The sequence below is a fragment of the Sorex fumeus genome, unplaced genomic scaffold (assembly GCF_029834395.1).
Source record: "Sorex fumeus unplaced genomic scaffold, SorFum_2.1 ptg000034l, whole genome shotgun sequence".
Lineage (NCBI taxonomy): Eukaryota > Metazoa > Chordata > Mammalia > Eulipotyphla > Soricidae > Sorex > Sorex fumeus.
Window position 1 is genome coordinate 19,462,343 of NW_026606091.1, and position 288,358 is coordinate 19,750,700.

The following is a 288,358-nucleotide window of genomic DNA, read 5'->3' on the forward strand; positions in this document are numbered from 1 at the left end:
TCAAAACTAGACACATGCTTATACGTATAAATAGTATAATAGTTCCCATGTACTCAAGAAAAATCTAAATTTCTGATCATTTTGCTATATATGTTAGAAACTTCAACACATCTATTCATTCTTTTAATATATATGTACAGAAAAACATCATGTCTTTCATTTGTAAGCAAATAACAAGTATGATTTACATAAATCACCTATTAATTACATAAAAATGGTGACAAAATAGAAGGGGCCAAAGATATTGTATAGGCATTAAGTTGCTTGCCTGCATGTGGCTTACCTGGAAGCCCATATGATCTGAATATTCCTAAGAGGGAGCCCTGAGCACAGAGCAGTATAACTAGGATCACCAGGTGTGGCCCAACGATCACAATCACGACCATCCTGTTGTTCGTCTATTGCCTCAAGCAGGCCCCAGTAACGTCTCCTTTGTCCTAGCCCTGAGATTTTTTTTAAAGTGCCATATTCAAGGCTCTTTGAGGGTTAGGAGAATGAGACCCATCATTGTTACTGGTATTTGGCATATTGGGTATACCACGGGGAGTTTGCCAGACTCTGCCGTGTGGGCAGGTTACATTCGGTAGCCTGCCAGTTTGTCCAAAGTAGGAATGAAATGATAAGATGTCCGGGAGCTGAGTGTGATAATCTCTGGATCCTGGTCGTTGTTGGGGTTACACGGCAATTGGTGGGTGTAACTGTCTAGCTACTGGCAGGTCCAGTCCCAAACCGTACAGGCTTGGAGATCTCAGCCCCGGGTCCCACACACCTGGGTTCCTCTGCCAGTTCTTTTATGCGTGAGGCTCATCCAAGTGTGTGGAGAGTGGTCCCAGCATGGCCTTGGCTGGGGCCCGGAGGTCTTCAGCTGTTGGGTGGCCCAACATATTCCCAATTATTTAGAGAATTACAATTGAAAATACTTGGGTGCATTTATCTTGGAGAGCTGACAGTAAGTTTTGGTCACCCCGAAGGTAAATATCCAATAATCTCAAAATAACTCGAAATAAACTTAGAGGTAGAGAGTCCATGAATGAAGGAGATTTAAGGACAAGTGTCCTCTTGTTTTCCCTCAGCAGCTTACTAGAAAAACAAATCACTTGAAAGGAGTGTTTCACTTGAAAGAATATGTTTTTTTAGAAATGATAATTTGAAGAAAAAGCACACTATATATCTGTATATATAGTATACATTCTCCCACAGATCTTTGACATTGACTTCTTCCCAAAGAATATAACTTCTGACTTATCATATTCACTATAGATGCATTAAATATGATTTTAAAACTACGTATTTATAGCTAGTTTTGACTTCCATCTGAGAAACAAGTGTCTGAGAGGAGGTTGGAGTAGATGAACAAAAGGCTAGACTGTTAAATAATAGGTCAGTTATGGCAGCAACATTGTTAAAAAGTTTGCCACCAGAATAAGTGAGGTGTATCTATTCATTTCTCCCCAGAGCCACCTACTTTTTTTTAACCTAGAAGTATCTTGTTTGGGGCAGGATTATACTCCTGAATTCTCCATAGTTTATGATCAGTGAATATTTACCAGCACTGTATATGAAAGAAAAGAATGTCTTTAATTGCAAAAGGACTGAGAAATAATGGCAAAAGAGACATTGGGAAGGTGTACAGGTTGACCTTAACTGGAATCTCATTTGGATTGTGCAGAAGTGGTCTTCTCAAATGGGTGACAGAAGCTTTTTTTTCCATTTTCCATCAACAGACCCTTTCCACTAAGAGTTACATGGTTTGGGGCTTAGAGATTCATCTGGTCTTCAGAAGAAAGTGCTGCCATAATATAAGAATGCAGATTCATGTAAGAGAGTGAAGGTTCTAGAGACTTCAAGCCCTTGTCCTCATCTGTCTTTTGTGTTTTTTCTAGTAAGATATGCTGTCACTGTTCTCACCTTTTATGGCCTAGAGAAACATAGGTTGGTGGTGGTTGTCGAGGGGTGACTATCATTCAGATATCAAGAAGAGGGAGTGATATTAGTGAACATGTTCTCTCTGAAAATTCTTTTGTTTTTCACCCATTAAAGATAAGCTTCTCCTTCTCACTATGGGAAATCTTCTCTTTAAATCCATTGGTAATGTCCCAAGTCCCATAATACTGAATAAAAAATCTCATGTCTGCCTCATTTGCCTTTAGAATACTGTCCTGCAAACTGCATCTACCATTTGTTCAGTATAACTATAGCTGAGAATAAAGTGGTATAAGTATTGGAGAAGAGGAAAGGTCCCACTGGTGAATTGCATCCAAATATAGGAATAGCCAAGGACGAAAGAACTCTCTAAGAACTGTTGTTTTCATGAACCATAACATTGTATCTGGGTATTAATCCTGTCCTCCTCTGCCACTAACTAGTTATGACATTAGAGAGAAAAAAATCAGTCTGCCTGCCTAAGTCTTTAAAAGTTGCGCTTATGTATTTAAGGAAGATTACAGTAAATTATTCAAGTATATCTTCCACTAGGTAAAAACGGTAAAATGGTTTAAAGGGAAAGGCTCAACAAGTGGAGATTATTTACCTTTCCTCTAAAACTCAGCAGAGATACAGTTTTAGATTATTTTACTCTATAACTTAAAGCTAAGATGTCAGGCTACTTCTTCTGTATTATTGTTGTACTATCTATTTTGTATTTTAGGGCAACACCCACATGTTCAGGAGCTACTCCTGGCTTGTTGCTCAGGGGTCATTCCAGAGAGTGCTCAGGGAATCATGGAGTGCTAAGGATTAAACCCAGGCCTCCTGCACAGAAAACTCATGCCCAGGCCTGTTGAGTAAAAGAATCTTTCCATCCATGTTCTACTATCCTTAGTCAGTAGTCTTTGATAATATACAATGACTCACTTTATGGACAGATCACCCACATTCGTTTTCCAAATTACCAGAGGAAAACGAAGGAGATGTATATGCAGTGCCCTTTCAGAACATGACCTAGAAGCAACCTATATTATCATAGTTCATATTCCATTAGCTAGAATTTAGACATATAGCTAAAAGTTGGTACATAATAGAACTAAAAATTTACACAAACATAAAAATGAATCCTTATATCTAAGATGCATTTAATATATGAAGATATGTACTTTTATTTCAGGTCACCTGCTTAGCAATTAATCTAAATCTGACAGTTAATTCGACTGAGAAGATATTCAAGCTCAGCAGTCAATAAGTATACTGTTAAGAAAACAAGAAGAATTGATATCAGGGCCAGCGAGATAGTATAATGGACAAGGTGCTTGCTTTGCATGCAACCAACCTGGGTCAATCCCTGGCATAACATATGATCCCTTGAACCCTCCAGCAGTGATTCCTAAACATGAGCTAGGAGTAACTCATGAGCATTGCCAGATTTGGCTCAAAAGCAAGTAAGAAAAAATTATAAAATTACACCTGAGACTTCTTTTTTTTTTCAGAAATTTTCTTTCAGAGAATTTTACAGAATTTTTCAGAGCAGATAAAATAGTTCTGTACTGATGCCTTTCAAAGTCTTGCTCAGCAGGTAATGGTGAATTAAGCGGTCATGAGCTTTAACTAAACAAATACTAGCTGATTGTTTCCATATGTGCTTATGCAGCTGACTACCATAAAGCAAAAATTTTTATAGCTGAAATTGAAGTATCCTAGGATTAGGCAGCAGAGTACACCACACAGATTCAAAGCCAAATCATTTCTCGACCCTATCATGTTCTAACTTTGTAACTTGATAGACCAGTGACTCCTGTAATTCTATTAATGGGCATATTAATTGCAGAGAAGGACAAGAATAAGATTTGCTAAGCTGGTGCTTATGAAGGCAATTGTTTATTAGAAGTAATTTATACGATTAACTAATAAGAACTCATCTTATTAAGTGAAATAGAAAGACTTAGTTTCGTTGTCAGGGTTAGTTTTAAAAACTAATGCATGTCCGATGACTAGCTCATGCCTGATGGTTGCAAAGTTACTTTACAAAGTTACTCTATCTGTCAGAAAATCATTATCTGCATTAATTTATTAAATAAATTTGTTCAAGTCAACCAATAGTGATATATCGCTGGAGCGATAGCACAGCGGATAGATAATTAGATAATGAAAAATTTAAAGCTCCAAGAAAGAAAAATATCAAGTAGTGTATACCAGAATTGCTTTTATTTTAAATCAGCACTTCTAAACCCGGGGACATATTTCTTAACTGGGAACCTTGTGGGTTATTCCAAGATGGGGGGTGGGGCATAAATAAAAATTACTTAAGTGGGAAAATCTCAGGGCTAGGGCGAAGGAGACGTTACTGGGGCCTGCTTGAAGCAATCAACGAACTTAAGTGGGAAACCATACCATGAGACCAGGAAACTGATCGATGGGCCATGGTGGAGGCACATGATAGAAACAAATTTAACAGAAAACATGGTCAGATAACGACACAGAAACACTATTGTAAATAAATTCTTCTCAAGATTCTTTGGACACAATTCCAACACATCCTACTGAAGCAGGATACCAAGAACAGCATCCTGATCCCAGTCTATATTTAATAAGCTTTTAATAAGCCTTTTATTATAGATAAACTGTGTCTGACACAGCAAATATGAAAGTTTCCTGATAGAGGCACAGTATCATACAGATTACATAAACAAACCTAACCTGATAAAATGCTTTAATCAACATTTTGGCACTTATGTCAAGATTGAGGTTATTCTAATCACCGCAGTCTTTTAAACCAAATTCATTTCTTTGAGAGATCCAAGGAAGCATGAATGGATATTTAGGGGGATTAAAATCCGACCCGAGTTATTAAACTATTTAGGAAAATTTGATGTACAGTTATCATTTAAGATCATCAGCAATATCCAAACAGTAGGTGACTTAAAATTCTTTATAATCTTTAAAATGTGTGATCCTCATATTATGATGATACTGAGATTAAAACAGATTAAATAACTTGATGACTGCCTAAGACGTAGTACCATGTGAAGCAATATAAAGTTCTTACATAGAAAAGTAAAAAGGAATCAGGTACTAACCAATGAAAATCCGATCTCTAAAGATCAATATCATCTTAATTCAATTTAAAGCTTACTGTGGAAATTTGAGATTGTTTAGAAGCTTCTGTCCCAATGTAAATCCTTTGAATTATGAAGTAACACAATAAAGAAGGGATATGAGCAATTTTGCAGGTGTTTTCAAACTGTAGGCTAATTGAATGTGGATTAAGTAAAGAATGGCCTAGACTGCCCTCTCTGGTATTCCTTTGGGGTAACCTTTGCCTAATTATATTGAGATTCTCATTGGATACCTTTATTACATTAATTAGTTTTTTGGGATTTTACTGTATCTCCAAGAAAAGGAGAAACAAGCAAATAAGGACCAGGTATGAATTCAGGCTTCTTTTAAGAATCTCACATTGAATATTCCTCCCAGCCTTTTTTCACATAATAGGTTAAAATGTAATCTTCAACTACAGGCACAGTATCTCTCCCATGAAAAAGTTGCTAATAACTTCTGACACAGAAGCAAGATTATAAGCATGAAGGCCATTAAAAAAATGCCCAAGGTGTCACTGTTGAAAACCCTAGAAAATATGACTCACAGGACAGTGTTGGTATTGGGTATGCAATCAGCAGGGAAGAAATTGTTTTAAAATATTCAGCTATGTAGCTAGTGAATGACTTACAGAAATCTAGTATCTCTCTTTTGGGGAGTCAGAGAGATACTACAGCCCCTAGAGTGCTTGCCTTGCATGCAAATGACCCAGGTCATTCAATCCCTGGGATGCCATATGGTTCCTTAACTGAACCTACCAGGACTCATGATCATGAGTTAAGACATAGGGATAACCCTTGAGCACTGAGAGATGTGACACGCATCTCCTCAAAAAGAATTCTTCTTTTCCATAACAATAAAAAACAGAGGGAATTATTTCAAGTTTATTTTTATGAAAAAGACAACTTGAACTCTTTATTTTCTAAAATGGCAGTTTGAAACTTGACTATCTTGCTTCAGCTCACGTTAACATCTTGTATTCCCACCTATCATGACACTAGAAGGTAGCATGGAAATGGAAAGAGTAGGTCAGTGAGTCAAATCATTAATTTTGTTTTCATTTATATCTGGGCTATAGTCACACTATATATGATTTACTCCATGCTCTGTGCTCAGGAATCACTCCTGAGGCTGTGCTCAGGCAACAATATACAAAACAAAGAATAAAACCAATATTATCCATGTGCAAAACAAACTAATTTCTGCATTATCTCTTCAGTACCAGAGTAATATCATTCTTGTGGTATTTGCTGCTCTCGGACAATTAAATTTCTCTGATTCATAATTTTTTTTCATTTGCCAGACTGTTACATCATGCACCAATTAAAAAATAAGAAAAATAATGATAGTGATCAATTAATGTAACATATCTGAGTTCTTTATTGTTCTCCTTTTCTCTTAATAGTCAGAAAATAATCAGTGAAAATAAAAAACTTAAGTTATTTGAATATCAAGCAAATACACTTGGTTACAAATCTTCATTTCAAATTTTTATGTCCACAAACACACATATACACACCAAGCATGCGTATATTTCATCCCAGTTTTCAAAGGTCAATATATTAAGAATCGTTTATCTTACCACAGTGTGAAACAATTTCAGTGTAGATGATTCAATTTCATTTGGGATGCTTCAGTCATAAGAATTCTACATCTTGAAATTATCTCCTCCCTAAATGGAATGAAACAAAAACTTTAGGAAATAGAAAAACAAAACATAATAGCTTCTTCTTAGAGTACTAATCCCAAATTCTTCATGTCAATTTCATTTAATTTCTTGTACTCAAATTTTAAAAAATTACATATTTCAAGACTCCACATTCACAACTCTATCTGATTAAACCATTCCAGAAGACACTAATGCTTGAGTTTTATAGGTACTTTTTTTGTTTTTGTAAATCAGTTCATACTCAAAGAAAATTTTTGAAAATTATTTTAAAAAAGAAAAGAATTACAAATTAAAAAGTTTCTATAGCAAAGAATTGTTCTGAAAAAAATATATGAATATCAGTTCATAACACTTATACCCATAAATTCAGTTTATAAAAATAACTGTGAAATTAAACTAACTTTAAAACTTGTGGTATATATGTAGCAAGTGAAAAAACAAAGTCACAAATATATACCATGTAATTTTTTGGCAGATTATATGTATCTGAATATGTTTGGAAATGTATGTAATAAAGTGCTTTAAATAACAAAACTTTATATTTAATTCATTTCTTAACATAAATGCTACCCCCCCCCTTTTTTCACTTTGTATACCTTGGAATGGAGGTCGGCTGCGGGGGCTAGGTCCCTTGGGGTGGGGAGGACTCTCACCCGCCCCACAGCCTGGCACTGAGTCCTAATCTTCACTGCCCAACCACTGCTACACTCCAGGCCATTTTCCAGATGCTCAGGCCAAGCCTCATACAAGAATGAAGTCCCATGGAACCCAGATTTTGAAGAACTTTGTGACTTTGAACTCTTGGACTCAACGGGACCCGGAACAGAGATTCTCTGCCTGCTTCTCCCAGTCTCCTGTGACTCAGGGATTACACCCATTAGCAACACCCTGCTGGCATCAGATAATCTTCTCATTGGCCACCCTCTAGAACTCACGGATGCTCCTCCCAGATGGGAGTAAATAAGGAGGTTCTCAGAACCATGCCACTGAACTCTGCGCCAGGGTGTGGGGTAGGTGAGAGCCCTCTCCTCCCCAAGGGACCCAGCCCTGGCAGCCAACCTCCACTGCAAAACCACTGCCACACTCCAGGCCGCTTTCTGGATCAGGGGGCCCTGCGACACATTATAAAACACTTCCTATCCACTTAAGCCTCTCGGAGAGCCTGGCAAGCTACCGAGAGTATCTCACCTGCACAGGCAGAGACTGGCAAGCTCCCAATAGCTTTTTCGATATACCAAATACAATAACAACAATAGGTCTCATTCTCCTGACCCTGAAAGTGCCTCCAATCATTGGAAAAAGATGAGTAAGAAGAGACTGCTAAAATCTCAGGGCTGTGAGGAATAGAGATGTTACTGGCACCTGCTCGAACAATTCGATGATTAATGGGATGACAGTGACACAGTAATACAGTGATACCTTGGAATGATAGAATTACTTTGGGATACAATTCGGGAAGTTTTGTAATCTCTAAAACACCTTATAACTCTAGAATTGTGTGATTCTAAGCAGAGTTGTTATTTAACAAAGCAGAACTAAATGACAGCATAGGGATTTTCCTTCTAAAATTACTCAAGTTGCTTCTATATCTCAGGTGTTTGTAGTAAGCATATTGAAGAACGTGGCAATTGAGAGCTATGGAAAATGGCTTATGACTCAGATTCTGGATAGGATGTAGTAAGCATCACCTTAAAATATTGTGTCTGAGATATTTATGGGAGCTCTATTTACTCACATCTATTTCATTTTTAGGTCAAAGAACACTATGGGAAACTTTTTTTTTAAGGATCAGAAAAGAAGAGGAGGGTCATTTAGCTCTTCCATCCCTGCAGAACATTGCAAAACTGGAGCATAAAAACTTACACAACTCAAAATGATCAGCATTAGGACTTTACCTTAAAAGAGAATCAGAAAGAAAGTTTCATACCTGATGGAAAATTATTATTTTCTTTATGGATAAGATTCTCATTTTAGAGCTGCATTTCATAGTTTCCTAATGCTATAGCTTTCCTTTGATAATCTTCTATCTTTCACAAGTAAGGCTTCCCAATTCCAGGTGGTAGTAATAAAGTCCATACCTACAGTGTTCCAATAGGTAACCCCAATTTTTTAAGATTTAAACTCTAAATTTTTACAAGGACAATGGCCTCAATTTCCAGGATGAGAAATTTCTCTTCATTTTGTTTACATTTTAATTGATTATATGTTTTAAAAAGACAGAACCAGCATAAAAAGTGGATCTGGTTAGAATACCTACTTTACATTTTACATTTACGTGGAAAATATAGTTTGTGGAAAGATATTTCGCCTTTTGTGGAAAGCTCATTCCACTCATTCATAGATGATTTTGCTCTAGAATTCTAGTTAGCACTACAAAAAAGCGACACAAAATATGTAGCCATTAAAACTATAAATGAGTTCAATCAATAGGAACAAAATAGGTAATAATGATGGATAAGTATTTTTAGAAATAGTGAAAAACTATTTTGGAAACAGAAACAAATAGCGTATAGGGATCTCCTTAGGTATTGAAGAGAAATGTACAGGAACTTTTTGTTTACCAAAATACAGTTTACATAATATTGTTATGATAGTGGTAATGTTTATTGCCTGCATGTACAAAGTCATTGCTAAGTGGGATTTTTTGGGGTTTTTTGTTTGTTTTTGGGCCAGACCCAGAAGTTCTCAGGGGTTCTTTCTGGCTCTGTGCTTAGGAAATACTATTGGTGGTTCCCAAGGGACCATATGAGATACCAGGAATTGAACGTAGATGGGTCATGTATAAGGCAAATTCCATACCTGCTGTACTGTCACTCTGCCCCACCCCCAGGAGTAATTTTTTAATAGAATGCCTATAGAATCCTGCATAAGAAGATCATCTTTTAAAAGTATCAAGTAGGATATATGGTCCTCTGGAAATAAGTATTTCCCTTATATACAGTATAGTAAGTCTCTGTTAAAATACTTCTGACATTTAACCCTGGTATGGGTTGCACTGTCTAAGATGAGACAGGAGAGGGAAAATGAATATCAAGACATAGCAATACTACTCCTGGGAATATATCCCAGAGAGGCAAAAATGTATAGTCAAAGTGACATCTGCACTTGTTTGTTCATTGCAGCATTCTTTACAATAGCCAGAAATGGAAGAAACCTGAATGCCCAAGAACAGATGACTGGTTAAAGAAACTTTGGTACATCTACACAATGGAGTACTATGTAGCTGTTAGAAAAGATGAAGTCATGAAATTTATGTACAAGTGGTACAACATGGAAAGTATCATGCTAAGCGAAATAAGTCAGAAAGAGAGGGATAGACATAGAAAGATTGCATTCATCTGGGGAATATAAAGTAACAAAATATGAGATTAATACCCAAGAATAGCTGAGATCAGCACCAGGAGGATTACTCCATAGCTTAGAGGCCAGCCAGGCATTCTAGGGGAAAGGGCAGCTCAGATAGAGAAGGGAGCACCAAATAAAGGATGTTTCTAGGATCCTCCCAGGAGGGAAGATGCATGTTGAAAGTAGACTATGGACTGAACATGTTTGCCACTCAAAGCCTCTTTTGCAGACCACAACACCCAAAAGGAGAGAGAGAACACAAGGGATCGCCCTGCCACAGAGGCAGGGTGGGATGGGAGGGATGGGGGTGGGAGGGGTATTATCCATGGTGGTGGAAAATGGGCACTGGTGGAGGGATGGGTATTTGGTCATTGTATAATCTAAACCCAAGCACAAATCTGAGTGTTGGGGTAAAATCTCAAACAATAATAGTGGGTTTGGTGTCAAAATATTGAATGTGATAAAAGTAGAGAGAGAGTAATGTGGAAATCATCTGCCCCACAGGTAGGGGAAGGGTGTAGGATGGGGGTATACTGGGGTTTTTGATAGTGGAGAATGGGCACTAGTGAAGGTATGGGTGTTTCATTGTATGACCGAGACTTAGCCCCAAAAGCTTTGTAACTGCTCTCATGGTGATTCAATAAATAAAATTATAAAAAAAAAAATTAAACAACTTCTTTTCTAGCATTAAAAAAAAAGCCAAGAAAAGAAGAGGCCAGAGATTGAGAGAAAGAGTTTTACCAGGGAAACTGCATCAACATGATGGAACATGATACCTAAGAGTACATTAAGACAGCAAACACTCAGCTTAACATGACTAATAATGGGAGTAGGAAATCAAACTACTAACAAACAAAGGTAACTACCAAGAACTGGCACCTGAGACAAGGTTCCGTACAACGATATGGAGAGCTTTATGTTGGATCTTGATGTTTTCTATCAACTGGTCCTCAGTGTTTTAGTTGTTATTATTCTACATATGTGCCATAAGACCCTATGAAGTTTCATCAAGTCATCAATGTTTACTAAATTTCAGTGTTAGAAAAAAATCGCTGGAATGTAATTAAGAAACAAACCCACGAGAGACTGTGTAAAAACAATGTGCCAGAGAGATAGGAATAAGGCACATGCCTAGAATTACAGACTAGTGGTTCTGTCCCTGGTATAACACATATGGTCGAAAAGGTGAAGGGGTTAGTCCTGAGCACAGAGTCAGAAATAGGTCCCAAATAATACCTGGTACGCCCCCTAACCCCCAAACCAAAATAGAAAAACTGCTTCAGCAGTGTAAGACAGAGGAGAAGAGAGAAATTCCTCTGGCAAACCATTATCTTATTGTCAATGAAGGAGAATGTAGTACATGAGAAAGAAATGAGCAGAGGTTATAAAAAAGTTGAGATGAGTTCTAGAAACATAAGAATAAATCAAACAGAATATATTGATAGAAAAATGGAAATAAATTAAATAATAAAAGATGTGAACAAAATAAAAAAGAGAAACCTAGAAAAGACAAGGCAAGGGAACAAAATATGTGTAAGAGGAAAAGGAATTAAATCCCTCAATTTCATAGTCGTATTCTTTCCATATTTCCATATCGCCCCCCTTCTCTAAGAATTATACACAAATTTAGCTTATTATAATAATTATACTTTTTTATTTTTTTGAGTGTTTAAATGCATGTATAGATAGGCATAATATATTTGTGAATAATGGGTTTTCTAGTAACCTCTGTTGAATTTTGAAGAGCAACAGAGTTCTGCAACTATTTATTTATAAATGGCCACTGCTTCCCATCATTTTTGAAAGCCTGGTTGAGAGTATAAATGCCATCTAAATGTAGTGCAACATAAAAAACATTTTGATATTAAAGCTCAGACTTTTAATATATATCAAACTCTAAAAACTGCAATTTTGTGATGGCAATAACCATGCAGGCAAATATAATGTATATCTCAAAGATAATGAAAGCAAAGTTCTTCTTAGGATATTTTCAAAGCTAAATTTTGTAAGAAGTGAATTTTAAATCTTTAATGCTTTTATTAAGGTATTCTGAGTAGATTTTTTTTAAATACTAAAAACTCAAAAATGGCATTCATTTTAAAGCAATAAAATATACAGAAATTCCACTTTAGTCTACCTGAATTGATGTATTCAGAAAACAAAAAAATAAGATTTAAATCACAGAAACACTAAAAACTATAAAAGTTAACAAAAACAAGTTATGGTACATTCATCCCTTAAAAGTCTGTGTGTGTGTGCTCGTGCACACACACTTGTGAACATGCATGTATGTGTGTTTGTGTGTGTGTTTCACATGGACCATATAATGTTACTGACGAATGGGATAGAATCGCTCTGGGCATTTACTCCAGAGTTCATATACATGGAATTGAGCACTAAGGTGCAGTTAGGGCTGCTTTCTCCTTTCCATTTTCTCATCTTGGGTAGATAGTCCCTTGCTTTCATACCCCCAGCAGTCAAATAATGAATTGGAGACAAACTCCTGCCCCTGGTATAGTCTGACACTTCCAATATGGTTCAGATTTGGATACGCAGAGGGTAGCTGTAATCATACAAAATAGCCCATGATTGTATTTTTATTTAAAAGGACTAAATGAATCAAAAGAAACATCCATATCCTTTTCTTTCAAGTGAGGGAAAGATATGATATGTACTTAAAGCACAATATATAATTTTAGAAACTCCTTCAATCCCACAGAAGCTATTCATCATCTCATCTCAGGGATAAATGTAACACACACACACACACACACACAGAGAGAGAGAGAGAGAGAGAGAGAGAGAGAGAGAGAGAGAGGTAGCCTCTAGTAATGGAAAGTCTGAAAGGTGAATCTATAAACAGCCATATAGAGAATTCTGTGCTGAATTTATACAGACTTTACCAGCGATTCAAGGTGATGAAATCAATGACAAAAGAAAAATCAGCCACAGAAACTTAGGAGATTCCTCATTCCCTATGCTTTTGCTTTTACTACATAGAGTCTCATTTCTGATCAAGCCTCCTCCTCAGGGGACTCTAATAGGTTAATAGCTACAGAAGTCAGCTTTATTCTCTAAACTAGCAAGATCAAAGGGTGCTCTGTGGAAAACTTAATAATACTCCTGACTTCCTCTGAGGGCCCCTATCCTTCTACCATAACTTTTGATGCCACTTTGGAGTCTCGTTACAGAGCTCTTCAAGATACTTAACAGACTTTAAGGAAAAAGTCAGTTCATTAAAAAGGAAAAAAAAAAACAAATAAGTAAAAGGCTCTTTTTATTTGATGGATTAAAGGATGAACAACCTATTGAGCAAAAGATATCAAGAGTGAAGAGAGGATGAACTATTTGTATAAATTTCTAAGATGTCAATTTCCTAAAACAATTAGCCCATGATTACCCGGTAATAAGCTCTATTATATGCACATTATCTCTATTGAAAAAATCCAATCCTCATTATAAAGTCCAACAAATTGGTAGTAATCTTAGAAAAAGTTTACTAAAAGTCAACTGAAGTTTAGAGAATTTAAAAGCAAATATTCAAAGACATGCAAATGGTAAATATGCAAGTTTTTTCCACATTATATTATAAACAATATATCTAATTTATGGACCTAAGTTAGTGAAACTTTTTTACTGGTATATACTTAATTATAGAATCATTGTATATATTAAAATTTTCAAATATTTTTCAATATGTCAATCAATGAGATAATGTAAGGAATTTTTCAGTGAGCACATATATTTTAATAACATTTTACCATTACATCCTAATATATAAAATTTATATCTATTACATACATAGAATATGGGGTGGAGCAATAGCACAGCGGGTAGGGCATTTGCCTTTCATGCGGTCGACCTGGGTTTGATTCCTCTGTCCCTCTCGGAGAGTCCAGCAAGCTACCAAGAGTATCCCGCCTGCATCGTAGAGCCTGTCAAACTCCCCGTGGTATATTCAATATGCCAAAAACAGTAACAACAAGTCTCACAATGGAGATGTTATTGCTGCCCGCTCGAGAAAATTGATGAACAACGGGAAGACAGTGCTACAGTGCTACATACAATATTAGATATTCTGTTTTGCCTTTTTTCCTTCTAGAATTCCATTATAAGAATTTTTGTAGTTGTGTTCCATCATTTTAAATGTAGGGAAGGCTTCTAAATATTCTTTAATGTAGCACATTATTCTCATCTTACTTTAAATCTTATCTAACTTTAATCCTAAATGTACCATACTGACCTCCTTCAGGGAGATTTATCCACCCACTCAGTAGTTATTTTCAGACCCAGTATTTGATTTCCTCCCCATGCCCAGGCCTTGAGTATGTTCTACAGGACCAGTGCCCTTTCCACTGAGTACTGGACTCAGAAGTAGGGCCCCTGTACATACTGCTCTGAACCTATGGTGCTGAGATCATTAGGGTCACTTGGTGGTGCTCCTCAGGGCTATCCAGGGCCACACCAATGAGGATCATGTGTTGTGGGAGACCAAATTGGATCAGTTGCATGCAAGGAATACACCTTAACCCCTATACTTTCTCCAGGCCCCTCCTAGAGATTTATTTAAGTGAACTCACAGTATAGTTCAAGTACATAATGGTAACTCATAAATTTATATCAATTAACAATACCCTTATCCTTGATAATAGCAGTTAAGCATGAGTATGATGAATGCCAATTGCCTAGTAAACTGTAATATTTTTGATAACTAGTCAAGATAATTCTAAACATCACATGCCAGAAATCCTGTTTATTACAGTTTCTGTAAATGTGAACAGTTTACATTTAGCCATCCCCCAACCCCTGTCACCTCTATGTGAGGGTGGGAGGGAAACTGGGGACACTGGTCATGGGAAACATACACTGGTGAAGGAACGAGTGTTGGAACATTGTATGACTGAAACCCAATCATGAATAACTTTGTACTGTGTATCTCACTGTGATTCCATTAAAACATAAATTTAATAAAAAGTTTACGTTCAGCACCCCAACATAACATTTAATATAACTGAAATCCCTTAGTCTCTATAGGCAATGACTAATACTCTCACTTCCTACCAGCTTCTGCACCTCTAATTTGCAATGCCAAGGAGCAAGAGCAGTTTGCTACTGATCCATTATTCTGATCTATAAGGAGCATCCTTTCTACAGCACAGATAACTGATAATAAAATGTGACTCAAAGTTCATTTGAAGATTTCCGGAAAATATTCACATTCTTTTCACATTATTATCTTAATTCAGTCAACAAATTTATTCAGCATATTCACTGTGCAGACACTCTGACAGGTGCTGGTTATGCAAAGATAAATAAATCCTTACAAGAAGTTCACATAGTGATGGTAAATTAGTGACATACAATTTCTAACTTCCAGCTTGAAAATTTTATGAAAATACATGGTGTTAATATTGAAAGGGGAACTAGCTCCTAGCATCTGTGTTTAGCAGAGGAAATAACCATAGAAAAGCTTCCTTCCTACAGTCGTGATTCCAAAGATTGACGCCAAAGAAGGACCTCTCTTAGAATAAAGGCCTATGGTGATAACCTCAGTATGAGATTCATAGAAAATATACTGAAGAAAGAAACAACTTATCATACATGGAGATCTTTATGCAGCACAGTTTTCCTCATCTAATTACAGACAAGAAATATGAAAAAGATATACAGGCTGGGGGAAAAAAACATTTTGCCCCTCTCGGAGAGTTCGGCAAGCAATGGAGAGTATCTTGCCTGCCCGGCAAAGCCTGGCAAGCTACCCGTGACGTATTCGATATGCCAAAAACAGTGACAAGTCTCACAATGGAGATGTTACTGGGCCCGCTTGAGCAAACTGATGAACAAGGAGAGGACAGTGACAGTGACAGTTAAAATTGGTATGCTCCATTATGGAGTCTCATCTTGGGTTGGGAGACAGCACAAAGGCCTGGAACTTTTTTTTGTTTTGTTTTGGAATCACATCCAGACTACTAACGGCTTACACTTGGCTCTGAGTTCAGGGATCACACCTGGTGGTGCTCAGGAGAGGACCATATATGGAGCAGGGAAAGCACTTGTGTGCAAGGAAAGCACCCTACCCGCTGTACTATTGCTTTGGTATCTGAAGTGTATCTCAGAGCAACTCATGGAACCCTAAGCATTGTTAGTTGTAGCCCAAGAGATTCCTGATGCAAGAGACAGCCCTGGTTTCCACCAGCACCAGCACTGATGAGTCTGAGCAGCACGAGCACTGATGCATACAACTCTGTTGTCAAGAGGACTCCCATCCCTGAAGTAGTATTTTGAAGTCTCACACTAAATTAAATAAATAAATAAATGAATCATGCAATTTATTCTATAGGAACATAAAATCATTGAGGATTTTAAAGTCAGAAGTGACAGAATCAGATTCTAATTTTAAATGATTCATGTAGACACAAGGAAACTAGTTAAAATAATTATGCAACGAATTATAAACAAAAGTCCTATCGACTGGTACTGATATAACAAAATAGGAGAAGCAGGAGAGATTCAGTTTTATGTAATTCCTTCAATTGGTAGAGGGAAAATAGTCTTAGGTAAATTAAATAGACGCTATAAATTATGAACAAGGAGTGATTTAGAATGGTACAGAAAGCAACTGGAAAGCAGGAAATATTTCAAGTATAGTTTGGAACTTTTACTTCTCAACAACAGTGAAATTGTAACTGTGTTTCCTACTTAGAGTTAATTCCCTTATCTGAGTCTCTGTGCTATTATTCCAAACACACATGGTAAAACTCTAACATGGAAGGTGATGGTATTAGGTGATAGAGATGTTAGTGATGCAAGTAAAGCCCATATAAATGGGATCAGTGCCTTTATAAAATGAACTTTCCAGCCCTCCCTAGCTAGTTCCACCATGCTAGGGAGGTTACAGAAAGCAGCCAACAATGAGAAAAAGAATTCTCATCAGACTCAATATGCTAGCACTGTGATCATGAACTTGCCTCTATTTAAATCTGTAAAAAATATATTTCTTGTTTCTTTGCAGTCACCCAATTTGTGGCAATTTTTTTATATTAAATAAGGGATATAAACCTGTAGCACTGTCCTCCCATTGTTCATCGATTTGCTCAAGCGGGTACCAGTAACTTCTCCATTGTGAGTCTTGTTACTGTTTTTGGTATATAGAATATGCCATGGGGAGCTTGTCAGGCCCTGCTCTGTGGGTGGGATACTCTCAGTAGATTTCCAGGCTCTCCGAAAGGAACAGAGGAATCTAATCCAGGTCAGCCGCGTGCAAGGCACTACCCACTGTGCTATCAATTTAAAAATAGTGAATCAGGCAGCCAAATCATCTTTCTTTTAAAATTATATTGCTATTTTACTCATTAATAGTGATGAAATTGAAAAAAAAGCATGCATTGCTACTCATGATAAGAAATCACCTATCAGATTTTATTTAATTTAATAAAAACGTAATACAAAAATTTAAGGGCTGACAACAGTTATTTACTTTGGGGTAAATATTATTTCCATTAAATCATGATTAAATATTTTCAAATTACATTAAAAATAGAACACTAAAAATTAAATGAGACTATAAATACGTTACTTTTATCATTAAGTAAACAAAAATCGAGAAATTTCAAGAAAATATAAAAGAAAATCTCAAAGGCATGAGGAGGAGACATTTATTCCAATCTCCTACATATTTAATCGCTGGACAATGAGGATTAATGCCCAGAATCATGATTCCCTGTCATGAAAATTTTAAGATGAGATGATTTAATTATCACTACCATATTATTTTTGCTAATGGTAGGAAATTAATAAATGCACATTTTAAAAAGAGGCATATTCAGCATGGGTCAAACAGTAGTATTTTGCTGCTTGACTTATTGCTAATTGAATTAATGAAAACAACACTGGCACTATAATTTAAATCACTTGGGTTCCATTATTTGATTCATAGTTCCTTAAAATACCTTTAATATTTATCAGATGTCAATAATAACTGAACATAATGGTCATCCTTCTTTGATCAAATAAGAACTACCTATTTACAAAGGAAAAACTGTAAATGTAAGTAAATATGTCCATTTGAAGAATAATTCTAAGATTGAAATGTTTCTTTATAAGTTGTATGAGAAATATTTGACTATGAATGTCTCTAAGGAAAGCTTCTATGAAGCAAAACTCTAAAACTCCCAAAGCTATTTGATTACTGTTGGCCTCATCTTATTGATGAATAGGACATGAGATTCACAAACCTATTGATGTAGGTAGTCTCTAGATTGGTGGAAACTCCCTTTCCACATTTTCTCCAAGATTCAATTTGGGAAAATTGATTGGTGAAGCCTTTAAAAGCTGCTTAACAAAAAAGTTGAGATAGCAACACTATTTGTATTTCAAAGCTTCTATTGAATGTCTTTATGAGGTAGAGAAATCAAAAAGAATAAAAGGGTACTTGAGAAACAGCATAAGAATCAAGAAATCTTTGCCTTTGAAAATCTAAGAATATGTGAATAATATGGTGACTTGGGATTGTTCTCCTTAAATGCAGACTCCCAAAGCCTTCTGCATATGTATCTAATCTGATCTCCATGTCAGGTCAACCTTGTCAGGTACCCAGAAGAGTTTTTTTTTTTCTTTTCAATGGAAGGAGGCTGCAGACAAAATTAACATTTAAATAAGTAGCCCACAATGTGTTGATTACACAATAATTATCACAATCACTGGATCACTGAGTAAAATACATCGTATTTTTTCTAATTTTTAAATTAACTGAGGTGTAAAGATAATCAAGTGGCCCAGTGACTTAAGTAATTTGCTAATAACAGAGTAAGAGTTAAATTTAAAAAAAAAAAACTTAGTATCTAAACTTGTAGCACTGTGTATGAATGTGTGTTTATTTTCCAGTATATCACATTACCCCCTAGGAGAGATTGATGTATTCCAGAAAGCAATTGGTGAATCTTTAGGATGAATTGCTTTCAAAATAAGAACAGTTAGTTTTCAATGTAAGAAGCTGAAGCAATAGTGCATGGGGAGAGTGTTTATCTTGCATGTGATCATCCTGGTTATCCCTGATGATCCCCCCAGCAATCAAGGAATGATCTCTGAGCACAGAGCCAGGAGTAACCCAGAACACTGCCAAAGAAAAAAAAAGGTGAGGAGGAGAATTATTAAAATAACAGTGACAGAGATCTGGATAGATATATGGGGTTTAAAGTTTTAAAGTTTTTGTGGGTTTTTTTTTTTTTTGGCATTCAGTGATACAGGTTTTATCTACAAGACCAGATATAGTTCCCAAGCATCACCAGGTATTATTACTGAGCACAGAGCCAAGTGCTAAGTGGAGTATGGCCTGAAAATTACTACTACTACTTGTATAATAATAATTTAAAAAGCAGAACTTTTAGAAAGGAAAAAATATGTCATTTTTTGCCTTTAACTAGAGGGTGATATCATCACTGCCCTCCCGTTATTCATCGATTTGCTTGAGCCGGCCCAGTAACGTCTCCATTATGAGACTTGTTGTTACTGTGTTTGGCATATCAAATACTCTCAGTAGCTCGCCAGGCTCTCTGAGAGGGGCAGAGGAATCGAACCTGGCATGGACGGGCTGGCTGCGCACAAGGCAAATGCCCTACCGCTGTGCTGCGGAGAGGGTGATATATTTTTTTAATTAATTCCCTTTGAGATAACCAGTTACAAAGTTGTCCCTGATTGGGTTACAGTCATACAATGTTCCATACACTGGTCACTTCTCCAGTGTACATTATCCACCGAGGGTTGGGGTGGGATGGGAGGGGTGAGGGGGTTTGGGGGATGGTGGATATACTTTGAACTATTCCCACTTACTGTTTCACTAAATTGATTTTTCCCTTGATTGTAGTAGACACATAATAATTGCAGTGAAAATTGAGTATGTGCCAAGTGCTTATTAATTTCATATTTTTGAAACATATTTTACCCATTTTACGTAAGTAAAAGGAGGCTCATACACAGCCTACAATTTGTATGACTAAACAGTATCTTCAATGCCAAATATCTGGCAATGAAAATCTTCTATCACAGGAACCTCCAGGCAGTGCTTGGTCTTATTCTCACTTTCTGTAGGTGAATCTGCTTTGAGGATTCAATTATTTTTTTCCATGGTTTAAATTGAGGGCTTACTCCAGTTCTTATATCTGGCACAATTCCAAATAATTTTTCACTGACTTAGAAAAATGCCAGAAGAAAAATAGCATTAAAATATCTATCAAAGAACAGAAATTAATACATAAGGTCAAGAACAAGTTCCTAAACAAGAGATGAAAATGAGAAACTAGAAAGAGAAGGGGAAAAGTCCTTGTTCATTTTGGAAAGAATATGTGAAAAAAATAAAGTCAAATTTAACCTAGGGCATTTCTTTACATTTTAGCTACTTATTTCTTCAGTGAGAGAAGTAAGTTTCATGGGCTGATAACATTACCACTGAGTAATTCCTGAGTTCTCGTTACTTACATCATCCAGTCATACTTTCTCACCCTCTTCCCCTTGGCAAAGTGCTTAACTATTTGAGCTGACTGCATGAGCAGAGTTCAGATGGTTAAGATTTATTTCTGACAGACATGAAAGGAATAGATGTATTCACATCACTAGAGGTATAGCTTAAAACCTTAATATGGGTACAGGATTCACCATCACTCACCACCATCAGAGTCCCAATGTTATTATACCACCAAAAAGACCCCTCTTTGCACTTTCTTTACCCATTGCTTTCCAGTCAGTGACCACCATAAATTCAATCTATGAGCTTTGTTGTGTTTTTTTTCAGTTCATTTTCTTAGTTAATGGCATTCCGAATATGAGTAAGACATATTAGATAATTGTCTTATTTTTTATTTATTTTACTAAGCATAATCACCTGAAGATCAATCCATTTTTGTCCCAAAGAACAAAATTTGACCTTTTAAAAAATACCAAAATAGAATTTCCATTGAATATTATTCTATACAGCTACTATATTCAGTTAAATGTTAATTGGCATTAAGGTTTATCCTTGTGTTTCAGCTGTTATGAACATAATATTAAGGTTTATCGTGTGTCTTGGCTATTATGAACATAAAATGCTGTTGTGAATACAGGGGCGCAAATTTTATATCAAAGTAGTGTTTTTATCTTCGGTTTTTCTAAGCAATATGGTATTTACATTTTAAAGGGATTTCAATAATGTTTTCCATGGATTCTGAATCAATTTACATTCCCATTAATAGTCAGTAGATAGTACAGTGATATTCCTTTTTTCTTTTCTTTTCTTTTCTTTTTTTTCTTTTTTTGCACTCGAGGAATGAGGTAGGTCACACATCTGATGACGCTCAGTGACGATTCCTAACTTTGCTCAAGAGTGGCCCATGGTTGTTCTTGGGGACCAGATGTGGTAGAAGGGTTTCAAGCTAGTATCATCAGGAAGTAAAACATGCACCTAAGCCCATTTACTATCTCTGAAACTCATACCATATTGTTTTCGGACATCCTCCCCAACATTTGCTGCTTCTAAGCTTATGCTTCTAAGCCATTTTCACTGGTGTAGTATGATATAGCATTAAGGTTTTGATTGGATATCCCTAATAATAAGTACTATTTTACATCTTCAAATATTGTATGGTTTCCTTTGAGATCTGTGTATTCAAGTTTTTTATTTCCTATTTTTTATTGGGTTGTTTTATTTTTTTGCTGGTGAATTGTGAGTTCTTTAAAGATTTTTAATATCAACTACTGTTAGATGTACAATGTGTATCTTTTCCCCAATAGATCTTTGTTGATTTGGGGGTGGGGGTGTTAATTCATTTTCACTGTGTAGAAGCTTTTAAATTTCATATATTTTCTAGGAAAAACATTTAGAGAAAATATATTTTTTAATTTTAATTTATCATGACTTATGATGCTGTTAATGACAGGGTTCCATATATAAATATTGTAAGACCAAGCCTCCGACACCTCTGTCTTCCCAGTACCATCCTCCACAACAGGAAGCTTATTACTATAGAACAGTTCTCAGGAGTAGCGATCTTTTGGCAATTTGTTATTTTCCTTTTGTGTTTCATTATACCCAACACTTTGAGCACTGCTGGGTGGGCCACTAACACTTAGAAATAACAATAATTATGTGAAAAGATCCAAGGAAGGCAAGGTGCCCAGTGCAGACAATTGAGGCTAAAGTAGAGTTAGCAATTGGGATATGCATAGATAATAAAGCCTAAATGTAATAGAATGCTAAGGGTCCTTAGCTTTGGTCCTCCAGAGAAATAGTTACTGGATGGCTTTAGGATGCTTTGAAATTTAACAGAATTATTCTGAATAATATGTTGAGAACAAAGGTGGAAACAGAAACTGGGCAAATGAAAAAGGCTGAAGATGAGTAAAATTTTATGCTGGCTTTACCAGCACTAGTGTGATTTATAAAAATAGTAGCAACAGAGAAAAAGAGAGTCTTCAAGTTAATGATAATAATATCCTAATTAATATGTTTCACACTAGTTTAACTTATATTTTAAAGTTAAAGTCTATAATGATTGCTACACTTAGGATAATGACTCCTGGGCCAAGTTATAGTACAGCAATCATCTTGCATGGGGCCAATCTGGGTTCTATCCCTAGCATGGTATATGGGTACCCTGAACATGGCAAGGAGTGTAAGAGCTGAGCACCGCTAGGTGTGCCCCCACAATTTAAAAAAAATGCATATAATAACTCACACAGTAAATAAATTCAGAAGTAATTATCAGTAATCAGTAATTATCAGAATTATCAGAATTATCAGTAATTATCAGAAGTAATTATCAGTAATCAGTAATTATCAGAATGACTATAGTATATCGTAAACGTTTAATTTTAGAATAAATATCTATTGGCTTAAATATATACAGCAAAGGAAATCATAAACAATATGCAAAGCTCACCTGAAAAATGGGGAGAAATACTAAAAATCACTATATGATAAAGGGTTAATTAATACCAATGTTATATTTAAAATGCACACAACACATAGTACAAACAACAGCAATCTGATTAAAAATTAACAGAACTGAATAGAAAATTTTCCCTTAAGAAAACACACAGATGGTGGATAGAAATGTAAGAAGACTAATCAGGGAAATGAAAATTAAAACCACAATGAAACACCACCTCACACCTGCTAAGAATGTCTATAATCTGAAAGACACAGAAAAAACAAATAGTTGACTAAAACGTGGAAATCGAACCCTTTACAGTGTTGTGATTAAAAATTGCAGTGCTTACTACAGAAAGCAATATGGAATTTATTTAAAAATCTTAGAAACAGAACTGCTATATGATTCAGCAATTCAGCTTTGTAGATTTATAAAACAAACAAGCAAACAGGCAAAGAACAGGGGCCAGAGTGTACAGCAATAAAATACTTGCCTTGCATATGGCTAACCAGGGTTCAATTCCTGGCACCACATGCGATCCTCAGAACACCCCTGGGTAGGGCCCCAAACCAACCCTGGTCCAAACAAAACAAATATTGTCTTTAAAAGATATTGGAACCATTAATACACTGCAACAGTGCAGAATTATTCACAATAGTCAAGATAAGGAAACAACTGAAGTGTTCATAGGTAGACACATAGATAAAAATATGATACACAAGTATATACACAGAGGAATATTATCCATTTTAATAAAGCAGGAAATCCGTCTTATCACAATAGATAATTATTAAAGCATTATGCCAAGGAAAATAAGAGAGATAAGGAAAGATGACTGAATATTGTAGGAATTAGCTCACTTTTTTTTAAAATGTTTTATTAGTGAAACACCATGAGGTACAGTTGTAGACTTACAAGTTGTTGTGCTTGCGCTTCAGTTATACAATGTTCAAGTACCCATCCCACCACCAGTGCCTATTCTCCACCCTCACCAATCCCAGTATTCCTTCCACCCCCCATCCCCCATCCCACCCTGCCTCTGTGGCAGGGCACTCCCTTTTGTTCTCTCTCTCCTTTTGGGTGCTATGGTTTGCAGAAGAGGCATTGGGTGGCAATCATATTCGGTCTATAGTCTACTTTCAGCATGAATCTCCCATCCTGGGTGGATCTTCCCAGCATCCTTTATTTGGTGCTCCCTTCTCTAACTGAGAGAATTAGCTCATTTTTGAAAATATTTTTTTTAATCACATAACTACTGAGAAGAGTGGTTGAAAGAGAGTTAGAGGAATACGTGGAATGAATGGATCTCAAAACTTACAAGACTAAAAAAAAAAAAGGGTACATAGTATAGCACAGCGGGTAGGGCGTTTGTCTTGTGTGCAGACGACCTGGTCGACCCAGATTCAATTCCTCTGTCCCTTTCAGAGAGGCCAGCAAGTTACCAAGAGTGTCTCGCCCACACGGCAAATCCTGGCAAGCTACCCATGACATATTCAATATGTCAAAACACAGTAACAGGTATCACAATGGAGATGTTACTTGACCCGCTCTGACCCGTTCGAGCTCGATGAACAATGGGAGGACAGTGACAGCGACATAGGGTAGAGTATAATCATTTGTAGTTAAAATTTTTAAAAGTATATATTGAAAGTCTTATAACAAGTTAAAGAAATTTAAATATATGATGACAAATGTTTACTAGATTTTCTGTGGATATCCTCTCATAACATGTGTGTGTGTATTATCATCATGTTGTTTACCTGAAACTAACATAACATTATATGTCAAGTATGTCTCTTATTTATGTTTGGTGACCACACATGGTGGTATTCAGAGATATTGACTGGCTCTGGCTTCAGAGATCCCTCCTGGTGAGGCTCAGGAAATTATAAAGTGCTAAGGATCGAACATGGGTTAGCTGCAAGCAAGGCAAGAACCTTACTCACTGTACTATACCTCTCAGACTCCTGATTATACCTTAGCCACTGCCACTGTAACCACTGTCCTCCCATTGTTCATAGATTTGCTCAAGCAGGCCCAGTAACGTCTGCATCGTGAGACTTGTTGTTACTGTGTTTGGCATATTGAATATGTCACGGGTAGCTTGCCAGGCTTTGCTGTGAGGGCAAGATTCTTTCGGTAGCTTGCCAGGTTCTCTGAGAGGGGCGGAGAAATAGAACCTGGCTCAGCAGGGCTGGCTGTGAACAAGGCAAACACCCTACTGCTGTGATATGGATCCAGTCCATTGTTAAACAAAAATATATAATTAAATAAATAAAATACAGCATGTGGATCAACCCCAGAATGGAGGCACACACGAAGCTACCAGACAGTAAACGAGACTCATCATTTTGTGGCCTTGCTTGGTATTTTAGACAGATCTCAATGGTGTTTACCATTCTGATGAACATTAAATTGTTGGAATTTTACTGCTTCCAAGCAAAAGTTTGACCTTTCTTTTTCTCCTTCCTACTACTGCTAAATTGAGCTCAGTGGATCCCAAGAATGTGACCTCCTTTTATTACTAGTAATCACAGTTAAGGGGAATTGCCTATTGAGATGGGGACGGATGCTGACCAATCTCTCATTTATAACTTAATTTTTAGTAAAGTAAGTAAAGTAAAGGCCCTCCCGTTGATCATCGATTTGCTCGAGTGGGCCCAGTAACGTCTCCATTGGAGACTTTGTTGTTACTGTGTCTGGCATATCGAATACTCTCGGTAGCTTGCCGGGCTCTCCAAGAGGGGCAGAGGAATCGAACTCGGGTCGGCCATGTTGGCTGCGTGCAAGGCAGACGCCCTACCCGCTGTGCTATAAAAAATATTATCCTATAAAAGGTTCTCCTTAAACTAAATCACTTCTAAATTATAGAAGAGCACATCATAAACTTCGAGTACTCTCTATCTCAACAATGCATCATATCCTCTATTAAAAGTATAACTTAGATATGGAAATCTTTGAGACTTCAATTTCTTTTTCATAAAATTAATGTTATTACTTATGAGGTCAGAGAGATAGACCAGAGAAAAAGGTGTGTGACTTTCATGCAGTTACCCTTGCTCTATAATCAGAGCTACATGGTCCCAACAGCATGGCTGGGTGCAGCCCAGGAACACTGGAGCACTTAGAGGTTGAATCAGGTAATCTGCAGCAGAGCAAGAGGGAGCGTCACTGCATTCTCAGTATGGAACCACACTCAGTTCACTGGATATTATCAGGAAAAGTCACTCAGGTTTATTAAATATCACCTTAATGCCCCCCACCCCAAAAATAAATAATTAAAACATTATTACTTACAGAGTTATTTTAAGGATGCAATTATTCAGGTAAAAATATCTAGCACAATTGTAATGATTGAGTCCCAGTCATCTTTTGTCTAGAAGTATTAAAAACAGAATAATGATACATCTTGAACTCAAAAGAAAACATAAAGCAAAGGATACTGCATATAAATTAAGCAACTCTCAAAAATACCAAACCCTATAACTTGAGTAAATTAAGCAAATTTTTGCACTAGGGAGAATGCACAGTGGGTAGGGTGTGTGTCTTGCATGTGGTCAACTTGGGTTCATCCAAGAACTGCATAACAGAATGAATCCCTAGAGCTATATCACGAGTGACCCCTGAGCAGAAGGCCACAGCTGGATGTATCCCAAAGAAAAACAAAAAAAATTAGATTTTTTTCTGAGCTATAATTAAATGACTCATAAAATTTGGATAAGATTTTCCAAATCTACCCAAGGAGTGTGAATATAAAGTGGGTGATATTTGTGAATATTACATGATATTTATATTAGTATGCATAAACATTTGCTTAGAGTGGATAAGATATTCCCCTATTAACTCCACTGTCCTATAAAATTATACAAATTGATCACCTTAGCAAGTAACTTCCCCATAAATTTCAGAAGCATGATGAATTTGTTAATAAGGCATTTTCAGCAACAGGGATTATCAAATTGCAGAACAGAGAATGCCATTTTTCTTCATCACATATAAATTACTAATAGCTATGTCTTTATCATTCACCACATTAATTTTGGAGTTTTTCAGGGACAGGGGCACACCTAGCAGTGCTCAGGCACCACTTCTGGCTCTGTGCTCAGGGGCCACTCCTAGAAGTGCTCAGTATCCATGTAATATTTTAATGACTGCCTTAGTGGACTCAGCTTGAGTTGAATCCAATTAAAAACTGAACTCAATTTTTTAAAGAAGCTAAAATTATTTTCAATTTACCCCTCAAGTTCTTATTAGAACTGCTGTCAAACAAGAACCTAAGTTCTTTTGTTCTCCCATTATCTGCTTGTACACTGTGTTTCTCCTTTGACAAGTTCAAATGCATTTGTCAGAGGATAAATAGTAGTAGGGGTATTATTAAAATTAAACATTATTAAAGTCAAATGGTTTCTTTCTTTATACCCCAGAAACAAGTAGCCCTGTTTGCTGCCGTTAAAAGTGCTTGAGCTGTGAATTTTCTTTAGACATAAAGTTACAATTTAGAACCCTACACCATTCACCTCAGCTATTCTTCTATGCCTAATGTAAATGCTATTCCCACACCATATCAGAGGCAATAAAGATTTAGTTCATTCAATTTCATACCACGGTATGGAGAAAATTGTATTGAATATTTGTACTTTGGGAAATTCATGCCAATTGATACAGATAAGCAGATATGCCCACCACATACAAATGTAAACACACTTAACATTGCACGACAACTGATTCTCAAATACTCAGCAATGGCAATTTCATCTGTCTTTAGACTTCCTACTAGACTGAAATTCAAAGTACATTTTATGAAAAAAAAAGGCAGTATTGCATTGAATTTCTCCACTATGTTATCTACTGAGAAACCATTCCAAAACACTGATAGGAGATCAGTTATGTAAGATACTGGAATTAAGTCATAAGTGTTGCACTCAAAAAACCCTAAAGCACGGTTATTTGTATTTTCTAAGTAGCAAGTGGAGGAAAACCACATCATTTTAAAAAGTAGACTAAAGGGGTCTCTCTCAGGCTGATGTTTACACTCAAGTACTGAGGAAGAAAGGAATGAAACTGTCCATCAATTTTCATTAACTGGCAATATGAAAATATCTGGCAGTCGCACTAGCAGATGGCATGAATTAGTCAGAAAGTGTGGGTTAGGTCTTATTAACAACTTTTATTTTGCTAGAAGAAAAGTAACAACAGGAAGCAGGTGTATTTATAAATTCCAGAAAAAGATGACATATTAAAAAAAACCTAGGTCAATTTGCCCTCTCTTGATAGAATTACTAATTCTATCAAGAGATAGAATTACTAATTTTTCTAAAATTCAGCTAAGATAAAATGAAGATAATTTTACAAATATGCATAAAATCCTAGGAAAACTAATTCAGCAAGATTATGGCCAGTAACAATGCAACTCATATAGTACACAGCAGAAAGAGGTATCTGATTGGATAATAACAAAATTAATGATAGACTCCTATTCTGAATTACTTCTCTTTTCAATTAGTATCCTTTGATAATACTCTTATTTTGGGAAAAGAAATAGTGGATTTCATAAATTTATGATCATTGGGAGCTTTATCTGTTCATTATGTATTCTTTACTTAAAGGTATGTTAGAATACAGTGTGCTTAATGTTTTTGAAAGCATATACTATATATATAATATAAAATAATATATATATTATATATATATTATATATAATATATACATATTATATATAATATATATAATATAAAATAATATTGATTTTCATTGATCTTGCAATACTGTGGTCAGAATAGTTGCGCTATTTAATTTTTTGCATATCAGTTACAGTGAATGGCACAGTCTTACTATATTGTCATCATGCAAGATTTCTAAAAATTATAACAATCAATAAAAGTTTATACAAGATTAGACACATATGACAATAATAGTTGGAAATGATCATGCTGGACGAGAACTGAGTGTTAGAAGTAGGTAAAGGGATATATACACGAACAACAACAACCTTAAAGTATCCGTATTGCAAACTACAATACCAAAAAGGAGTGTGTGTGTGTGTGTGTGTGTGTGTGTGTGATAGAGAGAGAGAGACAGAGATAGATAGATAGATAGATAGATAGATAGATAGATAGATAGAGAGATAGACAGACAGACAGATAGATAGACAGATAGAGTTCCTGCCATAGAAGCAGGCTGGGGATGGGGTGGGAAATGATGGGAGGGAAATTGGGAACACTAATGTGGGGAAACGTAGACTGGTGGAGGGGTGAGTGTTGGGATATTGTATGACTGAAACCTAATCATGAATAGCTTTGTAAGGATCCATCTCACAGTGATTCGATAAAAATATATAAATCAATAAACAAAATAAGATAACTGTTTAAAAGAGTTCAGACTAAATTATATATTCACCTATCTTATATGGATAATAATGACAGCATCATAAGATACTACTATTTTTCACTCTTATCCATAAAGTAATTGAACCAATGGTTCTTGTTTTTGAGGAATTTATATCCTAGTATAAACAGTCTGCTTGTGACAAATTCCACTGAATGAAAAGTTGACAGTAGGTTTGTTGGCAGGTGCATTTATCACCGAACAATGTAATGTTGTGGCTGATTTTAAATAGGTCTTTTGGATTTCATAACCTATAGGATCTGTGAAGATGAAAACATCTAAAGAGGAGCCATTTTCATGGACAGAAACTAGAAAAAGTCCATAAACCCAGGAAGAAACTACTTTTTTCCCAATTATTGAAAGTAGGAAGTATAATTTTATTTTAGATATATTTACTCGAAAAGATGTTATTTAGTCTATGGTATCACTGTATCACTGCCATCCCTTTGTTCATCAATTTGCTCAAGTGCGTGCCAATAGCGTCTCCATTCATCCAAGCCCTGAGATTTTAGCAGCCTTTCCTTACTCGTCCTTCTCAACAGTGCGGTATCGGAGGCTCTTTCAGGGTGAGGGGAATGAGATCCGTTATTGTTACTGCTTTTGGCATATCTAATACGCCACTGGGAGCTTGCCAGTTTCTGTTGTAGTCTATGATAAATCAAGAAATTTCCATAACAGAAATAAAAACATGACTAATGGAGAAAAAGGAATAACATCAAATTACCTGAAGTTCAACATCATTGAATAGTGGATGTATTCAACTTCAAAATATTGGAACAGTTTATAATGATTAACAGAAATCAACCATTTGACAGTCAAATCACTTTGATTTTCCTAAGGGATACAACAGTTACTGAAAATAGTACTTTGAGGATGTAGTAACAGACAATTGGTAAAATAATCATACAAAAATTTTCTTAGAAAACTCATGTCCGTGAATAGGTATACTGCACTGCTAATGGAGTTCAGCATCTTCAGTTGAGGAAAAGAAATGCAACTCATTCATTCCTCTTTTTATAAAATAATTATAATCACACTCTCTTGATATCCCATTACTCATCAATTTGCTCGAGCAGGTGCCAGTAACGTCTCCATCCATCCCTGTTGCATGCTAGCATAGCCCAATGGCATCTGCTAGTTCTACAAACATGAAAAGCCTCAAACCGATCGTTCAGGGCCTTGACGAAGAAGTCTGACCATCTCGTAGCTGGGTGGCCACTCGATCTTTTGGCATCCAGTGGAATCCAGTTGGTAATGGCTCTAGTCCAGCGGTAGTCTCTAAATCTAAATCAGTGTATTGATGAGTACTGACGATAGGTTCTTCAGGTGTTCAGATCTGACCTTGTCTGAGCCAGGTGCTCTTTGTTTCTTTACTGAGGAGATGGCGTATCAGATTTCAGAAGGGAGAACCTTGGAAACGACATATACATCCTGTGGAATTTAGCATATAGGCAAGTGGACATGGCTATTAAAGAAATCTCAGTAGAAGTCATAAATAATCTTCTCCATTGCACTTCTGGAAGATGTGATAGATCCATCAGGACATCGGAGGGCAGTAATCTTGGTCTTGTCGTTTGTGAAGGACAGGCAGGTGCTACGAATGCTTTTCCTGGCTTCTGCTGCATCTAACAGCACTGCTTCTTTTCTCTCTTTGAGGTTTTCCCTGATCACTTCTCTGCACTGTTTTACGAGCTCTGATGGTCACTTCAGGTTGCCTGAAGCATGTGGCAAGCCACGTTGGCGAATAAGCTCAAGAGTTTTTGAAGACAGGCTCTTTATTGTGGTTGTCTCTCTCTTGGCGTTCCTCGCACAATCATGGAGGTGTTGAACCAGTCGATCGTATTCCTTGTCAATGTTGTCAATGATGGCATCTTCCCATGTTGCTGCAACAGAGCCAAAGAGCTCCCAGTTGGTGGTCATTCTGGGAGTTCTCTTCTTAAATTTTGCATTCCTTTCTCCGCACTCTGAAGTAGAATTTTGCACGAAGGAGACGGTGGTCTGATCCCATTTGGAATTTTGGGATAACAGCAACATCAGTCAGGCAAAACTGTCAATTGAATAGATGTGGTCACTTTCATTGTGGAACCATCCGCCAGGAGACTCCCATGTCCAACACTTAGATTTGGCCTTCTGGAACTGTGAGTTATCATGGATGGTCTTGGTCGACACAAAGAACTCGGACAGTCTCTCACCCTGTTCGTTCCATTCTAGGCCATAGGTCCCGATGTGGAGTTCTTTAGCTGATCATCTTCATCCTATCTTGGCATTAAAATCACCAACAAAGATCTTGTAGAAGGTGTGGAATTTATAGAATTTCTCCAGCTCCATGTAGAACTTCTCAATTTCTCTTTCACCATAATTGGATGTTGGTGTGTAGACAACGAAGATAGAAACTGCCAGCAGTGACTCACATCTATTCGAGTGTAATCATCCAATTCGGGTTGTTAGGCATTCGAATGAATCAATGCTCATGGCTAAATTCATGTTGACAAGGACATCGACACCACCGACGCCTCTTTTGTTGCATTTTCCAAGGAACAGTTCTTCTCCAGTGTCGAAAACGGCGTGATATGATTGATGCCTTCTTGTCTTGGTCAGACCAATGCTGTTGTACTTGATCTTTTGTCCTTGTACCATCAAGTCCTTGATGGATGCATCAGATGCCAGCGTACATGCATTGAAAGTACAGTCAGTCATTTTTGTCTTTCTTTGTTTTGGCAGCCCAGTTTGGCTTTGAGATTTTATCAGCCTCTCCTTCCACATCCTCCAGGGTCAAGGGAATGAGATCCATTGTATTTACTGGATTTGGCATATTGAATATACCACGGAGAGGTTGCCAGGCTCTGTCATGTGGGTGGGCTATTCTCAGTAGCCTGAAAACACAAATAAACTTTATAAGTGTTCCTATTCAGGCATATGTGCTGGTATGATCCTCTCAGTAGTCTGCTGGGTTCTCTGAGAGCAAGAATTAGAGAATAATAAGCTTCCGGGAGCTTGGTGTGATAGTATCTGGATCCTGGTCGTTGATATGGTTACATGGCAGTTGGTGGGTGTAATTGTCTAGCTGCTGGAAGGCCCCATCCCGAACCATGCAGGCTTGGAGATTTCAGCCCCGCGTCCCACACACCTGGGTTCCTCTGCCAATTCCTTTATGCGTGAGGCTCATCCAATCATGTGGAGAGTGGTATTAAAACACTTTAATATCATTGATAATTTCTACTACCTCCAGAGCAACCACTTACCAACATATAACATTTCATCTAGAGAACTAATGATCTCACTAAGTTGATCTAAATGTCTCTAATCAGTCAATAATAATAGACATTTAAAGACTATATTTAACTGCTATTGAGTTAAGGTCAAGCAGTTGTATCTGCACCATCACTAAAGTAGCCAGGGCCCGACATTACTGTGTTTTCGCCACATAGAGTCCACTGCTTCCCTTCCCATCACTCTGTCGCTCATTCCCAAATTTTGGTAACTTCAGTTTTGTTGTCCAAGTCCAAGTGTTTGTATTAATTGGCTGGCCATTTTTTTAAACAAATTAAATCAGAAAATGTTAGTGTTTGTTCAAATCATCCAATGCTTCTCATTTTATTCATATTTGAAATTTCTGTAGTGACCTACAAATCCTTATAGAATCTGCTCTCTTCTACTTCCTGAACCTTTTGGAGGCTAATGAGTCAATCTTCTACTATTATTCCCATTTTTTACTCTATTACCTCCTTGTCATTTTCAAGAATATTAGGCAACACTCGGGGTCTTAGCACTTGTTATTATCTGCCTGGGACGTCAATCCCTATTTTCATATGGTTTAGTCCTTCTTTTCTTTCATTGTTTGCTCAACTATTACCCTGTTAGTGCAATTCCTCCAGTCCATCACTTATAAATTTTTAATCTACAATTATTTATCCTATGTTTTGCTTTATTTTTCTATATTATATTTATTTCCACCAAAGACACTATTCTATTCATTTCTCTGCTTATGGTTTATATATCCCTTCTTTAACAGAATGTAAATGCCAGTGGTAATGAGTATTTTTTTTATTCATTTGGTTACTGTTGTATCAAGGACAGATCTAGCACAAACTGTATTTTAATAAATATGTTTGCATAACTAAAGTGATTGTTCAGAAACACAAGGGTGAGTCCGATAATATATAATTTGACAAGACAATATAAGCTGGTATAGACATCACTTACAGATCACAGTCCCTGGCATTATGCATAATATTTCTTTTACTGTGATACTCAAAGCAGTATTTTTAGCAATTTTATAGCTAAGAGCTGCAGTTGATAGCACAGCGGGAAGGGCATTTCCCTTGCTAGTGGCCAACATGGCCGACCCGAGTTCAATTCCTCCTCCCCTCTCTGAGAGCCCGGCAAGCTACCGAGAGTATCTCGCCCGCATGGCAAAGCCTGGCAAGCTACCCATGACGTATTCAATATACCAAAAACAGTCAGAAGTCTCAAAATGTTACTGGGCCTGCTTGAGCAAATCTATGAACATGGGGAGGACAGTGACAGTTTAAAGCTAAAGTTGAATGGACATTATCTGGGATAAGATGGCCAACTTCATTATCAACAATACACAAATATGTGTTTGTGTCTGGTAATAGCCCATTGATAGAGTTTCTGACATGCAGGCATGAGGTCTCTGGCACGAGCCCATATGCCAATTAGGATTCTACAGGTACTGCTGTTTGTATTCTTCTATGCAACAACAAAGCATATCATCTCCTGTACACAGCACCCATATGTGTGAGTACCACCAGTTAAGTGTGCAAGTAGCACAAATAAGAATGTGAGCACCGTCACATAGTATACGTGACTATCATTGCCATGTCACATACTCTTTGTGACAAAGCAAAAGAAAGGGCGATGGATACAAATGTGTGATTTTCTTGAAAGTGCTACTCACTTTATCCTCTAAAGAACCCTAATAACTATGAGGACTACCTAAGAAAATAAGGACTGGGGTTCAGGAAGCCTAAGTAACTCATACTCCTGTGACATAATTTTAGTTGTGAGTTCTGCTTTAATTCAGTACTGCAAACGTCTTTTGAAACAAAACCAAGTATAGAATTGATAGAATTAAGATCACAATCACAACCATCCTGTTGTTCTTTGATTGCCTCAAGAAGGCCCCAGTAATGTCTCCTTCATCCTAGCCTGAGATTTTTAGAATGCCATATTCAAGGGTCTTTCAGGGTTAGGAGAATGAGACCCATCATTGTTACTGATATTTGGCATATTGGGTACACCACGGGGAGTTTGCCAGACTCTGCCATGTGGGCAGGTTACATTCAGTAGCCTGCCAGGTTGTTCAAAGTAGAAATGAGATAATAAGCATTCGCGGCCGTACTTCCAGGAGCTGGGTTTTATAGTCTCTGGGTCTTGGCCGTTGCTGGGATTATACCGCGCCAGGGGGCCCTTTGGTGGGTGTGACCCCTGTCTACTGGAATATGGAGGATCTGGGTGGAGGATGCTCAGTCCCGATCCAGGCAGGCTTGGAGATCTCAGCCCCGTGACCCGCATGCCTTTGTTCCTCAGCTGGTACCTTCTTGCGTGTGGAGAGTGGTCTCAGCATGGTGGTAGCTGGTTCTGGAGGTCTTCGGAAAAATTAAGATATTAAGATATTCAGAAATAATATAAATAATATAAATAAATAATATAAATAATATTAAAGGTCTTAAAATGGATGTTATTTTATTGTCTTGATAAAAAAGTATGCAATTATGAAGCATTGCAGACTTTTATTAGAAACTATCACCTTGTTTAATGCTTTGCTATTGTGAAGATGGTGAATTCCCATATACACCAGTTTTAACTAAACAAATATTCTATTAGTATTTCGCAAAAGTAACTCAATAAAGTAGTAATTATTTAGAATGTGAGAAACATAATGCTGAAGGCAGAAATTCAAATAAATTAGATATAATTATGAAGTACAAAGGGCTGGAGCAATAGCATAGCAGGTAGGGCATTTGCCTTGCACACAGCCAACATGGCCAACTGAGTTTGATTCCTTCGCCCCTCTCGGAGAGCCCGGCAAGCTACCCGTAATGTATTCGATATGCCAAACACAGTAATAACAAAGTCTCCAATGGAGATTTTACCGGGCCGCTCGAGCAAATTGATGAACAACGAGAGGATAGTAACAGTGACGGTGAATGAAGTACAGACACCTGATGATACTATCACATGTCTGTCATACCAAATAGTACTTCCTTGGGTAGTATTTTCAGGAATTTCTCTGAGTTCCTACTAACTACTAAAATACAAAAACAAATATCAATATCTAGGTCTACACAGTTTAAAAATATGTAAGAATGATCCATGGAGTATGTATGTTGCAAAAATCATCAAATAGAAAATTGAAATCCCAGATGTCATCTTTCATTTCTCAAGATAAAATTTCTCTTCAATGGCAGACATTGAACAGTATGGCAAAGAATAAATGCTAGTATGAAAGTTTTGAGAAAGTAAAGTTTAATCTTATTAGTAATCAGGGATACATTATGTAAGCATTGCTTTTCCTCAAAATGTAGTGCTATTCAATATCTATATGACAAATGACACTATCACCCAAGAAGTACAGATTCCTGAGCATCACTTACAACTATCAAATTAGAGTGTGTGGAAAAAGGAAACAATTAGTAATGTAAATATTAATAAACCCTCCATATTACTCATACTGAGATGTTTAATAACTGAGTTAAATAAGATTTGATGATTATACCAAAATTATCCTTTAAGTCTTTAGGTAATAACTGATTTTTTTTCCTTTGGGGGTAGAAAACATGATGTATCACAGATAGCATGGCATTTCTGTTTTGCTGAAAAGTTATGTATTCTGTGTACTTTGACAACTTTATAGTGCAGGTCAAGACCACAATATTCTAGACAAAACTAGCATTCTAACTGTTTGAGAGGATTTCCTTGGTTAAAAAAATAAAACTAAGAAACCAAAGTGAAATGCTCAACCAATTTTGAAGAGCTATATTTACAAAACGTGACATAAAAGTTATTTCTGCAATTACATAATGTTTAATATAGCAATGCTTTAGCTAAATATCTTAGAGATTATTTTCTTAAAACTCCACAAAAAAGCCATATGATTTCTTATATACATAAAGAGTAATTTTAAAGTGTTACATGTATCAGCAGTCACATAAGAAAATGTCACAGAGAGGTTGTTTGCTTTAGAACACTCAGTATATCAAGAACACAAAAATGTGTAGATAAAACTCATTCTAAAAGTGGAAACCTTTACATTTTAGATGCCATTAATAATACACAGTTCATCTGCACATTTACTAATCTTGATATTTGTGAAGTAATGTTTAGCTAAAATGTACATCTATTTGGTATTTTAATACATGAGTCTTTTCATTTACTAGAAACTGACAGTCCATTTAATTATTTTTCTATGTTTATCTTCAACCTTTTGCTAGATATTTCATGTCTAGAGATGCATAAAGGAAAAATATATGAAAAACATAGTTTAACAGTTCGTTAAACTTCAAACATTGTTGGTTTGATAACAAAGTTAGGATAGCCAATATATAATCTGTGTGCCAAGTTTGGGCTATGGCCTGTCTTTTTATTCCTGGAAAGCTAATGATAGTATTAATATTTTAAAGGGTTGCAAAGAAAAAATTTAAAATGCAAGACAGATCAGATGTGCTTCACAGAGCCTAAAATAATTACTATCTGGTTCTTCGCATAAAAATGTTTGATGATGCCTCTATTACTTTACATAAAATATACTATTCAAAAGAAACTTAAACTTGTAATGAAATAAATTGTTTTGTGTTCCATTAACAATGCTGAGAAATTCATTGTGGAATTATGGAATTATGTAGAAAAGCAATGAATAAGATTAGCACAAAGCGAGGTAGCAGACCGGAAGGAATTTACAATATAGTTACTAACAATGATTACTCTAAAATAGTAAAACTAAGAAGTTGTAAAAACATTTAGTAAAAGAAAAACAAAAAACAAAAACAAACAAACAATAAAAACAACTGTATATTTCAATTGTATGTCCAGTATGTTTATTAAAGCCATATTAACTGATCCTCATAATAAACCCAAGGAATTCTCACATTATGAGCATTTTATTAAATGTTGAGTTCTATTGGTTTTTAAGTCCTAAATACATATCATTCCGACCCAAGTTCGATTCCTCCGCCCCTCTCGGAGAGCCCGGCAAGCTACCGAGAGTATTCGATATGCCAGACACAGTAACAACAAAATCTCCAATGGAGACATTACTGGGCCCGCTCGAGCAAATCGACGATCAACGGGAGGGAAAAAAAAATACATATCATAAATTTAGAAATTAAATCTGTATGGTTACTAGTCTAACAGAATTTAGAAGTGTTTGTTAAACAATAAAAGCAGAAGTTTTTTTATTATTTCCATTAATAAAGAAATTGGTATCCAAATGTACAGTTTATTATTATAGCAGCAAGTACTTAATAAAATACCTGAAAAAGCAGCACTGTACATTAACACATATCAAGAGCTTCAGTCAATCATGCAGTTTCTATATTTGGAGTATTTATAAAAGTTGGTCACAGAATCCTCATGTGTCTCCAAGGACTGGAGCAATAGCACAGTGGTAAGTCATTTGCCTTGCAAGCAGCCAGCCCGGCCGAGCTTGGTTTGATTCCTCCGCCCCTCTCGGAGAGCCCAGCAAGCTACCGAGAGTTTATAGCCAGCATGGCAGAGTCTGGCAAGCTACTGGAGATGTATTCAATATGCCAAACACAGTAACAATAAGTCTCAAAAAAATGGAGACGTTACTGAGCCTACTCAAGCAAATTGATGAACCACAGGAGGACAGTTGTACAACTGTATAAACTCCTTTAGAGGAAAAACTGTAAAAACCAAAATAATACATACACACACATACACACAACTCTATTTCTCTGTTTTTCTCTCCTCTCTCTCTTTTTCACACACACTCTCTCCCTCTCACAAACACAATACACATTATACTACCTTCTTCAATCTCATCTTAGCCAATAATCTGAAAATAGTTTTGTATTAAAATAGAGAAAAAGAAAAAGTGTGAGGAAGTTAGTCCAGTGCACCAATATGGAGATATATTCATGTATTAGAGGTGTGCTTATGTGACAACATATATGTGGTTGGTGTGTAAATCTATATCCCAAAATATATAAAACTATGTAGATCAATGATACTTCACTTAAAAAAAAAAACTTTAAGAGGAACATCGGGCCGGAGAGATAGGACTGTGGGGAGGGCATTTTCACTGCACGCGGCCGACCCGGGTTCAATCCCTGGCATCACATATGGTCCCCCAAACACTTGAAGGAGTGATTCCTGAGTGCAGATCCAGGAGTAACCCCTGGGCATCTCTGGGTGTGACCAAAAAAAGCAAAAAAAAAAAAAAAAGAGGAATGGCATTTATTTTTGGTGGAGGGGAACATACCCATTGGTGCTCAGGGCTTACTTCTGTCTCTATGCTTAGGGATCACTCCTGGTGGCATCCATCAAACCATATGGGGTGCTAAGGATTGAACCCAGGTATGCAGCATGAAAGCCTAGTACCCGACTTGCGGTACTATCACTACACAGAATGTCATTTCTATAGTAACAATTTATAAATTTAATTTTAAAATAGAAACTAGTATGACAATAATTACTAGGAATGATCACGCTGGACAAAATGAGGGTCAAAAAATAGGTAAAGGGATATTCTCGATAACCTTTCAGTATCAATATTGCAAACCACAATACCCAAAGTGGGGGAGGAGAGAGACAGAGAGACAGAGACAGAGATACAGAGAGACAGAGACAGAGAGAGAGGTGAAATGGGGTAGGGTAGGGTAGGGGTGGGAGGAGGGAGACTGTGGACACTGGTGCTTGGAAATATAAACTGGGGGAGGGATGGGTGTTGGAATACTGTATGACTGAAATCCAGTCAGGAACAGCTTTGTAAGGCTCTATCTCACAGTGATTCAATTAAAAAGTTTTAACAAAAATATTCTAGTAAGTTATAGAAAATCCCCTTTCTAGCCTTTGACTCAGCTATGAGGAAGAATATATACTAGTTGGGCAATGGTTAAGAATATGTAGTTTTTATAATGTACAAGCTACTTAGGAAAATAAAACATAGGCGTAGAAGGAAGTTCCCATGATGACATAACCATCTGTTCAAATACCAAAAGTTAGGGCCAGAAACATATATCACATGGATAGAACACATGTGAAAGGTTGTGAGCTAGATTCCCTGTATTAAATGCTGCCTTCCCTAGCATCTCATAGTGCCGATGGACCCTGGGAACAAGGTGGCCTCCTTGGAAGACCCCTCCATTCAAAATGTGATAAGTTGTATAATGATCCAAGCTAAAACTGCTGGGCCTTCTCACAGTTAAAACATATTTTACTGTTTAAATCTATTACCATATCTTTACCTTTTGCTTCTATCATGGTTGGAAATCTTTCAATCACAATGCAAAGTAGCAATTATTAGAATCAGAAAGCACAGTGATTTAATTGGATCACATGGAACTTGAAAGACTTGAAAATTGCTATTGCACCTTAGGATGTCTTTCCAGGATATGAAAGATATGAAACAATAGGTTTTTAAAGATTCACTAGAAAAAAAATCCCCAACTAAAATTTTAGCTGCAGTTAAAAATATAAATTAAAAATACTTTAATAATATAAAATATTTATTATAAACAAAAATTTAAAAATATATATCATGTATGGAGGGCAGTCAAACAGAAATGGGACATAAATTATACTGCAAGAGCTTTTATAAGTAGATTATTTTTAGTTATCATCAGTTCCTTTAAAGGAGGCTAAAAATATACCCCTACTTATCTAGTGTTTACAGTCTTAATTATTAGTAACAAATAAGTGAAAATATTAAATCACCAATTTTTAAATGACTTTGTAATTAAATAAGTGTCGGCTATGCCCATATTAGCACTGAGTCAAAGGAAAGTGGTATTTGTAAATTATTCTAAATAAATATCTATTATTCAATACAAGCATTAACCACAGAACTTCTTCTGAGAGTATTGTTAAAAATTGAAGTTTGATTAGCAGGAGACATATTGAAAAGAATGTCAAGATTAAAGTCATGATCTTTGAGGGTCTAGCTTAGTGAATTTTAGACAGTCACTTAACCTTGATCCATAAGCCTGTGTTATGGATTCAGGGTGACACAACCAAATGACTTAAACTGACTAGCTCTTAAACAACAAATTGTTCTCTTTTCCATTATCATGAAGTCCGACACCAAGTTGTCAGTACAGCTACATTCAGGTAGAAAGCCTTTTCCTGATTCATACCAAAACCCTTCATGCTGTCCTGTGAAGGAAGATGGTAACTAGAAAGTCTTTGGTGCTTCTTTTATAACAGCTTTAACCCCACTCACATGAGCTCAATCCTCATAAATGAATCAATCCTGTCTGGAAGATCTCCCCTATTAACGCTTCCATTTAGGGGGTAGGGTAAAGAATTTCAATTTCAATGTGAAAGTTTTGAATGGGTATAAACATTGACACTATGAAGATTATACTGATTTGTAAAACATGTTGTCCCTCAGACTCTAGAATGGTAGTCACTGGCCAAGTACAGAATATACGAATTCTATATTTGAATTTTCAGAAATTTGAGGGGAGAGACAGCAGTAGTTCTTCTGTAAGATGAGCAATCATATCATTTTCAGGTGTGAATTAGACAGAACTTTCTACAGAAAAAAACAAAACTAAACTACTAAAATCCATGAGCCAAATCAGTATTCCTCTACTGCTGCCCAGGGCACTGGAATGACGCAAAAGTCTCTTAGTGCTCTAGCTGTTTACCTTGAGTGGGGAATGCTTTGTACTTGCTTGTTTAATGAAGATGGGTTATCAGGAGTGCACTGAGTATTCTTATTTTTCTGAAAAGGGGACAGAATGCCAAGTAAGTTTGAGAATCCCTGCATTAGCTAAGCCATCAAAGACACAGTTTTGCTTTTAATAAGATAGAGTTTAGGGAATATATCCTATATATAAGTGTGAAAGTAAGCTAATTTTAATAGAAGTAGCAGTAATAATTTCACAGTAAAGTATATGTGTGTTTCTGGATTCTCTTTGTTGTCTCCAGGTGTTTTTGTGTATTAATTCTTAATTTCAACTTCATTCAACCTTCCTTATGTGTACCAAAGAAGAGATCTATGGCCACTTTCATATATTTACTTTTATCTATTTATAATTCTGTGAAATGTCTATTGCAAATTAGAATAAAATAGGAATGTATAATATGGAAGAAAAAAATAAATTGATCAAAACAAAGAACCTTATGAGTAGACAGAGGAGGATTTTAAAATTTAAGCTTACTGAGTCATAAAAAGTTAAAGGGTTTGTGTATATTTTAAAAGCTTCCATCTGCTGATCTTTTCCTTAGTCAGGGAAATACTACAAATTTGGTCATTATTTTGAATATGCCTAAGATATTATCTGGAAATATTTTAGTGATTTATATCCTCTTCATACTTACTAACTTATGGCGTTCTCCAGATAGTGGTTGTAAACTACGGCAATGAACAGAAATACTTGGCTAAATTTTAAATTTTGTTTTTAAAGATTTAAAAACAAAGGGAGTCAAAATGGAATAAATATGGCTAGTGGTATGCTCATGACAACTCTTGACAAATAGTATTCTATTGAATATAAGCCAGGCACTGTGTTTTAATACTGGAATTAGGAGCAATTTACTATCATAGATAGTTAAACGCTGCTTAGTTTTACAATGACAAGATAGTCTTGCTAATGTACAAATTAATTATGGCAAGAACCCTGATGTTCTGGAAGAGAATATAGTATACAAAATACTACAACTTATTTGTCTCTTATCATGTATTATATACTGTGTACTTTACATGACATATTAATTTATATTCAGTTATATTATATTCAGTAGAATCAGGAAGATAGAAGTAGTATCAACAATCTTTTCATACCACGATGCGTTGAAAATAGAAGCAAATCACACAAAGACACCGAGAACAAATCAAACACCTGGAAATTAAACAACTCAATCTTGAACAATGAGTGGATCAGGAAGGAAGTCAAGGACGAAATCAAAAGATACCTGGAAACAAATGAGAATGAACACACGAGCTACCAGAACCTATGGAACACAGCTAACGTGTGCTAAGAGGAAAATTTATAGCGTTGCAAGCATTCCTAAGGAAGGAAGGAAGGAAGGAAGGGCCTACATAGATAACCTAACCTCAAGACTCAAGATCTTAGAAAAAAGATCAACAAAAGGAACCCACATTTGGCCGAAGGAAAGAAATAATAAAACTTAGAGCAGAAATTAATAGCATGGAAACCAAAAAAAAAAAATCCGAAAGGTCAAAGAAACCAAGAGCTGATTCTTTGAGAAAATAAACAAAATTGACAAACCACTCGCAAGATTCACAGAGAGAGAGAGAGGGAGAGAGAGAGAGAACCGAATCAGAAATGAAAAAGGGGACATCACAACAGTAACCAATGAAATTCAAAATATCATCAGAGACTACTTTGAGATTCTGTATGCCACAAAACAAGAGAAAGAAATGGAGAAATTCCTGGATTCCTATAATATACCAAGATTGAAACAAGAAGTCTTGGGATACCTGAATAGACACACTCATATCAAGGAAATTGAAGTGGTAATCAAAAGTCTTCCCAAAAACAAAATGCCAGGCCCAGATGGATTCACTAGTGAATTCTTCCAAACATTTAAAGAAGAGCTGTTGCCAGTTCTCCTCAAGCTGTTCCAGAAAATTGAAAAAACAGGAACTCTCCCAAATAGTTTCTATGAGGCACAGATCTCCCTAATATCAAAAGCAAACAAAGAAACCACCAACAAAGAAAACTATAGGCCAATAACCCTTATGAACACAAATGCGAAGATTCTTAAAAAAATACTAGGAAATAGAATCCAACAACTCATCAAAAAGATCATACACTACGGCAGAGTGGGATTATCCAGGGGATGTAAGTATGGTTTAACATTCGGAAATCAAACAACATAATCCATCATATCAACAAAAGTAAAGATTAAAATCATATGATCATATCAATAGATACAGAGAAAGCTTTTGACAAGATCCAGCACCCGTTTATGATGAAAACTCTCACTAAAATGGATTTTGAAGGAACTTTCCTCAAGATAGTCAAAGCCATCTATGACAAAGACATGGTAAGCATTATCCTCAATGGGAAAAAAGTAAGGGCCTTCCCTCTAAGATCAGGGATGATTCAAGGTTGCCCACTCTCTTGCTGTTCAATATAGTACTGGAAGTATTTGCAATAGCCTTTAGGCAAGAAAAATATATTTTCTTTAACCAGTCATCTGTACTCGGGCACTCGGGTTGTTTTTCCAGATTTTGGCTATTGTGAATAGTACAGCAATGAACACAGAAGTGCAGATGTCATTTAGATTATACATTTTTTGCCTCTCTAGGGTATATTCCCAGGAGTGGTATTGCTAGGTAAAATAAGAGCTCAATTTATAAATTTTTGAAAAACGTCCATACTGTTTTCCAAAAAGGCTGAACCAGTAGGCATTCCTACCAGCAGTGAAGGAGAGTCCCTTTCTGGCCACATCTGCGTGAATACCGGTTGCATTTGTTCAATTGGATGTGGGCCAGTCTCTGTGGTGTGAAATAACAACTTATTTTTGTTTTGATCTGCATCTCCCTGATGATTAGTGATGTAGAGCATTTTCTCATGTGCCTTTTAGCCATTCAGATTTCTTCTTTGAGAAAGTTTCTGTTCATTTCTTTACCCCCTTTTTTTGGTGGGGTTGGATGTTTTCTTCTTGTGGAGTTCAACCAGTGCTTTGTATATCCTTGATATCAACACTTTATCATATGGGTATTGGGAGAATATCCTTTCCCATTCTGCAGATTGTCTTTGTATTTGGGTCACTTATATATTTTGATGTGCAGAACTTCTTAATTTAAGATAGTCTCAGTTGTTTATCTCTGTGGAGGGTTTTGCCAACCCTGTCATCAATGAACCTTAAGGATTTTGGCCTGATGTTGAGATCTTTAATCCATTTTGATCTGACTTTTGTCATGGTGTTAGGTCGAGGTCTAAGCCTATGTTTTTGCATGTGGTTGTCCAGTTATGCCAGCACCATTTGTTGAAGAGTCTTTCCTTGCTCCACTTCACATTTTTGCTCCCTTATCAAAGATTAGATGTTCATACATTTGGGATCGTGTGTACTGACCACCCTGTTCCATTGGTCTGTAGCCCTGGCTTTGTTCCAGTACCATGCTATTTAAATTATTACTGCTTTGTAATAGAGTTTGAGGTTGGGGAGGGTAATGCTCTCCATGTCTTTTTCCAAAAAATTGCTTTAGTTATTCGTGGACATTTGTTGTTCTATATGAATTTCAGGAGTGCTTGATCTATTTCTTTGAAGAATTTCATGGGTATCCTTATATGAATCGCATTGATTCTGTATTATACTTTGTAGTATTGCATTTTGACAATGTTAATTCTTCCTATCCATGAGCAGGGGTATGTTTCCATTTCTTCGCATCCTCTTTTATTTCATGGAGTAGCATTTTGTAGTTTTCATTGTAGAGTTCCTTTACCTCTTTAGTTAGGTTGATTCTGAGGTATTTGATTTTTGGGGGCACAATTGTGAAAGGGATTTTTTTTCCTGTCACTATCCTCTGTCTCATTATTTGCATATAGGAAGGCCATGGATTTTTGGACATTAATTTTATATCCTGCAACTTTACTGTACAAGTCTATTGTTTCTAGGCTTTTCTTGGTAGAGGATTTAGGATTCTCGAGCTATAGTATCATATCATCTACGAATAGTGAGAGCTTGATTTTTTTTCCTTTCCTATCTGGATGCCTTTAATGTCTTTTTCTTGCCTATTCGCTATTGCCTCACGCATGAATGAAGTCCCATGGAACCCAGATAATGGAGAACTTTGTGACTGTGGACTCTGGACTCAGCAGGACCCAGAAACAGAGATCCTCTGCCTGCTTCCCCCCAATTTCTTGTGACCCCAGGATCATACCCATAAGCTACATGCTGGTCGCACCGGATAATCTCATCAGCCACCCTCCAGAACTCCTGGAGGTTCCTCCCAGACAAAAGTATAAAAGGAGGCCCCCAGAACCATTCCACCAGACTCCGCACCAGGCTGTGGGGTGGATAAGAGTACTCCCAACCCCAAGGGATCCAGCCCCAGCAGCTATCCAACCACCCAACCACGACCCAAACACCAGCACGCTCCAGTCTGCTTTCCGAACCGCACGGCCGCGAAGACACTTCCTACCCATTTTCCACAATTACTACACCATATCTGATGGGGTTCAGATAGTAGGTAACAAATAACAGAGAGAAATATATAAATATATGCCTCCCGGAGAACACAGCAAGCTACCGAGAGTAACCCACCCACACGAGCAGAGCCTGGCAAGCTCCCCGTGGCTTTTTCGATATGCCAAATACAGTCATTCCCCTGTCCCTGAAAGAGTGTCCAATCATTGGAAACGATGAGTAAGAAGAGGCTGCGAAAATCTCAGGGCTTGGAGGAATGGACATTACTGGTGCCCGCTCGAGTATTCAATGATCAAGGGATGACAGTGATACAGTGATATGTACCAGTGTCTTTATCCAGTCGTCTGTTGTTGAACATCTGAATTTACTTGAAATATTATATATAAAATGAGATATAAGAATATACTTTATTTTTGTTTTGTATTGGGGCAACAACCAGTGGTGCTCAGGTCTTACTCCTGACTCCGTTCTAAGGGATCACTCATATGGACTTGAGGGATCTTATTAGGTACCAGTTATTTATTAAACATAGTTAGCTGCATGCAAGACAAGAGCATTACCCATTGTAACATCTCTCTGGCTCCAAACCAGATACACAGTTTATTTTCAACCTTTAAGGTTATGACTCATAGGATTATGTAAAAGACAGTACAGAGAGTTGTATCCATGTCATAAACCTGTGTATCATCATCAGCTGATTTTTTTAGATAGGAATTTTTAAGCTTCATTACCTTCTCACATGGGTTGCCATTTTATTTTCATATAGCACAGATCTACAGATAATATACGAAAATATCTAAGCTCAATTTAATGGCATTTTTGTTCCTCTTCAATGATTTTCTGATGTATACAAAATATTTTAATGTTATTACAGGCCAATTTTAAATAATGTGAAATTCCAGAAAATCCTTCTAGGAGTCAGGCAAGAGCTAGTTATTATGATATATTTGACTCACATAAGTCTTAAGAGAATTTTATTTCCAGTGGCTAAATTTATTTCTGTGATTCCTGAGGGCACCATCGATGGGATTATACCTTTGAACAAGATTCTTAATTATGATATGCTCTATATCTATAGCTATATATATGTACACATATATATAAGGTTTTAATTACATTACCCAGGAAATAAATAAAATTCAGGAGTTTTCTGTCAGTGCAATGAAAACTTCATGAGATCAGAATCAAACTTAGCACTGATTTTATTTTTCTAGTTTGTCAGCCATGTAAATGTACTTCACTTTAGGTGATATAGTTGCAAACTTCCAAAGGATCTAACAGGGAAATATAATGCTATTTTTGGGAAATTTCTCACTCAGTTGTGCTTCATTGGCATTTATTTATATATGGCTGATTATCTAATATAGGACCTATATATAAAAGTAATTATACAATTAAGTTCAGGGAAAAATTTGGGCTGTACTTGGAAATACACAGAGTTTACTCATGGTTTTGTATCCAGTGATCACTCTTGCCAGTGGTCTGGACCATATGCAGTGCCAGGGAATCAAGCCAAATTGGCAGCTCATGAGTCAACTCTTCTTAATCCTGTGTTATCTCTGGCTCCCATTTTTGAGTAATAAATACATACTCCATAGTTTCAGAACTCTAAAAAAAAACTGCGTACCATGTGAAAGCAGCTTATCTTTTATTTTCTTCAACTAGAATTGTTTTTGAACAGTAGTCTGTTCAAATTTTTCTTAAATCAACTCCAAAACATGCAAAATAACAAATTACAAGTAAGATGAAGACAATAGAGTGTATGCTTAGAAAAAACTTTGATTCAATATTTAAAGATAAATACATCTTCATATACATTATAAATAGATTCATGCAATCTTAAAAAAGAAAATATACATATTTGTAGCTACTTAGTATTCTGATATCTTGTAATTCTATCATGCCTTCCTAAATAAATACTTTCTTATTAATGTCGGTTTCCATTTAGGTATATAAAAGCTCCATATAGCTTATGTCAAACTTCACAAATCAAGACAAATGACGAATAACGACCATCCTGTTATTTGTCGATTGCCTCGAGCAGGGCCCAGTAACGTCTCCTTCATCCTAGCCCTGAGATCTATATTCAAGGTTCTTTAGGAGAATGAGACCCATCATTGTTACTGGTATATGGCATATTGGGTACACCACGGGGAGTTTGCCAGACTCTGCCGTGTGGGCAGGTTACATTCGGTAGCCTGCCAGTTTATCCAAAGTAGGAACGAGATAATAAGATGTTAAAATTAGATGTCGTGCATTTCCGGGAGCTGGTTTTTATAGTCTCTGAGTCTTGGCCGTTGATGAGTTTACATGGCGCCAGGGGGCCAGTTGGTGGGTGTGACCCCGCCCCCGAATTCGGAGAATCTGGGTGGAGGATGCTCAGCCCCAATCCGAGTAGGCTTGGAGATCTCAGCCCCAGGACCTGCTTGCCTTTGTTCCTCTGCCGGTACCTTCAGGTGTGTGGAGAGTGGTCTCAGCATGGTGGTGGCTGGTCCTAGAGGTCTTTGGCTGCCGGAGCCCTGGTCGGGGCAGGGAGGAAAGCTCAACCTGCTCCCCTCCAAGGGGCCCCAGTGAGGACAGCCAGGCGTGGGGGAAGGAGACTGCACTGTTCTCCTCTGGGAGCTGGTTTTTATAGTTTCTGAGTCTTGGCCATTGGTGGGATTACACGGCCATTGGTGGGATGTCAAACTTACTGTTAAAATTTTATTTTTGTAGAAACAGTGACCAAAATACAAAGACAGACTACAGAATGGGAAAGGATATTTGCCGAATACACATCTGACAAGAGGTTGATATCAAGGATATATAAAGTACTGGTTGAACTCCACAAGAAGAAAACATAAAACCCCATCCAAAAATGGGGCAATGAAATGAACAGAGACTTTCTCAAAGAAGAAATCCGAATGGCAAAAAAGCACATGAGAAAATGCTCTATATCATTAATCATCAGGGAGATGCAGATCAAAACCACAATGAGATACCATCTCACACCTCAGAGACTGGCCCACATTCAAAAGAACAAAAGCAACCAATGCTTGCGCAGATGTGGTGAGAAAGGGACACTCTTTCACTGTTGGTGGGAATGCCGACTGGTTCAGCCCTTTTGGAAAACAGTATGGACGATTCTCAAAAAATTAGAAATTGAGCTCCCATTTGACCCAGCTATACCACTCCTGGGAATATATCCCAGAGAGGCAAAAATGTATAGTCGAAGTGACATCTGCACTTGTTTGTTCATTGCAGCACTCTTTACAATAGCCAGAAACTGGAAGAAACCTGAATGCCCAAGAACAGATGACTGGTTAAAGAAACTTTGGTACATCTACACAATGAAGTACTATGTAGCTGTTAGAAAAGATGAAGTCATGAAATTTACATACAAGTGGTACAACATGGAAAGTATCATGCTGAGCGAAATGAGTCAGAAAGAGAGAGACAGACATAGAAAGATTGCATTCATCTGGGGGATATAAAGTAACAAAGTATGAGATTAATACCCAAGAATAACTGAGATCAGCACCAGGAGGATTACTCCATAGCTTAGAGTCCAGCCGGGCATTCTAGGGGAAAGGGCAGCTCAGATAGAGAAGGGAGCACCAAATAAAGCATGTTTGGAGGATCCTCCCAGGAGGGGAGATGCATGTTGAAAGTAGACTATGGACTGAACATGTTTGCCACTCAATGCCTCTTTTGCAGACCACAACACCCAAAAGGAGAGAGAGAACACAGGGGATTGCCCTGCCACAGAGACAGGGTGGGATGGTGGGCATGGGGGTGGGAGGGATATTTTCCATGGTGGTGGAAATGGGCACTGGTGGAGGGATGGGTATTTGATCACTGTATAATCAAAACCCAAGCACAAAAATTTGTAAATCTACAACTGTACCTCATGGTGTTTCACTAATAAAAAAAAGTTATTTTTGTTTATCTGTTTTGGGTCCACACCCAGCTGTGATGGGGCTTCCTCCTGGTTGGTTCTGCCCTCTGAGGTAATTGCTGGCTGTGCTCGGAGGACTGCATGTATTACAGAGTATCTAAATGGAGTCTGCTGCATGTAAGGCAAGCTCATAAATTTGGGTTATATCTTTTTTGAATTAAAATACAAAAAAACCCCACATTTATTATATTCAGTTTTTAAGTTAGAATTAGAATACTAGAAAAATCATTATGCTAAAATCCATTAATGTGAACATAATTAGTCTATACGCTAAGAAGTACTTGTTCCATGATAAATATGCTTGGGCACAACCTTACCTATGGCCTTGATATAGAACCTTTTATTATGACTTAATCTTATCCTCATTAAAAATTGACCTATGATCTTATGTTTTCTATTAATTTATAAAAATATTTTTAAAGCAAGTGGATATTTATTTCAAGTTCACTCTGAACTGCACTAAAATAAGCTAACCATAAATAAATATACTTCTAATTTAATGTCTATCAGGAATGAATTTTCTGGATAATATACACATACACATACACACAATATATAGTATATACTTTTTAACTATCTAGATAAGATTTAAAAATACAAATTATTCTCATTGCATTCATTGGGTAGGAGAATGAACACCCTTTGCTTTATAACACAGGCTGTACATTTCCTAAATTTACTAGACTGTTATTAAATCATAAAAATGATTTAAAATTTCTTCTAAGGTTTGCTTTGCTATAATTGTTGCTTGTTTTTTCTATTGGTACGTGATTTAAAGTGTTTAATTCTTTGAGTTGTGTTCATTTCTGCTACCTTTTTTTTGTGAATGCAATGTACCTAAGTTTCCTATTGTTTTGATCTGTCTCAGAGAAATAGTTCTATTCTCTCTGGGAATATGCTCCAGCACCTCCAGGAATGTACCTTGAGCACTGTGAGGTGAGCTCATACTCCCAATAAAAGTAGCATAATGAATTTATCATGGATGTTCCTGATAACCACCAGTATTTAATCATTTGGTCCATATTAAGAAATAATAACACTAAGCAACAACAAAAATCCCAAACTCTGCCTCTGAATTCCATAGCAAGTTGCTCGGCCTGGAACAGTCATTCGATACTGGCAAATGCGTCTTTTCAGAAAATAGACATTAAAACCAGTTGATTTCGCTATTTATTTATTTTTATTTATTTATTTATTGGGGGGGCTGGAGTGATAGCACAGCAGGTAGGGCATTTGCCTTGCATGGGGTTGACCTGGGTTTGATTCCTCCGCCCCTTTCGGAGAGCCCGGCAAGCAACCAAGAGTATCCCGCCCACACTGCAAAGCCTGGCAAGCTACCCATGACATATTCTATATGCCAAAAATAGTAACAACAAGTCTCACAATGGAGACATTACTGGTGCCCGCTGGAGCAAATCATGAACAATGGGAGGACAGTGCTACCATGCATGCTAATCTGTTGATCTGCAAGCAATTTAAGAAGTGTATAGATACACTGAAAAAATAACTAAAAATATTCAGTGATATTGCTCATTTCAACTTCAAATGTCACAATTAATGTGGATTTTCAATGTGCCTCTCAAGAGATCAGAGTGACATTTATTTAGATGAATATGGAACAGAAGGGCCAGAGGAAAAGCTCACCTGACTGTGCGCATGCTTTGCATTTAGGAAATCTGACTTGGTCCCTGGCCCTGAAGCACCTGTAAGAGTGATTACTTCAGCACAGAGTCAGGAGTTTCCACATACAGGTGACTGGGTTCCAAACAAACAAAATTCTTTTCTTATCTTGCATATTATAAATGCCTATGCTTAAGTAAGCATAGCTGACTATATACGTGTAAATATACATATATACACACATATATATTCATATATACTCATATTGGTATTTTTGTATTCTTTTAATAGGTATGAAAGCCCAGAATTTTTGAATCATCTTATAGCTACACATTCAATATTCTGAAACCCCATATGTTTCTTTCATAGAGACTGAACCAATTGACATTTTTACCAATACTGTATGAGGGTTCTTATTTATTTGCACCTGTCAACAAGTACTATTTTAGCCCTTTGTGTAACTTAGATCTCAGGTAGTATCTCCTTGTCATTTAAAATAATCACCTATAATAAGTGATACAGGGAACTTACTCATGTAACAGTGGGTTTTTATTTCATTTAACTATGTGTTTGGGGCTGGAGTGATAGCACAGCGGGTAAGGCATTTGCCTTGCATGTGGCCAACATCGCTGACCTAAGTTTGATTCCTCTGCCCCTCTCAGAGAGCCCCACAAGCTACCAAGAGTATCTTGCCTGCACAGCAAAGCCTGGCAAGGTCCCCGTGACATGTTTGATATGCCAAAAACAGTAACAACAAGTCTCACAATTTGTTGTGAGACGCTACTGGTGCCCTCTCAAGCAAATCGATGTACAACCGGAGGGCAGTGCTACAGTGCTAAGTATGTGTTCGCTTAACCCCTTTTCTTTCTCTGTGCTCTGCTATACCTGGCAGTTCCCCCGGACGGCTCCAGGCTCAGTGTTCCAGTGTTGCTTCAGGTGGTGATCAAGGGACCATGAGTATAGGATGACATTGCTTTGTCCTTTCTCCCTTTCTCCACATGGAGCTTAGGTTTATCAGGTTACACCCATCACAGTACTCCAGAGCCACTCCCATTCCTTCATTTATCTGTAACCACTTCTCTCTGTTCTCCTCTGCAACCAGTTAATCAGCTTCCCCCCCCCCAATCAGAATCTGTTAATTTGTAAGGTCAGATCCTTCTAGGACACTGAAATTGTATTGTAAGTTAATATTGCCTTTCTCCTCTCCTTATGTCTTTTGAATAGCTTACTTTAAAGCAATGTCCTTTTTGTATAGATACAGGAAGACCATTAATATTACGCTTTGTTACTTGGATTTAATTGGCTCTGAATATTATTCACTCCCAGGCATCTGCTTTCTTGACTTAAACCTTAGTTGCCCTCAGTTCTTAGCACCCCAAAATCAGGTCCTGGATTGAATGGACCCAGGGCAAGTGGTGAGCTATCCTGGCATTGAAATGGGCCCGGCCAAAGTTCCACGATTCTTAACTATAAGTTAAGAGCTTGATCATATACAGATGTTGTCATGATCCAAAAGTAACAACGAGACTAGGACCCTGCTATGAATAGGAAAGACTATCTGGCCTAAGCACTGTAGTCTAAGATTGAGTTGGCCCTAGGAGAGCAATTCTATAAGTTTAAGGTATTTCTTATGTATCCGTACAAAATGGTTTATATTACATATGCTTATATGTTTGTTGGACAAGGAGAGGAGAAATACACCCATGGGATTCCGCTCTAAGGTGGGTCGTCCTGCTAGAAAGTATCTGTCCTAGAAGCAGCTTTCCCCGGGAGAAAGAATTCTACCACTATTGATTGTGACCACACATATGTGTGATTGTTACCCCAACCCCTCATGCTTTGGGATTTAACTGTACTGTGAGAGTGGACTGGGGGATCAGAATTCAGACTCCAGAGCAAGAGGAGAAAGGGAATCAGGGTCAGTATCCAGATTCCAGAGATAGAAGGAGGATAAAGGGGGATCGAGGAGAATGAAGTAGCATGGGGGAGGAAGAAGCAGGAGGAGAATGGAGATGGGAATGGAATAAACTGCAACTATGACCAACCAGCTTGGCCCTTGTATCCTTCCTTCTCCTGCCCATCGCCATCGACCTCTCCGGGGTGGGGGAAGTGGTGTGAGATTACCGAACACAGGCAGCGGGAGAGATAGACCACCGCCACCACCTTCGTCTTTTTTGAATTTACACACATGAGGATGTGGGAATTTAATCTGGGGTTACTGCATGCAAAATTTGTATTCTCATTCTCTGAGTATTGTCCAAGCCCCTCACTTTACCCTTTGAATATTTTTTATCTTCCTCTTAATCTTTAGATCTTGCTATTGCATAAAACTGACTTTGGGGCTGGTAGGGTTTTTGCCTTGCACGTGGCTCAACCCAGGTTCGATTCCCAGCATCCCATATGGTCTCCTGAGCATGGCCAGGAGTAATTCCTGAGTGCATGAGCTAGGAGTAACCCCTGTGCTTTGCTGGGTGTGACCCAAAAAGAAAAAAAAAAACATAAAACTGACTTTAACAATGAAAATAAGATAATCAAATATTAGTATGTGTCTATGGCTACACAAACTACTAAATCAGATACTTGAATGATTAATTCAGATTTTTTTAACTCCAGGATTCCTTCTATGAACTATATCATAGATAAGACTTCAGTACATCACGGATTAGATACTATAATATCTGCCACATTAAAAGTATAACAAAACTATTATTCATACAAGTGACAGTTACAAGTTTTACTATATTATACAAGTACATTTATATGTTTTTGTATGCATAATGGACTAATATGATGGTGATTATATAACACACAAATAGTAAGTAAAAATGTGTTCAGTTTTACTGTCAACTTAAAATTAATTGCTTTTACAGATTCATATCTGGAGCAATAGCACAGCGGTAGGGCGTTCGTCTTACAAGCGGCCAACATGGCCGACCCGAGTTCGATTCCTCTGCCCCTCTCGAAGAGCCCGGCAAGCTACCGAGAGTATTAGATATGCCAGACACAGTAACAACAAAGTCTCCAATGGAGACGTTACTGGGCCCGCTCCAGCAAATCGACGATCAACGGGAGGGCCTTTACCTTTAACTTTACCTTACAGATTCATAAGTGTATAAAATCTTTTGAGGGTGTCCAGGGGGGCCCCAAAGGCTTTCTCCCTTGCCGCCCTAGTTTGGGGGTTCCAGGGCCGCTTGCCAAGCCGGGGCAAACCAGGCCATGGGGCAGACAGTGGATGAAACGAGACCCAAGCAGGTTGATTGATCAGATGCCATTTATTCCATTCTCCCCATGCACCTGCCCCAGTCTCTCCAAGCCTCCCATCTTAGTCTCACACTACTCCTCATTCCCGTCTCTTCCTGTCTCTCCTGCTCATCTCTCCACGCTCCATCTTGCAGCCAGGCTCTCTCTCTCCAAATGCCAGCTCCTGTATTCTTCTACATCCTTCTTTCTCAGTCCCCATTGCTAGTCTCTCCGCAATCCATCTTGCCTCCCTGCTCTCTCCAGCTCTCTAGTCTCTCCAACTCCCCAGCACTCTGAACTGACACTGTACCCAATCTGGTAGCAAAAATCAACATAAGAAAGTGCTTCCTGAGCACCCACCAAGTTCAAAGGGAACACCACTTAAGAGGCATTCCAAAGCCCTTCCTGACTGCCCCAGGCAAAATACCTCTTAAGGTGTTTTTCTCCTGTCCTCAGTCTAATAGGTCTATCAACATCTTAATACTAGTTATTTTTGTATGGACACAGTAAGAAATACCATTGAGGCTTACAGGGCAGCTCTCCTGGGAATATCTTGCCACAGACTCAAACTAGAATGCTTAGGCCAGATTAATCATTCCTAACCCTAACAGGGTCCAAATCTAGTGATTACTTTTTGGATCATGACAGCATTTGTCCATGACCAAGCTCTTAACTTATAGTTAAGAATTATGGCACTTTGGCCAGGCCCATCTCGATGCCAGGGTAGTACATAGCTCACCACTTGCCCTGGTTCCATCCATTCCATCCAATTCTGGTTCCATCCAGTCCCTGGTTCCATCCAGACCCTGCTTTTGGGGGTTCTATGAAGTAAAGGCAGCAGAGGCTTAGGTGAGAGAACAGATGCCCAGGAGGGAAATATCACTGAGAGGTACATTACAAAAGCATAGCATATACTGTCTTCTTGTGTCCATACAAAAAGGACATTGCTCTGAATAGACTATGCAAAGGACTTAGGGAGAAGAGAAAAACAATATTGACAAGTCAACAGAGCACAAAGAAAGAAGTTACAAATAAACACAGATGAATGGAAGCACTGTGATGGGAGCAACCCAATAAACCTAAACTACCAGAGGCTATGCAGGAAGGACAAAACAGTGTTATTCTACACATAAGCAAAAGCACCATCCTGACACAGCAAGATTAAATTTGCTCACCAAATTTTAGTATAAATATGAAGGCTCACTTATTAAAAAATTTAACAACAAATCATAAACATTATTTATTTTAGAATATTAACTGAACATGTACAATTGTACAAAATAGAACAAACTATAGAAAATATAAAAAACAGGACAAGATAAATTTATATAAAATATGTTCTATTATAGAAGATCTGAAAGTAGTATCATCTCAGTTTATCTCTTTGAAACAGACCACACTCCTGAGTACTTTTATATTTAAAATGGGCCACTATTTTACAAAATTATTACACTTCTAATTTTCTAGTTTAAAGTCTGGTGTATAATCAACACTCAGTAAAAATTTTAGTGAATTTAAGTGAGAGAGGACCACATCTAGCTGTTTTCAGGGCTAATTTCTGATTCTTCAGGGATCATTTTTGGAAGAATTCGGAATTCTTGGTACTGGGTATTGAAGTGGGTTTATCTACATACAAGGCAAGTACAGTACCAATGTCTACATATAAGAGAAGTGCCTTATCTCTCAGATATCCAAATGTAGTGAATATATTGAGAGTTCATATGAAATTATAAAGCACACACATAATACCCATTGTTCAATATTAACCATATTGAAAATTATTTTTACAACATTATTAATGTTTCTTGTTCCCAATTAATTTCACTAAGAGATAAAAAGAATTGACACTTCATAGTTTCAACTGATATGCCAACTAATAAACACTAATTCTTGTTTTCACTCCCAGTCTAAATACAAACCCACCTACACTACTTAGAGACTCATAATTTATACAAGTCTTGATTAATCCAAACTGTCTCATATCCATATCTTTAAGAACTTTGATTAGACTTTCATGAGAATCTAATAAAATTCATTATATCTAAAAATTTATGAAGAAAATATAGATCTTGTGCGTGTGTATTTCAAGTATGCCCTCCAATATGTAATTTAAAAAAATTTTATTTAAGCTACTTTTTTTTTGGTTTTCTTTCAATTACAGGAGAGGCACAGAATTAGTAAAGTTAGGCTTTCTTAAACCTATATAGGTTAAATATTCAAATATAAACATATATTTACCTAAAATCAAGGCTGCACACTCTGTTTTTGCCAAAGGCCAACTGCATGCTTATTACCTTAATAAAGGTGCACAATAATGGCAGATTGAAGCAGGAAGTCAGTATGAAGCTCATATTTCCTCCTGACATGTACCAGGTCCTGGACACATGATTTCATAGGTTTTATATAATGTGCAATTCAGATAATCCCCATTCCTGCATTATAGAATCAAATACGTTAGAGACTAAATCAAACAGGGAAAGCCAAGATTAAAAAAAGTGTCATTTATAAATCAGTGTCTACAGACCAGACAGACATTCTTCTAAGATCCCCTTAATGCTTTAGTGCAACATTAGATTTTGCTCTGTTAAATAGTAATGAAAAACTGATGGAAATTAAGCACCACAGATAACTGCTGAATTTTATTTCTTAACATACTTCAACCTGAAATTCTTCCGCTGAATAGGTTAAAACTCTCCAAAAGTTATCCTATAAAGCTTGAGATTTTTCTATGTTGAATTGAGAAATATTTTTCTTGAAATATTATAAGTAGAATTAGTTTGTTATTAATTATAGCAAAATCTCCAGCTGATTTACCATTTTAAACATACTGTAAAATATAATATAAATGAAAAGAAAATTAACACTGCTGGAAGCAATTCTTAATCAGTACTCTCAGAACTTTTTGGTATCTAAACCACTTAACCCTTGATATGAGTAAATCAATCCAATGCCTTAGCTCTGTAGCATTTTCCAGGAGAACTGAATTTTAGATCTAAAGGAGACAGTCATAACTCCTTTCAGCAATTCTCTATTTCTTTTTCAGTACTTCCTGCATTTTCTAAATAAATTACTTTGGCTCCTGGACAAACTAAACTTTAAGACACATGTTTCCCTCACAGTGCCAACAACCCTATCCAAAATAGGGAGAGGAGATGAACATACGCTTTCTCCAAAATATATATGTACAGTTAATAGATATGAAAAGGTGCTTATTGTCATTTATGATAAAGGAAATGCAAATCAAAAAAAGCAATGAAATATCATCTCACACCAGTGAGAATGACATATATCAAAATCTGGAGGGCTGGAGCTATAGTACAGCAGGTAGGGTATTTGGCTTGCACGCGGCCGACCCTGGTTTGATTCCCAGCATCCCTCATGGTCCCCCAAGCACTGCCAGGAGTAATTCTTGAGTGCATAAGCTAGGAGTAACCCCTGTGCAACACTGGGTGTGATCTAAAAAAAAATCTGGAAAACGTCCGTGTTGGCAGGGAAGTGGAAGAGGAATTAAGGAGCCCTCATTCACTACTGGCGGGACTGTACTCTAGTTTAGCCTATATGAAAGCAATACAGAGATTTCTCTAAAATGGAAAAATAGAATTCCCATACAACACAGTTTTACAATTTTTTAGCCTCTATCTCTGAAACACAAAAACATTGCTTTAAAGGCTATATGGGGGCTGGAGCGATAATATAGTGGGTAGGGTGTTTGCTTTGCACACAGCTGACCCTGGTTCGATTCCCAGCATCCCATATGATCCCCTGAGTACTGCCAGGAGTGATTCCTGAGTACAGAGCCAGGAGTCAGTTCTGAGCATCCCCGGGTGTGACATAAAAAGCAATAAATAAATAAATAAATAAATAAAGGTTCTATGTACAACTATGCTTAAAAATCACTGAATTTTTGTACAATAGACCAGATATGGAAACATTCCCAATGTCCAGCTATGGATGAATGGATCAAAACGTTTTGGAATACAAAAGAAAATACTGTGAAACTGTGAAAATACCCCAAGCCACAGTAGGAGTGATTCCTCAGAAGGAAACAGAAGTAAGCCTTAAGTACAACCCATGTATCCACCCCAGAGCCCCCCCCCCCCCCCAAAAAATACAAAATAAAAATAAAGATACACAGAAAGAAACAATGGTCTATGCAACAGACTGGGAAGTTCATCCAAAGAATGGAGTTGTTGGGAAGGCTCTTAAAAAGGGAGGGCATCTTGGGAACTTGGTGGAAGAAAGTGGATACTCTGTGGCATTGGAACAATGTATGCAAGAAACTATTATTAACAGTATTGTAAATAACAATATCACTGTAACTGTATCACTGTCATCCTGTTCATAGATTTCCTCGAGCAGGCACCAGTAATGTCTCCTTCATCCTAGCCCTAAGATTTTAGAAAGTGCCATATTCAAGTCTCTTTCAGGGTCGGGAGAATGAGACCCATTATTGTTACTTTTTTTGGCATATTGAATACAACACAAAGATTTTGCCAGACTCTGCAGTGCGGGCCGGGTAATTTCGGTAGCCTGCCAGGTTCTCCAGAGTAAGAGCTAGATTTTAAGATGTGCTTCTAGGAGCTGGGTTTTATAGTCCCTGGGTCTTGGCTGTTGATGGGATTACGTGGTGCCAGGGGGAAGTTGGTGGGTGTAACACCTACATACTGGAAGATGGGGGATCTAGGTGGAGGACGCTCAGTCCCGATCTGAGCAGGCTTGGAGATCTAAGTCCCTGTTCCCACACACGTGGGTTGCTCTGCCTGTTCCTTCATGCATGAGGCTCGTCTGAACGTGTGGAGAGTGGTCTTAAGAATGGCTTTGGCTTTGGGAGGGAAACTCAACCCACCCTTCTCCAAGGGGGCCCGGTGAGGATACTGTAAGTAACAGTATCTCGATAAATACTTTTAAAAACTTTTAAAAATACACATTAACCTGTATAATAAAGTAGTAGAACCCAATTTTTCCTCATAAGTGAATGAAATCCAGAATTTGTACTCCTAACTCTTAAAAATTTAGCTTACTCTCTCTACTTCAATTCTAGCATTCTTGTGTGTGTGTGTGTGTGTGTGTGTGTGCGTGTGCGTGTGCGTGTGTGTGTGTGTATCACCATTCTAACTCTGGTAATTAGAAGAATAGTAAATAATTTTAAATATCTGTAGCCTTAAGCCTTATCATTAATATTTCTATAAATAAGGACCTGTTAAGGCCTTTCTTTCATAGAAACATTCAATATTACATATAAGAAAAACTAATTTTATGAAAGCATTTATAATTCAGTTTCACCTGATCAGTAATTGAAAATTTTAATTGAAGTAATTATTACAAAATATCTACTCAGTCAGAAAAATTTATCTATGGTATATCTGGTATAGAAAAATGAATGAATCAATATATACTAACTTTGGTCCTTGGAAAACAATATATAATTTTAGAATGCCATTTCAGATTATCAGGAAAGGACTCTAATATATTAATAAAGTATAGTAGGTTCTGATTTTCTATAGCTTCCCCAACAATCTCATATCCTCACTTCCCAGAATTTGTTAATTTTACCTATCCTAAGATTATTATAGTTAAAGAGCTTTTGGCATGAGAAGACTTTTCAAAACAAATTTTAGATCTCTTCCCACCCTCTTTGGCAGAATGGGAAAAACACATATTGACTGCAATTGTTCTGTTAATTCACAGGGACAGAGAAGCCATTTATTCAGCCAGAGTCTTCTAACTTCAATTCTTCCCCAGTGTAAAAAATAGGCACTTTGAGAAACTCATTCACTTTTTTCAGATCTCTTGGGAAGTTTGCAAGAACTGCTCCAAAATGGTAAATGGCACCCCAGTGAGCTCTGAAAATGCATGTATGTAACAAAGTACCCAGTTCACTTTTCAGATACAGTTTACACTTTAGGGGGAGCATCTAACTTAATATTTTTTATGAGTTTCTCTTGGTGGCTCACTTTATAGCTCTTTAGCTGCTCTAGCTATAAAATGATCTAGATTAGCATAGAGCATCCCAAGAAAATAATGTAAAGAACCTTAAAAAGTTTTCAATACTGATATAATTTCTTAAACTATAAAGCAAGGATATATAGTCACTTGAGTGCTTGGAGCTTTCCAAATATAATGTTACTAAAATCTCTGTTTTTATTGTAGGGAAAGAACAAAGGACTGATAATTAACTTGTAGTCCAGTCTGGCAGATGGTTATATGACAAGTTCCTCAGTTCACATTAATTAACATATGTATTAAAACACTATTAAAGGGCAGAAATATACTGGCTTCTGTTTAAATAAATTTTATGGTATCTTTAGAGAGAGAACAGAAATTTCAATATCTCAAGTTGGATGGCCTTAGTATATCTTCACCAGAAGGAAAACAATCTCTTAAAGTATGTGTGTAATACCTACCTACTACATTATTAATATTTACCTATTTTGTTTATTCATTATTCCTTTATAAATTCTCCAATATACTACCATCAAAATAATTATTGCTTACTTGATTTCCTGACATTTAACATTCTCTGAAGAGCTTTGTTTCCATTTCTTCTCTCAGTCTCATTTTCCCTTTCTCAGTCATTCTTTCAATAAAATTGTTTACCGCTAAAACATAGAGAAATTTAGGCACAGATATGTAGGGCTTTCTTCCCATAAAATTTACTAAATTTGCCCCAGGATTTGACTCAGCTTATTGGAACCAAAACAAAAACAGAAATATGCTGTTAAATGTTCTTCAAGGAAATGCACTAATAAGAAATGCTAAGAAATTTATAACATTTCATAGAAATATTAGCCCTAAAAACAATTGTTTTTATGATCATGGATTGTCACTGTGTACCATTTACAGTATTTTAACCTATATTGTATTCATTTACTTAATTGTCACAATAAATCTAAACTGAGGCATTATCATCCCATTTGATAGATGAAAAGGACAAGAGAATAGAGAAACTTAACTTACACAAGTCTCAGTAATCCATAAGCAATTTAGCTACAATTTTGAACATGAGTTATTAAAATTCCAAAACATAATACAGTACCTCTTATCACATACTTCTGAAAGAAAAGCCTGAAATTGTACATACAAGATTGAGGCATATACTAAGAAATTTCTACAGAAACATATATGAGGCAAAGATAATTAATTCTTTTTTTTTCTTTTTAGGTCACACCCAACAATGCACAGGGATTACTCCTGGCTCTGTACTCAGGACTTACTCTTGGTGGTGCTCAGGGGACCCTATGGGATGCTGGGAATCAAACCTGTGTCAGCCGAGTACAAGGCAAATATTCTACCTGCTGTACTATCACTCCAGCCCCTCAAGGATTACTTAAGGCATTTCTCTACTCAAGGTCCAAATAAGCCAAAAATATTCAGAGATAATCACAAATCATAAATCATCCTATTAATCGTCAATTGCCTCGAGCAGGCCCCAGTAACATCTCCTTCATCCTAGCCCTGAGATTATATTCAAGGCTCTTTAGGAGAATGAGACCCATCATTGTTACTGGTATTTGGCATATTGGGTACAACGTAGGGAGTTTGTCAGACTGCCGTGTGGGCAGGCTACATTCGGTAGCCTGCCAGTTTGTCCAAAGTAGGAATGAGATAATAAGATGTCATAATAGGATGCCATAACTGGCTACGCGGTTCCGGGAGCTGGTTTTTATAGTCTCTGAGTCTTGGCCGTTGATGGGATTACACAGCGCCAGGGGGCCAGTTGGTGGGTGTGACCCCCGCCTACTGGAATTTAGAGGATCTGGGTGGAGGATGCTCGGCCCAAATCCGAGTAGGCTTGGAAATCTCGGCCCCGGAACCCACGTGACTTTGTCCCTCTGCCAGTACCTTCATGTGTGCAGAGAGTGGTCTCAGCATGGTGGTGGCTGGTCCTGGAGGTTTTTGGCTGCTGGAGCCCTGGTTGGGCGGGGAGGAAAGCTCAACCCACTCACCTCCAAGGGGCCCCAGTGGTGAGGACAGTCAGGCGCGGGGGCAGGAGACTGAGATAATATAGAGTCTTAATGTAGAGGGGGAGATATGAGAAAAAAAATTAAATTAGCTATTCTAAAATTAATCCTTGAAATATGTTATATCCCTAGTAATGTTTCTGTTTGCTTTTTGGGTTTTTTTTTTTTTTGGTTTTTGTAAGCACACATCTCTGTTTTAAGGGCTTATTTCTGACTCTGTTGTCAGGGACCATAAAGACCTGGGCTCAGGAACTGCCTGAACCCAGACCAGCAGAGCACAAGGCAAGTACCTTACTCGTTGTACCTTACTAGTACCTTACTAGTTCCCCAGCTGTTTCACTTGTAATATTCACTCAAAGAACTAAAACCAATGGCATTTAGACCAAGTCAGCTATGAAAGTGATTGGAGTATTGTACTTAAGGATATACAAAAATTTTATGAGTTCTGCAAAATCTCAACTCTTGGGCTATCTTTTCATAACACTAATTCATACATTTTAACAACAACAAAAATGATAATACTTTTTTTGCGTTAGCAGTGTATGTAAATAAAAATGTAATAAATAAAACTTTAAAATGACAAAAGGAAAATATTTCATCATGTAACACAGGGGATAAAGCTCATTGTTATTTAAATGACATATAGCAATACTAATGTTAAGACTCATCTCATAACATCTAATGTTTAGAGTGAAGGGAAAAACATATCAACTTTTCAGGGAATTCACACACAAAATATTACATATGCAAACATGTGAGTTTTTTATTTATTAGGAGACAGACAACATTTCAGCTTTGTGTTTATTAACTGAGTACTAACCAGGCGTGACCCTGCTTAGCTTCCGAGATCAGACTAGATTGGGCGCCTTCAGGGTGTTATGGTCGTAGACATACTAGAGTCTCCTGCCTCTTCACCTGGCTGTCCTCACCAGGGCCCCTTGGAGGAGGGTGGGTTGAGTTTCCCTCCCCACCCCGAGCAGAGCCACGACAGCTGAAGACCTCCGATTCCAGCCACAGTCATGCTTAAGACCACTCTCCACATATTCATTCGGATGAGCCTCACACATGAAGTAACCGGCCGAGGAAACAGGTGTGCAGGACCCGGGGCGTAGATCTCCAAGCCTGCTCGGATTGGGACTGCGGCCTCCTCCACCCAGATCCCCCACCTTCCAGTATGTAGGCATTATGCCCACCAACTGCCCCTGGCACCGTTTAATCCCATCAAAAGCCAAGACCCAGAGACTATAAAACCCTGCTCTGTGAAGCTCAGAGCAGCAACATCTTATTATCTAGGTCTTACTCTGGAGAACCTGGCAGGCTATCAAAAGTATCCTACCCACACGGCAGAGTCTGGCAAACTCCTCGTGGTATATGAATATGCCAAAAACCAATAACAATGATGGGTCTCATTCTCCTGAACCTGAAAGAGACTCGAATGTGGCACTTTTAAAATCTCAGGGCTAGGACAAAGGAGACATTACTGGGGCCTGCTCAAGGCAATCGATGAACAACAGGATGACAGTGACAGTGAGAGTGACAGTTTATAAATTTAAATTATGAGTTTAAGTTAATAATCTTCCATCACCTATTAGTGCATGATGAAATAATAAAAATGTAACCAATGAATGCTTCCAGCATCAGCATTATTTCCCATTCTGCCTTTTATCCTACTATCACCTTACTTTGGTACTGAACATATATTTTATGCAGTGAAATTTGATATTTCAAGCTAAAAGTATCACTTACATTTTTATTGAGAAGATAAAATATCATTCTTTCTCTTCTCGAGCGGGCCCAGTAACTTCTCCATTGGAGACTTTGTTGTTACTGTGTCTGGCATATCGAATACTCTCGGTAGCTTGCCGGGCTCTCCGAGAGGGGCGGAGGAATCGAACTCGGGTCGGCCATGTTGGCCGCTTGTAAGGCGACCGCCCTACCCGCTGTGCTATCACTCCTCTTCTAATATTTTTTAAATAAGGCACAATGATTTACAATGCTGCTGATATCAAGAGTTTATGCATTCTGTTTCAACACTACTCCCTTTACCATAAAACCATCTTGCATCACCACTGTCCGAGGGATTCTCTGCTTCCCACCCCTCTGGATCATACCTTCCCTTGATGAGATCAGTTCCATAGACAAATTATCTGTTTTTGTGGCTCTTGGCCATTTTAAGTTCACTTTGTATGCTTTTTGTATTCCACACATGATAGGACTCATTTCGTATATGTCATAGTCCTTTTGATTGACTTCACTTAACTTTATAATCTTTTGTTCCATCTATGTGGTGAAAATTTGCATAAGTTCATCTTTTCCTACAATAGAGTAGTATTCAATTGTTTATATACACCACAATTTTTTACAAAGTCACCTGTTCTTGGACACGGGTTATTTCAAGAAGCTGGCTATTCTAAATAGTGCTGCAATGAACACAGAAGCACAAGTGCTTTTCAAAACAGTATCTTTAGTCCCAGGAGGTAGCTGCCAAGGAGTGAAGTTGCTGAGTTGTACAGAAGCTCAAATTTCACAGTGTTTTTGAAAGTGTTCATATTGTTTTCCAAAGAGACTGAACAAATGTATAGTTCCACATTTACCCTTATACCAAATGCTGGCAGAGATATCATTAAAATGGAAAATTATAGACCTAAATCATTAAATAACATAGAACAAAGATTCTCAAGAAAATTTCAGCAAATATTATCTAACAATAAATCAAAACTATCATACACACATAATCAAGTAGGATTTATTGACAATCTTGTAATACATCCAGACTAAAAATATAATATATAAATACAAGATAATGTATAAATATAATGTCTAAATCATGTGACCATATCAACAGATGAAGAGAAACATTTGACAAGATCTGAAACTTTTCACAATAAAAACTTGTAATAAAATAAGAAAAGAAGGAAATGTCCTCAATATTGTTAAAAAAAAAAAGAGTTACCACAAATCCTGAACTAACATTGTATACATTGGTGAAAATTGGAAATTCTTCCCTCTTAGATAAGACATGAAATAAGGTCTTCTACTTTCACAACTAATATTCAACACAGTATTGAAGATTTTTGCCACAGTAATAAGGCAAGACTGAAGTTCTAAGGGGATCAGATCAGGAAAGAAGGAGTCAAATTATTACTACTTATATGTAGATACTATATTCAGGAAAAACTAAAGGCTGCCAAAAAATATAGAAATAATAAACTGGAATGTGGCAGGCTACAAAATCAAGATGCAGAAATTCATGACATTTCCATATGCAAATAATGACATGAAATACAAATAAATTTTTAAAAGTCACTTTCAGTTTTACCTAAAAATTTAAGCACCTGGAAATTAGCTTAAAGAAAAGAGGAGAGGGGGTATGGTGCCACCAGCAGGTTAATCTGTACCTGTGAGGGGAGTGCATCAGCAGCCTCATGGCACCGTCAGACTTTCAAATACCCCAAAATTGCTGCTCTGCCTTTGGCCAGATCCCAAAAGCTTGGAGCAAAGTTTACCAAGAAAGTAAACGGCCGAAAGTTAGGTATTTGGGAGACACACCCACAAACCACCTCCAGCTCAGCTAAATAATTGGAAGCATGGCCTCTCTGGTTCCTAATCGAACTGGTTAACGGGCATGATCCCAGAGACTCAGAAACGAATCTGGGAACCCAAAGGCTTTTGGCAGAAATGCGTCCTGTTCCTGCAATAGGTTACTGGTGCTGGGCCACTCCAAGTGGGAATAGATTTCGTGCCTTGGCCTGTTACCCCGGTTTCCCGGTGACTGCCATCCTCCAGAGGCCACTGGACAGTCAGGTTTGGATGCAGTGACGAGATACACTGTGCCTCACCAGGTAGGGGTGGAACCGACCCTTCTTCCCCATCCCAACAAGGCCCCGAGTTGCCGCCTACAAACGGTCTCTCTGGCTCTTGATCAAGCTGATTAACGTCCATGATCCCAGAGACTCAGAAACAAATCTCGAAACCCAGCGGCTTTTGGCAGACATGCATCTAGACTGCATACAAGGTGGCCGCCACCTCAGAGCTTATTGGAAAGCCAGGTATGAGCCGGCGGTGATGGGGCAACTGTAGTCTCGTGGGAAAGGGGGCAGTACCGGCTCGTCCTTCACGCCCTACCTAGGTCACCATTTTCCCCCCATGAGTGGATCTACGGCACAGACATAACACCAGGCACACAGAAACCAATCTCGTAATTATCTGGCTCTTTGCAGAAATCCAAAATCATTATATGATTCTCATAACCAGCTATAGAAAACAAAGTATTTCACAATGCCTTTTCAGCAATTCTGATTGTTGGGCGGTGGAAATTCTAAACAATAATGGTGCATATTTTGTCAAAATAATGAATGTAATCAATGCAGAGAAAAGTTTAGTAGAAATCATCTGCCTCACAGGCATTGGGAGGGCTGGTATGGGGGGTGTATTGGGGTTCTTGGTGGTGAAAATTGAGTACTGGTGAAGGGAAAGGTGTTTGATCATTGTTGACCGAGACTTAAACCTGAAAACTTTGTAATTTTTTTTTCTTGCTTTTTGGGTCACACCCGGCAATGCACAGGGGTTACTCCTGGTTTATGCACTCAGGAATTACTCCTGGCAGTGCTCAGGGGACCATATGGAATACTGGGAATCGAACCCGGATTCGGCCATGTGCAAGGCAAACGTCCTACCTGCTGTGCTATCACTTCAGTCCCAAAACTTTGTAATTTTTTCCACAGTGATTCAATAAATAAATATAAGAAGAACAATAAATAAATAAAATTAGGAGCGATAGCACAGCGGGTAGGGCGTTCGCCTTACATGTGGCCAACATGGCCGACCCGAGTTCGATTCCTCCGCCCCTCTCGGAGAGCCCGGCAAGCGACCGAGAGTATTCAATATGCCAGACACAGTAACAACAAAGTCTCCAATGGAGACGTTACTGGGCCCGCTCGAGCAAATCGACGATCAATGGGAGGGGCATGACTCCGTATGACTCCGTATGGTTTGCATGCAGATACTGAGAGTTTATCACGTTTGATCCATTATCTACTTTCATGTGCTACTATATGCAGATTCAATGACTCAATGCCATTGGCCAAGCAAAGGAAAGCAAAGATAAACAAATGACACTTATATCAAGAAATTTCTGCACCAAAAAAAAAAAAATCATAGCTAAAATATGCACTCCAAAATCTGGGAGAAAATACCTTTTTATATTCATCTGACCAAATGTTAATTCTGAAGACATATCTAAAATACTGGTAAAATTTAATAACAATTATTAAAAAATGGGAGAAGGGATGATTAACACTTTACTGAGGAAGATATGCAGATGGCCAATAAGAACATAAAAATGCTCATCATCATTTTATCTTCATTGTTCCTTGGTGTTTAGCCCTGTATCTTGAGCATACTAAGTTCTCGGGAAATACTAGTGGCAATAAATTAAAAGGTAAACATTTTAAATTAATTTATAAAATAAAAAAATCCATAAAGTAAATAACTCTGGTGGATTCCGTCATGTTTCTAAGCATTGATTACCAAGCACCTCCTTATGAATTAAATCTTAAGAATCAGAAGATCAATTCATAGTAAACATATTGAAAAATATTTAATAAAACTTTTGTTGAATTAACCAGTAAAACTCAGAATATTTTCTGAGATTTAACCAGTAAAGCTTGGAATATTTTCAGTGGATTTGTTAGGATGGTAAAAATATCTAAGACAGAAGTTGCATATTCAGCAACCTACCTAAAGGGAAGAATGAATTTAAAAGTAAGAGATAGTATATGATGGCTGAAGGCATATGTTTAATAGCCATATGTTTTGCTGAGTGCTCCCATTCATGATTTAATGGGAGATCCAATATAAAATTCCACTTACATCTGAGTGCTTAAGGTAAAACACTGAAATAGCTAACATATACTCAAAATGATTTATACGTTCATCTTCCTATATATATATATTTTTTTTTCTACAGAACGAAATGTAGTATGGAATCTAGGGCACTAAAACAAATGTACAGCTTCAGAGACAAAAGTCAGACACAAATATTCCAGATAGATTCCATGTGGGAAAATATAGAAACTTTTTTTTTTTATTTATTTATTGAATCACTGTGGGAAAAGTTACAGAGCTTTCGGGTTTAGGTCTCAGTCATGTAGATACCAAACACATTTCCCTTTACCAATACTCATTTTTAACCCCGAACCCCAATAGACCCCCACCTCCAACCCCTCCCAATTCTTTGTGAGGCAGATGAGTTCTAGTTAATACTCTATCTACTTTGACTAGATAGATTATTTCGATAGAAGATGCACAATTATTGTTTAGAGTTTACGACCCCCCCCCCCCCCCCAAATCAGACATGCTGAAACAGCGTTGTGAAATGATTTGCTTTCTACAACTTGGTTTAAGAATAAAATGATGTCGCGTGGCCGCTATTGCGGCCGCGCGGTTTTGAATTTCTGCTACTTTACTTATTGACCCTGGAAGAATTTCTATTAAAAGTTAGCTAGTTAAGAGATTGGTTTCTGTGCCCTGGAGTCGTGGCCGTGCCGGAGAGCCGCTCGTGGGGGGCAGCTGGCGACCTCGGTGGGGCGTGGGGGGCGGCCCACAAAGCCCCCCTTCCCATGAGGTCCCCGCCGCTCCCCCGAGTCCGGCTCAAACCCGCTTTCCACAAGGCTCCCGTGCGGCCGCCATCTTTCTTTCCAGAGAGGAGTGGGCGGGCCGGTCAACGCCCTTCCCCCTCCGGGCAGGCTTGGTGTCGCGGAACACTAGAAACTTTTTTTACATAAAATCATACACGAAAACCTGAAGCACCTTTACTTCAAGTGTATTTTTTTCCCTAAAATAGTGATAGTACTTACAGATTGGCCTATTTCAGAAGAAAGGATTTCCTCTTTGTCAATTTATAGCCCATACTGCTTGCCTGAAAACAATTAGAAGAAACACTCTACACTGTGATTTTAATAAAAGATGGGTCCTATTCTTAAATTTGTAAAGTCGCAGTGCAATATGTCCTGTCGGCCAGCCATAAAAGTTCTGTGAAATCATGTGGTCTCGCCCTGGTACATAATGGGACATATACCTATACTTCTCATAGGCTGCCTGTGGTTTTCTATATTATATTGACAGTGGATGATGTTATCAATATCCAAATGGATCTTGGCAGAAGAAAAGTTTATCAGTCTTATTCTAAAGAATTAGGGAAAGGAGATAATCAAGAACCCAATTTCCATGTAGAAACAAAATACATCATTAGAAGGCAGTAATTAGACTCAGATGGGAAAATCTGGTTATGGACATCTCGATAAAAGAGAAAAGAATAAATTTAGACCTATAGGGTACACCAAATTATTTACAAAAAAGAATAAACATAGGAGTAATGGCACAAAGGTTACTATGAAGATGGAAATTAAGCCAGTAAATCTGTTGAGAGCCTGGTCCAATTTGAGCAAAAATTATGTTAGAGTAAATGGGAAATATCACTGTAACAGGGAACTGGTAAGTTTTAAAGGCAAATCAAAGGAACATTAATTTAGTTTTAAAAGGTTATAAGGGCCAGAGAGAAAGTTCAGTGGGTAAGGCAATTGTCTTGCATGCCCCTTACGCAGGTTTGATCACTAACACTGCACAGAGTCCCCAGTGTATTGCCAGCAAGAAGTGATCTATGAGCTCAGAGACAGAAATAAGCCCTTACTTAACACATCCATCTAGGTTTATATAACCATTCCCCCACCCCACCCCTAGGTACTTTTTTTAATTAATGAGGATGTAATAAGGAGGCAGAGGCATAAAACAACAAGAATTTTGTTCTATAATTAATTAAATATTGGCTGATGTGAGTCAAAGAAGAAATGAGAGTCATTTACATTAATTCAAACACTTTGAAATACTAGAGTATTTGAAAGGACTTTTATTAGACTGTATATTGCACAAGAACAAAGACAGTTTGGAATAAATCTCTAATCCATTTATGATATATTTTTTGTTACTAGCTCAAACTTCAGATGGATTATGAGGAAAGAAAGTGTGTATGAAGAGGAAGGAAGAAATAATTTTTAAAAAGCCAATAGGTATAATTTATATATGAGAAGATGGAAGTTTGACCAATTAGAAACAAAATTACAAGTGTTTGAGGCAAATTTTCTTCTTTATTATATATTTTTAATAAACTACACTACATTAGAGTTTATGTGTGCAAGAGAATCTTATGCAAAATCTTACAGAAAAAAAATTCCAACTTGGGATCAGAGAGATAGTAAAATGAGTAAAGTGTTTGCCTTTCATATGGCTGACACAGATTAAATCATTGGCACCAAGTAAGGTCCCCCAAGCATCAGCTGAGTGATCCTAGAACATAGAGTCAAAATAACCCCAAATTGTGTTATTGTCAATTTCTAGCTAGTTACCTAGAACTTGCTAACCATACTATGTACATTTCTGAATAAAATGTTTCCGTCAGTGAACCAATAATGACAAAATACATTTCTTCAGGGCAAAAAATAGACAATTCTTAAATGCTGTGATATTTAGTAACTAACAACCCAATAGGTACATAGCATTCAACAAATGTTTCTTGACTCAGAAGTATCCAAATAGTTGAGAGCAGCCTTATGACCAGAACAGATATGATACATCCATATGGTCAAAATAAAAGATTCAGCTTAATCAGCTGATCTTTGAAAATTTAGAAAAGTGCTAGAAATATATGCACTGTAGCACTGCAATGCACTGTACTCCTGTTGTTCATTGATTTGCTTGAGCAGGCCCAGTAACATTGTTAGACTTGTTGTTACTGTGTTAGGAATAACAAATGCATCAGGGAAAGCTTGCCAGGCTTTGCCATGTTAGCAAGATACTCTTGGTTGCTTGCAGGGCTCTCCAAGAGCAGTGTAGGAATCGAACTCCACTTGGCCAGGTCAGCCACATGCGAGGCAAAAGCCCTACCCACTGCGCTATTGCTCCAGCCCAGAAATACATACGGTCACAGTCATGGTCCTCCAGTTGTTCATCGATTTGCTCAAGCGGGCCCAGTAATGTCTCCATCATGAGACTTGTTATTACTGTGTTTGGCATATCGAATATGTCATGGGTAGCTTGCCAGGCTCTGCTGTGCGGGTGAGATAGTCTCGGTAGCTTGCAGGGCTCTCCGAGAGGGGTAGAGGAATTGAACTCGGGTCGGCCATGTTGGCCGCTTGTAAGGCAAACGCCCTACCGCTGTGCTATCACTCCAGCCCAGAAATATATACACAATAAAATAAATTTTCAAAAGAAATTGTTTCATAATATGGAATTTATTATAGAAAATTAAATGTTTTTGCCCAGGGAGTAGTTGGGGCTATGTTTAAGACAAGCCCCCATTCCTTTGTTTTTTTGGGAGGAGGAGACACTCAGGGATATTTAGGGCATACTCCTGAGTCTAATCCCAAGGATCATTTCTAGAATGCTCAAAGCTCATATGAGTTTCAGAAGAGCAAATCACCACGGGTCATGTGCAAGGCAAGTGTCTTACCTGCTGTATTACCTCCCTGGACCATAAATCCCTCAGCATTTTCAAGTGACATGTGGTTTCTTCGAATTCTGTTATATATCTCTGATACGATCACTGATTAGAAAACACAAGTGTACCTCATGGTGTTTGACTAATAAAAATTAAAAAAGAAAAAGAAAAAGAAAAATACCTGTATATATAGCACCTTAGGAAATAAAACTAGGAAAATTATCACATCTTATTCATTACTACACTTCTAGAATTAAGTACATAATAAACAATGTCAAAATGAATATTTAATATATGAATAAGCATAGCTAAATATAGATTTAAAATTACTTCCAATTAAATTACTGCTAATTTAACTATAGTTGAAAAAGTTGTATTCCCTCATACCTTTAAATATGAATATTATGCACTGTAGTTGTTCATCGATGTGCTAGAGCAGGCCCAGTAACATCTCCATTTTGAGACTTTTTGTTACTGTGTTTGGCATATTGAATACTTCACGAGCAGCACGCAAGGATGACACACAAATATGAACAGATTGCAGTATATTATTTTAATAAGTAGATTACTCAGACACAAGATCAGCATTGGGAATTGCTATACTTGGAGAATATGGTGGATGATAAGAGTGGAAAATTTAAAAATTAAAGGAAAAAAGAGAAGGGAGAGTCACTAAAATGTTTCTCTACCTTCATTGCTATAATTCTCAACCCACTGAGATAAATATTATGATCATAATATTGCTACAGCTGTGAGAATATTCTAAGATGTATGTTTACCATAACTCTTTGATGAAATGTTGAGTTCTAATCTGGATGACTTCATTTTAACTTTACTATAAATCCAATTTCTGCTAGTAAATTTTTTTCTTTAGTTGTATTAAGCCTGTCTGGTGGCAAATGAATAACTCTTTTTGCTGAAGCCACACAATGAGTCATAGTGTTTACCAAATAAAAGAGAGTCCTTTTACTGAGAGAGAACCAACTATAGTTCCCTGATGGACCATTCATATTATCTCTACTACCAGATGAGAAACTGTTCCCTTCACAGATTAGAACCTTTCCCCAAGTATTTGTCAGGTCTTGACTAAATAAAAATGAGAGGAATTTACAAAAACAGAGGATGCATTGAAGACCCAGTGTACTGAAATTAGGAGTCAAGTGAGGACTGATGTGCATTTTAATTTAAAAATATATAAAGAAAGACTTCTGAATCAATGAATGTTATCACTTCACTTTTCAAATGCTAATCATTAAATGATCTGGATCATTAATGAAATACTATGTTAGTTTTCACAAATAGAACTCATGTACTGAAAATGTATGCATATATATATAAAAAATAATACAACAAAGTTAATTCCCCAAGAAATGTTCCCCTGTATTATCCACAGAATACAACACATACTTTTTTATTCTTATCATAAAATTTTAATTCTGCCAGCTTAATTTCCTCCAAAAATGACAAATTCATATTCGTATTTATAACAATGACAAGACTTCCTAAAAGAAAATCTTCTGATAAAGCACTAACAAATGAAATCTAGACAATTTTTGTTCTAAAAATAATTTGCACAATGTATTTATCTTTAATGGATTCTTTTACTTTACTTTTATGCTAAAGAGCTTTTATTCTTTACATGTAAATAACAGCATATACATATATACAAAGTGGGATGTGAAATTACTTAAAATAAAATAAGATTCGGAGGTATGGTGCTGCGAGCAGGTCAATCTGTAGCAGTGCGGTGAGTGTATCAGCAACCTCATGTCGCCTTCAGACTTGCAGATACCCCAAAATTGCTGCTATGCCTTTGGCCAGACCCCAAAAACTTGGGGCAAATTTTATCAAGAAAGTAAGTGGCCAAAAGTTAGGTATGTGGGAGACACACCCACAAACCACCTCCGACTCAGCTATATAATTGGAGGCATGGCCTCTCTGGTTTCTGATCGAACTGCTTAACAGCCATGATCCCAGAGACTCAGAAATAAATCTCAAAACCCAACGGACTTTGGCAGAAATGCATCTGGTCCCTGTAGAAGGTTACTTGCACTGGGCCACCCCAGGTGGAAATAGGTTTTGTGCCTTGGCCTGTTCCTCCTGGTGGCCGTCATCCTCCAGAGGCCACTGGACAGTCAGGTTTGGGCTTGCAGTGACAAGACATGTGGGGTCTCACGGAATGGGGGTGGAGTCGGCCCTTTCTCCCCGTCCCAACGAGACATCGAGTCACCACCCATGAATAGCCTCTCTGGCTCCTGATCACACTACTTAACGGCCATGATCCCAGAGACTCAGAAACAAAACTTGAAACCCAGCAGCTTTTGGCAGAAATGTGTCTGGACTGTGCAGTAGGTTACTATTTTAGAGCCACACCAAGGGGGAAAGAGTGTTGTCCCTCCGCCTGCTACCCATAGGCTGCTCAGTGGCCGCCATCTTCCAGAGGCCATTGGACAGTCAGATTCGGGCCCACAGTGATGAGACATGCGGGGCCTCATGGGATAGGGGTGGAGACGGCCCTTTCTTTCCGTCCCAATGAGACGCCCAGTCACTACACATGAACGGCCTCTCTGGCTCCTGATAAAGCTACTTAATGGCCATGATCCCAGAGACTCAGAAACAAAACTTGAAACCCAGCAGCTTTTGGCAGAAATGCATTTGGACTGCAAAATAGATTACTGCTGTGGGGCCACCCCAGGGGGAAAGGGTGCTCTCTCTCTGCCTGCTCCCCCTAGGTGGCTCGGTGGCTGCCATCTTCCAGAGGCTATTGTACAGTCAGGTTCAAGTCCTCAGTGATGAGACATGCAGGGCCTCCCAGGATGGTGGTGGAGTCAGCCCTTTCCTCCCCACCCCAACGAGACCACGAGTTGCTGCCCACAAACGGCCTCTCTGGCTCCTGATCAAGCTGCTTAATGTCCATGACTCATGAGTCCCAGAGAGTCAGGAACAAATCTTGGAACCCAGCAGGTTTTAGCAAGAAATTCCTCCAGATTTAAGTGTTAAAATTTTGAAATTTCAAAACCGTGCAGCCACTACTGCAGCCACATGACATCATACGTTATTCATAACTACCCATAGAAAACAAATTGTCTACTGTTGCCTTTTCAGCAGGTCTGAGTGTTGGGGTAAAATCCCAAATAAAAATGGTGGGTGTGGTGTGGAAATGTTGAATGTAATCAAAGTATAGAGAGAGTAATTCGGAAATCATCTACCCCACAGATATGGGGAGGGTGTGGAATGGGGGTATACTGGGGATTTGGGTGGTGGATAATGCGCACTGATGAAGGTATAGATGTTTCATTGTATGACCAAGACTTAAACCTGAAAGCTTTGTAACTGCTCTCACGGTGATTCAGTAAATAAAATTATAAAAAATGGGGGGAGGGAAGTAAGGTGGAGTTCCTGCACAATTCAATAAGCTTAATCTGTTGCTGAATAAATAGCAATACTCTGACATCAACAAATAAATACATAAATAAAATAAGATATATTCCACAATTAATTTTGTAAGTTAATTAAGTTATTTAAGATTAGTTATGAAAATAAAATCTCTACAATTTATTTTCATTGATTTTGTTGATGTTAATTTTTCTGTCATTAATAAAAAACATCTTGCAATAAGATATATATATCATTATAATTGTTATTTGATTAATCTATCATATTATACAGACTTACCTTATGTGAAACACTTTTATGTATAAGCCTTAGCTCTTGATTTGTTTTAAAATGATAGATAACATATACAAAATAAACCAAATCACTACCAGTCTCAGATTATGAATAGATGAATAGAACATATTCTAGTGGTTAGACAAAATACATTGAAATGATACAAAATAACCATGAAACTAATAAAAATATAACATATTGGTGATATTAAATTATATGTAATATTATTTTTCAATAATGTGAATGATTATGTCATATTTTAAGCAATGGTACTTTGAATGAATTGAATGATCACTTTGAATGGAGAGAGCACACACACACACAAAAGAGGATTTTAAAACAGTAACAGTGACACCATATACAACCTACAATGAATAACACGAGGGAAAAAAAGAGACCAAAAAATAAGTAAAATAATTGATCAACATATTATATTAAAAACTTAAAGTTTAATTTTTCACATAATAGTAAAATAATAGTGTATCAGTAAAACATTATTTTAATCACTTTATTTCCTCTGAGTGTATAAAGCAAAAATGAGATCACATTGATTTTTAACAACTGTATTATGCAAATCATCTAATTGCTTACTTGTTCTAAGAGTTACACAATACAGCTTAATTGTAATGCATAATTGTTTAAATATAAATAAATATGAGTTTAAATTCTGCTCTAAAATAATATTGCAGAAATATGCTAATATTGTAAGATCTGACTTGAATTGTGTTGACAGTGTCTGATGCCCAGCACCAAATATCATCCACTTAAGCACTTTTAGCCATGACCCAAGAAACTCCCAAGCAACATTGGGTGTGGTACCTCGCAACTGAAAAAAAATCTTAATTTTGACCTAAGCAATTTAACTAATTTCTCTAAACATCGATTTTTCATGAACAAATTGGAAATGATATTTAGTTCATGGAAATGCTAGAATATACTGCATACTGAGTTATAACTGAGGCGGAGAATATAATAGTATGGAGTAAAGACATATCTCCTAGTACCATGTCACAAGAGGGATTAAGTAAATTTAAGGAAAGTAGATGATAGCAAACTTTCAAAATTATTGAGGTAAAAAAGCTATGTCAAGCAAGGTTTGCAAAAGCATGGCTCTTATCTATGGAGTGCAGCGCATCTTAAATTTGACCATCAGGAAAAAACTTTTCTCAACAAACTCACAAACTTGCTATATATTTTTCAAGACTATGATAGAAACAATTTGATTGTCCAAAGCCAAGTACAGCTACTCACAAAATAGGTAAAATATTTGGAGTGGATCCTTTTTAATGAAGCTCATTGGAGCCTTTGGAGTTCTGACGTTTGCACAGCAGCAACTACATTATGGAGGTTTTTGGCTTCTGGGGCTCCATTTGGGGGGTGCAGATGACTCACCTGCCCCCTTCTGGGGTACCAGGACATAAGACTCAGCCAGGTGTGGGGTCTGGAGGCATATCTGCTGAAGTAGCAAATTTTAGACGGTAATTAAAGTTTCATTTAAGAAAATAAAAGCAAAATCCTCTTATATGTTTTAATTGTGGACTCCATAATAATTTCCACCCTGCAGGATTCTAACCAGAATAGAGATCAAAGTTGCAGTTCCTCTTAGTCTTCTATGTCATAAACAATAAGAGAGAAACACTGGTAAGGTGGTGTATAACTATCATACTTTTAATTATTTCAAAAGAAAATAATACATTTGGGGCTTATATCCCACCACCACTGCTATGTAAGCTCATATACTGTCTTTGTTCTGGAGACTCACAAATAAATCTCAAAAGAGATCAATTAGGAGCAAAAATTTCTCAGACACTTGTTCCTGGCTGCAATCTGTAGAAGAATCTCTGGAGTGGGGAAGGCCAGCGCCCACCCTACAAAAGCCTGGGCAGCTGCTCCCACAGCCCAAAGCTGCTCTGGCCACAATCCCCAGTTAAAGATTCTAGAATTTTTGGTATGAAATCTCCAAACTCTACAACCCTGACATACCAATATAGTAGGCATCATATTGCATAGATATAATGTTGAAGTCACCAATCTTGAATAACAAAAAAACATTAACACAGAAAAGTTAATATGCAACAACTTAGTAAGGCTTCAGACAAAGACCAGTGTTCCCATGGTGAGACTACAACAGTTTTCTTCTATGGAAATACTTGTTTGTTATCATTCCATTAGTCATTTAGTGGTAACAAAAGGTATAAAATAACTTATTGTGGGCCGGATGGAGTTAATGGTGGAGGGAAGGTCTGGTGATGGTGGGTGGCAGGATTGATGTTGGAATATTGAATTCCTGTACCAAATCATCACGGACAACTTTTTAAACCACAGTATTTAAATAAAGTGGGGGAAAAGTAAATAAAGGAAATCACAAAAAATATACATTTGACTACAAATGCACTTCAGATTAAAAAAAAAGCAGTTCAAAACAGTAAGTATGCAGTTTGTTTATAGTTATCAGTATATAAAAAAAGAAACAATGTTAAAAAGATAGAGACAGAGACAGAGACCCAGTGATCAGAAATAAAGCTCCTAGAAGAGAACAACATAGGCCTCACTCATTGATTGAATCTGCTATAGTCTAAATTTTAGAACTCCTGGAGTGACCCAACCTCTCACATTCTACACTACTGATATTTCTAGAGCAGCACACAACCTTTGATTTGCTTTAACAAACATATTAGTAATCCCTTATACAAGGGCTTAATGAATCCAGGATGAAATACAACAATCTTTACACACTTTCCTCTAAGGAAACTTTATTGGACCCCTTTTAGCGGATCATTCATAATAAGCAATACAAAATTAAAAAAGGTTTTGCAGCATGGTACTGGAACAAAGGCAGAACTGCAGACCAATGGAATAGAGTTGAATACACGGACATCTCCCCTCAATCATATGATCATTTAATCTTTGACAAAGGTGCAAGAAATGTGAAGTGGAGTAAGGAAAGCCTCTTTAACAAATTGAGCTGGCATCACTGGACGGCTACATAAAAAAAATGGGCTCAGAACTCTGCCTAACACCATGTACAAAAGTAAGATCAAAATGGATTAAAGACCTCAACATCAGACCAGAAACCATAAGGTACATTGAAGACAAAGTTGGCAAAACCCTCCATGATATTGAGGCTAATGGTATTTTCAAAGATGCCACGCCACTGGCCGAGCAAGTGAAAACAGAGATAGATAAATGGGACCATCTTAAACTAAGAAGCTTCTGCACCTCCAAAGAAACAGTGACCAAAATACAAAGACAGCCTACAGAATGGGAAAGAATATTCGCCGAATACACATCTGACAAGGGGTTGATATCAAGGATATACAAAATACTGGTTGAACTCCACAAGAAGAAAACATCCAACCCCATCAAAAAATGGGGCAAGGAAATGAACAGAGACTTTCTCAAAGAAGAAATCCGAATGGCAAAAAAGCACATGAGAAAATGCTCTACATCATTAATCATCAGGGAGATGCAGATCAAAACCACAATGAGATACCATCTCACACCTCAGAGACTGGCCCACATTCAAAAGAACAAAAACACCCGATGCTGGCGTGGATGTGGCGAGAAAGGGACACTCCTTCACTGTTGGTGGGAATGCCGACTGGTTCAGTCCTTTTGGAAAACAGTATGGACGTTCCTCAAAAAATTAGAAATTGAGCTCCCATTTGACCCAGCGATACCACTCCTGGGAATATATCCCAGAGAGGCAAAAATGTGTAGTCGAAGTGACATTTGCACTTGTTTGTTCATTGCAGTACTCTTTACAGTAGCCAGAAACTGGGAGAAACCTGAGTGCCCAAGAACAGATGACTGGTTAAAGAAACTTTGGTATATCTACACAATGGAGTACTATGTAGCTCTTAGAAAAGATGAAATCATGAACTTTACATACAAGTGGTACAATATGGAAAGTATCATGCTAAGCGAAATGCGTCAGAAAGAGAGGGATAGACATAGAAAGATTGCATTCATCTGGGGGATATAAAATAACAAAATATGAGATTAATACCCAAGAATAGCTGAGATCAACACCAGGGGGATTACTCCATAGGTAAGAGGCCAGCCGGGTATTCTAGGGGAAAGGACAGTTCACATAGAGAAGGGAGCACCAAATGGAGGGTGTTTGGAGGATCCTCCCAGGAGGGGAGATGCAGGTTGAAAGTAGACTGGACTGAACATGTTTGCCACTCAGTGCCTCTTTTGCTGATCACAACACCCAAAAGGAGAGAGAAAACAAAAGGAAATGCCCTGCCACAGTGTCAGGGGGGGATGGGGGTAATGGGGGGGAGGGATATTATCCTTGGTGGTGGAAAATGGGCACTGGTGGAGGGATGGGTATTTGATCATGGTATGACCAAAATCCAAGCACAAAAATTTGTAAGTTGACAACTGTACCTCATGGTGTTTCACTAATAAAAATTAAAAAAAAAAAAAAGGTTTTGGTTCTGCTTTGGGGGGCAGGTTTTGCGATTTGGGGTGGAGACATTTGAAATATGGTGGAAGAGGGTAAAATGGTGGTGTGATTGTTGTTTGAATATTAAGTGTAATGAATCGTTGTAGATAACTTAATAAAAATAAAATAAAATTTAAAAAAGAATGTGAGAACATCTATCTATTTTTTGTTTGTTTTTGTTTTGTTTTGTTTTTAGTTTCTAAATTGTGCAGAGGTGCTCAAGAGCCACTTCTAGCAATCCTCAGTAAACCTGGAGCCTCAATATGAGGTCTGAAGAATATATTGTGACATGTGGTCTTCAGTGCTACAAATTATTTGATCACCCCAGAAGTACCTGACGCCCTCCAGCACCTGAAAATCTTCAGTAGACTTATCATGCAGAGAAATAAATTGGGTTTGGCCACGTGCGTGGCCTTGTCCTAACCCCTCAGGTCCCAATGTCTATATTTGGTCTTTTTTTTTTTTTTTGTCCAGTGCACACCCGATGGTGAGCAGGTCTTATTCCTAGCTCTGTGCTCAGGGATTACTACAGTGGGACTCTGAAGACCATAAGTGGTACTGGGAATCAAACCCAGTCACCTCATACATGGAAAGCACCCTACTCACAACTATCATTCTGGTACCCAATGTCCATTTTTTAAAGGTGACCTGCTAAAAGCAGGAAAATACTTTTAATTTGACTGGTATAACCGGGAGCTCATGATAAAATTCTGAAACACAGTTCCTAATTCAGTAAAAACAAGCAATCGGAAATAGCAAGGACGTATTTTGAAAAATTTAATTAACTTTTAAAAATGGAATGAATAAAACCTAATTAAAGTATTAGAGGGCAATACTCATAATACTAATAATTTCTTATATCCCTATGTCTATGAGCATGATGTCTCAATGTACCTTTATTTCTTACTGGGAAGTACTTCAAATAAGTTTGGAATTTACCATGCTGAAGAGAGATTCTAGTTTTCGAGATTTTATGGTATAAGCCAGGCAAATTTTGTAAATGAGCATTTGAAACACACAATTTAGAAATAGACATCAAAGGGTCTGCAATTACATTAACTGATATAGTAACCATTAGCCACATGTGACTATTTACATTTAAATCAATTATAATTAAATTGCATTAAATAGTCAGCTTCTTAGTTACACAAGCTTCTTTTCAAGTTCTTTATAACCACATATTGAGAGTGGTTAGCATTTTGAAGAGTACACATGTGAATTACTTTTATAATTTCAAAATGCTCTATTAGGATGACCACGTGTAGATAACTCTCTTGCATTCACCAGTATGTTCAACCTAGCCTGATTAATCTAATCATAGAACTAGAAAAATTAGATTTTTAAATATTATCTTATATACAAAAACAGGAACTGGAGTGATAGCACAGCAGGTAGGGCGTTTGCCTTGCATGCAGCCAACATGGCCGACCCGAGTTTGATTCCTCCGCCCCTCTCGGAGAGCCCGGCAAGCTACCGAGAGTATCTTGCCCACACGGCAGAGCCTGGCAAGCTACCCGTGATGTATTCAATATGCCAAACACAGTAACAATATAGTCTCCAATGGAGACGCTACTGGGCCCGCTCGAGCAAATCGATGAACCACGGGAGGACAGTGACAGTGATACAAAAAAAGAAAATGCTATTTAATGTTTAAATAGCACATCTAATCTCATTATTCTGACCACTGTATTGCCATTAGATTTGCATGATATCTTGACTTTTCATCACATAATGCTTTAGATTTAAAATTATAGCTTTGTGTGGATGAAAAACTTACTCTCATACTTTTTTTTTGCTTTCTAGCATATTCAAAGTTCTGGAGAGGTTATACCAATAGGAACTCCCTCACTAGAGTTCTTAATATTATACCTGTTGTTATTCCTAGTTGACACGTACATGAAACAGAAAAAAATAGAAAGAAAGATACTGATTTAGGCTAATTTTGCAAACGTGTGATCCTCCCTCTATATGATCTGCTTTATTAATAGACCATTGTTTTAGATGACTATCACTTCAATAAAATAAAGGGAAGAATTTATTTTTGATACTTATAAGTATCATACTTATTACATAATCATTCTAAAAAAAATCACAAAAATTTAAGCCAAAAAATAAAGTTTTAAATCCTAGCTTTGTTAATAACTGGTTTTCTAACTTGAACTGTCTTCAAATATGTTTGATAATTTGTTTTTCATGAAACAGAAATTATTATGCCTCAGTTGCCTCTGTTCATGGAGGATCTGTGACACTAATGTTGGGATAAACACCTGTTCTTTAAAATGTATAAGGAAATAGAAATACTAATATTTTAATATTCTGTTTTCCCAAGTTCACAGCATCATATATACCATTCACTAATTTACACAGTATTAAGACATAGCAACAATTTCATATTTTAAGCAAACGATAATAAATGCATAATTAAAACATAAGTAATGGTTTGAATAGTTGAATTAAAGAAAGCAAATACTGACTAAATATTTTATATTATATATATGATTTTTAGATTTATAAAATATAAATAAAATATAAAGCATGTAAAACATAAGAAAATATAAAAAAGTATCTAATTGATTTAGAATCTACCTTTGTATATAGAGTGCTTTATGTAGCATATTTATTGTATTATGTAATATAAATATAAAGTTATATTTAACTTCAGAAATTTCATTGATGAATACTTTTAATTTAATCAGACTCTTGTATGAATATATTCTATAACATTGGACAAGTAACCTAGTACTTTGAAAGCATTTGGGCTTTCAAACCACAGCTTGAAGAAAAGAACTGCAAATTAATCTCTGCCATAATTTTGGTAGTTCCTTTGTTCCTTTTTCTGCAGAGAGGGACTTTCCTGAGTCCATTAAAAAGTAAAAGCCCAACCCTACTACTTTCACCACTTCTCTAATCAATATTTTACTTTAAATTCAAGTGCATGTATCAGTAGTTATTTTAAAATATCCATTTATCATTAATCATTAAAATGGAACAATATCAAGCATTAATGAGATGAGGAAATTCAGAAGAAATATCTTTCTTCTAATATGCAGCTTCTTTTTATAGAGGCCCTGTGGTAAATCCTCTGAGCTGTGGTAAATCTTCATGTCTGCCACTTTTAGCTCTATAGATTTACTGACAGTGATACAATAGACCTGTCTCTGATCTTGCTCTAAAATAAGGAGGTGGGGGGGAAGTTAATGTGAAATTCATTTTATTTCCTGTGGCTTAGTAAAGCAAAATAAGAAAACTTAGAATTACAATCAGTTCAGAATTCTATATCCTAGAATATGTTTAGTGATTATTAAAAATAATTTCTCAGATCTTGGCCATGTAATTACTATATCATAAATAGTTCCAAACTTTTATCAGTGTTTTGTTCAGTATTACTAGTTAACCTCATTGAAAAATTTGTACTAATATATATGATGTACAGAATTGAAAGTTAAAATTCTCATATTATGTCTTAACCTGTACTAAAAATATAATTTTTAATTTTTATATATAGTATATTTCACTTTTGTTAGTTTTCATATTTTATTTATTCACAATAAATGATCACATTTAATATTCAAATACCAATCATGTCACCATTACACATTCCCACCACCATATTCCAAATGTTTTCATCCCAAACCCAAAACTCTGCCCCAAAAGTGAAGCAAAATAATTTATTTTGTATTATTTGTCATGAAACGTATGCTAAAAATGATCCAAAAAAGATTCCTCAGAAGAAAGTGTGTGTACATTGTTCACTGTTGAGTCATTAAGCCCTTCTACAAGAGATTATTAGCAGGTTAAAGGTTAAGTCTTGTGTACTTATCTATTTATCTATCTAGATATATTTGACTGATATTTCCCCCTTAGATTGGTTGCCTTCTATTTTACACACTATCAGATATACACTTGGTATATCAGTGGTGTAAAGTATGGGATGTCATGCAGCCCCAAATGTGGCCACAAGCTCCAGGAACTCTAAGATGGAAAATATGGTTAAACAGAAGATTCACTCATGGGAAAGGGAAGTCACTTGCCCACTCTGGGGTTTCTCTGGATGAGACAGCCTGGTGTGGGTCTGGAGGCATCTCTGTGGCAATTAATTCTGTGCTCTCTTCTGAGAGATTTATTGCTGAGTCTCTAGATCATGGCTGTTAATGGGATTGTATGTGTTCTCTTATTTTATATGGTAAAACTTACAACATTATCTTAACGGATTGTATGAAAATATAACAGTTAACAGAGGAGACAGAAGAATTTCTTTAACCTATTTCTCAATTTGATTAGGCTTTCTTGACCCTTTAAAAGGATGTTGACAGCAAAAAACGTAAGTCAACTCATCCATCTTAAAGAAACTCAGGATAATTTTGCTTTCTACATTCATAATAAATTTTCATTTTATGTTCAGTATATGTAGACTCTATGCCATGCACTTAGATTTTATTTTCTGTACGATCTTGAAAGCCCTTTGACAAGTTACATATATGCTGTTCTACTTCGTTGTTGAAAATCTGAATCTTACAGTAGATAAAAGGTCAGAAGCCACGTAGTTTAAAGATGTCATCAGTTACATTTAAATTCCATCAGTTGCTCACCAAAATTTATTTAACAGCTCTCTACTCAAGTTTCAAACAAAGGAAGAAATAAACTGTAAGGACAAAGTGAGAAGGGGGCGGGGATGGTGGCTTGTCATTGATGATATGTGCACTCACTAGTCTTACATTAATTAGGTGACTGTATTTAGTAAATAAAAAAAATTCACGTTTCTCTAATTCTTTACATAATCAATATTATAGTTAAACAAGTCAACATGACTTTTAGGTTACACAAAAATAGAATAACTGAATTTTTCTCTTTTGGAGGAAGGAGAAATTGAGTGTCTTAAGATTCTTTAACTTAGGAGATGCTCAATAGAGTACATAAATGGTATCTACTAATTTTATAAAATGGTCATGATACTTCTTGTCATTGCTCATTAGGCTTTAACTGAGTATGCATTAGTCAGGTATCCATCAGTGACTACTTTAATAATCATTAGTTAGTGTTAATTGACTATATTATAGACTGCCTTTAAAAACTGATCTAAATAAGCAGGTCAATGGCTGTGCAATTTGTAAGAAGTTCATACTGGCTCATTAAATCAGGTTCTATGGGTTTAATCAAACCACAGATATGGGTATTAAGATGAGCTTATGAAACAAATCTGATAAACAGAATTATAATGTACATCCAAAGTTCTTATTGCTAAAAATATACGTTTTAGATATTCCAAATAAAGATTTGAATTAATTTCAATTTGTCATTGGAAAAAGGAGAAAAAGAAAATAGTTTGTGTAAATATTCAGTCAACTTAACAATGAGGTAATACTCCTGAGAGCAATAAAAAAGCAGTGAGGTACAAGTTGTACTGCAACTTATATTAACTGGAGCATTTTCATTTCAATGCCAAGACACTGACACACAGAGAAGGTTCAGTAGGGTTGCACACAGCGCAACAGTAAACTCACTAGTGGAAGTGTTCTCGGGCAGAACTGTCTCCCTTGGTCCAGGACAATCCCATCTTCCCTTGTTGGACCCAATCATTCTATGCCTTTTATTTATTTCATTTTCTCTGATTATTTACATTTATTCCACACTAATTTGGCTTGTATATAAGTACTCTGGCTATTATAACTCTGTAGATATGCCACAGATTTTCATACTAAAGGTATCCAATTACACAAAGAGACCTGGTTATGTTCACACACCTGCAGAGTAGACAAACTGGTGGTAGGTGACCAATCCCACCACTGAAACAAGATGAAGTCCAGCAAATGACTGGAGCAGCTATTAGTGAACAAATACAATTAAATATGTAGAACAATTACATATGTAGAACAATTACATATGTAGAACATTTACATATGTAGATGTTACAATTACTTATGTAGAACAATTACATATGTAGAACAAATACAATTAAATATGTAGAACAAGTTTCTCTGAATTATAGTCACAACCAACCTGGGTTCAATTCCTCTGCTCCTCTCGGAGAGCCCAGCAAGCTGCCGAGAGTATTCCACCCACACAGCAAAGCCTGGCAAGCTACCCGTGACATATTTGATATGCCAAAAAAAGTAACAAGTCTCACAATGGAGACATTACTGGTGCCCGCTCAAGAAAATCAATGAACAACGAGAGGAAAGTGCACTGCAGTGAATTACAGTATTTCAACTGACTCTATGTTTCTTTTCCTTTCTTCCTTCCTTTTCTGCCACCCTTGCTCCTTCCTTCTTCTTTCTTTCTTTTCCTTTTCCTCTACTTCTTTCCTTTTTTGTAACGAAGGACTTTTGTGGTTATACCCAAAACGTTCAGCAGTTCCTGGTGGTACTGAGAAGCCCATATGATGCCAGGGATAAATTCAGGGGACTGAAATACACGAGAAAAGGAATTTACTTCCTGTACTATCTCTCAGACCATTAAAATATTTTATTCATTTTAAAATAGAAAATGTTAGCACTTTTGCTTTATGGCTTAAATTTTAAACAGTACCTGGATCTCTGGTGCCCCGAATCCCTGAAAATCTACCTCGGAATACCAGGAGCCACAGCTGTATATGATCTCAGACATACCCTGCATGTATGTGAACACCACAAACAATACATGAACACCACAATAAATAGAAGATGTGCAAGCACTGTGCTAAAAAGTGAGATTCCAAGAAAATACATGAATAAGCATCACAGAGGTTATGCCTATCAGTCAGAGAGCAATAAAAATGGAAGGTACATGTATACCATAACGAGAGTTTGATCCCCAGATAGCATAGACTCACCACACTTAGATGTGTGTTTTACAGACATGTGTGCAAACACCAGAACCAAGCATGTGTGTTACCCCTGATCATTGCAACAAGAATAGTAGAAAGTAGAATGGGGGAAATTAGCATATTGACATGTATATTACCATTGGATATGTAAATTGGTACAATTTTTTGCAGATTTTGCAGTAAGAAACAATATAATATATGCAATTACCTTTTCATGTGAAACAATGTCTCTAGTACTTTATCATTAAAATATATCCAAACAAAAATAAAAATACAGGAGATTGCTCATTACAGCAATTTAAATTCAAGGAGTGAAATTCCACAGCGACAGGTAAATAAACTGCACTATATGCACATTTATATTCTACCATAAAGTTAGAAATCCAAATGAGAATTATCTCTATAAATTCAAGTGGGTTATTATTCTAGGATACGTTAAGTGAAAACAAGCTCAAATAATTTTACATATGTGTGAATATATACATATTGTGAATGTATACATATTGTATACATATACATATATTCTTTTGTGTCAAGTCCAGACATGAAGACAAAAACAATGTGAGGTTGCTCATTGTACACAGAAATAAATATAAAAAGGATGAACTAGAAATCTTGAAATTAATTATATATGCTGTGGGTGAGTGACTAGTATTCTTGAAGCAAAAGTGCATGGATTGTGTTTATCTATAGATGAACTGCTATAAATGTGGATTAATTATATTTGAACTATATAAGGTAGGTTACATGTCATTTCTCACAATATGAGACACTTATCATTTTTAAAATAGACATATCTTGTGGGTATATTTTCCCTCAACTGTAAACAGTATTACGATAACTGGCTTCCACCTATTAATTGTGACAATGATAATTCTGTACTTTTTAGCAACTACAGAAAATTTTACAGAAGATTTGGAATCATGGTTAAAAGAAAACTGACAGCAAGGGCAGTAGCCCAAGCCAATAATTATCATTAAGTTGTAATCCTAAAACACAGCTTCTTTTAAGTTATATCTGTTGCCGTTCTTTAATTTTATTTTTTTAGTGAAGCAAGATAGCTTTATTGAAAGAAATTTAGAGAGATGTGCAGGGAGACAAAGACAGTTCCACAGAGATCATGGGCTTCTCTGGAATGGAAAACACACACGTGTGTGCACACATGCGCATCACACACACACACACACACACACACACACACATACACAACATATCTGTTGTTTTGATATCAGGTAGACAATACTGGTAAATAAATATTCATTAATTCAATTGTTCAAGATCCTATTTAAAGAACTAAATAACATACATAAAAAATGTACAACTCCAAATTCTAGTCCATTTCCCCATTTATATTTTCAATATATCTACTTCACTAACTCCCTATTGTTTGATTTGTTTTGGGAATTTTGACATTAGGTATTATAGAAGCCATTTCCATATAGAGTCTCAAACCAATCATTCAGGGTCTTTTTCTAAGGTTTAGTTGTTTAATGTCAAAATACTTTGAATATTTCTAGTATAAAATATAGTAAGCTCTGTTGAAATTATTGAGTGGATTTTGATATCAGTCTATATTTCGACTCTGGTTCCATTTTTCATTGAATTCCCTTGAATACAGAACTTTAGCATGTTCATCTACAAACAGGAATGAAAATATGACTAATTAGATAGCCATGCTTCAATACCTTTAGGAGGGGCTTAGCAAAGCATCTAGCATATAGTACTCAAACATATTACTATGGACTTTGAAAATTTTAGAGATAATGTATTTCTGCAACAAAGCAAGCAGTTCCTTTAATTATATGCAACTGATAAAACTGCATGCAGTGGGGGCAGGAGCAATAGCACAGCGGGTAGGGCATTTGCCTTGCACGTGGCTGACCCGGGTTTGATTCCCAGCATCCCATATGGTTCTCTAAGCACCACCCAGAGTGACTCCTGAGTGCAGAGCCAGGAGTGACCCTTGTGCATTGCTGGGTGTGACCCAAAAAGAAAAAAAACACTGCAAGCAATGATCTTCAAAAACAATACAGGAATTTCATAACTCTGGAACTTATATTTTGATATCTCCATGAGTAAATACTCATAGATATTTTAATACTACCCCATGTAAAGGTTATTAAATATATTTCTGCCATAAAAGAATTGAGTTTACATTGAACTCCAAAGTCTATATCATTCCTTATTTTTAGGACTACCCTCTTATATAAACCATCTAGCAAAAGCAAAGCAAGGCAGGGAGGAAATGAAATTAAAGCACTTGAACAAGAGTTCTGTTAATTAAATCACTACTTTTATGCAACTTTTTAAAAATGTGGTAGTTTTGTTTACATGTATAATAATGGTCCTACGCCATCATAGACATCTCCCAGGGCAGAAGCACAATGCACTCTCAAAGAGGGGAAAATATAGTGCTCTTTACTACACATAGCAAGTAACATATTTTCAGAACTCTAATTTTGAATAAAAGCTATGGTTTAAAAAGTCATGGTTCAACGGTTTAATATTTTGGAAATTTAAAATTTTCCATGTCTTTTAGTTGTGTTGAAGTCACATATGGTATATTTTATTTCTCATTGGGCATTTCTCTTTATATGGGTAGTATTCAGGAAAAGAAGAATTAGCGCTCATTGAAGAAAATCATTCTAACTAGAACAAAGACAAAGGCTTAAGGTAGAATTTAAACCTTTCTGACCTGGGCCACATGTGCTATCATTCTGAATCCTGAGACTTGTGTTTATTTACAAGTTACATTATTTAACAATCTATCAAACATTTAAGGGTGAAAAATGACAAACACAGAATGAGTAGAAAGATAACAGCATTGCCAAAAATTGCTAAAAGACAAACCTTTATTGTTAAGAAATTCAAAGTCAACAACATCAGTTCATTCCTTCAGTAAGTGCATTTTTACATTGGTCTTAGTTCACATATGTTTTAATTTTCCTGGAAATATTATTCATCTAATATATTTCCCTCTTTTATGGGTTCCATATTTTGAAAACATTTTCTCCATTACTATGTGTTCACTTTAGAAAGGTAAAATAAAATAAAGTTATCTGTTCTTTGTATAGTTTTATGGTCTTAAATATCACTTGATCACTTGATCACTTGACATCCCATTACTCATCGATTTGCTCGAGTGGGCATCAGTAATGTCTCCATTCATCCCTGTCACGTGCGAGTGTGGCCCAATGGCTTCTGCTCGCTCCAGGAACACGAAGAGTCTCAAACCAATCATTCAGGGTCTTGACAAAAAAGTCTGACCATCTCGTAGGTGGGTGGCCACACGATCTTTTGACTCCCCATGGAATCAAGTCCATAATGCCTCTAGTCCAGCAGTAGTCTCCATATCGCAGTACGTGTCCAGCCCATCTGATTTCCGAGGCCTTGGAAAATGAGACAGCTTTCTTGATTCTTCATCGTGGATGAAGGTTGGAACTCCGGATTCTTTCTCTCACTTGAGAGAAGCGTGATACTCCAAGCATAGCTCTTTCGATTCCTCTTTGGGAGACCCGAACAGTGTTCTCATCCTGTTTTCATAGGGCCAAGGTCTCTGAAGCAGAATGGTGGAGTCAAAAAGATGTGCCCAGAGCCAGAGGTTCTTCATCCTCTTAGCTATTTCTTTGATGCTCTTGAAGGTGGTCCACTCTGCTCTCTTTGTCCTTCACAGCTCAGGTGTCAGGTCATTCACTATGTTGAGTTCTCGACCTAGGTGCACATAACTACTGCATTTGAAGATGTTCATTCCATTGTGAGTAAATGGAGTGTCAGAAACGAGTTTGTTTTTCATGAACATTGTCTTCATGAAATTCAACTGCAGTCTGACCTTTTCACACTCACGGTAGAAGTCTTAAATATGAACCCCCAAATTATTATCACAATCTATTTGTAATTTCTTTTAGATTTTTAAGCACTCATAGTGAAATTAAATTTAAATGTATTGTTTTATGAAATATTTTAATGACATCTACTTGTTTCTGATAGCATGATAAATTTTAAAAACAATGGATTATTCAAAATTAGAATTATGAAATGTAGCACTGTTCTCCCGTTGTTCATCAATTTGCTCAAGCAGGCACCAGTAACGTCTCCATTGAAACTTGTTGTTACTGTTTCTGGCATATCAAATATGCCACAGGGTGCTTGCCAGGACTGCTTTGTGGACAGGACATTCTCGGTAGCTTGCCAGGCTTTCTAGGCACAGAGAAATTGAATCCAGGTTGGCCGCATGCAAGGTAAATGCCCTACCTGCTGTGCTATTGCTCCAGCCCAGAATTATGAAATATATTTTGTATCTAAATCTGAACAATTACATCAACAGAAGCAACTAACATTAACAAATAAGTAACAATTTTTTTTCTTGTGGGATTTGCTTTTGTTTGGGGGCTAACACTTTGGGGGTTAACATTTTATTTTGGGGGTTGGAGAAGTGGCATGCAGTGGAGCAGTACTCAGGGTTTACTACTGGGTCTGTGCTCAGGGATCACTATTGGTCATACTTGGGAGACATATGGAACACCAGAGATCAAAAAAATATATATATATATATATAAACAATATGCTATTGTATAATCATGCTTAATCCAGAAGATGGTCATATGCAATGCAAGCATCTTACCCTTGATACTAGCTCTCTGGCATTTATTTATGAGTAATTATTTAGTATATCACTCTCCTACTCTTCTAACAACTAAATTCTTTACATTTCATCACAAATAATATTTTATACTTCAGTTATACAGAGTATAATGACATCATTCATTTTTTCCTATTTTTAAATTTTTTCACTATGCCTAACTTTTTGTAGCATGAGTAGCACATGATGAATTTATAGGAACACACAGGATTCACGGATTCATTTTGCTTTTTTTTTGTCGAATCAAGGTTTAATTCCAATTTTATACCCATGGATCATTCCTGGCCATGCTCAGAGGGACCATGCTCAGAGGGTGTATAGTTCAAGGCAAAGGCAGCAGCATACAACAAAGCACTCTTACCTGCTGTACTATCTCTCTGACCCCAAGGGGTACAGTTTGTTAAATCCAGCTAATGTTGAAAGGTCATAAAGTTTGCTTTTTGATGGTATGAGTTAATAGTGTATAATACCCATAATGTTTCTATAATGACCACATCTTTAATTAAGTTATCAAAATTAATTCAGATTTTACTACTAATACAAAAAGCACAAGATGTTTACAACTCTCAAGTAAGGTAATTTTGGAAAACTCTTGAATGAAGAACTGCATTAATAATGAGGGAAAAAGTTTTTCCAACATAATGAGGAAAAAGTTTTATGCATGCATTATTCAGTGTAAGAACTCTGAACTTTATAATACAATTTTATAGACATATAGAAATTATCTATGAATTTATAGATTTTATTTGGTATTTTATCTCTTTTAAAAACTGATATACCTCTTTTTTAAGTTTGGTAGATCAAATAGTATTATAGTGCTGAGTTTTCTGAAGTAACTTTTAAGTACTTAAAAGGAAAACTTTTACTACCTAGTATCACTAGAAATACAAAATAATAAACTTGTTTGTGTGTGTATGTGTGTATGCATGTGAAGAAATACAATTTTTACTGAAACTTTCTTAGAAAGATGTAAGAGGAAGGGTTGAAGACGTATTACAGCATGCAGGGCACTTGCCTTGCATGCAGCTTCAATCCTCAGCATCCCGCATGGTTGGAGGAAGTGGAGGAACAAGAGGAAGGGGAGGAAAAGGAGGAGAGAAAGAAAGAAATAAGTGAGAGATTAAGGAAAAACAACACTTCTCCAGAGTGGAAAAGATAACAAAGAGAAAGAAAGCAAGTTTCATGTTGAACAGAAAACATGAAATACTAAACATGTGATACTGCTTTTGAAAGACAGAAAAAACTCCAGAAACAAAACAACATTAATTAAAAAAATGTTAAACTTATTAATAATCCATATATTATATTAAACTCCCAAAATATTATAATGTATTCAATAAGAATATTAATTCATTGTTAATGTATTAATTGAACATATTAAATCAGTGTAGTATATCAATCCATCAATTTAGAATATTTCAATAATATATCAATATATTAAATATTGAGCACTATTAATATGATATGTATTACTTACACTGAAAATAAGAAATATTTAAAAGGGAAATCAGATCAATTTTTAGTGAATTGAATAGCTTTCTATACAGACCCTGCAAAAACCAGTTCATTTGATAACAACAAAGTTCTTTTCCAGCTTATTTTATTAACATTAATTCTAGAATATAATTATTCAGATTATCCCCTTGGGTTTTTTGTAAAATATTAATACCTCACAATGTTAGAAGTACTTCAATATTGTGGTAATGTATCCATAAGGAACATGTAAACAGTCTCAGTGCAAATAGATTACAACATATTTCCTTTATATATACCAAGCTTTCTTGACAAGCTTATTTATATTTAATATTAAGAAATACATTGCCTTTATCTATAATTAATCAATGTGACTTCCATTTTTGTTCCCAATTGCTAATTTGTCATATAACTTCATAATAAACTTCAAGCCCAAAGATAAGTGAAATGAACTCTTGACTTCAAAGTCAAAATTTAAAAAGTATTCCCAATTGTAATATTAAATACAGGAATTTTTTTTCTAAATACAGTATATATCTAGCTAAAGGAATTCACAGACTTTGGGGCTGGAACGATAGCACAGCAGGTATGGCTTTTGCCTTGCACCCGGCCGACAACGGTTCGATTCCCAGCATCCCATATGGTCCCCTGAGCACTTCCAGGAGTAATTCCTGAGTGCATGAGCCAGGAGTAACTCCTGTGCATTGCCAGTGTGACCCAAAGAGCTAAAAAAAAATCACAGATTTCATGGTTTTCAAGATATTTCAAACCCCTGCTCAACATTGGGAAAAAATTAGTGACTTTCCTCTTAGCCAAGTCTGCTGTCTGATGAAATGGCCCAAGAAAAGTTGGACCAGATGGGCTAGCTAAATGACCAGATGCCATCTCCGATATGACACATTTCAGAGCTTTGCAGTTGGAAGCATCATCTGGCAACATTAATCTATGAACATAGTACAAGGCTGGATATTCCAGATATCACAGGGAAAAAAAATGTTAGAACTAAGTGGATGGAAGACAATAATGATAAATTTAAAAAAAATCCAATAAAACTTGTGGTACTCAAAAGGGATTAAGGAAGCACTAAAATAAAAGTTTATAATTATTAGGCTATGATGTCTTTTTATTCTTCATGTTGGGTGATATGATTGAAGCCAGAGCCTCACTTATGTATGACATGAGCTCTACCACGCAGACCATAGGACAGGACCACTTATGGGTAAATTACCAAACATTTTCAATCAACCTTATGCTTCAAGAACACACAGGAAAAAACTACTAATAGAGGAAGTCTGTCCTACATTACTGCCTACGTAATGTGTGTGGATGGCACAGAGAAAAATACTGTTGTGGTTGTTTATTGTTGTTGCTGATACTATTGTTTTAGTGGCCATCCTAATGACAATTCCTAATACCATCTGAGTCAATGTGTTTATTATTTTTTAAAGGCAAATATATAATGTGCATGATATACCTTACAAAACAATCTGCTAGGTCATGAGTTGGATCATATTTTGGAGCAAATAACTATTTCCTAAACAGTATCTTTAATAATTAATATGTAGATTGAGTATAATGTCTAATACTACTAGGAAAACAAAGTAACAGAGATCTAGAAATAACATCCAATGTACCTCTCCCTATATTACAGAGACAATACTGTTGAATATCATATATTTATACTTATATATTATATACTCTTTGTAAAAAAACATATACAAGCACATGAAATCCACTGACTAATACTGAATTTATAAAATTAACCAAGCTATTCCTTAGCATATTTATTATAAATCACTCATAAGTTTCAATTATATTTAAATGCGATGCATCACCTATGAAATAAGCAATAAAGCATATCTTCTTTAGGTCTTTACTTTGGGCAACACTAACTAGTGTTTAGAAAGGGGTTAGATACTAAAAATGTGTGCCTGAATTCACATATTGAACTGGAAAACAACATTTCTAAAATACCACGATGCAGATACTACTTCCTTTATTTATGTAGAGTGATTTTTAATTTAGCTCTCCCTAACACAAATAAACTTGTAACAAAAAATTATCCGAAAGACATCGTAGGCACTGATTCAAACAAATAAGACAAAAATGAGCTCACAAAATGTATAAAATGAACCAGAAAAGGCAAACAACAAAGAAGAACTTAGTGTGATTGACCCATGCCTTTCTAGTTGTCAAGAAAGTGAAAGCACTGAAAGCTTGTAGGTGAGACAGTCCTCTAAACATGCAGGCTAATTTACCATCTCCATTCTAATACATTACAATCTGGGAAGCAGATAAAAATTGTGAAACAAAAATTCACGTAAAGAAGTTTACATAGGAGACATTTTAAAATGGTGAAGCCTAGCTTTGCATACACAAGTCTCCACTTTTGGTGCTCAGCAACACATGACGCCAGAACACCAACTGGGTGGTCTTTGTAGATCTGAGAACAGACAGTCTTGAGCACTAAATGCAGTGCCAGGCCAAGAGACATGCACTCCCATGCCAGTTATGCCAGACTTTGTCCCCTAGACTTATTAAGAGGTCTCTATATTTATTTTTATTTTTTAAAACATTTTATTGAATCACTGAGTTAGACCCTTACAAATCTGTTCCTGATTTGGACTTCAGTCATAAAGTATTCCAACACCCCATCCTTCCACCAGTATATATTTCCCAGGACCAGTATACCCAGGTTCCCTGCATCACCCCCAACCCCTCTATGGCAGCTCTTTCTCTCCCTCTCCCTCTCTTTCTTTCTGTCTCTGTCTTTCTCTGTCTCTGTCTCTGTCTCTCTCTCTCTCTCTCTCTCTCTCTCTCTCTCACACACCTCCCCCCCTCTCCTTTTGGGCATTGTGGCTTGCAATAACTGATACTGAAAGGTTACCAAGAGTATCCTTTTATCTACTTTAAACACTCAGATCTTGTCCAGCGTGATCATTCCCAGTTATTATTGCCATACTGGTCTCTTCTCTATATCTTACCTATCCTCTGCCCCACATATACTTGTGGTTAGTTCCAATTATTGAAGAGGTCTCTATTTTTAAAAGTCATTTATAAAGTATAATCATATGATTTCAGCTTACATTATTATTTGAAAATAAACCAGTCAACAAGTATTAAAAAATATTGTGCTAAGGGCATTTTGTGGTCAACCCAGCTCAATCTTCATGACCAAAGATCCCTTGAACACCATCTGGATTAAGCCCTGATTATATTGTTAGGAGTAGCTCCTGTACACACATATTCAACCCATAAGTAAATGAATCAGTAAAATGCAAGATGCGCTTATTAAAGGAGAAAAGACAAAATAAGCAAAATATTAGTCATCATTACCACTATCAATAGGGTCAAATTGTTCTTTTATAGTTTAACAAAAGATTTATCTGTAAAAGTTTATAAGGAGCGATAGCACAGTGGGTAGGGCGATTGCCTTGCACGCAGCCAACATGGCCAACCTGAGTTCGATTCCTCCGCCCCTCTCAGAGAGCCTGGCAAGCTACCGAGAGTATCTCGCGTGCACGGCAGAGCCTGGCAAGCTCCCCGTGACGTATTCAATATGCCAAACACAGTAACAACAAAGTCTCCAATGGAGACATTACTGGGCCTGCTCGAGCAAATCGACGAACAACGGGAGGGCCTTTACCTTTACCTTATATTAGAATATATAGATTTAATTATTTTAGACTACATATATTTAGACTGTTAGAAAATTCTTTAAATCAATATTTTATATAAATAAAATGTTAGTTTTCCTATGTCATAAAAAATAATGTATATTATCTTAAATACTTCAGCATTACAGAATACATCTGATGAAATATATTGTAGAGATTAACTTCTATTACAGAAAAACTTCTGTGATGGCTATTAATAAAAAATATTGAATTTACTCTTTAAAAATTGTACATGTTGGGGATGGAGCAATAGCACAGCGGGTAGGGCAACTGCCTTGCACGCAGCTGACCTGGGTTCGATTCCCACCATTCCATATGGTCCCCTGAGCACTGCCAGGGGTAATTCCTGAGTGCAAAACCAGGAGTAACACCTGTATTTCGCCGGGTGTGACCCAAAAAGGAAAAACAAACAAACAAACAATGCATATAATGCATACAATGTGTCAGTACCGCACCATCCACCATCAACTTCCATCCACCATTGTTTCAAGGTACCCTCCACAAGATCTCCCCTACCTCCATACGATGAGCTCAGGTTCTGTGTACTTGGCACATTTGTTATTCTTTTTACTCTGTTTTATTTAAACTCCATATATGAGAGAGGTCATTCTATATCTATCCTGGCTTTTTGCTTAGGAACACTCCTGGCAGTATTCCAGTAAATATAAACAGTTCCAGAAAGCTAAGTAGGGTTGGCCACATGCAAGACAAGCATACTATCTCCTATGGATTAATTAAGTGAAAGTGGTAGAGCTTTCTGTTATAATTTCTGGGGAAAAATAGAATAAGAGATTTAGTAGAGTTAAAGGCAGTGTAGAAAAAAATTGAACTTTAAGCAATGAAAATTGAATTCTGATATTTATCCTCCTTTCAGAATATATATATTAGGAATATATATATATGTTTTATATATATATGAAGGAGAAAGTTGAGTCATGATTTAGAAGGGAAGACAGGAGGTGCTGTTGTGTGAAGTCATGGTAATATAACTAAATTTAAATAATCCTTGGTACTGAGGAGGGAATTTGAAATATACATACTCAGCTATGCAAAATAGGTTATATAAAGGTTACAGAGTGTTTTGCATTGCAAGCATTCAAGTTACTCAGTATATTTGGGAACAGAATGTCACCTTAGAGAAAACATTTAATATCCCCAAGCCATAAAACCAGAAAGACAAAGAAGTCATTGAACATTTGAAAGGAATAAAAAAGTGTTAAATGCTACCTCATGTGCAACAAACTAAAATGAATTTTTAAGGATTTTGCTAAAACTTATACAAAGGTGTTGGTAGGCAATGATATCTGCAGGAAAGTGATAATTGTTACTAAAGGATATAGAAATTGAAGCTAATTATACATATATATGTAAACAGTCACAGTATCTTAATATATATAGTTTATATTATTGAGTACCAAACATAGTTAACATGTCACATATCTTTACCCTATATGCTATATACTATACCATAACATATCCACTAAATACCAAACTGGTCATAAAAATAGAGCATGATCATGGACTTAGTATAACATTTTCGTTAGAAATAAAATCTCTATGTATCTTAATCAGATTTTGTGTTAGTCTTCTTGTTGTTGTTTTCGGGTCACATCTGGCAGACTTGGGGGTCATCCCTAGCTCTCTGTTGGAATTCACTGTCAGTAGCATTTTGGAACCATCCAGCCCCCCAAATAAAGCTCTTCCAAGAGAGTAAGGATGCTCTCAGATCACCAATCTACCTCCCTGATCCAGATCCTGTACTATTAATATTGACATAGTTTTAAATTTCAAAACTAAAAAGTGGCCATACCTGGCAGGGTTACTCCTGGCTCAGGGAACCACAGATTGAGCTCAGATTGGCTTTATGTAAGGCAAATAGCACGCCAATTATTTCTCTGTATTCTCTTCCCATATTTTTGTTTAAAAAATTTTATATATTCTTAACCTTGGTCATAAATAGGTTATCATGTGGATATGGTCGATGGTGCTGAATCCTTTGTGGAAACTGGCTTGCTTGCATGGTTGTCCTTCATCTAGCGTTCTGCCAATCCTATTTAGGATGACTGGAGTGAACAACTTGTAGATGACAGAAAATAGGCAGATCAGGCGATAGTTGCCAATGTCATGGATGTCTCCCTTCTTATACAGTAGTACAGTCCTGCTAGTTTTCCATTGGGACGGAAGCTTGCATTCAGACAGGTAGCGTGTGAAGAGCTGAGCCAGTGTATTGATGAGTACAGAGGCACGTTCTTCAGGTGTTCAGGTCTGATCTTGTCTGGGCCGGGTGCTGTTCTTTTCGTTACTGATGAAATGGCGTGTCAGATTTTGGAAGAGAGAACATTGGGAACAACATATCCATACTGTGGAATTTGGTATGTCAGCAAGTGGACATGGCTATTGAAGAGATTTGAGTAGAAGTCATGGATAATCTTCTCCATTGACATTCTGAAAGATGTGATAGATCCATCAGGACATCGGAGGGCAGTCATGTTGGTCCTGTAGTTAGTGAAGGACAGGCGGGCGCTACAAATATTTCTCCCGGCTCCGGCCGCATCTACCAGCACTTCTGCTCTTTTCTCTTTGAGGTCTTTCTTGATCGCATCTCTGCACTGCTTTGCAAGCTCGGATGTTCACTTCCGGTTGCCTGAGGCATGCGCCAAACCATCTTGGCAAATAAGCTCAAGAGTTTTTGAAGACAGGCGTTTTTTTGTGGCTATCTCTCTCTTGGCGTTCCTCGCACAATCATGGAGGTGCGAAACCAGTCGATCGTATTCCTCGTCAATGTTGTCAACAATGGCATCACGCAATGTTGCCACAATAGTGCCAAAGAGCTCCCAGTTGGTGGTCGTTCTGGGAGTTCTCTTTTTAAACTTTGGATTCCTTTCTCCGCACTCTGTGAAGTAGAATTTTGCATGAAGGAGACGGTGGTCCGATCCCGTTTGGAATTTTGGGAAAACAGTAACATCGGTCAGGCAAAACTGTCAATTGAATATGATGTGGTCTATTTCGCTGTGGAATCGTCCACTGAGAGACTCCCATGTCCAACATTTAGATTCGGCCTTCTGGAACTGTGAGTTACCATGGATGGTCTTGGTTGACATAATGAACTCAGACAGTCTCTCACCATGTTCGTTCCACTCTAGGCCATGGGTCCCGATGTGAAGTTCTTCGGCTGATCTTCTCGGTCCTATCTTGGCATTAAAATTACCAACAATGATCTTGTAGAAGGTATGGTCTTCTTTATAGAACTTCTCCAGCTCCATGTAGAACTTCTCAATTTCTCCTTCATCATAATTAGATGTTGGTGTGTAGACAACAAAGATAGAAACTGCCAGCAGTGAGCCACATCTATTCAAATGTAAACGTCCAATTCGGGTTGTTAGGTATTCGAATGAATCAATGCTCATGGCCAAGTTTGTGTTGACAAGGACACCGACGCCTCCAACACCTCTTTTATCGCATGTTCCAAGGAACAATTCTTCTCCAGTGTCGAAAACGGTATGATGAGATTGGTGTCTTCTTGTCTCAGTCAGAACAATGATGTCGTACTTGATCTTTTGCACTTGTACTATCAGGTCCTCGATGGATGCATCTGATGCTAGCATACGTGCATTGAAAGTACAGATGATCATTTTTGATTCAGCACCATCGACCATATCCACATGATAACCAAGCTCATTGAGGTTTCTTGGGAGTTCAAGATGCTGCTCTGTCTAACGTTCATTGATTTAAAGAAGGCCTTTGATTCTGTTGTGATGAAAGCGGTCATTGAAGCCCTAGCCAATCAGGGTTATCAAGCTCAATACATCAAGATCCTCCATGAGCTGTATTACGGATTCACTAGCAGGATCTCACCGTTCTACAAAGAAGTAATCATTGATGTCAAGACAGGGGTTCAGCAGGGTGATATCATTTCACCGAAACTCTTCAGTGCCACCTTTGAGAACATCATGCAATGACTGGAATGGGAAGGAATGGGAGTGAAGATAGATGGTCGGCAACTACACCACCTCTGCTTTCCTGATGACATTGTTTTAATAACACCAAACATCAGCCAAGCAGCACAAATGCTGGCCGACTTCGACCGTGAGTGTGGAAAGGTCGGACTACAGCTGAATCTTACGAAGACAATGTTTATGAGAAACAGCCTTGCTCCTGATGCCCCATTCACTCTCAATGGAACGACCATCTTCGAATGCAACAATTATGTGTACCTAGGTCGAGAAGACAACATGACAAATGACCAGGTACCCAAGCTGCGCAGGAGGAAAAGAGTGGCTTGGAATGCCTTCAAGAGCGTTGAAGAAATAGCTAAGAGGACGATGAACAACTGGCTCTGGGCACATCTCCTTGATTCCACTGTTCTTCCTCCATTAACATATGCCTCAGAGACCTGGGCCCTACGCAAACAGGATGAGGACGCTATTCGGGTCTCCCAAAGTAGAACTGAAAGAGCTATGCTTCAAATATCACATTTCACTCAAAAGAGAGAAAGAATCTGGAGTTCCGACCTCCATAGATGATCAAGAATCAGGGACACTGTCTCGTTTGCCAAGATGTCAAAAATCAGATGGGCTGGCCACGTAATGAGATTTAAAGATGACCGCTGGACTAGAGCTGTTGCTACTGGATTCCACAGGACGTCAAAAGACCGCATGGCCGCCCACTTACCAGATGGTCAGACTTCTTCATCAAGATCATGAATGATCGGTTTGAGGTTCTTTGTGTTCCTAGAATGAACAGACGCCATTGGGCTGCACTAGCACGCGACAGGGACAAATGGAGACGTTACTGGTGCCCACTCGAGCAAATTGACAATTAACGGGAAGTCAAGTGATCAAGTGATCAAGTGGTCATAAATAGAGTAGTAATTTCTACATGGGATATATTGGAAAATAATAAATTTAACATAGAAACAACTAAGATTCATCAATCTGATTTTGTGTAGGAGGCTGCTCTTTTTCAAAAATCTGATATAAAAACATAGAACATAGTCCCATAAGGTACTTAGGAATCATTACTTTGTGATATTTGATAATAATCCCTGACAAAGACAAGATCAAGGAAAGAATATTAATGAAACTGAGAATATTCAACAGAAAATTTAAACCGGTCTAAAATTAAACTAATATTTGCATCTAATTAAAAATACTCATTGATGAAAGATACTCTGTCTACAATATGTGGTACTGAAAAATCAGGATATTACCCAAACAATGAAAACACAAAATCGAAAGATCTTGTTACCTCTGTGTAAAGTAATATATTCACAAAAGACAAAACTTGGAATCAATCCAAAATGCCCACTGAGAGATTAATGAAAAATGAAGCTGTGACATATATTCACAATGGAATTGCTATTTGCACAAAAATAAAATTGTACCTTTTGAGACAAAAAAAATAGATGGTGAAGTGATGGAACTAAGTGAACTAAGGAAATGACAAGTATCTGAGTGTTTCAATTATATGTAAAATTTAAATCAGTATGTAAATTCACTCACAGAAAACAAGATAAGTTCTTAGCTATCAATGAGAAAGGGTGTGATTAGAGATGAATTTTTAATGATGGGATGATATTGGGCCTCCCTTATCCATTTCCATGAGTCTTAGTAATAAGAATGTGTATATAAAAAGAATAATGGGACCAAACCTCATGCATGAGACAGCAAACCCAAATAAGTTTAAGTTTTAAGTAAAGGACAGAGATACTACTTGTAACTATTTGTACTACTTGGACATCCTAGTGGTATCCAGAAATACTGTAAGTCATATAACTAAAGATTAGGTTTCTCAAGACAACATGTAAGAAACCTTAAGACAAATAATAAGATGATGTTATTGACAGAGACTTTTCTCAACCCTTTGCATATTAATGTCACCTTACAAGACAATATGTTTTTCCAGACTCAGAAAACTAGAATTTTCTAAATGTTTATGCTGTAACAACTTGCATCAAAATAAGGCTGCTTTTATGTCTATAGATTTTTTATTATCACACTAAGAATGTCTAAGAAAAATAAATTACAGTAACTCAACATCCACACCTCCACAATACAAAAAAAAAACACACCAGTTTTAATATATAATAATCCCATCTGATGTTTACTTTGAGGGGGGAAAAAAAGCTGTTTTAGAATTTTTACAGTTAGAGAGAATTCAATGCACACCTAATGCTTATTGCTTATTAACTGTTTTTTGAAACATTTTGAAAATATCAGATAAGTTGAATATAATTGTAACTATAAAATAATTTTAACATTTTATATACTGAAACAAAAAATAGGCTATTATATATGACATCAAAGTATTGAGGTAAAAGTTTCACATTATGAAGAGTCCTACTGACATCTTTCAAAAGGGCCACCCAAACAATGCATGGCGGGCATACCAGAACCATACTCAGTTTCTTGAGAGTGTGTGGACCTGGGATCAAACTTAGGGTCTCACAATTACCATGCATGAGTTCTACCACTCAAGCTATCTTGCTGACTATATAATTTTTTAATAATTCTCTTAAATTAGTATGAGATATTAATAATGGAATTTCACATCATACTAGGATGATATACATATACATATACATAACCTGTATAGCAAAATAATAATTTTCTATTAGCTACTTGAAAACATATCTAAAATGCTAGATGATTTATGTATGCAGTTTACTCAGGAAAAATTAAAAGGCACTGCATGTTATTGATTTGATAAAAACTATGTTTTGTCTAAAATGAGAATTCAAAGTTAATGTTAATTCATACTTGCCTCTTATAAAACAAATTTTACATTTTTGCATAATCAATCACTTCTAAAATACTATACTCTGGGAGTAAATAATACCATGACCCTAAAGTCATATTAAATCTCTGTGCATCCACTCAAACAGCTAAGCTTATACCATTGTATAATTGAGGACATTTGAGTACATTATATTTTAGAATCCTTATCAGAAAAAAGTATATGAGAATAAAAATTACCACAGTAAATAGGATGATATGGGTTAATAATTATACTGGTATAAGGGCACAAGTATAAATCACTTAATCACTTAATCACTTAATCCCCGTTATTCATCGATTTACTCAAGCGGGTGCCAGTAACGTCTCCATTCATCCCGGTTGTGTGCTAGTGTAGCCCAATGGCATCTGTTCGTTCTAGGAACATGCAGAGCCTCAAACCGATCATTCAGGGTCTTGACGAAGAAGTCTGACCATACTGTAGGTGGGCATCCACGTGATCTTTTGATGCCCCGTGGAATCCATCAGTAATGGCTCTAGTCCAGCCGTTGTCTGTAAACCTCATGACGTATCCAGTCCATCTGATTTTTGATGTCTTGGCAAATGAGACAGCATCCCTGATTCGTGAGCGTTGACGAAGATCAGAACTCCGGATTCTATCTCTCATTTGAGTGAATCGTGATATTCCAAGCATAGCTCTTTCGATTCCTCTTTGAGAGACCCAAATAGCGTTCTCATCCTGTTTTCGTAGGGTCCAGGTCTCTGAGGCATATGTTAATGCAGGAAGAACAATGGAATCAAAGAGATGTGCTCGTAACTGAAGGTTCTTTGTCCTTTTAGTTATTTCTTCAACATTCTTGAAGGCATTCCAAGCCGCTCTCTTCCTCCTGCGCAACTCAGGTGCCAGGTCATTCATCATGTTGATTTCTCGACCTAGGTATATATAACTGTTGCATTCGGAGATGGTGGTTCCGTTGAGAGCGAATGGAGCATCAGGAACAAGGCTGTTTCTCATAAACATTGTCTTCTTAAGGTTCAGCTGTAGTCCGACCTTTCCACATTCACGGTCAAAGTCGTTCAGCATTTGTGCCGCTTGGCTGATGTTTGGTGGTATTAGAACGATGTCATCAGCAAAGCAGAGGTGGTGTAGTTGCCGACCATCTATCTTCACTCCCAGCTTTCCCATTGCAGTCGTCGCATGATGTTCTCGAGAGTGGCACTGAAGAGTTTTGGTGAAATGGTATCACCCTGCCGAACCCCTCTCTTGATATGGATGATTACTTCTTTGTAGAATGGTGAGAACTTGGTAGTGAATCGCAATAGAGCTCACGAAGGATCCTGATGTATTGAGTTTGTACGCCCTGATTGGCTAGGGCTTCCATGACCACTTCCGTCTCAACAGAATCAAAGGCCTTCTTTAAATCAATGAACGTTAGACAGAGCGGCATCTTGAACTCCCGAGAAACCTCAATGAGCTTAGTAATCGTGTGGATATGGTTGATGGTACTGAATCCTTTTCGGAATCCAGCTTGTTCACATGGTTGTCCTTCATCTAGTGTTCTGCTAATCCTATTCAGGATGACTCGAGTGAACAGTTTGTAGATGACAGACAATAGGCAGATTGGGCGATAGTTGCCAATGTCGTGGATGTCTCCCTTCTTGTATAGTAGTACAATCCTGCTGGTTTTCCATTGGGATGGAACCTTGCATTCAGACAGGTAGCGTGTGAAGAGCCGAGCCAATGTATTGATGAGTACTCATGGTAAGTTCTTCAGGTGTTCAGGTCTGATCTTGTCTGGGCCCAGTGCTCTTTGTTTCTTTACCGACGAGATGGCATGTTGGATTTCGGAAGGGAGAACATTGGGAACGACATATCCATCATGTGGTATGTGGTATGTGGGCAAGTGGATGTGGCTATTAAAGAGATCTGAGTAGAAGTCATGAATAATCTTCTCCATTGCCCTTCTGGAAGATGTGATAGATCCATCATGATGTCGGAGGGCAGTCATCTTGGTTTTGTAGTTGGTGAAGGACAGGCGGGCATTACGAATGTTTTTCCCAGCTTCTGCCGCATCTACCAGTACTGCTGCTCTCCTGTTTTTGAGGTCATCCTTGATGGCTTCTCTGCACTGTTTTGCCAGTTCGGACGTTCACTTGTGGTTGCCTGAGGCATATGCCAAGCCACGATGGCGAATAAGTTCAAGAGTGTTCGAAGAAAGATGGTTTTTTTGTGGTTATCTCTCTCTTGGCATTCCTCGCACAATCATGGAGGTGCTGAATCATTCGATCGTATTCCTCATCAATGTTGTCAGTGGCGGCATCTTCCCATGTTGCCGCAATATAGCCAAAGAGCTCCCAGTTGTGGGTCGTTCTGGGAGTCCTCTTTTTAAACCTTGCATTCTTTTCTCCTCGTTCTGTGATGTAGAATTTTGCAGGAAGAAGACGGTGGTCTGATCACATTTGGAATTTTGGGACAACAGCAACATCAGTTAGGCAAAACCGCCGATTGAATATGATGTGGTCTATTTCATTGTGGAACCGTCCATCGGGAGACTCCCATGCCCAACGTTTAGATTCAGCCTTTTGGAATTGTGAGATACCATGGAAGATTTTGGTTGACATGATGAACTCAGACAGTCTGTCACCCTGTTCGTTCCATTCTAGGCCATGGGTCCCAATATGGAGTTCATCGACTGATCTTCTTGGTCCTATCTTGGCATTAAAATCACTGACAATGATCTTGTAGAAGGTGTGATCTTCTTTATAGAACTTCTCCAACTCCATGTAGAACTTCTCAGTTTCTCTTTCACCATAACTGGATGTTGGTGCATAGACAACAAAGATAGAAACTGCCGGTAGTGAGCCACATCTATTCCAGTGTAATTGTCTGATTCGGGTTGTTAGGCATTCGAATGAATCAATGCTCGTGGCTAAGTTTGTGCTGACAAGGATACCGACACCACCGATGCTTCTTTTATCACATGTTCAAAGGAATAGTTCTTCTCCAGTGTCGAAAACGGCATGATGTGATTGATGTCTTCTCGTTTCGGTCAGACCAATGATGTCGTACTTGATCTTTCACGCTTGTACCATAAGGTCTTCAATGGATGCAGCAGATGCCAGCGTATGAGCATTAAAAGTACAGACAATCATTTTTGTTTTTCTTCGTTTTGGCAGCCTATTTCTTCCTTTGTATTTTATCAGCCTTTCCTTCCATATCCTTCTCGGCTCTGCCATATTCAGGGTTAGGGTAATGAGATCCATTTATTACTGGATTTGGCATATCAATTTGGTCTATTTGGCATAGACCACGGATAGCTTGCCAGGCTCTGCCATGCAGGTGGGATATTTAAAGGTACCCTGAAAACTTAGAGAAAAGTAAATAAAGCTGCGCACTCCTGGGAGCTTGTTGTGATAATCTCTGGATCCTGACCGTTGTTGGGGTTACACGGCAGTTGGAGGGTGTAACTGTCTAGCTACTGACAGGTCCAGTCCCAAACCGTGCAGGCTTGGAGATCTCAGTCCCGGGTCCCATACACCTGGGTTCCTCTGCCAGTTCTGTTATGCCTGAGGCTTATCCAAGTGTGTGGAGAGTGGCCTCAGTATGGCCTTGGCTGGGGCCTGGAGGTCTTCAGCTGTTGGGCCTTGGCGAGGATAGTCAGGCACAGGGTAGGAGACACAAGTATGAATATAATTTTATAAACATTAAATTTACCTTCTGAGGGGATATGGTGCTGCCAACAGTTCAACCTGTACCTGCGGAGAAAGTGGATCAGCAGCCTGATGGTGGTGCCTTCAGGTTTCCTGGCACCCCAAAATTGCCACTATGACTTTGGCCGGACCCCAACAACTTGGGACCAAGTTTATCAAGAAATTAAAGGGCCAAAAGTTAGGTAAGTGGAGCCATGCCCACAAAACATCTCTGGTTCAGTTATACAAGCTCATGCATTTGCCTTATTTGAGAAAGTCATAGATAAATCTTAAAAGAAATCAAAAGTCACAGTTAATCTTCAAATCCGCATGGTTGAACAGACTGGGGTAAATTGGAGTGGGGTAGGTTGGCCTGGTGGCCCGCTCCAGCAGAGACTCCAGCAGTCAATTGCCTCAACAATCCAAAACCGCCACCATATCCCTGGCCTGGGCTGGAGCGATAGCACAGCAGGTAGGGTGTTTACCTTGCACGTGGCTGACTCAGGTTTGAGCACAGCAAGCTACCGAGACCCAGCACGTGGCTGACCCAGGTTTGAGCCTGACAAGCTCCCCATAGCGTATTTGATTTGCCAAAAATAGTAACAAAAAGTCTCACAATGGAGACATTACTGGTGCCCACTTGAGCAAATTGATGAACAACAGGAGGACAGTGCAACAGTGCTACACTGCTACCCCTGGCCTGACTCCACCATCTCCGCACAGACCTCAGCAAGCTATAATCTGCTGAAAATTCTGGTATGTGGGTTTTGTGACTGAAAACTCCAGGCTTTCTTGGAGTTGGGGTGGACTACATCCCCCTTTACCAATAATCATGGAAGCACTGGCAGTAATCCCCATGAACCCACTCCAGCACCACCCTGTAAGCACTACTACCAGCCTTGCTTTGGAGAGCCAAAGATCTTGAAAGAGATCAAAAGCCACAGTTAAGCTTGAACCCTCATGCGGCTGAACAGACCAGGGTAAATCAGATGGGGGCAGGTTGGCCTTGACTGCTCAAGCAGAGCCTCTGGAGCCACTTGCTTCCAAAATCACTACCATACCCCCGCCCTGACTTCGTCTCGGGACAGAACTCAACAAGGTAAAATCTGCTGAAAATTCTGGTATGCAGATTTTGTGACTGAAATCTCCAGGCTTTCTCGGGGGGTCGAGATGGGCTATCATCCCCTACCTCCCTGTACTTCCAGAAACCTTTGCAGTCACATCCACAACCCAAATCTGTCACCCAATTGAAAAGCTACTCCAGTCTTATCCCAATAAAAATACTGAATGTCCTGAACAAACATCATGACCTCTTAGCACCTGTATTTCATAAAAGGGAAAGGAGAGAGAGAGCAAGAAGGAAAGTGCCTTCCATAGAGGGAGGCTAAGGATAAGGGACAAGAGGATGGAGGACAGTGGTGGAGAGATGGGGGATATTTGTGGTGGGAAATGTACATTGGTGAAGGGATGGGTGCTGGATCACTGTGTGACTGAAACCCAATCGTGAACAGCTTTGTAATGTCTATCTCACAAATATCCAATTTAAAAAAATTTTAAAAAGAAAAAAAAAGTAATATGAGTTTCATTCCAGTTCAATCAGCTTAAACAATGGCTGAATAAGTAGCAGTACGCTACATTAAAAAAAGAAAACAAAGTTTACCTTCTGAATTCTGGTATCATAGAATATAATCTGTAGTAATTTATTGATTTGTTATGTGTGCCACATCCAGCAGTGCTCAAGGCTACTCTTCTGATGAAACGGTGCTCAGGGATCATTCTTGGTAAAAGTTGGGAAAGCAGCCAGATGCCAAAGATCAAAGACACTTTGGCCATTAAAATGCAAGTGCCCTACCCACTGTCTTCTTTCTAGTTCCGATTCATCGATTTTTGTAGTATAAAGGAGCCAAGAATTCAGCAAAATATAAACAGAAATTGACAGCCAATAAATACATTGAATGCCTAGGTAAGAGTTAAATGCTTTTAAAAAGTTAGAGTATGAGTAGTTGTACAATTCATCTAAACTTTTATTAAAAAACAATGGACCACATATATATATATACACATATGTACACAAATACACACAACAGTATCTATAACATTGCAAGTTTAAAAACTTCATTTGTATGATAAATTCAGCACTGAAAATATACCCATATTACATATATAAAGATATTTGTTTACATTTTTTGTTTGTTTGTTTTTGATCCACACCTGGCATTTTTCAGATCTATCACTTAGCTCTTCTCTTAGGAATTACTCCTGAAGTTCTCAGAGGATCATATGAATACCAGGGAATTGAACTTGGATCATTTATGTGCAAGGCAAGTGCCCTATCTACTGTACTATTGCTCTGGCCCCTAAATATATAAATGTCTTAATAGAATATTTGCTTTACACACATTTGAACATCTAATATGAACTGAGTATCAGGGATTATAAAGTATCAGGGATTATAATAGACTATATTTTATTCCATTTAATCAGCTCTTAGTCCAAAATAGTGAAATGAAATCTGAGAATATAGGACAAAGTTCAGCCTATATGTTTTCTATTGTCTATGTTAAAAACAGTTCTAAAATCATAAATGGTTGATAAAAGTATTGTAATTTGTGACATATGGAATTTATAAGGTAAACAAAATTACATGGAAACCATGTGTCAGTAAAAGAAGCTTTACTACACTTATCACATGTGTTGTCAATGACCAACTGCATACTGCAATGGTAGTAAATAGTTATAACAAGGAGTATGTCTTACAAATTCTAAAATGTTTAATATCTCATTCTTTAAAGAAAAAATTTGCAAATCCTGTCATCATCTAAAATGGAAGACATAAGAAAAAGTAATTTATGGTTATTCTACTGCCTTCAATCTTTACTGCTAAGAAATTCATTATTCTGAAATCTTATTACACTAAATACAACTCTTTTACTAACTGAATATTAGAGTATTGGATCTTAGTCACTGAGCCATGTTGATATTTCAGTATTTTAAATCCAAATAGCCCTTTTGCTGCACTGAAAAGACTTTTAAATAATAAAACTATTATTCAGAAAAATATCTAAGGACTAAATGGCTTTATTTTAAGGGTTTGGCTGTCACAACCATTTTCCTTTAAAAATAAACCCTTGATTTTTTATTTAAAAAAAAAGTAGAAGACATTCAAGTTACAATAACCAGTAAGTTCAAGAACAATAAAAATTAGTCTTTCAACAGAATTAGGTTTAAATTCTGCCAAAATTCATACAGAAATATTGAAAATTACTTGATTAGCCTTTAAAAGAATCCAACTAATAAACCTAAACAAAATAATAAACACGTCAATTGAATTCAGTTGATCAAAAGAAGGCTCGAGCAGGCCCAGTAACGTCTCCATTGGAGATTTTGTTGTTACTGTGTTTGGCATATCGAATACGTCACGGGGAGCTTGCCAGGCTCTGCCGTGCGGGCGAGATACTCTCAGTAGCTTGCCGGGCTCTCCAAGAGGGGCGGAGGAATCGAACTTGGGGCGGCCATGTTGGCGTGTAAGGCAAACACTCTACCGCTGTGCTATCGCTCCAACCCCAAAAGAAGGCAACTGATTACATATAAACATAACTATATACTGGTATTTGATCTCTTTCAATAAGGGAGCCTTGAAATTCATATTAACTCATCTGTCACTGTCACTGTCCTCCCGTTTTTCATCGATTTGCTCGAGATGTTACTGGACCTCCAGTAACATCTCCATTGTGAGACTTGTTGTTACTGTGCTTGGCATATCTAATATATCACAGGTAGCTTGCCAGGCTTTGCTGTGCGGGTGACATACTCTTGGTAGCTTGCTGGGCTCTCAGAAAGAGGTGGAGAAATCGAACCAGGCTAGCCGGGCCAGCCGAGTGCAAGAAAAATGCCCTACCACTGTGCTATCACTCCAGCCCTTCGAACTTTAATATTATTTTGCATGTATTCTCACTATTACTTATTTTATTTTTACAAAACACATACTAATATTGAGCAAACTTCATGAAAATATTCAATAGAAATAAAATTTCTGCAGGTTTACAAGTTTCACATATATCGGTGTAACATATCTAAGTATTATATTGGATTTTATTTTATGTAAATTTCATACACAATTAAATGTTTTTGTTTTTATTATTGTTAAAATGTTATATATACAAATGCTATTATCTAAAAAAAAGTTAAGTACCTGTTAAGTATACCTGGGAATGGAAAAATAGTGTACTTTGAAGTAATGTTTTTGTTTTATTTTAAGATCTGTACAAATTCACCAAATCTTCTTACACAACACTTAGAATTTATCACCATAAGACTAAAATGCATGGAAATGATTCATCTATTTTAACTTTTTTCTTTTTTTGCATTTTTGGGTCATACCTAGCGATGCTCAGGGGTTGCTCCTGGCTTTGCACTCAGAAAGTACTCCTGGCGGAGCTCGGGGGACCATGTGAGATGCTGGGAATCAAATCCGGATCAGACACCTACAAGGCAAATGCCCTACCCGCTATACTATCACTCCAGCACTATTTTAACTTTTATTATAATTATTACTGATTTCTTACTATTGACATTTAAGCTATACTAGCAAATTATCTCTTAATTAAAAATTATCAAAGTATTAAATATTTTGTGTGATTGTAACCCAAACATGAAAGCTTATAACTATCTCACGGTCATTCAATAAAATTAAAAAAAAAAAGTATTAAATATTTTACCTTCTATTTTTTATTTTTTTCTTTTTTTCTTTTTTTTATTTGTGAAAAACCATGAGGTACAGTTATAGGCTTACAAATTTTGTGCTTGGGTTTCAGTTATACAATGATCAAGTCCCCATACCTCCACCAGTGCCCATCATCCATCCCCATGGGTCCCAGCATCCCCCCCACCCTCATCCCCCCCCCCCCCCCGTCCCATCCTGCCTCTGTGGCAGGGTATTCCCCCTTGTTCTCTCTCTCTTCTTTTGGGTACTGTGTTTTGCAAGAGAGGCTTTGAGTGGCAATCATGTTTGGTCTATCGACTACTTTTAGCATGCTTCTCCCACCCTGGGACCAAATGAAGGGTGTTGTGAGGACCTTCTATTTTTTAAATGGGAGAAGATGCACAGTCTTGGAAGACACAAGGACCAAAAAGACATCCACGAGTTAGAAAAGGGTACCAAAAAACAAAAAACAATACTCAATACAAAAACAATACAAAAAACAAATGTATTCCAGTTCTAGTTAAGAAGATGCTTTCATATGCAAGTCTGACAAAGTCAGTGGTACTTGTGCTGCATGCCAGATAATCTATAAATAACAGTGTTTCTAGGGGGCTGGAGCAATAGCACAGTGGGTAAGGTGTTTGCCTTGCACGCGGCCGGACTGCGTTCGATTCCCAGCATCCCATATGGTCCCCTGAACGCTGCCAGGAGTAATTCCTGAGTGCAGAGCCAGGAATAACCACTGTGCATTGCTGGGTGTGACCCAAAAAGCGAAAAAAAAATAGTGTTTCTCAACTTTTTCTTTACTTTATTATATACATGTATCCACTATATCCTACTGGTTGGTTGCTAGTCTCATGTTCTGGGCCCTCGGGATATCTTGCGGCCCACAGAGGAACATATGTCCTTGTTTTCAAAATTTTTCTTTAAATAATAAAGTTTATTCAGAGAAATAGTGTGTTCCACTGTGTATATGTACTTCAGTTTCTTTATCCAAGTCATCTTCTCTAGACACGTGGGCTGTTTCTGTGGAACAATTTTCTCTATAACTAATATATTAAACTTTTAGCAAACATTTAACACATTTAATTTAAAAAGTAAGAATTTAACTTAATGTTAAGAGCTACAGTTCTTGAAGAGCAGAGTTTATAAAGGAAATAAAAAATCATTTATTGATATGACATCAAAAGCAAAAAAAAAATCACATGAGGAAAATCTAAGAAGGCATTGAAGACACTTTCTAATCAGCAATACCAAAGTGTCAATACAAAACTGGAGAGAAACCAATACCATTGGCGACAAGCAGCATCCATGATAGCTCTAAGAATGGGGCCAGACAGCTAAGAGTAAAGCAAGCATGTTAAGAAAGCATCTAAATTTGAAAATAAATAAACTCTTTTCATGGGATAAAAATAAGAGAGAACTAAGTTCACCAGATGGGTCACATATGCCCCAAGACCAGTTGAAGGAGTAGGAAAGAAAACAGAAACACTGGAAAGGAAGTAGCAGTGACAGATAAAAAGGCTAAAACCATCAGATAGAGGAAGAAAGTAATATTCAATAAGCAGAGCAATTTTCATTGAGCTAGAGCTGAAGGAACTTAAAGGCACCAAATGAACATCTAATTTTGCACTTTACAAATATGTTTAGGAAATGAAGATTAGCACTGGGAGTACCACGAATGACCACATGGGTAAAAATCTCATTTTTTATATCTGTAAATTATAAAATAAATGTCTTAATCAAGCTTTAGGAAGTCTAGTATAATTTATTGTACCAACTGATTTGTATAAACTTTGATTATGTAACTATCACTGGTACAGATATTACCAGCTTCAGAAATGCTCGTTAAATAAAACACTACATCCAAAGCATCACTTCTCAAAATTTTGTTGATCCCTGAATATTTATATGTATGTACAACTATGTACCAATTAAGTCACTTGTCAGGACGAAACGCAATTAATCTTTCATTAAATTTACAGCAATTTTGTACTCTGAAAATTATCAAGTCACACAGATAAAAATAGACATATGGCTTCTTTGATTCAGACTGACTAGGAGAAATCTGTCATATTATCTTCATGAATGCTCCAATGACCACCTATGTTAGAATTTCTTGTGCTACCAACAATGATGTTCAAATTCCTAGATTTGAGTTAGTTATTACTATAGGTTATAGGTATGTTTCTGCTTAAAGTTGCCTTTAAGTCATTATATCATATCACAAAAGAGGAAGCACTATAATAACAAGTCTATTTTACAGAAAAGCTTGCTAAACAGCTATGAAGTTATGGTGTCAGGTTCAAATAGATATCTGCCCCCATAGGAAAACACTAAATTACTTCATATTTATTCTCATTTTTTAATTTTGAATTGATATATGTTCATTTTTTAAAGATCAAACTGCTCAAAGAGCAGAACAGTACCCTGGCAAGTATGATGCCATAGATTCTATCCCTGGCACTACATAAAACAATTCCCTGAGTCACTAATTGTAGTCTTTGTGGTATCTGAGAACACCTGGAATGTTTCGTGCCACATCAGCACCTCATCCCTGGCCTAAGTGCCTAATCATTAGCTCACAGTTCTGAACTGAGTGTCATTGGTAATGGACACTACTGAAAAAGAAGAAAAACTCTCTGAGAGACACAATCTCTACATGGATTGATAAGCAAAATTATAAGTATTCCTCTTGCTTTTTATGAATTTCTGAATTATTTCACAAACTCAAAAAAGGATCCAAAGTTAAATGGAGAATGGTTAAAAACAGTATCCTTAGCTTTTCTTTCAATAAATCGGTCAACTAAATTGTATATATAAATGAGAAACAATAAAAACTCATTCATCAAAGAGAAAATTCCTATGAAAAGCAATATAGCTTCCTAATTATTATTTTAGTGATTTTTATTAAAGTAAATAATTGGGAACCTTATAATAGTTATAGCTAAAATCTAGATAACTTTAGATATCATGGATATCATGAAACCAATAAATGTTATCTATCTATCTATCTATCTATCAATCTATCAATCATGTACATGCTCACCTAAAGTTTGTATAGTACAATGCATTCTATTTTGAAGAAGAAAAGCCTGTGAGAAACTATTTCAAAATAACAATATAAATAATATCATCTACATAGAAAGTCCTGACTTTACCAGAGCTCCATTGCCTATAAGTCTTGTACAGGACAGACAGCAGAGATAGACAAAACTAAGCAGCCTATCTAAATGTAAGGGCACAGGAGCCCATTATTAAAGATTTTTTCAACTAGGCTAGAGAGATAATAGGGAATAGAACCCCAATACCCTTCAGAGGCTGCAATGAGTGATTTACAGATGATGTCATACATACCACTGGGCGATGACCCTAAACCCAAACCAAACAAAAACAAAAACAAAAAAGCACACTTTAAGAGTTTAAGATTAATCTTCAACTGTACTGATGCAGAATCTGTTTCCAAAATTCAAGATAAAACCCCTAGGAATTAGATCAAGCATAGCTTCCTTAAGAGTCCTGTGATCTTTTCATTGCCATGTACAATTCCATTTTCAAGATCCCTTAAAGGCATCACACATCGGTCTTTTGTAACATTTGCCAAATTTTAATTTTTGCAATTATGTGATACCTGATTAATATATCACTTTTCATTTAAGCTATAGGCTCTTGACTACAAACTAATATCCAGAACTCTAGATTCTACTATGTAAGAAAAAATAAATATGCTGAGTTAAATGAGTAGATGAGAAATGAGTGAATAAAATACCCCAATATAAAGAACCTGAGGAAAAGGTCAATTACATGGCTTAATTTTTAATTATTTATTATAGTTTTGGAAATTATGATAGCATAAAGATTCATAGAATTGACAAGAAAAGATTACTAAATCTCCCAACTCTAATGTGCCCACAATTCTCAACATTGTCCTGACATCTCCTTTAGTCTTATCTTCTTCCCCATTCTACACAATTTGATAATTGTTCCTACTTTCCAGTGTCACAGGTTTGACACTGTTCCATACTGCCTATTCTCTTAGTTTCTCTAAATTCCATACACAACACCTTTACAGTTCAATTATTTTTATTGTTAAAATTAGATAACCCTCTTTTCATGAAAATGTATTATGATAACATTTAATAGAATATTGGAATTGTTTCTTGAATTAATCTGTTTTATCATTATCATAACTGCAGGACTAAAAATTAATATTTGGTAGCCTGGTTCACTGATTTTCTAGAAATTCAATTCATATTACCATTGTTGAGATGTAAAAAATAGTCACTATCTCATTAAATATCTCAACAGGAAGTAACTAAATGTTCTATGCCAGGTAAAAAGTCAAAATTAAATCATTAAAATTTTTTACATGTGTTCCCCAGAGAAACATAGAACTAATAATAAAAATATAGCAGCTACCATCAACTGCTTACTATGGTTTAAAACCTAAATCAAATCCTAAGCTTATTTATTCCTCACAATAATCATTTTAAACCATTAACTTTTTTTGTATGTTTTTAGGTCACACCCCCAGTCCTAAAAAATGACCCATCAGTAATGTACTACTACCAGCTCAGTAATCAAGGGTTATTCCCAGAACTGCTCATGCAACCATTTGGTACTAGAAATTGAACCTAAGCTTCTGGACTATAAATAATACAATTTAGCCCTTGGAGCTATCTTCCCAGCCCAAATATTATTAAAGTTATTCAAAGGAAAAAACATCAAAGAACAAATGCCATAATATCTAAATTTGGGATCGATATAAATGAATTAGTAAACACAACCCTAAGAGTTTGTGCCTGAATAAAGGGAAAAATAAGTAATAGCCAGAAATACAATTTTATTATAGGCTTTCTATGTATCTAAATATCAATATACATTTATATATAACATTAATATGATATTATTATAAGTTTTATTCTCTAGGAAGATATTTCTAAAATTTAATTACATATTTGGCTAGATTTAAATATTGTCAACATGAATGATCATATATATGTTTGACATGAATATCACATAGACTATATGAACAATTTATATGTAAATTTATATTTGTGTTCCTTTAATGTAAGGTGCTATGACTGATAGAGAGAAGAACCTGATTTTCTATCTGTACTAATATTCCACTACCACTAGCCTGTCACTTGTCTTAATATATTAAGATTTGTGGCTGGAGCAATAGCACAGCTGGTCGGGCATTTGCCTTGCACACGGCCAACCCAGGTTCGATTCCCAGCATCCCAAATAGACCCCCGAGCACTGCCGGGAGTAATTCCTGAGTGTATGAGCCAGGAGTAATCCCTGTGTATCACTGGGTGTGACCCAAAAAGAAAAAAATATATTAAGATTTGCCATTCACCATGTTGATCCTGCTTTTTCCTCCGCTATATCTTATCATATAGATAAGAGTTCTGATCTTCGTCAATGCTCAAGAATCAGGGACGCTGTCTCATTTGCCAAGACATCAAAAATCAGATGGGCTGGACATGTAATGAGGTTTACAGACAACTGCTGGACTAGAGCCATTACTGATTGGATTCCACGGGACATCAAAAGATCACATGGACGCCCACCTACAAGATGGTCAGACTTCTTCGTCAAGACCCTAAATGATCGGTTTGAGGCTCTGCATGTTCCTAAAATGAACAGATACCATTGGGCTACGCTAGCACGCAACCGGGATGAATGGAGATGTTACTGGCACCCACTCGAACAAATTGATGAATAATGGGGATTAAGTGATTAAGTGATTAAGTGATATCTTATCATCTGTCCATTAAATGATTCAACTGTTACATTCAACATGTTATGAAATACTGTTGTGTATTCCTCCTCACTCAATTAATAATTACTCAGGACTCCTCCATCATCAATCACACAGGGATTAACTTGCAATCCTCCTGAACACTTGACATATAAGTGCTAAGTCTATGCTCATACATGTTCATGCAATCTACTTCTTAATATATGTTTTATTATTTATTTTTGGTACCATGCCTATAGGTGCTCCAGACCTAAGTTAATGTTTGTGCTTAGAGATTATTCCTGTCATGGCTCAGGAGACAATCTGAGGTATTGGTGATCACATATGATTCAGTGGCACACAAGGCAACGACCAACCCTTCCTATTGTCCTACTGTACTCCAGCCCTTCTATTTCTTTCCTTTTTTTCAAGTTCCTAACACATCTCTTGGCAAAGATGAAGTCCCAAACTGATGCAAGAGGAAAGGTAAAGGTAAAGGTAAAGGTAAAGGCCCTCCCGTTGATCATCGATTTGCTCCAGTGGGCCCAGTAACGTCTCCATTGGAGACTTTGTTGTTACTGTGTCTGGCATATCGAATACTCTCGGTAGCTTGCCGGGCTCTCCGAGAGGGGCGGAGGAATCAAACTCGGGTCGGCCATGTTGGCCGCTTGTAAGGCGAACGCCCTACCTGCTGTGCTATCGCTCCAGCAAGAGGAAAGGACACCATTAATTTAGCAACATATTTTTTATCACAAGCTAGGGGAGTTAGAAAATACAACAGAGCATGCATACATTAACAATTTTGTTCATCATGAAGAGAATCATGCTGGTTATGATTCAGTCAAAAAACATAACCCAGGTATTTCAGGTGCAGAAAGTAATAAGAAGAAATTGACAAGGAATTAAATTTAAAGTCATTATTTGACTAAGTACGCTAGGTAGTTGTCTCTGATGTGACTAGTTTATGTAGCTAGTTTATAAACAATGTATGCTATTGCTATTTATTATAGTTTTATTGTTGTGTTTTCTATTCAGAATAATTTATTGCCTATCTGTACTTATTATCTTAAAAATATTTTCTAAGAAATATCAGCTGATACTCTTTACAATAGCCAGAAACTGGAAGAAACCTGAATGCCCAAGAACAGATGACTGGTTAAAGAAACTTTGGTACATCTACACAATGGAGTACTATGTAGCTCTTAGAAAAGATGAAGTCATGAAATTTACATACAAGTGGTACAATATGGAAAGTATCATGCTAAGCGAAATGAGTCAGAAAGAGAGGGACAGACATAGAAAGATTGCATTCATCTGGGGGATATAAAGTAACAAAATATGAGATTAATACCCAAGAATAGCTGAGATCAGCACCAGGAGGATTACTCCATAACTTAGAGGCCAGCCAGGTATCCTAGAGGAAAGGGCAGTTCAGATAGAGAAGGGAACACCAAATAAAGTATGTTTGGAGGATCCTCCCAGGAGGGGAGATGCATGTCGAAAGTAGACTATGGACTGAACATGTTTGCCACTCAATGCCTCTTTTGCAGACCACAACACCCAAAAGGAAAGAGAGAACACAGGGGATTGCCCTGCCACAGAGACAGGGGGGATGGGGGGGATGGGGGTGGGAGGGATATTATCCATGGTGGTGGAAAATGGGCACTGGTGGAGGGATGGGTATCTGATCATTGTATAATTGAAACCAAAGCACAAAAAATTGTAAATCTACAACTTTAAAAAAAATAAAATAAAATAAAGGGAAAAAAAAAGGAAAAAAAAAAAGAAAAGATGAAGTCATGAAATTTACATACAAGTGGTACAATATGGAAAGTATCATGCTAAGCGAAATGAGTCAGAAAGAGAGGGATAGACACAGAAAGATTGCATTCATCTGGGGGATATAAAATAACAAAATATGAGATTAATACCCAAGAATAGCTGAGATCAACACCAGGAGGATTACTCCATAGCTTAGAGGCCAGCCCGGTATTCTAGGGGAAAGGACAGTTCAGATAGAGAAGGGAGCACCAAATGGAGAGTGTTTGGAGGATCTTCCCAGGAGGGGAGATGCAGGTTGAAAGTAGACTGGACTGAACATGTTTGCCACTCAATGCCTCTTTTGCTGATCACAACACCCAAAAGGAGAGAGAGAACAAAAGGGAATGCCCTGCCACAGTGGCAGGGGGGGATGGGGGGGTGGGGGGAGGGATATTATCCATGGTGGTGGAAAATGGGCACTGGTGGAGGGATGGGTATTTGATCATGGTATGACCGAAATCCAAGCACAAAAATTTGTAAATCTACAACTGTACCTCATGGTGTTTCACTAATAAAAAATAAATTTAAAAAAAATGAAAAAAAAAAGAAATATCAGCTGATAATAATTTCTATATTAACACTTATATTTTCCTCAGACAAAAATTTACATGTGAAATGCAAATTATCTTGATCCAATATAAAATGCTAATAAAAATGAAATAAGACACTTATATTTTGATTTGTCCAGCTTTTTCACTGACATTCATGTTAAGGTAAAGGTAAAGGCCCTCCCGTTGATCGTCGATTTGCTCGAGCGGGCCCAGTAACGTCCCCATTGGAGACTTTGTTGTTACTGTGTCTGGCATATCGAATACTCTCGGTAGCTTGCCAGGCTCTCCGAGAGGGGCGGAGGAATCGAACTCGGGTCGGCCATGTTGGCCGCGTGCAAGGCGAACGCCCTACCGCTGTGCTATGGAGTGGCTGCAGTCTCCATTGTGATGTCTGTGTTCTCTGCACAGGGTTGTGGGACATGGAATTCTCACTGGCCAATGGGGTTGCAGAACCTGGACCACACCCATGAAGCCCTCTATAAGCGATAGCACAGTGGTAGGGCGTTCGCCTTGCACGCGGCCAACATGGCCGACCCGAGTTCGATTCCTCCGCCCCTCTCGGAGAGCCCGGCAAGCTACCGAGAGTATTCGATATGCCAGACACAGTAACAACAAAGTCTCCAATGGGGACGTTACTGGGCCCACTCGACATTCATGTTATGTATTAAAATTTAAATTCTTCCTAAGAACTGAAAACTGCAATTCTAAATATAATATCCTTTTGGAAATTATTAAAGGACTATTATAAGGGAATAGTACAAATGAATGATCTTTTGTGACTGTTGACACAATTATTATCTTTAAAATTTTAAATTTTTCAGTTATACACTTGCAATATAGGCTATTCATTGTTTGGTCTAACAAAATCAGTTCAAAATCAGTTTAGTACAAAGAGGAGAATTTCATGCAATAGTAATAGTTTCCTAAATAGCTGTTTGAATGAACACACAGAAAAGTAAACAAACAAGATCTGTTTTATTTTAAGGGATAGATAAGAGGTATAAAAATCTCAAATAGCATTAGTTTAAAAGAAAAAAAGCTTCAAGATGCCAGGTAAGGCATTATAAGGTATTATACAAGTTCTACAAACTTTATCACCTAAGGAATGAAGCTACCTCTGTAGTGCAGAAAACAATGTGTCAGTTTTCAATCATAGTGTTAGTACAAAATTGATATTTGTAAATAAAGATGAGAAAACTGAAGACCTTTAATAAACATAACATACCCTAAGCCTTATAACTATGTCGTCAGCACCAGGGCATAAACCAAAGACTGATGAAGGGCAAGCTAGTTTCTAACCACTATTATGTCCAGGAATAAAAATATCACTGGTTCCAATGTTGGTAAGGAAAATGAAGGTTGCTTAATAGTGAATTACAAGATCTATATTTTCACTTTCCCTTTTAGCTAGCACAGGTTCAAGGACTTGCCTTACAAGTGGCTGAGAATGGTTCGATATCTGATACCATAGAAGCTTCCTCAAGTTCAACCAGGAATAGTCCTTGAGCAGGGAGCCATAGGCACTGAGCATAGTCAGTTGTGGCCCACGCCCCTCCTTCACCCTTCTCTCCTCAAAAGCCAACTGAACAAACACTGGTTGATTTCTTTTATTTGTGCTATACAAAGAAACAAACCAAAGATGAGAGAAATCAAATTTTAAAAGAAGAAAATAAAAAAGAACCAAGTATCTTTTTTAAATGCAAAACTTACATTACATGGGGGATGGCAGGGGAGAGGGGATATGAGTGGGGAAGAATCCCAATGGTGTTTGGTGGAAGGGTCCAATGGGTGAATGTAGTGCAAATGCAGTGGTGTATGTGGTGCTAAATGAAGTACAGAAACATTTTGGAGAGGTATAATTTTATACCTCTAATAGTCTTCTCTAACAATATTTATTTAACAAAGGAATAAAAAGGAAGGAAGACTAAAGGTTTAAATAAGTATAAATTATAATTTTTTTGCATGGGGCAGTTATAGGCAGTTAACCATCTATGTTTAGAGCGCAGGGTTATTTATGGGCCTGATAGTTTGGTATGTGGCCCAGCTGTCCAGTTATCATTGGGCTCAGAGCTGCTCAGGTGTCACTGGAGCCACACTGGAAAGTGTTTGTAGGATATGCCATGTTGATGATGGAAATAAGGAACCTTTAGCATACATTATGTGTGTTTCACTTCTCCGGGTAATATTCTTGTGCCCACTGATTAAATTCTTCAATCAACTAGAGCCAAAATTTCTTTTATTCTGACTTGAAAGTATACAGTTTATTTATGAAATACTTTATTAAATTACTTTTGTTATCCAGTTTTTTATATTATTACATGGTCTTACATAGTATAATTATCTAGAGTAACAAAACTTAGAGTTAAAAAGATAGTAAACATAATGTATCTACCCTTATCTTACTAATGAAGAAAACCAAGGAGATTCTTCAGTGATTTTTTTTCTATATTTGCCTTTTCCAATACCACAGCCACTAGTAAAGTATATTAGTAAATGTGACTGATTGGGATTCAGGTATGCTTCAAATGTAAAACTGCTGTGTAGAAAGAAATATATTTAATCTTTTTCCCAGGTTCTTAGCACAGAGCTCCTAACAGCCTTGGAGTTTCCAGAGTTAGAGGCATGGCTTTTGTTACTCAGAGAAGTCTATAAAGCACACACTGGAATTTATACTGAAGACATATCTTTTTTTTATTTAATCATTTTTTTTATTACTGAAACACCATGAGGTACATTTATAGACTTATAAATTTTTGTGCTTGGGTTTCAGTTATACAATGATCAAGTACCCATCCCTCCACCAGTGCCCATCCTCCCCCATCACGGGTCCTAGCATCCCTCCCACCCCCCATCCCCCCCCCCCCCCGCCCCACCCTGCCGCTGTGGCAGGGCATTCCCCCTTGTTCTCTCTCTCTTCTTTTGGGTACTGTGTTTTGCCAGAGAGGCATTGAGTGGCAATCATGATTGGTCTATAGACTACTTTTAGCATGTCTCTCCCACCCTGGGAGGGTCTTCACAACACCCTTTATTTGGTGCTCTCTTCTCTATCTGAGCTTCCTTTTCACCTAGCACATGTGGCTGGCCCTGAAGACATATCTTAAGGCAGGACTATTTCAAGTATCCTCAGAATGGGACCTAGCAGAAAACTCAAGTGATCATACTACTAGAACATTTAGCCTCGCCTACTGACCCTTGGGAAAGTAAGGGTAGCGGGATAGAGATTAAATTCGTTAAAAATGCTTTAAAAATAAAAGTTGATACTAAACCTGCTTGGTAAACTCAGGAAGGTTGTAGGAGATAATAAAACCAGAAAGAACACGAAAAGCCCTTTACTTGTGCAGCAGCTGATATTCACTGAAAGTTAGAAATGTGTGTGGTATATATAAAACATCCCTTCTACCAGAGGGTAGGGATTAAGAGTAGAGAACAAACAGTGTCTGCTTTAAAGATAAATAGCAGATATTGATTACTCCATTGAGGTCTGAAATATCTCACTAATAGTTCTACAAATTATATAAACAAATAAAACATAGAAACTATGTTAAATACAAAATATATTATTCAAAATCAATTCTACCTCATTTTATTTTTCCCTATTTTAATATATCCAGTAGGACTTGGTAAATTACAAAGAGTACCTAGTTCATGTTATATTTCTATTTGAGAATGATATTTCAGACAAAAAAATTTTACACTAGTTAAGAGATATCTTTTTGAAATTCTAAGTATATGTTGTGATTTATCATGTACATTCTTAGTTTTCAATAGTCAAGAAAATATTTTATTTTTTGACATCCAGAGTTTGTATTTATACAATCTAAATTACAGACCAACAGCATATGCCAAATGAGTTTTAGAAATGTTTACAGCTTCATTATCACTCTGTCCTTCAAGAGCACTGCTTCTCTTTGTTTCATACTCATTAATTTCACTAATCTGAGATATAATTTCCTAAACTCTATAGTCATTTGAAATACATTTTACTCCTTAAAAAATGCTTTCAAGAAAAAGGGGCTAAAAAAATGATATAGAATGTTTATTGTTACAAAAAAAATAATTGAATAATCCCAGTAAGGAGAGATTCTTGATTCAACTATGGTAGTAGCTAACAAAATGTCTCAAAATGAAAACAAATCATATTTTTTCTTAAACACTGAAAATTGATTAATCTTATTCTTTCAGGAATCTTAATATTAAAACCAGGACCATCTAAAACTACAAGGGGCTATCTTTCACTCTCAGTCATTTTAGGTGGAGGACAAAGGACATATTCTCACTTAAACAACATTTCAAGGGTTTTTTATTTCCTTTTTTGGTTGTTGGGCCACAACTGGCAGTGCACAGGGGTCTTCTCTTGGCTCTGCCCTCGGGAATCATTCCTGGTGGGCTCAGGGGACCATATGAGGTGCTAGGTAGGGGTAGAACTCAGTCATGTACAAGGCAAGAAGCATACTCATTGTAATATCAATACAGTTTAAAAACATTTGGTCTGAAAACATTTTAAAAGCAAGAACAAAAGGGACTGCCCTGCGACAGGGGTGAGGTGGGATGGGGGGGAATGCTGGGAGAATTGGAATGGGCACTGGTAGAGGGATGGGTACTCAATCATTGTATAACTGAAACCTAAGCACAAAAATTTGTAAGTCTACAACTGTACCTCATGGTGTTTAATAAAAATTAAAAGAAAAGAACTATTTCATCACAGTAGGCATAAACATCCTTCACTTTAAAACTCTTCTTTGTACAAACTCAAAACAAAAACTTAAACTTATACAGTAAATTTATATATACATATACAAATATATATATATATATATATATATATATATATATATGCTACGTATTCCCTAAGGATAATATTATCCACATTATAAAGGCTTGGGTTTGTAATGCTATTCCTCTTCTCAAACTAGGGATGTTTTCTAGCACAGATACTTCAAAGAAATAGTAATTAACTCAACAGATGTATTTAATCATTATATAGCTACTTGTTTAGCTTTAAGTTTACTAGAACTCCAAGACTACTGAGAACTTCTCAGAAAGATGAACAGATTGAGGTAAGATTAAGGAATAGATGGAAAGTGACTGGCAATGATAACTCCTTAGAAATCACTCATATACTATCACCCCAGCCTGTTTCTGTTTGTTTTTAATGAAGTTGGAATACTTTAAAATGTTCTGCTATACACTCTTTTCAATAGCCAGAATCTGGAAAAAACCTGAGTGCCCGAGAACAGATGACTGGTTAAAGAAACTTTGGTACATTTACACAATGGAGTACTATATGTAGTTGTTAGAAAAGATGAAGTTATGAAATTTACATACGAGTGGTACTACATGGAAAGTATCATGTTAAGCGAAATGAGTCAGAAAGAGCGGGATAGACACAGAACGATTGCATTCATCTGGGGAACATAAAGCAACAAAAAGGGAGACTAACACCCAGGAATGGCTGAGATTAGAACCATGAATTTTGCTCCATAACTTGAAGGCCAGCCACACGTGCTAGGTGAAAAGGAAGCTCAGATAGAGAAGAGAGCACCAAATAAAGGGTGTTGTGAGGACCCTCCCAGGGTGGGAGAAGCATGCTAAAAGTAGTCTATAGACCAAACATGATTGCCACTCAATGCCTCTCTTGCAAAACACAAAAGAAGAGAGAGAGAACAAGGGGGAATGCCCTGCCACACTGCCTCTCTTGCAAAACACAAAAGAAGAGAGAGAGAACAAGGGGGAATGCCCTGCCACAGAGGCAGGGTGGGAAGGGGAGGATGGGGGGTGGGGGGGATGCTGGGACCCGTGGTGGTGGAGGATGGGCACTGGTGGAGGGATGGGTACTTGATCATTGTATAACTAAAACCCAAACACAAAAATTTATATCTATAACTGTACCTCATGGTGTTTCACTAATAAAAAAATTTTAAAAATTTTAAAAAAATGGTCTGCTATATACACTGTCCAACCTTTTCTCTAGAACATAAGTATTCCAAAAAGTAGAGTTAGATGGTATCTACATACTTTAAAATTCATATTTTCTAGATGGTGATTTAAAAAACTAACCAGAAACTAGAGATGGTTCTATGGAGTTCCTTTCATAAAAGTATTTATTAAGGTCTACTTGCATTACTGTTTATAATTTTATAATAAAGTTAAAACAATATTTTATTTTACCAATAGATAGAACATAAGTGCCTCAGGCTATATGAATAGAAAGTATTAGATAACTTTGATCATTTTTATCTGAATTTACTAGATGATATGAGGGTTTGAGGGTTTCAATGATTAAATTTAATGATATTAGTCACATATTATAAAATTCAATTTAATATGCAAAACAGTTTTCATAACAATGAGCTCATATAGAGAAGAAATATAAGACAGTTTCAATTTTTAAAAAAACTATTGAAAAGAATATGTATTAACTATTCAAATCTCTGAGGTAAAAGTATTCTGTTATCTGACATATCAAACACCAGCATTAAATATTTTACTAATATATATACATCTATTTAAAATATTGCAAAGCCTGAACACATTCAGAATACACTGTTCTTCAGGGAAGTTTTTTTTATTAGTGAAACACCATGAGGTACAGTTATTGAAACACCATGAGGTACAGTTATAGACTTGCATATTTTTGTGCTTGAAAAGAGCATCATGAAGCCAATTCTCATATTTCACCATTTCTAACAAAAGCAGGACACACAACAGCAAAAAATGGTTATTTCAAGTAAATAAAACCACAACACCCAATAAGAGAGAGAGAGAGAAGAAAAGGGAGTGCCCTGCTACAGAGGCAAGGTGGGATGGAGGGAATGGGGGATGGAAGGGATACTGGGATCCGTGGTGGTGGGATATGGGCACTGGTGGAGGGATGGGTATTTGATCACTGTATAATTGAAATCCAAGCACAAAACTTTGTAAGTCTACAACTGTACCTCAAGATGTCTCACTAATAAAATTTTTTTAAAAAACGTACTTTTGCTCCATTTTGATATACTCCATAAGCCATCATTTAATTATTCTGTTAAATCTTGTCATTTGTATGTGAAAGTAAACGTACTTATATAGAAAATGTCTACTTTTGCTCTTAATATGTAATACTAATAAATTATATTAAAATTTATTAAATGACATAATATTGTTTTGTCTATTCAGATAATTTTAATAAAATGTTTTTAGGTTTCTAAATGCTTTATCACAATTACCCCAATGTATTGGTTAAATAAAAAGAAAGAAAAACTCTAACAACCTATATTCCTTTCTAAAGATTATGATTCAATTGTATGGAAATAACAAATAAATAATAAAATAAATATAATATTTATATTTAAATATATAATACAATACAGTACGATATATTACATAATTTATATTATATGCAATATACATATTATACACACACATATATATACATATATTCATTTTGGGGCAACAACAAGTGGTTCCCAGGGCTTATAACTCTGACTCTGCACTCAGGGATCACACCTAGTGAACCACATGGGGGTTCCAGGGATTGAAACTAAGTCATCTGAATGCAAGGCAAATTCCCTGTTTGTTCCAGCCTACCACAAATTTATATTTTTAACAACAACCAAAAATCTAGGTAAATAATCTAATTTACCAGGTATAAAGCCTATGAAGACAGAAACTAATAATCCTCAGGACTTCACACAATAAATACAATCACAAATATACCAGAGCAATCACAGCGAGCCCATGAAAACCTGCCAAATCTCGTAAGTAAATACTACTTTGAAGAAATACAAATATTTGTTCATTCATATTTAAATTCTAAACCTAATACAGTGCTAAAACATATGAGTTATCAATAAGACAGTGGATACATTAAAAACCCCAAAAGAGTGGTTTCTATTAGGATATAGGAATGAGTGGTAGGACTTATAATTCACAAATACTGTAAATAATTAAATTTATCTTAGATACCTTAATTAATTTTAGCAAGATGATGCTATCACTATGATTATACTTACATTAAAATCTGAGTGTTTAGTATTTTCTGAATGCTCTGTGTTGAAGTGATTAAAGTGTGACAAGAAGAGTTAAATAAAAAATTATTAATAGATGTTGGCACTGGGAGAGAGACCACAGGGAGAGAGAAGAAAGAGACAAGAGCGAGAGAGAAGAGAGTGGGAGAGAGACAAGAGAGAGAGAGAGAAGAGATACACACACAGAGACAGAGGGGGAGAGAGAGAGAGACAGAGAGACAGAGAACCAATTAAGAAGTAGCTGCATCAGTCCAGGCAGAAGACAATTATGGTGTAATATAAGAATATAGTGGCAATCAGGAAGAATATATCAAATTGACATGACTAAGCTCTGGTTTATAAGTAAAGTTATTTCCCCTGAGCTTTCAGAATTCTTATTAGTAGATGATGGCCATATTATTTATTTCTTGTAATACACTTTTTATGGCTAAAGGATGTCATAATTTTAGCAAGGTCATTTAATTTCTTAGGGATAAGACGAACACACATTCCTTGGATGAGAGTGTTGACACTTGGAAAGGAGTAATAGACTCTGTATATCACCTTTAGAGCAATTAATCAAAAATACTAGAAGCTTTGACAGCAATAAAGCAGAAAGCAAGCTACAGCTTATATTTATAAAAATAAATGAAAAGCAGTTGAAGACAATTGGAAATTCAGTGCAAGGTAAATCTATATAAAGGCACCAATAACTATAATCATAGATATGCAAATTTAATTTCCACATTCAGAGAGTTATTAAACAAAATTGTCATGAGATTAGCTCAAATCTACTAGGAAATATAATAAAGATACACTTTGATGCAGTATGGTTCATATAAATATCAATAACAATACATATATTATGGGCTGATTGTATGCTTTTACAAAGATTCTGTGGTTTAAATCAGTTTCACCAGTGCTTTATAAAATATTCATATTATAAGTGACTTTTCTGAGATTAATCAGAGTGAAATGTACTTATATTTTGTGAACAACATCTGTAGCCTTAAAAGAAATAAAATATTTGCGTAAATCAAGTACTCTCCAGTAAGAGGATAGTGGGAATTGATGTATAAAGGGAGAAATAGTAATATTTTTACATGTCAAATATTTTTATACTTTAACAAAGAGCATATTCATAAGCAATAAAGAGTTTCATTAAACTGTAAATTCTTCAAATTATGAATTTGTTTTTTTCCTTTTTATGTCAAAATAATCTAGTACATAATCCTGATCCAAACTCACCTATTAATCTTAAATTGAAGGTAAGAACTATGCTCAATATGTATTTGTGTTTATTACATGCCGTATATGTTTGTGATGAATCTGTGGTGAATAGCAATGGAAGTATTTTATAGCATTTTACACTGCATGCTAAATTTTACAGTGAAATAAATTATACTATTTTTGTTACATAACCTATTGTTTAGATATACTAAAATATGCCAAATATGTCAAGAGAATGCTGACATTTACATTTTGAATAATAATAAAGGTTGTATAGAAAGCTCTTTAGTTCTATATTCTCCAGAAAAGAATAAAGTCACAATTCATAAAACAATGCTTTTATTTCCCCCTTGATTTAATAATTTGCTTCTCAACCATTATATCAATTTCTTATAACTATAACAAAATATATTGAATCTATAAGAACTCCTGAAAAAAACTGAATAGCATAAAATAACAGGAAATACATTAAGTAAATAGTATATTACTATCACTTGTTAACATATAGTGGCTCCTATATGCTAGACACAGAAAATATCTATCCCATTCTCACTAAAATTGTCCTGAATATCACATCACACAATAGTTTGTTATTTAAAAAATTTTAGAAAAAAAACATTTATAGTTAGATCTTAACTGTAGTTCAAAATTTTCAAACTTGTATAGAGTTACAAAAAACTTTTTTATGATGGATAGAAAATCATACATCATGCACTTGCAATTCTATACTGAATGACAAACATAGTGATGGTGCATGTTAAACACTAAATTATGGTAGAATTGGAAAAAAGAAGATAATGGAAAAAGAACTGGATTCGGGGGCTGGCAAAATGTTACAGAGATAAAAACACTTGCCTTGAATGTGGATAACTTTGGTCTAAATTATCTATTCCAGTTACATTTTCTGAGAACACCAAGTGATTCCTGAGCATAGAGCTAGGAGTCAACTGGTTGAGAGACCAAAATCCACTCCCTGCTCCGATCCACACTAAAATAGGATGCTGATCCCAGTTTTAAATTTCAAAAGCTGTTCCTCATACAGAAATCATGACCACATGAGATTAATTTCATTCATTGAAATTTTGAACAGGAGTGTTTAGAACTATCTCATGCATACAAGGTATTCTTCAGTGATCAATAAATATGGACAGGCCATCTTTACAGCATTCATTCAAAGAGAAAGACAACATGGAGGGCGGGATCCACAGATCCCGAAGGAAAAATAAAAAACAGGTTCCAAAAAGAGCCGAGATCATCGGGAAGTCCCAGATGGGGTAGGTACCGCATCCCATCTCCCCCAGATGGAACCCCGGTGACCAGAAGCCTCTACAAGCACAGCTCGAGTATGCGGGAACTAGGATTTTTCTCAAAACCGCGTGGCCGCTTACGCGGCCGCGCGACGTCTCTCTATATACAAAGTGATCCATGGGAAGTAAACCACCCAACGTTTCTCTCTGAAAATCATAGTTAAGTTTGGAGCACGGTCACAGCCCCAGAAACACAAGGACTTAATGCAGAACCCAGCAGCTTGGAGCAGAAAAGTGAACAGACTGTGCGTTAATCCAGGCCATCATGTTTGCCCGGAAGGGAAAGGGTGTTGCCCTATTTACCCTCTCCCCTCTGTAAATAAAGATGGCGGCCGCATGGGAGCCTTGTGGACAGCAGGTATGAGCCAGGGGTGTGGGGGCGACTAAAACCTCATGGGAAAGGGGGCGTTCCGGTCCGTCCTTCAGGCCCTACTGAGGCCACCAGTTGCCCCCCACGAGCGGCTCTCCAGCACGGCCATAGCCCCAGAAACACAAGGATTTAATGCAGAACCCAGCAGCTTGGAGCAGAAAAGTGAACGGACTATGCGTTAATCCAGGCCATCAAGTCTGCTGGAGGGGAAAGGGTGTTGCCCCATTCGCCCTCTCCTCTCTGGAAAGAAAGATGGCGGCCACATGGGAGCTTTGTGGACAGCAGGCATGAGCCTGGGGAGTGGGGGCGACTAAAACCTCATGGGAAGGGGGGCGTTCCGGTCTGTCCTTCACACCCTACCAAGGCCACCAGTTGCCCCCCATGAGCGGTTCTCCAGCACGGCCACAGCCCCAGAAGCACAAGGACTTAATGCAGAACCCAGCAGCTTGGAACAGAAAAGTGAAAGGTCTATGCGTTAATCCAGGCCATCAAGTCTGCCAGAGGGGAAAGGGTGTTGCCCCATTTGCCCTCTCTTCTCTGGAAAGAAGGATGGTGGCCGCATGGGAGCCTTGTGGACAGCAGGTATGAGCCAGGGGTGTGGGGGCGACTAAAACCTCATGCGAAGGGGGGCGTTCCGGTCCGTCCTTCACGCCCTACCGAGGTCACCAGTTGCCCCCCTCGAGCGGCTCTCCAGCACGGCCACAGCCCCAGAAGCACAAGGACTTAATGCAGAACCCAGCAGCTTGGAGCAGAAAAGTGAACGGACTATGCGTTAATCCAGGCCATCATGTCTGCCCGGAGGGGAAAGGGTGTTGCTCCCTTCCGCCCTCCACCCTCTGGAAAGAAAGATGGCGGCCACATGGGAGCCTTGTGGACAGCAGGTTTGAACCGGGGGAGTGGGGGTGAATAAAACCTCATGGGAAGGGGGGCGTTTCGGTCCACCCTTCATGCCCTACCAAGGTCACCAGTTGCCCCCCATGAGCGGCTCTCCAGCACGGCCACAGCCCCAGAAGCACAAGGACTTAATGCAGAACCCAGCAGCTTGGAGCAGAAAGGTGAAAGGACTATGCATTAATCCAGGCCATCATGTCTGCCCGGAGGGGAAAGGGTGTTGGTCCCTTCTGCTCTCCTCCCTCTGGAAAGACAGATGGCGGCCACATGGGAGCCTCGTGGACAGCAGGTATGAGCCGGGGGTGTGGGGGCGACTAAAACCTCATGGGAAGGGGGGCGTTCCGGTCCGTCCTTCACGCCCTACCGAGGTCACCAGTTGCCCCCCACGAGCGGCAATCCAGCACGGCCACGGCCCCAGAAGCACAAGGACTTAATGCAGAACCCAGCAGCTTGGAGCAGAAAAGTGAACGGACTATGCGTTAATCCAGGCCATCAGGTCTGTCCGCAGGGGAAAGGGTGTTGCCCCAGTTGCCTTCTCCTCTCTGGAAAGAAAGATGGCGGCCGCATGGGAGCCTTGTGGACAGCAGGTATGAGCCAGGGGGGTGGGGGACTAAAACCTCATGGGAAGGGGGGCGTTTCGGTCCGCCCTTCACGCCCTACCGAGGCCACCAGTTGCCCCCCACTAGCGGCTCTCCAGCACGGCCACAACTCCAGAGCACAGAAATAAATTTCTTAACTATCTGACTTTCAGTAGAAATACTTCCAGGGTCAATAAGTAAAATAGCAGAAATCCAAAATCAACATTTAATTCTTGAACCCAGCTGTCGAAAGCAAATCACTTCACAATGCTTTTTCAACATGTCTGATTTGGGAGGGAGGGGGTAAACTCTAAATAATAATGGTGAATCTTTTATTGAAACAATGAATCTAATCAAAGCAGATAGAGTGTTAACTAGAATTCATCTGCCCCACAGGGACTGGGAGGGGCGGGGGGTGGGGTTTTATTGGGGTTCTTCATGGTAAAAAATAAGTATTGGTAAAGGGAAATGTGTTTGATATTTGCATGACTGAGACCTAAACCTGAAAGCTTTGTAACCTTTCCCACGGTGATTCAATAAATAAATAAATAAATAAAAATTTTTAAAAAATAAAAAAAAAAAATAAATAAATAAATATGGACAACTGACCTTTAATAATGAGTAAGAGACATAAATAACCAAGGGACTACTTTAAACAAAGCATTTAAAATAATACATATACATATGAATGAAAGACAAGACTTGAAATTAAACACTCTTGAATAAGAATTTTATTTTGAAAGAAAAGAAATAGTAGAGTCTCTTAAAGTCAAATATTTTGTGAGACTTTTCAATAGGTACTAGCAATTATGCTTTTTATTTGGAAACTTACTCAACCTATATTGCTCTAATACTATAAATTTGAATTTTACATCCTTGAAGTTTTGTTATATGTAAAGCAAGTCACCTATAGAACTGTTTCAACTAATAATATTATGGAGCTCTGATTTCTATATGAAAATGCTGAAGATGGTTTCCCCACAAAGATATTCTCATTTTTTTGTAATACCAGGAAATATATAAAATGCTTTTTGTAATACCAGTAAGTTTTTAAAATGTCATCTAGCCAGAGCAATAATAGAGGGTAAGGTCTGTGACATGGCTAACCTGGATTTAATCCAGTTACTTATATATGATCTCCTCCACTTTGCTATGAGTAATCCTTGAGAATAGAACTAGGACTAATCCCTGAGCACGATGGATGGGGCTCAAAGATAAAAAAAAGAAAAAATATTATCATAAGACGGGATGCCCCATTTTACATATGGTAAACCAAGGCCCCACAAGTGCAGAGGCCTTTTACGCACAGAGTAAGTTGACAATAAAACTGTGGTAGGAATCAGATCTTACAAACATTTTTGTAAACTCAAACATACAAGCTGAACAGAAATCTGATGAAATTAACATTTTATTTGTTCCATACTCATTGAGCAAAGAGAGTATAAAAACATCTAAGAAATCTTGGCATTACAGAATCAATATAAGACATCAGAGTAATTATAAACTAGGAAAATATTTTTATCATTATTAATCAGTGATATATATATAGTTTAAATTATCCTCTTGTCATTTTAGGACAATCAACAGTTAACTAAGCAGCACAAACTCCTTGACATTATAGAACTGCACTAAGGTTTCTTTTATCACTTCACTAAGAAATTTGAGTATTCTGAAATCTCAACATGTGAGAATTGGGCAGTGAAAAGTTACACTTAAAAATTTTAGCCACCGAGGCTGGAGCAATAGCACAATGGGTAGGGTGTTTGCCTTGCCCATGGCCTACTCCAGTTCAATTCCCAGCATCCCATATGGTCCCCAGAGCACCGCCAGGAGTAATTTCTGAGTGCAGAGCCAGGAGTAACCCCTGTGCATTGCCGGGTGTGACTCAAAGAGAAAAAAAATAGCCATCAAAATAGAAAGTAGCAAGACACAGGTAATCTTATACATTTCTAAAATGAACCTGAAAATTCCTGTTCTCTGGTTTACATGCTCTGAGAGAGCAGGGTGCCAATGAACGTATGGGAGTTCACAAACCTAACTAGGATTGAGTTGCCAATTAACTGATTTTGAATTAATCAAAAGGGATAATATCTCTAAGGGATTTGGGCAGATCTTATGAACAGAGAGACATCATCCAAGTGCCCCAGAATAAAGGAAATCACGGTTTTTTAAAGTGTGTATGGATGGTGCTCTGGCATGGACGCCAGGAAGGCTGGCCTCTGGGAATTACAACCGACCTCTTCCTAAACCTTCTGACTGTGGCATTATCAGAATAATTATGACCCACTATCTCAAAACTATGAGGAAATAATTCTTCCAACAATTTAAAATAGATTATAAGTGGGTTTTTACCTAGTTATGTCTCTTTGTAACATTAACTGACATCTTGGCTCCACCCATAAAGATTTTTAGCAGAAGATCCAGAAAAATGTGTGAGATTCATGGAAAATATCATCTATTAGTTCATATTCCCCTGTAAGCAGTGAATGCCAGCTTATTTATGTACTAATAGCAAATTAATACAGGTATAAAATAGATATTTATCATTTTTATATTCTCTAGGATAACACACAGTGGTAGACATTTAAGTACTTGATATATTCTTGACTACATTCTTTAATTGGAAATGATAAGCTTGGTTCAGGTTAGTTGGTTTCAGTAATAGGAAAGAGAAAATCCTGCTTGGATTTTTTCTTTTGAGAAAATCTTGGTAGAATAGTTAAGTTTGTAAAGTATTTTTTTGTTGAATGACTATCTCTATACATTATATACAAATAAAGAAATCGTAGTCAGATCAAGGACTTCTTATCATTCACATTTTATAGATAATTTCATAAGAATTACTGATCTAGGAGTCACACAAATAATTAATTTTCCTTCTACTATGCTTCTGTCTACTTTCAAACATTTTCTTTAAGAATATTCTAGAGGCTTAAAAAAGATGATGGCATAATGAATTCTCTTATAAAACCTACACACCTATAAGGCAGGAATATGAGTAGTAACCCTATTTATCTTACTCCACCCTTGACTTTCCCTGGGAATGTCGGAAACAACTTTCACTCCATGAAACTGTTACTGGCTGACAGAATGCAGGCAACAACTCTGAAGGCAAAATTATACTTGTCAGAGTGTAATAAAAATATTATTCATAATAATTATGTACTCGATATGCCAAACACAGTAACAACAAAGTCTCCAATGGAGACGTTACTGGACCCGCTCGAGCAAATCGATGATCAATTATAACTGTTATTTGGTTACTGCATATGTTGTCTCCTCTATGCCCTTTTAATTCAGTTCACACAATGAGCATAGAAGGAGGTCATATTTATTACAGTTATAAAATTGAGTTTCAGAAGGATTAAGTAATTTAATGAAAAAACAAAGGCCATATAGCTTTTAATGTTATATGCAGATACAAAACTCAATTGCCTGCACTAAGAGTGTATTGTTATCATGACTTCATGTTACTATGATAAGGGGCACATCAGATCAAAAGAATAGCAGAGAATATGAATAAGTATACAGATCTTCAAACCAAATAACCTTTCTTCTTTTAGGTTATTCTACAAAACAAAAGCTACACTGATTTATTCAACATACATTAGTTGAGAGTATAAAATATATATATGCAATAGTTATAAAATGTTTTATATACAATATTATCTAAACCATTAATTGCTTAATACAGTCATGTAGTACTATGAAAATGAAATTATACACTGCTCTATTGAGGAGCTTTAGGCTAATTGTTATAATTTGCAAAATTAGCATATCCTACTTATAAATTCACTAGTCATAATGATTTGTTCTATAGTACATCAATAAAATATTTTGTACACTAAATTTGACATGTATTTTCTATTCTTTATTATAAATTATAAACTTAAGAAAGCTCTCATTAAGTAATTTGCTTCATATTTTTAGTGAAAGCTTTGAATAAGTTATCTTCAAATATATTTTTTCAAAAGGAGATCTCTATTTTCTCCAACAAATAAAAGGTGATCAAAATTTCATAGACAATTAAAGGCCCAAAATAATTGTCTCCTTTTCTGGTCTAAAACAATGCATTCTCTTAATGTTACACAGTATGACTATTCATCTATCACTTTGCATTTAGGGGGGAAAATATTTCTGAAAGTAACCAGAGTCTTAAAGGGGGAAAGAGTTACCTATGGAAGACTGCATTTTTTTTGTTGTTTCCTTGGTAATGTTCATTATCCAGTAGTCACTTCAAACATCCACCTTTATAGTTCCTTATGAGAAAAATCTAATTGCAATTCTGCATCACATGATTTCTCAAATAAGTTAAATAATAACCAGCTCTTTTTCATGCTCTTCTTTACAGCATACTCCTCTTATGTCCTTAATATAAAAAAGCAATGCTGAGGGGATAGTCTATGATGGAAAAAATAAATTAAATTCTCTTAAAAAGGAAAACACTCGTAGACAGCTGCAAGCAAAATCACTAACTTGTCTGTGTATAACACATAGCACCTGAGAACTATAAACGCTCAGGGAAAGCATTGCAAACTAAATATGTCTGTCTGTTTACACATCATTGGAAAAGAAATTCTTACTTCTTACTTCTATTTCAGCAGTCATTGCGGCAAAAATCACACAGCACCCAGCCATTCATTTATCAACTCCATTATTTCATTGCTTAATTGGGAGAGAGCACACCTGCAATGATGATCTTGACATAACATAAACAAGAAATGTTTCTCAGACTGGAAGAAAATGTTGAATCAAGCAATTAGCTAGTGGAAGATTAAACAAAGGGGATACAGAAACTTTCTAATTGTGTTGCTGTAAAGATAAGTTTGTTTCGCAAAATTAAATCAATTCAGGGAGAACTTAAACAATGGAGTTGTAGGTCCAGAAAGTATTGTCATTCAGTCTAGAGGAAAGAGAGCAAAACTGCCTCCAAAGGCTGTCTAATTTATGAGAATTCAATAAACTTTCCATAATGTAGGCTAACAGTGAGGAGCAGAGATGCTATCAATTAAAAGCATCTTCTATTTGGCCACAAATGCAACTCATTATAAGGAGTAGCTATGGTAATTATATATTACTTAGGCAAATATTAAAATTAGACCACATTCCCACAGCAGTCATCAGATGACAGGAGGAGGGGGCCTTTAGATGTAGGCACAGAGATAAAGGGGAATCATCCTAGAATTGATGAACACTTGGATAATGAAGAGTTAATTACATGAATTTGGCTACAGGAGGAGATTTGAATTCTTGCTCATTTATTGAAGTCGGAACCACCACTGTATTTGGTGGATTATCCAGGCAATGAAGCAGGTGACAGGAATAAATTTGAAACGGATAATTTGTGATTGCAATGCTGCTTATGAAATAGAACTTTTGTGAGCCTAATTATTTGCAAAGCTGTACTATGTATTTGGTCTAACTTCTTTTCCATCCTTGACTTAGATGAAATTTACTTGCATAATAAGTAGAACGAATTTTACTAAAAATATACCATTTTTCTATTTCAATTTCATTTGGGGTATAAAATTGAATGAAAATCTACATATTTATATATCAACCATTACTGTAGACTGGGTTTACATATAACCTTTTTCCACTTATTTTGCTTGAGAGTGATTTTTAAAAGTGTGGTGCATAAAAAGCTATTGCATAAAGTGCTTAACTAAATCTATTTATTTCCAACTGCATAATTTCTGAAGTTCAATTACATACTTTATCTGTGGCGATACCCACAGTAGACTTCACATCTTAGAAGGTAGACTGCTTTAGTAACTGACCGTTATAGTGAAAATACATTAGGTTAAACCGAAGTCTTTCTATGTGTTCCAATTCTTTCTACATTATATAAGAGGGAATAATTTTCCACATAAATATAATGCATATTCATAAAATCCTTCATGTTTCTCTGAAATTCCACCTAAACTGAATTATAATTGTTTTTAAAATTTAATAGATTAGTTGCAAATTTATGATGAGGTTCATATAAATATAGAGATCTCTGGTACCCACATTGGATATTTGAAATGTCTAACTGCTCATCATCAATTAAAAGTCCACAGCATGAATAAGCAGCCACAATTTCATACTGTACACGGTAATCACCGAACATGATATCTGAGCACAGAAAGTCACTCATCTTCATAACAAATTTGTTACCTTCTACCTTCTGCAAAGCTGTGAATACAGAAACGTATGAAATAGAATGATATCAACAAAGCTAGAAATCTGTAAAGGAGCATGGATATCTGTGGGTATCATGGCAACAATGTACTAGAGTTTCTTGCTTCTTTCCTTTGTTTTTTAATGCTGCTAACAAAACTAAAAATCTCAGCAAACAGATTTTTTTCTCCACTACTGCCCAGTAATCTGTACTCTCTAGTTTCACAGGTCTCAAAGGAAGCACATCCCTCCATCTGGACTGGGAAGCTACTTCCTACCAACAGTAAGAGAAGAGAGATAGATCCCATTAGACATATGCAGGGCAAAAGGCAACAGTTGTGCTGCGTGCCTTTGGGCCTAACTTTCCACTTGGCCTGACTCTAAAGAGGACACGATTCAGACTAGTTTATGTATCTACCCAATATGTAAATATAAAAATGCACAGATGCTGGATCAGGAGACCACAGTTGAGTACACTAGCCTGGTGCTGACTTTGTCTACTCTTCTATAAAATGCCATCCTGACCCCAATACCTGATAGAAGAAAGATGGAATAAAAGCATATGAAATATACTTGTAGTTATCCTTCCTTTATCTTCAGGTTGACTGAGTCATGAATAACCTTTGTGCTGGCATGCTACACAACAACAAAAAAATCCATTAATGAGGCTTTTTTCAATATTTAAGTCTCATCAAAAGATTACTTATGTCTTAAAGTACTGGTATCTGCAAAACATATGCATTTGAAATGAGGAAAAGAACTATTTTACAAAAAATTTTTATGAATCCAATACAAAAATTTCTTTCATCTGTGACATCAAAAATATTTACTTCTGGGAAAGGGGGGGTATACTGGGGATGTTGTTGGTGGGGAATGTGTACTGGTGGAGAAATGGGTGTTTGATCACTGTGTGACTGTAACCCAAACATGAAAGCTTGTAAGGAACTCACGATGATTCAATAAAATTAAAATATATATGTATATTTACTCATTTTTCTTTGAAATTCACAACTGAATGATCTAGTCAGTATCTAAGCATTTAAATGTGTTGATTATATTTCAAAGATCCATAAATAATTTCTTATAACTCCTTTCAGGGAATATATTTATTTTTTTGAGGTAACTTTTTTTTTTGCCTGGCAAGCTACCCGTGATATATTCGATATGCCAAATACAGCAACAACAAAATCTCCAGTGGAGACATTACTGGGCCCGCTCGAGCAAATCGGTGAACAACAAGAGGATAGGGAAAGTGACAGTGACAGTGACAACGTTATTTTACATGATGTTTAAATATTTTACGGATACAATTTCCTCTCATGTAAATGGCTCTTCTAAAAATATTTATACATGGGTAATTACAGTGTTAAAACAATATCTTTGTTATACTGGAAATGATTATCCACATAACTAATTATTTCTAAGATGAATTTGCAAATATAGTTATTACAGTAGAAATGTGACCATAATTAGTGTTTTCCAGAAGTCAGTTTTGAAATAAATAAGCTATTAGTAGTCACACAACTGTCAACAAATATTTGCACACTGATAATTCTTTTATATTTTATACACATATAAGAAATCTTATTTCAGTGAGCTTAGAGATATTTGAAAATTATATTATGAGTATATTTTATCTAAATGATGTTTTAAATACAATTTCCTTCCAAATTAGGATATGCTCAAATTAATATGCTTTATCTTGTGTTTTGTACATTGAAATTGATCAGCAGTATGGATTTCAATCACTGTAGTCTGTTTTGCCCTTGGGTCTGTTTAACTTGTATTAAATTGCTCCTTCATTGAATATGAAGCAATAAGCATCCCTCCCCATTCATGACTACTTTAAACTTTTACTCTTAACCAAAATCCAAATGGAAGTGTAATTGTCCTTTTATAAAGCATATAATTTGGAATGAGTTGGTTTACATTCTACCAAACTAAAGATTTTGAAATTAGAACCACAGGTATCCTAAATTTTTATATTTAATATACATGTAAACATGTACATATATATGTATACACAGTTTCACTTTATGGAAAGTAACATGTATGGCTTCTATAACATTTTCCTTACAACTTGGCAGAGTTGTTTTGTTTTCATTTTCTATAGTTCTGTAATATTTTACCTATGGCAAAATGACTAGATAGATGTTCAGGGAACTAATTAATGTGGAAAAGAATTTAATTATTGGTGGGAGAGTAGTTTGGGTATACTTAAACCTCCAACATCTCAAGATGTATCAGATTCAAAGTATCGGATATGTGTATTATTTTCTAATCATTTAAAAAATAATTCATTTAACTATATTTTTATTATTTTACAGAAGTGTAAAAGTTTTTACTATTTTATTATTTACATGTACATTTAATGAAAAGCATATTTTATAATAACAAGTATGTTGTCTTTTAAAATATCACAAGATTGAGAAAAGTGAAATATTTAAGGCACTCTCCCTGCATCCTGCTGGCCAGGTAAAATCTTCAGCACTACATATAGTTTCCCAAGCACTAATATAGGGCATTTATGAGAACAGAGTCAAGAAATGGTTACTGAGCACCATTGAATTAGCATCCCTCCCCCCAAAAAAACTCCTAAAATCACAGAATTCCAAATTCAAACCACATCTATTCTTATAAAGTCTATTCTGTTTAGATACTTTTAAAATTTTAAGAGAAAACGCATATAATTACTTATGCTAATGACCCCAAATGGTTGAAGTTACTTGTAATACTCAAGTATATTCTTGGGACCAACAAGCATTATCATCACGTGTGAAGTTGTTGAAAATACAAAATCCATGGTTTCTCCTAGACAATACTAAATTAAAAACTATAGAAATCTATCTCCAAAATATGTTTTGCTTGAAGTTGAATACTATAAGGAAGGAAGAACAAAGAATAGTTGTAGAATAATATTTGTGGTCACTCCTCAGAAGCTTTTGTCATTTCAGACGAAAAATCCCCAAGTTATCTCTACAAATCGTACCATCTGTTATTTTATCCCTTCGTTACATTATAATAAATATAATATTGTGAGATTTGATAAATTCAAATAACCAAGAAATCACAAAATTTCACATGCCAACTGGAAAGACATATTGGTAAAATATTATATTTTTACCAATTAATAGCCCTATCCCCCAAAATTCTATATTCATTGGCAATGTACTAATTTACTTATTCAGCTACATAAAAATCATCATGTTCTAAATAGGGTTTGTACTAAATGATTCCCAAACATTAGAAACTTATGAAGAAATCACATTCATTTGGAACTTAAATTTTACCAGGAGATATTTTATACCTTAATACAAAAGTCACACACAAAAAAACCATGAGAACTTCATGACTTCGTCTTTTCTAACAGCTACATAGTACTCCATTGTGTAAATGTGCCAGAGTTTCTTCAACCAGTCATCTGTTCTCGGGCACTCAGGTTTTTTCCAGATTCTGGCTATTGTAAAGAGTGCTTCAATAAACAGACAATTGTAGATGTCACTTCGGCTATACTTTTTTGCCTCTCTGGGATATATTCCCAGGAGTGGTATTGCTGGGTCAAATGGGAGCTCAATTTCTAGTTTTTTGAGAATCATCCATACTGTTTTCCAGAAGGGCTGAACCAGTCAGCATTCCCACCAACAGTGAAGTAGTGTCCCTTTCTCACCACATCCGCGCCAGCACCAGTTGCTTTTGTTCTTGTGGATATGGGCCATTCTCTGTGGTGTGAGGTGATACCTCATCATGGTTTTGATCTGCATCTCCCTGATGATTAATGATGTGGAACATTTTCTCATGTGTCTTATAGCCATTCGAATTTCTTCTTTGTCAAAGTTTCTATTCATTTCATCTCCCCATTTTTTGATGGGGTTGAATGTTTTCTTTCTGTGGAGTTGAACCAGTATTTTGTATATTCTTGAAATTAACCCCTTATCAGATATGTAGTTGGCAAATATCCTTTCCCATTCAGTTGACTGTCTTTGTATTTTGGGCACTGTTTCTTTTGAGGTGCAGAAGCTTCTTAGTTTAAGATAGTCCCATTTGTCTATCTCTGTTTTCACTTGCTTGGCCAGCGGTGTGACATCTTTGAAGACACTATTAGCTTCTATGTCATGAAGGGTTTTGCCAACATTTTCCTCAATGTATCTTATAGATTCTGGTCTGATGTTGAGGTCTTTAATCCACTTATATCTTACTTTTGCACATGGAGTTAGGCAGAGATCTGAGCCCATTTTTTTGCATATAGCCGTCCAGTTTTGCCAGCATAATTTGTTAAAGAGGCTTTCCCTGCTCCACTTCACTTTTCTTGCCCCCTTATCGAAAATTAGATGCTCGTATACTTGGGGGGGACGTCAGTATATTCAACCCTGTTCCACTGGTCTACAGCTCTGCCTTTGTTCCAGTACCATGCTGTTTTAATTATTACTGCCTTGTAGTAGAGTTTGAAGTTAGGGAGGTTGATTCCTCCCATTTTCTTTTTCTCAAGAATTGCTTTAGCTATTCGTGGGGGCTTATTGTTCCATATGAATTTCAGGAGTGTTTGCTCCAATTCTTTGTACTATGTAGCTGTTAGAAAAGACGAAGTCATGAAGTTTACATACAAGTGGTACTACATGGAAAGTATCATGTTAAGCGAAATGACTCAGAAAAAAAGGGATAGACATAGAAAGATTGCATTAATCTGGGGAACATAAAGTAACAAAATAGGAAACTAACACCCAAGTATGGCAGAGATTAGTACCAGGAATTTTACTCAATGACCCGGAGGACAACCACACATTTTAGGGGAAGGGGGAGCTCAGAAAGAGAAGGGAACACCAAATAAAGGGTGTTGGGAGGATCCGCCCATGATGGGAGAGCATGCTGAGGGTAGACTGTCGACCAAGCATGATTGCCACTCAATGCCTCTTTTGCCGACCATGGCACTCAAAAGGAGAGAGAGGGAAATGCCCTGCCACAGAGGCAGGGTGGGATAGGGGCTGGGGGGGAGGGGATGCTGGGATCCGTGGTGGTGGGAAATGCGTACTGGTGGAGGGATGGGTGTTTGATCATTGTATAATCGAAACCCAAGCACAAAAATGTGTAAATCTACAACTGTACCTCATGGTGCCTCACTATTAAAAAATAAATAAATATAAAAAAATAAAAAATAAAAAAATAAAATGCCCATCAAAAAATAAATAAATAAAAACCACAATTTACAAATTTGTTTATTATACAGATGTCCAAAACCAATCCCACCACCAGAGTGATCCTCCTTCTACCATGATCCCCATTTTCCCAAAGACCTCCCAAGCCTGAACCCACACTATTTCTTTTTATATTACTTTTTACAACGAAATGACTAAAGAACTTATCAAAAATACTTTAGTAAAAGAAAAAAAAACCATGAGAGATTCTAACATTATCCTAATTCCCATTAAATGACATGACTGTAATGATGCACAAGTTTTAAGTAAGGGAAGTGAAATATGAAACCAAGCAGAAATGGTTCTCAAAGATATAGTGCCAAGGGCGAAGTAAGAATATTTGAAAAGGATAACATATTTGAAAAGAATAGCATTTGTTTTGTAATATAGCATATCCCTAATAATCATGTTGTCTTTTAATTAATAAAATCCAAGTGGACACTAATCCTATCTATCCCAAGAATATCATATTATAATTACAATTGCTAAACAAATTAGGAGGCAATTTGGTAATAAGTATCAAATATAGAGAATGAGAGAAAGATTGATCAAAATCAGAGTGAATAAAATAACCTTATGTGTGTAATAAGTTTTCTTTTAAAGAAATATCATCTTTCATATAATGTGAAAACATTAAGAGTATAACAGTAATATAGTAATATGATTGATTATCATTAATTAAAATAAGTATAAGATTTTATTTTTAACATTGGTTTTCTATGACATGCTGTAGAAGAATACACATTTTTGGTGTGCAAAAGGAAGTAATACATCATTGAAAAGCACTTCCTCAAAACATAAGCATTTCACTTTTGCAGAATATATTTTTTTCTATATCATATTCACTTTTCCCATGTTAACTGCAGACATAAATGAAGCCTAAACATATCTAAAACTTACTATAAAGTTTGTGAAATAATCATTCTGCTCAACTGAGTTTTAAATATGTATCATTTTTGTAAGATACTAAAAATGGAAACTAGATTTGCTGTGGCAATTGCTTCTATATAAGGACTTTCATTTTGTCTGACTGGTAGAAAAAATTAGAAATATTTAAGTAAAAATTGAAATAGTAACTTTGGCTTTAGCTAACTTTTAAGACAAGATGTCTAATTCAATCATTAATAATAGAACATTGATATTAACCAACATGTTTATAATGAAATAAAAATTAAAGCAAAGCATATTTGACTTTATAACTAATAAAATTGTCTAAAAGATATATAGCACATTTTATTAGCTATAAGAAATTACAAAACTGATAACTGGCAGGCAAAAAATAGAATATTAAAAAATGCTAACAATTATCTCTATTATTGTTGCTGAGCAGTTTTTGTTCAACAAATTTGTAAGTCACTGTATATTCTTTTATTTTTAAATGTGAATTATTTTATAAGCAGGCATAAACTCTAAACTATCACTGCATTCTTGATATCCATTTTTATTTTAAAAATTATAAGATAATTGCAAAAAATAATTTTTTTTACCAACTTGAAAGCCTGAGAAAAGACTTATTTTACTTTAAAATGCTGTTCAGATAAAATATTTTGAGTGATGTCTAATTTTATTACAGTCATTCTACAGAGGATGTATAATCAGTTTTTTTCTTTTAAGTATGAGGTAAATTACAGTTCGAACTTTATTATAATTTTCAAGAGAAAAAAGCAGAAACTTCAAATGACAGCCTTGACAAAGTACTAGGATGCTGCAGAAAACCAAAATCTTCCTTTTTAGAACAAAGTTCAATAATTCACTCATAACACATCTTGAAATAGCTGTCACCAGTGCTTAAGTTGATTTACTTTTATAATTAAAACACTCCATCTATTTAATATAGAATGGTTGATCAATCCCCTTGTATTTTACATAAAGATATGCCAATAGAGAAATGGACTAGGAAATCTTTTCATCTTCCTTTTTATTTTGGGAGTACATATAGTATGCTAAACATATTGAAAATAATGAGTTTTAGAGTCTTTTAGCAAGGTGTACTTCTCTTATCTAGAAAATGAGACTAAGTGATTACCGTAAGAAAAAAATCACATGATCCAATTTATGTAGCACAGCGGGTAGGGCGTTTGCCTTACAAGCGGCCAACATGGCCGACCCGAGTTCGATTCCTCCGCCCCTCTTGGAGAGCCCGGCAAGCTACCGAGAGTATTCGATATGCCAGACACAGTAACAACAAAGTCTCCAATGGAGACGTTACTGGGCCCGCTCGAGCAAATCGACGATCAACGGGAGGGCCTTTACCTTTACCTTTACCTTTTATTAATATTGTTATCTAGCAAATATTAGGCACTTCTCTAACTTCAATTTCTATAAAACAATCTGAAAAGAGTTTATGTATATTTATGCAGAATATCTATTTATTATGGGGGCCTCATTTTATAATTCCCCAGACCCTGAAGGAGCCTCCAGTATAGGAAAGTTGGGAAAGACAAGTAAGGAGAGGCTGCTTAAATCTCAGGACTGGGACAAATGGAAACGTTACTGGCACCCGCCCGAGTAAATTGATGAACAATGGGATGACATTGGTACAGTGACAATGATCTATTTATTGCTTTATTCATAAAACCATCAGTTTTACGTCAATGGAAAAGCATGTTAATTAAAGAATTATACATTTCCTTTCTATGTGTTGAGAGACATTACGAGCAAAGAGACAATTTTTATATAAATGACTTCTGAGGGTGTCTTCTTAGGCAACGCTCTAAAGGGTGGGATAAGCAGGAAAGAGAGGATGGGAAGAGGGCTTGTCAAATGTGTGTTCTTTCATTTTCTCTCTGGGAAATAATTCATGTCTCAATATCCCACAGAGAAAAGCATTCTGGGTTAGCATGATCAATAATTGGACTGATGTAAGCCAACAAAGGCATAATATTTATTTGTGCCATGTTCTTATTAACACAAATGATCAACACTATTGTTGTTACTGGTAAAGTATTAATTTTGTTTAGAATTTTAAGAAGCATACAGTCATCTTGATTCTTTCAAAACACAGATTCTCAGTGGGAACATCTAAAATGCGGACCAGGAATATATATATTTTTTACATTACTTAGTGATGCCCATTTTCCTTCCGTGCAGTCACACACAAGAGTGCCATAAAATAAAATTTTATTAGACGGGAGACTGCAAAAAAGATCTTTTTAAATAATTTTTCACTAAGTATGCAGGTTTTACCTTAATATGGGACTTCAATGAAAGAATTCAAAGAAGTTTAAGTGAATCCAAGAATTCAAGGTAAATATTTTTTCCTGAAAAACTTGAGCAATAGAAGTATTATCTGCTACTTTATTGCAATGTGAATTGCAAGTACCTGGATAACTGCATAAAATCCATCTTTATAGATAAGAACATTTCTAAATAACAGAATGCCCCATACAGTCATTAGCTCAGGAATAGTCACCCTAATTTAGTGGAAAACCAAAATTACAGATGTTACTACCATTTTAAATGAAAAATTATGATCAAATTAGAGGGAGAATGGACTATGCTAAAACTTTAATAGACTTTTAAATGCATTTTCCTTTTCCCAACTCTATTTGCATGGCAAGATATATTTTCTTTGAGAAGGAAGTAAACAAGGCACATGCTTATAAATTAATTATGGCAGGTTTCAGTTAACAGATATTTAAATATATATATATTAAGATAAGTTAAAAAGCATATTATATCTTTTTATTTTGACAATTATTAATAATCTAAAAGAAATTTTATGCCAGTTTCTCTAAAATAATATTTGGAAACACCAAACTAGAACAGTAAAACTACACCTAAAATATTTTAATGCATAATAATTATTAACTATGTTGTCAAAACTAGAATTACAATTAACTCTGTTTTATCTTGCTTTATTTGAAAGAAGTATAAATTAAAATTACTTATAAGCTATTTTTATTTCACACAAAATATTCAAATTTATTTATATCCAAATATACTTACTAGATAATTAAAGTAATGATTTGATAACCAATTAAAAATTAATATAATTTAGAGTGACTCATTCTAGACAAACTTTAATAAGGTCACAGATGTTAATACAAATATTAACAGATGTTAATACAAATGTTAATACAAATATTTTATATTATATTTCAATATTCTATTACTGTTCAACCATATTGGTTTTGATAATTATGGGTGAAATGATGTTTAGCTTTAGTGAGAACAATCAATAAATATAACACTTATTGATGTTTTAATATTCTGTGAAACTGCTTACATTTACTAGGGGAAAAAATCATTAAAGCAATTAAAGTGTATATGGCAATAAATGGATGCAGATTAATGTAAAACTAATGGAGTATTTGTGGAGAATTTAATGTCTCATCCTCAGAAACATATGGTGTTTTCTGGAGTGAAATAAATTGACTGCCAAAGTTTATTTTTATATTTTAACATTAATTGTGTATATAAGATTTTTATTAATATTTATTCATAACTAATCAAGTAGAAATAGAGAAATTAAGTTTGCAATACTGCAGAAAATAAGGAGTTATGATTTATCTGGCTCAATGATTCCTGATCTAAATGGTAAAAATCCAATGTAATCTTTTTAAATTTAATTCTATGTTGTGTACCCTTTTTGTAGCTATTTTAAATGTACTGGAAATTTTTTTAGTTCTCTCAATCTATCAATGAATTACAGTGCTCACTATAATACATCCTATTACAGTACTCAATGTCACTTGGAGTAAATAGTCTAATAAGATGATTTTCAAAAGTTTCTTTCCAAGGTATTGGTACATAGGACATAAAAGGAACAAAAAGGAAACAATATTGTTCAGTTGGAACTAGTGACTTAAATTGAGGGCCAGGGTTCACAAAACTATTGAGTCAGAGTTATATTAGAGTTCTAGCACTAACCAGCTATGTGACCCTGCAAATGTCACTAAACCTCATGTTTTCTCATCAACAATACTGGTATAGTACCTGCCAGAGTCTTTTTTTGCTTCTGACAGTCATGTTCAGGCATCCCCAGATGCTTTCAATTACTTTAATGAATCAAATTATTTTATACCGAAGGACAATTAGACTATCTTCAGTCTAAATATTCAGTCATTGGGAGTCCTGATTAGCTCCAATACAGTCTTCAATTCTCAGCTTGTATATATGCTCAACAAAACATCCTTCCTACCAAGCCCATGGTTAAAAAACAAAACAAAACAAAAAAACCCTCTATTTTTGAATTACTGGTCACTTCTAATTTGTTCACAGCATTATCAAAACCAGGAATCATCTTATTTGTTTACTATTATGCCTTCCCAATTATTTTTTTTCCTTTGAGAGATACGGATTATATTACCAAGCCTAACACACAACAGACATCCATTTAGAAATATGCTGAAGAAAGGAACAAAAAGTAAAGAAAGGTGGGAAATGGATTGGTTTTCACTAAAATTCATATGTTGAAACTTTCCCAATATTTCTGTATCTGTAATAAGGAAGTAAGAAAGTGATTCAGGCTAAGTGGGGTCATATGGGTGAGGCTTTGATCTGATCCAATTCATGTTCTTAAAAGAGAGATAAACATCCTTATTAAAAGACAATCCATACAGTACTTGGAGGGCCAGAGAGATAGTTCAAAGGGCTAGTGTGCGTCACTGTCACTATCAACTCATTGTTCATCGATTTTCTCAAACAGGCACCAGAAACATCTCCATTTATTCCTGTCATGTGCTAGTGTAGCCTGATGGCATACTGGGGGCTCTTTCAGGGTCAGGGGAATGAGAACCATTATTGTTACTGTTTTTGGCACATCGAGTACACCACAGGTAGCTTGACAGGCTCTGCCTGCGGGCGGGATACTCTTGGTAGCTTGCTGGGCTCTCCGAGAGCTATAGAGGATGAATGGATGATTGGATAAATGAAAGGATAGGTTGGTGCATAGATTTTCACTGAACATTGTATCATGAAAATTTTTAATGTTTAAAATATTCTTAATAAGTTAAATTTTATGTGTGTATGGTAATAATTTTACCATAATTTAACTGTGCTCTTATTATACAGGGTGTGGAGAGAAAGATGGCAATTCCTGTACAATGAGAATAGAATTTGTCATGCAAGTTTGTCATGTAAACAGTTCTCAGGGCCAGAGAGATTGTATGGCAGATAAGGCAGTTGCCTTGCATGTGGTTGACCCAGTTTTGATCCCTGGCTTCCCATACGGTCTCCCGAGTACCACCAAGATTTCTGAATGCAGAGCCATTTACAGGCACCGGAAACATCTCCATTTATTCCTGTCATGTGCAGATACATTTCTGAATGCAATCCCTTATAATCGCCAGTGGTCCCCCAACCAAGAAAAGCAAAAAGAAAGAAACCAACAGTTCTAGATATCCACTATATAGCAGAATATGGATAGTTTTCCATAAAAAAGTTTAAATTCATTAACAGAATAGATTTGATGATACATGATTTTACCACGATATAATAAAAGAAAATGAAAACAGAGAGAGTGCAGGAATTAAGACTCTTGTAGCCAACTCCTGTTTAATCCACAGCAGTGCATCTAATCTCCTCCCAACATCACCTGGAGTAAGCCCTGAGCACTGCTGAGTGTGGCCCCAAAAAGAATTTTTTTTGAAAGCTTCAAAACTTAAAAGAAATTAAGTTCTAAAGTGGTCTATATGTGCAGATGAAGCAATGGATATGTAACATACAACTTCTTAATTCTCAGAGTTCTTTTGAAAAATCAGATAATCATATTTATTGCCTCATAGAAATAATAGAGAAAATTAACTTAATGTCAATTCAAAAATAGAATTTAAGCATTGGTACTATAATTAGCTTCACACAGCTAAATAAAATGTAGCTAATTTTAGAACAAGGAATTTGCTGTAAGTATAATGAGTCATATATTTTAGCTCATGGCTTTGGTTGTAGGAAAAAAAACTGAATAAGGGTAGTACCAAGGTAGCCATGAGACATTAAAAGCAGAAATCACAGCAATAATATTAGAGCAGGTTGATTCACTAGGGACTCATCACATTTCACATCACTACTGTGGATAATTCTTTTTTCCTCACATCACCAGTTGAAGAGTTAAATAGTACAAAGGCTGAGAGGCTGAGTATTTGCCATGTGACCCTTTTTGTAGTGTGGAGTGATGATGTGTCTGAGTATCTCTAGTAAATGGTCACCAGGAATTATTCTACCACAAATATACTTAATACAGAGAAAAATATAAACACTAAATGAGTAAAAAACTAATAAATATTGAATTTAAGATCATTTTCTCTATACTCATTTAAATTTTACCCTTATTTTCATTTTTAACTGGAGTTATCATAATCAATATATTTTATTATGTAAATTAATGTTGCTGTGTTTGGAACAAAATATATGTCTGATGGCCAATGCTTCTTTAATATATTTTATCTTGTTAGAATGGTAAAAAAGGTATTGATTTCAGAAGTTTTTCTAAATAATTTAAACCTAAAGTATAGTTAAAGTTATAACAGCTGTTGTTCAAAGTAAAATAAATTGTCCAGAGAATACACTACATGGAATAAATAACTTTATATTTTAAATCGTTGGAATGTGTGCATTTTGATTGTTCAGTGTAGTGGATTATGGTTATTCAAGTGCGAAGATGGTAGCCCATCTGGCAAATAATATTTGCTGCTACCAGAGACTATATTCTCTTCCATTTATATTTGAGCAAAAAATACTTTGAGTCAGTTCTCAGAGGCTAAAATACCTATGTCATCTCCCAAATAAAGACAAAGGAAAACCCATGCATTTTCTTTGGTGAGTATTTTATAATAGATTTTTTTAATCAATGACAGTTATAAAGGACAATGATGAACAAAATTCAAACTATGCTGGTTTTTAATATGCTTATAAGATACAACAACAAATAATGAGCATCACAATCCAAGTATATATTATAATGCTTTAAGTTTATGCTTTTATATATTTCCCAAATTGTATTTTTTTAAATTGAGTATTTTTCTCAGATGTTTCAGTACAATAAAGTTAATATATACATGCACACACTTATACACACAAAATAAGAAACTGGAGAGATAATGCAGCAGGTAGGGCACTTGTCTTGCTAGTAGCCTACCCAGATTCAACCTAAGGCATCATATATGATCTCTCAACACTACCAGGAGTAATTCCTGAGTGTAGAGCCAGAATTAACTTCTAAGCATTGCCAGATGTAGCCCCAAAACCAAAAAAAAAGAGAAAAATATATATCTTTAACAAAAGATATTATAATATCAGCTAGTAAATAGTAAAAGAGTCAATAAAATCTGTTACGTATGAAGAATATTTGAGATTAAAATTTATATCAGTATAAAATAGGACTTAACATTTTTTCATGTTATTTGATTGAAACAGGTCTGCTTTCATGTACTAAATTAGTACTTAAACATAGTAAAAAGAAAATTTTCTAATTTTTATTTATTTTCACTTAAAGTAAAGTAAAGTAAAGTAAAGGCCCTCCCGTTGATCGTCGATTTGCTCGAGCGGGCCCAGTAACGTCTCCATTGGAGACTTTGTTGTTACTGTGTCTGGCATATCGAATACTCTCGGTAGCTTGCTGGGCTCTCCGAGAGGAGCGGAGGAATCGAACTCGGGTCGGCCATGTTGGCTGCGTGCAAGGCAGACGCCCTACCCGCTGTGCTATCGACTTCTGAAAACTGTATGTGGAATTTTTTTTTCACTGTCCTCCCGTTGTTCATCAATTTGCTCGAGAGGGCCCAGTAAATTTTTTAAGTATATACATACAAACAACAAATTTTTGTTCGTAGGCTCTAAATTTAGTATCTATATTTCATATTACAAATTAATACATTCCATAGTCAAAGACAAATCTGTAAACTGCTATATGGTAAATTCATTTGCAGATGGTTTAAGTTGATGCTGTTTTAATTGAAATGAATTAAGATGTTCGATTTTACACACACACACACACACACACACACACACACACACACAAAAGCGAGTAGCAATATACCTTTACGAAATTCATGAATTCTCAACAGAAATAAATGAGGTCCAAACATTTTAAGAGTCTAAATATCCGCTGTAACTGTTCCATATTATGTAGGATGTGTTTAGGTATTTAATACAAGCACTCAACTGTATAATTTCTTACTAATTAGCTAGTCTCCAAAAATTATTTCCAAATATTATATACATGTGATTTCAGATCTGTATTTTAAAATACCCCTTTTTAACCTGATATCATTATTGACAGAAACCAATTTTTAGAACAATGGTTTGGAAATTACATTTATTTTCCAAGTTAATAAAAATATTGATGAAAGTCTAAATCAACATCTACTAGTGTTGCTACTGATCACAGTGAAATTTTTTTACATTTTCTAACATGTATTTTTATGTTAAGTTTTATAGCACTTTACTTCACTTCTACATATTTTGTATCAGCTTAATGATGAACAGTGACATTCACCTCCATAAAATTTTACACAGCCCAGCTGATCATTCCAATAGGATGAGTCATTTGTTTATAAAAAGCCAGTTAACACATTTTGATTGAATCCTTCTTATCAAATAACTCCTCACATACGTATTGTTCAAGCTCACCCTCTCCATAAGACCCGCATCAAGGGTGCTACCATGGAACTGTCTCTAGGTCACTGCTCTCTGATATCCACTTCCACTCCTCCCCATCCTGCTACTGCTTATTATTATTATTATTATTATTATTATTATTACTATTATCATATCACTGTGAGATACAGTTACAAAGTTTTCATGTTTGAGTTTCAGTCATACAATGATCAATCGCTCACACCTCCACTAGTGCACATCTTCCACCACTAATATCCCCAGTATCCACCCCAATACCACCACTCTCACTGTTTCTATGGCAGACAATCTCCCCCCATACTCTATTTTATATTGCTTGTTATGGATAATATAAGATGTTGTGCAGCTGCAATGGCATTCCTTGGAAATTCTAAAACTTTAGATTATTAGGGTCTGGAGGAATTTCTGCAATGAGTTGCTCTGTTTGGAGATTCTTTTGTGTGTCTCTGGATCATGGCCATTAAGGAGCTTAAATAGCAGCCAGGGGCAGTTTGTGGGCGTGACCTCCAGGGTCCCATGGGGAACTGGGATGAGAGAGACTGGCCCATCCCCTATCCCTTGAGACCTGGATTTTGCCATTATTGAACCCATGTACCTGCACTTCTCATTGGATTCTGGAAGTTGGCAACAGCCAGGGTTTTTAGAGAGCAGGTGGAGGGATAACACTTACCCCCATCTGAGATACAACAGTGAAATCAACCTGGAACCTGGCTTAAATTCTGGAGGCATATCTGCAGTGAGCTGCTCAGTTCGGAGATTCTTTTGTGCATCTCTTGATCATGACCCTTGTTTCCATCTTTTCCAGAAAAATAAACTATTGGCATATGCCCTGCAGGGCCCTCTCGCAAACCCACAGCGCACTACCACTGGTCTTAACTGTGGCTTTTGATCTCTTTTGAGATTTATGGGTCTCTAAAATAAAGTCAACAAATGAGCTTGTATAGCTGAGCTAGAGGTGGTTTGTGGGTGTGGTTCCCACATACTTAACTTTTGGCTGTATAATTTCTTGGTAAACTTGGCCCCACATTGTTGGGTCCAGCCAAAATCACAGCAGCAATTTGAGGGTATCAGGACGTCTGAAAACACCATCAGGCTGCTAATGCACTCACCTCACAGATACAGGTTTTCCTGCTGGCGGCACCACACCCCCACCCTGCTACTGCTTAACAGAATCCCTTCCCTGTGTATAGTCCCAGAGTTTCTTTTAATAGACGATTACCTAGTTTCTTAGTTTCATTATTCTTTAACTATGAGAAAATCACTCAGTGCTTGTTGATATCCTTTACCTGCATTCAAATTGCAGCAAACTGCAAGGCTTTTTCTTTTCTTATAGCCAAATAGGATTCCACTGTGTATATATTTCATGGTCTCTTTACTCTTCCATTCAACACTTGGGGTGTTTTCAGATTTGGATATTCCATAAACAGAATCCTGATGAATTTAGGTGTATGTATATATTTTCAAATTAGCATTTTTGGGATAGATTCCAGGATTGAAATAATTGAGTAAAATGGAAGCATTCAGTTTTACTTTTTTGACAAGTCCCTACACTGAAAGGCTTACAAGAGTGAATGAGGGTTCCTCTCACTGCATGCCACTAGCACTGGTTGTTTAAGATCTTTTTGATAGAAGCAATTCTCAGAGTATGAGGTGACATTTCATTATCACTTGACTTTCATTTTTCCAATAAATCTGTGATGATGAATACTGTAGCCATATGCCTACTGGCCATTTGTATATTTTCTTTTTGAAATAGCTCTTTAGCGCTTCGCCTGATTTTCTGATGAGGTTGTTTTATTTTTGGTGTTCAGTTCTGTGACTGCTTTATGTATCTTGGCTATTAGTACTTTGTTCAAGAATTTTATGCATTTGAACCCAATAGTAAGTTTTGTGATTCATTTTCAATTAACTTTTGTGTATAATGTGAGACAGAAAGGTTCCAGTTTTCTTTGGGGCCTGTTGCCTAGTTTTCTCAGCAGCATTTGTTGGAAAGACTTCCCTTTCTCCATCTCATACACCTAGAGCCTTTGTAATAAACTGTCCTTACATCTGAGAGTTTATCTTCAGATTCCCAATTCTATAACACTTTCTTGAGCCTCTGTCTTTATTACAATGCCCCAAAGTCTGGAATACTATAAAATATTCTAAAAGCATAATTTTACAGTGGTAATACCTTCATTTAATTTAACGAAGACAAAGGCTTGTTTTTATCTACACCTGAGTGCTCAGAGCATTCTCCTGCTCTGTGCACAGAGATCAACTCCTGCCAGTGCTCAGGATATCATGTACAGTGCTGGAACATGCAAGCCAAGCACCTTACTCCTGATAGTCTCTCTCTCTCTCTCTCTCTCTCTCTCTCTCTCTCTCTCTCTCTCTCTCTCTCTCTCTCTCTCCTTTCCAGCCCAGTAAAACTTATCATAGTTCCCAGAGACTCAGGAACAAATCTTGGAACCCAGCAGGTTTTGGCAGAAATTCCTCCAGAATTAACTGATTTCAGAATTTCAAAATCGCATGGCCACTACTGCAGCCGCACGACATCATATGTTACTCATAACCAATAGAAAAAAAATTGTCTACTTTTGCCTTAGCACAGTGGTAGGGTGTTTGCTTTGCGCGCAACTGGCCGTGCCGAGCCGGGTTCAATTCCTCCTCCCCTCTCAGAGAGCCTGGCAAGCTACCCATGACGTATTCAATATACCAAACACAGTAAAAACAAGCCTCACAATGGAGAAGTTACTGGACCCGCTAGAGCAAATCGATGAACAATGGGAGGACTATGACCGTGACCGTGCGTTTTTGGCAGATCTGAGTGTTGGGGTAAAATCCCAAATAATAATGGTGGGTGTGGTGTCAAAATATTGAATGTAATGAAAGTAGAGAGAGAGTAATGTGGAAATCATCTGCCCCACAGGTAGGAGGAGGGTGTGGGATGGGGTATACTGGGGTTTTTGGTGGTGGAGATATAGGCACTGGTGAAGGTATGGGTGTTTCATTGTACGACCAAGACATAAACCCGAAAGCTTTGTAACTGCTCTCATGGTGATTCAGTAAATGAAATTATAAAAAAATGAAAAAAATAATCATAGTTACAAATGTTTTAAAATCTTCATTTTAAGAATGTTAGATCCATACTATTTACCACACACAATTTGTGATTTACTACAATCTAGATAATGGCCAGTTAACGGGCTATTAAATTATTTCCTTGTACATTCTGGAGTGTCAATTGTTTCAAACATTAAGTTGTGGGTTAGAGAGATAGTACAGCAAATAGGGTGTTTGTCTTGAATGTATGTGACCAACCTGGGATTAAATATCCAGCACCCCACATGGTTGACTGAATCCGACCAGAAGTGATTTCCGAGCTACTAGCCAGGAGTAAGGTCTGAGCACCTCTTGGTGTGGCCCAGAAAGCAAAAATAAAGAGCACAGAGTGTATATAAATTTATGTGGAAAACTGTGAGATCAGTGATAATATAGGATATTCTATATAGTAAACAAATTGAAGCCCAATCCCAAGTTCCTTCAATTTGACAGCAATGGGCTTACAGTGAGTGAAAAAGAAAACTTATTCTAAAGTAATCACTTAGAATTTGAAATCCAGGATATATTTTTCATGCTTCAAGGTTTTACTTTTACAAAAGATTTATTTAATTGGCATAAGTAGAGTATTATGTGTACCTTACATCATTGTTGTTCAGTAAAGCACTTTATATTTATAATGATATAAAATACATTAAAGTAACTGTCAATGAAACAAGAGATAGGCTATTAAACTTAATCTCCACATATTTGCAAATATTTCAAACATTAAAAACATTTACATAATTATAGCATATAATTATTGATGACAAATATTCATGTGAACTAGATGAAATTTCACTGGTTTAGAGTTATGTTATTAAATACCTGTTTCAGGGAATTATTTTGGAATACATATATGTATATACATATATAATCAAAGATATGCTCAGGATGTATATATAGATAGTTGTAGATATGCCCAGTATAGCATTCAGAGTTATATTTGGTATGTATTTATATGTATAAAAATGCAATGAATATATATCTAATACCCTAAAGCAGGTGTTTAATATAAGTATGATATTTAATATATCTCTGTATATATATACTCATTAATATATAAAATGGGACCTCTATATTAATAGACTAAATATGAATTAAACATTACCTATTTCACTTGTAAAATCAAGAAGAACAAAGTACCAAAAAATATATAGCCCATAGCACTCAATAAATATTGACATACTGATAAATAAGAGTGAGCTGTTAAAATATTAAGAAAAGAACATTTATTATAGAGCTAAGAAAAGTAAAATTAAGTATTATCTGTGATTATTCATGTAATCACAAATTTTAATTCACCAGTTTATTTTACCTCATTTAATTTTACTTTACTTAAATCTCTTTTCCATATTATTTATCCCTATGTATTTTATACTGCTTTAAGAATAGAAAGTATCTTCCTCATTTTTTAATAAGACCATTCATATTAGCTAGCAGAATCCATTTTTTGCCAAGCTTTCATTAAAGCTAACATAATTCATTCCAATCAATTTCTTCATTTTTCATTTTTATTTCCAGTGTTAATGATCCAATTTGCATTCTTTGCTAGGGCCATAATTTTGGCAGCATCTACTGGATAGACAAGAAAACTGCCATAGAATTTAATAACTATTCAAAAAAAAGCTCTGTGGTGTTTATTTTTAGGAAGATATGTCCTAGTAAAATGAAAGCAACTTTATAACTATAAATGATACTATTTAACCCATATGTTATTTTAAAGAGGAGCTTATCAATGTCATTGAATCTGACAAAAAAAAACAAGAGGGAGATATATTTGTTATGAACACAAACTATTTTTTAGTCCTTTAAGAATGAATATAAGCCTACAATAAAACTGATTAACACTAAAATCAATATATTTGCTCCATATATATGTACAAATATGTACATATATAAATATTTCTCTATTCATGAAAGGTCATGAAAAAGATTTGAGACACTGGTGATGGTGAGGTAACTCTATATACCAAGACCACAAATATCAACATCATTGTAAACACATTACTTGAAAAATTATAACTTTTTAAAGAATATGACAACAAAACTAACAAAATATGGGCTAGATCAATGCATCTATAATTTCTGGATCTTTACAAAACTGAAGTAAAGGCCCTCCCGTTGATCATCGATTTGCTCGAGCGGGCCCAGTAACGTCTCCATTGGAGACTTTGTTGTTACTGTGTCTGGCATATCGGATACTCTCGGTAGCTTGCCGGGCTCTCCGAGAGGGGCGGAGGAATCGAACTCGGGTCGGCCATGTTGGCCGCGTGCAAGGCAGATGCCCTACCCGCTGTGCTATCGCTCCAGCCCTGGAGCGATAGCACAGCGGGTAGGGCGTTTGCCTTACAAGCGGCCAACATGGCCGACCCGAGTTCGATTCCTCCGCCCCTCTCGGAGAGCCCGGCAAGCTACCGAGAGTATCCGATATGCCAGACACAGTAACAACAAAGTCTCCAATGGAGACGTTACTGGGCCCGCTCGAGCAAATCGACGATCAACGGGAGGGCCTTTACCTTTACCTTTTACAAAACTGAAAGAATGACAAAGAAAACAAAGAACATCTGCCTGATTCGTAACCTTCTCCCATGAGATGCAGATAGTCTTCTTACTAAATTGGACACAATTAGCAAATGCCAGTAATCCAGATCTCGTAAGAAAAAAGTAAGACAATATTACTGTAATTAAGCATGACCCCAAATTTATTGTACATTGGATAAAAACTTTTTGATTAATTATATCAATTTAAATACTTAAAATGTTACCTTTAGTAGATAATTGTAGGCTCCATATATTGAACAGAAAAATATGTAAATCAATTTATTTCTAATAAAGGAAGAAGGTATATCCTGAAAACAGAACACCAAGAAATAAATTCTGACTAGCTTTAACCAATAGAGAATTTCTATAAAACTTAATCAGATAATCCAGCTTTATAAATAATGTAATCAGCTTTATTATTAAGCATTTAATAAGAAAATCAATTATATACATATATATTCTTCATATATGCATATGTGGGCCAGATGGATAGCATAGTGGGTAGGGTGTTTGCCTTGCACGCAGCCAACCCGGGTTTGATTCCTCTGTCCCTCTTGGAGAGCCTGGCAAGCTACCGAGAGTATTCTGCAAGAGCTTGCCAGGCTTTGCCTTGAGAGTGGAAATACTCTCGGTAGCTTGTTTTTTCTTTGTCTTTTATAAATTTTAATCCCATAACAATATTTATTTAACATTGGAAAAATGGTTTCAATTGCTAAGCTAGGGACCAAAGAGAAAGTACAGGTGATAAAAACACTTGCCTTGCATCCAGCAGACCTAGATTTCATCACTAGTGCTACACATAGTCCCCAAAGTATTGCTAGGCATAATCCCTAAGCACAGAGTCAATAGCAAGGCATATGCACCTTGAGTTTGCCGAGACAAACAGACAGACACACACACACATACACATACACACACATGTGCACACACAAAAGAGCTATGCAGATGCAACCTGTTTTTCTTTTCTCAAAAAAATAATTTGACCATCTTTCTTTCATAGTATCGACGTTAATGTTCCTGAATATTGTTATTCAGTGACTATGATTTTCTTCTACAAGTCTCTTCAAATAAATTTAGTAGAAATAAATATATGACCTAGATATTTCTTATTATATGGTAGCTCTTAGAAGACAGCTTACAGTAATATGAAAATCATCCAGAGAAGAAATCACAAAATAAGGGTCCAGAGTTATAATACAGCAGGCAGGACACTTGCTTTGCACATAGTCAACTGAGTTTGGTTCCTGGCATCCTATATGGCCCTCCTATAATGACAGTAGTAATTCCTGAGTGCCCAAAGCATTGCTGAGTGTGGCCCAAAAAAGAAAAAAAATCAAAAAATAAAAATAATTGTTGTCTAAAATGTACATCAATAATTACTATTTTATTACAATATTAGTCTATTTTTATAAAAAAAAAGAAGTTACCCAGAGTAATATTTAGAATGTAATTAGCCTTTTCTAAAATATGAAGCTTTAAGACTCTGAGGAAACTCATAAATTAAATAAGCTGATAAGTGTGCTTCCCTTTTTAGGGAAACAAACACAAAAAGGCAGTTTATTCTAGAATAAATAGCTTACACTGCCATCTCAAGGATACTGAGAACAAGAAATAAATCACTGTCACTGTCACTGTTCTCCCATTGTTCACTGATTTACTAGAGTGGGCCCAGTCATGTCTCCATTGTGACACTTGTACTGTATTTGGCATATTGAATACGTCACGGGTAGCTTGCCTGACTTCGCCGTGTGGGCAAGATACTCTCGGTAGCTTGCCGGGCTCTCGGAGAGAGGTGAAGGAATCAAACCTGGGTTGGCCAGGTCAGCTGCGTGTAAGGCAAACACCCTACCCGCTGTGCTATAGCTCCAACCCAAGAAATAAATAAATAAAACTGTGTAAGTTTATAACAAACACAAGGAACTTCCTTTGCTGAGAGCCATGGCTGAATGAAAGCTACACAATGACAATTATCAACTAAGGACCTGGGAGCTTTCCTAACAGAAAATTCCAGGGGAAAAAAAATTACGTAGAAAATTCTAAAATAGACTTCAAACCTAAAGCTTTGCCCTCAACTCATCAAATGCTGTCTTACATTGTTTTGGCAAAGATAGGCTAAAGTAATATTATGTGAAAGAAAGCAACTACATCAGTGTTTATGCCTCGGTGTGTATGCCTCATTCTGGCAGGCTAATTAAGAAAGTACAATACGGTCTTTAAAATGTAACTCAAAGTTCACTGAGAAATTGCAAAAGGGAAATAAAAGTTCCATGCATGGAACAACTAACAATTTTTGTCTTTTATGTGTGTCACTAAGAACTGTCAGATTACATACAACAGTGGACTAGCAACAATACTGAGATTTTAGTTACCCCTAAATTCATACTAAAGCAGCCAATTAATCATCATCTTTGGTCAAAAAAAATTTAAAGATAGTTTTTATCCAAAAACCGTTGCCTACATAGTTCTAGAAAAGTAATAATAAATGCACGTTGGTGCATGATTAAATCATAACTCATTTATTCTATAGATCAATTACCAATCAATATAGGTAAAATTTCCACATAGTTTGTGTGACAATAATTTTTTTCTTATAACTGCCTAGACTAAAATACCTCAAAAAAAGAAAAGAAAATCTCTAGGGCCAGAGAAATAGTATAGCAAGCATGGTGCTTGCCTTGCAATGTAATAGACCCAGATTCAAACCCCCGAATCCCAAATGGTCTCCCATGCTTCCCCCCAAGAGAAATAGTTCAGTTCAGAGCCAGAAGTAACCCTGAGTACTGCTGGTAGCAATCCAAACACAAAGTACCTGAATATCTACTTTACCTAGTACTTCCACTACAACTTAACAGAAAACCCATGGATCCATGTTTTAATTATTCCTATTAACTATTACTTGCATATAAACCAAGCAAGTTGATTCTTTTGAAGGATAAGAAATCCTTGATCTATCTTAGACATAAATATTATTTCTGGTTTCCAAATAATCATAGGTTCCTAGTAGGGCGTTTGCCTTACACGCAGCCAACATGGCCGACCCGAGTTCGATTCCTCCGCCCCTCTCGGAGAGCCTGGCAAGCTACCGAGAGTATCTCGCCCGCACGGCAGAGCCTGGCAAGCTCCCCATGACGTATTCGATATGCCAGACACAGTAACAACAAAGTCTCCAATGGAGACGTTACTGGGCCCGCTCGAGGAAATCGATGAACAACGGGAGGGCCTTTACCTTTACCTTTTATATATAATTTAGTCTAAAAAATTCAAAGAAATTACTAAAAATTAAAACCATAATTAGGGGCTGGAGAGATAATATAGTACGGAAGGTGCTTGCCTTCGTGCAGCTGACCTGGGTCCAATCCCTATAATGACATATGTCCCCAGAATACCTCCAGGTGTGGCCACAAAACCAAAACCAAACCAAAAATAATTCAAGTGAAGGTAGAAATGCCTAAATATATCTCTTAATTGGGCTACCTGCCTCTTTCCAGAAAAAAATAAAAACCTACATAGAGAGCCCTGAAAAAATCTACAATCTTCAAGAAAACAAATATAAAGTGTCCCTTGTAACCAAAGAGATAGTACAGTGGGCAGGGTACTTGCCCCACATTCAAATCACTCAGGGTTAATTAATCCCCAGTAACTCATATGGTCCTCCCAGCACTGCCAGAAGAAATCCTTGAGCCGAGAGCCAGGAATAAACCCAGAGAGAATTACCTGGTGTACCCTCCCCCCACAAAAATAAAATAAAAGAAAGTGACCCCTTTGCACCAGAGTCTACAAACTCCTAGGATCATTTCAATGATGCCCAAATGTTGGAATCACCCACGTTAGAAAATTTTGTCCTAACGGATTACAAACAAAATACATCAGATTACAAATAAACTAAGAACATTTCACATACTCTCCATAATCTTCACTTACATAAAGCCTTTTATGGTTTTTGTTTGGGGGACTTACCTGGTAATGCTTGGGTCTTGCTCCTGACTCTACTCAGGTATCACTGTTGCTTGTATTCAGGAGACCATACATGGAACCAGAAATCCGACCCCGATTCCCATACGTAAGAACAGCACACGTCACACTAAATAATCTCTCCAGTCCTTAAATACACTTTTTTTTATGGAAGAAATTCATTCAAACTGCAATTGAGCATTGAAGGTCTATCATTTACAAAGATAAATAAAAAATAGTCCCTTACCAAGAAACATTCAAAATAAAAAGGTGGAAGCTAAAGAGATAGACTCATAAAACTCCAATACAATCACTAATTACAATAAGATGTCACATGTAGAATTGTAGAAGACTGGTGATTTTATACATACCAGAAGTTTGTCCTATATTGCTCATCAAAAGAATGAAATTTATTTTCTCAAAGAACCAGCTCTTGGTTTCATTGACCTTTCAGATTGTTTTTTTGTTTGTTTGTTTGTTTCCATGTCATTAATTTCTGCTCTAAGTTTTATTGTGTCTTTCCTTTGGCCAATTTTGGGTTCCTTTTGTTGGTCTCTTTCTAAGATCTTGAGCTGTGTGGTTAGGTTTTCTATATAGGCCCTTTCTTCTTTCCTTAGGAATGCTTGCAACACTATAATTTTTTCTCTTAGCACAGCTTTAGCTGCGTCCCATAGGTTCTGGTAGTTCGTGTCTTCATTCTCATTTGTTTCCAGGTATCTTTTAATTTTGTCTTTGACTTCCTTCCTGACCCACTCATAGTTCAACATTGAGTTGTTTAATTTCCAGGTGTTTGATTTGTTTCTCAGTGTCTTTGTATGATTTGCTTCTATCTTCAGTGGTCTGAGAAGATTATTGACACTACTTCTATTTTTCTGAGTCTATTGAGAAATGTTTTGTGACCTAGCACATTGTCTATTTTGGAAAATGTTCCATGTGGAAAATGTTACACTGGAGAAGAATGTGTATTCTTTCTTTTTGGGATGTAAAGCCCTGTGTAGGTATATTTCAGCCCTATTTCTTCTATTTCTTCCTTCAAAGCCAATATTTCCTTGTTGAGTTTTGTTCTTGTTGATCTATCAAGAGGTCATAAGGCAATGTTGAAGTCTCCAACTACTATTGCGTTGTGAGCAATATCCTCTTTAAAATCTATTAGCAGTTATTTTAAGTATTTGACTAGTCCCTCATTAGGTGTGTATACATTTAAGAGTGTAATTTCTTCCTGTTGTACGAATCTCTTGATAAATAGAAAATGGCCTTCGCTGCCCCTTCTAAACTTTTTTCAACCTGAAATTTATGTTGTTGGATACTAGTATGGCCACCCCAGCTTTTTTAAGGGAGCTGTTTGCTTGCAGAATTATTTTCCATCCTTCAACTTTGAGTCTGTGTTTGCTCTGATTGTTCAGATGTGTTTCTTGTAGACAGCAGAATGTTGGCTTCAGTTTCTGGATCCATTTTGCCACTCTGTGTCTCCTGATTGGTGCCTTTAGACTATTGACATTGAGACAGATTATTGTCATGGGGTTTTGTGCCACCTTTCTGTAGGGGTTGGTTGTGTTTACAAGTGTTTTCCTTCTTGTCTTATAGGAGCCCCTTTAATCCTTCTTTTAACAAATGAAATATAATAAGAGAACTGCAAGAACAAAACCTAATAGGACCATAAATCTTTTTGAAAAAGGTAAAACTTAATTCCTTATTAAATTTGTTTTAAAATTTGAAGAATGAGTAAGTGAACAGAAGATAGAAATAGATTTCAGTATATGCCACACATCTACTAGTAGCAAGCCATATAAAATGTTCACTATAAAGTGAATAGAAATATAAAATAATTTCTTACTAAGAAACTCAATCATATAAAATGATTTATGTAGACAAATTATTATTCATTTAAAACCAACATTAATTTGATACTCTCTCATGACCTGCACTTTTGAAATTAAGAAGAGTCAAGTTACTTGGGTACATGAAAGTAATATCAAGCCTTGTCAACATCATAATCCTATTTATTTTCCAGATTTAAAACCATATGAAAGCTAAATTTGGGTTTTGCGCAATCTTTGATTCTGTGTTGATCCTTTTTATTTCATCATTTCATAGCATTGTTAAAAATAAAAGGATTTTAAATTTGCCATTATTTTTGCTTTTAGGCCACACTCAACTATGACCAGTGCATACATCTGGCTCTATAGCCATCAGTCATGATGGGGCTTAGAAAAGTACATGTAACGCCAGGACTTAAATCCATGTAGGACACATACAAGGCAGAAACCTGCACACTGAACTATTGTTTCAGACCAAAATAAAGATTTTTTTTAGAAGAGAAATACTGACCTGCTGATGCACCATCATTGCAGATTTTAATCAAAATAATATATTTTCTTTGTTCTAAAAGATAAAGAACATGGATAAAAAAGCTAAATCTAGGAGTCCTGGGTGAGCGTAGATAAGGAAGTTGCCTTACATGCAGCCAACTAGCCTTTGATCCCTGGCACCTCAGATAGCTTGATAGGAGTGATTCCTGACTGCAGAGCCAGGAGTAAACCCTGACCTCCCCCTCCCACAAAAAAAAGAAGCTAAATCTATAAACCTTGATTCTTATTACTAAAGTACATCTATTTAGACCATTCTGAATTAACATTTTCCTCTTTGATGGAGGAAAAATTGCTTATAGGGTTCAGAACTCCTTTAACCATTCACTTAACCTATGATAATAATAATAACTCATAACAAAAAACAGTAAATAAAAAGAAGATGGAGAATATTAAAGTAAATATGTGTTTAGAATATAAAATAAACTGGTATTGAGTCCCATGTCTCCAAATTGAATCTCCAGAGTAATCCTCTTAGAACTCATCTCTACCATGGAAGAAAAGAACAGAAGATACACCTCACCGTTATTCAGCCTTTATTTTAGCTTCTCTTGAGTGTATGTGCTACAGGTGAAAGAGAGAGAGCAAACATATATTCCCCACTCACCCATAAGCTGACAATAAACTAACACACTAATCAAATATGACCAATTTTAAAATGTCCACCATCACTGATTTTCAAAAAAATTGAAATCAAAACTACAGTGAGTTATCACCTCATACCAATGATAATGGTCTTATATCAATAAAATTAAATACAATCCTCTGAAAACTTATCTGAAAAATATTTATGCACATTTTTTTTCACTACAGCACTATTTACAACACTCACAATCTGAAAACAACCAAAGTACCAAACAGATAAATGGATAAAAAAAAATTGTGGTGTAGATATCACTGTCACTGTCCTCCTGTTGTTCATCGATTTGCTCGAGAGGGCCCAGTAATGTCTCCATTGAAGACTTTGTTGTTACTGTGTTTTGGCATACCGAATACATCACGGGTAGCTTGCCAGGCTCTGCCGCGCGGGAAAGGTACTCTCAGTAGCTTGCCGGGCTCTCCGAGAGGGGCGGAGGAATCGAACTCAGGTCGCCAATGTTGGCTGCGTGCAAGGCAAACACCCTACTGCTCCGCTATGGTGTAGATATACAATGGAATAATAATCAACTCTTGCTTTTTACTACAATATAGTCTAGGGGGTGGCATGGAAAGTGAAATAAGTCGGAAGGTGAAAGATAAACCCTGGATCAACTCATCATATATGGTATATAAAGAAATAAAGCAAGGGAATAGATGATTAACAAAGAAAGGAAACCCTTAGATTCTGAAAACACAACTAAGCTTATAACCTCGTGGTATGGGAAGATTGATGATGGAAAGGAAGAAGCAGTTAAAGGAGAAGGGATCTAGAGACAGCACTGGAGGGATATTAGTGGTCAGTGTGCAGCATTAACTTTGCATGCATGAAGCACAAATAATAACACTATTTTAAATTATGTTACCTCAAAAATGATTTAAAAATATATAAAAGTTAGGAAACCGGTTCTTCTCTTCACCCCAATAAAATCCTGAGTTGCTGCCCACAAACAGCTCCTCCGGCTCCTGAATGGCCATGATTCAGAGGCACACAAACCAATTTCAAAACCCAGTGGCTGCTGGAAGAAATGCGTCTGGACTGTGAAGTAAGCTATGGCACCGTGCCACCCCAGGCAGGAAAGGGCATTGTCCCTTCCACACTTTCTCCTCTTCCCCTCGGCTCCAGGGTGACTACCATCTTTCAGAGCTTACTGGACAGAGAAGTACAAGCCTGCAGTGACGAGACACGCGGGGCCTCACGGGATGGGGGGTGGAACCAGCCCTTCTCCCTGCCCCAAAAGCAGCCACAGGACATCATAAGCTCTTCACAATGAGCAACGGAAAACAAATTATCTGATGACGCCTTTTCAGAAGGTCTGATTGTTGAGGGGAAATTACAAATAATAATGGTGGAGCTTCTGTCAAAAAATTGAATGTAATCAAAGAAGAGATAAAGTGGAAATCAGCTGCCACGCAAGCAGGGAGAGGGGTAGGGCGGTGGGTATACAGGGTTTCTTGGTGGTGGAAAATGTACACTGGTAAAGGGATGGGTGTTTGATCATTGTATGACTGAGGCTGAAGGCTTTGTAACTGTTCTGATGATGATTCAATAGAAAGAAAGAAAGAAAGAAAGAAAGAAAGAAAGAAAGAAAGAAAGAAAGAAAGAAAGAAAGAAAGAAAGAAAGAAGAGAGAGAGGGAGGGAGGGAGGAAGGAAGGATAAAATATATAAAAGTTAAATTCATAAAAGCATGCAGAGAGCTGGAGTCCTAAATCTAGATAATTTTCAAATTTAACCTAATATTACAGTTAATTAAGGAATATATTAAAACACAGAATAGGGCTGAAGCAATAGTTTATCAGATAGGACACTTGCCTTGCACACAGTTGACCTACGTTTGATCATCGGCACCCTGTATGGTCCCTTGAACCGCCTGGAGTGTTCCTTGAGTGCAGAGAAAGGAGAAGTCTTAAATACCACCTACTGTGGCCCCAAAACAAAATAAAATATTAAAAATAAATAAATAATCCACTTTGATCTGACTTTTGTGCCTGGCATTAGACAGAGGTCCGAGTTCACTCTTTCCAGGTAGCTATCCAGTTTTTCCAGCACCACTTGTTGAAGAGGCTTTCCTTGTTCCACTTCACATTTCTTACTCCTTTGTCAAAGATTAAGTGGTCATATATTTGGGGGTCTGTGACAGAATATTCTACTCTGTTCCATTGGTCCGAAGGTCTGTTTCTAGCCCAGTATCATGCTGTCTTAATTACCACTGCTTTGTAGTACAGTTTGAAGTTGGGGAGCGTGATACAATCCATCTTCTTTTTCCCCACAATTGTTTTAACTATTCATGGGGATTTATTATTACATATGAATTTCAAGAGTGCTTTGTCTATTTCTTTGAAAAAAGTCATGTGTATCCTAATTGGAACCGCATCTGTATAATGCTTTGGGCAGCATTGCCATTTTGATAATGTTAATCCTCCCTATCCATGAGCAGGGGATGTGTCTCCATTTCCTACTGTCCTCTTTTATTTCTTGAAAGAGTGTCTTGTAATTTTCCTTGTATAGGCCCTTCACTTCTTTGATTAAGCTGATTCCGAGGTATTTGATTTTCTGAGGTACATTTGTGAGGGAGATACAAATCAAAACAACAATGAGATATCATCTCACACCACAAAGACTGGCACACATTCAAAAGAACAAAAGCAACCAGTGCTGGCGTGGATGTGGGGAAAAAGGGACTCTTTCATTGTTGGTGGGAATACTAACTAGTCCAGTCTTTCTGAAAAACAATATGGACAGTCCTTTAAAAACTAGAAATCAAGTTTCCATATGACCCTGCAATACCACTTCTGGGAATATATCCCAAAGATGCAAAAAAGCACAGTAGAAATAACATCTGTACCTATATGTTCATTGCAGCACTGTTCACAATAGCCAAAATCTGGAAACAACCCAAGTGCTCTAGAACAGATGACCGGTTAAAGAAACTGTGGTACATTTACAAAATGGAATATTATGCAGCTGTCAGGAGAGATGAAATCATGAACTTCGCTTATAAATGGATAGACATGGGGAGTATCATGCTAAGTGAAATGAGTCAGAAAGGGAGGGGCAGACATAGAACGACTGCACTCATTTATGGAGTATAAAATACCATAACATGGGGCTGACACTTAAGGATAGTAGATACACAGGACAGATAGATTGCTCCATAGCTGGAAGACTGCCTCATCAGCAATGGTAGGGTAGGCAGCTGGAATAGAGACGGGATCACTAAGAAAAAGATGACTGGAGGAATAGGTTGGGATGGGAGATGTGTGCAGAAAGTAGATAAAGGACAAAACATGATAACCTCTCAGGGTCTGTATTGCAAACCAAAATGCCCAAAAGTAGAGAGAGATTGTGGGCAATCATGTCTGTCATGGAGGCAGAGGGAGGGTGGGAAAGGGGGTGTATACTGGGGATATTGGTGGTGGGGAATGTGCACTGCTGGAGGGATGGGTGTTTGATCATTGTGTGATTGTAACCCAAACATGAACGCTTGTAACTATCTCACAGTGATCCAATAAAATTTAAAAAATAAATTAAATAAAATAGATAAGTAAAAAAACACAGCTTGTTGTCTTTATCACCCAACTTCTATCTGGAAATTGTTCCTTTAAGATATTAAGAGAAGATAGCACTGGCAGTAGATAATTGATATAAATCACCAATTCTGCACTTTAACCATAATCACCATCTCCTTTATCATGTCATAATATATGAATAAAATTGCAAATAATACATTGCTCAAGCAAGCCCAGTAACATCTCCATTTTAAGACTTGTTACTGTGTTTGGCATGTTGCATGCAAGATACTCTGGAAAGTTTGCCAGGCTCTCTGAGAGAGGCGGAGAAATTGAACCCAGCTGGCTGTACGCAAGGCAAAGGCCCTACCACTACATTATCAATTACTTATGCACTGCTATTTTATGGGATGGAGCAATAGCACAGCGGGTAGGGCGTTTACCTTGAATGCGGCCAACCTGGGTTCGATTCCTTCACCCCTCTTGGAGAGCCCAGCAAGCTACCGAGAGTATCTCACCTGCACGGCAAAGCCTGGCAAGTTACCCGTGATACATTCAATATGCCAAACACAGTAACATGTCTGTCTCACAATGTTACCGGGCCTGCTCGAGCAAATCAATGAACAATGGGAGGACAGTGACAGTGACTGCTAATATATATATATATATATATATATATATATATCATAAAGTGGAAATAAGGAAAGTTTTAGTGACATACACTTGGACAGATAGGCAATTGTAGATGATAACAGGAAAATACGTTAAACAGGTCACATGGCAAAAAAAATATTTACAAGGCAGGATTTCTACATATGAAAAAGGGAGACAGTTATCCGAGGCAGTTTACAAAATCACAAATACACTTATATGCACATAAGTTCATGTGTGTATAAATGCATATATATGTACAAAGTATATGAATGAATAAAATTATTTCATTTAATTGTAGACAAAAACAAGATAAATAGATAAAATCATTTCTTTGCTGATTTAATAAGTAAAATATTTTAGTAAGGATATCTACATCAAGATTATCTATTTAAATATTTGACCACTGCAATAAATATCTTTTTCTTAGAAAAATTTAGAAAATTAAAAATACCCACTAATCTTCAAGATTTCCCGTATGAGTGCTACCACATAAGTGAAAAATGACATATTCATTCCATACACTTAAAATCTATTGAAGTATTTTCTATATATTTATATTTGACATCTTCAAATAATTTCCTAATTTATTCAATAATTAAACACTGATTTCATAGCAGTTATATTCCAGATACTGTTTTAAACATTGTGAAGAATGAACACACAGCAGTTAAGAGTAAAATTCCTAATTTTCATACAGGATGTGTTCTTGTGAAACCCTAAAGCTTATGCCATCTTGCTTTTGTTATGACTAAATATGTCAAAATCTTTACCCTCTAGGAAAGATACTGAACATATTTGATCCTGTCATAATCATAAACCTAAACATTTCCAGAATTGTTTAATAGCAACTAAACCTAGGGTAAGCTATAATTTATTTTCCCTCAACAGTCCCAAATATTCAGGCTTAGTTTGCAGGACTTATAAGGACTGGGATAAATTACAGGAGGGAGCATGCATATTTCAGGAGGAAAATCATTTGTTATACTTATGGCACTTTTAAAAATCTCAGGGGTAGGATGAAGGAGACGTTACTGGGGCCTGCTCGAGGCAATCAATGAAGAACAGTATGACAGTGATAAAGTGATCAACTCCTTATTTTTCACCATTATTTTCATGCATTTACAAAAATAAGTGACTATGGTGCACAGACACTTAGTTTAAGATTTGACAACACAAAATAATGGATAACACAAACAATCATCTAATTTTCATGTAAGGTTGTATTGGAGATTTAAAATCTGCCTTTCTGATTGCATTCATCTGGGGGATATAAAGTAACAAAGTATGAGATTAATACCCAAGAATAGCTGAGATCAGCACCAGGAGGATTATTCCATAACTTAGAGGCCAGCCGGGTATCCTAGAGGAAAGGGCAGCTCAGATAGAGAAGGGAGCACCAAATAAAGGATGTTTGGAGGATCCTCCCAGGAGGGGAGATTCATGTCAAAAGTAGACTATGGACTGAACATGTTTGCCACTCAATGCCTCTTTTGCAGACCACAACACCCAAAAGGAGAGAGAGAACACAGGGGATTGCCCTGCCACAGAGACAGGGGGGGATGGGGGGATGGGGGTGGGGGGATATTATCCATGGTGGTGGAAAATGGGCACTGGTGGAGGGATGGGTATCTGATCATTGTATAATCGAAACCCAAGCACAAAAAATTGTAAATCTACAACTGTAAAATAAATAAATAAATAAATAAAAATAAAGGGGAAAAAAATCTGCGTTTCTTCAGAATATGTAAATTTGATTTTATTTAAAATATATATATATTATTCAACTTTTAAAACAGTGATAGCATAATTCCCAAGGGGAAAACATAAGCATATATGCTTGTATATTTGTGTACAAATTGAAATAAATATACATAATCAATGTATTGTACAAGTAGTAACTGCTTAACAGACTTTTAAGTAGAAATATTAATTGAGAGATAATTAAAAATGTTTAAGGGTGGCCTTAAAATGACATATAAAAACATCATTTTTTAAAAAATCTGGACATGATCTTTTCATTCAGTAATTACAAACAGGATTCCCACTGGTTAAATTCATCTCCCCAAAGGTAAAGGTAAAGGTAAAGGTAAAGGTAAAGGTAAAGGCCCTCCCTTTGATCATCGATTTGCTCGAGGGAGCCCAGTAACGTCTCCATTGAAGACTTTGTTGTTACTGTGTTTGGCATATCGGATACATCACGGGTGGCTTGCCAGGCTCTGCCATGCGGGCGAGATACTCTCGGTAGCTTGCCGGGCTCTCTGAGGGGGCGGAGGAATGGAACTCGGGTCGGCCATGTTGGCTGCGTGCAAGGCAAATGCCCTACCACTGTGCTATCGCATCCCTCCAAAAGGTTTTATTTTTGTCCTGAATATCTAGACTAGTTTTTTTGTTTTGTTTTGTTTTATTGTTGGGCCATACCCAGCAATGCTTAAGTCTTACTCCTGGTTCCATTCTCAGGGGTCACTCCTGGTAGTGCTCGGGCAGCCATATGAGGTGCGTGGGATAAAACATGAGTCAGCCACGCAAAGCAAGTGCCTTTCCCATTGTATTATATGTTCCAGGTCCCTTTTGGAAATAGTGGGAGTAAAAGGGAAGTGAAAAAAGAAAAATAAAAAGGAAAAGGCCTGGGAGATGGAGAGAGACCACATTAGATCACAAACAGGTATATGCCCCACTCATAAAGAATGCCTGCTCAGCCATATACTTGCAAATATTTCATGAGTCAGTGAGTTTATGAGTTCAATCATCATTTTATCATCCAAAGGCTTAAAAACAACCCTGAAATCTGAACTAAATTTTAATGAGTTCCGTGCATAATTTTAACTGGTATACCCTGTAAGATTTTTAATCAATCCACAGAAATCCTTTCTAAATTTCCTGTAGACACCTCAAAATGCTATTAACTCATACAACTAAATTCTTTTTCCTATCTTCATACAGAGTATAAAAATGCTAAATGTATACACAAGAAAAATAATTCCACAAATAGAGGAGTATAGGTAGTGGAAAAAAGATTCTTTTACAATACTGCTGTCAATAATGATTTTTTTCAGATTAGCAGAGCAGTTGAATAATCTAAAATGTTTATTTCTTTAGTTCTATTTGTAAAGGGTAACCAAAAATCTACACTGTAAGTTAAAATCCCTTATCTTGCATTGCATAAACAAGTATGAGGGACAGAAATCTTCTACTTACTTTTTAAATATTCAAGAACCAAATATAAATTAAAAGAATGAAAAGAATTATAGAAAAGAATTATAAACTGGCATCTCTGCAGAACATGAAAGATAAGTGAACAAAGATGTTTTAAACAAAAACAAACAACTTGTAACATAATAAGGATTCTTTCATAACATCTTTTATTACCCCCAAGTGCTTAGAATATTTGAATGCAGCAAATGTGGCACTTCTGTTTTTATACTTCAATTTAGTATATCTGAACCAGGATGTCAGACTGGCTGTCAGTTAAAGAGATTCTCAGACATTAATGTTCTTACTACTACATTATCACTTGGAAGGAGAGAGCTCTAAACTTTTAAGAGCTTTTATAAGGAGACATGTCAGGATTGCTTTGGAATAATTCCTACAATAGAGAATTAAAAAAAAAAACCCTGAATGATATTTCTTTAAAGATAGGAGCAATGGAAGAGAAAATATAAACAAAGCAGTAACTGCTCTGTTATTTTATACTTTTTAAGAAAACAAAACAAAAAAAAAATCTGGCAACATCTTGAAGCCATTAGCCTTTACAACAACAAAGACTTTCTTACATATTTTTTGAACTAAGCTACAGATGCACAGTGTTGCTGCCTTTTATCTCTTTCCTTCAGAAATGAAAACTATCCATGAAACCACCCCATTCACATTTTCAAAGTGCCCTAACACATCTGTGAAAAATCATTTCTTTTACCTATTTTAATAATTGTGCATTTCCTTTGTGTAAGAAATGACTATGTACCTAGCTTTTGTGGCTGTTATTTCTTTCTCTGAAGAGTCCACTCTGAGTGTTTATTCTCAAGACAATATTTGTGCCTAAAAAGAAAAGAAAATTAGAATTTTGATGATGTGTCACCTGCATTACTCTTAGTATTTTAAAAACATAACTGTGTTCTGTAGCAAAGCCTTGAAGACCTAAACCAAATTCTCTTACATCTGTTATCAATTTTATATCAAGTAAATGATATAATTTTATATCTAATTTCTGCCTTAGGTCTATGAAATGAGTGAATGATTTATATTTGAACATGAAATGAATAAAAAATGTATTATTTTGCAAAGTTAAATTATTACATTTATATAGATGATGTACAAGACTCTATTCTTTCTCATTAACCACTCTTTCACACTTTTTCACCAACACATTTATTTCAGTAGCAATGTCCCTAGCTCACAGAAATAAATAATAATTGGTATACAATGATAATAGAGATCTCATCACTGGTGGTTAGGATCGGTCTGGTAAAGTGGCTAGGAGAGTCTTTCCAACAAAAGACAGATGTATGTTTTGGAAATTATTCTGGGAAATATTTTCCTTGACATGTGAAGAATTTCCCTCTATCTTCTGTATTCCCTTTTCTTTGCTTTAAATAGAAGCAAAAGCAAGCCTGGTCCCTGGTGCCTGGTGCCTGGTACCTGGTGCCATGTAACTGATGTAAGCTAAGTCTGAGAAGAAATGCAAACATGCTGATGCCAGTGAAGCAGAATGATGGAAAGAGGGTATCCCAGATAACATTGAGGAAGCTGATTCTTCATTACGGATGCAAGTTATCAGCCATCTTGCCTCCTATAGGAAATTGAATCTCCCTCCCTCAAAAGACACCTAAGAAAATCTTTATGAGTGTAGCTCACCTCTTTAAGTGTATTCTGAAAGCATAGATAAAATTTTAAATTCTGATAGCTTTCAAAATTTATAGTGACTAGAGTATTTTGCAGCTATTTTTATTATAAGAACTGTATTGATGGGACTAGAGAAAGAGTACAGGAATTAAATCACTTTGCCTTTTTTGCTCCTGATCCAAGTTTGATCTTTGGCACCACATATGAATCTCCTGAGCATTGCCAAGAATGACCACTGAGCAAAAACATGAGTAGCACCTGAACACTGTCAGGTGTGGTCCAAGAACCTCCAAATGTGAAAAAATAATCTTTAATAGTAAATTTTACTGTAATCTATAAATCACACATATCTACCCACTTGTTTTCATAAGTAGTACCCATTTCATATCTCACTAAGATTTCAATATTTTAATATTTATACAAATTACATTCCTCAGATTATTTAAAAATCAGTACACAGACATAATTCCGGTGATTTTAAATGCTTAATTTTAGCTCTGAATTGGAGTATTGAGTCAGAAATTCATTAAAACGAGAAATCTGGTTTAGAAGGCACTGTATTAATGTAAGCAAATGTACAGCTTTAAAACGTAAATTCTGACTCTTGCCCTTTAAGTGGAAAACTGAGAATACCAAATACTGGTGGAAGGAAGGTGAAGAAGAAGCAGACTAGAAGAGAAATCGGGGCAGAAATGGAGGATCTTGAACACCTTTTGGTAGTGAAGGTACCATAACTTTCTATATCAAAAACATAAAAGTTATCATTACCGTAAAAATGGTTATTTTTTAAAATTTTTATTAATAAAACACCATGAGGTACAGTTGTAGACTTACAAATTTTTGTGCTTGGGTTTCAGTTATACAATAATTGAATATCCATCCCTCCACCAGTGCCCGTTCCCCACCTCCAATGCTCCCAGCATCCCTTCAACCCCTCCCCAATGCTACACAACACCCCCCCTACCACCACCATACAACCCCACCCCTGTGGCAGGGCATTCCCTTTTGTTCTCTCTTTCCTTTTGGGTGCTGTGGTTTGCAAAAGAGGCATTGAGTGTCAATCATGTTCGGTCTATAGCCTACTTTCAACATGCATCACTCATCCTGGGAGGATCCTCCCAACACTCTTTACTTGGTGCTCCCCTCTCTATCTGAGCTGCCTTCTCCCCCAGCATGTGCGGCTGGCCTCCAAGCCATGGGGTGAACCTCCTGGTACTTATCTCGGTTATTCCTGGATGTTAGTCTTCTATTTTGTTACTTTATATTCCCCAGATGAATGCAATCTTTCTATGTCTGTCCCTCTCTTTCCGACTCATTACACTTAGTGTGATACTTTCCATGTAGTACCACTTGTATGTAAATTTCATGATTTCATCTTTTCTAACAGCTACATAATACTTCATTGTGTACACGTACAAAAGTTTCTTTAACCAGTCATCTGTTCTCGGGCACTCGGGTTTTTTCCAGATTTTGGCTGTTATAAATAGTGCAGCAATGAACATAGAAGTGCAGATGTCATTTTGACTGTACTTTTTTGCCTCTCCAGGATATATTACCAGAAATGGTATTTCTGGGTCAAATGGGAGCTCAATTTCTAATTTTTTGAGAAGTGTCTGTACTGTTTTCCAAAAGGGCTGAACCAGTCAGCATTCAAACCATCAGTGAAGGAGAGTCTCTTTCTACCCATATATGCGTCAACACCGATTGCTTTTGTTCTTTTGGATGTGGGCCAGTCTCTGTGGTGTGAGATGATATCTCATTACTGTTTTGATCTGCATCTCCCTGATGATTAGTGATGTAGAGCATTTTCTCATGTGCCTTTTAGTCATTCAAATTTCTTCTTTGGGAAAGTTTCTGTTCATTACATCACCCCATTTTTTTATTTGTCAGAATATTTTTAATATTATGCATCTTATACAACCACATAAAAGTACAATATGTGTGCATACATTATATATATATATATATATATATATATATATATACTCTTTGGCCTCTAATAAGCACATATTTTTCCTAAATAGGTCTTTCAATGAGGGGTGTATAGGTTTGGAATATTAGAATGCAACCTACACACTTGTTCACAAAGGGCGTTTTTTTTTTTTTCCAGGTCCTATATTTCAGAGAATAGATTTTTTCTTTTTGAGAATAGATTTTTTTCTTTTTTCTTTTTTTTTTAGATTTTTATTAGTGAAATGCCATGAGGTACAGTTGTAGATTTACAAATTTTTGTGCTTGGGTTTCAGTTATACAATGATCGAATACCCATCCCTCCACCAGTGCCCATTCTTGACCACCACTGATCCCAGTATCCCTCCCACCCTCCATCCCTCCCATCCCACCCTGCCTCTGTGGCAGGGCATTCCCCCTTGTTCTTTCTCTCCTTTTGTATCACCCCATTTTTGATGGGGTTAGATGTTTTCTTCTTACAGAGTTCAACCAGTGCTTTGTATATCCTTGATATCAACCCTTTATCAGATGGGTATTGTATAAATATTCTTTCCCATTCTGTAGATTGTCTTTGTATTCTGCTTACAGTATCTTTTGAAATGCAGAAGCTTCTTAAGATAGTCCCATTTGTTTAACTCTGTTTCCACTTGGTTGGTCAGTGGAGTGTCAATTTTGAAGATATTGTTAGCCTCAATATCGTGGAGGGTTTTACCGACCTTATCTTCAATGTATCTTATGAATTTTGGCCTGATGTTGAGATCATTAATCTATTTTGATCAGACTTTTGTGCATGGTGTTAGATCGAGGACTAAGCCCATTTTTATGCATGTTGTTGTCCAGTTATGCCAGCAACATTTGTTGAAAAGGCTTTTCTTGTTCCACTTCACATTCCTTGCTCCCTTATCAAAGATTAAATGTTCATACATTTGGGGTTGTGTGTATGGATATTCCACCCTGTCCCATTGGTCTTGTGGCCCTGGCTTTGTTCCAGTGCCAGACTGTTTAATTATTGCTGCTTTGTAGTAGAGTTTGAGGTTGGGGAGGGTAATGCCTCCCCATGTGTTTTTCCCAAGAATTGCTTTAGCTATTCGTGGGCATTTGTTGTTTCATGTGAATTTCTGGAGTGGTTGATCTATTTCTTTGAAGAATTTCATGGGTATCCTTATAGGGATCACATTGAATTTGTATAATGCTTTTAGGATTATTGCCATTTGGATGATATTGATTCTTCCTGTCCATGAGCAGGAGATATGTTTCCATTTCCTCATGTCATCTTTTATTTCATAGGGTAGCGTTTTCTAGTTTTCATTGTCAAGGTCCTTTACCTCTTTAATTAGGCCGATTCTGAGGCATTTGATTTTCTGGGGCACAATTGTGAACAGGATTTTTTTTTTCATGTCAATTTCCTCTTTCTCATTATTTGTGTATAAGAAGGCCATGAATTTTCGGGCATTGATTTTATACCCTGCGTCTTTACTGTACAAGACTATTGTTTCCAGGAGTTTCTTGGTAGAGGGTTTAGGATTCTCGAGGTATAGTATCATATCATCTGTAAATAGTGAGAGCTTGATCTTTTCCTTTCCTATCTGGATGCCTTCAATGTCTTTCTCTTGCCTAATCACTATTGCAAGTACTTCCAGCATATGTTAAACAGAAGTGGTGATAGTGCACATCATAGTCTTGTCCCTGATTTTAGAGGAAAGGCCCTTAGTTTTTCCCCACTGAGGATAATGCTTGCCATGGGTTTGTTGTAGATGGCTTTGACTATCTAGAGGAAATTTCCTTCAAAATACATTTTGGTGAGAGCTTTCATCATAAATGGGTGCTGGATCTTGTCAAAGCTTTCTCTGAGTCTATTGATATTATCATATAGTTTTTATCTTTACTTTTGTTGATATGATGGATTATGTTGATTGATTTCCGAATGTTAAGCCATCCTTGCATCCTCGGGATAAATCCCTCTTGGTCATGTTGTATGATCTTTTTGAAGAGTTGTTGGATTCTATTTGCTAATATTTTGTTGAGGATCTTCACATACATGTTCATCAGGAATACTGGCCTAGAGTTTTCTTTGTTGGTGGTGTTTTTGTTTGCTTTAGGTATTAGGGATATATTTGCCTCATAGAACCTCTTTGGGAGAGTTCCTGTTTTAACAATTTCCTGGAAAGCTTGAGGAGTACTGGCAAAAGGGCTGCTTTGAATGTTTGGAAGAATTCACTAAAGAATCGATCTGCTCCTGGGGTTTTGTTTTGGGGAAGAATTTTGATTACCGCTCCAATTACCTTGATATGAATGAGTCTATTCAGGTATCCCAAGTCTTCCTGGTTCAATCTCGGGAGATTATAGGAATCCAGAAATTTATCCATTTCTTCTAGGTTCCCTTGTTTTGTGGCAAAGAGACTCTCAAAGTAGTCTTTGATGATCTTTTGGATTTCATTGGTTTCTGTTGTGATGCCCCCCTTTTTTCTGATTCAGTTAATCAGGGTTCTATCTCTCTCTTTCTTTCTTTCTTTCTTTCTTTCTTTCTTTCTTTCTTTCTGATTCTTGCTAGTGGTTTATCAATCTTATTTATCTCCTCAAAGAACCAACTCCAGTTTCATTGATCTTTTGGATTGTTTTTTTTGGTTTCTATGTCGTTAATTTCTGCTCTAAGCTTTATTACATCTTTCCTTTGGCCAATTTTTGGTTTCTTTTGTCTTTTTCTAATATCTTGAGCTGTGTGGTTAGGTTATCTATGTAGGCTCTTTATTCTTTCCTTAGGAATGCTTGCAACACTATAATTTTTCCTCTTAGCATGGCTTTAGCTGCGTCCCATAGGTTCTGGTACCTCGTTTCTTCATTCTCATTTGTTTCCAGGTATCTTTTTATTTTGTCTTTGACTTTCTTCCTGACCCACTCTTTGTTCAACACTGAGTTGTTTAATTTCCAGGTGTTTCATTTGTTTCTCGGTGTCTTTGTGTGATTCGCTTCTACCTTCAGCTCATTGTGGTCTGAGAAGATTGTTGATACTACTTCTATCTTTCTGAGTCTATTGAGATATGTTTTGTGGCCTAGCACATGGTCTAGTTTGGAAAATGTTCCATGTGCACTGGAGAAGAATGTGCATGCTTTCTTTTTGGGATGTAAAGCCCTGTGTAGGTCTATTAGCTCTTTCTCTTCTATTTATTCCTTCAAAGCCAATATTTCCTTGTTGAGTTTTGTTCTTGTTGATCTATCAAGAGGTCATAAGGCAATGTTGAAGTCTCCAACTACTATTGTGTTGCAAGCAATATCCTCCTTAAAACCTGTTAGCAATTATTTTAAGTATTTGACTAGTCCCTCATTTGGTGTGTATACATTTAAGAATGTGATTTCTTCCTGTTGTACATGTCCCTTGATAAATAGAAAATGGCCTTCGCTGCCCCTTGTAATCTTTTTTCAACCTGAAATTTGTCAGACACTAGTATGGCCACCCCAGCTTTTTTGAGGGAGCTGTTTGCTTGCAGGATTGTTTTCCATCCTTTAACTTTGAGTCTGAGTTTGCTCTGATTGTTCAGATGAGTTTCTTGTAGACAGCAGAATGTTGGTTTTAGTTTCTGGATCCATTTTGCCAATTTGTGTCTCTTGATTGGTGCATTTAGACCATTGACATTGAGAGAGATTATTGTTATGGGGTTTTGTGCTGTCTTTCTGTAGGTGTTGGTTGTGTTTATAAGTGTTTTTCTTCTTATCTTACAGGAGCCCCTTTATTCCTTGTTTTAGTTTTGGTTTTGAGTCCATGAAATTCCTGAACTTTATCTTTGGTGAATTGTTCCATTGACTTTGAGTGAGACTTTAGTTGGATAAAGTATTCTTTGTGAGGCATTCATTTCATTGAGTTTTTCCACTATATCCCACATTGCCTTCGGGCTTGGAGGGTTTCCTCTGATAGGTCCGCTGTAATTTAAGGGGTGCGCCTTTGTATGTGATTTCCTTCTTTGACTTCGCTGCTTACAGTATTATGTCTCTGTCCACAGCATCCATCATTCTGACTATAATATGCCTTGGAGTGTTTCTATTAGGGTCTCTTTTAGCTGGCACTCTTCTGGCTCCTTGGATCTAGATATCTGCATTCTTTAACTCTGGGACCTTTTCAACAATGATTTCTTTGACTGTGGCTTTTTACATTGGGATTGCCTCCTTGTCCTTCTGGTACTCTGATGATTCCAATGTTGTTCCTCTTGGTGTCATCCCCTAGGTCTCTGATTCTCCTTAGAACTCTTTTGAAGTCTTTTCCCATTGCTTGTTGTTCCCTATGCGATTTCTGTTGCTCATCTTCAAACTCATTGATCTTGTCTTCAGCTGTATTCATCCTACTTCTAAGGGCACCTACTGAGTTTTTAATTTTGCCTACCGAATCTTTTATTTGTGACACTTCTTCTTGTAGCTTTTTATTTCTGCTCTCAATTCTTCCTGTATTCTCTCGACTATCTGTTCTACTATTTCTTTCATTTCTTCGTTTAGTTTTCTGGATATCTCCTCCATTGATTCTTTGAGTAGATTCTTGAAAGTCCTCTGCATTTCATCTCAAAATTCTTTATAGAAGAGAGCATATTTGTGGATAATTCCTGTTAAGGAATAGAGACTCTTTTCTCTTTTCTTTGTCCTCTCCTTGTAGTGGAGAGCTGCACTGTTTCTTCATGTTGTTTTGGTTGTCTAGTGTAAAACCCTGAACTTCACTAGTACTGTTCCCTCTTATCATGGGAACAGATTCTGGATAAGGTTGGCTGATGGTGGTCACCCTTCTCTCTTTCTTGAGTCTGACCTTCCTCTCAGGCATTATTATTTGGCTTATCACAGGCATCTAGTGAAGTTTTAAAGGAGGTGTTCTTTAATATTAGGCTTGTACAGCTTCTTGTGTACTGGTCTTTTGTTAGAATTGGAGTAGGCCAGTGGATTTTTGTTGTATTATAGTTGAGGTGGCCAGACTTTTTTTTCACAGAATTAGGTGATAAAGGCTGGGATGAAAGTCCAGAGTGCTGGAAGTGAGAAATATAACTGCGGCCATGTGAGCGGCCACCCACCTCAGAGAAGGCCATGCCCGCTTTTGAGGAAGCTACGCCCCCTAGAGTGGTGGCCACGCCCCCAGCCAGTCCATATGCTAGTCCACAGACCTGTTGGGGTGGCAACTAGTTGGGCTGGTACTCGCTGCAGAAGTAAATGCAGGTACTCCAGGACAGATCCCAGCAGGGGCTGGCTTTCAGGGTCGCAAGTTTAGATTGGGGGGGGGGGGGCGCCAACCCTGCCAAGGGGCGGGTACCTGGATGAGTGAGCAGAGGGAGGTGGAACAGCTCAGCTTTGGGCTCCAGTGGTGTGTCTCAATTCCCATCCCCTGCAGACCAAGGATGAAAATCGGCTGTTCTCAGAGGATCTAGTTAGACCCGTGAACCTCAGTTATAATTTTTTTAATAATAAGTTTTCAGTTCATAATTACATTCTGATCACCTATAATAAAGCATATACTATAAAAAGTTAAATATAAAGTGTATGTAGTTAGATAATGCAAAGCTACATAATAAAAACATTCTTTAAGAGATGGAGATCCAAAATCGATCTGATGACAGAAACCAACAATTGTTATCAATGAATTCTATTACCTTCATCCACCGAAATATGCTCAAGTGTAGTTTAAGAGTAATCTTTTTCATGAACATACACACACACACAAACATATACACACACATACACAGAACCCTCTCTGGTACTAAACAACAAATTACTTCACTAGGCTGAGGTACATTGTCATAAAAAACACACTTGAAACCTGAATTGCAGAAATACTAATTTAACATCTGAAGATAATACTGCATATTTGTACTTTAAAACTTTTTAACATGATCGTTGCATTTTATATAGACATTAAATAAGGTTAAAGAAAGTTCTGCACTTATCAACTTTCCACCCAATAGATGGGAATATCTAGTGTATGGGAGGGAATAGATTTAGGGAGGCTGAACATATGTTCTGATTGCTACCTCAATCTTAATTGTATTGACTATTCAGGAAATCAATAACAAGAAGGTATTTTCTCTAAAGTAACAATAATTAATCAGATTTCTCCATTCCTTTGCTTCATTTCAACTTTTTAAAATTACCAGCAGACATTTTTTCTTTTATACACATGGCATATAGAAATCTTGTCTTACTGTAAACTAAAAACTATGATGAGGATTTCTCAAATTACAACGTGGCCTACTAGCAAGTCTGTGCTATGCAGGCCCACAATCTTTCTAATTAGTTGTATGATTATGTGTTGTTTGATGTGATAACTGAAGGAAATTTTAAGGTGATAAGACAAAATTTCCATCAATTTTCTCAAATTTTAAAGCTTTCCAATTGATCTCGAGATTCTGCCAACTCGGAAAACACATCTGAGGAAAATTATCCTAAATTATAGTGGCCACTAAAATTTTTTTAGGTATACACATGAAGAATGAATGCAATTAAAAGTTTCAAAGGAAACTACTATCATATATGCCAAAAATAATCTACATAGATATATGAAAAATATAATAAATTCATTTAAGTATGTAATGTATGAACACCAATTACCTATGGCAAAAAAATAATATTTCAGTGAGAATGAACTTATATCCTATTTTATCACACTGATATAATTTTCAGGATTTATTTGCTTTGTGTTCAAGAATTATTTTTTTTCAATGCCTATGTATTATACTGTGCCAAGCAATCAAAATTGAAAACAAATATATAAAAGATTTGCCATTTAGGGCATGAAAAGTCATTGACATAGAATAATCATTTTTTCATACTGGATGAAGTGAACAATTTAGTGAAAATATATATGATATTGTGCTTTATGTATACATTTAAAATATTAAGGTGAAAAATGTTCTCTTTGATTTGAAAAGACATCCAAAATTAAGTAAAATAACATTTCACACAAAAGGTTTTAAGTTTCACATTGGATCAAATAAAATTTATGCCATGTGTTTTCATTTTCTCATTGGAAAACTCTTTTTTTATCCTCCCTAAGGCATGGGTGATAAATCAGGAGTAAGTTTCACCACCTGGCATCCTGCATATATACCATATTGTGAAAAAGTGAAATCAAATTTTCTTGAACAGAAGAGCAGAGTAAAATACACTTACTCTGACTGTTCTGAAACCTTCATGTTGTGTCTTTATAAAACTGCCTACAATAATAGCATTTTATACTACTTCCTAGGATTATATTGACTTCTATTAGATTCTAACAGAAGTTTCAATGAAAATCTTTCTCCTAATTTTTTGAAAACATATAATCCTAGAGACTGGAAAGACAGAACTGTGGGTTGTGCACTTGCTTTGCGGGCAGCTGACCAAAATTCAATCCCTGGCACGCCATGGTCTCCCAAGTCACACCAGGAGTGATGTTGAGCACAGTTCTAAGAGTAAGTCCTAAGCACAGCCAAGTTTGGCTCTCTCTCTATAAATGTACTATACATGTACATATATAGGCATAATATATGTGTATATATGTGAATATGTTATACACACATATAATATATACTTAATCACTTAATCACTTAATCCCCGTTATTCATCGATTTATTTGAGCGGGTGCCAGTAACATCTCCATTCATCCCGGTTGCGTGCTAGCGTATGTGTTCGTTTTAGGAACATGTAGAGCCTCAAACCGATCATTTAGGGTCTTGACGAAGAAGTCTGATCATCTTATAGGTGGGCGTCCACGTGATCTTTTGATGTCTCGTGGAATCCAATCAGTAATGGCTCTAGTCCAGCGGTTGTCTGTAAACCTCATTATGTGTCCAGCCCATCTGATTTTTGATGTCTTGGCAAATGAGACAGCGTCCCTGATACTGGAGCGTTGACGAAGATCAGAACTCCGGATTCTATCTCTCATTTCAGTGAATCGTGATATTCGAAGCATAGTTCTTTCGATTCCTCTTTGAGAGACCCGAATAGTGTTCTCATCCTGTTTTCGTAGGGTCCAGGTCTCTGAGGCATATGTTAATGCAGGAAGAATAGTGGAATCAAAGAGATGTGCTCGTAGCTGGAGGTTCTTTGTCCTTTTAGTTATTTCTTCAATGCTCTTGAAGGCATTCCAAGCCGCTCTCTTCCTCCTGAGCAACTCAGGTGCCAAGTCATTCATCATGTTGATTTCTCGACCTAGGTATATATAACTGTTGCATTCGGAGATGGTGGTTCCGTTGAGAGCGATTGGAACGTCAGGAACAAGGCTGTTTCTCATAAACATTGTCTTCGTAAGATTCAGCTGTAGTCCGACCTTTCCACATTCACGGTCAAAGTCGTTCAGCATTTATGCCACTTGGTTGTTGTTTGGTGTTATTAGAACAATGTCATCAGCAAAGCGGAGGTGGTGTAGTTGCCAACCATCTATCTTCACTCCCATGTTTTCCCATTCCAGTCGTCGCATGATGTTCTCGAGGGTGGCACTGAAGAGTTTTGGTGAAATGGTATCACCCTGCCGAACCCCTCTCTTGATATGGATGATTACTTCTTTGTAGAATGGTGAGATCTTGGTAGTGAATCCGCAATAGTGCTCACGAAGGATCCTGATGTATTGAGTTTGTACGCCCTGATTGGCTAGGGCTTCCATGATCGCTTCCGTCTCAACAGAATCAAAGGCCTTCTTTAATTCAATGAACGTTAGACAGAGCGGCATCTTGAACTCCCGAGATACCTCAATGAGCTTGGTTATTGTGTGGATATGATCGATGGTACTGAATCCTTTTCGGAATCCAGCTTGTTCACATGGTTGTCCTTCATCTAGTGTTCTGCTAATCCTATTCAGGATGACTCGAGTGAATAGTTTGTAGATGACAGACAATAGGCAGATTGGGCGATAGTTGCCAATGTCGTGGATGTCTCCTTTCTTGTATAGTAGTACAGTCTTGCTGGTTTTCCATTGGGATGGAACCTTGCATTCAGACAGGTAGCATGTGAAGAGTCGAGCCAATGTATTGATGAGTACTGATGGTAAGTTCTTCAGGTGTTCAGGTCTGATCTTGTCTGGGCCAGGTGCTCTTTGTTTCTTTACCGACGAGATGACATGTTGGATTTCGGACGGGAGAACATTGGGAATGACATATCCATCATGTGGTATGTGGTATGTGGGCAAGTGGATGTGGCTATTAAAGAGATCTGAGTAGAAGTCATGAATAATCTTCTCCATTGCCCTTCTGGAAGATGTGATAGATCCATCATGATGTCGGAGGGCAGTCATCTTGGTTTTGTAGTTGGTGAAGGACAGGCAGGCATTATGAATGTTTTTCCCAGCTTCTGCTGCATCTACCAGTACTGCTGCTCTCCTGTTTTTGAGGTCATCCTTGATGGCTTCTCTGCACTGTTTTGCCAGTTCGGACGTTCACTTGTGGTTGCCTGAGGCACGTGCCAAGCCACGTTGGCGAATAAGTTCAAGAGTGTTCGAAGAAAGACGGTTTTTTGTGGTTATCTCTCTCTTGGCATTCCTTGCACAATCATGGAGGTGCTGAATCATTCGATCGTATTCCTCATCAATGTTGTCAATGACGGCATCTTCCCATGGTGCCGCAATAGAGCCAAAGAGCTCCCAGTTGGTGGTTGTTCTGGTAGTCCTCTTCTTAAACCTTGCATTCTTTTCTCCTCGTTCTGTGAGGTAGAATTTTGCACGAAGAAGACGGTGGTCTGATCCCGTTTGGAATTTTGGGACAACAGCAACATCGGTTAGGCAAAACCGCCGATTGAATATGATGTGGTCTATTTCACTGTGGAACCGTCCATCGGGAGACTCCCATGTCCAACGTTTAGATTCAGCCTTTTGGAATTGTGAGTTACCATGGAAGGTTTTGGTTGACATGATGAACTCAGACAGTCTGTCACCCTGTTCTTTCCATTCCAGGCCATGGGTTCGGATGTGGAGTTCATCGACTGATATTCTTGGTCCTATCTTGGCATTAAAATCACCGACAATGATCTTGTAGAAGGTGTGATCTTCTTTATAGAACTTCTCCAGCTCCATGTAGAATTTCTCAGTTTCTCTTTCACCATAACTGGATGTTGGTGTATAGACAACGAAGATAGAAACTGCCGGTAGTGAGCCACATTTATTCAAGTGTAATCATCCGATTCGGGTTGTTAGGCATTCAAATGAATCAATGCTCGTGACTAAGTTTGTGTTGACAAGGATACCGACACCACCGATGCCTCTTTTATCACATGTTCCAAGGAACAGTTCTTCTCCAGTGTCGAAAACAGCATGATGGGATTGATGTCTTCTCTTTTCGGTCAGACCAATGATGTCGTACTTGATCTTTCGTGCTTGTACCATAAGGTCTTCAGTGGATGCAGCAGATGCCAGGGTCCGAGCATTAAAAGTACAGACAATCATTTTTGTTTTTCTGCGTTTTGGCAGCCTATGTCTGCCTTGGTGTTTTATCAGCCTCTCCTTCCATATCCTTCTCGACTCTGCCATATTCAGGGATAGGGGAATGAGATCCATTTATTACTGGATTTGGCATATCAATTTGGTCAATTTGGCATAGACTACAGATAGCTTGCCAGGCTCTGCCGTGCGGGTTGGACATTTAAGGATATTTAAGGTACCCTGAAAACTTAGAGAAAAGTAAATAAATAGTCACGCGGCTGCGAATGCGGCCGAGCGCTCCCAGGAGCTTGTTGTGATAATCTCTGGATCCTGGCCGTTGTTGGGGTTACACGGCAGTTGGAGGGTGTAACTGTCTAGCTACTGACAGGTCCAGTCCCAAACCGTGCAGGCTTGGAGATCTCAGTCCCGGGTCCCACACACCTGGGTTCCTCTGCCAGTTCTGTTATGTCTGAGGCTTATCCAAGTGTGTGGAGAGTGGCCCCAGTAAGGCCTTGGTTGGGGCCTGGAGGTCTTCAGCTGTTGGGCCCTGGCGAGGATAGTCAGACACATGGTAGGAGACTCTGCCTTGTGCTCTCCCGGGAGCTTGTTGTGATAATCTCTGGATCCTGGCCTTTGTTGGGGTTACACAGCAGTTGGAGGGTATAACTGTCTAGCTACTGACAGGTCCAGTCCCAAACCGTGCAGGCTTGGAGATCTCAGCCCCGGGTCCCACACACCTGGGTTCCTCTGCCAGTTCTGTTATGTCTGAGGCTTATCCAAGTGTGTGGAGAGTGGCCCCAGTAAGGCCTTGGTTGGGGCCTGCAGGTCTTCAGCTGTTGGGCCCTGGCGAGGATAGTCAGACACAGGGTAGGAGACTCTGCCTTGTGCTCTCCCGGGAGCTTGTTGTGATAATCTCTGGATCCTGGCCGTTGTTGGGGTTACACGGCAGTTGGAGGGTGTAACTGTCTAGCTACTGACAGGTCCAGTCCCAAACCGTGCAGGCTTGGAGATCTCAGTCCCGGGTCCCACACACCTGGGTTCCTCTGCCAGTTCTGTATGTATATAATATATACATATATGGGTATATGTATATTGTGTATTATATATGTGTATAAATATATATAAAACACAATAAACACATTAAGAATCCCCTTTATTCTGGAAAGAAAGATGGCGGCCACACGGGAGCCTTGTGGACAGCTGGTTTGAGCCGGGGGTGGGAGCGGCAGGGACCTTATGGGAAGGGGGCGTTCTGGGCCGTCCTTTACGCCCGACCGAGGTCACCAGCTGCCCCCCACGAGTGGCTCTCCGGCACGGCCACGACTCCAGAGCACAGAAACCAATCTCTTAACTATCTAACTTTTAATAGAAATACTTCCAGGGTTAATAAGTAAAACAGCAGAAATCCAAAACCGGCAACAGCAGCCGCGCGACATCATTTTATTCTTAAACCAAGCTGTAGAAAGCAAATCATTTCACAACGCTGTTTCAGCATATCTGATGGGGGGGGGGGGTCGTAAATCCAAACAATAATTGTGCATCTTCTATCGAAACAATGAATCTAGTCAAAGTAGATAGAGTATTAACTAGAACTCATCTGCCTCACAGGAATTGGGTGGGGTGGGAGGTGGGGTTCTATTGGGGTTCACGGTTAAAAATAAGTATTGGTAAAGGGAAATGTGTGATACTTACATGACTGAGACCTAAACCCGAAAGCTCTGTAACTTTTCCCACAGTGATTCAATAAAGAAATAAATTATAACAAAAAAAAAAGAATCCCTTTTATATTGTCTACTGAAATTTCCTATCTGTAAATATAACTTGTGTGAAAACATTTTAAAACACTTGTGTGAAAAAGAAGCTCATGAAATGCTCATTCAGAACCCAGAAAAACTGTTATCAGTATATAACAGGTTGCAGTTTAGCTGCCTGTAAAATATATGTGTGTGTATGTGAATATATATATATATATATATATATATATATATATACACATTTACAAGTAGCAGATAGGCTTGGAAAACTGAAAAAGAACTGTTAGATGACTTTTAAAAAGCCAATCCAGAAAATCTAAAGTAGATGTGATAGTTACAGACTGGGCCAGACCACTGTAAATTCCAGCTTTGTTCCTTTTCTGCTCTATTAACTTAGACAAGATCCTTTTAACTGTACTTTTTTGTTAGATGATTTGTGACACCAAGTGCTACTGTTTAATATATATAATGAACTATTTTTTACAGAGGCTATTATTTGATATAAAAATTACCATACAGAATCCTGGTTCTGCTATTCAAATAACTATTTCTATGATATTAAGGACTTCATTAAAGATATTAAATATCTTCTTAAAATTCAACAGTAATTAGTGGCAATTTTCAAGGCCTTCAGTTTCTGCTCAAAATCAATTCCTTGACATTGTGAATACTGAGTGAATAGATGTATATGAGGCTTTGAAAGGAAAGAATTTTTTCTAATAAAAACCCTATTTCCCCTTTTTTTCCCTTTGCTGCTGCAATATTCAAGTTTCTTATAGACAGCTGCCATTCTCATTGAGTGGAACACACTTTGCTCTCCATGCTTCATAACTGGCTACAAAACATACATGGTTGGTTGTGGATTTGCTAAAGGGTCCCAGACTTGGTTGTGGTGCTCCAACACACCTGGAGCTGTGAAGATCTCAAACTTACTGTTTATTCAGGTCTCCCCAAAGTGATGCAGTTAGGGTCACACTCTGATGTAGTACTGGGACACAAGCATACAAATAGGTACCTGCATGACTACAAGAAAAATGCTTTCAACTGATACATATCCCTGAAATGCCAAAAGAAGGCATTTTTAAAATATCTTTAAAATATTCCAATACAGAACAGCTTTTCCGTCCTCATACTTTTCATCCCAACACATTGCAGGAACTGCAGTAAGATCTTCACTTAAGAATCTTCACAATAATAACTGTAAATGATCACAATGGACAAGAACTGAGTCCTAAAAGTAGGTAAAGGAACATTCCTGATAACCTTTCACGACTGTATTGTAAACCACAATGCCCAAAAGCAAGAGAGAGAGAGAGAGAGAGAGAGAGAGAGAAAAGAAAAACAGCAAAAAGGTTCTGCCACAGAGACAGTATGCAAGGTTGGGGTGGGGGTTTTGGGTTATGGGAGGGAACCTGGGGACTCTGGTGCTGGGAAATATACACTGGTGGACAGATGGGTGTTGGAACGCTGTATGACTGAAACCTAATCATGAACAAATTTGTTAGGATCTATCTCACAGTGATTCAATAAAGAATAAAGAAGAAAGAAAGAAAGAAAGAAAGACAGAAAGAAAGAAAGAAAGAAAGAAAGAAAGAAAGAAAGAAAGAAAGAAAGAAAGAAAATCACTGAAGAGAAAGAGTACAGGGTGATGCTTGAGTGTCAACTTCAGTTTTATACACAGCACTACCACAAAATCACAAATCACAAATCATCCTGTTATTGGTCGATTGCCTCGAGCAGGCCCCAGTAACATCTCCTTTAACCTAGCCCTGAGATTATATTCAAGGCTCTTAAGGAGAATGAGACACATCATTGTTACTGGTATTTGGCATATTGGGTACACCACGGGGAGTTTGCCAGACTCTGCCGTGTGGGCAGGCTACATTCGGTAACCTGCCAGTTTGTACAAAGTATGAATGAGATAATAAGATGTCATAATAAGATGGCATTTGCGGCCGCGCGGTTCCGGGAGCTGGTTTTTATAGTCTCTGAGTCTTGGCCATTGATGGGATTACACGGCGCCAGGGGGCCAGTTGGTGGATGTGACCCCCGCCTAACTGGAATTTGGAAGATCTGGGTGGAGGCTTCCTGGCCCCAATCCGAGTAGGCTTGGAGATCTCGGCCCCGGAACCCACGTGACTTTGTCCCTCTGCCAGTACCTTCATGTGTGCGGAGAGTGGTCTCACCATGGTGGTGGCTGGTCCTGGAGGTCTTTGGCTGCTGGAGACCTGGTCGGGGCGGGGAGGAAAGCTCAACCCGCTCCCCTCCAAGGGGTCCCAGCGAGCGAGGACAGTCAGGTGCAGGGGCAGGAGACTGCACTGTTCTCTTCCGGGAGCTGGTTTTTATAGTCTCTGAGTCTTTGGCCGTTGATGGGATTACACGGCACCAGGGGACCAGTTGGTGGGTGTGACTCCCGCCTACTGGAATTTGGAGGATCTGGGTGGAAGATGCTCAACTCCAATCTGAGTAGGCTTGGAGATCTCGGCCCCAGAACCCGCGTGACTTTGTCCCTCTGCCAGTACCTTCATGTGTGCGGAGAGTGGTCTCAGCATGGTGGTGGCTGGTCCTGGAGGTCTTTGGCTGCCTGAGCCCTGGTCAGGGCGGGGAGGAAAGCTCAACCCGCTCCCCTCCAAGGGGTCCTGGTGAGCGAGGAGAGTCTGGCGCAGGGGCAGGAGACTGCACTGTTCTCTTCCGGGAGCTGGTTTTTAAAGTCTCTGAGTCTTGGCCATTGATGGGATTACATGGCGCCAGGGGGCCAGTTGGTGGGTGTGACCCCCGTCTAACTGGAATTTGGAGGATCTAGGTGGAGGATGCCCGGCACTATAGGGTTCAAAAAGCATGACTGGGAATAGCCCTGAAGGCTCCTGATGGACCACACACGTTGCTCTGTCCGAGTGGCTCTGCATTCTTTGGGCCCTTTCATTGAAGCACCAGCCCAGAATCTTCACTGAGTTCTTCCAATAGTACAGACTAGCCTTCAAGTCCTTGATACACACATATATTTCATCCAAAACCATCACTTGACATCCCATTGTTCATCAATTTGATCGAGTGGGCACCAGTAAAGTGTCCATTTGTCCCTGTCACGTGGTAGTATAGCCAACAGTATTTGGGGGCTCTTTCAGGGTCAGGGGAATGAGACCATTTTTGTTACTATTTTTGGCATATCAAATATGCCACAGGTAGCTTGCCAGGCTGTGCCAACCATATTACCAGAAAAATATTTACCGAATATCTAGAAAGTTACAGGCATCTTGCATCTATCATCAAATGTAATGTTCACAACAAACCAATTTTGTGATTATAATTATCCTCCATTTTACATAAGCAAACTAGACACTGAGGAGCAGGCAATTTACTGAATGGCACCTTGCTGCCACAGTGTTTTTCTTTCATCTTCTCTCATGTTGGTTTCCCCTAAAACACAGTTAGGACTATAAGACAGGTGTAACTTGTTGGGATGGAAATTGTTCTGTTAACACCTGAAAGGTAACTAATTAGCAAAAGTGGTAAAAAATACATTTAAATGTTGGACCAGAAGCAATAGTACAGTGGGTAGGTCACTTGCCTTGCAGGAGGCCAACCTACGCTCAATTCCTGGCATCCCATATGGTCCCCCAAGCACTGCCAGGAGTAATTCCTATGAGCAGATCCAGGAATAACACCTAAGAACTGTCAGGTCGGTCCCTCCCAAAAATACATTTAAATGTGTCTCTCCCCTTGCCTTTACCTGGTCACTTTTTAAAAAATCCTCTTCAAAACAAACACACTTCCTAACACATGTACTATTACTCGGACTGATAACACTAGACATTTTAGTATCTAAAATGGATATTAAGTATATAATTTTACATCAAAAATTAAACATAAACTTTGTGTAATTTTCATATGTGTCTTTATGTGTATATTTATGGAAATCAACTAATTACATTCTGCGCAGGAAACCCAAAACTTAAGAAAGAATAAACATAGAATAATTTATTTCTAGGAATTTCAGCCCTTGGAATGCTAAAGAGGAACTGAAAGAGGTAGGAGATAACCATCAAATTAAAGGCAATGGATACTATATAATCACAGAACTAGAATTTCTATAAACTTCAATACAACTTTTTTTTTTTGCTTTTTGACAGACTGAAAAGAACTGGCAGTAGTCAGAAGAGAGTTATCAAATAATTCCATTCCCTGAGGACAAAAATTAGAATTTGATTGACAAGTGAGGATTAGAATAAGAAAAAACTTTGAGTGACATATAAGATGAATGAATATTTTTAGCGCTAACCAGTCAGTTGGCCTTAGTCCACCTCTCAGCACTGCTTTATTAGTGGTCAGTGCTTAATGAACATGACCATCACAAATAAAGAAGGGTCAATGTAGAGGTCACCAAGTTTCTGATCAGCAAATTTTAGTTCTTTAGGAAAAAATAACTTGAAAGTACTGAACTGTCTGTTTCTTCCATTTAAAAAAAATGCAGTATTGTAAGTGTGGTCATATATATTAAATAGATTAATAATAGCATTGATGCCTAACTCCACTAGGATTATAATATGATTATTATTTTTATGTTTTATATATGTGTATATAATTTTATTTGCTGTCATACTATTATTATACTACTTAGGAGTCTACTTTAGGATTATAAAGCAGATTTCTGAGAAAATGAATCGTATATAGACAGTACTTAGGAAATTATGCCATACACTACTTCACCTAATAGAAAGACAACATGAGAAAACTAATTCACACAACTTAATTTGAGAGACTTGAAATGAAGGGGTATTAGGGCTCTTTAGGGAAAGAGATGGATACAATGGTGATGTGTGAGGTGTTGAAATTATATGCACAGGAAAGCATCATTAACACTATGGTAAATCATAGAACATCAATCAATTATTAAAAAAAAGTTGAAGTCTGTTTATTTACTATTTATGTATGCATTTATTTTGTGGTTTAGCGACCACACCCTAGGGTGATCAGCGGCTACTCTGCCTCTGTGTCCAGGAGTGCCCCCTGGTGGTGCTCAGGAATGTATGAAGTGAGTGGGATCAAACAGGGTTGGCCCCAAAACTAAAGTTTAAAAAAGTAATTTGATTTACTAAAATTGTCTATTCAGTAAGGACATGGCTGAACAAAGGAAAATATTTTAACTAAAATTAAGGACCCTTTATTGTTACTACTTACAAAATTCTATATATAATATATATGCAATTTCTGCATCAATATTTTTTTGGATTAGCATTCTTCAAAGAGAGTTTCAAAAAAATATTCAAGGATATTTCAAGCCAGGATTTTCCTATAGAAAGCAAACTATTACCTAGATTTTTTATGCCAAGTCTAAACATTTTTTTAATCATAAAATATAAGATAAAGGTAAAGGCCCTCCCGTTGATCATCGATTTGCTCGAGCAGACCCAGTAACGTCTCCATTGGAGACTTTGTTGTTACTGTGTTTGGCAAATCGAATACGTTACGGGGAGCTTGCCAGGCTCTGCCGTGCGGGCGAGATACTCTCGGTAGCTTGCCGGGCTCTCCGAGAGGGGCGGAGGAATGGAACTCGGGTCGGCCATGTTGGCTGCATGCAAAGGCAAACGCCCTACCACTGTGCTATCGCTCCAGCCCATCATAAAATATATCTTTTTAAATTCTTAGTTTTTCCTATGACTGTGATGTGGACTTTGATACCCCACTGTTACTATAACTATTCAAAATCCCCTGGAATTTTTAGGGTAAATGAAAGGTGATAAATCAATAACATTGTCATCATGTTGAAAACTGTTCCTATATATCAGCTGTCAAGAAAAGGTACTTTACAAAGTTAAAATTACAAATAAAAACAGATTTTTTGTTAACCTCCATGCTTTCCATTTATTTGATAAATTCCAAGTACTTAATATCTTCTACTATTACCTACCACCATCTCTCCCACTTAAGTATTGTATTATGTATGTATTTTATTATGTATGTATTTTATTATAGTATTCTCTTTGCTGACCCTGTTTAAACCCTCTAAACTTTTTTTCTACTCTTAAATGGATTTGTAAGTTAACAATTTTATCCACCCATTCACTTCTAAAACAACAAGCATATATTAATAGATAACCAACATACCATTACTAGGGCTGGAGAGATAACACAACAGTAGGGTGTTTGCCTTGCATGCAGTCAGGCCGGCAGAGCCGGGTTCGATTCCTCTGCCCCTCTCGGAGAGCCTGGCAAGCTACCAAGAGTATCTCACATGCACGGCAAAGCCTGGCAAGCTACCCCGATGTATTCAATATGCCAAACACAGTAACAACAAGTCTCAAAATGAAGATGTCACTGGGCCCGCTCGAGCAAATAGATGAACAATGGGAGGACAGTGCCACAGTGCAGTGCTACCATTACTACACTGAGCATGAGGTGAGGAAGGATAATAATCCAACTAAAAATGCTCATATCTATTATCATATGGTATAGCAAGAAATACAGTAAAAATGTACTATATGTAAATGCATTAAATGCACTATATATAGTAAGTATGTACTATAAAATGTGTATGCAATACATCACCTAATGTCTAATACATATGTAAGATCTATAAAGCACTCACTCACAAAATTTCCAAGAAAAATGTCCAATGACCCCATCCAAAAATGGGAAGAGGAGATGAACAGACACTTCCCCAAAGAAGACACACCAATGGTCAAAAATGTATGAACATGTGCCTATCATCACTCAGGAATTGAGAAATGCAAATCAAAATGGCATTGAGAGTTCATCTCATGCCAGTGAAAATGGGACATATCAAAAACTCTTGAAACACCCGGGGTTGTCTGGATTATGGAAAGAAAGCTACCCTCACCTACTATTGGGAATGTCAGGTTTCAATCTCCATGGAAGGCAAAGTGGAGATCTCTCAAAATAATAGGAATAGAACTCCCAGATGACCCAGAGATGCCACTTCTTGGCAACTGCCCCTAAAATACAAAAACATTATTTCAAAAGGATATATTTCATAGCTATGTTAATCACAGAGCTTAGTACAAAATCCAAGATATGGAAGCACCCAAATGCCCAACTACAGATGAATGGAACAAGAAGTTGCGATGTATATACATGTGATGCATATATACATGTATAGATACTATGCAGCTCTAAGAAAGGACAAAAATCATGCAATTTTTCCATGACATGGATGGAATTAGAGGACAGCATGTGCAGTGAAGTCTGTTAAAGAGAAACGGATAGACACAGAATGATTCTCTTGTAGGTGGGACTTAAAATTAAATAGCAAAAAAGGGGCCAAGACAACAGAAACGGGGCACTTATTCACAGAACTGAGTTTGGGGGCTGTTGAAAGGAAGTGTCCTATAGACCTTCGGACAGGAAGGTGGCTATACTGGTGATGGGTGTTGGGATTATGCACACATAAAAACATCATCAACAATATTGTATATCTGCATTGCACTGTAGCACTGTCCTCCTGTTGTTTATCGATTTGCTCAAGCGGGCCCAGTAACATTGTGAGACTTGTTGCTGTGTTTGGCATATCAAGGGTAGCTTGCCAGGCTTTGTCGTGTGGGCGAGATATTCTCGATAGCTTGCTGGGCTTTCTGAGAGGGCGAAGAAATTGAACTCGGGTCGGTCGGATAGGCCCCATGTGAGGTAAACCCCCTACCTGCTGTGCTATCACTCCAGCCCAAGAAAAGATTAAATTATAAAATTTGCTGATATATGAATGGATCTGGGAGATATTATACTAAGAGTAGTCAACCATAAAAAGAAAGACACAAAATGAGTTCCTCATATATGGAATATAGAAGCCTATAGTAAGAGAACAATAAATGGTCCAAAGTAACAGAATCTAGTCACTAGTTTACAGAACTAAAATTATCAGGGCAGTAAGAAGTTAGGAGTGACATGAGAATTATGGGGCAGGGTAGAGGGAGGAAAATTAGGGGTTACCCTGGCACCTTGGTGGAGGAAAACAGGCACCCTGGTAAAAGGTCTGGTGTTGGAAGAATATATGTGAAACAATCTGCCAGTATTATAAAATTATAAATGATGGTAGCACTGAACCGTAGCACTGTACTCCCGTTGTTCATCAATTTGCTTGAGTGTGCACCAGTAATGTCTCCATTGTGAGACGTATTGCTACTGTTTTTGGCATATCAAATACACCATGGAGAGCTTGCCAGGCTCTGCTGTGTGGGCGGATTACTCTCGGTAGCTTGCCAGGCTCTTCAAGAGGGACAGAGGAATCGAACCCGGATCAGCTGTGTGCAAGGCAAATGCCTTACCCGCTGTGCTATCACTTCAGCCCATAAGTGGTTGTACCTAAAATAAATATTATTTTAATATCAGTGTGTATCGATGCACACATTTGCAGTATATTTATATGATAAATTACAAAAAAGTAAAATATAGAAAAATGTGAACCTTAGATAATATCTACCATTATATTTTTTAAATCTCAGAAGATGTAATATTCAAGTGTAACATTTTGTTACAATTTTATTTCAGAATGAAAACTTACAATTCAATCTGAGAACAGTTAAAATAGATGAATTTAGTTAAATAGACTTATTGGAAAAGACATTACTCTATGAACATGAATGGATAAAAAATGTAAAAGGATCAATAGGTGCATAGGAGGAAATCAGAATTAAAGAATTAAGTGTTAGTCTTTACAAACTGGAAAAGAGATCTTAGAACTTATTTTCATTTATCTCAGCACCAAGAAACAGTAACACACAAACAAACACAAAAAACTCATACTCTACTCCCTCTCCTTCACATACACCATGAATATGGACAGTAAAAAGAATATCTAATGTAAATTTTACTTTTGCTTCCTGCTGCTTTAAATAAAACAACCTGAATCTGTGGGTAGTGTTCATGAACAACTAGATTATGATCAAGAATGAAAACGTGCATTTATTAGGTAGGAGAGCCTTTAGTAGACAAGCTTTTCCCACAATAAATATGAACTATGTATATTTTAATATTTAGAGAAATATATATCTTTCCAAGTGTATACCTTGCAGAAATAGCATCCATTTCAGCAAGTCAATGCTAGTCTCAGAAACCAGTAATCCTAAAATATACATTCCTATAGCTAGAAAAGGGCTATATGAACCCCACATATTTCTTCTGTATTCTATCTTAAATCTACCTATATCATCAAAAATAATTAGCATAAGTGCTGTACTTCATAATATTTCCCTTCTATGGGGGTCAAACTCTTTTTTAGAGCTTCATTTTCTCCACTTTTCTCAAACATAATTTTGTCCCATGAAGGCATCCTTAACTATGAAGGAGGTCAGGTTTTTCTGAGGGTATCTGGAAAATTCTGAGTGATTTGTATCACTATTTCTGTACTAAGGATGAAATGTAAGTTACGCAAATGAAGGCAGTCACTGGTCCAAGTCATAACATAAGGTAATTATAAATGCATTATTCAGGACTATAAAATAGTAGCACTGGGGAACAAATAAAGAAAAAAAAGAAAGTAATAAATTATCAAAAAAATTAAGGGTATATTCCATAAAACTGGCAGGATCTTATCAAATTTTTTATCTTCTTACTATATAGGTTTCTGGTAGAATATACTTCCTAAAAGCATGGTGAACATCTGTTAAGGGAATAACTATTGATTTATAATGCTATATATACACATATATACTTATGTATGCTCAAAAGTATATGGAATTTATAAAACAAAATGATATAACAGAAATAATGCGCTTTGAAATTATTTATGCTAGACTCAAACACCAACACAGATTCTGATACTTTCACTTTGAACAATTTACAGTGGCTCCAAGAGAAGGAGTTTTGTCATCTATAAAATAGAACCTAAGATGCTGACTTAATAGAGACACTGAAGATACAGAAATGATATATTTGTTGTACAAAGAAGAGTGGAGATTCAATATATGGTGAAATTTATACTAAAAGTGTTATCTTCTTGAAATGAGAGAGATAGTACACAGGGTTCAGGCACTTGCCTTGCACAAGTTTAAACCATGCTGGTTTAAACCATGGCTCAACATACAGTTTCCTAAGCACAAGCAGGGCCAGAGCAAATCTTAAGCATTTCCAGGTGTTTCTTAATGCTGTTCCCTGCCTCGGAACTGTATCCTCTTATATTGGGATGCTTAAATTTACTCCATAATGTACATATCATCAAGGAGATGAAACCTTTTATGTGTTAAAAGAAAAAACAGATTTCTTTTAAATTCCAGATTTGCCCCTGACAATGTATTCCTTAGAGAGAGGCATTATCAAAAGTATATATTCCAACTCAACACTGCAGAAATCTCGTATACTCTATTATGAGAACAAAAAAGCAATTTGAAAGGATTCCATGAGTCAGTGAGAACCAAGAAACAACAGAGAAAATGCCTTGTTGATACTGATACTGATACATTCAGAAATGACCAAAGAAGATTGCTAATGAATTTCCTCCAGAAAGTACTATAGCTTTGAAAGCTAGTCAATGATGTGACACCATACAGCCCCAAAACTACTCTAGAAAATCAGGTTCAAAGAAAGAGAAAAAAGAAATTGTGAAATGCCAGATTCAAAGTAGTTCTTAGTGTGATTGTTTACACTATGATCTCTATGAATGCGAGCCCTTGGAACTGTTCAGTACATTGTTTAGTGGCCATACAAAATATCTCTAGACATGTCTGGTAGTGAGGATATATTTTTGCACAAAAGCAAAACAAAGAGGATTTCAGAACATCACAGGGCACCATCTTTTAGAAATGTAGTTCTTATTTTGTCAACAATTAGTTAAAAAAAACACACACGGTCCTCCCGTTGTTCATCGATTTGCTCGAGTGGGCCAGTAACGTCTCCATCATGAGACTTGTTGATACTGTGTTTGGCATATCAAATACGTCATGGGTAGCTTGCCAGGCTCTGCCGTGGGGGCGAGATACTCTCGGTAGCTTGCCGGGCTCTCCGAGAGGGGTGGAGGAATCCAACTCGGGTCAGCCATGTTGGCCGCTTGTAAGGCAAAAGCCCTACCGCTGTGCTATCGCTCCAGCCCCATTAGTTAAAAAAAAAAAAGGTTAAATGAAAGAACCCTATGTACAGAAACCCATATGCAGAGGTCATAGCACAGAATCTGAGTACTAAGTATGGCAAGTGCAATCAAGAAAGTGACGAAGGAGGAGGAGGAGGAAGAGGAGGAGGAGGGAGATGAGGAGGAGGAGGAGGAATACAAACCCAGAAACTTGAAGAAGATTCAAAAAGTAAATAAAGGTGACTTGAAGTAGAAAAAGAAAGACTAGAAGAGACTATTCACTGCAGATGTGAACGGTGGCATTCCCAAATGACTGACAATCATCAGCAACTTCCTGTCTCTGACAGAGGAAAAGCTGATCAGCAATTTCTATGTATGGTAAAGTCAAAATGTGAATCAAACATGGGTCTACAGATTGAATCCCTTCAGTTTAATCATCCTATCTGTTAGTAAAGAAATCTATACTCACCATTTCCCTACCCTCTCATGATCTAGTGTATGGATCTGAATATACAACTATGAAGGGCCATTAAAAAATAAAACTATGGAATTGAATATTTTCCCCATAAAGGAATAAAATTTTCTACTTTTAAGTGTTTCTTTTAAGGGAATAAATTATACAGGAAAAAAAGCCACCAAAATTACAGGCCCGCCAAGCATACTTATATATAAAACTAGAGCTGTTCACATTTTAATTAATAAAAAGCAACACCCAGGATATGCAAATAAGTATAGAAGGACAATTATGTCTATATTAGCAGAAAGAAGATGCATGGAATTTTGAAACGTGATTCGACAAATAACCTAGGAGTCAGTTCAGCAAGGTCAGTTTTCAATAGAAACTAAGAAAAACATAATCAAGAAATGAATTTCTGTAGCCTAGGAACAAGAATCCCTATTTGAATAAGGTAATAACCAAGAAAATCTTCCAGTGAATGAGAAAGTTAATGAAAAATCTTCAGCTCTCCATGAAGAACTGAGGCTGTGGCTTGTGACAACCTGTAGCCTCAGCTGAGCAGTCTCATTTAGGCAATAATACTTGTAACATCATTTGCAGAATCTTCATTTTGTAACTCCATAAAGGAGAAGAAGGCCAGAAGTAGTCACAAAGTAGAACTTACAGATCTTTCTCTAGGTGAGCAGGGATATTTACCAAATGTGTACAAAAGCCTCTTTGTCTAGTTTGCACATTTTTTTATCCTCTACTTTGAGTCCTCAGAAAAGGGTCTTACATAGTTGATGCTTAATAAGTATTTGCTACTTCACATTAAATGAACAACTTATGTATCCCAGTACTTTCTGTTGCTACTTAAGCCATTAGTTCATGCTCTACTCTGGAAAAGTTCCTGATGTCAATAGAGAGCATATATGTGTCATCCTGAAAAAACAACCCTCAAAAAATCTAAGCCTGCTTTTAAGTTGCTCCCTCCATCTTCCCATCACACTACCTATCTGTTTCATTTCTTTCCACTACCTACAAATGTTATCACTTAAGAAGCACTTCATATGATATTTAAATGATATTTAACATCTTGAGTGCTTTTAAACTTCTCAGCTTCATGAAAATAAAGCTAATTTAATAAGAAGATTGCAGTGAAAGTGCACGTTCTTTAAAATATTACCACAGTGCAGGTAACAAGGATAGAGAAGGCACTTTGACCAAAAGAAAAAAAAAATGCCTTCAAATGTAAATATCTCTACTCACGTGTTTTTCAGTGAGAAACAAGTTTAGATGCTGAATTTTAACAAAACAGGTTTAATATATCAACTCTATTCTGTGTTGAAGAGAGCGAAAATATTTTCTGCAGTTGTGAAATGCTAACCAACTCTCATTACAACTTGTAAAATGTTCATAGTAATAAAAGAAGACACACCAGTGTACACTGGTGATAGATGTGATGTTGGAATTATGTGCATGCGAAAATATTATTAACCATTTTATAAACCACATATTATCAATTAATACATTTATCAATTAATACATTTTTAATTAAATAATAAGATACTGGGCTGGAGCGATAGCAGAGTGGTAGGGCACTTGCCTTGCACGCAGTCAATATGGACAACCCGAGTTCGATTCCTCCACCCCTCCCTCTTGGAGAGCCTGGCAAGCTACTGAGAGTATCTCGCCCGCACGGCAGAGCCTGGCAAGCTACCCGTGGCTGGCAAGCTACCCGTGACGTATTCCATATGCCAAACACAGTAACAACAAGTCTCACAATGGAGATGTCACTGGGCCCGCTTGAGCAAATGGATGAACAACGGGAGGACCATAACCATGAATAATATACTACCAAGAAAAGGGGGTGGGGGAAGAAACACACATTTATGTTCTGATTTTTTTTCTAAATATATGTATATTGGGGCTGGAGTGATAGCACAGTGGGTAGGGGGTTTGCCTTGCAAGCGGCAGACCGGGGTTTGATTCCTCAATACCCTATCGGAGATCCCAGCAAGCTACCAAGAGTATCTCGCCCACATGGCAGAACCAGGCAAGCTACCCATGTCGTATTCAATATACCAAAAACAGTAACAACAAGTCTCACAATTTGTTGTGAGATATTACTGGTGCCCGCTCGAGCAAATCGATGAACAACGGGAGGACAGTGCTATAGGGCAGTGCAATATGTATATTAAACAGCATTTCTCTAATGTGTTGTCAAGGTCTTGTTAAAAGTTTTGGTTAATATCTTTACTGAAGCTGCCACGCAGGTATGTTTTAAGGCATATTAAATGTGGTTCGATTTGGGGCAGGGAAGGACACAGTGGAGTGGAGGTTGATTCTGCTTCTTGGCATCATTATTCAAGTTGATAACTATAGCAGAGACAATCTCAGAACAAATGTCTCCTTGAAAGGAATTAGGTGGCTGGATTTATTATCCATGACGTTAAACCACATACATTTATGTTTTATCATCCTTGCGCAAGGGCCATGCTAATCTTCTCTGTATCATTCCAATTTTAGTAATATGTGCTGCCAAAGCGAGCAGCATTTTTTTTTAATTTTTATTAGTGAAACACCCTGAGGTACAGTTGTAGACTTAGAAATTTTTGTGCTTGGGTTTCAATTATACGATGATCAAGTACCCATCCCTCCACCAGTGCCCATTATCCACGACCACGGATCCCAGTACCCCCCCCACCCCTCATCCCCCCCCCCCACGTCCCACCCTGCCTCTGTGGCAGGGCATTCCCTTTTGTTCTCTCTCTCCTTTGAGGTGCTGTGGTTTTCAAAAGAGGCATTGAGTGGCAATTGAGTGCCCTCGGTCTATAGGCAGCATTTATGTTTTAAATACTTGGACAGAGTATGGATTTCTCCAGTGCTTCTTCATTTTGTTTTGCTTTGTTTCATTTCATTTTGCTTTATGGATAGTGCTTAATAAAGTTGAAAAAAGATAAAGTCCTGCAAATCAAAATAAATTGTGCCAAATTTTAGTAGTTTGTCATGAACCTTATTATACATATAGAAATCATAATCACCCAGGAAATAACTATCATTTTTGTGTATATTATCAGTTAGTGCTTGCTAGGTTACAAAACAATCTATGACTGAGTAAACAAGAACTGATTTATATTTTAGTGACTCAATAGGTTTTAAAGGATTAGTAGAGAAGTCCCATTGACCAGAGCCCAGCTGACATGATCTCAGTTGGACTCACTCAAATGTCTCATGAATGTGGACTGTGCTGATTAGCCTATGACTAGGTGCTTTTTCATACAGGGCCACATTTTCCTCTTGCATAGTTCCAGTGGGACCCGGGGCTGAGATCTCCAAGCCTGCACGGTTTGGGACTGGACCTGTCAGTAGCTAGACAGTTACACCCTCCAACTGCCGTGTAACCCCAACAAAGGCCAGGATCCAGAGATTATCACAACAAGCTCCCGGGAGAGCACAAGGCAGAGTCTCCTACCCTGTGTCTGACTATCCTCGCCAGGGCCCCATAGCTGAAGACCTGCAGGCCCCAACCAAGGCCTTACTGGGGCCACTCTCCACACACTTGGATAAGCCTCAGACATAACAGAACTGGCAGAGGAGCCCAGGTGTGTGGGACCCGGGGCTGAGATCTCCAAGCCTGCACGGTTTGGGACTGGACCTGTCAGTAGCTAGACAGTTACACCCTCCAACTGCCGTGTAACCCCAACAAAGGCCAGGATCCAGAGATTATCACAACAAGCTCCCGCGCCTCAGGCCGCGTGACTATTTATTTAGTTTTCTCTAAATTTTCAGGGTACCTTAAATATCCTTAAATATCCAACCCGCATGGCAGAGCCTGGCAAGCTATCCGTGGTCTATGCCAAATAGACCAAATTGATATGCCAAATCCAGTAATAAATGGATCTCATTTCCCTAACAGTGAATATGCAGAGTCGAGAAGGATATGGAAGGAGAGGCTGATAAAACACCAAGGCAGACATAGGCTACCAAAACGCAGAAAAACAAAAATGATTGTCTGTACTTTTAATGCTCGGACCCTGGCATCTGCTGCATCCATTGAAGACCTTATGGTACAAGCACGAAAGATCAAGTACGACATCATTGGTCTGACCGAAACGAGAAGACATCAATTCCATCATGCTGTTTTCGACACTGGAGAAGAACTGTTCCTTGGAACATGTGATAAAAGAGGCGTCGGTGGTGTCGGTATCCTTGTCAACACAAACTTAGTCACGAGCATTGATTCATTTGAATGCCTAACAACCCGAATCGGACGATTACACTTGAATAAATGTGGCTCACTACCGGCAGTTTCTATCTTTGTTGTCTATGCACCAACATCCAGTTATGGTGAAAGAGAAACTGAGAAATTCTACATGGAGCTGGAGAAATTCTATAAAGATCACACCTTCTACAAGATCATTGTCGGTGATTTTAATGCCAAGATAGGACCAAGAAGATCAGTCGATAAACTCCACATCGGAACCCATGGCCTGGAATGGAATGAACAGGGTGACAGATTGTCTGAGTTCAACATGTCAACCAAAACCTTCCATGGTAACTCACAATTCCAAAAGGCTGAATCTAAACGTTGGACATGGGAGTCTCCCGATGGACGGTTCCACAATGAAATAGACCACATCATATTCAATCGGCGGTTTTGCCTAACCGATGTTGCTGTTGTCCCAAAATTCCAAACGGGATCAGACCACCGTCTTCTTCGTGCAAAATTCTACCTCACAGAACGAGGAGAAAAGAATGCAAGGTTTAAGAAGAGGACTCCCAGAACAAACACTAACTGGGAACTCTTTGGCTCTGTTGCGGCAACATGGGAAGATGCCGTCATTGACAACATTGATGAGGAATACGATCGAATGATTCAGCACCTCCATGATTGTGCAAGGAATGCCAAGAGAGAGATAACCACAAAAAACCGTCTTTCTTCGAACACTCTTGAACTTATTCGCCAACGTGGCATGGCACGTGCCTCAGGCAACCACAAACAAACGTCCGAACTGGCAAAACAGTGCAGAGAAGCCATCAAGGATGACCTCAAAAACAGGAGAGCAGCAGTACTGGTAGATGCAGCAGAAGCTGGGAAAAACATTCGTAATGCCCGCCTGTCCTTCACCAACTACAAAACCAAGATGACTGCCCTCCGACATCATGATGAATCTATCACATCTTCCAGAAGGGCAATGGAGAAAATTATTCATGACTTCTACTCAGATCTCTTTAATAGCCACATCCACTTGCCCACATACCACATACCACATGATGGATATGTCATTCCCAATGTTCTCCCTTCCGAAATCCAACATGCCATCTCGTCGGTAAAGAAACAAAGAGCATCTGGCCCAGACAAGATCAGACCTGAACACCTGAAGAACTTACCATCAGTACTCATCAATACATTGGCTCGACTCTTCACATGCTACCTGTCTGAATGCAAGGTTCCATCCCAATGGAAAACCAGCAAGACTGTACTACTATACAAGAAAGGAGACATCCACGACATTGGCAACTATCGCCCAATCTGCCTATTGTCTGTCATTTACAAACTATTCACTCGAGTCATCCTGAATAGGATTAGCAGAACACTAGATGAAGGACAACCATGTGAACAAGCTGGATTCCGAAAAGGATTCAGTACCATCGACCATATTCACACAGTAAGCAAGCTCATTGAGGTATCTCAGGAGTTCAAGATGCCACTCTGTCTAACGTTCATTGAATTAAAGAAGGCCTTTGATTCTGTTGAGACGGAAGCGGTCATAGAAGCCCTAGCCAATCAGGGCGTACAAACTCAATACATCAGGATCCTTCGTGAGCTCTATTGCGGATTCACTACCAAGATCTCACCTTTCTACAAAGAAGTAATCATCCATATCAAGAGAGGGGTTCGGCAGGGTGATACCATTTCACCAAAACTCTTCAGTGCCACCCTCGAGAACATCATGCGACGGCTGGAATGGGAAAACATGGGAGTGAAGATAGATGGTCGGCAACTACACCACCTCCGCTTTGCTGATGACATCGTTCTAATAACACCAAACATCAACCAAGCGGCACAAATGCTGAACGACTTTGACCGTGAATGTGGAAAGGTCGGACTACAGCTGAATCTTGCAAAGACAATGTTTATGAGAAACAGCCTTGTTCCTGACGCTCCATTCGCTCTCAACGGAACCACCATCTCCGAATGCAACAGTTATATATACCTAGGTCGAGAAATCAACATGATGAATGACCTGGCACCTGAGTTGCGCAGGAGGAAGAGAGCGGCTTGGAATGCCTTCAAGAGCATTGAAGAAATAACTAAAAGGACAAAGAACCTCCAGCTACGAGCACATCTCTTTGATTCCACTATTCTTCCTGCATTAACATATGCCTCAGAGACCTGGACCCTATGAAAACAGGTTGAGAACACTATTCGGGTCTCTCAAAGAGGAATCGAAAGAACTATGCTTGGAATATCACGATTCACTGAAATGAGAGATAGAATCCGGAGTTCTGATCTTCGTCAACGCTCCAGAATCAGGGACGCTGTCTCATTTGCCAAGACATCAAAAATCAGATGGGCTGGACATGTAATGAGGTTTACAGACAACTGCTGGACTAGAGCCATTACTGATTGGATTCCACGAGACATCAAAAGATCACGTGGACGCCCACCTATAAGATGGTCAGACTTCTTCGTCAAAACCCTAAATGATCGGTTTGAGGCTCTACATGTTCCTAAAACGAACAGATACCATTGGGCTACGCTAGCACGCAACCGGGATGAATGGAGACGTTACTGGCACCCGCTCGAATAAATCGATGAATAACGGGGATTAAGTGATAAGTGATAAGTGATAGTTCCAGAAAGTTTGCTGGTGGCAACAGAAAATTACATATGCTAGGCCTTAAGTATTTTCAATAAAAATGATGCAAAAATGGCATCTTTCTGAAAAATAATCTATAGAACAAAAGAAATCTCAAATAGTGGGAGACAGATTCTACCTCTTGATGGGAAGGATTACAAAGCCACACTGAAAAATGAAAAACTGGGGCAATTTCTGCATTCAATGAGCAAATATGCCTACTACATGCCAAGTACTGTTGTTTGTACATTACATGCTCTAAATGTAATATTTAGATTAAAATCAAAATAACCCCAGGAGATTAGGAAGAAAAAATTAATGCTTAAATAAGTGAAATAATAAGCTGCTAAGAGCACACACATACAACGTTCATGAAAATTTAGAAGAAAAATAAATTTATGCTTTGATAATGGTATATATATATATATATACCATTATATATTGTGTATATATATATATATATATATATATATATATATATCTTTCCATTCCTTTTCATTTGAACAACTGAAGTAGGTAAAGCAGAATACTCAAAACTTTATAAATGGTCACTTAAAAATAATATGAATTGGAGAAACTTCAGTCATTTCAATGCCAGCATTTATTATTCATCATCTTGCTGTCTCATGATTCCAAAATAAATAACAATGTGTAGCATTTGTAAATATCACAAAATCAAAGTGTATCTTCAAAACACACTCAAAATGCAATACACAGATGCTACATATCTATCTTTGATTTTATTGAAAGTAATCCCAAAAGGCTGTGTGGAATTCTTAAGGCTAAATAAATGTCATAAAACTCCTAGGGACAGTTTATCTACTTTTTAAATTTTGTGTAATTTTACTAGTGTGGGTGCCACTCTCAGTGATAGTCAAACCCAGCTAAAGGACCATCAAAGCCACATGCAGCAATGCTAGGGAGTCCATGTGGTGCCAGGGCTCAAACCCAAGATCTAAAGAATGAGAAGCATATGCTCTAACATTCAGGACACATTCTAATCCTAATCAAAGGCAATTACTGCCAATAGCTTCCCATATGACTTTGCTTTTCATGTTCCATGTTTCGTAATTGAAAAAGATACTTTTGAACTATATGACTTGCTTTATATGGGTAATTTTGACTATTTGATAATAGTCAAATTATTGGCTATTATCAATATTAATTTTGATAAACAAAATTAACAATAATTTAGAATCAATTATTTTCATTTTAGAAATTCAATTTAAATGACTACTGGGCTGTAAAAATATGAATCTGTTTTTCTCCAAGTTTATAATTCATTGAATAATGCTTTAATTTGTCATATACACACAGAAACTAGAAAGCTAAGTATATAGATCTTACATTTTATTATTTTAAGTAAACCATAAAGGAACCTACATATATAATGAAGTAGTTAGGGGTTCATATTTAGAATAAAGTTATAAAATCATTGATTTTCAAATGTACTATGATCTTTGCCAAAATTAAATATCTGCAACTAACATACAAAGTAAAATAAAGTTTCCTCTTCACCCCTGACCCTGCCAAAAATTGCATTCTAGATAACCAGCCATCAAAATAATTCTTCTTAAGTGACTGAAAAGAACTAGGGATGGAGAGACAGTACAGTGGGTAAGACAACTGCCTTGCATGTGCCAACTTGGGTTCTACCCATGATACCATTTATGGTTCCCTGAACACCATCAGAAGTGATCCCTGAGCACAGATCCAGGAGTAAACCCTAAGTATATTATGAGCCCCAAAAAACAAAGTGAACTTCACTAACACCAAAACATGTCATGATAATTAGTAAGGTTAAAATTTGATATGAATCATAGTATAAACAACAAGGTCAATCATGTGCTAAAGCATGGTTTAAAAAGAAAAAATACATCTTGGTTCTTATCATTTCTGGGCAATATCAATTTTCTCATGTATAGGTTTACTAACAATGTCTACTAGTATGGGCTCGAGCAATAGCACAGCAGGTAGGGTGTGTTTGCCTTGCACATGGCTGACAGGGTTCGATTCCTCTATCCCTCTAGGAGAACCCCGACAAGCTACTGAGAGTATCCCACCCGCACGACAGAGTCTGGCAAGCTCCTCGTGGCGTACTCAATATGCCAAAAAACAGCAACAAGTCTCACAATGCTGAGGCGTTACTGATGCCTGCTGGAGCAGATCAATGAACAAAGGGAGGACAGTGCTACAGTGCTACAGTCTATGAGTTTAGCTGCTTAAAGAATCAAATAAGGTAAGTCACACAGCACAATATTTGCTGTCTCAGGAAGACAAAAATTATACAGTTATTCATGCATGACAATTATGATAGAATTGCTTTTTAAAGCTTTAAAAAAATTTACAAGTTTTAAAGTTTAAAAAAATTTACAAGTTTTAAAGTTTTCACATGGACTCTCTCACTTAGTTTTTTTTTTTTTAATAGTGAGGCACCATGAGGTACAGTTGTAGACTTACACATTTTTGTGCTTGGGTTTCGATTATACAATGATCAAACACCCATCCCTCCACCAGTGCGCATTTCCCACCACCTCGGATCCCAGCATCCCCTCCCCCCCAGCCCCTATCCCACCCTGCCTCTGTGGCAGGGCATTTCCCTCTCTCTCACTTAGTTTTGATATAGACATACAAATTTCAGTTACAGGAAGACCAGTGATTATACCTCTCCAAAGTTTCAAAAGGTTTAGATCCTTGCACCAACTTAAAAAGATTACAAAGAAGCAGAACTGAAGTTTGGGTCTAGATTTTCTGCATCCAGGTCCAATAATCCTCTGACTGTACCACAGACTAACCATACAAAGCATTTTTAACTGCGTATTTTAAATGAATGCATAGGCATACTACACATACTAGGGAATTGACCAAAGAAAATTGTAAATCATGTTCCAATTAAGATCATTCTTTTTTGCATTGAATCTTTTCAGAAAGCAAGAACATTGCCAGAATGATAGTAGAAGGATAGGTCATTGGCCTTGGAGGCTGCTGACTCAGTTTTGATCCTGGACTCCATATGTAGCTTCCCAAACCCCACCAGGAGTGACCCCTGAATTCAGAGATAGGCATAAGCCCTGAGCACTGCTGGGTGAAGAAGGAAGGAAGGAAAGTAGGAAGGGAAGGAGGGAGTGAGGGAGGGAGAGAGGGAGGAAGGGAGGATTTTACCTTTTAACATTTATGATAACTACAATAAAAAAAACTAGACTCTTTGTTCTATCAGACTACTATATAGGGCTTGGAGAAAATTTTAAATTATAGTGCCTATGCTGTGATGGATTTCATCCTAAATTCATTCTCCAGCACTGTGGTCCCCTAAGTAACACTGAGAGGATCCTAGTGGCTCAAGAATTATTGTGCACAAGAACCCTGAGGAATGGTGTGAACTAAAAATAAATACAGGTCTTGTTTTTTTAAGAGCTATGTAGATTCAATTACTTGATTAATTCACTGTTATCAGTTAATCCAATCTTCATCTCATCCAGCACATAGGAGTATCCAGAACTCAAAATTAAAAATATGAAACACAACTGCTCTCCTTGTATTTTTTATAACAGTAATACATTAAATGACAGATTGAAATATAACTTTATATCTTATCAAATGCTACTGAAATTACAAAATAAAAGTCTAGTGTCTATAAAAATAAATATATCACATTTTAGTTTATGTATATCTCTGAATATGTAAATGTAATATACTATAGTCTGAATATAGAGGACAATAATTTGAACCTTAAAAAGGATTTAAACCTCATTAGTTTTAACATAAACTTCATAATTTGAATGTTCACAAAAATTCAATTTTTAATAACCCTTTGCTTTGTTCAACAAATGTCAGTGTTAAGTTATAATTTAGCAATTGTTACCACAAGCAACAGATTAAAAAATCATCAGACAGATGGCCAATCTAACTAGAATAAAGTGAACAAAATATATTGTAGTAATAATTAAACATATTTTAACTGTTAGTAATTACTATAAATTGCTGAAAAATCTAATTATAATAAAATTTCAGTAAACTAATTATTTGTACCCATTTCTATTTTATAGCATGGCATTAAATAGATCCAAATCATTAAGATGGGTAAATTCTAAAAAGCTAACATATATATTTAAAACAAATTCAATGTAACTTTCAAAACTCATTTATTCCAAATTACTTCTTTTTAGTTCATATGAACAAAATAAATAGAAGGTATTTATAAAATCTTAGTAAAAGTCAAAGTATTTAATGGGCAAATTTATGTTAAGTTCATACAATCTAAGTACAACAATAAAAACAAGTTTTTTTGTTGAGCAAGCATGGTCAATATAATATCAAAATAGCTTGCTTAGAATTTATATTATATTTACATATATATTTGAATATATATTTGAATAACATCCAAATAGTATTCATTTTCTTATTTGGGGGTTGGTAGACACATGGTTTGCTCCTGGCTCTACAGTGAAAATGTCAGGGATCAAACCCAGGTTGGTCATATTAAGACAAGTGCTTTACCCATTGTACTATTTCTTTTGCCCAGGTTTTCAGTTATTAAAATATATACAGGATAAAGCTATTTCTGGTGCTACTAATAATAGTTTATTGGGTGAAAGTATGAAGAACTGAAGATTTGCAAACATCAAAGAGAATCTGTTCTATGACCTCTATAATAAAGCGTAGGGTTTTATGCTTTTTTTTTTTTTTTTTAGAGACCACAGCTAGCAGGTTTCAGAGCAAAGCCACTCCAAGTAATGCTTTTCTGATAGTGGAGAACTGAAGATCCTGTGCTTTGTGTTGGTACTGCTGCTTGGTTGGTACTGCAATGCACTCAGGATTTCTCTGGGGCCAGGGGCATTATACCCCAATAGTGATTCTGGGAGTGGAGTCATGCAGTCTTGTGGATGAAATTGAGGTTACTTGACCCATATATCCCTACTACAAGGAAAAATAATATTATTTATTGTCAATTTGGGAAAAATAATTATAAATAATTACTAAAATCATTTTAAACATCAAATGCACAAGAATCATTAATCCATGGTTAGAAATAGATAACACACTTTTTTTTGCTTTTGAAGACATTCATATCATATTCTCTACAGTCTAGCATCAGTTAAAATATCTAATAGAATTGAAGCAAGACACTCCATGAAAAAGTAGAAGAGAAATACTACCACAGTTCCTAAAATAAGTATGTAGCATTTATATTTATATAGCATTCTAAATACATTTAAATGTAGTATCTTTATAACCTTATTTTAGATGAGAAAAATCTGAAAGCAAGATGCACGGATTAAGAATTTCTAATCACTGAGTTTTTAAAACTGTAGTATAAAGGCTATAATAATCAAAACAATGTGGTATTAGAATAAAGACAGAGCTTTGGAATATAATTTGACAGAACAGAAATAAATCCACAGATACATAAACAGCCAGTTTGACAAAGTAAAGGATTATAAAATGGACACAGTCTTGTGTTCAGTGATGCAAAACTTGGAGCTACATGCCAAAAAGAAAAACTGAACCACTTTTTCATAGACACTATGCACAAAAGTTAATTTAAAATGTATTAAATATAGATAACAGAATGGAATTATTTTTTAAAGAAAATACCATGTGATCCAGTAATTTCAAGCCTAGGTCAACAAAATATATAAACACTAATTTCAAAAAAAATATGCTCATATATTATCAACAAACTATTTATAATAGTTAAACTCCAGAAGTAAGCAAATGATAAGCAATAAAAGGAATATATAAAGAGCATGAAGAATATGAACATAATGGAGATATGCTACATGACTGCAAATAAACTAAGATGAAATATTGCCCTTTTTGCTACAATGTATCAGTCATGACAAACCTTTCTTTTTCCTTTATTATTACTATTTTTTTTATTTTGTGGCCATGTCCAGCAATGCTTAGTACTTACTCCTGGCACTGTGCTCAGGGATTACACCTAATGGGCTCAATGGACCGTATAGTATGCCAGGGATCAACTGCTTCCAACATATTCTACACAGGATGGATAGGTCATTCCCATTCCCTTCCGAAATCTAACACACCATTTCATTGGTAAAGAAGCGAACAGCACCCGGCCCAGAGGTCAGACTCCAACACCTAAAGAATCTGCAGTCAGTACTCATCAATAACTGGTTCGGCTCTTCACATGCTACCTGTCTGAATGTAAGGTTCTATCCCAATGGAAAACCAGCAGGACCGTTCTACCGTACAAGAAGGGAGACATCCACAACATTGGCAACCATCGCCTAATCTGCCTCTTGTCTGTCATCTACAAGCTGTTCACTCGAGTCATCCTGAATAGGACTGGCAGAACACTAGATGAACAACCATGCAAGCAAGCCAGGTTCCAAAAAGGATTCAGCACAGTCGACCTTTTCCACATGGTAACCAAGCTCATTGAGGTTTCTCGGGAGTTCAAGATGCCACTCTGTCTAACATTGATTGATTTAAAGAAGTCCTTTGATTCTGCTGAAATGGTCATAACATGTTCTGAGGAACAGTTCTTCTCCAGTGTCGAATATGATGTGATGTGGTGGATTCCTTCTCATCTCAGTCAGACCAAAGATGTCATACTTGATCTTTTGCACTCGCTCCATCAGGAATTCAGTGGGTACAGGGATCTGGCTATGGAAGAGATTTGAGTAGAAGTCATGGATAATCTTATCCATTGCCCTTTGAAAGATGTGGTATATCCATCAGGACATCGGAGGGCAGTCACCTTGGTCTTACAATTGGGAAGGACAAGTGGGCATTGCAAATGCTTTTCCCAGCTTCTAAAGCATCTGCCAGCACTGTTGCTCTTCTCTCTTTGAGGTCTTCCTTTATCTCTTCTCTACACTGCTTTGCAAGCTCCGACGTTCACTTGCGGTTGCCTGCGGCTTTTGCCAAGCCACGTTGGTGAATGAGCTCGAGAGTTTTCGAAGACAGGTGTATTTTTGTGGCTATCTATCTCTCGACATTCTTTGCACAATCATGGAATTGCTGAACCAGTCGGTCATATTCTTCATCAATGTTGTCAAGGACGGCATCTTCCCATGTTGCTACAATAGTGCCAAAGAGCTCCTAGTTGGTGGTTGTTCTGGGAGTTCTCTTCTTAAACTTTGCAGTCCTTTCTCCCTGCTCCATGATGTAGAATTTTGCATGGAGGAGATTCCAATCCGTTTGGAATTTTGGGACAACAGCAACATCCACCAGGCGTAACTGTCGATTGAATATGATGTGGTCAATTTCATTGTGGAACCGTCCACCGGGAGACTCCCATGTCCAACGTTTAGATTCTGCCTTCTGGAACTGTGAGTTACCATGGATGATCTTGGTCGACATGATGAACTCAGAAAATCTCTCACCCTGTTCATTCCATTCTAGGTCATGGTTCCCAATGTGGAGTTCTTCAGCTGATCTTCTCGGGCCTATCTTGGCATTAAAATCACCAACAATGATCTTGGAGAAGGTATGGTCTTCGTTATAGAACTTCTCCAGCTCCATATAGACAGGTGTATATAATCAATTTCTTCTTCATCGTAATTGGATGTTGGTGAGTAGACAATGAAGATAGAAACTGCTGGCAGCTGTATTACAGATTCACTACCAGGATCTCACCATTCTACAAGGAAGTGATCATTGACGTCAAGAGAGGGGTTCAGCAGGGTGATACCATTTCACCGGAACTCTTCAGTGCCACCCTCGAGAATGTCATGTGATGAATGGAATGGGAAGGAATGCGAGTGAAGATGATGGTCGGCAACTACAGCACCTCTGCTTCACTGTTGACATCATTCTCATAACACCAAACATTGGCCAAGCAACACAAATGCTGGCCAATTTCAACTCTGAGTGTGGAAAGGTCAGACTGTAGCTGAATCTCATGAAGACAATGTTTATGAGAAACAGAATCATCTCTGACATTCCATTCACTCTCAATGGAACGGACATCTCTGAATGCAACAGTTATGTGTACCTAGGTTGAGAACTCAACATGACAGAATAATCTGGCACCTGAGTTGCACAGGAGGAAGAGAGCAGCTTGGAATGCCTTCAAGAGTGTCAAAGAAATAGCTAAGAGGATGAAGAACCTCTGGCTCCGGGCACATCTCTTCGAGAATCAGGGGTACTGTCTCATTTGCCAAAGGGTTGAAAATCAGATGGGCTGGACACGTAATGAAATTTGGAAACAACTGCTGGACTAGAGCCATTACTGACTGGATTCCATGAGACATCAAAAGACAGCATTGCTGCCCACCTACAAGATGGTCAGACTTCTTTGTCAAGACCCTGATTGATCAGTTTGAGGCTCTTTGTGTTCCTGGAGTTAGCAGACACCATTGGGCTACACTAGCATGTGACGGGATGAATGAAGATATTACTAGTGCCCACTCAAGCAAATCAATGAGTTGTCAAGTGATGTCAAGAGTTGTCAAGTGATCAACTGATCAATGAACACACACACAAAAAAGAGCTTTTTGATGTTTTGTGTTTTGTTTCATTTTTGGTAGCTATGAATTTAACGTTTCTGTTCACTTTTAACTTACTTTGTTAATCTTGAGATAAATTATATTATTATTCGCATATTTTTCATCTGGTAAATAATATTTATTAGAAGTAATACCAAAGTAAAATACTCTACTGCATCTGTTAGGTAAGGAATTATAATTGTTCCTGACCAATTACCAGTATATTATCTGTGATGAAGTCGCCTGAGCTCTTCAACCTTTTCCCAACTCTAGGATCAAGGTGCTCAAATATATTTATAATTTTAATTCTCTTTAATTAATGCTAATTGATTATAATTATCAAATTGCATCCACTAATTCACACATTGGTATAGGACTATTTCTTCTTTTTTTGTTTGTTTTTGCTTTTTGGGTCACATCTGGCAGTACACATGGATTACTCCTGGCTTTGCACTCAGGAATCACTCCTGGTGGTGCTCAGGGGACCATATGGGATGCTGGAAATCGAACCCAGGTTGGCTGCATGCAAGGCAAATACCCTACCAGCTGTACTATTGCTCCAGCTCAGGACTATTTCTATAGTCTGCAAAAATCCTGTTGCCAATAAAAAATATCAGCGAAATATGATAATAGACCTATCATCCTAAAAGTATTCAATAGAAAAATATTTTTAAATAACTAAAAAAATCTTGAAATTCTGTGTGTTATATTCCCTCAAAATTCTTTTATTAAAATTGCTTAATTTCTACATACAAAATGTTAATCTCAAAGTAGAAATAATGCAAAACCATCTAACTTTTTATATGCAGGGAAAATCATTTTCTAATAAATTATTAGACATTCTTCATTGCTAGGAGTAACAAGTTACTGAGCTCATAACTGTTCAAGAATGTTGTCTTTGCTCTGAATGCTAAAGATATTACATATTATTAATGTGTCAATTCAGCTAAGCAGAAGCAAAATATTTCTATTTGCTGCTTCTCTGATTTTATGTACCTCCTATGACACAAACCTAGAAAAGTTCATAGACTTTAAGAAACATCCATTTATCTGACTGCACTCAGGCATAGGTTTCTGCAATTTGTACACAAAGATACTGATGGCAGAACCAAGTGGGGACGAAATTTCAGTGCATGCTCGTCTTGCCAAATTGTGTGCCCTTTGCAGTTGTGGGCTCTGTAGTACATTGAGGATGATATTAGAGATCGTTTTTTACATTCATCCTTTGAATGGGAATACACTTTAGTCACAATCACAACATCCTAGGTATGGTAATAAAATCATATATAATAATATATTTGAAACCATCCAATGCCTTTCTAATAACTCTTTCTTTGTATCTCAGTATCCCAGTGTGTCAATACACTTCTCACTTGGTGCTCAGCACTAGCTTTACTTCCCTTTCATGACCTGGATGTCCTGACTACATTTGAATTGGTCTTTCCTTTGGACTCTCTAGGTTTCCTTATCTAGTTCATATCTCTACTCTCTCTTACCACTCAATCTCAGTATGGTCGCCTACCTCCAACCATTAGCCTACCTCCAACCACCCTCACACTCTGAACCAGCTGATGCCATATACTCCCCCCTCTTCTTAATTCACCTCCTTTGTTCCCATTGCCTGGACTTTTCTTCTCATTTCTGCCTAGTTCACTGATCTTCAGGTTTCATACTCCTCTTAAAGATAGCCTTGACCAATTCTCCAATCTTAGATTAGATGCTAATCCTTTCAAAACCATTTTATTTTGTCCATATTATAAACAAACATAGCCATACAGGTTTGTATCTATTATCATCTGTGACAGACATCTGCTTTAAAACAGTGACTGCTATTGACTTTCATAGTCCCAGTCCCTAGAACAGCACTAGCACATGTATGACAATAAATTATCATTTGGAAAAGCAGGGAAAAACTATAGGTAAAGGTAAAGGTAAAGGCCCTCCCGTTGATCGTCGATTTGCTCAAGCGGGCCCAGTAACGTCTCCATTGGAGACTTTGTTGTTACTATGTTTGGCATATCGAAAACTATAGGACTGAAAAAAAAATAACAATGTACCTAAAACCTCCAATTATAGATGAAAATAATATTCTTAGATATCATACCCAAAAATAAATTACTGAAATTTGGGAAATATTGTTAATCAACAAAATCACCAAACACTGACATGAGAGTGCCAGATGTAGTGCCATAGTTATATGAGACTAAAACAGGTATAAAAATATTTTTGAACATTATTTTAAAATTATGCTTTTCTGGGAATGGAGCAATAGTACCACAGGTAGGACACTTGCCTTGCATATGTCAAACCCAAGTTCAATCTTCAGCATCCCATATGGTCCCCTAAGCCCCACTAGGAGTCATCCCTGAGAAAATAAGAAGCCCAAGCACTCCCAGGTGAGACCCCAAAATAAGACAAAACAAAAAATATATATATGCATATTAAATCAAAGCCATTCAGCATGTTGTATTTAGGAATTGACTGTCATTATTCAGCACATTTCTCTAGAGATATATATAATTTGTGACATATGATTTATGACATGTCATTTTTATTAGGTTCATTCTACAACATGGATTTCATAATCTAGTCACAAACTGAAAAATACAGAATTGTTTCTAGTTAGACCATCATAAATAAATCTGCTATAAACATTGTGCAATGGTTTTGGTATAATATATGTTTTTACTTCTTTTTTTATAAATTCTCAAGAATTCAATTCTAGATGGCATATTAAACATGCTTAGTTGTGTAAGAAAATGACAAACTGTCTTCCAGCATGGCTAAATGTATTTTACATTCCCAGCAGCAAAGCAGTGATTCAGTTTTTCTGCCTCCTTGCCAGAATTTCACATTATTTTGAACATTCTGATTCTTGTATACCAATATCTCATTGAGTTTTAGATTTTCATATTCCTAATGGCTAATGATGTTGAACATATTTTCATGTGTATTTTGGCCATCTGTATAACACACTTGAAGAAATGCATTCTCATATCTTTTGCTCATTTTCTAATTGGACCATTTGTTTATATTTTACTGCTGAGTTTTGAGAGTTCTTCATTTATTCTACTTAATTATCCTTTATCAGAAACATAGCTTCTCAATATTTTCTCCTAGACTGTAATTCATCTTTCATCCTTTTCCAGAGGCTTTTATTTTGATGAAATGTAACTTAAAATTTTTCTCTTTTTTTCTTTTTTTTTTGCGGGGGGGGGGGGGGTCACATTGGGGCCACACCCAGAATTGTCTGGGGACTACTCCTGGCTCTGAGCTTGTGGGCCACTCTTGGCAGTGCATAGTGACATGTGGTGCCAGGTCAGCCTCATGCAAAACAGGCCCTTTAATCCTTGTACCTCAGTTTTTCTTCCAAATAATACTTTGGTGGAGAAGTGGGGGTTTGGGAGAATCAAACAATACTGGGTGGTGCTCAGGTCTCATCCTTATCTCTGTGCTCAGGGATCACTCCAAGCAGTGCTTAGGCTGCCACTGCAATACTAGGGAACTGGATCACTTTCAGACTAAAATCTGAAAATATTTAACAAATCCTTATTTTGAACATGTTCTTCAATGTTTTGCTCCAAAACTTTCATAGCTGATGAATTGTAAACTTTATGCCAATCAATCAATTTGAATGCGTTTTATGCAAAAGTATCAGGACTCTCCTGAAGTTCATAGATATCCAAATTGTTATAATACATACAAAATTTAGAACAAATTATTTGGGGTTTCTGTTTCATTAGGCTCTCATTTCTGAACTTGATGAAAACTATTTATTTCCTAGTTAATGTTCATATGAGTGTACTATCATCAAAATAACTTTAGCTCTGGCAATCATACCAGGCTTGAACAACTTAGAAGTAAAAAAAAGTAAGTACACAAATTGAAATATGTCCCTATTAAAACACTTTAAAAATAAGAGAATGATGTTTTTAACTAATTAGAAAGTATTACTCTTATTATTTAGGGAAAATTAAATTAGGGAAAAGACAGGTTTATAATTCTTAAATGAAGAAAATACATTGCCCATATTAAAATTCAATTACTATTAAAACAGCTAAATCAACATCTGGATGTTTTCAATGGTAGTGCAGACACAGGTCACAGACATTCAAGAGAACATGTACTGTTAAAAAACATAAAGATAAACTGAGCATCTACTGATGCTACAAATGCCCTTACCTCAAGTAATTTATACTCAATGAGATTCTAATGTCCTAGAACATTATTGTATACATAAGTTAATTTATCTGTATCTAGTAGGATACAAGCTATTCACGATTCTTCAAAAGATTTAGAAAATAAAATTGTATGAATCATTTATATGCCTGGAAACTTCATGAGAAAATTAATAAAGCCTGGAGGAAAACAGTTGATACTTTATAACTTTGTTATACTGCAGTTTAATTCTATTTTAGTAGTCCTGCCCACAACATGTCCAAGCTCTTCAACCCCCTCAAAAAAAGGCAGCAAGATCAGATTTTATTTGTGATGCCTTAGAAATGTTAAGCATCTTGTGACAAACTCATTCCAATTAGGAAAAACTTGTTTTGTGATCAATAACCCACATATACATCATATCCACAAATCTTCCTAATTTTATGTAATTTTTCATTTCTACCCTTCTTCCTTATTGCTAGAAATGTTTATTTTACAATTCCCAATTCTTTATGTTTCTATGTGTGAGATAACATCTACAATAGCATGGTATGTTAATTCATTGTAGAATAACAAAATACTCTTATTTTAACTTCTATCTTACATAAACATTATACTTAACAAATGCAGCTTGAAGGTGTTTAAAAGTACAAGGAATGCTAAAACTAACAAATGACAAAGCATAGCTTCCTCTTATCACTTTGCAAAACTGTTGTGATGGAAGAGCCTCCTTAATGTCACCATTATATTGATAAAAAACCTTTCACAGGTGTTAAACAAAGATTGACTACTCTCTTAAGTATGCTATGACTCAGGCATGCAAAAGAAATCTATAATGCCTTTGCCCTAAAGAATACTATGGGCTAATTTGAGATAAAAGATTAAACCAAATTAACTAATTAAAAAGCAATACAAAGACTATGAAAGTGTAAACAGGTAATTGAGGTCTAATACAAAGCAAACAGAAAATTTTCTTGATGACAGAAAACAAATTCATCTTTTTCTAAATAAATTGGAATAGAGAAAACTTTGAAAGAAAGTATCACAGGGGCCAGAAAGATAGCTCTATGGATAAGGTATTTGTCATGCATTCATTTGACCTAGGTTTGAGCACTAGCAAAACCCATATGATCCTATGAGCACCACCCCCCACTGCGACACACACACACACACACACACACACACACACACACACACACACACAGCTTCAGGAATGATCTCTGAGTGCAGCGAAAGGAGTAAGCCCTGGCTACAGGAGAGAGGGAAGCAAGGAGGGAAAGAGAGTGAAGAGGAGAGGGGAGGTGAGGGGAGGAGAGGTAGGAGAGGTAGAAGAGGCGAGGGAGGGAAGGAAGGAAGGGAGGGAGGGAGGGAAGGAAAAGAGGGAAGGAATGAGGGGAGGAAAAGAGGGAAGGAAGGAGTGGGAAGTGCTTAGGGTGGGAGTCGGGGAGGGAGAGAGGAAGGGAGGCACAGTTAAAGAAATTATGTCAAGATTACTAGATGTGTTTATTATAATCAGTGCAGAATTCTCATTTATGCTCTTATTATGCCAAGAAAGGGGATAGCTAACACATTCTTCTACTCTCCTCCATGAACTAGTGAGTCAAAAGAAGTTGCAATTGAAAATACAAAAGTATTTTGCGATAGCACAGTGGTAGGGCGTTTGCCTTGCACGCAGCCAACATGGCCAACCCAAGTTGGATTCCTCCGCCGCTCTCGGAGAGCCCGGCAAGCTACCGAGAGTATCTCACCCACATGGCAGAGCCTGGCAAGCTCCCCGTGACATAGAAAAATAAATTCGATATGCCAAACACAGTAACAACAAAGTCTCCAATGGAGACATTACTGGGCCTGCTCGAGCAAATCGATGATCAATGGGAGGGACTTACTTTACTTTTACTCCAATTCTGATAATCTAACTTATTTTTTTTATAGACTCGAAATAAAAACATGGGTTATAGATTAAAATGAAAGAATTTTATAAGGCTACCATATGGTGGCATTTCACTTAGATGTTTAAAATGTGATACATACTTTTTATATTGAAGCATAAGATAAATATGGCAATAAAAATAATAATACCTGTAATACTTATAAATAATACTTACAAAGTACTTAAGCAAATGAATGGCAGTTTACTAGAAGTCTTATTAGAAACTGAAATGATTTTGTGTTTCAATTCAGGGCAACAAAATACAGCATCACATCTCAAGTTCACTATTTTTTTTAAAAAATGTACTGTAAATATTGGATAATGTTGTAAATGTATAGCATGACTTTACACTTTTGAAGAATTTTACTGTCTTTTCCTTTAAAAAATGTGTACTCACTATTTTTTCCAAAGCAATCATGTTAAATAAATGTTAAGTGACTATAAATTTCAGTTTCAGTATAGGTTCTCCTACAAAACTAAATAAAAACAAAGTCTGCTTATGTGTCTTCAGTAAATTACACTTAGTAAAATTTGCAAAAATAAAAAAGGCATACTTTTAATGAGTTATGAGTAAATTTACACAATTCAAGTTTAATGCCATATTGATTTTAACAACAAAATAATGCTAACTTGTCAGAGCTTCCCATAGATAATTTTTATTATTCATTCAAAGGAGTCATAACTCTAAACTTGTAAGCAAATGTATTTATAATTCAATATAAAAGAGTTAAAAAATACTGAATGTTCCACAATTCCTTTCTGATTATACCCTTTAACACTGGTATTAGAAAAGGTTTTAAATTAGGACATTTTCTGTATGGGATTCAGGAAAGACCCAAAAGCCAAGGAACAAAAATATTGACTGTACAATTGCTTTTTAAAGGAAGTGGTTACTTATGCAAATGAAACTTTAAAAAAAAGTTTAATGGGAAAACTTGTTTGTTACATGTACAAAAAAAGAAATGAGATCTTTATCTAACACCATGCACAAAAACCAAATCAAAATAGATTAAAGATCTCAGTATCAGATCTGATACAATATTGAGGAAAACATAAAACAGATAGCACAGCGGGTAGGGCGTTCGCCTTACAAGCGGCCAACATGGCCGACCCGAGTTCGATTCCTCCACCCCTCTCAGAGAGCCCGGCAAGCTACCGAGAGTATTCGGTATGCCAGACACAGTAACAACAAAGTCTACAATGGAGACGTTACTGGGCCCGCTCGAGCAAATCGACGATCAACGGGAGGGCCTTTACCTTTACCTTTACCTTTTTACCTAAACATGACATTAAACCTAGAGGTATCTTCTGTGACTCAATGCCATTGTCCAAGCAAACAGAAACAAAGATAAACAAATTGGACTACATCAAATTAAAGCTTCCACGCTGCAAAGCAAGCTATGAATGAAAAAACATTCCACAAACTGGGAGGGAATATTTGACTACCAACTCATCTGATAAAGGTTGCTATACAACGTATATAAAAGACTGGCAGAACTTATCAAGAGAGTATGAACAGAAACTTCTTCAAAGATAAGCAAATGGATGAACAGAAACTTCCTTAAAGATACACAGATTCTTAAAAAAATAATAAAAACTACTTTGCATCACATATCATCAGGGAAATGCAAATCAGAATAACAATGAGTTATCTCACATAAGTGACACTGGCACACATCACAAAGTACAGAAACAATCAGTGTTGGCAGGATGAGTCCTGCAATCACTGCTGATGGGAATACCGGCTAGCCCAGTCTTTCTGGAAAACAATATGGACAACACATTCGAAAACTAGGAATTGAATTTCCATATGACCCAGAAATTCCATTTCTTGGCATCTATCCCAGAGGCCCCAAAACTCTATTTTGAAAAGGCATTTGTACCCCTGCATTTATTGAAAATAACTGAAAATCTGGAAACAACTCATGTCCAAGAACTGACTCTAAATAGATGGTACATAGGTAAAAACGTAAAGGTAAAGGCCCTCCCATTGATCGTCGATTTGCTCGAGCGGGCCCAGTAACATCTCCATTGGAGACTTTGTTGTTACTGTGTTTGGCATACCGAATACTCTCGGTAGCTTGCCGGGCTCTCTGAGAGGGGCGGAGGAATCGAACTCGGGTCGGCCATGTTGGCCGCTTGTAAGGCGAACACCCTACCGCTGTGCTATCGCTCCAGCCATAAATACATGAAATAAGCCTCCTTGGCTTTAAAGTGTGATGAAATTATGCACTGTACATGAATCTAGAGAGTATCATTCTGAGTGAAGTTAGTCAGAAGAAGGACATTCCCAGTATGACCTCTCTCCTACATGGGAAATAAAGAAACATAGATGGGGAACAAAAAAATATATGCAGAAACAACAGAAATTGAGAACTGATCTTTATTAAGAAGCTTATTACATGGTGTGTGTAGCCGGGGGCGACAGGATAGAACACTGGTGGAGGAAAGCAGACACTCTGCTGGCAGTGCAGGAAGCCTAATCATTGCCATCTTGTAAACTATGCGGTGCCTAAAATACAACATATATTCTTATTCTCTCCAGAGGGAAAAATGTTATGATTCTGATGGGATTAATTATGATCATTATTATCAATTTATTCTCTCCAGATATGTTAGAAAGGTAGCATTACATAGTGGTCAAGATGAACTTCTATTGTAAAAATATGATTGAGACTGCAAAGTGACTGGAGACTAGAACGAAATAATTTCACAAGAAAAAGGGAGGAAAGGAGCCAGAAATACTTGTCATCTTTGTAGAGAAAAGATTTCTACAATTTCTACAGGGGAACTTAATGGGTATTTTTGTTCTTTTGCCCCTTTTTTTACATTTTTATCTTTATTTTTGTTACACACTATTATTTACGAAGTTGGTCATAATGCAGTTGTTTCTGACATTCAATGTTCCAACATCAATCCCATCACCAATGCGACCTTCCTTCCAACACTGTCCTAAGTTCCCCACCCACCAAAAGCCTGCCCCTTTAGCAGGCATGAAATAATGTACTTTACATTGCTTGTTACAACAAAATTAGTCACGGAATATTGAAAAATACTTCAGTAAAAAAAATTGTGAAAATCGTTATACTCCACCATGCAGTCATTGTTTGGGAGCTTCAAAAAAAATAAAAAAAAGAAATCTCCAATGTGTCACCTGCTCATCCCTCTCCCTAAGAACTGCTTAAAAAAATGTGATTCAAGTCACATGAAATACAAATGGTCAAAAAGCCAGAAGCTGGAGGAACTTTTGGTTCAGATTCTGATGTCCTAAAGAAAACTGACCATCAACTTGTGCCAAACCTAAAGAAACCAACTCAAACACACACTGATACTTTAGAGCTCTGATGTGCATTTTATATAATGTGCATTTTAGAACGTGCTATTCTATTTTTTAGTAAAATATATTTCAAAGTTTTTTTAAGTCATTCCTAATTTTAATTAACAGAAAAAGCAAATGGTCTTTAATTGACAGAACAGAGAGAGATGCTGTTATACTTTCATGAGAGGCAGTATTATATTGAAATAATTGAATAAAATATTATATTGAAAGACAAGAGGATGATTTATTTATTTTTTCCAATTTTGAGGCACCATGATAACACTATTGTTAATGATAGCATTTCATGCATACAGTAGTCTCATGGTACCTGGGTAATTTAAAAAAAAGAATGCGGTTAGAGATATTTCAAATGCAATCTAAGAAGAATGTCTAGAGGAATAGAGGATCCCCCATAGATGGAACAAATTCTCAAATCCCCAAGAACAGGTGTAAAACATTATAATCTAGCAAAATAAAAATGCCAGCTCTAGTCTCATAGAAAACGTAGACAAAAGGCATTTCTGAGAAGCCACATATTTTTCTGTTTCCTTAAGTTATACTATGCTGTGGTAACAAATAACCCAGAAGTTTTAGTTGCTTGAAACCACAAAGGTTAGTTTCTTGTTCTTACAATATGATTTCTGTGGACAGAGGATACACCTGTCTTTGAAGTTGCAGTGATTCATGCTGAGATGATTTCAGAGTTAGCTGACAAAGGAGGCTCTTTGGGGACTAAAGGCCATTGCTCATCTACCAATGGCCTTGTTATATCTGCTTGCATTTCTCATGTGCGAGCTCATCGAAAGGCCCCATGCAACTAGAAAAAAATAGAAAGTTCTACTTTTCTGAGATTCAGTCCAATAGGATTGATTTCAACAGGACAAAAATATGGTTGTGAATCTGAGGGAACACAACAACAGTCTGTTAAGCTCCCTCTTTTCTCTCCATGACAAATGGCTAACAAAACTGGCTGGAAGTAAGAAAACTTTAACACCACTCATGAATTTAGAATTTTTTTTATTATATAAATGCAATAAAATACAAATGAACCGTCACATAATTAGCAAGTAATCACAGAATATTTTTATTTTCTAATGATAAATATGAGGTCTACAGTGTATTGTGTTTATAACGTCCTTTAAGAGAATAATGGGCATAGAGATAGTATAAGACATATTGATTTTGTTTTGGTTCAGTTGGGTTTTTTCTTTTTAAAAAGCATTACTATTATTATTATTACTATTATTATTATTTAATTTCTTGATTTGCGGGTCACACCTGGAAATGCTCACTTGTGCCAGGCTAGGGTATCATATGGGATGCCAGGGATGGAACCCAGGTCATCTGCATACAAGGCAAATGTCCTCCTTCCTACTGTGCTATCGCTCCAGCAACACAGTATATGAAGTTTGTCTAGCATAGTCTGACCTTGGTTCAATCTGCAGCACTGCACATTGTCCCCTGAGTACCATCATATGTGATCACTGAATACAGAGACAGGAGTTAAACCTGAGTACTGTGGGTTTTGAGTTAAAAAAAAAAAAGATTAGTCACACTGGGCAGGTTTGAATGGAGCTGTGGAAGTGAAAAATAAAAGCATGTTTTCCCAAATAAGAAACACAACTATATGTGTGGGGGGAGGGAAGGAGGATGGAGATGGGGGTGGGGGGTGTTCATGCCAGATAAATGCAGTTTCAATATATGGTAAAGTCAGAAAGAAAATAATTGCAAATAAAACCTTCAAATTGAGGCCATAAATAATAAAAACAATCATCAAATACCTTTAGAAAACCACTGTCACTGTCCTCCCATTGTTCATCAATTTGCTCGAGCAGGCCCAGTAATGTCTACATTGTGAGACTTGTTACTGTTTTTGGCATATCAAATACATCATGGGTAGTTTGCCAGGCTTTGCCCTGCAGGTGAGATAGCGTGCCAGGCTCTTGAGAGGGGCAGAGAAATTGAACCCAGAACGGTTGGGTTGGCCTGTTCAAGGCAAATGCCCTACCCGCTGTGCTATCACTCCAGCCCTAGGAAACCACAGGAAAATATTATATAGAAACTAGAGAATTTCAGAAGCATCAGGAATAAAAACCATTACCAATGTGGGGGTAAGTTTAGAAATCAAAAAAAACTACTCTGGACTTTTTTCAGATACATGAAACCAAAATTCAAGATAAAAATTTTGTGAGAACCTAACTTAAGTCAAAAACACCTAGGAAAATGCTTCATCACAGCAAAATGAATGGCAGAAAATCTGATTAGACTCTATAACATTGGCCAAATAGAAATGCTGGGCAGAGATGAAAAATATAATTTATTCCCCACAAACTAGATTTAAGCACAATATGATAACCCTTTATACTATCAGAGCATATTAACAGTGGATTGCCAAGAAGCAAAGTACCATTAAATCAGTAACTATTAGCTCTTTGAATTTTTCTGTCAGTGATCTAGAAATTATAAAAATGAGAAAATGGGACACAAATATTTCAAGAGGTCAAACACTGTCCTCTCATTGTTTATTGATTTGCTCGAGCGGGCCCAGTAATGTCTCCATTTTGAGACTTGTTACCGTGTTTGGCATATCGAATACATCATGAGTAGCTTGCCAGGCTTTGCCATGCGGGCAAGATACTCTCGGTAGCTTGCCGGGCTCTCCGAGAGGGGAGAAGGAATCGAACCCGGCTCTGCTGGGCTGGTTGCGCACAAGGCAAATGCCCTACCCACTGTGCTATTGCTCCAGCCCTTCAAGAGATCATATATTCAAAATAAAAGATTAAACTACTGTTTTCTCAGAGATAGATAAATGGGACTATCTTAAACTAAGAAGCTTCTGCACCTCCAAAGAAACAGTGACCAAAATACAAAGACAGTCTACAGAATGGGAAAGGATATTCACCGAATACACATCTGACAAGGGGTTGATATCCAGGATATACAGAATACTGGTTAAATTCCACAAGAAGAAAACATCCAACCCCATCCAAAAATGGGGCAATGAAATGAACAGAAACTTTCTCAAAGAAGAAATCCGAATGGCAAAAAAGCACATGAGAAAATGTTCTACATCATTAATCATCAGGGAGATGCAGATCAAAACCACAATGAGATACCATCTCACACCTCAGAGACTGGCCCACATCCAAAAGAACAAAAGCAACCGATGCTGGCGTGGATGTGGCGAGAAAGGGACACTCCTTCACTATTGGTGGGAATGTCCACTGGTTCAGCCCTTCTGGAAAACAGTATGGACGATTCTCAAAAAATTAGAAATTGAGCTCCCATTTGACCCAGCAATACCACTCCTGGGAATATATCCCAGAGAGGCAAAAATGTATAGTCGAAGTGACATCTGCACTTGTTTGTTCATTGCAGCGCTCTTTACAATAGCCAGAAACTGGAAGAAACCTGAATGCCCAAGAACAGATGACTGGTTAAAGAAACTTTGGTACATCTACACAATGGAGTACTATGTAGCTGTTAGAAAAGATAAAGTCATGAAATTTACATACAAGTGGTACAATATGGAAAGTATCATGCTAAGTGAAATGAGTCAGAAAGAGAGGGATAGACATAGAAAGATTGCATTCATCTGGGGGATATAAAGTAACAAAGTATGAGATTAATACCCAAGAATAGCTGAGATCAGCACCAGGAGGATTACTCCATAACTTAGAGGCCAGCCAGGTATCCTAGAGGAAAGGGCAGTTCAGATAGAGAAGGGAGCACCAAATAAAGTATGTTTGGAGGATCCTCCCAGGAGGGGAGATGCATGTCGAAAGTAGACTATGGACTGAACATGTTTGCCACTCAATGCCTCTTTTGCAGACCACAACACCCAAAAGGAGAGAGAGAACACAGGGGATTGCCCTGCCACAGAGACAGGGGGGATGGGGGGATGGGGGTGGGAGGGATATTATCCATGGTGGTGGAAAATGGGCACTGGTGGAGGGATGGGTATCTGATCATTGTATAATTGAAACCAAAGCACAAAAAATTGTAAATCTACAACTTTAAAAAAATAAAATAAAATAAAGGGAAAAAAAAAACTACTGTTTTCTTTATAAAAGTCACCTATAATTTGTTTTATGTTTTCTTTTGTTTTGATGGGCCATACCAGTGGTGTTTAGGACTAAATCCTGCCTTTGCACTCAGGGATTATCCTGCAGGGTTTGGGCAACCACACAGGATGACTGGGATCAAGCCCAGGTCAGCTATGTGCAAGCATGTGCATTGCCCTCTCTATTATCTCTCCAGTCCTAATTTATCTATAACTTTAAAAGGAAGTAGAAAAGTTAACTACTCATTCAGCACCAAAGGAATTGCTCAACAACCTTCAATCCAAGTTTAAATGAGTAAGAGTTGTCAACTATTTATCTATAACTTACTCTTTAAATTGTAATTGTCTAATTTGTACTGTTATACTAAATTCATTTGATATCCATTTGATATGAAACCTTGAATAAATTACAGTACAAAAGGAAAGTAGAAACCCAAAAGAAATGTCAATTTCTAAATTTTTTTGTATTTGACTTTCTGTATAAATCCCCTATATTATTAATAAAAGTGATACATACTAGTGCTCAAGTTTTATTTTATTGGTGAATTTTAAATATTTATTTACAACAGGAATGATTTTGTTTATACAGGGACGAATTATAAACAGATTCCCATTATCTATTCTAGTATCACCTTACCATATGATACACCTGAACACAAAAATATATTTGCCTTACAATAGAAAATGAAAACTTCATATGTTAAGATATTTCTCGAGGTCCAATAATTAACAGTCAATTGGAGGATTTGAAACCTAGTATTTTATTTTTCAGCCCCTGCCTCCCAATATTGTCAGTAATCCAGCCCAGAATCTCAGAGTAGTACGAAGATTCCAACAGTGAATCACAGGCCCTGATCCCAAATCTATAAATTTTTACTTTTCTTTAAAAACTGAAAATAGTATTATAGTGAATTGGGATACAGTTAACAGCAAAGAATTCTTTAAATAGTATATCAATTATATCAAAATATGTACTAAAAATTACTATTGTCTAGACTCAGGGTGACCTGGCAACGCTCAGAGGTTACTTCTGACTCTGCCCTCAAGAATTACTCCTCGCAGGTTTAGGGGCTCATATGTAGTGCCAGGGATCGAACCCAGGTTACCACAGGCAAGGTAAGCACCCCACCCTCTGTACTATTTCTCCGGCCCTACATAAATTTTTTTCTTAAGTAATAATATAATTTTTATTCTCAAGAATCAAATGATTTATAAAGATAGTGAAGAAAAGGCAAAAGAATGATATAAAAGTGAACAAAAGTAACATCAAACAATTCATACAAGAAGAGCAGCATGCACAAGTAAAGACACTAAATTTCCCTAGAGTTTCAGAATGCATACACAAGTAAAGAGACTAAATTTTGTGTCGAGTTTCAGGAATAGCTTACTGAGAATACAATGCTAGGCTGGTTGAATACTAGGTTGTCCATATAAACTAGGAAGGATTTTTCAGTTAGAGAGATTCCAATGAACAAGGCCATACTGGTGGTTTGCTCAAATGGAGTGGTTTTATTACATGTTCTAAATCATCTTACTTTTAAATATATTTGCAGCATCTAAAAACTTAGTATGAATTATTAATTAAATTCATTAGCACTTCATTCTTAAAAGTGATTAGTACACTTGATACTTCTACATTCTTTTCCTACAGGGAAAGCTAAATGAAAAGATGGCTGATTATCACTCCCAAATATGCAAATAACTTTTCTCTGGTTTTCTACTATTACTAGAAATGAAACATCTGATTATCATCCATATTCTAAAGCTGTAATTTTAATTAATTATTATTGAACCAGATGTCATACTCTTCTCCCTTGAACTTTATAGTGACACAATCATTGAATCTTGTTTCAGGAGAAAGTAGCAATGTTTTAACCTTATTCTCCTAAACCCTCCACAAATTCCACAACAGAATCTCCTCTGTATCAGTGAACAAGAGCAGAAGATCCAGGTCCCATAAGAAAAATCTCCAATCTTTCTTTTCTCAATAGTCACCAAGATATAACTATTTTGCTAGGCTACATAAGCACCTGAAGGCAACATGAAGATTTTTTCACGCATTTCACACTAATTTAACCAATCTTGTTTATATATATATATGCTGTTGTTGGCTTAGAAGGCAAGTAACCACTTGCCTTCTCTTTATAATAAAAGCATAAGACACTTACAAACAGGGACAAATTCATATAAGCATTATATCCTAAGTTAGATTTTTCAAAATCCCTTTAGCACCAATAACTTCTTAACTGTTAATTGATGGGAAGTTTCAAGTGCTTTCAAGTGCTACACCTTCAAACTGAAATGTACTAGGAATCTTAGTTTTTCCATAAATTTATTACATATGATTTCTGTACATTTTCTTTATTAACAGTTTAGTTGTATGTCCTATTACATTGGCAACAAAACAAATTCTGTTTTGTAATTAGTAATTAAGTATTCATTTAGTTTTGCAAATATTAGAGAAAATGTCAATGTCACTGTCCTCCTGTTGTTCATTGATTTGCTTGAGCGGGCCCAGCAAACGTCTCGATTGTGACACTTGTTACTGTGTTTGGGATATCAAATACATCACCGGTAGCTTGCCAGGCTTTGCCATGTGGGCGAGGTACTCTCGTAGCTTGCTATAGGAGGAAATAGTATTTGATTTTATTCTTGCAACTAATAAAGCTGGACTGCTATTAAGAGTAAGTTGTAAATACATTTAGTGAAGCAACTTAATGTCTCTAGTTTCAAATACACTAGTTTCTGATCCTAGAGGACTTTATATTTTATCAAAGTAATAGTATTCCAATGGAGAAAAACTTTCATTTCAATCAATAAATCATTTAGCATTTACCATTTATTTTCTTATTAGCTAACCTGATGAAAATAACCTATAGACAATACAAAGGACATTTATACAAATGAAAATAAAATAAAATAGAACAAATGGACTTGCAGTGTTTCTGGAAAAAATCAATTATAAAAACTAAGCTATTATACCTATTGTGTACAACTTCACATATTTAAACATTTTAAAACCTAAAACACTTTTTAAAAAATTATGTAAAACTTAAAAATATAGCCAACTGAGTAGCTGACTTAAAAGTAATGAAATAAATGACAACTATTACTTGTGTTATAGTAAGTGTACACAAAAAGAATACTGATGTTTGTACCAGAGAGATAGTACAGTGGGCAAGGTGCTTGCCTTGTGCAACACATCCCATGGTCACCCAGGCACTCCAAGAGTGATTCATGAGCAAGAGTTAGGAGTTACCCCTGAGCATTGCTGAGTGTGTCCCCAAAATAAAACAAAACCAAAATAATAGAATATAAATGTCTAAAACAAACACCCTTAAAATTTATTTTAAAATATTTTATCTTTTGTTTTTCTCCTCTTTATCATCACAACTTTTTACAGAGTTCAAATGCTGAAATGGACTTTTATATCTCACAAGTAGGCATCACTCCATTAGTGTCAATAATTCTGAGAAATCATCTCATACACATATACATTAAAATTTAAATATCATCATTTCTATAGGCTGGAGAGATAGTATAGTCAGTTGAACCCTTGCCATGCATGCAGCTGACTGACACTTCAAACAAAGTTGGAATTACTATGAACTTAGATGGAATTAAGGGTTTTCTGAATTCATCACTAAAATCTGAACAGCTACATACTGTCAAGTGTAGCCCAACTATGTCCTTAATACAAATATTTCAGATAAAATTACATAAGTCATTATACACATGGAAAGAGAATTAACTACATGGAAACTAGTCACTCAAAGCACAAATGAACCATGTTCCAAGGAAGCCCATAAATCTCAACAGTCAACCAATAATTGATCCCTTCCCCCAAAAGTATCAAACCTCCATTTAAATGTGTTTCTTCTGCATAAAATTGAAAACCAAATGGAAAAATACATATTTAAGATTTCCCATTTCAAAAATAAATTATGGCCTGGTAATCATAAAGTAAATATAATTGGCATGGGTTACTTTCTGAAGAATATTTTAATCAAAATACAGTAAATTAAATAAGGTATGGAGGGAGATGAACAGGAGAAAGCAAATGAACAAATGAAAGGATAAAGGAAAGAAATAATTTTAAAATTTTACATTGTTAATGGTTGCTGAAAAAAAAAATCAGAGGGGTATATGCAGTTAGATGACCAAAACTGATGTCTAATATTGAACCAGTCTCTACTATTCTTTTATTTCCTTATCAAACATCTTTCTTAAGTCCCATTGATTTTTTCAGAAAATATGATATTTTATTAATAAATAGTTTTTAAAGTTTTTTTAATACTACAGTAGTCACTAAACTGTAAAGGGAAGAAACTCAATTGCATATTTCCTTATCAAAATTTGAAAAGGAGCAACCAGAGTTTGGGAGCTATGACAAAGACAAAATAATTAAGAAAATTCAGAAAATATTATTATTTCAGTCTAGCCTTCTGCTTTATGGGTAAAAAGCACTGGAATGGGAGAATCAGTAACTGACAAGCCTTTTTTGCATATAGTGACCTCCTCTCCTTGTACTACAGGAAAACATTTCCACCTAGAGTCCTTTCACAGAATATCCAGAGACCAAATGAAATCAACCATAATGAATACCAGAGCCAGATAATAATCAGTTTTTAATTGCAGCAACAAGCCAATTAATTTGTGACAACATCCTATCACTTCTTACTCTTGACAGGAAGTTTCAGAAGGCTGAAATGAGTTCCCAGGTCAATGGGATCCCTGTAACATTTCAGCATTTGGTATATAATTAAAAATTATATTTATTAAGGAATAAAAAAGGTTGAAGTCTTAAATTTAAATTTGAGGTTACAGGCTAGCCTCACCAGTCTGATTTAATTTTCAAGGAACACAAAATACCTTATGCATCATACACACAGATTCTTCATACTAGTAATCTTCCTTTGGATTCAGAGGTACCTTTTAGAAGGAAAAATTAATCTACATTATATATACCTTGCTTAATCCAACAGAAGAATATTTTGTGTCTATATATGCAGTTAATATTGATGAACAACTCATTGTGTCACATCATAAAATTTCTAAAGCAATATATTTTAGGAATATAAGCCATTCTTTTTTAAGATTTTGGCATGGCATTTCTTTATTCTTGCCTCTACACAGAGCTCTATTCAATGTAATTCATGTATGGCAAACTTTATATAAACCCTGAAATCATGTTGAATGTTATTCTGGAATGAAGAGAGAAAAAAGGAACTAGTAAACTGGCCTGCTTCCACTTCCACTACATTATGCTATTATATAATATTAATCAAAATATCAACTAAAAAGAACCCCCACAAATAAACAATAACCCCCACAAATAACCACTTAGAACAGCATCAATAGGGATCCTGCTCCATTAAAATTCTTAACATAAAAATTCTAACAATATCTCACAAAACATTTCACCAGCTTTCGACAGGAAGTGCTTTTTTTTTTCTGCCTCATACTCAACTGTATTGAAAGTAATGCATGCTGCTGGATGATGGTAGTGCACTGAAGAACATCTCCTTCTATAAAAATGTTAGCCACCACTTTCCATTTCTGAAAATTATGTTTTACTATGTGGTCCAGTATTTCACAAATGCTGCGTGTGTTTTGGTTCTTATTCAATATTCCTAGATTGTCAAACACCCCAACATATTTTGTCAGCGTTTTTTTTTTTCTACAGAAGGTTTAATATCCCAAGTCTTGTTTGTTAACAGCCACCTTTAGAAGACTGAAACTGCGTTACTGGGTGTAAAATAACGCATGTTCTGCACACACAACACAGTACAAATGCATCCAGCGCCAATTATCCTACAGAAAAGGTAAGCACACACAATACCCACTTTTCTTTCTTTCTTTTTTTTAACTGAAATATAATCATCAAACACATTCAGTGCCCACAGTGCCCAAGGCAGTAGTACCTAGCAAAAGTGATCTCCGTTAGTGACTAGAGCAAAGATTATGTCAAAGACTGTGCAATGGGAAATGAATCAGACTTCATCAAATAATCTGAACTCCAAGGCCATTTCCCAGCAACCACCCCCGCCACACATCCACATAGAGACACAGGCGCGCGCGCGCGCACACACACGCACACGCCACCCCCTACTTATGAGCTTGAACTTCCCCCTCCTTCCTCAACCCTGAGCTGCTCTGACCATGACTTCCTACTCAAGCTTCTCTCTCTCTCTCTCTCTCTCTCTCTCTCTCTCTCTCTCTCTCTCTCTCTCTCTCTCTCCCCGCCTCCCTCCCTCCCTCCCTCCCTCTACCTCTCTGCAAGTCTTTCAGATGCTAGGGCTTTGCTCAGGTCTCAAATGCAATGCCCTGGGGAATGGCAATCAGTAACAGGCTAGATGGTGAGTCTTCAGCATCCATGGCAAAGGAAAGGGAGGAAAGAGGGTGTGGTAGCTCTTCACCACACCCCAGCCCACTACTCCAGTTCGCTGCGGTTCAGGGGAGCACGGCAGGTCCCCTTGCTCAGCTCGGAGCAGCGTGGCCCAAACAGCCATCCGGCACACTCTGTACAAAACTTCCCTTAGAGCAGGCAAATATTCAGGAGGAGGCGGGCCACATTAGGGCAGAGTTAGAATATACATGCCACGAGGCGCTACCGGGCAGCCTGAAAGGCACCTTTAGATGCCACCCTCCAGCACGGCATCCTGCACTCCCCGGCACCGTGGGGAGGTGGATTATTTTGCCGGCGAATGGACCTATCTGCAGGGCAGAAGAACAGAGGAGAGAGGGGAAAGAGGACATTACCTCCCGGCACAGCCCTCGGGGCGCGGACCACGCTCGCTCGCGTTGGTGAAGTGGCGGTGGCTCCCGGGCACGGCTTTCTGGGGTTCAGCCTGGATTCGGACCCGATCCCGCTGGCTCTGCGCGCAGCCAGGAGGCGCGCCGGGACTCCGGGCTCGCCTTCCCCCGCCCCAGCCGGGCTCGTCTCCCCCTGCCGCGCCCGCTCCGCCACCCCGCGGGCACGCTCGCTCCCCGCGCTCGCCCCTCCGCCTCTCGGCGCCCCCACACCCACCCTCTCCGATGCGCCCGCCTGGAGCCTCTAGCGGACGCGAAGGGAAGCGCAGCCGACCCTCGGCGCCAGCCCCATGCGCCCCCTTCCCCTCCACCCCACACTCCACCACCCCGGATGCCACCGCTCCCACCTGTCCACCTGCGCCAGGCTCACCTGCCACCGCGTCCGAGCTGCCGGTGCCCACCGCGCTCTATAGCAACCGGGTGGGGGGCTCTGTTAATGCTAAAATATATAGGAACGTGATAATGTCCCCAACACACGCACAGGCACACACTGCCAATCCAGCAGGCCAGGGAGTCAGCAACGTCCCTATTTCTATAGGTTTCCAAAAGTGTCAGGTCAGGACACTCGGTTCAGCGAGCTGCCTCCGACCTGACCAGCGGCGGGCGGCGCAGGTGCCGCCCCACTTACCCACCCCAGCCGTTGGCTGGCACTCGAGAAGCGCGCGTGGCCCCGCGGGGAGAGACGGTCCTAACTTGCTTCTACCCCGTCACCCCATCCTTAACGTCGATTTCAAGTTCTTCTTCCCTTGCAGTTCCACCCTGAGCTTGGGCTGCTTCTTACCTGGAGACATGATTCATTTTCTCCCGGTCCTTAAAACCTAGAGCCGCCGTGGGGATGCGACGCGCAACGGCGTGGGGATGTTCCTGGACGGCCCCAGTCTCGGCTCGCCGGATGCTCCTTTTTCCCGAGAAGGAGAGTGCGGGAGAGCAAAAATCCCTTGCACGAGAGGCGCCTGCAAATCTTGCAGCGGATGCAAACGCGGCGGGGGAAGAGCTTCCTGGGCTCTGGAAGTCTCCCAAGACCCTCCTCGGTCAACTTGGCTTTTCTATGGAATTTTCTTCTTTAACCCCACGGGCCTGGCGGTGAATGCTCCGGCGTCAGGCATTCTGCAAAGGAAGTGGGTATTTTCCGCCGGTGGCCGCTCCTCTGGTAATAAAAATCCCTCCCCGTGTCCGCCCCTTAATTTGGAAAAACCACCACGCCTGGTCCGGGTGTGGTGGGCGGCGGTTAAGAAGAGCCGTCTCCTAGCCCCCGCTGCAGAAACCCGGCTTCCCCCGCAGCCCTTCGAGGAGGCGTCTGCGCCGGGGAAACTTTGAGCCGAGGCGGCCGCCACCGAGTGGGGCTGGGCTGGCAGCGAGAGGCAGCCGGAGAGAACCAGGTGAGGAGGCTTGGAGGCGGCTGCAATGAGGGACACCTGGCGGGCGCCGGCGGCTGGGTCCGGGCACCCGGACTCAGCGCACGGGCCGCGCGTGCACAAGCGCACACACGCACACACACAAATACACCCGCGCGCGCGCAGCGACACACGCACGCCCAACCCCGTGCAGGGGGCCCCCAGGCCACTGGCGAGCAAGAAGTCGGAGCAAAGGGCGGAGGAGCCAGAGTTAGGATGAATGTGGGCGACCGCGGTGGGTGGAGGGTGGACACTCAATCACTCCTCCCTAGTTAGCGAATTGCAGCTGCAGGGCAGTGCAGTGCCTCACAATCGCTGGCCGCTCAAGTCCCTTGGCCACCTTGCAGGTTTCTGCCCTCTCTGGCATCTCGGTTCCCAGGCCACTTTAGTCCCCCCGGCACTCAGCGTGAGGTCACTAGATTAAAGATTAACCTTGTCCCCGTCTCCTCTAGCTAGGGCCACCTACGCCCCTACTGCCGGGGTGCAAAGAAGTGGCTGTGCAGCTGGCAAGGGAGCCGAGGGGCTCCCCGAGGTCCTTCGAATAGAAGAGCCGGTTTCTCCTCTCCTAAACACAGTCCCCTCTCATCCTCCCTTTCCTCTTCACGCCCACAAATAACATTTCTGCACAGTCGCTCTGGAAGCCCGCTTAGGTCTTTTCTGAAAAGAACCGCTTGGGGATTTCGGAATCGGGCCAATTTCGTGGGTACGCTTCTACTGTGAACTGGACGGTAGCAGGTAAGGGGCGCAGCTGGAGAAAGGGGGCGGGATTAGGAGTCTGGAGACCCAGCCCCTTTCCCGGCCTTTTCCGAGGTTTTGCGGCTGGAGTAGCAGTCCGGATCCTCAAGGAGCCCCTGCCCCAACTTTCTCGAGCCCTGGCGCCAACTTCTCCCTCTAGACTGTTGGGTATCCACTGCCGGGGAGCTCCGACCCAGAGAGACGGCGATCTCAGAAGCTCCGCGAGTTTCTTCCAAGCTCCGGAGGAAGGAGTCTCCCAGCAGAAGTTTGACTTACCCAGCGGTGGACAGCTGGGATTTCTCACTGGAAACTTTTGCCCTCTATTAGATTTTGTTTGATTTGATGGCGTTTCACCTTTGTATTCTACCAGTGCAGCGTGACTACTGCCACTCTGACACCGTCCAGGAAGCGGATGGCTTGCGGGGTTTCTTACTCCGGAGCTGGGAGAATTTCTCCAGTCTGGGACCTGCTGGGGAAAGCGAAGACTTAAGTAGCGCGGATTGCTGCAGACGGCGCCAGGTTCCTTTGCTCCCGGGCGGATCGCTTAGCAGGTTCTCGGGTCTCCAGACAAGCAGCTCACTACAAGCAGGTGCCACGACCGCGCTGCGGGAAACCACTCCAAATGAAAAGGCAGCAACACTTAGTCCAGAAGAGGATCTATGAATACCAGACTCTGCAGTCACCAGGGCGGCGCAAACGTGGGCCAGGTCCTTCGATTTGGTAGGAAAGATCAAAGTCGGTGCTGAGAGGAACTTTAGAGGAGTTACTCGCATTTCAGATATCAAACCAGAGGATTTGAAGGTGAACAGCAATGCGGAGCTCTGGATCTGCAGATCAGTCCGGCCAGGCACACATCTGAATTTCAGGGCTGATGGCCCTGCTTTGGAATACTTGTGAGCTGATTCAGGAGGGCCAATGGAACTGGTGATTTTCCGGGGTGATGATGGATGGGTCGTGACTGCCCTTTGGAGATAGGAGATTGCCCTGAACAATCTCCCTTAAACTTCCTAGTGTTCACAAAGATACTCACAGATGGAGTCTGGTTGAGCAGGTCAGGTGCTCTGCAACTCTCCTTGATGCAGTTAAAGGAAAAGCTTGAAGTTACATCGCAGAGCTTGCAAGAAGAAAGTCTGAATTACTAAGAAATTCTAAAAGACAAGAGGCATTTTATTTCTGTGTACTCCTTTGCCAGGAGATACTTTTGTTAGGTTCAGTGTCCTAAAGTGTATCTGGGACACTGACATTTTTTAGGTATTTCAAGTGAAGGATGTTCTAAATGTTTTGAGTCTGGCTTTAGATTGTACACTTACTATGAAAGAAGTTATGATGCTTATTCTCATTCTGATTCCTAATAAATAACTTTCAGCCATAGTGAAGTAAAGTAACAATAAGAATTATAATTAGCTATTTCTAACAAAAGGCAATAAACTCTGATTTCTGATTACATAGACCTCCCTATGTGTTAACATTAGTATGCTGTGACAGAATATTGCATAAAATTACAAACCTGCAATCAAGAGACTTTTTGGTGAGAGAAAACGCAGAATTCAGAGTTGACTCCTCTCCAAAAAGAGTGTCCCGTAGTTCCTTTTGTTGATTATGATGTGTAGGTTATTACTGTTACTGACTTATTAAACCTAAGTCATTTGCACAATACCCAAAAGGCATCATGCAGTTTTGTGGAATATGCCAGCCATAATGGAGTCTTTTGCAATTATCCTATAGCAATTATCCTATATCCATTTTGCCTTACACAATGTATACAAATTAATTGTAATTAATTGGGGTTGGGGGAGATAAAATCACATTCTAGTATGTAAGTACCTTCAACAAAATGAAAGCCCTGTGTATTAATATTCTAGACCCCTTTCAACAAGTTTTCACTTCATATTCATATTGAAAAAAATTTTCTCAATGAACTTTAATTTTTTAAAATGTAAACTTATGGTTTCTTATATAAAGCAAAAGGAGGATACAAATCATTGTTTTCCACTTTTCCCAGCTTATTTTTATAATGAATATTAGAGAGTAAATTAGAAGCAAGTGTTGGGTCACGAGATTTATAAAATTCCTATGCACTTACAACTAGCTATGGAATCAAAAAGAAATTTTTGATTTCTTGGAATCAAAAAGAAATTATTAATATTAATATTCAGAGATAAAATAGTGTTCCAAATCCATCTCAATTTAAAATAACTACTGTATGATTTTAGTGTTCTATCTAATTTATAAAATGAATGTTGAAGTTGATATGTATGCTTTGTCTTTATAATAGACTATCGCAAATCTTTTATTGCCACAGGGTAATTGCTGCAAAAAAATTATATCCAAAATACTTTGTTTTCCCTTGGAGATGGCATTCTATTCCCTAGATATGTGTGAGTATATTTACTTGTTATGAAGTTATTGTTTAATTATTGGTATGCCTTTCCAGTGCTCTGTGAGATCTGAGAGCAAGAATGGTGCCAGCCACTCTGCTCTTCCTCAGCATCTAATATCGAGTAAGAGGGAAGAGATACATATGATGATGTTGATGCTGCTGCTGCTGCTGATGATGGTGATGAGAGCAGTGAAACCTTTCTTTTTCTCACTTAGACCCTCAACTCTGACATAATTTCTCTGTCCTCCAATTATAAGGAAACTTACACACAAATTTACTCAAGATCACAAAGCTATTTTGTTGCAAATGTGTTGGGATTAGAACATATCTGTCTAATTCTGAACTGTAAACTATTAGTCACATTGTTTTACTAAAATAAGCACCACATTTTTAATTATTCAAGTTAAAGGAATATATATATATATATATATATATATCTGAGTAAAGCAATATGACAAATTCCAAATAAAATATCTGCCTATTATACATCTAATCAATATTGATTTAAGTGTAGGAAACTTCAAATAGTGTAATTCTCTTTTTCAAAACATGATATTATCACAGGGCAGTCTTACCATGATAATGCCAACTACCTCATGAGTTTCAGGTTTCTGCAAAGGGACAAGATATGCCACTAGTGTCTTCATAGTTTCTAATAAAAACTTTACTGTTTTCATTTTTTATTATTATATTTTAAATTTTGGAGAAGACCACACCAGTGATGTTCAAGAATTACTCCTGCCTCTGCAATCAATTACTACTGACTGGGCTGGGGGCACCATATGTGGTACCAGGGGTGAAACCCAGTTCAGCCGCATGCAAGAGAGTGCTTACCCCACTGTTCTATCTCTCTAGCTGGCCCTATCTTTGCATTTTTAAGTGAACAGTGTTGTGAAGTTTCAGTTATGTAATATTATTCATTTGATGAATGTGCTGTAAATCATTGTTTCTGCTAAGATTATTTTATCACTATTTTATCACTATTTTATCTCTATTGTTTCTGTTAAGATTACTACAGTTTATACCAAAACATTTAGGAGAGTTAATCTCATGTTAACCATTCTTATTCCAATTAAAGATTAAGGACTCTGGCAATAGAAAGTTCACTGGACATAAAATTGCATAAAAGCAGTCAACAAGTCATTAGAGATGTCATTTATGATATCTTATTTGAAATATCAAGTTCAAGTTCGGTCAAATAGTTCTAAAAGTTATTCTAATTCATATTATAATCACTATACTCAACACCTATCTTGTACCAGGTACTATTTGAAGATAACTAGATTTATGATTTATATAATACTAATAACAAGGCTATTAAATAATATTATCTTTAATGAATAGAGGAAGAGTCACAATGGACAAGGAACCTGCTGTGATCAAACAACTGATTAAATATTAAGGCAGTTCAACTTTAATTGTCTAAATTCCGAGTGTAGTACCTTAACTTACATTAAAGGGGTCTATGTTACCTATAAGGACTAATGGAATAGAACTTAACTCTCTGTTTATCACAGAGCACCCAGTCCAGAGTAGACAACAACTCTTAATAGGAGATAAGTCATGAGAAGGAGAAGGAGTAATGTTATTATAAGAGGTAATAACGCTAAGTGACCATCCCCTTTGTGCTTTGCATTGTATTCTACTAATTACATAATATACATGATTTTATTCAATCTGTTTAGAATAACTCTTTGAATTATCGCTATTACTATCACTCAATGTATAATTAAGACTTTGATTAGTAGAAAAAATATGTCTTTGGTTTAGAAATTTCCCCTAGTCTCATAGTATGTGTAGAACCAGAATTTAAGCAGAAATTTTAACCTAAAATGCAATACCCTAAAAATATCAAATGATATTTTATGATACACATTTAAAAAAGGAAACAGTAGAACAGTGAAAGAAGAAACAATCAAAGTTCCATTACCACCCTGATTCAAACCTTGCTTTTTGTTGAAACCAAAACATAAAACATCTCTTAGAGTGGAAGCTGAAAGTCAGAATTGCCATCAGCAGCCAATTGTTGATGGCACATACTAGGCCATGAAGCTTGAAATTTACCCTGACAGTAATGACCATTTTATATGCTATTACTACATCTCTATTTACTGGTTAATTTATAGATTCTAGGTGTAGGCTGGACTTGCACTGTAACTGAGGCGGTTCTACGTCTGAATACGGTCAAGGGTAGTAAAAGATTCCACAGGGCCCTGCCAAGCAGTTTAGGGAGCAAAGGAACAGGAAGAAAAGATTCAGAAGGGAAATTGGAGAATGGTACTGATAAGAATAAATTCCTAAGTAGCATCATAAGAGATTAGTCCCTCAGCAGCAGCCTGAATATAAATAAAGAGGAATAGTGAAATTTATGCTAGATATTAAGACAAGTAATGGAGATGGAAATGACAAGAGAGTGAAATGGGGAAGGAAAGCATAAAGTGATAGTTTGTGTTTGCTTTACTTTTTCACTCCCTCCTTCCCTCCCCCGTTTCTTCCCTCCCTCCCTATCTCCCTCCCTCCCTCCCTCCCTCTCTCCCTCCCTCCCTCCCTCCTTCCCTCCTTCCTTCCTTCCTTCCTTCCTTCCTTCCTTCCTTCCTTCCTTCCTTCCTTCCACTTAAAAACACATATCTTTTATGCACACTAAAAAATAAGAATTAGGTAGTAAACTAAACTTTATTCCTGAATATTAAAAATCGATTGGGGTGTCATTGTGAGGGCTACCCCTCTGGTATTCATGGCTTGCTTTTGACTCCACGCTTAGTAATCTTTCCTGGTAAGGCTCAGAGGAACATATAGTGCAGCAGAGATCAAATACAGGTAGACTGCATGCAAGTCAGGAGACTTAAGCAGTATACTATCACTACACCCCCTGCCTAATTGATTTTATTTGTAGATAGACATAATTAAACTGAAATAAAATTATAATACAGGTAATAATAAACTAAAGATGTGAATACAGCGTGAAGTCAGCTATTACTAGGACCTGCCAACTGTATTTAGGTTTCAAAAAGAATGTACAGATTAAAATTTGTTTATAAAATTAGTGTAGAGTGAAAAAGAGATTACATAAAACCTATTAGCAATTAAATACATGGTTTGAACTAATTCAGCCTATAAAGATACAGAAAAAATGTGTAGAGATTTGAAAGAGATAAACACAGTAGAAATAAGAAGGTAAGACTACAGGAATAAGAAGTAATCAAGTGTTTGTGAGGAGCACTGGGTAGGGAAAAATTTAAAAGAGAACGTAAGAAAAGATTTTTTGTTTGGACTTGTTTCCCCTACTGGGTAGTTATAGATGGTGATTCAAGTATAGTTATGATCTCACACACACACACACACACACACACACATAAAAACAATAGACAACATTAAATATTAATGTAGCACTGCACTGAAGCAGTGTCCTCCCATTGTTCATCGATCTGCTCGAGCAGGCCCAGTAATGTCTCCATCATGAGACTTGTTGTTACTGTATTTGGCATATTGAATACATCACAGGTAGCTTGCCAGGCTTTGCCGAGTGAGATACTCTTGGTAGCTTGCCGGGCTCTCTGAGAGGGGTGGAGGAATTGAACCCGGCTCATCCGGGTTGACTGCGCACAAGGCAAATGCCCTACCAATGTAAGAAAAAATTTTAAGGTTGCACAAGTGTAAACATAGTGGACACACAGATACCAATATTTGTCCAAAAAATACTATGAGGGGCCACTGCAATCATACAGAGCATAGGACACTTGTTTTGCATGGGGCTGAACCATATTGAAACCAGGCACCCCTATGGTCCCTCAAGTTCTCCAGCAGTGACTGCTGAGCTCAGAGTCAGGAGTAAGCCCTGAGCATTGCCTAGTGTGGCCCAACCCCCCTCTACGCGCCAAAATTTTAAAAATACTATGAACGCAGAGAAGTGTCACTAAACTAGAAAACAAACCAAAAAATAACTTCGCAAGTTTCAAGATGAATTTTCAAAGGTAAATATTTGCAAATGTGAAATTGAACAAAAAGAAAATGTGCAAGGATTAAATGAATCAAGATATGGCAAGGCAATTAAAATTCATAGATAGCAGGTTAAATAGGTTACGGAAACTCTTTTTAGTGGAAGAATATATTAGAAGTTGTTTTGGAATTAAATTTAAGTGAGCTTGTAAGGAGTTTTGAATTTTAGGATGAATACAAAAATTATACTTCTTTTCTTTATTTTTCTTTTTTTTTATGTAGGAGTACTGCTATTTATTCAGCCACTGATTAGCTGATTGAATTGGGCATGAACTTCGCCTTACTTTTTTCATAGTTTTATTTATTTATTTATTTATTTATTTATTTTTCTTCTTATATTTATTTATTGAATCACTGTGGGAAAAGTTACTAAGCTTTTAGGTTTAAGTCTCGGTCATACAATGATCAAACACCTCTCTCTTTACCAGTACTCATTTTCACCACCCAAAACTCCAATATACCCCCCTCCCTCCCCTCCCAATTCCTGTGAGGCAGATGATTTCCACTTAACTCTTCTCTACATTGATTACATTCATTATTTCAACAAAAGATGCACCATTATTGTTTAGAATTTCATCCCCAACAATGAGAATCCTGAAAAGGCATTGTGAAATACTTTGTTTTCTATAGCTGTTTATGAGAATCATATAATGTCATGAGTCACAACTGCACAATTTTGGATTTCTGCAAAGAGCCAGATAATTACAAGATTGGTTTCTGTGCGTCTAGTGTTATGGCTGTGCCCGAGAGCCGCTTGTGGTGGGCAACTCGTGACCTCAGTAGGGCGTGAAGGAGGAGCCGGTAACACCCCCCTTCCCATGAGACTGCAGTTGCCCTGTCACCACCGGCTCATACCTGGATTTCTTATAAGCTCTGAGGTGGCGGCCACCTTGCCGGGGAGTGGGGGGGCCAGGAAAGGCAGAAGGGAGCAACACTGTTTCCCTCCCGGGGAGGCATGGTGATGTAGTTTAACTCATGGTACATTCACTTTTCTGCCAAAAGCTGCTGGACTCTGGACTAAATCCTATTGCCTCTGGAGCCATGGCCGTGCCAGAGAGCCACTCGTGGGGAGGGCAACTCATGACCTCGGTAGGGCGTGAAGGACAAGCTGGTACTGTCCCCCTTCCCATGAGACTGCAGTTGCCCTGTCACCACTGGCTCATACCTGGCTTTCCAATAAGCTCTGAGGTGGTGGCCACCTTGTATGCGGTCCAGATGCATTTCTGCCAAAAGCCACTGGGTTTCAAGATTTATTTCTGAGTCTCTGGGATCATGGCCATTAATCAGCTTGATCAGGAGCCAGAGAGGCCGTTTGTAGGTGGCGACTCAGGGTCTCTCTGGGATGGGGAGGAAAGAGCCGGTTTCACCCCCATCTGTGAGGCCCCACATGTCTCGTCACTGCAGGCCCAAACCTGACTGTCCAGTGGTCTCTGGAGGATGGCGATCACCAGGCCGTCAAGGGGAACAGGCCAAGGCACGAAACCTATTCCCACCTGGAGTGTCCCAGCCTCAGTAACCCACTGCAAGTACCGGACACATTTCTGCCAGAAGTCATTGGGTTCTGAGATTCATATCTGAATCTCTGGGATCATGACAATTAAGCAATTCAATTAGGAACCAGAGAGGCCATGCATCCACTTATATAGATGAGCAGGAGGTGGCTTGTGGGTGTGTCTCCCACATACTTAACTTTTGGCCGTTTACTTTCTAGGTAAACTTTGCCCCACGTTTTTGGGGTCTGGCCAAAGGCACAGCAGCAATTTGGGGGTACCTGAAAGTCTCGTGGTGCCATTAGGCTGCTGATGGACTCGCCTCACAGGTACAGATTGACCTGCTGGTGGCACTATACCCCCCTTATTTTCATTATATTAAGAATATGTTGTTTTTTCTGACATATATGTTAGTAAGGGTTACATTTAGTTGTGAATGTTCTTGGGACTTGAACATTTTGCAAGAAATCAATGACCATCATGCCACAGCTTTTTTCTGAAAGAAAAATAAAGCACAAGGAAAATGTTTTCAAATATAGTAGTTTGTCTTGCACTGAACATTATCTGAGATGAGTGGCACTGATTTATTTCTTTGATCCAATGTGTCAGAATCAAACAATGTGCTACATGTAGTTTTATTTTCAAAGCCATAATCCTGGAAGACAACTAAAACCCAGAAAATAAAAAGAGGAAAATAAGGCAATACAAAGAGTAATCACATAATAGGTTAGTTAACATATCTATATCTAGACTCACGTCTTGAACTGAACTATAAAATACACTAGAGGATCTTTTAAATTTTTGAGCCATTTTACAATATGTTTAGCATATAATTGGCAACAACTAAATGAGAGGTAAAGAGAAAATGAGTATTTGAGTTACAATATATACATGCACTAGTTATTTTTGGCTCAAAATTACTTTCTCAGGGTTATTAGATAGGTGTCTTCTTGTTACTGTCCTTAAGTTTCCTTAGACTGTTTTAAAAGTGTAGGATTTGTGTCAAATTACAAACTTGTCTTCATCATAATTTTATTTTTTCCAAATGATACCAAGTGTTCATGAATTGGAGTACTTTGGTTCTGTAAGTTTTTAACAAGTGCAGCAAAACGGATTTTGAAGTTTTAATTAAAAACTTTTGACTTCGTCAAAATAGACTTCAATTTGTTTTCATAAAAAATGTAATATATGAACATATAATCTAAGGACAAAAATATTTGCATGATAATGCCACATAAAGTAGGTGATGATATTACAAAGTAATTTTTAGGTAAATTCTGGTCACCTTGAAAGGTCAAATCTACCAAAATATAGTAGTAGATTTCTTGTTTCATATCCTTACACTGACAGAAGTTTGCATTCCTACATTTACATATTTCAACATTGATCGAATCTTTTATAGAAGTGATTCTGACAAAATTGTTGCTGAAACTTTATTTTAAAGCCAGTACCATAGTATCAAGCATATATAAAGCATCCATGAAAAAATTTACTGTTAAACTGAATGTTGTATAACATGCCTTAACCCTCTGCCAGTTGACATTAGTTTTCAAAAGCTTTGCAAACATCAAGAAGACAAAGTATAGCTTCTATTCCAAGAAGTGTGCTGACAGTAAGATGAATGTGAGTCTTTCTGAAAGAGTGCCAACTCCCAAATGTTCTTAGTGAGGAGATAAAGTAACAGAGTGATACACTTAGTTGCTGACTGTGTTGACAAATTTCAGGAAAGCAATGACCCATTTGCCCAACAGTGACTTTCTTGAAAGAAAAAAGGAACACATAATCGAAATGTGGTTATCCATGCATTTTATTTGTTTTTATTAATACAATGCTTTTAATTTCCTGAATGTTATAGTTTCTATTGTAGAAACAACAAACAAAAGGAGGGCAGTGCTTGCTTTAGTTTCATGTCAATCTTGGTCATCAGAATCCTAGAGATCATTTACTCTCTTTGATTCATACCAACTTGTAAAGTACAACATAGTCCACAAAATCTTAAATGATAGATGAGCCTTGGCAAAGAAATTATTATTTGATTTTTGTTTCAGCAAAATAATGATAATATGACAAATTTCCTTCTAATAAGAAATTTCCATCAGGAATTAGTTACAGGATATGAGAGAAGAGATAGTGATTTAGCTACCTGAAACACAGATTGATGTGTTATCCAGAAATGAATTAATCATAATTCTTAACATCATAATGAATCATAATTCTTATTATTCCCACTCTTACAGTCCTCCAAACAGAATAGTAGGTTAGATGATAAGGATATGTATGCATATATAAATTTAACATGAATTTATAGAATTAGTCTATGATATTCATACAATCATAAGATTTTTATTATTGAATACCTGTACATATTTGCATGAGACCAGAGTTTCAAAATGTTTATCAATAAATACCTTTTGTTCAATATACATTCACTCCATTTTTATACATGTCACCTACTTAAAAATATAATTAATGAACACTTTCTAAGATTGATATGTAAACATAAACCAACTATTAAAAGCACGTATCACGCTTGTCTCTATGTCTCTGTTTTTTCCACTCTGGAAGACCTGTGTTCTCCCTTAAACATATACTTCCTATCTGTTTCTCTTGATGTCCTTCTATGCAATTTTCAATAAAAACTACCTTGTTTAACAAGAAAAAAAGGAAATAATTTATATATAGCTATTTTTCCCACAATATAACTAAAATATTTTCTAATATTCTCCAAATTTATCTTAGATTCTATTCTCATTCTTCAGTTTTCTTTTTATATTGTTTTCCTACGTGTATAGGAATATACAATAAAGGATATTATAAAGGATAATTTAGTATAGTTGTTTAATTTTCAGATAAAATATCATATTGTGTTTAATGCTTGAAGACTTGTATTTTCCATATAGTCATATGTGCAGATATATGTTACATGTAAATTTAGTTCATTTCTTAAATTTCACTTTTAACGTGACTATACCTGGGCTGGAGCGATAGCACAGCAGTAGGGCAGGGCGTTTGCCTTGCACGCAGCCAGCCAGGCTGAGCCGGGATCAATTCCTCCGCCCCTCTCAGAGAGCCGGGCAAGCAACCTAGAGTATCTCGCCTGCACGGCAAAGCCTGGCAAGCTACCCGTGATGTATTCAATATGCCAAACACAGTAACAACAAGTCTCAAAATGGAGACATTACTGGGCCCGCTGGAGCAAATCCATGAACAACGGGAGGACAGTGACAGTGACTATAGCACAGTTAATCACTCTTCCATACTGGTCATTTAGATTATTACATTTTTTGCTACTACAATTCTACTCTTAATATTCTTACATATTTCCTTAATATATTTAATTTGATATACAATTTAAGATGTGTTTCTTTTTTTGTTTGGAGGCCATACCCCGTGGTGCTTAGGGCTTACTAGTGGATATGCCGTAACTGCTCAACAGTAATTCTGCGGTTCTTAGGGGATTATATGTGAATCCAGGGATCAAACCAGACTCATCTATATCACAAGGAAAGTGCCTTACATCGGTATACTTGTATAATTTGAATCACTAAGTTATAGAGCATTCAATTATGCAAAAATAAAAGATAATATAAAATCTCTCTAATATTTTGCATAACTTTAATTTATAGCAGAGATGCAGCAGATTTTATATGGATATAGAATTTCACTCCTATGAGAAACTGTCAGACTTTTATCCTATAAATCTATAAAGTATAATGCCATTCAAATACCGATTGGTTTTTATTTACAATCTAATAGCTCCACAAATAGATATTTTTCTGAAACAAGTGAAAACATTAAATATATACATATTAATCTCCATGTTTTCTGAACTTTTATAATCCCCTAACTGTGCAGTGACTGACGTGTCTTTCAATGGATAAATGGATAAATTACCTGTATTTGTACATATTAATATTACTCAGTCATGAAAAAGAACAAACTACTGTCATCTCTTGAGGGAATTTGAGGACATTCTAAATTGAACTATTCATAGAGAAAAATATCAATATCACATGGTCACACGATAGGTGCAAAATAAAAGGAGAAACATAAAGCTCATAGATGAAGAGAACAGATTTATGACTCACAGAAGTGGTTATAATGAGTAGAGGGAAGGTGAGGTGCTGAATGAGTGTAGGTAAACAATAGGTAGAAGTTTATAGTTATAAAGTAAATAATTTATGAGTATATAAGGTGCTGTATGTTCTTATAATTAATTATATTGAATTATATAATACTGAAAGTTTGTATGAAAGTACAACTTTAAAGTTCTCATCACAGAGAAAATAGTCGAGAGACTTAGCAGTGAATCTTGGAAGAGAGCAACTCGCGGGAGATCTCTCCAAACCCCATATTGTGCCATTTCCACTGGGGTACCTCAGATGAAGAGGGTTTGTCCACTCTACCTGCTCCAGACGAAACCCCGAAGGCCATGAGCTCGCAGAAGCAAAACCCAGGTACACGAGTTCAGGAACTAAGACTCCAGGTCACGTGGCAGCAAGGGAGCCAGGCAGGCCCTTCCCATCTCTCCTCCCACTTGGGGTCCTGGTTGTCATACCCACGATCTGCTTCAGGGCACCATCTCAGCACGTCAAAGGCCTTGGATCCAGAGACTCCAAAATAAATCTCAAAATGGATTAGGTCCCTATAGAGATGTCTCCGGACCCCACAATTTTACAAATCCAGAAGTGCAAAAGTGGCCACGCAACCTCTCATGATATTCATAATAAGCAATAGAACATAAGTTATCTAGCACCTGTTCCTGGCAGACAGGCTTGAATAGTGGTGGGAAAATTTAAAATAATGGTGGTGGGAAGGTGTAATTGTGGTGGGATTGATGTTGAAATATTGAATGTAATCAATGTAAACAACCTTATGAAAATAAAACTTAAAAAATTTTTAAAAAGAGAAAATAATTGGAACAAGTTTGGTATAACTAAATTTATTGTGGTGATCATTTAAAGTACTCCCAAAGAATTATAAAGTTATGTACTAGAAAGTATTATAATGCTAAAGCCTATTATAACTCAGTTAAATTGTATTTGTTTTTAAAAGTATATGTATTTTAACAAATACAAATAATATAGGATTTGTATTTTAACATATATATTTTTGAACACATGTAAAATTTATTGGTAACTTTTCATAAATATTTTTGCCAATTATTGTACTTATTATTTCTAAGTTTATCTTCTTTTTGTTAGTAAAGATTTTCTTATTTCTAGTTAATTCTTCTGCTTTTCAATCTTCCAATTATAAAATACTAATGTATTTACTATATAAAATATTGAAATATATAAGATGCAATACATTTTTCAAGCATGTTAAATGACCAATAATAAAGACTGAGATTAGAAGTTAGAAATTTTGGCAGGGATGTAAACCTCTGAGTTATGAATTTCAACAGATGACCTGAAGATCAATTTCTACTAATTGATCTTGATCTAGTACTATCAATCCTTTCACTTCAATAAATCTGCCTCTGATTCTTATTAACTGTTGCCACATACCTCGTGATAAGTTATTGCAATATTTACAAATTGATGTCAGGGAACTTTCATCTTAAGGGGGTTCATATTGGACCCAATACTACAAAGCTCATGACTTACCCCTTGCTCTGTGCTCAGAGATGACTTATAGCAGTATTTGGGGAACAATATGCAGTCTGGGGATATTGTTATTTTGTACGAAATAATTTGCTTCAAAATAGGGATTCAAATACATTGGTAATATTTGCAAGTGTTTGATGGGGTTTTGAGTTACACCTGAGTGGGACATGAAGTACCAGAATTGACCCCATGCAAGGGCTTAACACCTTTATTATCACTCTGGATCTTACATCAACACTCCTTTTGATAGCCCTCTCTCATGCTAAAGTTGATTATATTTAATCATATTTATCAGTCAGCTAACTACACTTTAAACATAAGTCTATTGTTATTCTTGCCATTTACTATTATGATATAATTGCTTAGAAATCTAATTCCTGGGGGGGCTGGAGCAATAGCACAGCGGGTACTGCATTTGCCTTGCATGTGGCCAACATGGGTTCGATTCCCAGCATCCCATATGGTCCCCTGAGCACCGCCAGGGGTAATTCCTGAGTGCAAACCAGGAGTAACACCTGTGCATTGCCGGGTGTGACCAAAAAAGCAAAAAAAAAAAAAAAATCTTACTGCTGAGGCTGGAGCAATAGCACAGCAGGTAGGGCGTTTGCTTGCACATGGCCAACCCAGGTTCGATTCCCAGCATCCCATGTGGTTCCCAGAGTACCACCAGGAGTAACTCCTGAGTGCAAAGCCAGGAGTAACCCCTGTGCATTGCTGGGTGTGACCCCAAAAACAAAAAGAACAAAAAATAAAGAAAGAAAAGAAAGAAATCTGATTTTTAACAAGATTGACACTTGAGATAATACAGTGTGTAAGGCACTTGCCTAACACTTTACGAAACCCCTGGAAACACATGGTTCCCCCTGGTTCCCAACCGCGTGTGGCCCCTTAAGCAAATAAAATAATTTTAATAAAAGATAATTATAAGAGTGCCACCATGTGTACCGATTTTACATTAATCTATTCTGTTAGAAAGATAGAGCCATTCATTATTTTACAAGTTTTACTATTTTGTTTTTACTTACTAATGTTCATTTATATACTGAAATTCAAGAATTGGTAAATTTCCTTTCTGTCTCCCTCTCTCGCTTTCTCTCTCTCTCTAGCGCTCTCTCTCTACATCTCATCTTCCTCCCTCCATCCCTTCCTTCCTTCCTTTCTTTCTTTCTTTCTTTCTTTCTTTCTTTCTTTCTTTCTCAACTTTATTGAAAAGTAGAGAAAGAAACTCCCCATCAAGAGAGGAACTTAGCATAGGACTAAGTTTTGAATTTGTAAATATTCTAATGATTTCTCATACACTTCATATAGGAAAAAACATTCCTTCAATTGTCATATTATATTTTTCATTCTTGAATTTTTTGCCCTAAAGAATCTCAAAATGACAGTTTCAAGATAATAATTCACATGTACTACTGGTGTACTGTGAATTTGTGCTGCTAGTGAATATGAGTGAGGTCAGAAAAACTTGTAGGAAATCTTATAAAATATTAGTAGAGTTTATATAAGATATGCCTATTTCTGCTAATTAATTTATTGTCAAAGACTCTAGATTGCTTTCTTCTTCTTCAAGTATCAAGCTACTTGTTCTCTTCCTGTAATAATTATAGCCTTCTTCTAATTGCCATTACACTTCTCTCCAATTGGATATTTGCCTCTATTTCTGGTACAGTTACATGCCAAAGATCAGTTTCAATTTTTAAGGAATTTCTATTTGTAAGTTTATTGAATTACATTGTCAGAACACTTGGAAATTTGACTTTGGGCTATACTTATATATTCATAAGAATTCAGAGAATATCTGTGAAAAATTAACAAACGTTTGCTTTGCCAAAAGACAGCAAGAGTATAAGTAAAAAAATACTAAATTTGTAAGTCACAATCATGGAAAAATTAGCAGGCATTTTATGTAATTACTTATAAGTTATAAAAATACTTAGAACACATGAATCTACTTATACTAAATGGGAAGGAATAAATATTTCTCTTTTAAATAGGAGACAGGTTGATATATCAGGTGAAATAGGATAAAGATACATTTTACTAAATAAAGAAGAATAAAAAACAACAGTACTCCTTAAAAATAAGATGTTTTACATCTGAATTAAAAGTTTAATGATATAACTACCCAATCTGTTCGTTAACAATGTGATATAGGGACCAGAGCGAAAGCACATCGGGTAGGGTGTTTGCCTTGCATGTGGCCGACCCGGGTTCAATCCTAGGCATCCCATATAGTCCCACAAGCACCACCAGGAGTAATTCCTGAGTGCAGAGCCAGGAACAACCCCTGAGCATCGCCAGGTATGACCCAAAAAGCCAAAAAAAAAAAAAAAGAAAAGAAAACCCAAACCAAATTAAAACAAAACAATGTGATATGAAACTGATGAAAGGACTCTACTGAAACAATTTAGGTTTCCTTCTTTGGCTATCATCTTAATGCAAAGTCTATCATTCCCTGGGATCAAGCTATATAGGATGTGCTTCATACAAAGACATTGCCAATAACAAAAAGCATAGAATCAAGACTGAGAAAGATTTGATAATCTCCATCTTGTCTAATTCCATTAGGAATTCAGTCAGTTCTATCCTTAAAACATCAACTACATAGAGAAGATATGTTTTGGCAATTCTTTTATGGGCAGGGACATCTGTGTTTATTCAGACTGATGATGTGATATGGTTGAAACACACTAAACACAGATTTAGGTTTAAACGAAGTAATAGCTATCAAGAGTATGCTGCTGTCCTAGATTTTTAGAATCTAAATTGTTTAGTTAAATTATCTGTTATATTTTTATATTGTGAACTATTAAATATGATACACAGAAACTTTCTGAAAAATTTCTGATTCTCAAGTTTTTAAAAAAGAATTCAAATATTCTATGATAGAAAAAGTTACAGAAACTTCAAAACTGATAAAGATTCTTTATTGGAGAATATCTCAAATATTTTTAGGAGAATCTTGTGACTGTTTTAAAAGAACTCCACAGAACACTCATTATAAAATTCTACTTTAGAGTTTTACTCTGTAAGAAGAAATGACATCACTGAGAAGTATTGAATTTGTTCCATTTCTTATTTCAAAGGAAGATCAAGGCTTAATATAGCCAATTTTAGGTTTAAATTAGGGGAAAATAAAAGATGTCCTTACAATAGAATTTTAAAAATACTCAATTCTTTCCTGCAGGTCAGATGTGAGGAAGAGTTCACATATAAGTGAGCAATTGAATGAGATGACATTTGAAGTCAAGGTCAACAATTAAAAAAGATATTGGATATCCATGAGATAAGCCATTATAAAGCTGTTCATGATTGAGTTTAAGTCGTACAATGATCCAGTACCCATCATTCCACCAGTGTACTTTTCCCAACACCAGTGTCCCTTGTTTCCCTCCTCCCACCATACCCCAACACATATGCCAGGCATATTTCTACAGCAGGAACTACTTTATTTTCTCTCTCTCTTTTTGTGCATTATGGTTTGCAATACAGGTACTAGGAGGTCATTGAATTTGTTCAGGGCTTCAATATTTTTATCAGGAAGTTAAGGCTGGGGTAGGTTTTTTTTTTTTAACTGGGTGGCAGTTTTAGTGTGTGGACATGAGGTTTCTGGAAGTACAGAGTGGTGGGGTGACATAACCCATCCTGACTCAAAGAAAGCCTGGAGATTTCAGTCACAAAACCCATGTATCCAGATTTTCAATAGGTTAATATCTTGGTGAGGTCTGTCCTGAGATGGTGGAGTTCAGCCAGGGCCATGGTGGCAATTTTGAATTGTGGGAGCAAGTGGCTGTCAGGAGCTTTGATTGGGCAACACTAGACTGACCTGCCTCTGTCCAATTTAATCTGGTCTGTTCAGCCTTGCGTTGGTCTAGATTAACTGCTGCTTTTGATCTCTTTGGAAATTTATTTGTGGGTCTCTGAAGCAAGGCTGATAAAAGAGCTTGTAAGACTGAGCCAGAGGTCACTTGTGGTCGTGACTCCCACATACCTCACTTTAGGCCATTTAATTTCTTGGGAAACTTGATCCTCAGTTGTTGGGGACCAGCCAAAGGCACAGAAGCAATTTTCGGGTATCAGGAATCCTGAAGGTACCATAAGGCTGCTGATGCACTCACCCTGTGGTTACAGGTTGACCTGTTGGGGGCACTACACCCCCTAACACTTTAAAATGGTTGAATGGAATACTATGCAGCTGTTTGGAAAAATGAAATTAAGATATTTGCCTATAAATGGATGGACATGGAGAGTATTATGCTGAGTGAAATGAGTCAAAAGGAGAGGGACAGATATGGAATGACTGCATTTATTTGTGGCATATAAAAATAATATATAGTAGAAAACTAGTATGGTTGGAACTAACCACAAATGTGAGGGTAAGGGTAGATAAGATAGAGAAGATATCAGTATGAAAACAATAGCAGAGAATGATCACGCTGGACAAGATGTGAATGTTAAAGTAGATAAAGGGATATTATTGATTGATAACCGTTCAGTATCAGTATTGCAAACCACAATGCCAGAGAGACATAGATAGATAGATAGATAGATAGATAGATAGATAGATAGATAGATAGATAGATGATAGATAGAGATAAGTGCCTACCATAGAGGAGGTCAAGGGTAGGGGGGTGATGGGAGGGAACCTGGAGACACTGGTGATGGGAAACGTACACTGGTGAAGAGATATGTGTTAGAATACTGTATGACTGAAATAAAATCATGAAAAGCTTTGTAAGGGTCTATTTTACAGTGATTCCATAAAAAAATTTTTTTTAAATTGAGACTTATTCCTGAACCACTATCCACTGTCATTTGAAAAGTTATTCAAAGTGAGACACTCCCCCCAAATATACCCTTAACTAGTTTAATTACTAAGGGACTAGGGTTGTAGTTCAGTGATAGAGCACTTGACTTTATTTGTGTTGCCCTGAATTAATATCACTACCAACCCCCCCCCAAATATACCCTTAACTAGTTTAATTACTAAGGGACTAGGGTTGTAGTTCAGTGATAGATCACTTGACTTTATATGTGTTGCCCTGAATTCGTATCACTAACAAAAACCAAATATATCAGATTGAAAAACTCTAATTGCCATTGAACTTATTTTGACCATGAGCAATAATATAGTTATATAACATAGAAGTGTCTTTCTTGTGTTCTCATGCTTCCATCTTACCTCTCTCTCCTCTCTGCAGCTTACCCCACTATATTCTATGCATATGGTCAGGCCATATTCATTCTGTTTTTATTAATATCTAACTACCCTGGTTTGCATTGTTTTCCAGATGCTATCCTAATTTCCTCTGTCTAAAATAATTGTCACTAAAATGTCCTTATGACATATTCACTCCATTCAGATCTACACTCGAATGTCATAAAAGAAATCTCTGATCCACTCCTGAAACAGCTTGCCTCTTGTACATCTCTTTATATTCCCCACTTTGAAATCCAACCAATTTCTATGGTACTGTCATTTTTTGTTTTGTAATATAAATTCCTCCACCGAGATCCTCCATTTTCCAGTAGGCAGGGGTCACACCCACCAACTGCGCCCCCCTCCCTCCCCCACACCGTGTAATCCCTTCAATGGCCAAGACCCAGAGACTATAAAACCCAGCTCCCAGAAGAGAACAGCTCAGAATCTCCTGCTCCCACGCCTGGCTGTCCTCACCAGGGCCCCTTGCAGGGAGGCGGGTTGAGTTTCCCTCCCCGCCCCAAGCAGAGCCCCGGCAGCCGAAAACCTCCAGAACCAGCCACAACCATGCTGAGACTACTCTCCACATGCTTGCAGGTACCAGCAGAGGAACAAAGGCATGTGGGTCCTGGGGATGAGACTCCAAACCTGCTTGGATCGGGGCTGAGCATCCTCCACCCAGGTCCTCCATCTTCCAGTAGGCAGGGGTCACACCCACCAACTGCCCCTGGTGCCATGTAATCCCATCAATGGCCAAGACCCAGAGACTATAAAACCCAGTTCCCAGAAGCGCATGGCCACATTTGTGGCCACGCGACATCTTATTATCTCATTCTTACTTTGGACAACCTGGCAGGCTACCGAATGTAACCTGCCCACATGGAAGAGTCTGGCAAACTCCCCGTGGTGTACCCAATATGCCAAATACCAGTAACAACGATGGGTCTCATTTTCCTAACCCTGAAAGAGCCGTGAATATGGCACATTTTAAAATCTCATGGCTAGGGCGAAGGAGACGTTGCTGGTGCCTGCTTGAGGCAATCGATGAAAAACAGAATGATCATGATCGTGATCATAATAACTATAATGACAGTTAATAGCTAAATTAATATTTCTCTTATTAAGTTAAAATATCAAATGTGGGTTTTTGTCATTTTAAACTTATATGCTGCATGTGGGTATTGTGTTTATGTGTATATATGCATACACATATGTGTGCACATTTTTTTTCACACTGTATCTTTTAATGATAATGGAATCCTATGATATGAAGAACTGCCATTTTGAAAATTTAAATTTAAACCTAACTTTTCCTCTCATAAGGTGGACTCTCAGTTTGTTTACTTTTAAAGAAAATTTTAAAGAAAAGCACTTATTTCTTTTCATTATTGTTGGATGGTGTGAATCCTGTTCAGACATATGCTTTATAATTACCATCTAGCTTAGATCTACTATTGCTGATGTGCTGGGCTTGAGTATATGGACTAGCTAACTGCTCTATCAATTTATTTACATACTTTAATGTCTTTTCACTTATCACTGTATCACTGTCATCCCATTATTCATTGATTTCCTCAAGTAGGCATCAGTAATGTCTGCATTCATCCTAACCCTGAGATTTTTAGTAGCCTCTCCTTACTCATCCTTCCCAATGGTGCCGCATTGGAGGTTCTTTCAGGGTCAGGAGAAAGAGGCACATCATTGTTACAGTTTTGGGCATATTGAATATGCCACGGGAGCTTGCCAGGCTCTGCCATGCAGGTAGGATAGTCTTGATAGCTTGCTGTTTTCTCTGAGAAGGAGAACTAGCACACTTCCGGGAGCTTTGTTTTATAGTCTCTGGATCTTGGCCATTGATATTAAAAGACATTAGGCCATGAAATCCCATCAACGGCCTAATGTCTTTTTTTTTAATTTTTATCAGTGAAACACCATGGAGTACAGTTGTAGACTTACAAATTTTTGTGCTTGGATTTCAGTTATACAATGATCCAGTACCCATCCCTCCACCAGTGCCCATTCTCCATCATTTAAGTTTTTCTTTTTAAATTTTTGTTAGTGAAACACCATGAGGTACAGTTGTAGATTTACAAATTTTTGTGCCTGGGTTTCAACTGTACAATGATCAAACACCCATCCCTCCACCAGTGCCTATTTTCCACCACTACGGGTCCCAGTATCCCTCCCACCCCCCATCTCCCGATCCCACCCTGCCTCTGTGGCAGGGTGTTCTCTTTTGTTCTCTCTCTCTTTTTGGGTGTTGTGGTTTGCAAAAGAGGAAGAGTGGCAATCATGTTTGGTCTATAGTCTACTTTCAGCATGCATCTTCCATCCTGGGAGGATCCTCCCAACACCCTTTATTTGGTGCTCCTTTCTCTATCTGAGCTCCCTTTTCCCGTAGAATGTGTGGCTGGCCTCCAAGCCATGGAACAAAACTCCTGGTACTAATCTTGTCCACTCTAGGGTGTTAGTCTCCTATTTTGTTACTTTATGTTCCCCAGATGAATGCAATCTTATTTATCCCTCTCTTTCTGACTCATTTCGCTTAACATGATGCTTTCCATGTAGTACCACTTGTATGTAAATTTCATAACTTCATCTTTTCTAACAGCTACAGAGTACTCCACCTAATGTCTTTTAATATCAGTTATTCTAAGTATTTTTCTGGTATTTTTTAAAATTTTATTTACTAATCTCTCTCATGTTTACTGAGACTAAAATATATGTCAGTAATATTTGCTACTTTTTATATTTTGAATGTTTTATGGGGTTTTTTGGACACAACCCGCTGTGCTAAAGAATTTCTCCTGGCTATCCACTCAAAGATCACTCCCATTGGGTTTTGAGGACTCTACGTGGCAATGAAAACAGTACTCTGGTAAGACCTGTGCCACACAAGCACTTTACCCACAGTACTATTGCTCTGGCCCCATTATTTGTTTTAATGAATAGTAACTTGTCCCTGGAATTAAACAAGTATATATTTCTATGTATACAATGATAGTCTTTTCAGAAGGATGACATACCTGTTAACTTAAAATTAGTTAAGCATCTCTGGAAATAACAAAGTTATGAGCTGCATTATAAAGTTATCAGTTTCACAATTAGTTACTTTAGGCCTTACATACAGTTTGAAAAATTATATTATAAATAGTCACTTAGAGTTTTAGATAATAAAGAGAAAGTCCTACACTCAACCTTTTTTTTTCATTTTAACTATGAGACTATTTTATGGGGTCAATATCATGTTATTGAATAATATTCACAATTACTGTATACTACTCAATATGATAAAGTAAATGTTTCTCCACATGAACTGTTTCCACTATGAAAGGAGCATTATTGTAGTTGGACTCCATTAAAAGAAATAAAAAGAATGATCAATAATATGTCAGGTTGTAGTTTGACTAGTCAGATTACTTCTTTATTTAATATCAAATTTGAGTATGGACTCATATCATAAGTCATTTTTTAAGTATGCGGTAAGAATATGCTTATTATATTTACAAAATTCTTGTATGAGTAAAGTGTTTTTCATGCACTTATTACTGTATCACTATATCACTGTCATCCCATTGTTCATCAATTCACTCGAGCAGGAGCCAGTAATGTCTCTATTCGTCCCAGCCCTGAGATTTTAGCAGCCTCTCCTTACTCATCTTTCCCAATGATTGGAGACTCTTTCAGGGTCAGCGGAATGAGACCCGTTATAGTTACTGGTTTTGACATATCAAAAATGACACGTGTAGCTTGCCAGTCTCTGCCTGTGTGGGTGGGATACTCTTGGTAGCTTGCCAGGCACTCGAAGAGAGATAGATAGATATATAGATAGAAAGATAGATAGATAGATAGATAGATAGATATAGATATAGATATAGGCTTGGGAGATAGCGCTGCAAGTAAGGCATTGGCCTTGCACCCAGCTGACCCAGGTTCAATTCCTCTGCCTCTCTTAGAGAGGCCGGCAAGCTATCGAGAGTGTCTTGCCCACATGGCAAAGCCTGGCAAGCTCCCTCTGACATATTCGATATGACAAAAACAGTAACTAGAAGTCTCACAACGGAGATGATACTGGTGCCCGCTCGATCAAATTGATGAACAATGGGAGGACAGTGCTCTCTCTCTCTCTCTCTCTATATATATATATATACATATATATATACATATATTCTCTCTATGATCTGTGTCGCATGGCCACTTGTGAGGAAAGTGACCTGGAGCATGTCTGCAGTTGGGTAATGGAGGTTGACTGCAGGGGCTGCATCACTTGGGACAAGGAGGGCTCTCACCCAGCCCCCTGTGGGGCTCCCTGAATGGAAACAGCCTGGTGCAGAGTCTCATGCACTTATCAGATTTCTAATTTTTAATATGGATAAATCTTCTATAAAAAAAGAGATAATTAAGATCTTTGTTACATATATTTAAGCAGCAATGCATATAAACTATCATGAATAAAGAAGTGAGTACTTACAAAGTTTAGAGAAGAGCATTTTTCATTGATAAAACTTTATTATTATTTTTATATGGGTCATACCCTTGATATTTGGGGTCACTCCTTGAAATGCTAGGCTTATGGATTCAGAACAGATGACCAGGGCTACATCTGGCAGTGCTCTGGCAGTGATGGGATGGTAAAGATTGAATTCAGAGACTTGTGGATACCAGGAATATGCTCTACCACTTGAGGGAAAAGTTATGCCATGCCTAGTTAAACCCAGAATAGACTGTTTACTTGCCACTGGCTCAGTCCATCTACAGATATAATTTCTTAATATATTTTAATGCAAAGTTTATGTGCTTCTACACTTGTGTGTAATAAATAAAATATGTTTTTATTTAAGCATTAAGCAAAAACTTCACTGTATATCCCAGCTAACTACAACTAAATTGGCATTTTAAGCCACTACTTCATAATTGATTCCCATTTTTCTGGGCTGGAGTGATAGCACAGCTGTAAGGGCATTGTGGCCGACCCTACCGACCCGGGTTCAATTCCTCCGCCCCTCTCGGAGAGCCTGGCAAGCTACCAAGAGTATCTCGCCTGCACGGCAAAGCCTGGCAAGCTACCCATGACGTATTCAATATGCCAACACAGTAATAACAAGTCTCAAAATGGAGACGTTACTGGGCCCGCTCGAGCAAATTGATGAACAACGGGAGGACAGTGACAGTGACAGTGAAATCTGCCAATAATCATTCAGCAGGACGCATATTTTTAAATATCCAGAATTTAATTCAATTTCACAAAAGCATGACCTCTTCCAGCCAATCTCTAAAGGCAAAACAAGGTAAGGTAGTATTGTTTTGACTTTTCTTTAACACCCAAAGTTTGCAATTGTGATAATTGAAGGTCACACCCTTGTCTTCAGGAAAATTGTTGGGGAGGTTTTATAAACTGTGAAATGTGTACAAAAATTATTTGCCAATATAATATTCTATAAAATAACTACTTTCCTTAATGAACTATTAAATTACACTCTCATATTACTTCCCGAAATCCTAAATTATGGAGACTTTTAATCGGTGTCAGTTTATGTTAGACTATTATAATATGTCATAGTCACTATATCAATGGAGTATGTGATCAAACATTAAATTAAACAATAAGGGCAGGAATTCTACTGGTGGTAAAAATATGAAAACTGATAGATGTTACAGGTGGTGAAATTGTTCTTATGTAGCAGGTTGTTTAGCAACACTAGTATGTTACCTTTGAGACTTTGTTGTTACTGTGTCTGGCATATCGAATACTCTCGGTAGCTTGCCGGGCTCTCCGAGAGGGGCGGAGGAATCGAACTCGGGTCGGCCATGTTGGCCGCATGTAAGGCGAACACCCTACCCGCTGTGCTATCGCTCCAGTGGAGACGTTACTGGGCCCGCTCGAGCAAATCGACGATCAACGGGAGGGCCTTTACCTTTACCTTTACCTTTAGTATGTTACCTGGTTAGACACTTCAAACATCTTTGAATTATGGTTAAGTGTTATCAGTGGTGGAAACAAAATTATAGAGAATAAAGTGCTGAATTTTATCATTATTCCAGTTTAGAGGCACCTTGTGCCTGGTAGCAAGCATGTCCTAGAAAATTTAGTGAATTTCTTCTAATGCAGTGATGGAATGTGTTTTGATGTTTTGTTGTTGTTATTGATATTTTATTTACTTTTTATTTTTTAATCCATGGAAAGTGGTTTGAAGTTTTCAAAGTATTTAAGATATTACAACCAAATATATTAAATATACACAAGTTAATTTGGCATTTAAGTAATCTATGTTGTTGATATCCAGAGTTTCTTTGGATAAAAGAGTATAGTAAGTTGCAAAAAGTGAAATAAATAGAAGAGAGTAAATAAAAGATATCAGGACTTTTACTCTTCTACCTAAATTTGAATAATTCCTTGAACTACATGTAAGCTCAGGTACATGCTACTGCTTTGTGCAACTCCTTAATGTAAGTCAGTAACTTCTAAGTATTATTGCTATGTGAAGAATTGGAGTTATACTATGTTAGGCACAGCATTCTTGGAAGGATACACATTTAAAGGTAATCATATAAAAGAGAAGGTAATAGTGAGCTACCTTTGTGGATTTACAGAAAACGATGATATTAACCAAAAATGATGGTGAAAAACATTTCTAGTTTTCCAGGATAACATATATATTTTAACTCTCAAAACTTACTGTAGTAATTTTTTTTTCTAGATTTCTGTAAAAATTAAAAGTATTGGCCAATGTACCACTTTATAGAGAACAAAAGCAAGAAAAGCTGTGAAGTTCAATATGTCATAAAAATTTGAAAGTCTATGTAGTAGTTCTTGTCTTGAATCTTGGGGAGAGTTGCAAATCATAATTGCAAGTCCTTAACAAATGTTTGTCTCATGAGCAAAGGGAAAAAGGCAGCTGGAATAGAGAAGGAATAGCTAAGAAAATGATGGCTGGAGGAATTGGTCGGGATGGGAGATGTGTGCAGAAAGTAGATAAAGGACCAAATATGATTGCCTCTCAGTGTTTGTATTGCAAACCATAATGCCCAAAAGTAGAGAGAGATTATGGGGAATCATATCTCCCATGGAGGCAGGAGGAGGCTGGGAAAGGGGATGTAGATCTGGGATATTGGTGGTGGGGAACGTGGACTGGTGGAGGGATGGGTGTTTGATCATTGTATGGTTGTAACCCAAACATGAAATCTTGTAACTCACGGTGATTCAATAAATTAAAAAAATTGGGGGGACTTGAGTACAAAGAGTAGGGTGCTTGCCTTATACACAGATGATACAGGTTTGATCTCCAGCACCCTATGGCCTCCTGAGCCCCAACAAAAATGACCTCTGAGCACAGAGCCAGGAGTAAGCCCTGAGAATATCAGGTATTTCCCCCACACACACACACAGAAAAAAAAAATTAAAAACAAACTAAACAACAACAACAAAAAAAACACAAAAGTTTGTGGGCCAGAGTCATTATACAGTGGGTCGGGCATTTGCCTTATTTACAGCCCAAAGAGTTTTGATCCTGAGCACCACACATACATACAGTATTCTGAGCAACACAACAGTGATCTCTGAGCACAGAGAAGGGAGTAAGCCAAGAGCACCAGGTGTTTGATTTGGTTCTCCGTGTCTGTGTGTGATTCACTTCTATCCTCAGTGCATCATGGTCTGAAAAGATGGCTGATACTATTACTATCTTCTTGATTCTGTTGAGGTATGTTTTGTGTCCTAGCACATGGTCTATTTTGGAAAATGTTCCGTGCGCACTGGAGAAGAATGTGTATTCTTTCTTTTTGGGGTGTAAAGCCCTGTATAAGTCCATAAGCCCTTTCTCTTCTATTACTTCTTTCAAAGCCAATAATTCCTTGCTGGGTTTTGTTCTTGTTGATCTATCCAGAGGTGATAAGGCGATGTTGAAGTCTCCAAGTACTATTGTGTTGGTAGTGATGTCCTCCTTAAAATCTGTTAGCAGTTGTTTTAAATATTTAGCTGTTCCCTCATTAGGTGCGTATACATTTAAAAGTGTGATTTCTTCCTGTTGTACGTATCCCTTGATGAAGAGAAAATAGCCTTCACTGTCCCTTCTAATCTTTTTCAAGGTGAAATTAATGTTGTCAGATACTAGTATGGCCACCCCAGCTTTTTTGAGGGAGTTGTGTGCTTGCAGGATTGTTTTCCATCCTTTGACTTTGAGTCTGTGTTTGCTCTGGCTGTTCAGTTGAGTTTCTTGTAGGCAGCAGAATGTTGGGTTCTGTCTCTGTATCCATTTTGCCACTCTGTGTCTCTTAACTGGTGAATTTAGACCGTTGACACTGAGAGAGAGAATGGTTATGGGGTTTTGTGTCATCTTTCTGTGAGGGTGTGTTGTGGTTGTAGGGTTTGTCTTTTCTTATAGTAGCCCCTTTAGGCCTTGCTTTAGGTTTGGTTTTGAGTCTATGAAGTTCCTGAGCTGTTGTTTATCTATAAAATAGTGTACTGTTCCTTCGATTTTGAGGGAGAGTTTAGCCGGGTAGAGTATTCTTGGGGAAGCATTCATTTCCGTGAGTTTTTTGACTATATCTCGCCACTGCCTTCGGGCTTGTAGGGTTTCCTCTGATAGGTCTGCTGTGAATCTAAGGGATGCTCCTTAGTATGTGATTTCCTTCTTTGCTCTTGCTGCTTGCAGTATTCATTTTATTTTTTAACTAGCAATTTGATATCTAATTTAAAATAAAAAAATCAAGCCTAGAGTCCAAGAGATCAACAAAGCAAAGGAATGGGATAAAATATTAAGAATAGTAGATAATCCTCTTACCTTTAACTTTATCCAGCAAATATTTGTTAGTTGTATCTTAAGAGCTAGGAACAAAAATCCTCTTCTGAGTTATTGAAGAGAGAAGTACAGTGAATAGGGACTCAAAATGGATAATTTTTCAAGATTCTTTGTAACATGGAAGGATTTATGAGGAATCATACTTTCTTTAAAATGGAAGAATTGCTTCTAGGAATTCATCAGAGTCTGAAGGAAGATATCTGGCCCAGGAAAACATGAATTCAACATTGCCCATCCAAAGTAGGAGATGTTCCAAATAAATAAATAAATAAAGCCTTAGCAATGGGGACTGTTTTTTGACAGTATGTTCAATCTGGTTGCAGAATGATCTTTTTTGGTGTCCAGAATTTAACAAGTATGTCTCAGTCATCCTTGATCTAGTCTTATAGCTGCTAAAAAAGTGTTAGTTTTGAAGTCTTAAATCTCATGGAAACCTCCTCCGAGAAAAGCATTCATCTTCTGGTGTATTTTGGTTCCTGATTATATTCAATTTAGCATTTTCCTGCTTTCCAGTCTTTATTGTCTACCAAATTTGTAAGGCCAAGAGGTTTCTTAAATATATACCATATTTATGCTCCCTTTAGACTCTACTTCAGTGTTGGAAAAATAGCATATACTAAAGAAAAATTTACTAAATTGAGTTATTTGTTCCTAAAAGGAGTTTCTTCACTTTTCTGCTTGAAAAATAACCACGTTGAAGTAACATAAATATATATCAACTCCAACCAGCACAAATAGTAAAAATCTGAAGAATACTACCGTTTATTCTCCAAATACATACAAAAACAATGTTTTAATACTTATGTGAGTCTTTGGGCCCCTTATCTCTCACACAGTCCTTATATTTTAACACAGTGCAATTTACTTTCTTTCTTTGTTTTCTGCTATTGCTGTAGTATATGTTTGTAAAATTTATGGTTTACACATAAATTGTAATCCTAGGAATTTTCATTCCACATCAGGATAGTTCAGCCAAAGGATACATAAGCCCACAACAAAGTATTATCTGAACTATCCAAAGAATCTACATTTAAATTTCCCATTAGTAGCATATATAAGGGTACATCTAACATTGGATTACTTAGTAGAAGCACTGACAACAGGCTGAGCTGTAGATCACTGAGACATCTACAAGCAAGTTAAAACTTTCAGTCATCTCAGGTCTCATCAGGCAGAGCAGATAAATGGCTTTTTGTGTTCAGAGGAGGATGCTGTAGGGTAATGCTGATTTCAAACAATTAAAATACAATGAATGTCACAAATCACCAAAGGTCAGTTGTGTCATTTTGTTAGCACTAGAGATCCAATGGGCCAGGTTTGATATGAACTTCTGAAACACAACTACTGGTGTACAAACCACTTCTTTTGTTCTTGAGAGTTTTCCATCTCTTTAAGGAAAAAAGAGTAGTCTATTTTTTAATATACAAATTTAAATCGGTGCTGTTTTCACAGAGTTGATTCCTCACTTTACTGCAAAAAGCAAAGAAAAAAGAAAAGAAACCTACAAAATAAAATCCCCAAGACTTATTTCAGACAGAGCATAAAAGAGATATCGTCTCTTCAGTGAAAATTACATCAATTTAAAAGCAGACAAGGGAACCATCCAGCTATCAAACAATGTGGGAAGTTCAAAAAAAGAACACATACAGAGAATTTTGTTTCTACATCAAGTATTACTTCTTATGTGAATTGGAGTCAGCTTGAAGGCAAGCATTCTCTCTAGAACATTTAGAAATTTTCACACAATACTACTATATAGTAATAATTTCAAGACAAAATTAATGCTTTGTTTTATATATTGATATTACACTTGATTCCTAGTTTTTACTTTTTCACTTTAATCAATAATTGCTTTAAAATGACTATAATAATAATAATTAAATGCATTTTATATACTGCTACAGTTTCACTCACTGCTAACATTTCCTGAATGCTAGTAATTCAGCATTCAGTTAGTATCCGGTTAATATCCAGTCCCCTTATAATAAATGGTATGCTTTAAAGTTTTAACAACTTTACTTTTGAAAATCTTACAGAACATTAAATTCCTTCACACCCTATGTAGATTATCTGTGTTCATTTATTAAAAACATCATATAAACCTCTGCTTTCTTAAAGTTAATATCTGTGCTCTATAATTAGTAATAAGGTTAAATTGGTATGTTTTACACTGATGAAAACAGTATTACTCCACAAGACTGCTCTGACTTTTTAATCATGAAATTACTGGAATCTGAAAATCATGACAACTCAATCTAAATCAAGGCTTTGTTTTCTTGAAAATACAAGAAAAAACAGACTATTTGAATTTGTATTTGAAATAAAGACAAAGCCAGGGAAAATAAGATAGTTTTAGAGCTTAGTATAAGTTTCTATTAGTGTCTTTAATGGCACAAGCTTCAATTTCTATAACATCACCTACTCCATTCTACTAGTTGCACTTACTTTCAAATCTTAAGTGGTATAGAAACTGGTAAGCAAAGTGGTTTAGAGAAAAATTGATGGTTTTGTGAATTAATTATGGGTTATCGGCACCTTTTTTTTTACCAGATTATATTTAAGGATAGTAGTGACCCTGTTGGGCTGGAACGATAGCACAGTGGGTAGGGCATTTTCCTTGCACGCTGGTAACCCGAGTTCAAAGTTCAAAGGCTGATTTCTCCTCCTTTGATTCCTCTGCCCCTCTCGTAGAGCCCTTGCAAGCTACCGAGAGTATCTCGCCCACGCAGCAAAGCCTGGCAAGCTCCCCGTGATCTATTCGATATGCCAACGACACTAACAACAAGTCTCACAATGTTACTGGGCCCTCTCGAGCAAATCAATGAACAACGGGAGGACAGTGACAATGACAGTGACCCTGTTGTAATTGATAAAGAGGACACTAAGAATTCATAGCAAGCAGTGACAGGAAATTACTTAAATTGTGATCTGTAAACCTTTACTCAAGTGCCTATAGAAGAAAAGCCTTGAGTGATGTAAGCAAAAATCTGTTGCTATATATGATGCTAGGCAAAATAAACTAGAAAAGAAATATAATTGTGCCAGTTGCTATTTTGAAAATCACAGTTTATAATCCAGGTAAAGCTAGAGTTCCCAAACTCATTTGGCCTACTGTCCCTGAAAAGAAGGAAGGAAGGAAGGAAGGAAGGAAGGAAGGAAGGAAGGAAGGAAGGGAGGAAGGGAGGAAGGGAGGAAGGGAGGAAGGGAGGAAGGGAGGGAGGGAGGGAGGGAGGGAGGGAGGGAAGGAGGGAGGGAGGGAGGGAGGGAGGAGAAAGAAAGAAAGAAAGAAAGAAAGAAAGAAAGAAAGAAAGAAAGAAAGAAAGAAAGAAAGGGAGGAAGGGAGGAAGGGAGGAAGGGAGGAAGGGAAGGAGGGAGGGAGGGAGGGAGGAAGGGAGGAAGGAGAAAGAAAGAAAGAAAGAAAGAAAGAAAGAAAGAAAGAAAGAAAGGAAGGAAGGAAGGAAGGAGAAAGGAAAGAAAGAACGAAAGAACAAAAGAATTAGAATAATAAAGACCTATTGTATCTTACAATAAAGGGGCCACAACTGAAATAAAATTAAAATCATATTCAAAGTCTGTGGGTATCTGTGGGTAATATTAAATTTTGTAGATGTACCATACACAGTTGTTATGAAGAATAAAGTAATGAAATTTTATTTTAAATGCATGGAGATAGTATCACACTGAGTGAAATGAATCAGGAGAAGTATAGACATAGAATTACTTCATCTATTTGTGGGATATAAAAAAAATAGTGTGAGACTAATATTCAAGGCCAGGAAACCAGGGGCTAGGAAGACGGGTCAATGGTTGAAAATTACCACAATTGTGTATGGGGCAGAGGGTAGTTAAGATAGAGGAGTGTCCAGTATGATAATAAAAGTAGGATATGATCACTCTTACTTACAAGAACTGAGTGTTGAAAATAGATAAAGGGATATATAGGATCTGTATTGCAAACCACAATGCTCAAAAGGAAAGGGAGGGAGAGAAAGAGAGACAAAGAGGAGAGAGGACAGGCAGAGCAAGAGAGAGAGAGAGAGAGCAAGAGAGAGAGAGAGAAAGAGGGACGCAAAGTACTGCCATAGAGGCTGACTGGATGGGGGGAGTTGCGAGGAGGATATTGAGGACATTGATACTGGAAAATTCCACTGGTGGAGGGATAGGCATTGAAACAGCCATTATGTGAACCTGTAGGATGATATTGGCTTGCCCTTCCTCCCTAGGTGCAGGGAGGTTGGGTTTGTTGATTGCTCCCCCATCCTGTCAATTACCTTTGCCTCCTGATCAGACTCTTGCAAATATTGTTTTTCTCTTTTCCTTAATGTCCTTTGCATGGTTAGTTACTTCAGAGTAATTACTTTTTGTATGGACACAGGAAGACAGTTACAAAGATGAGCTTGTAACTTGGGAGTTGATTGAGTTCAGATAATATTAACTCCTAGACAACTGCTCTCTCGACTTAAATCTCAGTTGCCCTTACTTCCTAGATTCCCAAAAGCAGGTTCCCGACGAGGGACTGGATGAACCCAGGGCAAGCAGAGAGCTATGAGCTACCCTCGCATCAAAATGGGCCTGGTCAATGTGCCCTAACGCTTAACTATAAGTTAAGAGATTGGTCATGGAAAAATTCTGTCATGATCCAAAAAGTAATAACTAGGTTCAGACCCTGCTAGGGTCAGTAATAATTAATCTGTCCTGAGCACTGTAGTCTGAGTCTGTGGCCAGATATCCCCAGTAGAGTCGTCCTATAAGCCTAATTGTGTCTAATTCTGTATCCATAGGCTGGAGCAATAGCACAGCTGGTAAGGTATATGCAGCTGACCTGGGTTTGATTCCTCCACCCCTCTTGGAGAGCCCGGCAAGCTACCGAGAGTATCCCATCCTCAGGGCAAAGCCTGGAAAGCTATCTGACTTTATATGCCAAAAACAGTGACAACAAGTCTCACAATGGAGATGTTACTGGGCCCGCTCTAGCAAATCGATGAACAACGGGAGGACAGTGCTATAGTGCTACTGTATCCATACAGAATGGCAAGTATTAGGAAGTAGAAGAAGGGTCTAAGGAGAGGAGAAACACATCATAAGTGCTGTTTTGCCCTTGTGGGCTGTAGTTGCTCAGGAAGTCTTGAAAAACATGTTGTTTGTGCTTCCTGGGGGGGAGGGGGGAGGGAAGGCATGGTTTGGGAGGCATGGTTAGAGAAAGGTGGTAAAAGTGGTGGCTGGGGAGAGTAGAAGGAGAGAGTTGAGTCAGAGGAAAGGTGGAGAGTTGAAGAGAGGCAGAGTGGGAGCTCCAGGCAGAACCATAGACAGAATTATTGAGGAAGAGTTGGAGAGAGCATTGTGGAGCGAGTTAGAGAGAGGGTTGGAGAGAGCTGGGTGAGAGTTGGAAAGAGTTGGGGGTAAGTTGGGAAGAAAGTTGTGACAGTTGTTGAGAGAGTTTGGGAGAGACGAGAGATGGAATAAATGGCAGCTGATCACTAACCACCTTGACCTTCGTTCCTCCTTCTTCTGCCCATGGCAATGGCCATCCCGGTTGGGGAAGCAGTTTGAGAGCACCGAATGCAGGCAACGAGAGAGAGAGAGAGAGAGAGAGAGAGAGAGAGAGAGAGCCTCCAGAAGAGCCTTCGAACATCTGTTTGATCATTTCTAGTATCACCTGAGTGAAAAGGAGCTTACACAGCTCCGAAAAACGTGTTTAAACATGAACCCAATCATGAAATCATGAAAAGCTTTGTAATGCACTAGCTCACAGTGATTAAATAAAAAAAAATTAAGTCTGTGAGTAAACAAATTCCAATACAGCAAATTGAATTCACAGCTTCCCAGTTTATTTTATAGTAAAATTAATCATTGATTGGATAGGAATTTCCTACATTCCAGCAATTAATGGAACTGTGTGAGCAAATCTGGAGCTAGAAAGTTTGAATCCCAAAATTCTGCTAAACATTTTGCCAGGAAATTAGATCTCTTCATTGCTTCTCTAAGGGTAGTTTCACTTCCCCAAAGAAGTCTTCATAGTTTTACAAAGCACTGTTTTATCTTTCTTAGGATTTATTGTCATCTTTCACTGTTTCCAAAATTGTCTCTGATACGGCTTGCTAGAGATAGTTTATTAGGGTATTGTGAAAATTTTTGTTATCCTTTACATAGCACAGCGGGTAGGGTTCTTGCCTTGTATGCAGCCAACCCGGGTTCGATTCCTCTGCCCCTCTCAGAGAGCCCAGCAAGCTACTGAGAGTATCTCACCCGCACTGCAAAGCCTGGCAAGCTACCCGTGATGTATTCGTTATGCAAAAACAGTAACAACAAGTCTCACAATTGGTTGTGAGACGTTACTGGTGCCCATTGAGCAAAATGAACAATGGGAGGACAGTGCTACAGTGCAACAGATAACTATACTCTTGAAATAATGCCTTTGGCTTATTACGTTTGAAACTTTTTTAAGACAAAAATTTATTATGTCTTTAAAAATTATTTATTTCTATTTTAATTGAATCACCTTGAATTAGAAAATTACAAATATATTTATAATTGAGTTTCAGGCATATATTTTTCCAACACCAATCCTTCACCAGAGCCCACTTCCCTCCACCTATGCCCCAGTTTTCGCACCACCCAGCAGTCTGCCTCTGTGGCAGGCACTTTCCCTTGCCCCATTGTCCTAGTGTCCCCTCCCCAAACTTATCCCCCCTCATCTCTGCTCCAGTGCATATCTTCTTATTGAAGATCAGTACTCCAGTTCTTCCTTTCTATTGCCATGAGCATTCAATGTTCCCCTACAAGATTTCTTTATATCCCACTATAAAATAGATCATTCGAAGTCTGTTCTTCTCCCTCTGAATGATTTCACTCAACATAATACTCTTTAGATCCAACCAAGTTGCAGCAAAAATGTGACTTTATACTTTCTTTGACTGCGTAGTATTTATTGTGTATATGTACTATAGTGTCTTTACCCAGTCATCGGTCCGTGGGAAAAACTGAGTACTTTAACAACTCTGTCTTTATTTGTAATAGGGGCTTATCTCTGAAGTGCAACTGGGGTTAGGTCTTTCCCAGGAATACTTTATCAGGTGGTCCAAACCAGAACTTCTTATAGCTAGTGATTCAACGCTCAGGAACCACCAGATCATGCCCAGTGGTGTTTAGGGGTGATGCAGTACTGAAGAGCTAACTCATGCTTAACAAATTCTAAGCAATGCTCTATCATCTAAGCTAGTTCCCAGATGGACACTAACCTTAGCATTTCTCAACTCAAGACAAATATCAATTCAATTCTATGATGAAGTTTCTTGCAAATCTTCTTAGCAAGTCATTTGTGTCATTGACAGTGTAATGTAATTTGTCCTAGCGAGTACCAACTTATTATTATTTTCTGCTACTTCAGACATCCACGCATTTTTTAAGTTACTAGTTGATGCCCCTAGTAACCCTTAGGCAAGTCCATCACCACAAGTATAGGCAAGCATCTTCTATGACTGTGCATGGTTTAATCCATGCAACAACCTTTTATATAGCTCATATAACCTAATATTTCATATAACTAAACCACTCACATAACTGTTATTCTTTGACAAACATTAAACTGAAACCAACTACCAGAGACAATTTGTAACAAAGTACAAGAAAGAAACTTTCCAGTATTTATTGATAAATAACCGTATGTGGACTATATCATGGTATCAGTTAACCAATTACTGAACATTCTCAATTTCTGAGCTAGCCGGGCGCTGGAGCGATAGCACAGCGGGTAGGGCGTTCGCCTTGCACGCGGTCAACATGGCTGACCCGAGTTCGATTCCTCCACCCCTCTCAGAGAGCCCGGCAAGCTACCGAGAGTATTCGATATGCCAGACACAGTAACAACAAAGTCTCCAATGGAGACGTTACTGGGCCCGCTCGAGCAAATCGACGATCAACGGGAGGGCCTTTACCTTTACCTTACCTTACCTCAATTTCTAGTGTAGATCTTGAAAATGCTGTATCAGCAATCAGAAATGTTGCAGTGAAAATTTCTAGAACATAGAAGAGTAATATGGTAAGAATTTTTGTGCCTGATATAGTAATTGCTGACGTGATAAGTCCAGAAATACAGGATATATTTGGTAAGCTGGATATTAGCTTCCAACATTTGCTTTTCATGCTTCAGAGAACCCATTCTTTTATGCTGCTTATTTGGATAGAAATATCCTACTTTGCTAATACAAAGTGAAAAGATGACCAATTTCTCTATTTGACTGTTTGACTCCAACTAAATTTGTTTTCTACTTTAAGAGTCTAAGAATTTAGTGAATTTACAACAGTATCTGAATAAGTTTAAATAATTATTTCTTCAAAAGAATCAATGTGACCCCTGTGGTGAAATAAAAACTTGAGTTTTAGGTAGAGATTTTATGTTTCAAGAAGAAAACTCTGATACTCAAAATCACAGTGAAATTATAACTTTGCCTATAATGCTTGATACATAGCATCATATTTTATAGCGATGTTTGGGAAGAATAATATAAATATCTTTTTAAAGAAGTCTTTCTGAGAATTTTTCTTGTAAGAAATCCTTATTCTTATCTTTAGCAACATAGTTGATTCTGTATTTAGTATCACAGACATTAAAATGAACACAAATATTTCTGCTAAAGAAATGTTTCAGAAGATCAGGGAGATAATTCAGTGAACTGAGTGTAAGCTTTTTATGCAGTAGGTGCAGCTGATACAGTCACTGTGTGGTACCCTGAGAACTACTGGGAGTGTCTGTTGAACACATAGCCAGGGACAATTCCTGATCACTGTTGGATGTGACCGATACAACCAAAAACAAATAAAAATAAAACAAAATGAAAACCGATAGAAATACATGATCTAAAATAAGAGTGGGAGAGCAAGAGAGAGAGGATGAACAGAAGGATGAGCCCCATATTACTTGAAAACTTTGTTATAAGTAGAAGTAATCAAAGAAATACTTGCTTTGATATCATCATTTAGTGGAAGAATTTCCTCTTCTGTCTTTGAAAATTGCATATTGGACACAGGAAGGGAAAAGGAAGAACTCCTTTTCTGACTACCCAAATTTATATTTTTAGCATATCTTGCTTGCAGTAAAAAATTTGATTGTCCTTAGGACCTCTATCTCATATATGTCTCCTTTCATTTGAAGAAATTGTTGCGTTCAGAACAGATTAAATATTTTGTGTCAGTATGTAATTTATTTTTATCCCAGAAACATTGTTTGATTTCAGAATAATAATAACATTACATTTGAAAACAAGATCTTAACAAATGAATATGACTAAGGACTATTTTCTATATTATTATGGAAGAAATGATTTATTTTTTAAGTATCAAATCCAATAGAAATTTGTTAGCATTCTTAGTCTTGAGTTTGCTGGAACAGATATTCTGTAAAGGAATTTGTAACTGTTTCTATCCATTGCCCACTGAATTGAAGAAACTAATCAGATTTCCTTCCCTGAGAGTATTTCCACTAGATACTTGTCAATTATACAGCATTTTTTTACCCATCTTTCCAGACCACTAGGAGTGATTCCTGGGCAGCACCCGATGTCCCCAAAAAATTTTAAAAAATCAAACAGACAAACAAAAAAGAGTAAGGAATATAAGAAGAATTTGGGGCTGGAGTGATAGCACAGCTGGTAGGGCGTTTGCCACGCACACAGACAACCTGGGTTGGATTCCCTGCATCTCTTATGGTCCGCCGAGCACCACCAGGAGTAATTCCTGAGTGCATGAGCAGAAGTAACCCTCCGTGCATCGCTGGGTGTGACCCAAAAAGCAAAAAATATATATAAAATAATATAAAATAAAAAAGAATTTGGTTAAATTCATAAAGACAAATGTACCTAAATATAATGTGAATTGAGTATACTACACTTGTAAAAATTTACAAATAAGACTCTAGTCTTTTTTTCAAGTGCTAAATCTATTACAATTTCTGATTATATTTTTCTCAAAAATGTGATTATTTGTATCATAAATTTGCATAAACATGCTTGCTTAAATTTCTGCATAGGGTTATTTTTGTGAATTTCAAACATTCATTTCAATAATTATGAGATACAGGTCCGCTTTCAATGAAAGCAACACCCTAACATTTAAGTTAGATTGAGTGCCTTTTTCCAATACCCCTGAACAGTGTGTGGAATGAGGAACATTGGCCACTAAGATAGTACTTTCCTTAATTGAAAATCTAAATAAATAGAGGTTACAATATGGAATTATAAAACATGTACATAATACTATACTTAATTTCTTGGGACACTGAACTTTCTTTTTGATTACAAAAGAAATCAAAGTAATTGATAATGCCAAGTGTTTAAATGGTGAACTCTGAAATTAGATTAAGACATTTTTATAACACTGAATAGAAATCAGAGTCCTTTTCCTCTGAATGTGCTTCTAAGTTTCTCCATCAGTTTACTTTGTCCCTTTAAGAAATTTTTTTAAGTTTATGGCTTTCACCATCTGTAATATGGGAATAAAATACGTGATACTTAAAGCTCAATGACTTTGTCAAGCAAAACTAAGTCAAATTTGTGGCATATAATCAAATCTTATGCAAAGAAAGCAATCGAAATAGGAGGTTTTATTACATCTTTTCTTCCAAGACAGAACAGCACTGAAATTTCTGTAGGCTAGACAATTAAAATGGATCTATAAAATGTTGCCATATTACCAGTATATACTTCCAAGCATTTCATCCTGTGTTCCCACAAGCATTAATAGTCTATGAAGTATGCTCATTGACAGAGACTTTTTTCTAAGGTAACTCGTGCAAATCAATGATCTAAAATAAAGCTCAAAATCATAACCTATCCCTGGAGTACTTTCGGAAGACTCCTTTGCACTTCATCCAAGAAAGACAAAAATTTTTGTATTCTTTTCATTTATTGGAACACAGTTCTCAATGCCTAGACAGGCAAAGGAAAAATATGGTCATCTCGTTTTAAATAGTAAAAGAAAAATATACATCTATAAAATACATCAAAACTTTTTTTGTATGAGCATTCATTTCCCCCAAAGTACTATAATAAAAACTTTTACTTTATTTTCACATTAAAATGCTTTATTAAATGCTAAATGATGTGTCAGAGAACAGAGCAGAAGGAAATTGCCTCCAGATTCCATGCCCAGGCTTAGTGCATTTTTGAAATGTGTCAGGTAATTGGAACCTTTAAAAATTTCTCATTTCCATTCTTGATTATCAGGTTGCTTTTAGAGTGATAGCATCCTTGCAAGTAGGGTGGATGCAATATGATCAGAGCGAGTCAATCAAAATTTTAATCTGAAGGTCTTTATACTACAGCTGACTTTCCACAGGGCTTACTCCTGGTTCTGCACACAGGGATCACTTCTGGTAGGATTCTGCATGCTATATGGTATGCAAAGGACAGAAGCTGAGTCGGCCAGCTTATGCAAGGCAAGTGACAGATAGTTATATTATTTCTCTGCCCCCAGTCTGAAAGATTCATTTTTCACCTAAATTGTTTTGTAAATTCAATAATCATTTGAATTTGGTTATCTTCTATAAAGAAAATATTGTTTTAGCTTAATATTTTAATTATTCTAATTATTTTTGAATTTATATCAAGGAAATATTGTTCAACATTTAACCTACACTATCACCGGGTTAATCATAGGCAAAAACCTGAGTATTTTATACTATTTTATATTGATAGTGGACCGTAGTAAACTTATTATTAGTAAGCATGGGTTGCTAGAGAATTTAAATCAAGTTATTTTCATTTCTGTGAAGAAGTACATACTACCTGTTGGCTCAAAATATTTCTCAGAGTAATATTTTACCACTGTGATAGCTTCCATGAGTATATCAATTAAGGAATAACTGAAAGAACCAGAGAGTAACTCAATGAGCTGTATCTCATGCCTTACATGTGGGAGACCCCACCATTCTAGCACTGTCAGTATTGATTCTCCATACACAGCTTGGGTTGGATCCTAAGAACCACAGGATGAGTCCCCACAGAGATAAGAGTAATTTAAGGTCAACAAACATTTGTCAAAATGCATAATACAGTTCAAGTGAATAGAAATAATAAAAAACATACTCTATTTTCTCTTAATAAAAACTAACTTTTATGAATTTATATAATTAGTTTTTTACTTTAATAAATACTTAGTGTTTGTATTATTGGTATCTTAGTCCTTAAAGTAGTCCATTTAACTGTATGATTCTTATGAGCGATATTCATAACAACAGACTAATATTTAGTTATATATAAAATTGATAAAGTCACAAGTCCTAAAGTGGAGGTCTAGAGTTTTAACCTGGCTCAATTTGATATTAGTGCCTATACATCTGCTATGTAATCATGAAACTCTTAGCATGTTTTGTGAAATTAATATCATAGGTGTATCTCAACTTGTATATAAGTTTTCCAGTTCCGCTAATTATTAATCATGCAACTCTAATATATTTCATTACCAATTTTTGCTTTAGGGGCCATATCCAGTGGTTGTTAGGGTTTACTCTCACTCTCTGCTCAGAGATCACTTCTGGCTGTTCATGGGAGCCATATATAGTGACTGAGATCAAACTGGGGTCTGGTGCTACCTATTAAGTACAGAGATTACTCTGTACTATTTCTAGGTCCCTGTGCCACTTTGCATAATATTTCTTTGCTTTTTTTCTTTCTTTTTGTATTTTGGGACCCACTGGTCGTGTTCCGGGTTTATTCCTGACTCTGCTCAGGGGTCACTCCTGGCAGTGCTTGGGCAACCACATGGGGTGTCAGGGCCCAGCCCATTTGGCAAGTGCAAGCAAGCACCTTGACCACTGTACTATATCTCTGATCTCTAGATGAAACCTATTTATTCATTTTATCAAAATAAGATCTTTCCCACTTATAAAATCATAAAGAAATATCATAATGATATTATAGTTATTATTTAATGTAGAATATTTAAGCTAATTATTTTATGTTAATTTTAGATTCATAACAAAATTCAGAGGGAGATAAGATTCCCCATAAATTTCTGCTTGCATACATGCATAACTTTATCTAGAAGAAATAATATTAACTAAAATATAACAGTTTTTGGTTTGGGTTTGAGGTCACACCTGATCTTTCTCAATGCTTACTTGGGGGACCATATTGGAACTGGGGACTGCTATATGATAAGCAAACACCTTACCTGTTGTACCATCACTCTGACCCCACAACAAAATATTTTTAAGGCGTAGTATGAACCTACATTTATACATCAGAATCATCCAAAATCTATCATTTATATGTGGTATTTTATATTCTGTGAATTTAGATCAATGTATATTGACAATATTCTTCATTATATTTTACAGTATTTTACTAAAAACACTGTGCTCTGTCTATTTATCTTAGCCATTGTTAGGGCGCAGATCGTGGTCTCCCTTTAATGACAAAGAGACTCCAGAGACTGCAAACAGCAAGCAAGGTTTATTGTAAGACTGGCTAGCCAGGGTCAAGCCGCCTACATAGACACGCAGGTCAGTTAGGTGAGGCAAGACCCCGAACTTCTTCAAAGGGGATCTTATATAGGCCTTCACTGGCCGGTACAGCAAAGCCTGCGCATTTCATAGCCAATAGATTTGTAACAACATATACTTTCTTAACCAATCCATTTGAAAGTACATCACTCCTTAGCCTATAGATTTAAAGATCAGCATTTACGTACATAGGCATTGTGGCTAGTGGGCATCTGGTAACTGGGACATCATCTGGCTTCCTTTGATTCTCAGCCCTGCATTCAGGTGGAAGTGGATAAGGGAAGAGTTCCTAAGGGAGGTAACAGATAAGAAGGGTCCAACAAATGATTCCCGAATTTACATCCCAACAGGGAAGAGTTAACAAATAGTTTCAGAATTTGCATTCCAATAGGGAATGGTTTCACTCTAAAGCTCTGCTAGGGAGGGGGCAGGAAAAGGAGAGTTTTAACTCTGGAATCTCCCTCAGGGTCCCTAGGGACTTAACAGCCATGTTTCTTTTTCCCCTAACATTTCTAATATTTTGGTTCTCTTCACAATGGTATTATATTTTTCTTTTTTTTCTTTTCAGTTTTTTTTTACTTTTTTTTTTTAATTAGTGAATCACCATGAGGTACAGTTATGTACTTACAAACTTTTGTCCTTGCATTTCAGTCATACAGTGATTGAGTACCCATCCCTCCACCAGTGCCCGTTTTCCACCACCAATGGTCCCAGTATGCCTTCCATCCCCTCCACCCTATCTCCCATGCTCCCCACCCCACCACTGTGGCAGGGCATTCCCTTTTATTCTCTCTTTCCTTTTGGGTGTTGTAGTTTGCAATACAGGCATTGATTGGCCATTGTGTTTGATCTATAGTCTACATTCAACCAGCATGCCCCAACCTCAGTGGGTTACCCAAACACCCTTTACATGGTGTTCCTTTCTCTATCTGAGGTGCCTTTACCCCAGCATTTGAGGCTGGCTTCCAAGCTGTGGAGTAAACCTCCTGGTCCTTATCTCTACTATTCTTGGGTGTTACTCTCCCATTCTGATACTTTATATTCCACAGATAAATGCAATCTTTCTATGGCTATGCCTCTCTTACTGACTCATTTACTTAACATGATACTTTCCATGTTGATTCACTTATCCTTGGTTTCCTTCCTGACCAATTTGTTGTTCAACATTAAGTTATTTAATTTTCAGGTGTTTGATTTGGTTTTCTGCGTCTGTGCGTGATTAACTTCTATCTTCAGTGCATCCTGGTCTGAAAAGGTAGTTGATACAATGTCTATCTTCCTGATTCTACTGAGGTATGTTTTGTGACCCAGAATTTGGTCTATTCTAAAAATGTTTTGTGTGCTCTGGAAAAGAATGTGTATTCTTTCTGGGGGAGACGTAAAGTCCTGCATAGATCTATTAGCCTTCTCTCTTCCATTTCTTCCTTCAAAGCCAGCATTTCCTTGCTGAGTTTTAATTTTGTTGTTCTATCCAGAGGTGATAAGGTGATGTTGAAGTCTCCAACTGCTATTGCGTTGTCCTCCTCAAAGTCTGTTAGCAGTTGTAAGTGTATAAAATCTTTGATTGCAGCCGGGGGGGGGGGGGGGGGGCGATGTCTCTTCCCACAGCCACCTGTGTTCGGGGTGGGCCCGAGCAGCTCCCCCAGCCAGGGCGGCCTGAGCCATGGGGCAGACGGTGGAGGAAATGAGGGCCAAGCCAGATGATTGACCAGATGCTGTTTATTCCATTCTCCCCACATGCCTGCCCCAGTCTCTCTGAGCCCCCTATTCTTGTCTTCAATGCGCCTCACTCCCGTCTGTCTCCTTCTGTCTCTCCAGCTCATCTCTCTGCACTCCATCTCACAGCCTGGGCTCTCTTTCTCCATGTGCCTGCTCCTGTATTCTTCTACATTTTTCTCTCTCTGTCCCCCTTGCTAGTCTCTCCCTGTCAATCTTGCTGCCCTGTGCTCTCTCTCTTCCTCTCCAACTCCCCTCTGGGTTGACACTGCCCCAGTCAGGTAGCAAAATCAACATAAGAAAGCCCTTTCTGAGGGCCCATCAGGTTCAAAGGGAACATCACCTAAGAGGTATTCCAAAGCCCTTAATGACTGCTCAAGGGCAAAATACCTCCTAAGGTGTTTTTCTCCTTTCCTCAGTCCAATAACTCTATCAACATCTTAATACTAGTTATTTTGTATGGACACAGTAAAAGATAATATTGAGGCTTACAGGGCAGCTCTCCTGGGAACATTTTGCCACAGACTCAGACTACAGTGCTCAGGCTCAGGCCAGATTAATCTTTCCTAACCCTAGCAGGGTCCAAATCCAGTTGTTACTTTTTGGATCATGACAGCATTTGTCCATGACCAAGCTCTTAACTTATATAGTCAAGCATTATGGCACTTTGGCCAGGTCCATCTTGATGCCGGGGTAGCACATAGCTTACTGCTTGCCCTGGTTCCATTCAGTCCCTTGTCCATTGGGACCCTGCTTTTGGGGGCGCTAGGAAGAAAGGACAGCTGAGGCTTAGGTGAGAGAATAGATGCCCAGGAGGAAAATATCACTGAGTTATGTAACAAAAGCATACTGTCTTCTTGTGTCCATACAAAAAGGACATTACATTGAATAAACTATGCGAAGGACTTAGGGAGAAGAGAAAAACAATATTTGCAAGTCAACAGAGCACAAAGAAAGATGTAACAAATAAACACAGAGGAATGGGAGCACTGTGATGGGAGCAACCCAATAAACCTAAACTACCTGAGACTATGCAGGAAGGACAAAACAGTGTTATCCTAAGTAAGTATTTAGCTGGTTCCTCATTGAGTGTGTATACATTTAGGAGTATACTGTACACATCCCTTGATTAATACAAAATGGCCTTCGCTGTCCCGTCTGAACTTTTTCAACCTGAAATCTATATTGTCAGATACTAGTAGGGACACCCCAGCTTTTTTGAGGGAGTTGTTTGCTTGCAGGATTGTATTCCATCCTTTAGCTTTGAGTCTATATTTGCTTTGACTGCTCAGATGTGTTTCTTGTAAACAGTAGAATGTTGGGTTCAGTTTCTGAATCCATTTTGCAACTTTGTGTCTCTTAATTGGTGCATTTAGACCATTGACATTGAGAGAGATTATCTTCATAGGGTTTTTTGCCATTTTTCTGTAAGGGTTTGTTGTGCTTGTAGGGTTTTTCTTGTCTTACAGTAGCCCCTTTAGTCCTTCTTTTAGGTTTGGTTTTGAATCTATGAAGTTCCTGAGCTGCTGTTTATCCATAAAAGTGTTTATCGTTACTTCGAGTTTGAGTGAGAGTTTAGCCAGATAAAGTATTCTTGGTGAAGCATTCATTTCATTGAGGTGTTTTTTTTTGGTTGTTGTTGTTGTTGTTTTACTATATCCCACCATTGTCTTTGAGCTTGGAGGGTTCCCTCTGATAGGTCTGCTGTAAATCTAAGGGGTTCTCCTTTGTATGTGATTTCCTTCTTTGACCTTTCTGCTTGCAGTATTGTGTCTCTATTTGTGACATCCGTCATTCTGACTATGATATACTTTGGAGCCTTCTTATTAGGGTCTCTTTTAGCTGGCACTCTTCGGGCTCCTTAAATCTAAATGCCTGCATTCTCCAGTTTTGAGAACTTTTCAGCAATAATTTTTTTAACCTTGGTTTTTTCATTGAGGATTCCTCCCTGTCCTCCCAGTACTCTAATGATTCTAATGTTGTTCTTCTTGAAATCATCCCCTAGGTCTTTGATTCACCCTAGAGCTATTTTGAGGTCTTTTCCCATTTTATGTTGTTGCCTGTAAGCTTCCTGAAGCTCATCTTCAAGCTCACTGATTCTGTCTCTGATTGTAGCCATTCTCCTGTTGAGGGAACCCACTGAGTTTTTTTTACTTCATCCACCGAATCCTTTATCCATGACACTTCTGTGCGTAGCTTTCCATCCAATTTATGCTCTCATTTTTCCTGTATGTTCTTGACTGTCTGTTCCATTGTTTCTTTCATATCCTCCTTTAATTTACCAGATGTCTGTGCCACTGTTTCTTTTAGTTCATTGAACATCTTCAGCATTTCATCTCTGAATTCTTTGTTGGAGAGCTCATATTTGTGGGTAACTCCTATTGAGGTTTCTGTGCTTTTCATCATCCTCTCCTTGTGGTGGTAATTTGGGCTGGTTCTTCATGTTGTTGTGGTTGTATGAAGGTGGGACCTTCCAGTTCACTATCACTGTTCCCTCTTGTAGCAAGAAAGGAATCTGGGTGAGCTCTATTGATGGTGGTCACCTTTCTTTCCCCACCTCTATGTTCCTCTGTGCCTTATGTGGAGCTTCTAGTGAAGCTTTCGGAGGATGTAATCTTTTATATTGAGCTTATACAGCTTCTTGTGTTCACTTGTATTTGGCGCAATTGGAATAGAGTAATGGGCTATTGGCCTATTGCGTTGAGATATCTAGGATAGTACTTACAGATTTAGGTGATGAAGATCGAGAAGTGATGCTAGATTGTGGGGAATGGGGAAAATGTTGAGGCCACGCCCACTACCATAGAAGCCACGCCCCCTTCTGTGGAGGCCACGCCCCTGCCATGCTGGGGTCGGGTGTCAAGGCAGCGGCTTTGGCAAAGGTGCTGGCCTGCAGACAGGGTCGTCGTCCCAGGTGATCCAGGCTGCAGGAGAATGTGGGGTTCGGGTCCTCCTGGGCACCCGGATGGCAGATCTGGATGTTCACAGATCTGAAGGGAGGGGCATATATTTTTCATTTTGAGAATGTCATTGTTGGAATCATTCGTAGGCTGCCTTTTTTTTTTTGAAAGCAATTTATATTAATTTAATCATGATTTATAATATAGCTATATAATAAATATAAACTTTACAATTACCTATAAGCTATTAGTATATAAAAAATAAAGACATTTCTAATAATAGACTATCTTTACATGTTCGCTTATATTTCTTTTTTTTTTTTCTTTTTTATTAGTGAAACGACATGAGGTACAGTTGTAGATTTACAAATTTTTATGCTTGGATCTCGGTCATACCACGATCAAATACCCATCCCTCCACCAGTGCCCATTTTCCACCACCAGGATAATATCCCTCCCCCCCCATCCTCCCATCCCCCCATCCCCCCCTGCCACTGTGGCAGGGCATTCCCCCCTGTTCTCTCTCTCCTCCTGGGCGCTGTGATCAGCCAAAGAGGCATTGAGTGGTGAACATGTTCAGTCCAGTCTACTTTCAACCTGCATCTCCCCTCCTGGGAGGATCCTCCAAACACCCTCCACTTGGTGTTCCCCTTTCTATCTGAATTGTCCTTTCCGCTAGAATACCCAGCTGGCCTCTAAGTTATGGAGTAATTCTCCTGGTGTTGCTCTCAGCTATTCTTGGGTATTAATCTCATATTTTATTATTTTATATCCCCCAGATGAATGCTATCTTTCTATGTCTATCCCTCTCTTTCTGACTCATTTCGCTTAGCATGATACTTTCCATATTATACCACTTGTATGTAAAGTTCATGACTTCATCTTTTCTAAGAGCCACATAGTACTCCATTGTGTAGATGTACCAAAGTTTCTTTAACCAGTCATCTGTTCTTGGGCACTCAGGTCTCTTCCAGTTTCTGGCTACTGTAAAGAGTGCTGCAATGAACAAACAAGTGCAGATGTCACTTCGGCTACACATTTTTGCCTCTCTGGGATATATTCCCAGGAGTGGTATCGCTGGGTCAAATGGGAGCTCAATTTCTAATTTTTTGAGGAACGTCCATACTGTTTTCCAGAAGGGCTGAACCAGTGGACATTCCCACCAACAGTGAAGGAGTGTCCCTTTCTCGCCACATCCGCGCCAGCAACGGTTGCTTTTGTTCTTTTGAATGTGGGCCAGTCTCTGAGGTGTGAGATGGTATCTCATTGTGGTTTTGATCTGCATCTCCCTGATGATTAATGATGTAGAGCATTTTCTCATGTGCTTTTTTGCCATTCGGATTTCTTCTTTGAGAAAGTTTCTGTTCATTTCATTGCTCCATTTTTTGATGGGGTTGGATGTTTTCTTCTTGTGGAGTTCAACCAGTATTTTGTATATCCTTGATATCAACCCCTTGTCAGATGTGTATTCGGCGAATATTCTTTCCCATTCTGTAGGCTGTCTTTGTATTTTGGTCACTGTTTCTTTGGAGGTACAGAAGCTTCTTAGTTTAAGATAGTCCCATTTATCTATCTCTGTTTTCACTTGCTCAGCCAGTGGCGTGTCATCTTTGAACATATCATTAGCCTCAATGTCATGGAGGGTTTTGCCAACTTTGTCTTCAATGTATCTTATGGTTTCTGGTCTGATGTTGAGGTCTTTAATCCATTTTGATCTTACCTTTGTACATGGTGTTAGGCAGAGTTCTGAGCCCATTTTTTTTGCATGTAGCCGTCCAGTGATGCCAGCACAAATTGTTTAAGAGGCTTTCCTTACTCCACTTCACATTTCTTGCATCTTTATCAAAGATTAGATGATCATATGATTGGGGGGTGATGTCAGTGTATTCAACTCTGTTCCATTGGTCTGCAGTTCTGCCTTTGTTCCAGTACCATGCTGCTTTGATTATTACCGCTTTGTAGTAAAGTTTGAAGTTCGGGAGGTTGATTCCTCCCATTTTCTTTTTCCCCAGAATTGCTTTAGCTATTCGTGGGGGTTTATTGTACCATATAAATTTCAGGAGTGTTTTCTCCATTTCTTTGAAGAATGTCATGGGTATCCTTACAGGAATTGCATTGAATTTGTACAGTGCTTTCGGTAGTATTGCCATTTTGACAATGTTAAGTCTTCCGACCCATGAGCAGGGGATGTCTTTCCATTTCCTCATGTCCTCTTTTATTTCCTGAAGTAGCGTTTTGTAGTTTTCTTTGTACAGGTCCTTTACTTCCTTAGTTAAGCTGACTCCTAGGTACTTGATTTTCTGGGGCACAATTGTGAACGGGATTGATTTTTTCATGTAGCTTTCCTCTCTCTCACTGATTGCGTATAGGAAAGCCATGGACTTTTGGGTATTGATTTTATAACCTGCAACTTTACTATACAAGTCTATTGTTTCTAGGAGTTTTTTGGTGGAGGTTATTGGGTTCTCTAATTATAGTATCATATCATCTGCGAATAGCGAGAGCTTTATTTCTTCCTTTCCTACCTGAATGCCCTTAATGTCTTTTTCTTGCCTAATTGCTATTGCAAGTAATTCCAGTACTATATTGAACAGCAGTGGAGAGAGTGGGCATCCTTGTCTCGTCCCTGATCTTAGAGGGAAGGCTCTCAGTTTTTCCCCATTGAGGATGATGCTTGCTGTAGGCTTGTGGTAGATGGCTTTAAGTATGTTGAGGAAAGTCCCCTCTATGCCCATTTTGGCTAGGGTTTTCATCATAAAGGGGTGCTGGATCTTGTCAAATGCTTTCTCTGCATCTATTGATATGATCATATGCTTTTTATCTTTTCTTTTGTTGATATGATGGATTATGTTGATTGATTTCCGAATGTTGAACCATCCTTGCATCCCTGGGATGAATCCTACTTGGTCATGGTGTATGATCTTTTTGATGAGTAGTTGGATTCTATTTGCTAGTAGTTTGTTGAGGATCTTTGCATCTGTGTTAATCAGGGATATCGGCCTGTAGTTCTCTTTCTTTGTGTTATCTCTGTCTGCTTTTGGTATCAGTGTGATATTTGCTTCATAGAACCTGTTCGGAAGTGTATTTGATATTTCAATTTCATGGAAAAGCTTAAAGAGGATTGGGAGTAAGTCTTCTTTAAAGATTTGGAAGAATTCACTGGTGAATCCATCCGGGCCAGGGCTTTTGTGCTTGGGGAGACTTTTTATTATCATTTCAATTTCCTTGATGGTGATAGGTCTGTTCAGGTATTCCAGGTCTTCTTGGTTCAGCCTTGGGAGTCTGTAGGAGTCTAGGAATTTATCCATTTCCTCGAGGTTTTGATGTTCTGTGGCATAAAGCTTTTCAAAGTACTCCCTGAGGATCCTTTGAATTTCTGTAGTTTCTGTTGTAATGACCCCCTTTTCATTTCTGATTCGGTTTATTAGGGATTTCTCTCTCCCTTTCTTTGTGAGTTTTGCTAGGGGCTTATCGATTTTGTTAATTTTCTCAAAGAACCAGCTCTTGGTTTCATTGATCTTTCGGATTGTTTTCTGGGTTTCCATCTCGTTAATCTCTGCTCTGAGTTTTATTATTTCCTTCCTCCTGTTAGGGTTGTGCTCCTTTTGTTGGTCCTTCTCCAAGTTCTTAAGCTGTGAGGTTAGTTTATTTATGTGGGCTCGCTCCTCCTTCCTGAGGAATGCTTGTAGAGCTATAAACTTTCCTCTTAAGACTGCTTTTGCTGTGTCCCATAGATTTTGGTAACTCGTGTCCTCATTTTCATTCGTTTCTAGGAATCTTTTGATTTCCTCTTTAATTTCCTGTCTAAGTCACTCGTTGTTTAATAGAGGACTGTTTAATTTCCATGTGTTTAATTTAGTTTTCTGTTTTTGTGTGTGATTTACTTCTAATTTCAGCGCATTTTACTCTGAGAAGATTGTTGATATAATCTCTATCTTCTTAATTTTATGGAGGCATGTTTTGTGGCTCAGCATGTGGTCTATCTTGGAGAACGTTCCATGTATGCTTGAGAAGAATGTGTATTGAGCTTTTTGTGGATGAAGTGTCCTGTATATATCTACTAAGCCCCTTTCTTCCATTGTTTCCCTCAGATGAAGTACGTCCTTGCTAAGCTTGAGTCTGGTTGATCTATCAAGAGGTGACAAAGCGGTGTTGAGGTCTGCCACTAGTATTGTGTTGCTATCGATGTCTTTTTCCAAATCTATGAGTAATTGTTTTAAGTACTTTGCTGGTCTCTCATTAGGTGCATATACATTTATTATTGTAAGTTCTTCCTGTTGTACAGATCCTTTGGTCAATAGGAAATGGCCTTCACTGTCTCTTATGACCTTCTTCACTCTGAAATCGATGTGGTCTGATATTAGGATAGCTACCCCAGCTTTTTTCTGGTAGTTGTTTGCCTGTAGGATTGTTTTCCAGCCTTTGACTCTGAGTCTGTGTTTGCTTTGACTATTGAGATGTGTTTCTTGAAGGCAGCAGAATGTTGGGTTCAATTTTCTAATCCATCCTGCCACTCTATGTCTTTTAATTGGTGCGTTTAGCCCATTGACATTGAGAGAGATTATTGTTATGGGATTTTGTCCCATTGTTCTCTTGAAATTTGGTGTATTTGAGAGGTCTGTCTTGCCTTAAAGTAGCCCATTTAGTTGTACTTGTAACCATGGTTTTGAGTCTATGAAGTTCCTGAGCTGTTGTTTGTCCGTGAAACTGTGTGTTGTTCCTTCTATTATGAATGAGAGTCTCGCTGGGTAAAGTATTTTTGGAGAAGCATTTATTTCATTGAGTTTTTTCACTATGTCCCACCAC

General features: G+C 37.4%; 1 protein-coding gene and 1 non-coding gene across 2 annotated transcripts; both read right to left on the reverse strand.

Moving 5' to 3' along the window:
• Positions 1-6,570: 6,570 nt before the first annotated feature.
• Positions 6,571-236,627, reverse strand: LOC130026575 (uncharacterized). Its single transcript, XM_056117422.1, has 3 exons — positions 236,595-236,627; positions 235,786-236,243; positions 6,571-6,700 (listed from the first exon to the last, which is right to left on the reverse strand). Exons 1-3 carry the CDS (start codon positions 236,625-236,627, stop codon positions 6,628-6,630), a joined length of 564 nt encoding a protein of 187 aa, XP_055973397.1. The 3' UTR covers positions 6,571-6,627.
• LOC130026706 (U6 spliceosomal RNA) lies at positions 202,678-202,786 on the reverse strand. The gene has a single exon (XR_008792904.1). It is a non-coding gene; the product is annotated as a U6 spliceosomal RNA (small nuclear RNA).
• Positions 236,628-288,358: the final 51,731 nt, after the last annotated feature.

Coding starts and splice junctions, on each gene's coding strand:
- LOC130026575 (XM_056117422.1), bottom strand. CDS start 236,627: ATGTCTCCAGGTAAGAAGCAGCCCAAGCTCAGG. Junction 236,244..236,594: donor AGAAGCAGCCCAAGCTCAGG/GTGGAACTGCAA, acceptor CGGTTGCTATAG/AGCGCGGTGGGCACCGGCAG. Junction 6,701..235,785: donor CCCGAGGGCTGTGCCGGGAG/GTAATGTCCTCT, acceptor CATTCCATTTAG/GGAGGAGATAATTTCAAGAT.